The 288,358-nt window shown below is 36.6% G+C and overlaps 5 protein-coding genes across 8 annotated transcripts; 4 read left to right on the forward strand and 1 right to left on the reverse strand.

The window, feature by feature from the left end:
- Positions 1-27,014: 27,014 nt before the first annotated feature.
- Positions 27,015-66,175, reverse strand: LOC123274053 (lipid storage droplets surface-binding protein 1). 4 transcript variants are annotated; one of them, XM_044741550.1, is made up of 8 exons: positions 66,085-66,175; positions 34,244-34,385; positions 33,641-33,826; positions 32,207-32,399; positions 31,887-32,071; positions 31,564-31,821; positions 31,391-31,489; positions 27,015-27,475 (listed from the first exon to the last, which is right to left on the reverse strand). In XM_044741550.1, the coding sequence occupies exons 2-8, from the start codon at positions 34,370-34,372 to the stop codon at positions 27,353-27,355; spliced, it is 1,173 nt and encodes a 390-aa protein (XP_044597485.1). In that variant the 5' UTR covers positions 34,373-34,385; positions 66,085-66,175; the 3' UTR covers positions 27,015-27,352. The 4 variants fall into 4 exon arrangements, 3 of the variants coding, with proteins under 3 accessions (XP_044597485.1, XP_044597484.1, XP_044597486.1); XM_044741549.1 differs by lacking the exon at positions 66,085-66,175 and adding an exon at positions 34,479-34,513 and having other exon boundaries at positions 34,244-34,389; XM_044741551.1 differs by lacking the exon at positions 66,085-66,175 and having other exon boundaries at positions 31,917-32,071; positions 34,244-34,389.
- On the forward strand, positions 42,579-42,956 carry LOC123274054. Its single transcript, XM_044741553.1, has one exon. It carries the CDS (start codon positions 42,579-42,581, stop codon positions 42,954-42,956), a length of 378 nt encoding a protein of 125 aa, XP_044597488.1.
- Positions 62,043-63,626, forward strand: LOC123274055 (tigger transposable element-derived protein 6-like). The gene is made up of 2 exons (XM_044741554.1): positions 62,043-62,821; positions 62,894-63,626. Exons 1-2 carry the CDS (start codon positions 62,043-62,045, stop codon positions 63,624-63,626), a joined length of 1,512 nt encoding a protein of 503 aa, XP_044597489.1.
- Positions 66,176-98,377: 32,202 nt separating the features above from the next.
- LOC123274056 (protocadherin Fat 4-like) lies at positions 98,378-233,716 on the forward strand. The gene is made up of 20 exons (XM_044741555.1): positions 98,378-99,245; positions 99,809-100,087; positions 103,383-103,670; positions 112,742-112,891; positions 147,311-147,561; positions 147,631-147,726; positions 147,852-147,980; positions 148,074-148,193; positions 154,244-154,322; positions 159,365-159,645; positions 159,930-160,103; positions 160,211-160,404; positions 160,499-160,709; positions 161,043-161,212; positions 161,351-161,511; positions 219,587-219,752; positions 219,853-220,006; positions 229,634-229,775; positions 229,872-230,066; positions 233,377-233,716. The coding sequence occupies exons 1-20, from the start codon at positions 98,378-98,380 to the stop codon at positions 233,613-233,615; spliced, it is 4,347 nt and encodes a 1,448-aa protein (XP_044597490.1). The 3' UTR covers positions 233,616-233,716.
- Positions 233,717-268,777: 35,061 nt separating this feature from the next.
- Positions 268,778-275,191, forward strand: LOC123274057. The gene is made up of 4 exons (XM_044741556.1): positions 268,778-269,018; positions 269,227-269,412; positions 269,915-270,123; positions 274,169-275,191. The coding sequence occupies exons 1-4, from the start codon at positions 268,778-268,780 to the stop codon at positions 275,189-275,191; spliced, it is 1,659 nt and encodes a 552-aa protein (XP_044597491.1).
- Positions 275,192-288,358: the final 13,167 nt, after the last annotated feature.

Genomic DNA, 288,358 nt, shown 5'->3' on the forward strand with positions numbered 1-288,358 from the left:
CCAGCCACCCTAAAGACTTATGAATTGAAAAAAAATGTAGAAAAAATCCTTTCAAGGGTCCTTGGAGGCTGCCGATTTTTTAGAGCAGCCTGATTATTTTTTATATATTGTGGGGGGGTACTAGAAGTGCTCTAAAAAATCGGCAGCCTCCAAGGACCCTTGAAAGGATTTTTTCTACATTTTTTTTCAATTCATAAGTCTTTAGGGTGGCTGGAAGAGTAGTTCTGGGGGTGTTAGCGGCCTGATTATTTTTTATATATTATGGGGGGATACTAGGAGTACTCTAAAAAATCGGCAGCCTCCAAGGACCCTTGAAAGGATTTTTTCTACATTTTTTTTCAATTTATGAGTCTTTAGGGTGGCTGGAAGGGTAGTTCCGGGGGTGTTAGCGGCCTGATGATTTTTTATATTTTGTAGAGGGGTACAAGGAGTACTCTAAAAAATCGGTAGCCTCCAAGGACCCTTCGAAGGATTTTTTTTGAAATTTTAATAAAAAACCTCTAAGTCTTCAGGGTGGCTGGAGGGGGAGTTCCGGGGGTGTTAGCAACCTGATTATTTTATATATATTGTGGGGGGGGGGGTACTAGGAGTGCTCTGAAAAATCGGCAGCCTCCAAGGACCCTTGAAAGGATTTTTTTTTAATTTTTGAAAAAAATTCATAAGTCTTTAGGGTGGCTGGAAGAGTAGTTCCGGGGGTGTTAGCGGCCTAATGATTTTTTGTATTATGTGGAGGGGTACTAGGAGTGCTCTAAAAAATCGGCAGCCTCCAAGGACCCTTGGAAGGATTTTTTCGGAATTTTTGAAAAAAAATTAATTTTAAAATTAGTTTTTTTTTATTTATTTATTAATATATTAATATAATAAAATATTAATATATTAACTTATTTATTTTTGAGTTTTGCATAGCTGTAAGTACGTATAGTGTGAAATAATATAAAAATTGTGATCGAAATTAGTTATAATAAATTGGAGTTCAAAATTAATGACAAGTGTAAATAAATGCTGTCTCTGTCACTCACATGTACACGAGCATGCGCACTCGGATACATTCAACGGTCAGGTAGCTTGCAGCTGCTATGTTGTGTCCTGTTCTACCACATAGACTTCGGACGCTCTACTTTCTCTCTCGCACCTATCAGATGGCTAAAACTCTAAAAAGTTTTAGCTAGGCAATAGTGCTTTAAGTATGATTTTTCGCAGGCAAGTCTATATGACTGATTTTGTAATAAAATAATCTAAAATTTGTTATAACTTTCGATAAGTTAGCAGAACGATGGAGTCACCTATATTGACTTACCTGTTCACATTGGCTTGCCAGGTAGCTATACACAAAAATGAGTAGGCAAGCCTACTGAGGCATATTCTGTGTGTTAAAAACTAACAGTGAAATAAAATTCATTTGGTTATCAAAAGAATGAAAGTGATGAAAAAAAATCGATTAAAGTTAATTTAATTAAAAATAGCCATGAGCACTTTCAGATAGGCAAGTAATTATAGGCATATTTGTTTATAAATTATATTCGATAAAAAATATGTCTCATCTGGTTATCAGATCGGTGAAGGTCGATCTCCCACGGTCTCCTCTACTACAAGGGATCTGAACTAAACTCAACATACTTATTCTATAGACTATTAGGAAGGTCAAGTTCAAATATGAGCTTAATCGGTTAAATAGTTTAGAAATTACAGCATTTCAAAATTCTGAAATTTTGAAAATTTGATACTTTCACTACTTTTTCTTAAAATAACTTTTGAATGCGTCGAGATATTCGATTTCTGTAAAATGCATCTGAAAGCTGAAAAATTAAACTTTAATTTATGTGCATTCATTTTTTTCTAAAACAAAAAATATCCATCTTATGATCATTTTTGAGTTTTTAAAAGGGAAAGAATTATTACACTTCAGTGCTGTTCAGTCAGTTTTGTATAGACAAAACGACTGCAAGAGTAAAGTTTCTAAAAAAAAATCATAAAATGGATATTTTTTGCTTTAGAAAAGGTTTTTTTATAAATTTAATTGCTTTATAAAAAAAAAAAAAGTGCCAGTAGGCAGCCGAAATGGAAGTAGATTTCATTTTTACTTATTAATTAAAATTACAATTAGATTTTAACGTACGATTTTTTTTTGTAATCATTAGAATCAAAGTTTACACAGTTATAATAAAAAATTTGTTATAATTAATTATTATTTTTGAGATAATTAGTGAACATGTGTAGTTTGAAATAGAATCAATTAGTCGCTTATGTGATTGACTATCAGAGCTACAAGATAACTAATACCGGTGATCAGAAAATAGTTATTAATAATCCAAAACATTCAATCAACGCAACAGTCAATTTTGGAAGCAATCAAATTTTGTTGATTAAATTCGAATTTAATAACTATATTATCATTAGCTAAATATTCCTAACTTCACACAATAAATAAATATTGTTTTGTTATTTAAGAAAACGGTCATTAAAATAATTATAAGAGTATAATTATAGACTGAAATATTAATTGAAAATTTATCTATATTTGAAAATATGGTTAAAATAAATTTTAATGAGAGTCAGAAACTCAGACTTTTTGGCAATGGTGAAGAATCAAAGTAAGTGGTACAATTAAAAATTTTATATTATTTTCAGAAATATAATAAAATAATCATAATTTATTTTGTTGTGTAAAAACTTTTGATAATTTCTAAGAAGGTGATGTTAATTTTTATTTTAAATAGTTTTTCAGGTTTTGTTACGACAATAGTGGGAATTCAGTGGGTAGAATTCGAATATCGCTTTATTTTTTTGATATCTGAAGGAAAAATTATGAGATTTGCAATTTATATGGATACTTCATTTAAAGATATAAATAACATTCACTTGCATCAGTTAATAATTATAAAAAAATCGATAGCAAGAATTGGTGTTTAGGATCCATTTTTTAATTATCCTATTGTACATGAATTTAGATTTGAAGTTAACAATACATCGGAGGTAAATATTATACCGTATACGTTAAGTAATGATCACTTTACTTCGTTACCTTCTTTAATAATTGAAATAGATGATGAAAACGAAGATGAATAGCAAAGGTAATGATACATATTTCTATTTAATTATACAATTTAAAATTTATATAAATTATAAAATTATGAAAATGAATGTCAAAAAAAATGATTAAGAAATTAATAGAAATATAAATTGGATAAAAAAATACAAAATGAAAAAAACCAAGATAAAAAGAAAAAAAATAAAATGAGAAAAGAAATTAAACAGATAAAAATAAAAAAAAAAAAATTGAAGAAATTAACCATAATTTATTTAACAAAGTTACTTTCCAATTATTTTTTTTTTTCTAGGAAAAAAAAAGATTAAAATCCGAACGCGATAAAAATGAATATGTCATAATAATAATTTTGATAACAATAATAATAATAATAATTAAACAATATGTGACGGGTGGGCTTACCCTCCCGTCAATATTGAGATAAATCATATATATTTCTATAAATCGATGGGCCAACTTGCCCAACTGAATTGGACACCGAATTTCCGTTGTATTTCTAGCCTGACTCTGGTTACCGAGAATCGCTGCTTGCACGTGTTGCTGAGGAGACGCTTTCTCATGGGAACCGAGCGAACAGGTACTCTAACACAGGGAACCGCTCTCGGCGCCTTGATACCATTTTCTGCTGACTAGGGAACTTGACAATAACCACCTAGTTCTTAAGGGCGGAATAATCTGAGTTCAACCGCGGAATAATACAAGTTCCGCGCAGTGATACAGGTGTTTGGCGGCATCCGCGACCGAGGTTACATAAACCTGGGACCTCCAGGAGGAGCGGCCACTTGTAATCAGTCAGTCGTTTAGTCTGTCCGAATCTATGTCGAGTCCGAGCTGTCTTGCATCGTGATTAATTGTCTCCTAAGACTCTCATTCTCGTTGCTGTCCCATCTCTCTCGCTCTCAGTTATAGAATCAAAAGTATCGCATCAAATGGATTATTGTACTGGATTAGATTTGCTTTTATAAATAGAATTATTTTGTAAAAGAGACTCTCAGGGCCATTTCGGGCAACTCCCATGCTTTGGGGACGCCCAATAAACAATTAGTACCGTAATTCACGAGTATTCTTCATTCACTGAGCGACCCACCCTCTTATCAACATCTAAATATTTTTCAGTGAGACGCTGAGCTGGTCCGGAGGTCTGTTTACGTGACAGGTATATAACCAGGTGTAGGCTCATACGTAACAGAAAAATTGGCGCCCAACGTGGTTGTCGCCCAGCTAAGTGAATTGAGTGAAGTGAATTGTGTGGAAAATTTAGTGGTGAGTACCCAGAAATCGGAAAAACTGAGAACTCTAGGAAATACCCGGGTATAAAAGTAAGAATTATTGAAGAAAATTAAAAGTGAATCGTAAAAAGAAGATAATTGAAAATGAAAAAGTGAATTGAAATAAAGAAGATAATTGAAAATAGGAAAAGTGAATTGGAAAAAAGAAGATAATTGAAATTGAAAAAAGTGAATTGAAATAAAGAAGATAATTGAAATTGAAAAGTGAATTGAAAAAAAGAAGATAATTGAAAATGAAAAAGTGAATTGAAATAAAGAAGATAATTGAAATTGAAACAGTGAATTGAAATGAAGAAGAATAATTGAAATAGGAAAAGTGAATTGAAACAAGAAAAATAAGTGAAATAGAAAAAGTAATCCAGAAAAAGAAGAATAATTGAAAATAGGAAAAGTGAATTGAAACAAGAAAAATAAGTGAAATAGAAAAAATAATCCAGAAAAAGAAGAATAATTGAAAATAGGAAAAGTGAAACGAGATAAGGAAAATAAGTGAAATAGGAAAAGGAATCAAGAAAAAGAAGAATAATTGACATAGAAAAAAGTGATATAATAAGGAAAGTTATTGAAATAGGAAATTGATTGAAATAGGAAGAATTGAAGTAAAGTGCAATTAAGAAATAAGGTAACTGGAATAAGAAAAGTAATTAAAACAAGTGTCCCCGAGGAAATAAGGAATTCAGTGAAACAAGAAAATAAATTGAAAAAGAGAGAGAGAGAGGTCAAACAAGTGTCTCCAGAAAAGAAAGAAATAAAGGAATAGAAGGAGCTACTACAAAGGAGAGGAACACAAGCCACGCAGAGGATAAATTAACGGCCAGTGGCAAAAGAAAACGTTACCGAAAGGGCTCCAAGGAAAAAGGAAGATCGATCAATCATTCGGAAAGGGCACCGAAGAGTAGTAAATTAGCATCCAGATCTTCAGGCGTCGCAGTAGGCAGCATGAGGACGGTCATGAAGACAGCTCGGACAATTAAAGGGGTCATAGAAAAGTTGCGACAAAATTCTGGGCATACCGAAGACTTCTTCGCAATATTAAATCGGCTAACAAAATTACTGCAGGAAGAGAATGAGAGCACAGCAAAATTTGGGGCACGATTAGAAAGTATGAGAAGCCAAGCAGCCAACAAAATTGACAGGTGTAGATCAATAGAGGACATAGTTCACCGCAGAGAAAGAGAGCACGCTAGAATCAGGTTGGCAACATACGGGGAAGAGTTACAGGTCGAAGAGTCAATAAAGAAGCCCAACAAGGAGACAATCGGAGAAGAACCACTAGTATTCACCGTTACGAATGATGCAGCCAATATTGACCAAGGTGGCCCAAAATGCTATAGATGCGGAGAGGTAGGGCATTTCATACGTAATTGCTCAGTTCAAAACGAAAGACGACAGCAGGTACGGCGAGGATCATACAACCCTCGAGGAACCGGACAGCTGTATAAAAATAATAGCCGCAATAACGCCAGTAATTGCGACAATAGAAGGTCATATGGTAATAATTACTACGTCAATAATGATCAAGCCAGTCGAGGATATCAAGGTAACTACAGGGGACAAGAAAGAGGCAAAAATTACCAGAACAGAAGAAGTCAGGGACAGCAACAACCTGCAGATAGCCGAAGAGATGGATCAATGGGCCCACTGTATCAACAGCAACCATGGCAACAGGATCAACGATCACCCCAAAATCAGCAGCAACAACATCGACAGCCAATATCAAACAGCAACAAAAATAGCGACTACCTCAGAAACAGTGGTAGCAACAACCGCAACAGAGACAGCATCAGCGGAACTATTAACAGACTTGGTCAAAAAGGACATTTCTTTTGTATGGAAAAGAGCTCAGAAAAATTCATCCAAAACATTGAAGGGAGAATTATACGAAGGATTTACGTTACAATATCCCGATTTCAGAAAACCGTTCATCGTCACGACAGATGCGTTAGAATATGCAGTGGGGGCAATATTAAGTCAAGGTAAGCTTGGAGAAGATAGAGTGATGTTACGCTTCGAGGGCAATATCATCAGCTGAGCGAAATTACAATGTGACGAAGAAGGAACTACTCGCAATAATGTACACTATAGAAACATTTAGGCCGTACATCTATGGCAGGAATTTCACTTTAGTCACTGACCATCAACCATTAGCGTGGCTAGTCAACGAAGAGTCCTGGTGAACATCTACGGCGATGGGTCGATATTGTACATCGTTCAGGTAAGAGCAATTCAAATGCAGACGCGCTCTCCAGGAACCCAGTACGAGACGAAAACAGTCAGCTTCTGTCATTAGCAGAAGTAGACATGGCAAAAAGAGGGAGGAAGGAAAACACAGAACCATCATCAACGGAGCAGGGTGGTCCAAGGAAAAGAGCACATAGAAAAAAACGAATGCTGAGCAGAAGGGAGCATTCCAGCGACGACTGTACATTTGACTCTGAATTCGAAAAAGAATCCCACGTAGATATGGAGCTGACATCAGCAGTGGCGGGACCCTCGGGAATGCAGACAGAAAAAAGAAAGAGAGGGATAAATTATGTTTTAAAATAAATTTAACGCGGGATTTCCTGAACATCCTAGAGGAGAGGTTAGGAAATACAAAAAACTTCAGAGAAGAGTTGAGAGAGAAAGTGAAACGGGCATTACGAAGAAAGAAGATGATTGATACTGCAAGGGAAGAATTAGAAGAAGTCAAGTTTCTACGCCATCTACAAAGGCATGAACTAGATAGGGTCATGAGCTACCTGGAAATAGAAGATTTGGTAAAAATAGTGAACCCAAAGAACATCTCAACTACGGAAGAAGAATAGTGAGAGACAAAAATACCAACAATGACCAACAACACCAGAGCATGAAACGACAAGTGAAATAGCTGCATAGGTGATGTAATCAGGAAATTATTATTAAATCTTAATACTATAAATTTTAATAATATATCATAGATATATTTATATTTGTAGTTATATATATTTATCAGATATATTTTTCCTTTCTCTCTCTTTTCCGTGCTGGAAGATAATTACATAACCAAACTATAATAATACAACATGCTAATTAGGAACACTACTCTTCGTACACACTATTTTTCATTTTCTTTTTCCTCATCTCAAAATCCGGCCGGTAACTCTTGTAACAGGGTAAATTACCCTTAATCGATAAGTCGCCAGAGATCGATAACTTTTCGACTAGCATTTGAGCGCATCGATCTTCGGGCCTAGAGAGAGAGCAGGAGGGGGTATTTTTGGGGTCGTTATATAGACGAGCCTTGCGTGGTGTCCGCAGAAGTAGTAAAGTGTTGGAACGAGTAACATCAAGAAGTCCAAAGAAGGAAGCGAGTATCAACCATAGAGTTTCTTCAACCAAATTTACACCAGGTATTGGACTTTGGTAATGATGAGCCTTGGGACCATATACCCGGCTCATCAAATACACTACTTCTCATTTTATTTATTCAAGTTTGGATAATTCAATTGTTTAATAATTTTGCTCAATAATAATTAATTATTTAATTGAATTGATTCGTTAATTGCTGGGAGCGTTCCTCCTGGGGGTTTATACCCGAGGAATGTTCTAGACCTCTTGGGTTTGCAAGTCGTGAATAATTAATTTTATTAATACAGTTGGTTAATAATTATTAACATCTTGAAATTGGTTTAAATAAATATATTTTATATTAATTAAATTCTGAACACCGAGAAGGTTCCAATCGACACGACATAGTATTCGGTACCCGAGGTCAAAACGTGCTACGCGGTAACGAACGCCGGCATCCATTTTGAGCGCGCAAATTCCTTGTGAATTTTATTACGCAATAAATCGTAAAATTAACAACTGGATTATTATTACTATTTACAACAATTGAATTATCTTTTATTAAGACTATTTATTATCTTGAATTAAATATTGATATCGTATTAATTTTGGAAACTATTTTATTATTTGGAAAATTAAGTATTGAGAATCGGCTACTGAGTTTCGACGCAATTGAGATCGAATTAACCGTGGATAATTTTTCGTGAATTTATTTTATATTGAGACAAATTGCTTTATTAATTATTTATAAATCAAAAAATTCCACGTGGTCATTTATATATTGAACTATGGAAGACTAAAATTATTATTGGAATTATTTATAAAAACTATTTATCAGTGTGGATTACGTCCGAGAAAATTTAGTTAGAATTTTACAAAGAATTATTCTTAAGAATTTACTCAAAATTTAAGAAATAAAATTACGAGTTGAAATTGGAGTAAAATTTTACGTCAATATTAATCCTAAAATTTTATTTAATGTACTGAGTATTAAACTCGTGGATAATTTGGAATAAATTCAAGCGTCGGTTTTTAGTGTAGATTTTTTTGAGAATTAAATTATTAGTTGTGAAAATTGTTTATGATTTTAATCTCGAGCTAATAACTGAATAATTTGAGTAAGAATTGAACGTTGACTTTTTTGGAGTAATTTTGAAATCCAGAAAATAAAAGTAAAGTAGAGTCAGTGTGTGTGTGAGACACGTGGGTTATGTGTGTGTGAATGCTACCAGCGTTCCTTCGCAAGCGAGCAGTCCGTTTGCGAGGTGTTTCGCTGGCATAGAGCGTGAGGGTCCGGTGGACAGCGCGACTTAGTTAGAAACTGCGGTATAGACGCTCCATAAGAGGGTACCGTCAGGATTAAGAATTTTGATAGAGCGTGAGGGTCCGGTGGACAGCGCGACGTAAGGATAGTGTGGAGTGTGTGCGTGAGCTGCAGAGGCTTCTTGGCTTACGTTGCAGTCACTAGGCTGTTACTTCTGTAGCCAGGCGTTGTTGATAAGCCCTCGTACACTGATGTCTTTGTACGAGGTGTCTTGTTGATAAGTCGGAGTCGCCGGTTTTAGCCCGAAATCCTCCGTTAGATATAAGTTGTAGTAGCGACTTTCCGGGGGAAAGCGTGAAGTAAGTTTAGTTGTAAGTAAATTAGTTGTAAGTGAGCGGTGTACGTGCAAGGGCACGAGTTGTTATCATATTTTGTTGTTAAATAAATACTGGTCATTTTTGTTAAATAAAAATTTATTTCTTTCAGACCACCTTGAGTATACAGAATTTTTGGACGTGTTTGGACGTGTCTACTACCTCCTCTGTCTGTTTTTTGATATTATAAGTTTCTGAGACATTGTAAACCTTTGTTTTCTTTTTTCTTTTTTCATCGTTACAACTATAAATCTTTGTGCTTCATTTTGAGATATAAACATCTTGCATTGGATTGTGTTTACTTTTTTTTTTTTATTGTAATTATAAGTTGGTGATTATTGAAAATAAATTTAGGGTTAGACATTGTTGCTCACGCGCATATCATTAGCGCATGTGTATACTTGTGCACATTTAGTTGTGGTCTACAAAGTGTGCGTTGTATTCGTTACCTATTATATTAAACTACTTTGTTGTGTCGTGTTTAACCAACGTAGTTTTCTACCAGCTCACTCTACGGATAAGCAAATACAGTGTCATATGTCATTACTACTAACCCGAGTACTTGTTTACAAATACTAGTTCTAGTGTTCACAATTTCTTTAAACTTATTCACTCTAATCCAATAATCTCTTATGATTATTTAATTCATTTATTTGCAAAACATAAAAAAGTTTTTGATATTACGAATAATGTGTATCTGGTATGTCAGTTTCACATGACATCTGTGTTCGTTGTAAAGGAGCATTAAAAACTCCGTACATCTGTGAAAAGTGTGGTAAAACTTTTCATCAAAGTTGTGTAAAGGATTACATAAAGAGTAAACAAGAAACGCATTGTTGTAAAAAGAAATTTGGCTATTTATTGAAGAAATCACAATCCACAGACGTTGATACGCAAGAAACAGCATTCAGAAATTCTAAATCTCGTTTAACCTCTCTACGATCAGCTTCGTCAACCAATTCGTCGATATCTAGCTTCAAGTCTTTGGATTCTCCACTATCTATTCAAAATCGATTATCTTCTTCAAGATCTCAGCCAGAGTTCTTTTCACCAGTATCACCTACATTTGTTCAGTCTCCGACTAGTGATAGTGTTTTCACTCCTAGCACACCTAGAGAAATAAATACGGTAATGACTGAATCTCCTCAGAAATCTACTCAGGAATCTCTACCAGAAGGTTGGCCAGGTATGACCACCGATGAAAAGCTAACAACAGTAATGAAGTCTCTTGTATCCCTAACTATAGCGGTAGCCGAAATTCCTGAAATTAAAGCTCAATCAACATCTTTATCCACCAAATTTGATATTTTAACGGATTCGTTAAATAAGTTACAGGTTGAAAATGTAAAAACTCGCGATGAATTGGCCAAGTTAAATGATAAGTTAGTTACTAATGCTAATAATACAAGCCAAATTGAAACAAAGTTGGTCACACTTACAGAACAACTTAATACTAAAACACAAACGCTATCAGATGAAATTTTACTACTAAAATCTGTTGCCATGATAAATCCTGATGTCTCGGATCTATTACCTTCTTCGCATCCTACATCGGAACTAGTGATCTCAGGTATTCCAGAGTCAGTGTCACTTCATCTCTCACCGGAAGATATCACAACGGAAATTTTTAATAAATTGTTTATATCAGATTTAAAATCAGACATTTTGTGTGTACGTGAAATCAAGAAAAAGACTAAACCAAATGATGATACCAATAATCAACGATCTAAGAATGATAGACCACTTTTGCATTCCTATATGTTGAAATTAAAGTCTTCTCAAATTCGCGATTTCATTATCGAAAAGAAAAGAAAACAGAAAGTGCTTTCTGTAAAAGAAACCTTTCCGACTATCGTAGATAAAGCATTCAAAGGAAATATTTATTTAAACGAATTTCTACATCCTCATACTTATAAATTACTGTTAGCAACTAAATTAAAGGCTAAAGATGTTAATTTTAAATATGTATGGGTGCAAAATGGTACTATCTTAACAAAGAAAAATGATGACTCACCCGTCATTAAAATTTTATCAGAGTTAGATTTAAGTAAATTAAATTAACAATTAACAGAGTTAACTGAATCTTCAAATCATGATTTTAAGTCACTTAGAGTATTAAGTTTAAATATAAATAGTGTAAATGGTCATATTGCACAATTAATAAATTTAGTTGCGGAAATAAAACCTCATATCATAACTTTAACAGAAACTTGGCTTAAACCATCTCATGATAATTCAATTTTTAGTTTGAAAGATTATACAGTATTTCGAAGAGATAGAACATTGAAACATCTGGACACTGGTCGTATGGTTGTTGGTGGTGGTGTTGCTTGTTTAATCCATAGGTCTTTGAAATCGAAAATTGTACACATCTCGATATCAGATTACTTAAACCAGCCTGAATTTATAATCCTGGATGTTGCTTCACTTGCTGGAGCACATCTTCTTTTATCTGTAGTCTATAGGCGGCCAAATGGCAATTTATTAAATGAATTTTTTGAGATTCACACAAACTTAGCTTCGCGTTATAAAAATTTCATAATAACTGGCGATCTAAATTGCGATTTATTGACTAGTTCATATGTGTCTAACCACTTAAAAACATTTATTTTAGAGTTATCGTTACACTCTGTTCCTTATGGTGCTACACATCATACCCGAAATAAAGATTCATGGTTAGATGTAGTATTTCTGGACAATAATTCCAAACAGGGTATGTTCTTTAAGTCAAATCATCCGTTCATCAGTGGTCATGATTATTTATTTTGTGAGTACGTTTTTGATACACCTAAGAAGCTGGATAAATTTATTACTTACCGAAAATTTACAAATTCAAATCAAACTGCCCTTTCAAGCTCTCTTATGCAAACTCTAAATCTAACTCAAGTGCCTCTAGATTCTGTCGACCCAAACTATTTATTCGATATGTTTAAAACTAATGTCTTAGCATGTCTGGATGAATTTGCTCCGTTACATACACGTAAAGTCATAAGACCACCAAATCCATGGTTAACAAGTGAACTTAAATCTAAATGCAAAGAACGGGACTCTCTGTATAAGCGGGCTAAGAGGTCCAGAAATGATAACTTGTTAGCGTTATTCAAGTTAAAAAGAAAGGAGCTTAAATGGGAACTTAAAGAAGCTCGTGAAAATTATCTAAATAAACAGCTCTTGAATTTGCCAAGTGGGACGTCCGTATGGAGTAAATTAAAACATCTGGGTTTAGTAAAGAGCTCAAATTCTTCTCCGCTTAATTATTTTGAGTCTGCTGAATTAAATGAACATTACGCAAAAAATAGTTAGAAAACATCCACCATGTGATGAGTCATTTTTAAATTCATTATTGAGTTATCATAGTTCTGAAGTAAATTGCTCATTTGAATGGTCCGAAATAGATATAGTTGATGTAACTAAAGCTGTTAAACTCACTTTGTTGAAATCAAAAGGTAAAAGCCCAGACGGAGTAGATTTAAAATGGCTTAGTAATCATGTCCCACAAATTTCTCTGTTCCTTACAGCTTTGTTCAATCGCTCTTTGAGTACCGGTATTTTTCCTCATGATTGGAAAACTATATTTATTGTCCCATTAAATAAAGTTACCCCACCAAAGTCACCTTCGGACACTCGCCCTATAGCAAATACTTCCCATCTTAGTAAAGTCTTTGAAAGAATCATAGCTAATCAAGTGGAAAATTACTTGGAAACTAATGATTTAATTGATAAATATCAATCAGGTTTTAGGAGACATCACGGTACTCATACAGCTCTATTAAAATTGGTAGATGATATTCGACAATCTATGGATAGAAATAAGCTAACCCTCTTAGTACTATTTGACTTAACAAAAGCTTTTGATTATGTAGACCATAAAGATATCCTTATAAACTTAGTGAAATTAGGCTTCTCACTTAATACAATCAATTGGTTTTACTCATATTTAACAAATAGAAGCCAGTCTGTAACTGATAGTATGAGATCGACTACTGAGTTCTTGAATACTACGTCTGGTGTTCCGCAAGGCTCAGTGTTAGGCCCTATTTTATTTCTTGTAATAATGAACTCAGTCGCATCTCGATTGGTCCATTGTAAGCATGGTTTATTTGCAGACGATAAATTTATTTATCAACACTTTTATGCTTATCAGTTACATGATGCAATTACTAATGTCACATCAGACGCTCAGGCAGTTGCTGACTGGGCGAAAGATCACGGTCTAGAGATAAATTTGAATAAAACTAGTGTTATGTTAATAGGTACTACTAGTAAATTAAAAATGATCCAGCGTGAAAGCTTACCACCCATCATTGTAAATGGCGTTGCATTACCATATACTGACCATTCAAAGTGTCTGGGATTGCATGTTTCAAGTAATTTATCTTGGAATCTGCATGTGTCGAAAATTGTGAGTAAAATAAACTCAGCGTTGTATAGCTTAAAGTTACGCAAAAATATTTATAGTACTGATATAAAGAGGTTGTTAGTTTCTGCAACTATTTTACCTTTAATAGACTATTGCTCTATAGTATTAACTGATGCTACGTATGATAATAATCGTAAGTTGCAAACTGCTATGAATTCTGCAATTCGTTTTATTTATAATTTAAAACGCGACGAACATATTTCACCATATAGACGAAACCTAGGTTGGCTATCAATTAAAAAGTCGTCGAATCTACTATCTCTCTTGTTTCTTCTATAAATTGCTAGATACAAATAAACCCTGTTACTTACGAGAATTGTTTACTGATATTACTGAGTAAGGCGTGCCGATCGTTTAGCAGCAAAGAAAAATAATGTGAAATTCACAATGCCGAAATTTTTAACATCCTGTTTTGAATATTCATTTGTAGTTTCATCAATTCGACTATGGGAAGAGTTACCATCGGAAATTGTATATGCAAGCAGTATTGAAATTTTTAAAAATAAACTGTACGACTACTTATTTAATATAGATGTATGAGCTTTACCTTTGAATTCATTGATGTATTTCTTAAATCTTAGTTTCATGTCTCTGAATATATTCTGTACAAAGTGTTTATAATATTTATAATATTAGGATTACTTGGTATTAATCTGTGAAATTGTAAGCTACTGTAAATTTTTAAATCTGAACTAACCATTATTGTAAATCACTCATTGTTGATCGATATCATAATCTATTCATATGTGTTTACTCTATCACACTTACCTATTGTACATTCAGTTAACTCAAACTCAAAATTATTCAATAAATAATTACTCTATAAATTTTTATACCAAACACTTAACTTAAGTTAGATTAAATAAATTACTGTATCAATTAAACTTGTAATTTAACTTTGTCATTTGGCAATTTGCCTTGGCATAAACCAATAAATCTAAATCTGTAGATTATAAGCTCAGCTCTGGTTTCCGGTTCCAGGAACCGAGATACAAAATCCTGGTGGCGCCCTTGTTAATTTAGAATCATTTTTGCTAGGTATTGTTTTATTTCTATTAAATTAATTAAGGGGCCAATGAGCGGAAAAACACCCGTTACACTCTTTCACGTATAAAATCATAAATATTCTTTAAGCTTATACTAAAATGAAACTACATATACTAACGCATTACTTGGGAAATGTAATTCCTTCCAGAACAGAAATCGATATAAAATAAAATAAGTTACACATGTATATGTATATGTGTGAAAATTTTTCTCCCATAGGAGAGGTAAAAACAACGACTGAGTACAAATGGGAATAGAAAGAGAGATTTTGCATCAAAATCGGGATTTAGTACTTAGAATAAAATTTTTTTTTCCTTTTGTAGGGCCTATTTTTTCCTATTAATAAGGGCCAGCAATGAGATCTGACTTTAAAATAGTAATATGATGAAAATTACTAATTTAGCAGCAAGAATCCCTACTGACCCACATTTAAAAGATCGAAATTCCATAAATGATAATTCTGTAGGAATATTGGGGGGTAGAAATTATACTATCATATATCTCCAGTTTCTGCTTGTTGATAGTTATTTCAATTCTGTTTATGATCGAAAAAAAAAGATTAACTGTATCGAAACGGAATTATTTTGACACGCAATTTTCACATGTTTGTTTGCAAAGTTGTCGTGTTATCAAGCCCATAGCCCCCATGAATACCACTCTCTCATCCGAATTCATCAGAAAAAAAAACGAGTTTTCTGAGAAATCTCATTTAATCGATAAGAATTTTTTTTTTAACGCGTTCTGTAGTTACTATTATTTATTTCAATATGCTTTTTATCCATAATTTTTTCGTTTAAATTACGAAAATTATGAAAAAGCGCTTCGCGCTTAAGGCATTCAAAATAATACCAATATTATTGAAAATAAAAATAAAAAGGATACGATTAGGTTGTGTGGTAGATACCACCCAGAACTATGAGCAAAAAGAAAATGCTCAAGCGTCAGAGCACCACTATTGCGCTCTAACAGTGGAATGGCCATTACCAACAGCAGCAGCAGTGACGAAGAGGATCAGCACCATTCAGCCATCAGCAAATAAAACCTGAAAATTTTTTTTTCAATGAAACAAATGAACATTAATAAATGACGAAAGGAATAAACTCACCATCAATCACGAAAATTAACAACAGCATCAGTAACAGCAACGCCATCGGCGGCAACGGCATTGACCAGCGGCAGGAACAACAGCAGTGGCAGCCAACCACGAAGGAGTCATCGAGGAAAACCGGAAGGAATTAATAACGACAAGGAAAATTACAGACATCAGAAGGGAACCCTACTTGGAAAAGGGGTCTCTAAAGAAAAAATGTAGACAGAGGAGACAAAATCTTTAAGAAAATTTTATATTTTTTTTACCTCTCTTTCGGTTAATTTTGCTTATCAATTGTCACGAGAAAATGTAGCTACCTGAACAAAAAAAGAGAAGAAAAAATATAGAAATAGGTAGGACAACCCAAAGGATAACATGTGGGACCAAAATACGTACTATAGGAGCAGAAATGGACCGAGCCATGCTCACAGGGCTCTCTGACAGGACCTCAATGTCAGCGATGTTGGACAATCTCAAAGGCTCGAGCTCAAGCGAAGGCATCTGGAGGATGGCCTTAGCCAACTTCAGCTCAGGTGGCAGGAAACCACACCTCTTCTCGATCACATGGATTGCATCTAGGGCCGCCGCAGGTTGGTCAGTAGTGGCCACGAGTGCGACCATAACGGCCAGACGCAACATGTCCTAGAATTTTTTTTCTCTCTCTCAAAAAAAAAAAAAAACTTTTGAAAAATCCCTTCGCCCTACCCATATTTTTTTTTCTCTCCTCTCTCTCGAATTATTATCTCTGGGCTGCAATCGACTGCTACCCACTGAAAAAAGGTTGTAAACCCGTAATAACTCTCACCATCAACGTACATGGCGACCTGGAAATGCAAAATTATAATTAGTCAAAAGAGATATACATATATATATATATATATATATATATATATATATATATATATATATATATATATATATATATTAAATAATAAAGCTTCAGTAAGATTGAATAAGAATATGAAGTGATACAGTGAAACTAGTGAATACAAAAAAAAAAAAAACTAAGTCCGAGCACTCAGTAAGAAAAAGTTCATTTTTCGAAATAACTCCAAAAATTATTACTGGACATAGAATTTTATGAACACCGTATTTTATGAACACCATATATACTTACCTGACTTAATTCAGTTAAGATAAAATATACTAATTAATAATAAGGAATTCCTTTATTCGAAAGGAAAATTAAAGGGTACGGAAGTTATTTCTGAATTTAGAGAATAATTCTAGGAAACCTCTTTTCAAGAATTTTTTTTTGAAAAAAAAAGGGAATCGACTTAAGGAATTTCATAATTTTTTTTTCTCTTTCCGTCTTTTTCAAATTTCCTAAATTAAAATAATTTTTTTTAGGAAGGTTAATTGAGGAAAATTTTTGTAAAGGAAATTTTAATGAAATAATTTTTTTTTGGGGATTTCACTAATTGAAAAATAATTATGCTCACGGGAACTTTAAATTCACTAGATCATATATATTCCGCACATTTACGACTCACAAAGCAAATTTTTTTTCTCTCTTCTCTCCTCTTAACAGAACAACAATCTGAACTATTCATCAATTAGTGTTTTTAGGAATGTGACACATTTTTAAAATTTCCTGAAAAAAAAATCAAAAAAAAGGGGGGAACTCAAAATTAGTTATGACAATTCGTTTAAATAAAACAAAAAAGATATCATCTTATAATAACTTACCCCGTCAGTCTTATCAGAGACTTATAAGCATCGAAGGAAATAGGAAGTCGAGATATAGTTGGACATGTCGAATGAAAAAAATTTTTTTCCTTTTCTTAAAAATTTTTTTAACTTATTAAACTGTCACTACTAGGGATGTGATCACTAAGAGTACAATATGTATTCTAAACAATTAAATGTAAGTAGGGACCACGGGGTTCAGAATAGATAACGCATTTAAAGAAACACTGTCAGCACGTTTGGAGAAGTAATACAGACGCAAAAATGATTCTATCTCTTTATATTCTCATATTTCATGATAAATAAATCTACGGTAGGATATGTACTCATTCGTTGAAAAAAAAAGGATTAAGATTTAAGAATAATTATATTTAGATAACAATAATGATTGGTAGATTCAAAAAAAAATTCATAATTAATAATTTTAAGAGTAATTAGTTAAGTAATTCGCAATTGCCGTTTCATGCCTAATGGTATTATTCATCAAAGAAAAGTAGAGAAAATCCTGTCGATCCAGAGGAAAATATACAATTTCCTTTATAAATTAATGCCATAAAAATTTTCCAGAATGAGTATAACAATAAAAAGATTGTTACCAGTGATGCTGCTGATCGTCCAGACAACACAGGCATTAATAGGATATGATTGCGGAAGAATTTCAATGAACGTGACAACGATGTCAGCAGTTACAGTAGGAGAGTGCAACATTCCCCTCAAGAACCCGAGAAAAGGAGCCGTAACTCTACAATTGCTGCAGCTAGCGGAATTCGGAAATACTGAAGTGCGGGAGTGTAGAGTAACGAACGGAAGACAAGAATACATTTATGAACTTGATTGCAGACAAAGAAAAAAGTTATAAGAAGACGGGAGTTTAAGAATGGGTGATTTAGGGTTTATAGAGGGAGTAAAAAGAAATAGTACGGATTTTCGGACCATAATATTAGCAGGAAAAACAACAGTGGATGGAAAATGCACGGGAGTTTCATACAGCGATCCATTTGGCACCTGGGATGGAGTTATCGTGGCGACCGTAAAAATTACAATCAAAAATTATTTTGCGACCATTGAACGAGCCAGCAACAGAATAATTTTAGGAAGCGGGTCAAGATGCGACTGGGCAGAAGGGGAGTGTATCGACCAATCAGAGAATTACGTGTTTTGGGAAGTAATCAGGGATGATTCTTGTACGGCAAATCACCTCACACTATACGAGGGTCCAGGACTAATTCTATCGAGTGAACCAGGAGAACCCGAAATTTATACGTTAAAGACGGAGGAGACCACCTTCGCGCTATCAAAGAAAATGGAAAAAGAAGTTTGCGGCTACAAATTAATACAAACAGTGCACCCGAAATTATTAATCAGAATAATAAAACCAGGAGAATGGGGAGCGAGAACACGACCAATTGCAACGCAAGACTTAGATATTTTCACATACATAAATTCGAAATTTATATATGTAGAAAGACATATCAAACGTCAAATAAAAGCTTTGTACAGGGACATATTGCTACATAAATGTGAAGTAGAGAGGCAAGTAATTTCCAATGCACTCATGTTTTCGGGACTTAAACCAGAAGAGTTTGCCTACGCTATAATGAAAGGCCCAGAATATTACGCTAGTCTCGCCGAAGAAATAATATGTTTAATAAAATGCGTAGCTGTGGAAGTGACATTAAAGAAGACACATGACTGTTACCAAGAACTACCGGTAAAATATAGAAACGAGAGTTGGTTTCTAACTCCAAAGTCTAGGATGCTGATCAAAGAGGGAACGATGGTGGATTGTAATCAGCTGTTGGCAGTAGGATACGAAATAGACGAGCATGGATTACAATGAAACCCGACTTCGAAGATACTGTCAGACCACAAACCTTGAGCCCATTAACGACACCAACTTGGAGTTATGAAGATCTGAAACATCTGGCAACGAGTGGAATATACACGGAAAAAAATCTTGAAAAATTAAGAAACAGAATAATGCTACCAGTAGAAACACCGGTAACAGTAAACAACATAGTAAGAGGAGCCACCGGAAGGACAATTTCAGGAAATTCGGGAATATCCATGGCAAAGTTCATTGACGAGGCAGACATCGAAAATTTCGCGAAAAAACAGTGGGAGAAATTTTGGGGAGGATTCTTGGTATTTGGCACAGCTAGTGCTGGAGTAATCGGAGTAATCATGGTATTAAAATTCTTAAAGGTAATAATCGATACGGCAGTTCATGGATATACGCTACACAGTGCCTACGGTTGGAGTCTATATCTGCTAGGAGCAATATTATCCTCCATAACTCACTTATTGTTGCATCTAGCCAAGGAGCCTCTGAGAAACAACGAGGAAGAAAAAATGAGGCGACAAAAAGGAAATCTGGAGGAAACCAGGGAAGAAGAGTCGCAATCCTAAAAGAAAGATATTTACTTTAGCATTAAGCCACAATACATACACATATACACATGAATATGCATAATCGTAACACAAAAAAAAAAAAAAAAAAAAACGGGGAAAGGGTGTGAGTTGTTCATGTTTATTATTATTTCAGTACCTTGATGGAGCCAACTCGGGGATCCTTATCTAGGGTCATCGCTTTGGACAACAGGAGGGGATTGTACTCAGAGGATATAGGAGAGTATCGGCCATTCGCCCGCAACAAAACAATTATAACCTTTATGAACATCGAGGACGAGGAAAGGAAAATCGGAATTTTGGAAGAGAAGATAAACGAGGTAGCGAAAGAAGAATCGAGCAGCCAATACAGGGAATGGAGAGAACAGATCAGACGAATGAAGACCCGAATGCGCGATAGCATCCACCGCTGCAGTATACGGGAAGCATTTACCACTCCTGAAATTCTGCAGTATCATCAGGAAATCTTTAAAATTAAGGAAAATGGAGAGAAGATAAGAAGAACAGAGAAAGGCGAATGGATTATCAATACCAATCAGGAAACAGGATCAGAAACCCGGAGGTCATTGAGATGACCGATCGACCCAAGAGGATCAACTCGAGGAGTAAGCAGACAACAACGGTCGTCGACAGCTGGGACTACAGGGCAATGCGCTTTTAATTGAAGATCTGCAATCCTATTAATCCTTTCAACACACTCCCGAAATCCCACCTACCTTTTATTTTGTTACAGGGACCATCTAGGATCACCCTAAGAGGATCATATTAACATTATCCAAGGACACAAGAACCAATCAGGAAGGAGGCATTACCAGACATCTTTGAAAAACCGTTATATTGTCGGGACATAAGTATTAATGTAGAGAAGTTTCTTAGGATTCCAATTATTTAGTATGAGCAGAGGATGGTACAGCAATTTAGATAATAAAAAAAACGCGTTAAATAAATCGGGACTTCAAGGTAATAGATTCCTAATACCATTCAGGAGAATGGCTTTCTTTTTTTAGCCGGGGGAGCATGTGACGGGTGGGCTTACCCTCCCGTCAATATTGAGATAAATCATATATATTTTGTAACAGGGCTATTTACCCTGTGACGGTAAAACCGCACACGCGTGATAATTATTCGACGCAGCACTGGCGCGTCTCGGTCTTCGGGACCCGACTAGTATTAAGTGGGGGAAATTTTGGGTTTCTTGGTCAGTTGAGTAGAGACAAAAAGTCAGAAGTAGTGCAGTGACCAACGCAATAACATCGCTAGCCAAAACAGTCCAAAGAAGAAAGCCTGAGTTTCCAAAGCACAAAAATTACACAGGTATTGAGACTTTGATTCCTTTGATGAGCCAAGGGGGTCATATACCCGGCTCATCAATTTTACTACTTCTCATTAAATCAAATTTTTGATAATTCAATTGTTAAATAATTAATTAATAGTAATTAAATCTTATTCGTTATCATTGTGAGCATTCTTTCTGGGGATCTTATACCCGAAGAATGTTCTAGACCTCTTGAGTTTGGAAGTCGTGAGTAATTGATTTGTTAACTTGGCCAATCGATAATTATTAACATCTTAGATGGGGTTAAATAAATCTATTTTATATTAATTAAATTCTGAACATCGAGAAGGTCCCAGTCGACACGACATAGTATTTAGTACCCGAGGTCAAAACGTGTTACGCAGTTACAAACAACGGCGTCCATTTTAAGCGCGCAAATTCCTTTGTGAATTTTACTACTCAACAATTTACAATATTAACAACTGGACTATTATTATAAATTATAACAATTGAATTATCATTTATTGATATTATTTGTTACAAGAAAGTATTATTTATTTAATATAATTTATTGAGAATCGGCTACTGAGTTCCGACGCAATTGAGATCGAATTAACCGTGGATAATTTTTCGTGAATTTATTTTATATTGAGACAAATTGTTTTATTAATTATTTATAAATCGAAAAATTCCACGTGGTCATTTATATATTGAACTATGGAAGACTAAAATTATTATTGGAATTATTTATAAAAACTATTTATCAGTGTGGATTACGTCCGAGAAAATTTAGTTAGAATTTTACAAAGAATTATTCTTAAGAATTTATTCAAAATTTAAGAAATAAAATTACCTATTGAAATTGGAGTAAAATTTTGCGTCAATATTGTTCCTAAAATTTTATTTAATGTTGAGTATTAAACTCGTGGTTAATTTGGAATAAATTCAAGCGTCGGTTTTTAGTGTAGATTTTTTTGAGAATTAAATTATTAGTTGTGAAAATGGGTTACGATTTAATTGTGAGTTAATGACTGAAAATTTTAATAAAAATTAATGTTATAATTTTTGGAGTTTAATTTTATGAGTCAGAAGTAAAAAGTAAAGTAGAGCCAGTGTGTGTGTGTGTGTGTGTGTGTGTGTGAGCGGGTTATGTGTGTGAAGATCGTGCGGGTGGTGTGAGGCATTTCTAGAGCGTGTGTGCCAAGTGGACAACGCGACGTAGTTAGAAGCCGTTGTATAGACGCCAAGTGGGGTACAACGGTAGTAAGTTAGAAGCCGTTGTATAGACGCCAAGTGGGGTACAACGGTAGTAAGTTAGAAGCCGTGGTATAGACGCCAAGTGGGGTACCACGCTAGTAAGATAGAAACTGCGGTATAGACGCTCCATAAGAGGGTACCGTCAGGATTAAGAACTTTGATAGAGCGTGAGGGTCCGGTGGACAGCGCGACTTAGTTAGAAACTGCAGTATAGACGCTCCATATGAGGGTACTGTAGGATTAAGAATTTTTGTTAGTTTTGAGAAGTCCTGGTCAGCCGTTAGTTATGCTGTAGTCTTAAGTTGTTAATTGTACGTGTGAGGGCACGAGTTGTTATTCTATTTTGTTGTTAAATAAATACCGGTCATTTTTGTTAAATAAAAATTTATTTCTTTCAGATCACCTTCCTCCACTCTCTCTCCCTGTAGATTATAAGCTCAGCTCTGGTTTCCGGTTCCAGGAACTGAGATACAAAATCCTGGTGGCGCCCTTGTTAATTTAGAATCATTTTTGCTAGGCATTGTTTTATTTTATTAAATTAATTAAGGGGCCAATGAGCGGAAAAAACAACCGTTACAATTTCTATAAATCGATGGGCCAACACAGGGAACCGCTTTCGGCGCTTTGATACCATTTTCTGCTGACTAGGGAACTTGACAATAACCACTTAGTTCCTAAGGGCGGAATAATACAAGTTCCGCGCAGTGATACAGGTGTTTGGCGGCATCCGCGACCGAGGTTACATAAACCTGGGACCTCCAGGAGGAGCGGCCACTTGTAATCAGTCAGTCGTTTAGTCTGTCCGAATCTATGTCGAGTCCGAGCTGTCTTGCATCGTGATTAATTGTCTCCTAAGACTCTCATTCTCGTTGCTGTCCCATCTCTCTCGCTCTCAGTTATAGAATCAAAAGTATCGCATCAAATGGATTATTGTACTGGATTAGATTTGCTTTTATAAATAGAATTATTTTGTAAAAGAGACTCTCAGGGCCATTTCGGGCAACTCCCATGCTTTGGGGACGCCCAATAAACAATTAGTACCGTAATTCACGAGTATTCTTCATTCACTGAGCGACCCACCCTCTTATCAACATCTAAATATTTTTCAGTGAGACGCTGAGCTGGTCCGGAGGTCTGTTTACGTGACAGGTAAATAACCAGGTGTAGGCTCATACGTAACACAATAAATGAAAAAAAAAAATTTATGGTTCCAAAATTAAGTCAACATTATACAAAATTGATTAATCATAACAAATTTCATGTAAATAATAAGTAATTAACAAATCTCATGTAATAATTATTGATTATAATAAATTTTATATAATAACTGTGTAAACTTTGAGTCTAATGATTACAAAAAAAAATCGTACGTTAAAATCTAATTGTAATTTCAATTAATAAGTAAAAAATGAAATCTACTTCCATTTCGGCTGCTGAATGGCACTTTTTTTTTTTAATATTATAATTTTACTTTTATTTATTTTATAAAGTGTGTGATTATTTTAATTACTAATATTTTTAATTTCTATTTTAATCGTGATTGATATTTTGAGTTATTTATTTTCAGTGAATTATTTTTTAAATTTCGTTCAAGTTGATGCTTATAAAGATTTTCCTTTTATTGATTTTTTTATTTACAGATGTCGAAATTTTGATTTTTCTATTTTACCTTAAAATTTTTCAACCGGTACGAATCAATGACGCGCACTGTATAAACAAAAGACTATTTTGTATTTTTTATTTTATGTATCTTAACTATGAATGAGATTAAAAACTTTATCTATAATAACTTTATTTATAATATTATAATTTTCCATGCGATGTGAGGTAAAAAGAAGTATGCGAACCGCGGGAAGAAAGTTAGTCATCTCAATCGGCGTGGTTGTCACCCTCGTCTTCGGCTCAGGTGACAACAATTTTCCACGCGGGTTGGAATAACTTTCTTCCCTTGATTCGCAATATATCAACAGACTCGATAGAGTCTGGCGCCAAGTTCCGTTCTCAAGCCAGACTACCGAGTGTGTATATACCGTAAGCAGAACGGTTTTTTGAGGTTACAAATTTTTTTTCAAATTTATTTTGATTTATTTTTTATCTGATATTTTATAATAGTAGTTCATGCTTTTTATTACGCGTATTACTTGATTATTATCAATTATCTTTATAATTTCTATTTAAAATTATTAAAAATAATCAGCACAAACTATAGCGACCCAGATTTTTAGATTTTAACTTTTTTCTTATGTAAAAAGCGGACGGCCAGAGACTAAATAATATAAGGATGCATGCTAATCTTATAATAGATGGGAAACTATAGTGAAAAAAAGATATTTGACAGCTTGCAATTACACACGCCAGGCGGTGCAAGAATAACTTTTACATGAACTATAGCTTAAAGGGGATAGTTTGCCACCGGAAATGTATTAAATTAAAATTGTCAATTTTTATTATAATTACAAAAAATACTGAAATCCGAACAAAAACAGTTTCACTGTAAAAAAATCACGCCAAGTCCACGCTCATAAAACTATAAGAAAAAAAAATTTTATTTCTTTACAAAAAGATATAAAATAAAAAATTAAAAAATCCAAGTAACCGATATGGTTGTATATGATTTTCGGAAATTAAAAAAAATTTTGTTGTAAATTTAAAAATTAAAAGAAACAACTTTGGAACGTACTTGGTGTGCGTCATTGTGTACTTCAATTTTTTTTAAAAGTCCTAGTAGATAGATTTTAGGAATTTCATAAAAAGTGAAATTTTTCGTAACCACGCACACTAAATACGTTCCAAAATTGTTTCATTTAATTTTTAAATTTACAACAAAATTTTTTTTAATTTCCGAAAATCATATACAACCATATCGGTTACTTGGATTTTTTAATTTTTTATTTTATATCTTTTTGTAAAGAAATAAAATTTTTTTTTCTTTATAGTCTTATGAACGTGGACTTGTCGTGATTTTTTTTACAGTGAAACTGTTTTTGTTCGGATTATTAACTACACGATTGGTATTCTTGATTAGTATTTATTTTAAATGATTAATTATTAATGATCATATTAAATGTGAAAAGTTGACTAAATTTTAGACTACTTTCGAAAAACAACAAAAATTGATCCTTGAATGAATTTTGGTAGGCGAACAATTGATTGAAAGATTTAACATAATATTCAGGGTAGAAGTACCGTTTGTGGCCACTGTACCGTTTATGGCCATTTATTGTTCAAATAAATGATAGAAATCAATTTATATTAATAAACCATTACAAACTCAATTTGTTTTAATATAAATTGTTTAAAATTCAACAAAAATATGGCTATAATTTTTTATAAATTAATTCAAATGTTGACTGGCCAAAAACAGTGCTAAGGTGGCCAAAAACGGTACTTCCACCCTATACTCAAATAACATTGTATCATTACCCGAAAAATAATTTTTTATAATATTTTTAACTTCCCGCTAAGAAAATGGAAGATTTTCAAAAATCGGGAAGTTATTGTTTTCACCCCGTTTTACGAAAATCGAGTTTTCATCGAATCTCGACGTTTCGAGGTCCTAGGAAGCTTCCCTGACTATTCCCGCGATGGTGTCTGTATGTCTGTGTGTGTGTGTGTGTGTGTGTGTGTGTGTGTGTGTGTGTGTGTGTGTGTGTGTGTGTGTGTGTGTGTGTGTGCGTGCGCGTGTGTGTGTTCGTGTGTTCGTGTGTGTGTGTGTGTGTGTGTGTGTGTGTGTGCGTGCGTGCGTGCGCGTGTGTGTGTGTGTGTGTGTGTGTGTGTGTGTTTGTGTGTGTGTGCGTGTGTGTGTGGATTTATGTTAACCTCTCATAACTTTTGAACGGCTTGACCGATTTGATCGCAGTTGGTGCCATTCGAAAGGACTCAACTAAACTTAGATTTTCAATATACTTTGGAACGATTCGGTCCGGTAGATTTTGAGAAATCGCAAAAAAACTACAAAAAAAAATTTTTTTAAATGGAGTTTCTTTGGAATAACTTTTAAACGGCTTTACCGATCAATTTCAAAAACTAATCAGCTCTTAACATAAAAAAACCACGTTGATCGCCGCTAGTCCGGTCAAAATCGGTTGACTCGTTCGTGAGTTATCGTTGACGAAAGAAAACCGAAAAAAGTGTTTTTTCGGAATCACTCCGAAATTTTGCATTATATCAATTTAAACTCAAAGATTCTTCATGAAGCTTAAAAAACTGCGTCGAATGCTACCAACCGCGTAAAAATCGGTTCATTTATTCAAAAGTCATTGCGATTTAAAAATTTAAAAAATAGTGTTTTATCAAACCTATCAAACTTTTGAGCTCGAAGAGCTCAAAAGCATACAAAAGCTATTTTTTTGAGCTCGGAGAGCTCAAAAAAATACTCAAATTGTATTTATGAGCTCGAAGAGCTCAAAAACGTCATAAGTGCAATTTCAAGTGTTTAGGTATAGAATTGGTGGGATGTTGCAGGGATGGCCTTCAGGGTCAACCGTTTGCCTAATTTTTTTTTATAATTTAAATATTCGATGACATAAGCAACCACTCATCACTTAAATTCAGAAAAAGAAATTTTTATAAAATTAACAGAAGTAAAACTGAACAAGTAAGATTTTTGTTTCAGTTTTTGGTTTGACTATGATAAATTTTTAGACACAAAATTTAAGTATTCTGTTGAAATGACTACCTAAGTTTAAAATTTCATATAAAAAATGAATGTAATCGAAATTAACATCTATACATTTATCCTGATCAAAATATATTGCTGAATTAAATTTTTATCAGATCTCGATGTTTTAAGGTTCTATAAGAAGCTATTCTAACTTATTACTTTTTAGAATATTTTAGAATAGAAGGGTTTTAGAATATTATTTTCTTTTTGCAGAAGATATCAATCGATGCCATTCATAGGATGTGTTGTAGATGTAATATGATTATTATGGTTTCTTCGTAGATGTGGTGTTGTTAATTTTCTCGATGTAGGACGTCCAGCAAGAAACACAGCAATACGTTCCTATGATGGTTATTTTAGAGAATTTAATAAAATCATTTATTTATCTATACTTAACAGACTCTTGAATCGTTAAATTTATAGAATCTACGATCATTATATGTATTATAGAATATGAACAATTAATTCAAACAGAAATATTCAACAAAAACATTTTTTTTTTACAATTATTTAAAATTTAACTTTTTCGAATTGTCTCTACACGGAAAAAAAAATTTCGTTCTGGTAACGTAACTGTAGAGTTACCACAACTATACACAGTTTACTGTTCGTTGTAGAGTTACAGTAACAAAATGTTATTTAGTTCTGATAACTCAATGTTGTTGAGCTCTCAGAGCTCTACGGGATTGTTCTCAGAGCCAAACGGTATAGTTGAGAGCGCTCAACGTAGCGCAGTAGTAGAGTGCGCTGACATATTTCATAACCTTCTAAAATGCCAAACAGGATTATTTTGTTACTAATCTATATTATTAAAAATATATGAGGACAATTAAGTTCCCAATTTATTTATTTAAGGAAATAGGTTTTTTTTTGTCAAATTGAATTTCGTTAGAACAGTTTTGTATTTATGGTTTTTCAAGGTTCATTTGCAGTGACTATTAATTTAATTTATTAGTTGAATATATTGTGATAAGTGATAAGTTATCGGAATACATTAAAAAGACCCAATTTAACACAAAATAAAATTTGTTTTCGTTTATTTATCTTTTCTCGTGCATATACGGTAATGATTTTATGTCCAATATTTATTGATATAGTTAAGAAAATAAGATAATTTTGTGACGACCATATTTTTATTTTACAAATAATTTTTATTTGTAATATAAGTTCTATTATTATTTTATTTCTATCATAATACTATTCTTATTTGTCATATAAAATTATTGTTGGCAATATAAATTCATTCTGCTGCATGTATTTATTAAATTATCAATGCTAAATCGTAAAAAAAATTACTAAGCAGACTTCCAAAAATTTGTTATAGTCTTACAAGGGGAGGATACGACCTTGGGGAAACGGATTTGGATAATCTTTGACGCAGTGATAGTACACCATGTGGGTATACTACCTCTGAAATACTAAAGTGCAATACTCAAAAATGGCTGAGAAAAATGCACTCAAAGTTTACTCAGCACTATAATATATTAATAGGTAAATAATTGATACATTAAATTATTCTTTAATAAAATATTTTTTTATTTTCAACTTCATTTCTATAAATTATCTACGGTGTGTATCATGAGATATTTGTAATTCATGAATAATTCTTATAACTCTCATATTCATTATAAGTTTAACTGAAAAATATATACCTGCGCCAGATAATAAGAAGGGTCGAATATGGTATGAGGGTACAATAATTCTTGTCCTCGAGTTATTGTAAACTGTACATCGATTCGAGCTCTGTTGGCCCACCGGAAGAATAGTCATGTTGTTGTCCTTGAACCTATGTTAGTCTCACCACTTTTTCAGAAGCTTGACTATAGCAGTTAGTTTCTGAATTTCGACACGAACAGACGTATTTGTGCAGTGAAATTTACTTTAAAAATTGTTTTATAATTTATAAAATGTCATCAAGCGAAGCCAGTTCTTCTCATGGAGATGAAAACACTCTTGATACATTCTTACATAGTGATTTATCGAAGCAACGGCTAAAAGATGGAGTAGTGTATTATGAAGGTTTACTTCTTGAAAGTGATTTAATTGCAAAAACATCTTCTGACACTCTATCTGAAGATGCTATGTTGATTAGTAGATAATTATATGATAATACGTTAGATATGTTAAATAAAAAGAAGTTCGTAAGCGATCAAGAATTGATTCATGCTCAAGAAGAATGCCCAGACGGAAATTTTGAAGCAGTAGAAGATAATTCAGTTGATGACTATGTTTCAGATGAAAAAAAAAAAACAAAAAATGATGGATTATATTCCTCTGGAATATAAAATTAAAGTTTTAAACATAGCAAAAGCTCACCCTTCATGGAAACTAAAGACATTACAAAAAAATGGATGTAGTCATTTGAAGAGAATGGATCATTTGAAAGTATGGGAAAAAGATGTTGAACATGGTGGAACTAAATTTGATAAATATCATTTGATTGATTCTTGGACGTATGACCGCTTCGTCGAGGCAAGACAAAATTATCAACAAGTGACTACACGAAATTTGCAGCAATGGGCTTTAGCTGCAGCCAGCCAGTTTCCTAATCTTCAATTTACAGCGTCCGACCCATGGGTAAAAAAATTTAAACAAAGACACAACATTCGTCAACGCAAAATTACAAAATTTTTAACAGACAAAGAAGTTCACACCATGCCAGAAATTATCGCCTCTGCAGAAATGTTTCGCATTCAAACAAAACAATTGATATCTAACTTCGATAGTGACTTCGTTATTAATACAGATCAAATAGGTATATAAATTTTCTAACGGTAAACTAATTATTTTTTATTCCATTATTAAATTTAATCGAAGTTAATCATTAGATTTTTTAAAATTCATATTTTCAGGATGTCAATACCAATCAATGTTTAATAGGACACTGACGGAAAAAGGAAGCAAAACAGTGTTTGCAAAAGTACAAGACATGACCAAGGTGTCACACTCACATACTGCACAATATAGCATAACATTATCTGGAAAATTACTACCACATGTTTTTATTTGTTTGCAAGAGCCTACAGGTGATTTTGGGCCAAGAATAAAGAAAAACGTAGAAGAATATTTAAAAAAATACAAAAATGTTATTGTCACATCATCAAAATCAGGAAAACTGACAACTACTCTCTATAAAAATTTTCTAGAGAAATGTTTAATGCCATATGTTCAAAAAATAAATTTCTTTTAATTATTGACTCGTGGACAGGACAAGTGAAGCCAGAATTATATGATGAAATATTTCAGGATGATAAAAATGCCTACATGCACATTTAAAGTTATACCTCCAAAATGTACTCCGTTAGTTCAACCATGTGATGTCTATTTCTATAGACAAGTGAAAAATTTTATCAAACGATTGCAAAGTACCGCTGAACTTCTAGACAAGAATTATGAAATTCATTCCCGAGAGGATTGCATAAAAATTCATTCGATTATTCATCACCAATTGTCAGCGCCAATATTTCGAGACATGATGGAATATGCCTGGTTCGCCAGCGGGCTTTGTGACACAAGAAATTTTTACTAATGTCAATGATAGGTGTTTCTCATTAGACCGTTTAAAAAATACCGTGTCATTGTAAAAAGCAGCATTTATTTGTTGTTCTTGGTGTAGAAAAACTTTTTGTTTTGGATTTTTTTATCAGAAGTATCACTCAGTATCATGTAATAATATCTCACAATACGTAATTATAAAATATTGCTTTAATTAATTAAAAAAATGTATAATTTTCCATTTAATTTTCGACTTATTATTTGTTTGTACCACCGCAGATAATTTATAGAAATGAAGTTTAAAATTGAAAAATTTTTTATTAAAGAATAATTTAAAGTATCAATTATTTACCTATTAATATATTATAGTGCTGGGTAAACTTTGAGTGCGTTTTTCTCAGCCATTTTTGAGTATTGCACTTTAGTATTTCAGAGGTAGTATACCCACATAGTGTACTACCACTACGTCAAAGATTATCAAAATCGGTTTCCCCAAGGTCGTATCCTCCCCTTGTTAGAACGATCCTGTAGAATTGTGAGACGTAAATAACGTTTAGCTCTCAGAGCTCAACGATGTAGAGTTGCAGGAGCCAAACGGTGTTGTTACTATAAGAATACGTTAACCTACTGGAACTTTTTACAACTAACTACTATAGAGTTCCTATAGCAAAATTTTTTTCTCCGTGTACAGTTTTCTCAAATAATAAGACTATTAGTGAGCTTTGATTAAAAAATGTAAAATAAATAATTTAATTCACTTACCAATAAAATATTCATAGTATCATTGAGATTTTTTATTGCTGATTCAAGAGCCGATAGTTGTAATTCGGGAGTTTCGCGCTTACTAACTTGGGAAACCATCTAAGAAATGATAAATCTAATTATTTTTTTTTTGTGAAAAATCAAGATATCGGAAATAAAATAGTTCGCATTACTTTTAAGGTGGATTCTGTAATGGATAATATTTGATGTGAAACTGTCATCATAATGATTTTAGTACGTCGAGGAATCCTTGTAGCTAATGCAGTTGCCGCATTTATTATATGAACTACTCTCCGTGCTGATTCCCGCGTCAGTAAAACGATTAGTTGTTCAAGAGTTTGAGGACGTTCTTGATTTTCTGGCTCTGCCAAACTCAGTATTGCCCACAGTTCTTTAGATTTTTTATATGCCATTTTCGGATTTGTTACGATCTGTAATTATTTTTTATTAATCATTTGATTATTGAAAAAAATATAATATTAAAAGCGAACTATACTAGTTTCATAACATCCATGATCATATGTACACACTGGACTCCTTGGTTTTTAAGTGCTTGGACTTCGGCTATAGTTCGACGAGTAAGTCGTTTCTGAAGCTTACGAGAAAATCTAGCACCATGCTGAATTGTACGAGCTGTTTTACTTGTTGTTATTGCACTCGGCTTTGCATCTATTTTATTTTCTTGGTGGTCAAAAACAAAGAAAAGAAATTGATATTAATGCTTAAAAGATATTGTGAAACGATAATATGGAGTTTTAATACAAAATACAAAACAATTTAATATTGGTGATGTAAATAAATTATCTGTAGTCTTACTTTCATTTGTATTATCCACAAGAACCTCTGGTAAATAACGATCAACATATCCATCGACAACAGTTAGAGCATCATCCAATTTATCAGCAGCTACGTTCGCAGCTTGACTACCTATTTGCTTTACACTTCCGGCTCGTTTCAGTACTGGCTTGACAAACTTATTATTCATGAATTCTCGCGTGTTCGAGTACATCTAGAATAAAAAACAACAACAATATATAAGATGGATCAAGTTAATACTCAAGAAATAAACTGAACAATGAAATAAAAAAATTTATATTAAAAAATCAAGTTAAAGAGGGGGAGACGAAGGTACAGTAAAAATAAAAATAAAAATACTTGAAAAAATTTGAATCTTTTGAAATCAGATAACTTTTAACTTAATATTTTAGTACAAACACGATATAATTTTTTTTTTTAACCCGTCAGCACTCACTTTATAAGCATTTTGCTCACGCAACAACATCCGACATAGAGCGGCGCTGTAGTGCAAGTGAGACACTAAAATTCACGTGAGTTCTGACGGGTTAATTATTTTTTTTACATATATATGAGATATTTATTGATTTCTACCGTGAAAATAATATTTTACTAAAAGCGTTTATATTAATTAATGATTGTTTACTAAAAAGCACTAATTGAGAAAAAAAAAACTTGTTACTCTCAAATTACTCTTAAATTCCAATATTTCATTAAATTTTTTCGCAATAATCTCGTACTCGTAACAATGCTCTGGACTAAATCTACATTAAACCACAACGATGAAACTGGGAATGTGCATTTGATAAACCCTCACATGTATTCAGTATGCAGAATTTTCATAAATAACTGATTATTCATTATTGTTCATACTATTAGAAATCATTATCATATTACTATCGTTATTTATTTTTAAATACACTGCACTGAAAATGGGCAATTTTTTTTATTAAAAAATAAAGTTATGAATTTTTTAAAAAATAGGTTTTTTAATACAAGACTGTCTTCGATTTTTTTTCTTACTTTTTAGAAAAAAAATTAAAATTTTTTTGATTGAAGCTTTTAATTTTCATTCTTTCTCAATTTTAAAGCTGTTCAAACATCCTGAAAATTTTTCAGAGGAAGTTTATAAGAACTAAATCAAAATTAAAAAGAAATTTTTTTTTCAATTGGAAAAATATAAAGTCGAAAAAATACCTCTCTAAAAAAATTCGAGGATTTGCAGAAAATGTAAAAGTTTAGTATATTAAAAAAAAAATAAATAAATCAAAAGGGTAATCACTTAACAATTTTTAAGAAATAACGATGAACCTAGGTTTGATTTTTTGAAAATATAATGTGTATCATTGATTTTCATAGCGGAAAGTTAAAAATAAAAAATTTTTTTTTTAACTGCCTTAGTAAATATTAATATTAATTTTATTGAAAAGAATACAGTAATACTGTTATGCTTACAAGTTCTGGTGGTAAACAGATGTTTGGAATCCGTTCTTCAACAATGTCAATACTTTGACACAGAAGACGATCAATTGAAAAAATAGGCTTATTTAACATTTGTATCGCTGGTTGAACTGATGCAGTAGCAATTACGAAAAAATGCTCAGCAGTATTAAGACTCCAATTTATCAAGGAATTAGAGCGCTGTAGATGGATTGAATGATAAGAATAAATCAATTTAAGGAAACCTGGGGTTATTTAAATAGAAAAGTTAGAATAATTAGTATCGTCCCGAATTTCCAATAAAATTCTTCGAAAAATATCAGAAATCAAAGTCAGTGTGTATTATTTAAAAATAAATATTGATTCGAATAAGATCTTTTTATTTTTTTGTCCATTCATCTTAATTTTATAGTGAAAAAAAATCTGAGTTGTCCTTTCTTCAATTGAAGAATAATATTTGAAAAATCTTTTGGTGATACTAAAATTCTCTCGATTAACTATGAGCTACTATTGTTTTTTTTTTTTTTTTTTAAATTAACTAAAGTGGGAGTAACTATCGAAAAATATTAAACACGTCGAATAATACTAGTAATTATATTGTACTTAAAATGTTATTACCTTGATTTTGTGATAAACATTATTAGCTATCTTTATACTTGATTCAATAATAGGTAAGCTAGAAATTCTTGACACAGATTCCATATGAAAGTTTGAATGGCGTCGTTGAATCTTTTTTATTGTAACCATTTTTTTTGGAAAACTAACTAAAATATATCATGGTTAAATTTTCATTATTTATTCATTAAACCGGCACACAAAAAAAAAAGTTGTCAGTACTTTTGACCGGACCTACCTATCTTTATGTATTTTGATGCGCTGAATCCGAATCTGAAGTCAGTTTTGCCCGTACACCGTCAAAATTTTGAGTAAAATCCAAAAAACCTAAAAAAAAGGTGAAAAATTGCGAAAAACTGCAGTCACATCGATTAATAAAATTTTGAGGACCCAGATCAAGTATGACTTTTATGTATTTCAATTCACTGAATCTGAATCTGAACGTTAATTACCTCGTTGAGCCGTCAAAATTTGAAAAAATAGCAAAAAACCCAAAAAATTGCAATAAATCATGAAAAATCGAAATTATTGAGATAAAAAAATTTTTTGGATTCAGATTGAGTATGTTTTTTATGTACTTTGTTCCGATGAATTTGAATCTGAAATTTTGACCCGTTGAAGTTTTAAAATTAAAAAAATTTTAAAAAATCAAAAAAATTGGGAAAATTACAGTTATAAATATGAGAAAAAAAATCTATTAAACACGTTTGTTAATGACTTAGGTGCAATTTCATAGATGGAATATGATCTTAGAATTGAAAAACTGACAAAATTTTTAAATCTTTAAAAAATAGCATGTAAGGAGAAGGTACGAAGCCATATTTTCGAATTTTAGACAGTCGTTCGTTTGTATCGAATTTTTTTATCTTCAAATGACCTACGCAGTGGACTCCTTTTACGTTTTCTGTTTCCTTCTGGTATTTCTCTTGTTAGTCTAGTCGAGAAGTGAGTTTTATGCGAAAAATCGTCGTTCCAATCTTAAAAATATGGCGATTGATGCATTGGATTCAGAATTAAATTCTGCGAAATGGGTAATTTTTAATTTTTCCGCCATTAAAAATTTCATTTGTTATAAACAAAAAACGAAGAGACAAAAAGGGAGTCTCCGTTTTTTAGCTATAACTTCAAAAATATTAAAGATATCTGAAATTTGAAAAAAGATCCTAAAAGAAGAGATAATTTTAGTAAAAGAAGTCTTGACTCCCAGAGTTGTAGCTCCATTATTTATAATTTTAATTTAACGTTGAAAGTTAGGCTCCGTGCAGCCGTTTCGGTGCCTAGGCGTCCCCGCCAAGCAAAGTATGCAACACAAAATAATTTTTTTATAACATTCAATATTAATTTAAAAATCTGAATAAATCATAGTGTCATTTAGACACTTGAAGGAATATAGCCCCGCCAAAAAAAATTTTTAGCTTGATTTTTGTTTAAGCTCTTCAATTGTTAATTAACTAATTTTTCGTAGACTTGAGTTTTCATAAAATCTCTTAAAAATGTTTAAAAAATGTGTCTATATATCTTTTAAATAATTTCTTTGATATCCATTCAAAATTAACTACAAATTGCAAAAATTTCATTATTACAGGTGATCTAAACTGTGACCTACTAGACTCAACTTATATCTCCAAGCACCTAAAAACATTTATCTCAGAACTATCAATTCATTGTGTACCTTATAACTCAACGCATCATATTAGGAATAAAGATTCTTGGATGTAGTATTATTAGATAATAAAAGTAAACTTGGGTCATTTTATAAATCGAATCAACCATTTATCAACGGCCATGATTTTTTATATTGTGAATATTTGCTCGAGGTTCCTGAGCAAAATAAAAAAATAGTTACATACCGGAGATTCTCTGACTTAAATTACACTGCGTTATCAAACTCTCTTATGCTGTCGTTAAATATAGGAAGAGACTCTCTGAATGATCTCGATCCAAATTCTCTACTTGATATTTTTCAAACCAATGTTTTAAATGTCCTCGATGAGTTTGCACCATTATACTCGCGTACAGTCTTTCGTTCGCTTAATCCATGGTTTACTAAAGAATTAAAAATTAAATGTAGAGAACGTGATGCTGTTTATAAAAGAGCAAAAAGATATAACGATACGGATCTTTTTCAACTTTTTAAAAGAATGAGGAAAGAGCTGAAACACGAAATAAGTCGTGCTCGTGAAAATTATTTAAAAAATTCTCTGTCCAATCTATCTTACGGAACTCAAATTTGGAGTAAGCTAAAACACCTAGGCCTTGTAAAACGTACTACATCTTCTCCTCTAAATCATTTCGAGCCGTCTGACGTAAACGAACATTTTGCAGCTATGGTACGTCGACATCCAGCATGCGACCATCAATTTGTAAATTCACTTTTCCAATTACATAAAAGTAAAGTAAATTCTTCCTTTACTTGGACTGAAATAGATATAGGTGATGTGACTAAAGCTCTACACTTGACTCTTCAAAAATCTAAAGGGAATAGTCCAGATGGACTTGATCTTAGATGGTTAAAAAATCACGTTCCTCAAATTTCAATCTTTCTTGCAGAACTTTTTAATCAGTCATTAGACACTGGAGTTTTCCCTCATGCATGGAAAGCAATATTTATAATACCCATCAATAAAGTAACTCCCCCAAAATCATTATCAGATACGCGCCCAATAGCCAATACATCCCATTTGAGCAAGGTTTTTGAGAGAATTATTGCAAATCAGGTAATAAGCTACTTAGAAGATAATGAGCTGCTTGATAAATATCAATCAGGGTTTAGGAAACATCATAGCACTCAATCAGCCTTACTAAGACTTATAGATGATATTAGACGTTCCATGGATGAAAACAAGCTAACTCTTATTGTCCTATTTGATCTAACAAAAGCTTTTGATTATGTTAATCCAAGAGTAATTTTGACTACACTAGTTGAACTCGGTTTTTCGAGTGAGACCATTTCTTGGTTTTTCTCGTACTTGACCAATCGAACCCAATCAGTTGTAAATGAAATGGGCTTACCTGAAAAATTCCTAGAAACTACCTCTGGAGTCCCACAAGGCTCAGTTCTTGGATCGATATTATTTTTAATAGTAATGAACTCGGTAGCTAAGCGATTAATTTATACACATTATGGTCTGTTTGCGGATGATCAATTCATTTACCTTCATTTCTATGACTATCAACTACAAGACGCTATTAGACAAATTACGATTGATGCTCAGGCTGCTGCTGATTGGACAAGAGAGAATGGCTTGCAATTGAATCTATCCAAAACTAAAACAATGATACTTGGCTCAAGTACTAAGCTGAAAAAGTTCCAAGCAAATGGTATTCCACCAATTTTAATTGACGGATTCCCACTTCCTTACGTAGAGTTAATTAAGTGCTTAGGTCTTCATATCATAAATAACTTATCTTGGAGTTTGCATGTATCAAAGACTGTAAATAAAATAAATTCAGCGTTATATAGTTTAAAAATAAGAAAAAACATCTATACTAAAGACATTAGGAGGTTATTAGTCTCAGCAACTATATTACCACTTATTGACTATTGTTCTATAGTATTAACTAGTTGTACTGCTGATGAGAATTGCAAATTACAACGTTCATTAAATACAGCGATTCGTTTTATTTATAATTTGAAAAAGGATGAACATATTACACCATATAGACGAGAGCTTGGATGGCTATCAGTAAAAAGCCGCCGAATGTACTACTTAGCATGTTATTTTTATGAATTGTTGAATATAGGTAAACCTATAGCTACTCACGAGAACTATTTATTGAAGATATTGATACTAGACATTCTGTAAGACTTGCGGCAAAAAAGAATTATGTAAATTTCAAGTTACCTAAATTTACGACAGCTATTTATGAGTTATCATTTGTAATTACTTGCATTCGTCTTTGGGAAGATTTACCAATCAATATGATAAATGCTCCCAGTATAGAAATTTTTAAAAATAAGCTTTATGATTACCTTTTTAATCTAGACATCTAAATCCAAACTAAATTTTCAGTTAAATCTCTAAAATTATTAAAATCAGTAAAAGTTATTAAATCACTAAAATTATTAAAATCAAAATCTTTAAAATCAATCATAAATATTGTAATTTATTAGTTCTAATTCTCACTTAAACAGTTTCTTCAAAATTAGCATATAAGCAATATTACCTTTACTAATATTTTATTATGAATAATTATATATAAATTCTAATTATTATGTTTAAATTAAAAATTAAAAAATGTATTGTATTCACAAAATGTATATTTTTCTTTTGCCATCTGGCCAGTGAAGGCTTTGGCATAAATCAATAAATTCAATTCAATTCAATTCAATTCTATAAATTTTTTTTCTTTTGGGAGCTCTTGTTATACAAATAATGAACAAAACCACGTAGTAAAAGTTTATAAAAGTTTTTTCATTTGTTTATAATGATTTTTAAAAGTTATCAAAAATTGAAATATCCGGCTAATGTTACAAAAAAAAATTTTTTTCCTAAATTTTTAATTTCGGTTGTTTTTGTATTGATATATTGCGTCTAGTAGCTAAGCTAAAAAATTTTTAATATTAATTGTTTAAAAATTTGTTATAAACAAATAGATAAATTGAATATTTTTGAAATTTTTTTTTTGTCATATTTTTGTCTTAATAAAATAATGATTAAAAAAAAAAATTTTTTTTCTTAAAAAAATCTTTTAATTGTTTATAAATGTTTTTTTTCATCTATCCACCATTTAAATTATTTATTAAGAAATCATTTTTTTTTAAATCATCATTTACAATTCTCAATATAATTATGGAAAAATTTTTTTTTTTATTTAAATTTTGATTGTCTATTTTATAAACAATTTGTTATTTTTATATCAAGTAAAAAATAAGTTCTGAAGCATATTAGTCATAACATTATTTGTTTATGAGATATAAGCATTGTAAGAAATATAAAATGAAAATTTTCATAAATAAATGCGTGTAATTAAAGAACTAAAAGAGATAAACGTTAGGTTTAAAATTTATATGAAAGCTTAGTTCATACTGTGTAAAAACGACTTGAAAGTCGAAAGCTGTATCTGCAATAGTTGCAACGTTACAGCAATTTGTTTGTTGACAAATCGAGTCAGTGCTTAGACTTTGTCGTGCTTTAAAATCCGAATGTTTTTTAAAAAATCGAAAAAAATTTTTTTTGCTATTTTGTTGAAGGTTGCTGTTTTTGTAATTTTTTAATCTTTCAGAAAAGAATTAAAATAAAAAAAAAATAGTTTATAACAAATTGTTAAATAAATAAATGAATAAATTGTTGACAAAAAAAAAATTTTTTTTGTCATTATATTAAGAAATGAACGTTATGATTTAAAAAAAAAAAACCTTTTCTCTAGCTTCTCAATCCTACCGCTCATCTCCAACTTTTCTTCCTCCCATTTCTTCATAAATTTCTCTCTTTCTTTTCTACCTTCCTCTCTCAATTGCCCAACTTCATCACTAACCTTCTTGCACTCCTGCACTATCCTTTTATCTAACTCTCCTAACTTTTTCATCAGCGCTTCCATTTCGGCCTGCTTCAGATTGTCCTTCTTCTCTTGATCCTTAATCTGCAGCTTACTTCTCTTGAGTACCTCTTTGTCTTCCTTATCCTTCCTTAGACTGCTCTCTTCCTCTTTTTCCCTAATTCTTCTGCCCCTTGCCCACGGATCCTCCAAGTCCCCCGTACTCGCTGTTCTTTCTAGCCTAAAGTTCGTTTGAAACCAGTTCGAGTTTCCCGCCTTATTCCCTTCCTTACCATCCGGCATATTTCTTATCCCAGAACCTGCTTTATCTACCGCTCTCCTTTCGACTTACCAACACACTTCTACTTCTAACTTTCACCACCGCGCCACCGACGCTCTCCCTACCCCACACCTCTCCACACTCCCAAGCCCCTCACCCACAAGAAACCCAACCTCTTCCCAGCTACTTCCCTGACTTTATATCCCCTATACTACACACCACCACCCACACCCCTTCAACCTTATATGACCAAATCAACCCCTCTTTTTTAGCTTTACTTAAACCCTAAAATCGTCCACTAACACTCCCAATTATCAGAGATCTAAAGATTTAATAAATCACAGCGTAAATACGCGACTATACACTACGGCACCGGAAACGGAAGTCCCCTTCCCCTTGGAGCAGGATAACAGGGGAAACCCCTTTGGGGAAAAAGCAATGGAGATTGATAGTGTGCTGGATAAAGAAACTGAAAGAAGACTAAATAAGCTGGAAGCAGGGGCGGAAAGAAAGGAGAGAGAAGCAAGGAGAAGGAATGTAATTATAAAAGGGATTAATATGAATGAAGGAACAGACTGGAAAAGGGAGGTAGACAGGGTGTGGGCTAAATTGGAGGTAGTTGGGGGTAGAAAAAGTACAAGAAGGATTGGTGGAGTGGATGAAGAAGGGAAAGGGATGGTCCTAGTGGAAATGGAAGGGTTTGAAAAGAAAAGAGAGGTTATGTTGGCAAAGAACAAGCTAAAAGGGGAGATAATTAGGTTGGAAGATGACCTGACCTTTGAGGAGAGAAGGATTAGAAGGATTATTATTGAGGAGGCTATAAAGGAAAGGGCAACCGGCAAGTCGGTGAAAGTAGGTTACATGAAAATGTGGGTGAATGGAAAGCTGAGAATTTGGGATGAAGCCGAAGGAAGGTGGAAACTGCAGGAGGGAAACGAATGAGGGTGGAGGATGGTAACAGGGGTAAGGGGGGAGGAAAATTAAGGGAAAAGTACAAAGGGAGGGGGGTTTCGACGTTTCAGATAGGTTTTTGGAATGTAGCTGGGATCAAGAATAAGGATGAAGAATTCTGGGTGGGATTAAAAAGTTGGGATATCGTAGTCCTTCTGGAGACGTGGGCAAATAATAAGAAATGGGCAGAGGTAAAGGACTCCTGGAAAAAGGGGTTCACGTGGGACATACAGGAGGCGATAACGTCTAAAGGAAGGGGCAGGGCAAAAGGTGGTATTCTAGTGGGAGTAAAAGAGGGAATTGAACTTGGAAAAAGGGGTAAGTGGGATGCAGAGGGATGGGTGGAAAGAGAGGTTAAGCTGGGAGATGAATGGTGGTGGATTATAGGGGTTTATGTTAATGATGATTTAGAGAGAAAGAAGGAGCTTATGAGCAGATGGATGGATGAGGTCGGAGATATCCAAATTTTGATGGGCGGCGATTTCAATGCAAGGACGGGGAATGATGGGGGGTTAAAGGGCATAGGAGAGCAAAAGGACATAGAGTTGAGAAATTCGAGAGATAAGATTATTAACAAGGAGGGTAGAGTTCTATGCAAGTTTGCGAGAGAAAGAGGCTGGGCAATTCTGAATGGATGCGTGGTGGGGGACGAGGAAGGGACTTGGACATTCATCGGGGAACGGGGCTGTTCGGTAATTGATTTAGTATTGATTGATGAGAGAGGCAGGGACAAGATTAAGGGGTTAAAAATAGAAGAAAGAACCGACTCTGATTATCTCCCGGTTGTGGTGGAGGTAGAGACCTGGGGGAAAAGGATAAAAGATGCGGGGAGAAAGTCAGTAAAGGTACCCGGAAGAGGCGTATGGTCGGATGAAGGAATAAAAAAGTTTCAACAGGAGTTTGGGGAAGGAGAAACTTCAAGAAATGTGGCAGAGGAAATTTGGGGAGATCTTAAGGGAAGAATTAAAAGTGCGCTAACGGAGTCGAAAAAGGGAGTTGGAAAAAGAGGAGGAAGTACAGGGTGGTGGGATAGTGAATGTAGAGAGGAGAAGAAAAAGTTAAGGAGAGCCTTAAACAATTTTACGCGCGGTAAAGGAGAAAAGGAAGAGTATGTGAGGGAAAAAAAGAAGTACGGGAAAATGTGTAAGGAGAAAAAGGAGGCAGAAAAGCGAAAGTGGGAGGAATATATAAGTACGGCGAAGTCGGAAGCTCAAATTTGGAAAGTGGTTAATCAAGGAAGGAAAAAGAGGGAGAATATAAATAAAGAGATAAAGATAGAGGAGTGGGATGAGCACTTCAGGAAAATGCTTGGGGGAGTGGAGGAAAAGAGAGTGGTTTTGCCCGAAGATAGTGAGTCAATCGATACGGACTTAGAAGAAGATATTTCGTACGAAGAAATCAAAGAGGTGGTGGATAAGCTAAAAAATTTTTAAGGCTTTAGGAGAAGATGGAATCCCGAATGAAGTATGGAAGTACGGAGAGGAAAGTGTGCTGAGGGAACTATGAAGGATTTGTCAAAGAATATGGAATGGAGAGAGTTGGCCGGACGAGTGGAGAAGTAGAGTGATTGTTCCGATTAGGAAAAAAGGTGATGGTTCGAAGGTGGAGGACTACAGGGGGATTTCGATTATGCAGACGGCGTATAAAGTCTACGTAGGAATACTGGAGAAGAGATTGAAGGTGGAGGTGGAGAGTAAAGGACTGCTTCCAGACTCGCAGGCTGGCTTTAGAGAAAGGAGGGGGACCATAGATAATATTTACGCTTTGAATTATCTGATCAATCGGGAAGTAGGTAAAGATAAAGGGAAAATGTTGGTGCTGTTCGTAGACTTTAAATCTGCGTTCGATACGGTGGACAGAAGTGAATTAAGTGTGGCTATGAGGAAGAGAGGAGTGAGCGAGGGTCTAGTGAGAAGATATGAGGTAGTTCTGAGTGAAACGTGTGAACGTGTGAGGATTGGCAAAGAGCTAGGAGAGAGGTTCTGGACGGAAAAAGGAGTAAGATAGGGGTGTCCATTAAGCCCCCTGCTCTTTGTACTGTTTTTAGCGGATCTAGATGAAGAACTGAAAAAGGGAAGATGGGGTGGAGTAGAGTTATCCGGGGGAAAGAAAGTGCTCTCTCTAGCTTACGCGGATGATATAGCGCTGTTGGCTAAAAACGAGGATGAAATGAAGGGGATGATAAGGACACTAGAGACATTCGTGGCGAGAAAGAAGTTAGAGGTGAACGTGGGGAAGACTAAGATCATGAGATTCAGGAAAGGAGGGGGCAGGAAGAGAAAGGTGCGATGGAACTAAGACGGAGAAGAAATAGAAGAAGTTGATAGGTATACGTACTTAGGATATGTAATAAGGTGGAACGGAGATTGTTTTGCCGCCAAGGCAAAAGAGAGTTGGTCACCCCGACTCTCATAACTATACCAAAAGCTTAACCAGACTCGAGACTCAACAAGAGTCATTTCTATGACTGTTCTCCGCGAACATGTCCAATAACACGTTTTGTAATGGCTGCTGCACCTTCGCACCATGAGTTAGCGGGAAGAAGCCCGGCCGGCACGAAGCACGAGGCGCGAGACGCCATGTGCGAAGTTCAGTTGTGTTTGGGACCTGTAACCGACACAATATACCCGCTAGCCTCGCTAACACTTAATTTCATTTTATTCTGTGCTTTTCATTGTGAACAATTACATAGTATTACATCCATTCTGATATTAAAGTAACTCATCTAGTTAATTAAAGTCGTATTTTTTATCGTGAAAATAATATAAATTCATCGTAATTAAATTTAAACACTTTTGATAGTTGTGACGCAGTACTTTGATGTGGCGTCGCGGCCATTGTTTTAACTTACACGCCGGGTAATAAGACGCGTAATTTCATCACCTTTAAATATTGATTTAACTTCAAATTCTTCAGTAATGAATAATAATTAATTAGATTTCGAATAAATTTAGCTTCATAATACGCAATTTAACTTATATTAAAAATATTGAACTTAGTGCTTCTCATGTAATAATCATCAAATATTACAATGTATTTAAATTCTCGCGAATAATGCATAATTAATCAAAATAAATTAAAAATAGTTATAATCACGAAATAATTCAAATTGACTAATTAAAATCTATTTCATCTCAATTTAACTAATCAATTTATTGTCTCAAATCATAAATACGTTCGATCCTCTCGGATCAATTGAATCGATCTTTTCAGATCAAACGCACATTGATCCTCTCGGATCAAAATCCTCAGATCCTCTCGGATCAAAATCCTCAGATCCTCTCGGATCATTATTAACAGGTACCGGTTGACCTCAACAACCTAATAGCGGCTGAGATCCTTTCTCACCCTTATTGTACACCTAGTGCAATTGTTTCACTTACATACACACACTTATTCATATCATACACGACTGTATCTATCTTCGAGGAGTTTTTCTCTAGTAATTGCTAGAGTTTTCTCCCATTGGGAAATAAATTATTATAATTATTCACCCCAACACCGAGTGTTTTATTTTAAATTAAGAATTCCTGATCCTGGTTCCTGAATAGTTCAAGAAGAATAAATAATTACGGAAATTCTCCATCTTGGAGAGTTTGCGACAAAACAGAGATCAAGGAGAACATGTGAGAGAGAGGGCAGCGAAGGGAGCGAGGTTATTGGGACAGATCTGGGGGCTAGGTAAATGGAAATTTGGGAGTGATTGGGCTAGAAGGATATGGCTATTTGATAGGTTGGTTTGGTCAGTAATGAGCTATGGAGTTGAGATTTGGGGATGGAAAGGTAGAGAGGAAATGGAAAAAATTCAGGAAAGATACCTAAGATGGGTGCTCGGGGTCTCAAGAAGGGTGGGGGGTTACTTGGTGAGAGAGGAACTTCAGAGAGACTGGCTAGAAAGTAGAGCAGGACTGAGGGCTTGGAGCTATGAGAAAAGAATAGAGGAGGGAGGAGGTGGGTTAATTGCGTGGAGATGCAGGATGGAAATGAGAAAGAGAATAAGGGCAGGAAGAGGTTTGGTCGGTTGGGAAGCGGAAAGGGGAGACTTTTACGAGGATAGAGGGCAGAACCTTATTGAAGTTGAAAGGATGTGGGAAGAGGGAGAGATGAGAGGAGAAGAGTGGGTAAAAATGGACAAAAGGGAGCAAGAAAAGGAGAGATGGGAAAAAATCTGGGGTTCAAGAAGCAACAGTGATTATAAATTCGTAAAAGGTCCAGGGATTCCGGCTTACCTTAAAAAAGGCTGGAGTGAGGAGAGGTGGAGCAGGTATGCTAGGTTTAGACTAGGTGACTGTTTGAAAGGGAATAGGTACTGGGAAGATAGGGATAACAAACTTTGTAATGTTTGCGGGTTGGAGTTGGAGTCATGGGAGCACGTATGGGAGGTTTGTTCAGGACTAGGGGTGGAAAAAGGATGGCAGGAGATGAGGGTTGAGGTACTAGAGGAGGATGGGCAAGGGGAAAATTGGCTAAAAAGTATAGAAATGCTTTGGGGAACAGCGGGTTGGAAAAAGTAAGAAGGGAGGGTAACGTAGAATCAATGGCTGCGGAAGCGGAAGTTATGGGTGTGTGTAAGATGGATGGAGGAGAGAGTGAGATGAGTGAGGCGATTTTTTTTTTTACACCAAGGTGGTTTCTTTTTTCTTTTCTCGCCAACTAGGATAAGGATAAGGATATGTAAGGAAATATTATAGTGTGGTTGAATGGAAACTCTGTATGTATAGATATAAGTTAGCAAGTAGTGTTTTAAGTAAATTTTTGGTTGTATCTTTTTTAGTTTTAAGGATCTATTTGTTAGCGGAACGGGGGTCCGCATTTGTACCCCTGAAAAAAGGGCAATTAATAAACTATATATTTAGTGATTTAAAAAAAAAAAACGATTCCTTAATCATTTATTTAAACAATCAAAATATGAAAAAAACGATTATAAACAATAAGATATTGTTTTTAAGAAAAAATTTTTTTTTAAAAAATCATAATTTTTTTACGCTAACAATGTAGTGAAAAAAATTTTTTCAAAAATATTTAATTAATTCATTTGTTTATAAATTTTTTATAAACAAATGGCATAAAAAAATTTGAAAAATAATCATTTGATGCCTAAAAAGAATTTAAAATCAGTAATCACTCAGATTTAAGAAAAAAAAATTATTTAACATACATTATTTAAATTTTTAATTTTTTTGTTGCTTTAAAAATAAATAATTAATGAAATAATAATATTTTATAAACTTTTATAACGCCATATCGTTGAGTGTGTTTATAAAAAGGGCTCCAAGATGTTCGAAAATTTATAGATTAATTATTTAAACTTTTATACCGCCTTTTATAACAACACAAACCCATAAAAAAAATGTTAATTACCAATTGAATAATTTTTTGAAAAATGGTGATACAATTTTTATTACCGCGGAATCATATTTTTTGAAGTGTCTAGATGACACCAGAATTTTTTCAAATTTTTGAATTAATATTTAATAGCTTAAAAAAATTATTTATAAACTACGCTCACCAGAGTGGCGGCGCGCGCATGCCGAAACTGCCGCGCAAAAGCCGATTTTCAACGCTTAATTAAAATTATAAACATTGGAGCTACAATTTCGGGAGTCGAGAACTTTTTTACTAAAATTTTCTGCTCTTTCAGAATCTTTTTTAATATTTGAGCTATCACTTATACTTTTTGAGATTTTGCCAAAAAGCTGGACGGCTAATTTTTTTAACAGTTTTTTGTTAATAACAATTGTAATTTTCTTCTCCAGAAAAAATTCAAAAAACGTCATTTTATAGATGCCATTCCGGATCATTAAAGCCATCGACCATATTTTTAGGAGAAGGAGCTCTATTTTTCGCAAGAAATCAACTTCTCGACTAGACTAATGCTATTTTTTGAAGATTTAAAAATTTTGTGAAATTTCCAATTCTAAGATCATATTCCATCTATGAAAATGCACCTAAGTCATTAATAATCGTGTTTAATAGATTTTTTTCTTATATTTATAACCGTAATTTTCCCGATTTTTTTGGTTTTTTGAAATTTTTTTTTAATTTTAAAACTTCAACGGGTCAAAATTTCAGATTCAAATTCAGTGAAACAAAGTACATAAAAAACATACTCAATCTGAATCAAAAAATTTTTTTATCTCAATAATTTCGATTTTTCATGATTTATTACAATTTTTTAGGGTTTTTTGCTATTTTTTCAAATTTTGACGGCTCAGTGGGGTGATTAACGTTCAGATTCAGATTCAGTGAATTGAAATACATAAAAATCATACTTGATCTGGGTCCACAAAATTTTATTCGACGCTGTGACTGCAGTTTTTCGCCTTTTTTTAGGTTTTTTGAATTTTACTCCAAATTTTGACAGTGTACGGGCAAAACTGACTTCAGATTTGGATTCAGCGCGTCAAAATACATAAAGATAGGTAGGTCCGGTCAACAGTACTGACAACTTTTTTTTTTTGTGTGCCGGTATTATTAAAATTCATTATTTTTATTTACAATACACTAGGAAAAAATAGAAATTATGTCTGCCCTTGCGATCTTAACCCTTCCTCACTCGCGCCATGAGAAGATCGCCGCCTAACAACTACTCAACCTATAGAGACTTACTATAGTGCGAGCGAGAAACTAAAAAAGACTGCGAGTGACGAAGGGTTAACATCATGGTGTATTAATTTAAACGGTTTAAAAGTTATAGGCCTTCAAAGTTGAATCAAGTTTTTATGGATTTTACATGAATGCACATAAAGAGATTTTTTTAATCTTCATTTCTTATCATCATTTTCAAACAAAAATAAAATTATTTATGGGCAACCAAGCTTGGCGCACCGATATTGGCCCATGCTTGGGCCAAGGCTGATTACCCAGCCCAATGATTACCCAAGCCTGGGCAATGACTGTTTCGCCATAGAATGGCCGCTCTGGCGGATCTGAAATACCGTAGAATTACGGTATTGTACGGTAAAAATACGGTCAATATTAGAGTGTCTCAAAAAAACCGAAAATTTTTGTTTCTCGGAGAACATTGAAAAACCGTTAGAGTACATTGAGAAAAAGGCCCTGTTTAAAGGAGAGCTCTTACTATTAATATTTGAGGTGGCGACGCGTAATTTTCTATTTCTCATTTAAATAACATGGGAAAATTTTTTTTTTAATTTTGGAATTTTGTAACACGATAACGAGATACTTTATAAGTATACCAAAAATAGTCGTTATAAGAAATTTAATGCTCTACAAAAAAGGCTTGAATGACATTTTGCGTAAGTCGAACCGTTTCGAAGATATCGAGCCTCAAAGTTCAGACTATTTAAAATTGTGCTTTTTTTTTTTTTGTAAATGCAAAAAAATCAATTTATATGTATAAATAATATGATATTATCAACTTAGAAATAAATTTATACATTTATTCGATAGATTACAGGTCTAAAATTCTGGATAATTTAACAAATAATAATTTTTATAGATTTTTAGAGAAAAATATTTACTAACCTAAAAAATCTGGTAGAAGATTATCATAAATTTACTTTTATTATGTACCAATAATATATTTACTGATTATATAGTCATATCTTAATCTAAAAATTGCAAGTTTTTTAAATTGAAAGTCATTTTTTCAGCGGTAAACATTTAATTACACTGGATACAATAAAAGTATTTAATCTTTTCTATCATAGATAGCGTCGAGGAAATTTTCTTCTCGAATGCGCTCCAAGTTAAAAAATTAATGTATCAAATACTTATTAAAAACTATTTATTAGTTTTTTTACTTTACTTTTTTTAGTGAAAGTTATTGGTGCTTATCAGTTTAAATTGTTATATACGGCTATCAGTGCAAGTAAGAGTTTTACTGATATTATCAGTCTCGTGTTAAATTTTTCCACCTTAATAATTACCTTCCAAGCTCATGTAATATTATACGTTTCTTCTCGTATGATTGCTTTATCGATTACGTTTTTATTCTGATAATTGTTTGTTAACAGAGTGTTCATTATTTTTTGAAGAATTGAGTTTACTAAGTTGATTAACTAAGTGTTAAATATGGAAAAACAAATTTATTTAATTGGCTGCCAAATAAAAAAATTTGTGGGACGTAAACTACCAACTATTAAAAAAGTTATGTCTTTTTTTTTTCCATTATTATCGTTCTCAGAGATTTCCAATAAACAAAAGTGCATTATTAACGATTGAAAAGGTTTTTGAGTTATGGGCTGAAGCTGATATTCCGACCTGTAGAAGAAATTCTGCAATACGAAAGCTTGTTCACTATCATACTCTGTGGAGAAATTTAGAAAAAAGTAAAAATAAAAAGTCTCACAAAAAAGCGTCACATTTTTGTGCTTTAATTGAAAAATTGTTTGACGTTGCTGATCATAATGCAACAAAACTTCTTGATGAAGATAAAAAATTATTTTTGCAAGGCCAACGGCAACCGAATCGACGAGGTTTTATTAATGTTATTCCTCAAAACGATATGGAAGTTGATATTATATCAGACAATGATGTAAACCAGCCACATGACATTGGTAAGTGTTGTTATTCTTTTTCGCAATCTTAGATAATTTTCGCATAAAAATTATGTAGAAAATCGTTCACTTTTAAATCTGGAATTTTTTTAATTTCTTGGAGAACTTAATTAAAATTTTAAATATTTTATAGAGAACTTTCAGTCAACTGACAACGATACCGGCTTATTAAGTCAAAAAACGGATTCCAGTCTTAGTCGGACTTCAAATTCAATTTCGGATTACGAAGATGAACTTAAGTTATCGCAACAGCACAAAAAAAAAGAACATCATGACACCTTTACTTTCTAGTGCACTTGATCGTGCCAATGTAACTGACAGAAGTGCTTGTTTTATCATAGCTGCTACTTTGAAAAGTGCAGGACATGACATAAACGAATATAATATAAGTCATATGACGATCTATCGAGGTCGTGAATCGGCAAGGGAAAATATAATGAAAAATTTACAAAACAATTTGACAATTAATAACTGCGTTCTACACTGGGATGGAAAAATAATGCCTGACATTGAAGAACCTGGAAATGTCGATAGAGTGGCAATTGCGTTAACAGCTTCGGGACAAAAAACATTTTTGGAAGCTCCCAAAATCGCTTCTGGTACTGGTGGAAATCAGGCTTCAATAATTGTTTCAAAATTGCGGGATTGGTCTGTCACTGACAAAGTACAAGCGCTATGTTTTGATACTATAGCAACAAATACGGGTAATATTCACTTACATAATTGCAGTTTTTTCAAAAAATTTTATTTCGAGAACCATTTTTACTTTTTAAGATTTCCTCAAATTTGATTACCATTTCTTGATTGTTCAATTTGTAATTTATCTATTTATAAAAATTGATTTTTAATATTCTTCAGGCGTACACAATGGTGCTTGTGTTTTAATAGAACAAGCATTAGGAAGAGAACTTACTTATTTGCCGTGTCGTCACCACATTCTGGAGTTGGTTTTAAGATCTGTATTTGAATCGTATTGGCCTACAACATCCGGTCCTAATGTCCCAATTTTTACCAGATTCAAAGCAAATTGGAAAAATATTGATCAAAAAAAGTATGATACGGGAATTTCAGACCAGGGAGTATTTAGAGTCATCGGTGATGACAAAGAACAGATACTAATTCTTCTTACGAATTATTCAAAAGTAAGAATAAATATATTTTATAACTAACGTTGATTGCAATTTTATAATAATATTAATAATAATAATAACAATAATAATAATAATAATAATAATAATAATAATAATAATAATAATAATAATTATTATTATTATTATTATTATTATTATTATTATAATTTAATTATATTTACTTTAATAAATAGATATCACAACCAAGAGGTGATTACAAAGAGCTCTTGGAATTGGGTTTTATTTTTTTGGGAGCTGAACCGCCTAGCGGAATAATTTTCAAACAACCTGGAGCGGTACATCACGCAAGATGGATGGCTAAAGCGATTTACAGCTTGAAAATATTTGTATTTAGAAATCAATTTAAACTCTCGAATCCTGAAATGAAAGGAGTGCGTCAGGTCTGCATTTTCGTCGTTAAATTTTATTTAAAAGTATGGTTTTCAGCAACATCAGCGATAACAGCACCAAACAATGATTTGATACTGATTCAAGATTTAATTTCCGATGATAAAATAAACCCGTTGATTTCAAAAAATGCATCTACAAAAATGGCTAAAAACTTGTGGTACCTCTCAGAGGAATTATCTGTTCTGTCATTATTTGATATGAGTGTCTCGTCAGAAATAAAGACAAAAGTTGTTACAGCAATGAAATCAAATAATGGCATAAATATAAATAAGAAGCGTTATTAGATAAAAGACAAAAATTTAAAAACAATTTTAAAAAAAGATTTGAGCGACTTTGTATCTAAAGAATCTTTAGTTTTATTTGAACGGTTCGGTTTGTGTACTGACTTTCTTAATGTAGAAATAACTTTATGGCCTACTCATGAAAGCTTTCAAAATAATCTTCAATTTTTCAATTCATTAAAAGTCGTAAATGATGTTGCTGAAAGAAACATCGCGTTAATTTCCCAATATAATCAAAGTTTAACTAAAGATGAGGAGCAGTTCCAAAGTTTATTACAAACTGTGAAAAAACATCGGCAGGATTATCCAGACTGTAGGAAAAAAACTTTATTGCAGATTTCATGATGAGAAGTTACTAAAATTGTTTTATCATATCTTATATTTTATTGTTATTTCTGTTTAATTAATTAAAAAGTCAATCAAAGTATCATTATTAAGTGAAATGGATTATTAATATATATAATAAATTGAATTTATGATAATTTTCTACCAGATTTTTTAGGTAAGTAAATATTTTCCTCTAAAAATCTATAAAAATTATCATTTGTTAAATTATCAAGAATTTTAGACCTGTAATCTATCAAATAAATGTATAAATTTATTTTTAAGTTGATAATATTATATTATTTATACATATATATATTGATTTTTTTGCGTTTACAAAAAAAAAAGCACAATTTTAAACAGTCTGAACTTTGAGGCTCGATATCTTCGAAACGGTTCGACTTACGCAAAATATCATTCAAGCCTTTTTTGTAGAGCATTAAATTTCCTATAACGACTATTTTTGGTATACTTATAAAGTATCTCGTTATCGTGTTACAAAATTCCAAAATTAAAAAAAAAATTTTCCCATGTTATTTAAATGAGAAATAGAAAATTACGCGTCGCCACCTCAAATATTAATATTAAGAGCTCTCCTTTAAACAGGGCCTTTTTCTCAATGTACTCTAATGGTTTCTCAATGTTCTCCGAGAAAAAAAAAATTTTCGGTTTTTTTGAGACACTCTAGTCGATATACCGTATGGCCACCGTAGATTACAGTATCATTTTACTTGCACAGTAGAAACCGTAAACATAAAACACCGTTACGTACAGTAAAGAACGGTGAAAATATGGTATAGAACGGTACAATTACGGTAGCATACGGTGAAAATACGGCAGAATATATACTTCTGAACTTTCCGCATTAGCGTATTCCAATGATAACCTACCGTTAAATATACCCTATTTTAGCGACGAGTTATCGTACAATTACGGTACATTACCGTAAAATTATGGTCCTTGAGCGTATAATAACAGTACTTTTCTAACCGAATAATTATAGTATTTTACTAACAATTACGGTACTTTACCGTACAATTAAGGTATCTTACCGTACAATAATGGTAAATTACTGTACAATCGCGGTAATTTGCTGTAAAATCTCTGTAGGTTAAAGTGTCATATTGTATTACGGTAAATTACTGTACGTACCGTACTCTAGGTCTGTGTCACTATGTCTGTGTGTGTGTGTGTGTGTGTGTGTGTGTGTGTGTGTGTGTGTGTGTGTGTGTGTGTGTGTGTGTGTGTGTGTGTCAGTTTTTTTTTTTTTTTTTTTTTTTTTTATAGAGGAGGTAAAATACGTTTACGTATGCCAGGACTTGGTGTTGTTGCCAGGACTAGGTGTTGGTGCCTGGATATGTCGGACTCAGAAGACAATATTATTTTGCAACAATACCGAATAAACATCCTCCTCTCTCGTTTCCCTATATATGTTACAGGGAAGACTGGATCAGGACCGCGTTAGCATTACTTCAATCCAGTCCATGTTGTGCCTCACGACACCTACTTCTTGTTATTACTGGTTTCTAATCCCTTTCTGCGATTTTTTTTTTCAAGAGACGCTGCGCGTAGGCTACTACAGCTGTCCAGTTTTCTTCTTTTTTGATCATGCAGGTTACCAAGCTCTCAGGGGAGAGCGCGATGCCCATTGTTTTTTCGGTGCAGATTCTATCGTCCTTCCATCGATCACACTCGAAAAACGTGTGCTCGGCGTTGTCAATTTTGTCTGGACAGTATTTGAACGTTGGTGTGCTGTGCAAACCCATCTTGAATAGATAGGCATTGAACTGCCCATGTCCCGTCAGTAGCTGGGTCAGAAAGAAGTCCGTGTCCCCGTGCTTCCGAGAAAGCCAGACGTTGATGTTTGGGATCAGTCGCGCTGTCCATCTGCCTGTCTCTCCCGACGTCCATCGGTCCTGCCACTCTTGCTGCATTTCCGTTTTTATTGGCAACTCTGAGAGCGCATCGCCGCTGCACTGCTGCCATTTTCCGCCGATAGGTTTTCTGCTTTAATATATCTGCCCATATTTCCGCTCCATAAAGCAGTACCGAATGGACTGCTTCCAGAAGGACTCTCCTCTTTTTGGTTCTTGGTCCCATAGTATTCGTCATAATTCTTGCTAGGCTAGACACCGTCTTGTTGGCTTTCTGGCATGCACTATCGAGGTGTTCGCGGAAAGATAGTTTCTCGTCTATCATTACCCCCAGATAGCGCAGGGCCCTTGTTGACGTTAGCATTATTCCTCCCATGTCCACAGCAAATGGTTTTGGGAACCATTTTTGGCGAGTCAGAACGACCATCTCGGTTTTGTGTTTTGCGAGTTTCAGGTGGTGTTTATCGAGCCAAGTCTCGACAGCATCAATGGTTTCCCAAACGAGTAGTTCGGCCTCCTCTACGCTGTCTACTATTATCGTGGCCGCGACGTCGTCTGCAAAGCCCGTTAGCTCCACTTGCTTTGGCAATGGGATTTCCAGAAGCTCGTCGTAGTCCGCGTTCCATAGATCGGGCCCCATTATTGAGCCTTGCGGCACGCCAGCCGTTATGGCGTATTCTTGTGGACCTTCCGTGGTTTCTGCTATCAGCTTTCTCTCGTCAAGGTAGTTGTCGACAAGTGCCAGATTCTCCGGCTCCACTTCAAATCTGTGCTCCAGGGCGTCCAAAATATCTCTCCAATTTGCGCTGTTAAAGGCATTTCTAATGTCTAGCGTGAGGACAAGACACACCTTGCGGGCTTTGAGGCTACCAGTCCATGCTTCTCTCGCTGTCGCTACGACTTTCTGGACCGCGCCTACTGTTGAACGTCCTTTCCGGAAGCCGTGTTGGTTTGCGGCAAAACCTCCAGCACGGTCTATGTCGTTGCGAAGTCTCCCTTGTATGAGCTTCTCGAGCAGTTTTCCAGCAATGTCCAGCATACAGAGTGGTCTAAACGACGAAGGTGTTATGGGGGTTCCCTTACCGTTGTCTAAGAGAACCAATCTCTGCCGTTTCCAGACTACGGGAAATGTGCCAGTTGCCAAGCATGCGTTGTAGGTGTTCAGGAGTATGTCTGGGTATTCCAGGGCTACAGTTTTGATCACCGATGCCGGGATGCCATCAGGTCCAGGTGCCTTTCCTGTTTTGAGTGACTTGGCCGCGTCTTGTAATTCCTTAGTTGTGAAGGGTGTTACTTCGCTGTTCTTAGTGTAGTGTTTCTTCTCCCGCGGTGGGTGTTTGGGGAAAAGCTCCGTTACAATGCTCTCCATCAAGGCAGGAGATTTCGGCGCCTCTGGTGAAGCCTTTCCAAGTCATTTGGCGACAATTTGGTAGGCTTTACCCCAGAGAACATTGTCGAGATCGTTGCAGATCTCTTTCCACAGTTTCGCTTTACTTGCTTTAATGGCTCGGTTTAGCGTCTTTTTGGCCTGCTTGTACTCTTTTGAATACAAGTCCTGGCTTGGGGAGCGTTTCGTAGCTCTCGTTGCTCGGCGACGTAGCTGATGGCATATTTTGCGAAGTTCTGCTATGTCCGCTGACCACCAGTACGCCGGCCTGTGGAAGCTCTGGTTTTTCAGCCGCGGCATAGAGGCGTCACATGCGGTAGTAATTTCTTTCATCGTGTTTAGCACTGCCTTTTCCGTCTCGCTGCAGGTATCCGGTGTCGGGTTGTTCTGGAGGATAGACCAGCTTCGTGCGAGTGAAGCTTGCAATGCCTCTGGATCAAGCCTTTTGGCATTCCACTTCCGCTTAGAAACGTCGCGTTGTGAAACCGGAGCAAATGCCAATTCAACGCTGAATGTCACAAACTGGTGATCATTGCCACTGTATTCTTCGGATATTGTCCAGTCTTCAATCATGTTGGCAGTCCTTGGAGTCGCCAATGAGATGTTGAGGATGGATTCTTGGTACCCTGGTCTTCTAAAGGTCGTGGTGCTCCCGGTGTTCAGCACTATTAGGTCGAGTCTAGCCACGACGTCAGCGACCTCGTTTCCTCTGGTGTCGGAGAAAGCAGCGCCCCACTCAGCCGATTTAGCGTTGAAGTCTCCGGCTACGATAACTTCGCCGTCGAACTTAGTGACCGCATCTTCTATATTTGCGAGTTTCTGTCGGAACACACTAATCCCTTCGTTAGGTGAGAGATAGACGCTCATGAAGTAGGTTGTGGGGGTTTGAATCCAGACAAAACCTGCTCCACCTCCGCTGTTGTTGACGGTAACGTTCTTTGTGTTCACAATCCAAATTGCTGCCGTGCCCGTTTCGTCTGCGAACCATGTTTTACCTTCGATGTTTAGATATTGCTCGCAGATAAAGCAGACGTCAATTTTATCTTCGAAAACACGCTGGCGCAGCAGGTTTTGCGCCAAGGCGCACCTATTCAGGTTGCCTTGTAGTATGCGTGTCATTTCTGACCTTTCATGGCTTCTGCAAGTGCTTTGCGGAATGCCTTACACGCTCCAGTGCCAGAAATATGGCATAGACTATCCTGGGCATCTTTGTCCGAAGCACAAAGGAAGCATTTTAACTTCTCCGTGCAGTTTACGGCCTTGTGGTTCTCTCCGCCACATTTGTAGCAGCACCTGCTTCTGTCTGGTCCCGCACACTGACGTGTTTGGTGTCCATAACCAAGAAATTTAAAACAACGTGTTACTTTTACTACTGGGCGTATACGACAGTTCACCAAACCGATCCGTATACGGGCCTTGTCAAGGGCCTTAATCGCACTGGGCTCGTCTAGTTCGCAGAAGGCTGCCCGATTACCTCGTGGTGTGGGTTTTGTCAAATTTACCCGTTTGACCTCCAGGTTGTCAGTGAATTCACGTTTGAGTGCTTCACGGACTTCGCTCTCGGTAGAGATTTCATCTAAGTCGAGGATCTCGATCGTTGTTGTTGGTGTTAGCGTCTTGACTGTGCCGATGTTTGCAGTGGCTGCCCTTACTGCATCGGTGAATGCCTTGCTGTCTTCGGTCTTTCGAGCCATTTCAAGGAGAACGCCTCCGTGTTTCGTCTTTTTAATAGACCTTATGTCTACGCCCGTCTCGACAGGGCTTACCTTGGCCTTGATTTCCTTCAGGAGATCGGCGTATGTTCGCCCTTCAGCTGGTTGGACTAGGACAGCTTTAGTTCTTGTCTTCTTCCTCCTTGGTTTCTTGGAGCCACCGCTGTTTGGCTGGTCTTGGGCTGTAGCAGTTTGAGTCACTGGCTCCTGTTCTTTCTTTTTCTTGTTTTGCCGAGTCACTTTGGTCTAGGTATCATCCCGGGCTGTCTTTTTCTGTGCTGGCTTGTCAATATCTGAGGAAGGGCTGGGCGTGGACAGCAGCCTCTTCTTGTTGCCATCTCCTTGCTGTTGTGTGTGTGTGTGTGTGTGTGTGTGTGTGTGTGTGTGTGTGTGTGTGTGTGTGTGTGTGTGTGTGTGTGTGTGTGTGTGTAAGTACACAGAAAAAAAAAAGATTTCTTGACTGGAGAATAAAATTCTTGGTTTAAGTAAATTTTCGGATGCCCGAAGGAAGACCGAAGTTGTCTTGGCCGAAGTAAAAATTTTTCTTGAAATTCTATTCTTGGTGGAAGTAATTTTTTTTAATTCAAATTATCATAAATACTTGATACAATAAATTTTTATATTGGATCAAAATTTGCAGATACTTTAGGGAAGCAGCGCCACCTACTTCAGCTGAGAAAAAAATTTTCTCACCTTGAGAAAATTTTTCTCTTGAATATTTGATACCCATTTTAGATTATTTTAGCACGCAATTATACATATTGAATGAAAGAAAATGGTTCAATATTATTTGATCTTCCCATTTGACATATTCGTCAATAAAAATATTAATGAAAATTTATTATCGAGATATTTGATTTTTTAGAGCAAGAGAAAAATTTTCTCAAGACAAGAAAATTTACTTCTTTCAAGAACTTAATTTTTTGAAGCAAGAGAAAAATTTTCTCAAAACAAGAAAATTTTCTTGATTTAAATAAATTGTCTTGGATCTAGGTACGTATTTCTTGAAGCAAGAGAATTAATTTTGTTGGAATAAGTGAAATTTCTTGTCAAAAAAAAAATTTTTTTTTCCCCAAGAAAATAATTAGCAAGAAAAATATTTTCTTGGTTCAAGTGAACCATTCTTTCTGTGTATGTAAACCTCCTATAACTTTTGAACGGTTTAACCGATTTCATCGCGGTTGGTGCTATTCGAAAGGGCTTGGCCAAACTTAGATTTTAAATACAATTTGGACCGATTTGGACTGATAGATTTCAAGAAATTAAAAAAAAAATGTGAAAAAATTTTTTTTTAAGTGGTTTTTTTGGAATAACTTTTAAACGACTCCATCGATCAACTCCAAAAACTAATCAGCTCTGAACCTTGAAAAACCACGTCGATCAACGCTAATCCAGTCAAAATCGGTTGATTCGTTCGGGAGATATCGTGAAGGAAAGAAAACCGAAAAAAAGGTTTTTTCGGAATTACTCCGAAATTTCTAGTTTGATCAATTTAAACTTTAAAATTATTCATGGGGCTTAAAAAACTGCGTTAAATACCGCCAACCGCGTGAAAATCAGTTAATTCATTTAAAAGTTATGACGGTTTGAAAATTCAAAAAATAGTGTTTTATTAAACTTTTACCAGACTTTTGAGCTCGGAGAGCTCAAAATGACACATAAATTATATTTTTGAGCTCGAAAAGCTCAAAAACGTCACTAGTGCAATTTTGAGCACTTAAATATGGAATTAGCGGGAAGTTGCAGGGATGGCCTTCAGGGTCAACCGTTTTCCTAATTTTTATTATTAATTATCCATACATTTAGTTTTTTTAATATTATTGAGCGGAATAAATAAAAAATATAAATTAAAATATTAAATAACATCAATCCACAGATTCGGTAGAATCTGGCGCCAAGTTCCGTTCAAATCCGTTGTAAACGGAGCGCCAGACTACCGACTGTGTTTACTGTAAGCAGAACGGTTTTTTGAGGCTGCGAAATTTTATTTAATTCTACGGTACTTTTTTTATCCAATTTGTTTATCATAACAGTAATTCATAATTTACTTCACCGTATTAATTAATTATATTCACTTATAACAATTTATTTACTTGAAATTATTAAATTTTATCAGCACATACTATAGCTCGCTCACAAATTTCGATCCTGACTTTTTTTTATGGAGAAAGGTCAGCGCCACAGACTAGATAAAATAAAAATGTGTAGTAATCCTCCTATAGATAAGTAACTACAGTTAAAAAAAGTAATTCACAGCTTACATTTACGGCCGCCAGGGTGCACTGGAATTACATCTACATAAACTGTAGCTTCAAGGGGATAGTTTGCAGTAAAAAATGCAGTCAACACGAGATTTAAGTTGGTACCGATTGTAAATTTTCATTATAATTACAAAAAATACTAAAATCCGAACAAAAACAGTTTCACTCTAAAAAAGTCGCGCCAAGTCCACGTTCATAAGACTGTAACAATACTTTTCCCCAAAATTTAACTAAATTCGACCGATGGCGGAGATATCGGCTGGGTAGGGTATTTTACGCTCGCCCTTTTTAAACATATAATAAAATTAACCCGGAAACCCCTCAGGCTGGGTTAGTGCACATTTGGACGCCAGGTAATTTTTTTTTTGAAAATTACCAAAAATAATAAAAATTCCAGGGGCCGCGCCGGACGATCAATTAACGATTTAAATTAATGAGAATGGAAAATAAATCACGAAATAATCAAAGTCTAGATTAGGATATTATTTGGAATCAAAAACAATAACTAAATAATTATAAACTAATATCCTAGATTATTTAACTAAGATAGGAAGATGAGTCATAGGAAAGGAATCCGGGAATCAGCTTTCATACATTAATTATTAATGGATCAGAAAATTTCAATAAAAATAAATAAATTGTTTATTCAAAAACGAAGTTACTTAAAACTAAATTTATCCATTAAATAACAAAATAAATCCTTTATGGAATTCGTGATTAACATATAAATTTTTCTTCAACTTATTTTACAATATTGCGTTCGAGAATAATAATAACCGCAATCAAAACAATAATCGTAACAGTAATTAAAATTTAAGAATATTAAATCTGAATTGCGCTTGAAAATAATACTTGTAATGATAGTTAATGTTTGACAATAATAATTGTCAATGGCGCAAAATAATAAACCTAATTTGACAATAATAATTATAAAAATTGCTGGCCGTATCGAGGACCCAACACGCGGCTTTCGGGACAGGTACAAATATTCCCTTATGATAACCCTTACTCGCTATGGGATCGACCCGATCAATCGATAGTGATTTTAGTTGGACAGTAAAAGAATAACTTATTTGAGCCAGGAGACAGCGGTGTGCGGATATTAATTGATCTCAACTTGTGAGTACTCACCAAAAAAAAGGAAACTCAAACCAAGGCACCAAATCCACACTCCTTACAATAGCGGAGGTCCCGCGTGCCTACCTCACACCAAGCGGGCCACCGCGTGTCTGCTCAATTTTTGTCACCGTAAACCGTTCGAGGCCTCGTGTTCGACAACAAGGGCCTCTCTAGCCATTTTCCCTAATTCAATGAACTCTTTGCTCGCGATCGATATTGTAGGGCCTCACCCGTGCGAGTAAAGGCTATGATTTATCACTCATAGTAAAATTAGGTACTATATGCCAATGATTTACGGCAATGCATTCAGATGATAAAAATAATAATAATAATAATGAATTATAAATAATTCATTATAAACATCTGAAATAAATATAAGATTAATTTTAAATTAATAAAATAATATCGAAAATTTCAAACATATATATAGTAATAATAATAATAGTAATAATAAATTATAAATACATTTATAGATAAATACAAAATAGTAAAATTGAGACACACATTGAGTGTGGATCTGTTGCCAAATATTAGGCGCAGGGAGGAACGCGCACAGGGAATAAAAACCCTGTGGCAAGACTATTAGGAAAAAAAATTTTTTTTTTTTCTTTAAAAAAAGATACAAAATAAAAAAATTAAAAAATCCAAGTAATCGATATGATTGTTTTTGATTTTCGGAAATTAAAAAAAATTTTATTGTAAATTTAAAAATTAAAAAAAAAAATTTTAGAACGTACTTGGTGTGCGTCATTGTCTATTTCAATTTTTTTAAAGTCCTAGTAAATAGATTTTACGAATTTCATTAAAAGTAAAATATTTTGCAACCACGCACACTAAATACGTTCTAAAATTTTTTTTTTAATTTTTAAATTTACAATAAAATTTTTTTTAATTTCCGAAAATCAAAAACAATCATATCGGCTACTTGGATTTTTTAATTTTTTTATTTTGTATCTTTTTTTAAAGAAAAAAAAAAAATTTTTTTTCCTAATAGTCTTATGAACGTGGACTTGGCGCGACTTTTTTACAGTGAAACTGTTTTTGTTCGGATTAATATTAAACATAATCTACGGTACGATTTTTAAAATGCTATAGAAATAATTCATTATTTCTACAGCATTCTGTTTTTTTTTTTAAATAAACTAGAAATTTCCCTGACCCAAGTTAAAAACTCCCTGACTTTTCACTGACTATTCCAGAAATTTTAAATTCCCTGACATTTCCAGGTTTTCCAGGTCAATCGCCACCCTGATAAATTATATAAATAATATACCATCACACTTCGTCACCATATAGATTTAGCTTATAACAATGATGAGATGTGCATCAACTTATCGGTCGTACGGCGTAGGGGTTAGTTATCGGTTTGGCAAGCGCGTAGCTTGGGTTCGAATCTCGGTTAAAACCAGTGCAATTTTCATTTTATTTCATATAAGAAAATAATGCAAGGTATGCTAATCTAAGCTCGGTTCAGCTAAGAACTTAGTAAGCTTGAACGAGCCCATTGTAAGACGGATTCTGGATTACGATACTCAAGTCGCAATTTTTCGTATAATTTTTTTTCCGTGCAGAGTATTATGTAACAAAGGACTGGTTAGAGCTAGCGCACGATTCAGTAATGTGCAGACAGCAGCTAGCAGTTTTTACATAGCACCCTGTGCTGTCCTAACTTTTCTAACTTTATTTTTTCCCAAAACACTATTGAGTACTGAATAAACAGTAATGGGGGCTGTTTTTTTTTCTCCGTGACATATATGTCGTACGTTCAGCTACTTCCATAAATATTATTTCAGAAAGCACGTTGTCACTATGAACTAAAATTTTTCTAAAAAATGTAATAGCTAACAATTTTTTAATGTTAGTGTTTCTTATACCTGTACAAATAAAAACCTGTACAAATGACCACCTCTGTAATCTGACCACCTCTCTATATTGACCACCTGCCTAATGTGACCTCTATTTTTAAAATAATCTACCTGTGTATATTGACCGATATTCTTCGTTATTTCGACTGTACTACTCATACTGTCCGTTCATTCTTGGTGCCATTGACAGTATTAGAATCTAGTGAAATGGGTGTGAAAAGAAAGTATACTGAGTTAGATATAGTTAAAAAAAAAAAAATTGTGGACTTATTGGAGCAAAAAGTGAGCCAGCGTAATATTGCAATCCAATTTGGGATATCGAAAACCACTGTAGTTAACATAGGTCATAATAAAGATCTTATTTTGAAAATGTGGAATAATAATTGTAGCGGAGACAGAAAAAGAAAACTACGGAAAACGGAATTTGAAGGCGTAAATTTAGGCGTGCTGAAATTTTTTGAATTATGCCGGTCAAAAGATGTTCCTGTGTCTGGAGTAATGTTGAAGAAAAAATCTCTGGAAATCGCTAAAATGTTGGGAATTAATGAATTTCGAGCCAGTAATGGATGGTTGGAATCTTTTTTAAAACGAAATAATATAAGTTTTAAAGCTTTATGTGGTGACGCAGCTTCTGCTGATTTAGAAGAAGCTAAGGATTGGAACAGTACAAAATTACAAGAATTAATTGCTGGATATGATCCAAAAAATATATTTAATGCTGACGAACTGGCATTATTTTACCGCCAAATACCAAAAAAAAGTTTTGTAAAGAAAGGTGACAGGTGCAAAGGTGGAAAAATGGCTAAAGAATGCTTGAGCGTACTTCTGTGTTGCAGTTTAACTGGTGAAAAATTTAAATCTTTGGTTATAGGATCAGCAGCCAGACCTCGTGTGTTTAAAAAAGAAGGAGTACGTCCAAATAATCTACCTGTATTTTGGCGGTATAATAAAAAAGCATGGATGACCCGAGTGATATTTGACGATTGGTTACTTGAATTGAATAAATATATGAAAAGACAAAATAGAAAAATTTTATTATTTATCGATAACGCAACCAGCCACAACACAACTAAGACCCTAAGCAACGTAACAGTTCAGTTTTTTCCACCAAACTTGACGTCTGAAATTCAGCCTTTAGATCAAGGCATTATAAAGACAGTCAAAGATCATTATAGATCGAAGCTATTAGAATATATCGTGTCTAAAGCTGAAAACTGTGATTGTAAAGAGGAATTCCATAAATCCATCACGGTTTTACATGCAATAAGATGGTTGTATGGTGCGTGGATGGATATAAGTCAACAAACAATTGAAAAGTGTTTTCACCGAGCTGGATTTGTAAGCAGCGGGTTGGTTAATGATATAGAAGAACGTGAAACTATTTTGACTGACACTACTCGTAAATTACCTAGCCACTTTACAGCTGAATTAGCTACTGAAAGAGAAATAGATGAAGCTGATAAATTCTTGCCTGTGCACGAAGAATTGCCGGATGACATTGATAGAGCCTTAAATGATTATTTATTCAACAAAGACAATAATGACGAAGAAACAGAGGGTGAAAAGGAAACAGATGATGAAGAAGAAAAAGCAGAGAAAAATAACCTGGGTTTCGACGACGCACTGAAATGTGTTAAAGATTTAATTAAATTTTGTAACCAAGAAAACTATTCGAATGCAGACAGTTTATTTACTTTGTATAATCGGATTGAAGAGGACTGGATTAAGAAGGAGCTTACTAAATTGAAACAAACCAAACTTGACTGTTATTTGAATAAAAGTGATCTTTAACTTCCAGCTAAATTCTTGTTTATGTTTGAATCTTTTCCCCTTGTTCTTTCCTACATTCTTGTCCATCATTTCTCCCCACCTTTCATTCTCTGTACAATGACCACCTGCATACAATGACCACTCTTATCGAGAACCGTAAGTGGTCAGTGTACACAGGTTTTACTGTAGTAATCTCAAGAAGGGCTTTTTAGTTATAATTAAATATGCAAGTGAACTTTTTGTTATCTCGTATATTAGAATGTATAAAAGTTCTAAAAACTTAATCTTTGAAATTAAATATTTTCAAAAATGTCTTGTTCATAAGCTATGTTATTTTTTGACCGTTTGGTACAGAATTATTAAAATCATAATTTAGGTAAATTTTATAAAAGTTCTCAGAAAATGCACCGAGTGGATAAAAGTACTTAAGCTCAAAATCAAAACAAAATCAAATATTATTATTCTGTTTAAACATGATAACAATTTAAGGATATCATATTCCTAGATCTTAAAATAAATATGCAGTTATATTTTAGCACACGATTCGAATCAGCAAAAGTTTTTAAGGACTAGTCTGCAGGATCAGAAATGACCTGACTAGAAATTGTAGTGAGGAATGCCGAAGAATTAGTGAGGGGCAAGTTTGGCTTGCCTAACTTAGGCAAGCCTAATTTGCGCCTTCTTAAATCCACGTTAGGCAAAACGAAGATTGGCATGCCAAATTTGCATGTAATTTGGGACATCTATGGCAAGGCGAACTTCGGCGAACCTTTGGAATGCCTGACTAGCTGGAAGTAATGATAACCAAAGATTTGCCGAAGTTTGGCTTGCCATAAATGTCCCTAATTACCTTTAAGTTTGGTAAACCGAACTTTCGTAAGCCTTTGGATTTTATAATTTCCTGCAAGTTAGGTATTCCAAAGATTCGCCAAACTTCGTCTTACCATAGATGGCCCCAATTAATTTTTAGTTTGGCAAACCAAACTTCCGTATACCTTTGGATTTTATAATTTCCTGCAAGTTAGGCATTCCAAACGTTTGACGAACTTCGGCGTTTCTAGCCAAAATACTCTAAAACGGAGTGGGAGAAGATATTTGGCTTTAAGTCTTTCCAAGGTTAAGCCTTTTAGTTCTATACATATAAAAGTGTGTATTTATGAGAGTATTTGTGTATTGTACATATAAACATGGTGTCTCATGTACCCGACTAGAAATTTCAGTGAGGCATATGCCGAAGAACCAATTTGGGGCAAGTTTGGCTTGCCTAACTTAGGCTTGCCTAGGTTGTACCTCATAAAAACCAAGGTAGGCAGAACGAAATGTTTGGTTTGCCATATTTGAACGTAACTAGGAAAGTTTCATGGATTTTTTAAGTCTGATATATCATGGGAACGCCGAAGTGGTTTCAAGTAACGATAACCTGAGTTTTGCTAGTTTGGAGCGAACTTGGCTTTCCGAACTTAGGCTAGCCCAATTCGAATCTTATTTGTTTTAAATTAGGCAAGCCGAACATTGGTTGTGCTTACCAGTATCTTGAAGTAAGAGGTCGCTCATTATCGGCGTAGCGTCGCGGTATGGTATAGGGCCCTCGTGCGTCGGGTACCGTGTTCGAGTCTCGCGTTCGACATGTACGATTTTTAATAATTAATAATTACTAATTATAATTACTATTAAGGCGAGTGTGAAGTAAAGTTAAGTGTTATGTGTGATTAGTGTATCTAACTCCTCCATCATCTCCTTCCCCCTTGACTTATCAAATCTACCAATCAAAAAAACCTCTTCACATTAAAAAAACGCTCCAAAAAACAAAAAAAAATTACAGAAAAAATAAAATTAAATAATAAAAATAATATTCAATAAAAGCAACAAAGAATTTGTTTTTTTTTATTCATGAAATATTTAAAAAATTTAGTCCTAAATTTAATATTTATACTTAAAATAATAAAAAAAGATAAAAAAATAAGCATTTGTTATTATTAATTTTCGCTTGATAATAAAAAAGCTAAAAATCAAGAAAGAATTAGATTTGGATTCTTCGTTGCGAATTTAGTTTCCAAACTGCAACCTAATCAGGAAGCCAAGTTAGGCTGAGCCTCGCAACTGCGTTACATCCCAAACTTCGGTCTGGTTTGGATGCCTCACTTACTGCAAGTTTGGAATTCGGCATGCCTTACTTGCGCCAAATCACTGCCTCACTGAAATTTCTAGTCGGGGAACTTTACTGATATCTAGATAAAAAATTTTGATAATGATTTTTTCTTACGAACGATATTTTTAAATGTATTCTGTTGGATAAATTGGTCCACTGAGTAATTGGATTGAGTAAAAAAAATATTAATCAATATTCTGGAAAAAAAAAAAAAATAATAATAATTTCCATCTTCAAAATATGTTGTCAATTATATACTTCTTGTAATTTAACCAAGTTCAACGATTTTTTTTTCTAAAAAAATATCGTTTGATAAATTATTTTACAAACCTTAATTTTTATGGTTATTCTCAAAATTGTACACATACACTCAATATAATATCAAACCACTTTTCAGCTTTATGAAACGAAAGAACTGATTGGGAATAAAAGAAATACATACATCTGACTTAAAGATCACGATTCATACTGCAAGCTTAAAACAGAACGGTATCTCATAAAATTGACCTATGGCACTGATTACAATTTAATGATATTGGAATTGTCTTGCTCACTAATACTTAGTGCATTTTTTATTCGCCTCAGACAATTAAACAACAACATATTTTTATAAGTATATAAAAAATAATGATGTTTATCGTTTGCTTGATACATTTTTTTATTTTACTATTTATAATCCATAATCATGTCAAAAGTGGTCTTTTGTGATCTTTGAGTTATACAATCATAACACATACTTTTATACGATTAAACATAACAATATAATATGAAGCTATGATGTATTTTTATACAATAATCTTCAACTATATGTAATATTATTTATCATATTCGACAGCAAGATGAGAATATTTGTTTGTATACATTTGCATGTAAGATTATGAAAAATAAATTCTGTACAAGCCAAGGAAGCAACTGAGATTTTTGAAAATTTTAAATTACAATTACAATACCTATAACTATGATCTCAAATAAAAATTTACGTATTATGGATAAAAACGATTTTTCAGAACGATTTTAATGATCTAGAACAGTTTTAAAGACTATAAAATAATTCATATCCACTTATTTTTCAGTTTGAGTTTCAAGTTTAAACACTAGATAGAAGATCTGTTTATCAAATTGTTGCACATAGAATAACTCGAAAAGTTTAATCTTGTGGGTTATTCTATTTTCAACGATATCAGTTGAACAGATCAATTAGGCTTAACTCAATTCCCGATACTCAGTTTTTCAAGCGCAAAGAATGAATAAATCATGAAAATCGACCCGATTAGGGATTTTGGGAAGCTCTTTTTGAAAATTTTCAAATAGCGAAATTTCTCAAATGCATCGACCCATTTTTATCTCGTTTGCTTTAATTAAGCATTTAACGTTCTTGAGTCTCGAGAAATCTTGGTGTTAGCTCGGAGGGGGCAAAACCAATAGTCTAGTCGAGAAGTTGATTTCTTGCGAAAAATATTTCCAAGTCTCCTAAAAATATGGTTGATGGCTTAAACGATTCGGAATGGCGTCTAGAAAAAGGTGTTTTTTGGATTTTTTGAGAAAAAGAAAATTACAATTGTTATTAACAAAAAACCGTTAAGAAAATTAGCCGTCCAGCTTTTTGGCAAAATATTAAAAAGTATAAGTAATAGCTCAAATATTAAAAAAGATTCTGGAAGAGCAGACAATTTTAGTAAAAAAGTTCTCGACTCCCGAAATTGTAGCTCCAATGTTTATAATTTTAATTAGGCGTTGAAAATCGGCTCTTGCGCGGCAGTTTTGGCATGCGCGCGCCGCCACTCTAGTGAGCGTAGTTTTTTAATAATTTTTTTATGCAATTAAATATTAATTAAAAAATTAAAAAAAATTCTGGTGTCATCTAGACACTTCAAAGAATATGATTCCGCGGTAATAAAAGTTGTATCACCATTTTTCAAAAAGTTATTCAGTTGTTAATCAACATTTTTTTTACGGGTTTGTGTTATTATAAAAGGCGGTATAAAAGTTTAAATAATTAATCTATAAATTTTTTGTTTCTTGGACCTCTTTTTTTGAACTTTGTTTAACCGCTAGGAAAAGGATCTAGTCACATACTTATAAGAAGAATTGCGCCTTCGGGCTTAATCGTTAAAACTCGGGAATAATCGTATCACGCTATGGCCGTCGCTCATGCGCGCCTTGGTTAGTGGTAGAGAAGCCGGCTCACGTGGTCGGCTGCAACAGTTGTGCTTGGACCTTTGTACTAGTACGACTACTCTGTGCGAATCGATTCTGATATTTCTTACTTACATCTCACATTCATTTAAACATTTAAATTATTCATTAAATATAAATAATTATATTAGCTTCAATTATACTTTAAATTCTCAATTCATTTAAATCAGTTCAATAGTTCAGTGAATTAACATAAATAAAATCAAGTAAATTTATTTAGTGACGCCACGCGGCCATTACGCGCCACCGTTAACAAAGGATTGCATCAGCCACACGGCTTTAGTCAATCCATAATTGACGCGTGATATTAACAATTAATAACATTAAATTAATTATTGACATTTAATTACGATCTTATTTAATTTAGCTTATAAATAATTAAATTCCAACTTCAAATCATTTGACTAATTTCTACACAAAAAACATCAAACTCAATTGACTAACATTCTGTTATCAATTGAATATTATTAGCTCTCACCTTGAGACAATTGAATATTAATAGATCTCACTCTGAGATAGTTCAAAGTGATTAGATATTACTAGCTCCCACCTTGGGACTTATCTAATTCAAATTATCGATAATTTTCTATCTAAGGCGGCTGAGCTCACCCCTATTGCGTTATTGCAACGTAATTTTACACATTCACACTTACACATACACAATTTACTTGTATAATTTCATCAAGGAGGTTTTTTCCCAGCCTAGCTGGGTTTTCCTCCTTTGGGGACAAATAAATTCTTCCAAATTGTTCCCCAAAAAATCCAAGTATTATGATTTAATTTCCTAATCCCAACTTTATCGTATAATTTAAAACAATTACGGGAATTATCCGCATTGGATAGTTTTCGACAAAACAAACTTACTCAACAAGATGGCATTATAATAGTTTAAAAAATATTATTATTTCATTAATTATTAATATTTGAAGTAACAAAAAAATTAAAAATTTAAATAGATAGATAGATAAATAGATAACTTTATTTATGCCAAAGCCAAACTGGCCAATTGGCAAAACATATTTACATCGTATATAACAATTTTTACATTTACATTATATAACAATTTTCAATTAAAAATATAATATAAACATAATCTGAAGATTTAATTTTTTATATTTATGGTTTAAAACATAAAAATCTGAAGATTTAACCACTTAATATTTTGATTTGAATTTAACTAAACTACTTAATTATCTGAATTAAATAAATAATCAAACATCTTATTCTTGAAGACTTCTATACTAGACGCTCTTATTATGTCCACTGGTAATTCTTCCCAGAGACGAATGCAAGTGACAACAAAAGAGAATTCATAATATGTGGTCGAAAAGTTTGGCATTTAATGTACGTTTGGCAAATAATGTATGTTAAATAATTTTTTTTTTAAATTTTAAGTTATTACTGATTTTATATTCTTGTTAGGCATCAAATGATTATTTTAAAAATTTTTTTATACCATTTTTTTATAAATTTTTTATAAACAAATGAATTAATTAAATATTTTTGAAAAATTCTTTTTCACCACCTTATTAGCGTAAGAAAATTATGATTAAAAAAAAAATGTTTTTTCTTAAAAACAATATCTTATTGTTTATAATCGTTTTTTATCGTATTTTGATTGTTTAAATAAATGATTAAGGAATCATTTTTTTTTAATCATAATTTTCATTTCTAAAAATGATGGCAAAAAAAAATTTTTTTTTTTGTCAACAATTTATTAATTTATTTATTTAACAATTTGTTATAAACAATTTTTTTTTTATTTTAATTTTTTTCTAGAAGATAAAAAAATTACAAAAACAGCAACCTACAACAATATGGCAAAAAAATTTTTTTTCGATTTTTTAAAAAACATTTGGATTTTGAAGCACGACAAAGTCCAAGCACTGATTCGATTTGTCAACAAACAAATTGCTGTAACTTTGCAACTATTGCAGATACAGCTTTCGACCTACGAGTCGTTTTTGTAGAGTATGAGTTAACCTTTCTTATAAATTTCAAACCTGACATTTATCTCTTTTAGTTCTCTATTAGTTCTATATTACGTGATTGGTCGAATATATCATAAGCATGAAAATATATGCAAACTCTCAATTTGAATTCTAGTTATTTTATAATTTCACTTTCATTTATAAGATTTTATCATTACATAATAATTGAAACTACAAGTTTTTACTATTTATTATATTGTTAAAGTAAATCTCACAATTTTATCTATTATTATTTATATTGAAGAGTAGTAGATGATTGTTGGTTTGAAATTATTAACTATTTTATGTTTTCCGGAGTAGTTTTGTCTCATTCTCGACAGCTGTCTACACTCAAGTGAAATTATAAACTAATTTTAAAAAAAATTTTTAAATCTCATAAGCTAATAAAGTTAAAAATATAAAAAAAATATATTTGAATAGTTTAATAATCAGGTAACAAAAAAGTCTTGAACAGGCGAGACCATCTTTTTCTCGCTTTGCTCTCACGGAGTTCAACGGAACTATTTCTGTCGCACTCCCAACAGCAGAGCAATTTGTTATGTCCAAGGGCGTTTAAGTGCTAGCGTAAACGGTGGAGGTTTGGACTAACGGTTTAAAGAATACGCAACGGAGTTTTAATTTGGTTGTTTTAATTATTTATGTGGGACGTTTTCGACGGACGAATTTACCACGCCTTCGTTTGAGACTGAACACGGATTTTATTAAGAATAGATGTACTTACTCTTTGCAGGATTTTTGTTGTTACCGGATCCGTGATTCCGGGGCTGCTGTTAGCGCCTTTTCCTTGAATTGGCCCTCTGGTTGGTCCTTGCAGCGGATGGAGTTGGATAAATTTGGGGCTGCTTACTTTAAGGGCTTCTTATTTTTAAGAAATGAATTAACTCGAAACTGATTCCACTTCTTTTGATATTTATTTTTATAACCACAAAACTTACACTTTCACAATTTTAATTTTAACGTAATTTATTTTAATGAATTTTATTGATTTGGTTGAGCTAACGTCCTCCAGTCCCCCGTAGGGTAAAGTGCGCAAAACTAGCTTTTAGGAAATTTTGAATAAACTTAATGACCGAATTCTCGCCTAAGTGCAGGGCAAATTAGAACTTTGAGAATACGGTTCTCTATGATTTACTTACTGGCCGGATTCTCGCCTAAGTGCAGGGCAAATTAGAACTTTGAGAATACGACTCTCTAAGATACTTAAAATTAATACGTGGCCTGCCGGTTAAACCGCATCCAAACTTCCTTTAAGTGCAGTGCAAATTAAAGCAAAGGACTCTACAAGGCACGGGCCCGTCAATTAAACGCGGAAGTCGAATTAATTAACAAAGACCGGGAGCGGTCTCCGTTTCTCGTTTTTAAATGCTCGCGGTGCTGAGTTTGCAAAAGTCCCCGCTAGTCAACCAGCAGTCGCGTAGCTTCTATTTTATTGTGGCTTTCGCGCATGGAGAAGTCTTTCATCTGCGCGGACGATTTAAATTTAAAGAAAGAGAAGAGAGAAAAAAAATTTGCGGGTGGACATAACATTCCCCCGGAAAAGCGAAGAGCTAGTATAGCTTATCGGTTTTCCTATGGCCACCTTCCCTATAAGCGAAAGCCACTTACAATTTTTTTTTTTTTTTTTGTTTAACTTAATATATCTTAATATAATAAAAAGAGTAACAGGAGGAGTCATCTGGCGCCAATATTTAAATTTAAATTTATATTTTATCTCGTGCAGTATTGTATGCTGACGGATGGTTAATCGTCTTCGCCTCTTGATTCTGGTAAGCCGTGTTGAGTATCACTATTGTCTTAGCAGTGATCGAGCTAACATTACATTTAAGAGTTTTGTTAAAGAGAGAAAAGAAGAAGAAATGTACAACGTTGAAAAAAATTCCGAAAACTACGGTACTTGGTATTAAATTAGCCCTTGCCATTTATGGAGAGAAGGTTAGCGAAATTTGTAATATAACAGGTATATTTCAATCGTTTCATCTCTTGCCAAGAGATTAATTTATCTCTTATACCTTTTAAGCGTATCAGATGATATCGGGTGGCTGGCAATGGAGATAAAAGGGCAGATCATTCTGCTTCTGTATTATATATATAAGTGAACATATATATAAATATTTGGAAAAATTTTCCTACTCTCTTCTTCTTTTTATTTTATTTTAAATAAAAAAAGAAAAATTTGGTTTTAATTTTTTTTAACTTCCCGCTAAAAATCTCAGATTTTCAAAAATCGGGAAGTTATTGTTTTTACCCCGTTTGGCAAAAATCGAGTTTTCATCAGATCTCGACGTTTGAAGGTCACAGGAAGCTTCCCTGACTACCCCCGCGATGTTGTCACTATGTCTGTATGTATGTATGTGTGTGTGTGTGTGTGTGTGTGTGTGTGTGTGTGTGTGTGTGTGTGTGTGTGTGTGTGTGTGTGTGTGTGTGACTATGTGACTCGCTTATAACTTTTGAACGGTTGAACCGATTTCATCGCGGTTGGTGCCATTCGAAAGGGCTACGCTGAACTTAGATTTCCTGAGAATTTGAACCGATTCGGACCGATAGATTTTAAGAAATCTTGAAAAATCTTAAAAAAAATAAGAAAAAAATCATTTTTGAAAGTAGTTTTTTTGGAATATCTTTTAAACGGCTCTATCGATCAACTTCAAAAACTAATCCGCCCTTAAGCTTGAAAAACCACGCCGATCGGCGTCAACCCGATCAAAATCGGTTGATTCGTTCGAGAGATAGCGTGAACGAAAGAAAACCGAAAAAAGTGTTTTTTTCACATAACTTCGTCATTTCTTCTCGGATCACTTTTGATGACATAGCATAATTTATAGAGCTTAAAAAACCGCGTCGATTGCCGCCAAAAACGTAGAAATCGGTTAATTAGTTCAAAAGATATCGTCAATAAAAGATTTGAAAACAAGTGTTTTTAAAATCACTGCGACATTTTTAACTTCCCACTAACAAAATCGAAGATTTTCAAAAATTAGGAAGTTATTGTTTTCACCCTGTTTTGAAAAAATCGAGTTTTCATCAGATCTCGACGTTTTAAGGTCATAGGAAGCTTCCCTGACTACCCTCGCGATGTTGTCACTGTGTCTATATGTATATATATATATATATATATATATATATATATATATATATATATATATATATATATATGTGTAACGTATAGTTTGAGACACCCTATTTTTTCTTTAATTACGTTAAAAATACAATTGGCAATCGGGGATGAGAGTTTTTTATATATAAATTTCAAAGTTAAAATTTCGAAGACTGTCTCCAATGTTTAAAGCATTCCTTATAATTCAAGGACATGAGTTCAAAATTTTGATACAATTTCGAGCGAATGTATTGTTTGAGGACTTATGTGCACTTTGAGACCATATATATATTTTTCAGGTCTGTGCTGAAAATTTCCACTTATTTTCAAGACATTCTTCGAAATTTATACATATTACTATAGCATAGATTGCTAAAACTTCTGAGGACAGGCCTCAAAATTTTGTTATCATTTTTAATAATGTCTTGAACTTTACACACTTCTTTTAACTTCCTGCTAGAAAAATTGAAAATTTCCAAAAATCGGGATGTTATTGTTTTACCCGTTTTTCAAAAATCGAGTTTTCGTCAAATCTCGACGTTTTGAGGTCTTAGGAAGCTTCCCTGACGATTCCCGCGAAAGTGTCTGTATGTATGTACGGATGTGTGTGTGTGTGTGTGTGTGTGTGTGTGTGTGTGTGTGTGTAAACCTCTCATAACTTTTGAACGGCTTGACCGGTTTGATCGCGGTTGGTGCCATTCGAAAGGCTTCGACTAAACTTAGATTTTAAATACAAGTTGGACTGATTTGGGCCGATAGATTTTGAGAAATCTTAGAAAAACTGCGAAAAAATTTTTTTCTAAATGTGGGTTTTTCCGAATAAATTTTAAACGGCTCGACCGATCAATTCCAAAACTAATCAGCTCTTAATCAATTTGTGTTTAAAAATGTATCATAGAATTTGAAAAACTGCGTCGAATGTCGCCAACCGCCTGAAAATCGGTTCATTCATTCAAAAGTTATTGCGGTTTGAAAATTCAAAAAATAGTGTTTTATTAAACTTCTATCAGACTTTTGAGCTCGGAAAGCTCAAAATTACACAAAAATTATGTTTTTCGAGCTCTTTGAGTTTAAAAACGTAATGTGCGATGTTGAGCGCTTAATTACGAAAGTAGCGGGAAGTTGCAGGGATGGCCTTCAGGGTCAACCGTTTTCCTAATTTTTTTTTTTTTTTATAATGCTTATTCCTTCTCTCCTATACCATAGTAATTCAGGTAGTTGTAACGGTAGTATAAGTAGTAAATAGAAATAGGATAAGTAACAGCTTTAGGTGGAGAAGAGAAAAATTTTTTTAAAAACTTTGGAGGGGAAAAAAAAAGGAAGAGAAAGGGAAAAAAAATTTATAAATAAATAATTAATTAGAACTTAGACAATAGGGTGAAAGAGAAAAAAGAAAAAAAAGTAAAAGCTTATTTTAAAGAAAAAAAGAAAATTTTATAAAAGTTTATATAGCACGATCAATGGGTATGTGTGAGTACGTGTGCAGCGGCTCTATTATGATTGCCATTAGATGACTCTCCCTGTCCTCTTAATTACTTATATTTATTTTTATTGAATATTAGACGTTTGAAATAATCGTTTTGAAAAAAAATTTTATGATTTCTTAATTTTTGAAAAATTTATATGAGTGACGTTAGCTCGTTGTATTTTTTTTTGTTATTATTTATAGTTAATAGAAAAAAATTTGTTTAATATATGGAGATTAAGTATAATGATTCATAATACACGGTTGTACGACATATAGTAAGATAATATAATAATAAGATAATGTGTAATATGGAAGTATAGTGATAGTAAAATGAAAAAGAAAAATTTTTGTTAAATTTATATTAATTATATATAAAGAAAAGGAAAAAAAAATTTCAATCAAAGTTTTGCGCTGTTTCCACTCGTCCCCCCAAGGCCGGAGATATTCTTATCTTCGGTCTTGTGAGTCTTAAAGCAGCAAAACATTTTTTCTTCCAAAATTTAGAGAAATGTTTTTCATTATACTATCTACTATATATAAAAATATATAAAAAAAATTTTTTCAATAAGTTTTCTTTTTTTTCAATAAAAATTTTTTTTTTTTTTTTTTTTTTTTTTAATAGGTTTCTTGAATAACTGCTAATACAAACTGTTGGCTCGTTTTTGAAAATTTTTAAATTTTCGTTAAACGAAATTTCCAACAGAAAAAAAAATTCTATTATTATTTTGTAAGTTATTGATTTTTAGTTTTCCGCAAATGAGCCATCAGTTTGTTTATATAAAAAGTTTTTTTTTTTTTTTTTTATAAATGGCCTTAACTTCTACGAAGTTGAAGCTGAGGTTCTGTTGTCTAAATCGGTGATTTGTAGTCTCTTAGTCGGAACGTTTTCGACTTCTTTGATGTCTTGATGGTCTCAGGAGCTTCTTTGGTTGTTACTGTTGTTGCCATGGAGAAGTTCTTCTCGTTGTCGGTGTCGGTTCTTGTCGGAAGTGGTTCGTTCACTTCTGCTTCGTCGTCCCCCTCTTGGCCAATGTCTGAAGTCGGATTACTCATAGTTGATCCTGGTGTAGGGACTCATAGGAAGATTTCGTCGTCCCCCTGTTCTTCATTTCCGGTTGGTTTTTTCTTTTTTAGTGGTCTAGGGCTATTAGTGACATTTTTCTTTATTTTCTTCTAGCCCTTGGCCCCATGGCTGAGATTTGTCAATGATTATAGCCAGATCTGAATTTTTGTGAATGAATTTGGAATTTCGTTGTTGAATTTAAGGCTCGAGTTTAATTTTTCCAAGGACAGGTTGGAACTCGGGGCGATGTGGTCTATTCTTGTTGACTCTCTTGCAATTGTGCCTACGAAGCCGAATCAAGGAGCTCTCTTGGTGCGGTTTCGTGGGTCGAATTCTTCTAGTCGTGGATCTTCGAGGAGTTATCTCAGCTGATGTTGTGCTTGTTCAATTTCGGCCTGCATTTCTTGATGGCTATTGATGCTTGGATATGACCAGTTGCCATTCTTCTCGTATTAGGTGGATTTTCTTTAATGGATCGTGCAGCAGACCTGGATTTGCCTCCATTGGTTTTATTTTGACTTCCCTTGCGCCCCAGGCCAGGTATCCGACCCCCAGGAGAAGAAGTAGTACGATTTTCATGTTGAAATTGTATTGGCTTAATATATTCTTAAACAAACAACTTGGGTTTCTTTTTAGTCAAAAATTTTTTTTTCGCGGCTGGATAGTTTAGCCTTGTTCGGGTGGAGTAATTTCCGTTTCCCGTTCTCTTTTTCAATAATTAAATTTCCCATTTCATTTATTTCAATTATTTCGTATGGACCGGTGTAATAAAGGTCTAATTTATTTTTTCTGGGTTCCTTCAACGTGTATACGAAATCTCCTACATTAAATTTTGCTGGATGGATATGTTTGTCGAACCAGACTTTTGATTCGTGTTTCGCTCTAGTTAAATTTTCCGCTGATATTCGCCGAATTTCGGAAATTCGACTAATTAAGTCTGCTAGATAATCGTTATAAGATTCGATTTTACTAAAGTCCGGAAATTGGGTCGGACTCCGAGCTTTTCTCCCGTAGAAAATTTCGTATGGTGTAAATTTCGTGGCTGTATGCACGGTGGTGTTATAATTTAACATTGCTATTGGGATATACCGATCCCAGTTACTGAATTTATCTACGTAAGCCCGGAGGTAATCGACTAAAGGCTGGTGAGATCGTTCCAAGGCTCCGTTCGATTGTGGATAATAAGAAGAAGTTGTTATTCTTTGAATTTTCAGCGCCTTGGCTAGCTGTTGAATTAATTTACTTGTAAATGAGGTGCCTATAATGATTTAAAAGAGCATCTGCAACAGTTACTGCTCTGATATCGGGGAGAGAAACTGCCGCAGCTGCTTTTGAAAAGTTATCCTGGATTGTTAGGATATGTACATTTCCATCGGGGGTCATAGGTAGGGGTCCTACCGTATCTATACTAATTTTTTCGAAAGGTTCGAAAGGTGTGTCGGTGATAGACATAGGCTGTTTTGTTTTTATTCGCGTGAGTTTATTTTTCTGGCATATCTCGCATGCTCGTATGTAATTGTAGATTTTATCTTTCATTCCTGGCCAGTAATATTTTTCGCGAATACGCCAATACGTTTTTACTACACCTTTGTGGCCCCCTATTAAGCTGTTATGATTTTCTTCAATTATCTTTGTTCGAAGGGATTCGTCTGGTACCTCGACGTTCCCTTCGCACAATGTAATTGTTATTGGGCAGTTTCTTAACTCGTGTAATAAATAAGCTTGAATGTCTAAGTTGTCAAATTCATCGCCCTGCTTTGCACAGCGAAGTGAATGAATGTCATGTTTGTGCATTGATTGTCGAAGATTTCTCAATCCTTCAATCAGGTCGATTGGATCTAATTTTTCGAAATGTTTTGTTTTAATAAATACCGTAAAGATCTTACAACGACCTAACTTGGTGACAAATACGTCCCCCTTTGTAGGTTTTGAGGCGTGAAGGTCGTCGGCATTTATAAATTTTAAGTCGCGGAGCAGCTTCGTTACAGGTTTTATTATCTCGCAGTCAGCTGCTAAAAAGTGTACTAAGTGGTCTCGGGCATAAGTAAGCCCGTCTCGGCTGGTTGAAAATTTGATTTTTATTTCGGACCCTTTTGGCGGTATACTTTCGTCTGAACTCGAGGGTGAAGATATTCTTGGTCGATGGCGCCTTTCAGCAAAAATATCTTCAGCCTCTTCGAAAGTTGGAGGGTCATAGGCGACAAAGGGTGGTCCAAATCGGTGGTTCCTACGTCATCCCCCACTGTTTTATTCCCACTTGTAGTTGTTTCGCGTCTATTTTTATCGGAATCGCTAGATTTTTCTGAGCTGGATTTTACTGAATTACTGCGTGATTGAATAATTTTATTATTAATCTGTGAATTATTTTGTTCCGATTCTGTTTCGTTAGGTATGTTATTGGGGTTGGCCGATTCGGTTTCGGCCCTTTCGTTTATGGCTTCACCGTTTTCATCTACGATTTAGCCACTAGCATGGTCATAATGGATTCCCATGGCCGCTAATTCATCGGGAATGAGGACTCTTCCGAAGATTGGGGTTCGGGGTTCCGGACCGTCTCCTAAATATCCCGCGAATCGTGATCTGTTTACGTTCCGGGGAGTGAGAGTATTTATGTTTGACTCGTTTTTATCGTATGTATCGGTGACGTTTCTGAAATTGATGTCGTCTGCTGAGGTCGATGGTGCTGGCTCTATGATGGTGGGATGCTCCGCTTCGCTGGGATCTTCGCTTTTCTCGGTGTCTTCTGGACTAATATCGCTACTTGATTCTTCCTCAGGGTTTTCGCTGTTGTCTCTGAGAAATTCGTCGACATTAATTTCGGTTGCGGTGTCATTGTCTAACGAGTCTTCTTCATTACGCCAGAGTGGGGGCATTTTGCTTAATGCTTGGCGAATTGTTTTCGCTGTCTCAGAACTCGTTCGTTTTATTTCAGCTAACTCTTGGGGAGTATAGTTGAATATCGCTTCTTCTCGACGGATTTTCTCTAGAGCTCGCTCTCGATAGGTGTTTTCCTGTGGTGGCCGTCTTTTGAGGAGTTCGTCGAACATTTCTACTAATTCTTGAGTTGACCGTCGTTGTTTTTGTGGAACCCTCTTTTCGCTGTCCTTTTCGGCTTCATCGTCCTTCTCCGCCTCGTCGTCCCCCTCTTGGCCAATGTCTGGTGTTTGGTTACTCGTACTTGGTCCTGGAAGGAAAACTTCGTCGTCCCCCTCCTCTTCATTTCTGGTTTCTTGAGACTTCGGATCTTCTGAAGTTAGGTCGAGATCGCTGGTCTCGTGATAATTCACCTTTGGTGCGACTCGCGTTTTTCCCATTTCTCTTTTTCTAAGTCGAGAGGCAATTGTCTCTCTTACTTCAGGAGCGCTGCTGACTCGTGGTCGATTTTTAGATTCGATAGGGCGACCGGGGCGTTTGACCAATTGGATCGCCTCTTCGTCCGTGAGGTTTTTATTTAATCTTTTTGGTTTCGTCAATGCAGAAATCGGTAAAGCTAGAGGATTATTTTCAGTATTATTATATGTTGAAAGTTCTGTGGATTCTGGACGCCCTTCTGGGTTATAAGAGAGCCCTTCCGCGTATTGCTCGGTGATTTTATGGCGGACTACGACGTTAAATTTGTATCTACTTAATTTAGAGCGCCATTTGGCTTGTCTTTCGGTGACAGTTGCGCTATCCCTTAACCAGGTAACGCAAGGGCTACTGTTTATTAGAGTAAAATGTTTTTGTAGATACGGTCGGAATTGTTGAATTGCGTAAACTACTCCCAGGCATTGTTTTTCTACGTCCGTATATCGGGTTTCGGTGTCGTGAAATACTCTTGAAACGCAAGAGACTATCTTTTCTCCATCTCCTTCTGGATCGTCGTCCCCCACTGTCGTTGTTTGACTCAGAATTCCGGAAATTCCCGAGTCCGACGCATGGACAGATTTTTTTGGTACAATCCACAAAGGTGAATTGTACGGAGAGTTAGATTTTCGAATTATTCCCTGTTTTTCTAGATTTTCAACCTGCCTGGCGATTTCTTCCCGATGTTCTGGGGGAAATCGGTACTGTTTTATTCTCACCGGTTCATTGGTGGTAGTTTCAATCCGGCAGGTGAAATTTTTCGAGCAACCCAGTTTGTCTCCAGGGAGATGAAAGACATCGTGGTTGTATTTTATAAGCTCTTGAACTTGCTCTTTTTCTTCTTCATTTAGATGACCTAGGGTATTTTCTGAAGTATGGTCTTAATACGTACTTCCGGATTGGCTATACGACTAGAATTTTCGATGGAAGGGTCATCGGACTCGTCCCCGTCTGAACTAGGGTTACTGAACTCGAAATCTTCGAGTGCTTGGGGTCCGATGTCTATGTCGACTGGATTTGAATTAAGATTAATGACCATACACGTGGCATACCCGTCCTCTACCTGGACAACGGCCTCTCCTCCAAGGACTCCCTCTGGAAGGTTCATTCGAGGAAGATATCCCTCGCTCTTCTCGAAGTCCTGGACTGGTATTGCTACTACTATTTTCATACGAGGTGGTAGTGTATAGCTTGAAGAAGGCTTTGTTTCAAGGCTAAAGGAGGTTGTTTTTGTTGGAGAAGATAATAGAACTAAGGTTTGATTGTCATAAGAAATTTCGGCTTTTTCGGTTTCAAGGAAATTGTTTCCCAAGATTCCCACTCCGGGGAATGGTAAATCCTCCCGGCAAACTTGAAATTCGACTTCGATGTTGAGAATTTTTAATTTAGCTACTCCTAGAGTCTCAAAGGTACTGTCGCTGAGACCTCGGAATTTCCTAGCTTTTCCAGTGTCGATAATTGTTTCAGGTTTTAACGCGGATACATTGATGAGGCATACATCCCCGCCTGTATCGATGAGGAATCGCTGGAAATTACCTAGGAGCAGATTACACGAGATGTATACCTTTGGCCCGGTTCCTAGAGCGAGGATCTTTTGCTCGGGGAACCTTCGTAGGTTGATGATCGGTATTGGTTGTATAGGCCTGTTTTTCATTACTAGAGTGTTCCAGTAAAACGAGATGGTTACGCGATTTTGAATGAAAAATTCGTTTCCGAGAATAGCTCTATAACCGCCGGGTGGTTTTGGTACGAGATGGAACGTGATTTTAGCTCCGAATATTTTTAGGCTGATAGAACCGGTTATAGGCATTGAGCTTGTAGTAATACCTCCTACTACTCCCGTGTTTTCGATGTTACAGAGGGCTCCGTCGCATAGCTCTTCTATGCAGAGTAAGTTAAGGTCGGAACCGGTGTCGAGGAGGGCGTTTACTCCGCCTTTTCGAAGTGCTGGACTTCGTAGATGGACTGTTGGGCCTCTTCCTGTTGTTAGACACTTTGGTTCGTCCTCGCCTGGGCTCGTAGCTCTCCTGCGGTCATCATTTGAGGGCTCTGCTGCCCTGCTGGTGACATCGTGTTGCTCTGGATTGATGGTTGTTCCGGTCTCGGTAGAGACATTGGTTCCGTCATAGTCGATTGGTGTTCTAATACCTGCTTCTGAGAATTTTGCAGAATTGATCGAGGGTATTGATTCTGGTAACTCCGATATTGACTCCTTGGATATTGCTGGTAATTGCTGGGAGTTCTCCTTGAAGTGGACGGAGACTGGACGGGCATACTCGCCATTGCCTCCGGTTGACGAGCGCCCGATCCGTTTAAAGGATCGTACGCGTCTCGACGTTCTCCCTTTGGGCAGAATGGGCAGTTACAGATTATCGACGGGTCCGATTTGTGCCGTAACTTTGCCTCTTCCGAATCTTCGTTTTCTTCAAAGCGTACCGCCCTCTTTGTAGGACTTGGTACTCCCGTATAACGATTTTGGTTATAATTTTGAAAGGGTCGCGGTTGGTAATACCCCTGTGACCTTGGCGTGTATTGCGGATTTCGTTCGGTTCCGTACGCAAACGTGGAGCCCATCATTAGCTGTTCCGATTGATAACTTTCACCGTAGTGACTATTTTCGTAGGTGTCAGGGAATGGGTCATCGTAATACCCAGGAGCGCATGTTCTTGGACCTTGACTGTATTCTTGGTATGCCAAGGTGCGGGGTAATTCGCGATAATTACCTCGATCGTCGTAATCGCCAGAAGGTCTCGGCATTTGCGGATAATGTCGGTTACCGTCTTGTCCGGATCGTCGGTGAAATTCTACCGAGGGTGGAAGTGATTCTCCCGGAATGAGTCCGTCATCTCTCATAGGTCGCCTTCGTTCCGGTCTTCTATACGCGTCATTTTCGATGGCTAGATACATGTCGTTTAAAGTTTCGGCTCTTCTTATTTTACATAGGCATCGTAAGAAGTCTGGTAGATATTCGTACAGGGTAGTAGCCGCTGTTTTTTCAAATGTCCGTTTTACTACGGCCCTATCAGCTTCGGGAGCATTGAGCTCGATACGACGAACCATCTCGCTTAACCGGTAATAGAAATCTTCGATATTTTCCGTATCTTTTGGAGCCGCAGCAGCTAGATTTTTCTGCCACGTGATGTATGGGTCACCTCTTTTGAGTTTTCGACCTAAGACTAGTAAGATATCTTCTACCGAACCTAATTCGACATGTTCAACTAATCTCTTGGCTCGTCCATATAGTTTTTGGGCTATACGACGGGCGAAGAAGTCTTGGTTGTCTGCTGGAATGCTCGGTAGCCAATTTCTTACTATCCCATCGAACAATTCAAAATCTTTTACAGCGTTTGGCCTTTCCCCGTTGAAGTAGGGGAGGGCATCGTGTAGCTCTTTAGCCAATGTTTGTATTTGAGCATTAAGATTTTCCTCGTTTATAGAGGTGTCTACGCGGAAAGTTCTCCTAGCTATGATTCCAAACGGAAAATCGTTCGAACAAGGGACGAAAAACGTTCCTTCTTCGTCCTCGAAGGGTTCCACGGTTCTAGTGTGATCTAACTTGAGATAAAATTTGACTATTCTGGGTAAAGTTTGAATTTAAACGAAGGTTGAGAAGAAAGTTTTCGCTCAAAGAACTCAAAATAAAAAGGAAAGAAAAAAAAAATCGAATTTTATATGATTTAAATCGCGATGTATTTTTATCGGTCACTAGGTAAGTAGGTCACAGCTGTAGAGTACAATAACCGGAGAAAAAGATTAGTTATCATGAGTATAGAGTTACAATATGTTGAGTACGAACGGATAGACACGGAAGAGTTGAAGGACGTGTGTTTACTATAAGCAATTTCAAGATAGTAATAAAAGAAGAATCGAATATTTTAATTAAACAGTAATGAAAAAGAAATTTTTTATTAATTGTCAGCGAATTTAATATTTAAATAAAAAAAAAAACGACAAAACACAAAAAAAATTTTCTCTTCCGTTTTTTTTTTTTTTTTTTTTTTTTTTTCTAAGTTTCAGCTCACGAAAATATAATTCGGTTGTTTGGAGGGGTGAGAAAAAATTTCATACGGTATTCGTAATTATATATCGAAAGCCTAATATTATAAATGAGGGCAAAAGGGTTCTTAATTTTAACAAAAGTAATCAATATCAAATAATAGTCAATATCAAAAAAAATTTTCATTCAAAAAAAATTTGTTATTAAAGTAGTAGCATCTCGAGTCAACAGAAATTCTGGAGAGGAGAGAAATTCTGGGAGAGAAAAAAAATTTTATATATATAAACAAAAATTTTTAAAAAATTTTCGAATATTTAAGTTTTTTTTCTGACTTATTTTGGTAAAAAATTTTATTTTTAGCCAAGTAAATGTGATCAAGGGAAGGTGCTAAATTCAAAGCACCCTTCCCAAGAGTTAAGTTTTGTGAAAGTTTTCTCAGCTAAAGAAAGTGCTGTTAAGCACCTTTCCAGAACTGGAAACCTTCGTGTAGAGAAGGTGCTAAATTCAAAGCACCCTTCTTGTAATGTGTAGGTATAAGTGTAAAGGGTTCAAAATAACTTTTAGCCAAAATAAGTTCTTGTTAACTAATTTCTAGAAATAGATTAAAATGATGAAAGGCAAAAATAAACTTTTATAAATAAAATTTGAATAATAGAATTTAAAAATAATACTCGTAAACTGCTTAATTAGCAAAATAATTCTTTAAACGGACGTATAATACTTTTGCTGACAAGAGATGCACGTGTGAGTCCGCGTGATGCGAGCCGCACCTCGAATAAAGAAACGTCAGCGAATCTTTATTCTATTATTAGATTAAGAAAAGAAAATTATAATAGAAGGTGAAAAAGATAATGAAAAGAAATGATTTTATTTTAATTTTTATAACTTCTTTAAATAAAAATAAAAAAAAATGAAAACAAAATTCTTTAGCAAATTATAAGACAAAATTTTGATGTGAACAAAAAAAATTGTTAAGCAAAAATTAGACTTTCTGGAGTTAATGATATATACAAAAAGATTTTACGAATTTTAAATAAGACTTGAAAATTTATAAAATTTAAGAATAAAAGAAACTGATAAATTTAGTTTTTAAGAAAGAGATTTTAAACTGCCAAAACGAGAATTTACTTAACAGTGAAATTTACTTGATGTTAATAAAGATTTAGATAGTTCGAAAAAGAAAAGAAAAATAATTTTAGAGAATTTAAATTTTCTCAAACGAAAGTTAAATAATTTCGTACTCGAATCCCACCGCTGCCACCAGTGTTCTTTATGTTATGTCCAAGGGCGTTTAAGTGTTAGCGTAAACGGTAGAGATTTGGACTAACGGTTTAAAGAATACGCAACGGAGTTTTAATTTGGTTGTTTTAATTATTTATGTGGGACGTTTTCGACGGACGAATTTACCACGCCTTCGTTTGAGACTGAACACGGATTTTATTAAGAATAGATGTACTTACTCTTTGCAGGATTTTTGTTGTTACCGGATCCGTGATTCCGGGGCTGCTGTTAGCGCCTTTTCCTTGAATTGGCCCTCTGGTTGGTCCTTGCAGCGGATGGAGTTGGATAAATTTGGGGCTGCTTACTTTAAGGGCTTCTTATTTTTAAGAAATGAATTAACTCGAAACTGATTCCACTTCTTTTGATATTTATTTTTATAACCACAAAACTTACACTTTCACAATTTTAATTTTAACGTAATTTATTTTAATGAATTTTATTGATTTGGTTGAGCTAACGTCCTCCAGTCCCCCGTAGGGTAAAGTGCGCAAAACTAGCTTTTAGGAAATTTTGAATAAACTTAATGACCGAATTCTCGCCTAAGTGCAGGGCAAATTAGAACTTTGAGAATACGGTTCTCTATGATTTACTTACTGGCCGGATTCTCGCCTAAGTGCAGGGCAAATTAGAACTTTGAGAATACGACTCTCTAAGATACTTAAAATTAATACGTGGCCTGCCGGTTAAACCGCATCCAAACTTCCTTTAAGTGCAGTGCAAATTAAAGCAAAGGACTCTACAAGGCACGGGCCCGTCAATTAAACGCGGAAGTCGAATTAATTAACAAAGACCGGGAGCGGTCTCCGTTTCTCGTTTTTAAATGCTCGCGGTGCTGAGTTTGCAAAAGTCCCCGCTAGTCAACCAGCAGTCGCGTAGCTTCTATTTTATTGTGGCTTTCGCGCATGGAGAAGTCTTTCATCTGCGCGGACGATTTAAATTTAAAGAAAGAGAAGAGAGAAAAAAAAATTTGCGGGTGTACATAACAAATTGCAGTTTCGATTGGTTTGACAAAGCGAATGAAATTTTTGAAAAAACCGCTTTGTGATGAAATAGTTTATTAAATTATCTATTATCTCTAAAAACGTTTTTTCAAAATTTCCATTCGTTTCGCTAAGCCGATTGAAACTGCAATCACTGGTCTCGGCTGTGAAGCATATTTGTTATAACATTGTTAGTTTATGAGATATAAGCATTGTAAGAAATACAAAATGCAAATTTTTATAAATAAATGCGTGTAGTTAGAGAACTAAAAGAGATAAACGTCAGGTTTAAAATTGATGAGAAAGTTAACTCATACTCTACAAAAACGACTCGAAGGTCGAAAGGGGAAAGCGGCATTTTCATTTAGCGCAGCGGGCGGAAAATTGACTCTTTCCGCCCGGAGGGGAGAAAACACTATTTTTTGAATTTTTGAATCGCAATAACTTTTGAATAAATAAACCGATTTTCACGCGGTTGGTGGCATTCGACGCAGTTTTTCAAATTCTATGACGCATTTCTAAACACAGATTGATAAGAGTGGAAGTTACGGTGTAATTCGAAAAAAAAAACACTTTTTTTTATTTCGTCAACGATAACTCACGAGCGAATCAACCAATTTTGACCAGATTGGTGGCAATCAACGTGGTTTTTTAATGTTGAAAGCTGATTAGTTTTTGGAATTGAATGTGAAAAAGACAGTACCTGCGTTGCCAATGATGCTGAATTTCCTTGGTAAAGCACTTGCAATAATGAGTTGTACACAATGAATTAGTAAGTAAGTTTATGAATACACAATGCACGTGTTGTTGGTCACCGCGTGTAGATATATTATGGCGGTTGGCACGCAAGCAGCTGTTGACATCGGGAGGTTGACTGGCAGAGTGCGCGTCAATCGCCGCACCTCTGGTGAGGTTAAGTGCGAACTTACCACATGTTTTGGCGCGAACATGTAGTATTTACGCAACAGGAACCATTCTCATAATGGTATAGGAATAGTTCCTATAATTTTCTTTCCGTGTATAAATATAATCATATTAACTGATTATTTTCTAATAATAATAAAGGTTCCATTTATAACCGTCTATAGCGACAATATTTACCTAACAAAGTAATAATAAATTTTCATAGAGTCACGATCTCGTTTAATTACATAGTAATACTTCATGAATTCTTCGATTTCAATGTAATATTTATTAAGGGGGTATTATAGTCTAGAGGTCTGAATTTCGAGCGTTTTTTAACAATTAATATAAAAGAAGCAGTTAATATTTTTATTATACAATTTTTTATCATTTGTTTATTGAAATTTCAAGAATACAAAAAAATACATTTAAAAAAAAATAAATTTTCAAAAAGATATAAGTCCTTGAAGTAGAGAAAAAAAGGCCGTGTCCTCGTGAAAAGGATTTCTAAAAATTAAAAATTAAAAATGAGTATTGTATAAGACAATACATTTTTCATTAAAAAAATTTTAATGGAAATTAATTTATGTTCCATTAAAAAAAAAAATAATGAGTAGTAATAATTGATTTCATTACTCATTAATATAGTAATGAGTAATGAAACGCCAATGCATTAATTAAAGTAATGCATTTTTTGTAACTCTGATTAATATTAATAAAAGTATAGTCCAGCTTTACAATAGTTGTATCGTAAATTTTCCCAGAAATTTTTTCCTGTGTGGAGTAAAAAAAATTATATAGAATTCTATATGATTCATATATAATTGTATCCGAACAAAAACAGTTTGACTGTAAAAAAAAAATCGCGCCGTCTACGTTCATAAGACTATTAAGAAAAAAAAATTTTATTTCTTTATAAAAAGATATAAAATAAAAAATTAAAAAATCCAAGTTACCGATATGATTATATATGATTTTCGGAAATTAAAAAAAATTTTATTGTAAATTTAAAAATTAAAAGAAACAATTTTGGAACGTATTTAGTGTGCGTGGTTACAAAATATTTCACTTTTTATGTCATATAATTTTAATATCATATAAAAAAAAAAAAAATTAAAATAAATTTGAAAAAAAATTTGTATCCTCAAAAAACCGTTCTGCTTACGGTATATACATACTCGGTAGTCTGGCTTGAGAACGGAACTTGGCACCAGACTCTATCGAGTCTGTTGATATGAATTATATATACATCTATATAATTGTAAATGAATTACATATGCTTCTATATAATTAGATATGAATCATATATAATGATATATAGTTTTTTTTACTCGGGTATGCCTTTATATGAGTACATAAGACTACTTATGTGCTGGTAAGGGTATGAGTATATCAGACTGTATGAATCCATATCAAGTTATATCAACCCTGATCAGGGATTTTTTATTCAAGTTTATCAAAGTATATATAACTTTATAAGGTTATATCAGGGCATATCAGAACCTATTAAAAAATAATGTAAAATTAGATATGAGCATATCAAGCTATATCAAGTCTGATATAGACATATCAAATTGATAAGGCTTGATCAGGCCTGATATGGCCAATTTTCATATCAGGCCATATCAGGACATATAAAAAATTAAATATGGACATATCAGATCATATTAGACCAGATATGAACATATCAAAAATTTTTATATGGCCTTATCAGCTCATATCAAGCCTGATCAGAATATTTTTTCACGGGTGAGTAGCGGTCTGACTGTATAATATGTACGTGCGCCCCCTTCTACTATTTTTCAAGCCCCTTCTCTACAAAACAGACTATAGCTCTCTCACTTAAAGAAGAAAACGGACGATTGAAATTGTGAGTAGAGATTCAAGGTCGACCGTTAAAGGGTTAACTCAGTTTAATTAGAAATATAACGGATTAAATTTTGGTATAAATTGACACAGTGATTCAAACGTTTTTCAAAAGAAATATTTCAATGCAGCAGAATCGTTTCGAAAGCTGTAAAATTTTTACAAGCTTTATATTCATCTCATTAATTGTAAGAAGTTCCAGAAATAGCACATGGGTAACCGTTTACTAGATTTTTAACTTTCCGCGGTAAAAATTCAAGATTTTCCAAAATGGTGAAATAATTCCCGACTAGAAATGACTTTTGGATTTTCCAGCGTATACATCTGGACCTGATTAGGTCCTGAAAAGGCGCGCCCAATTGGAAAATCTCTACAAGGGCTTAATTAGCTTCCAATCGGAAAATCCCAACGTAAAAATGAACCATTTTAACTCAATTGTTTTCAACCTGATTTTCAAAAATCAGAGTATTATCGATAGATTTTGCTGGATAGATTTTGAGAAATCGTAAGAAAGATGGAAGTCACCAATAAAGTTGGTTTTAAATCCTTTCATATCTCTGCCTAATATGTGTATTAAAATAAATGTTTAGTATTAAGAACAAATATTATTTTGAAAGTGACGATTAGATTTGTCATAACTGTCGTAAGTGACTCATATATCTGTGTCTCAAGGACTATCCTTTACTCATATTTTTCTGATAAGACATACAATTTTATCATTTTCTTTTATCAGTAGATTATTATTGATATTGAATTGGAAACCAGCACAAGTGTAAATTTCAGTGCATTTTCTTAACTATTTTTAAGTTGAAAAATCATTACATAGTTTAATGAGAAATTTTAAAAAACAATAATGAAGAATTTTAAGTATTGTTTTTTTTTTTATTTTATCCGTTTCATGAAAATTTGTGAATGTGGTAAGTAGTCCAGCTTATTATTATTTAATACGTGCAAGAAAATATAATAACCCCCACACAGTAAAAAATTTTGCGTCATTGCGTCAAAAAATTTTGTGTTAAAAATTTTTATGTTAAATATTTTACATTTTTTTGTGTTAATTTAACATTTTTCTGTATTAATTTAACACAATTAATGTTAAATTTACACATAAAAGTGTTAAATATTTAACACAAAAATTTTTAATACAAAATTTTTTGACGCAATGACGCAAAATTTTTTAGTGGGCATGCACATTTTTATGGTTTCACGACAAAAGACTCGCAGAAAAAATACCTGTGACCATGTAAAGCAGAGAATAATTATTTTTTTCCAAAAAACGATGGCAGATTCTTGTAGATAATTTATTTTAGTTTTTCAAACCACTGTGATATTTAGGTATTTTGTTTGTCGGCCACTGTGATGTTCAGGTATTTTGTTTGTCGGTCTTTTATTATTACCTTACCAATTTTTACGACTTCAATCAATAAAAAATCTTTTAATTGAAGGCTTCATATCTATATTAATCTAAAATTAAAGCCTTATAAATAACAAAAAAAGAAAAGTTAATTTTTTTAATCAATATCGTTTTATCATCTTGTGATCTATTTATACAATTCAGTAGACCAGGTCAAAACTGGGTAAAATATGAAGTGTGATTTTAAATCGCTATTGAGATCGTTTTCAGTTAGTATATTCATTTTTTATAAGAATGAGAGAGATATCCGGGAAAATTTTTTTTAGATATACATTAGGGTGATTTTTTTTTTTGCTTGATGTCTCAAAAGTTTCTTTAGAATAAAAAAAAATTTTTCCCGCTTGAAAAAAAATTTTAATTCCAATCATAGATTAGCCTCAAAGGTCCCCTTTCCCATTTAAATAACATGAAAAAAAAATTTTTGTTTAAGAAAACAATTTTTTCGCGTGAAAAAAAAAAAAAGTAAAAATTCTTTGACAAATATTTCTTGTGAGAAATTAAATTCTCTACAAAATTGATCTGATATAAAATTTTCATAACTTGAACGGTTTAAAAGTAATAGGCCCTCAAAGTTGAATCAAGTTTTTATGGATTTTACATGAATGCACATAAAGAGATTTTTTAAATTTTCACTTCTTATCATCATTTTCAAACAAAAATAACATTATTTATGGGCAACCAAGCTTGGTGCACCGATATTGGACTATGCTTGGGCTAAGACTGGGTAATCAGCCTTGGCCAACCCAATGATTAGCCAAGCCTGGGCCAAGACTGGTTCGCCATAGAATGGCCGAGACAAAAGAACCCAGCCTTGGGCCAAGACTGGGCAGCCAAGCCTTGGCCGGCCCAATGATTACGCGAGCTTGGGCCAGAACTGGGTTCTCCAGCCATGGCTGTTGAATGGCAACCCAGATTTCAGCCAGAATTGGGTAACCTAGCCTTAGCCATTCAATGGGAAATCCAAACTTAATGAATCATTAAGTAATAGAATTTTAAATTTAAATTTAATATTTAAATTTAAACTGTCAATATTTATTGTTTAACGAATATTTATTGGCAAATGCTAAAATTGAAAATTTATTATTTAACTAAAACAATTGCATATCGTCGCAATTGATAAGGTCTTAAAAAAAATGAAAATATAATAATTTACAGTTGAATTTTTAATATTAATAGTTTACAGATTAAAATTTATAGCAAGATATTAAAAATATACAGAACGATGTTCAAAGTCTAAAGTAATATAAAAACTTGACTCTTGCATTTTTTTAACTAATAAAAATTTGTAAAAATTAGTTAATTTTCATCAAAACACAATATTAAATAACATAAATTATATAAATAACTAGCAGTTCGCCCCGGCTTCGCACGGCTATTTAACAAAAATTTCAATATTAATTATGATGTTATATAGCTTATGTCACCCGGGAATAGTGTAGCTTCCCAACAGTGAAAGAATTTTTCAAATCGGTTCAGTAGTTTCGGAGCCTATTCAATGCAAACAAACAAACAAACAAACAAACAAACAAACAATCAAATCTTTCCTCTTTATAATATTAGCATAGATAAACCGTCACACTTCGTCACCATATAGATTTAGCTTATACGAATGATGAGACGTACATTAGCTTATCGGTGTACCCGGGAAAAAATGATCAGGACTGATCAGACCTGTTCATATCTGATCAGGCCTGAAATTAGGCCTGATCAGACCTGTCCATGCCTGTTCATGTCTGAACCGTTAAATACGCTCAGACCTGATCAGACCTGATCAAGCTTGTTCATACCTGCTCATGTCTGTTCATGTCTGAAGCGTTAAATACGCTCAGACCTGATCAGACCTGATCAAGCCTGTTCATGCCTGCTCATTAGGGTGTGTCAATTTTAGGCGACTTTTTTGTTTCACCGAAAAAACAGGCTAAAAACTTGCATGAAGTTGAGAACAGAAGCCTGTTTAAAGCGGAGCTCTTAATATTAATATTTAGAGGTGTCTGTCCCTAATTTTTCATTTCCCATTAGAATAACATGGGAAAAAAAATTCTTTTTTTTGTTTGTTTTTCTAGCTCAGCATACGCACTTCATATAAATAAGTCCATAGCATATTCTTGTAGAGAATTCAACGCTCTACAAAAAAATGTCTCTTAAACTTTTATCATAAAAACAGCCGTTCCAAAGTTATTCAGACGTAAACTTGTCCATGCCTGTTCATGTCTGAAGTGTTAAATACGCTCAGACCTGATCAGACCTGATCAAGCCTGTTCATGCCTGCTCATGTCTATTCATGTCTGAAGCGTTAAATACGCTCAGGCCTGATCATACCTGTCCATGTCTGATCATGTCTGATCTAGCCTAATAGAAAAGGATTAAAGCTCCATATATCAGCTGACAAGAATTATTCACGCATTTATTTATTTTTAACTTCCCGATAAGAAAATCGAAGATTTTCAAAAATCGGGAAGTTATTGGTTTTACCCCGTTTTTTGAAAATCGAGTTTTCATCAGATCTTGACGTTTTGAGGTCCTAGGAAGCTTCTCTGAATGTTTTCGCGACGATGTCCGTGTGTCTGTGGGTGTGTGTGTGTGTGTGTGTGTGTGTGTGTGTGTGTGTGTGTGTGTGTGTGTGTGTGTGTGTGTGTGTGTGTGTGTGTGTGTGTGTGTATGTATGTATGTAACCCTTTTATAACTTTTGAACGGCTTGACCGATTTCATCGCGGTTAGCACCATTCGAAAGGGTTTGACTAAACTTAGATTTTGAATACACTTTGGACCGATTCGGATCAGTAGATTTTGAGAAATCTCAAAAAAACTTCAAAAAAAAATTTTTTGAAATGTGGTTTTTTTGGAATTATTTTTAAATGGCTTTACCGATCAATTCCAAAATCTAATCAGCTTTTAAGATCAAAAAACCACGCCGATCACTGCAAGCCCGGTCAAAATCGGTTGATTCGTTCGTAAGTTATTGTTGTCGAAAGAAAACCAAAAAAATCAAGGGAGTGCGCAATTAAAATTATAAAAACTCCAGGCACAAATATTATGTCTAAATAATCTCTCGGTGGTGCGGCGTCAGCCAGGCACTCAAGTCGGCTGAAGGTCATCGCCATTTCGCGTTCGGTCACAATCATTAGTTTAAGAATTGAGTCACTAGAATTTATTTGAAATATTGTATAAAATTTATTAATCAGAAATCTTTAGAATGTCATTAAGAATTTAGTCAGTATAATTTACTTAAAATATTAGATGAAATTTATTTATTAGAATTTACTTAAAATAATATTTGGAATTTATTTATCAGAAAATGATTAAGAAGTTATTTAAAATAATATTCAGAATAAATTTAAGAATAATCGAGACCAAAATCAAAACCAGAATAAAATTAAGAATGATTTTAAGAACAAGTTAGAAATAAAAGTACTAAATATTTAATTAATGAAACCAGGAATTATTTCGGTTCATTAATTTACTACGTAGGCAGAGTTTGGATTGACTTTACTAGGAATAATTTCGGTTGGTCAATTCATGACTTCGGTGCCATGTAGAACAAATTGTCTTTGGTAATTGAGTTAAGTGAATTTATTTAATTAATTGCATAAAGTAAAATCAGTAAAACGTTTTAAAGAAATTTTAGTAAAATCATTGGGAATAAAATTAATTAGAGTCAGCAAAATCATTTATAATAAAAATTTAATTGTTTAAAATAAAATTGTTTATAATAGAATTAGAATCAGTCAAAATCACTAATGTAAATTAGTTAATTAAAAGTAGAGAATGAAAATTTCTAAAAATTCGTCAGAGAAAAAATTACACCAAAAACTTGCGACAGAGACGCAAGACCGAGCGAGAGCGTCAGCCATCTTGTCCCACGCGAAAACGCTGAGTAGAGGACACTCAAGGTCGAGACTAAAATCTTACTGTGTTGCTAGGCAGAATGTAATCCTCTGTTAAAATAAAATAAAATAAATGCTAAGTTTTTCAAGCAACACAATAGAAAGTAAAACGAAATAATTTAGGTAAAATAAAACTTGGTTATTCGAGGACAAGTAAAATGGTTTAGTAAAAATAAATCAAATAAAATCAATTGATAAATTTTTAGTTCATAAAATTAAGTTCTTAATTAAATAAAATTAACTCATAAATTCTGGGAAAATAATTCGGAGTAAATTAACAACGACCTAATAAGATATTTAATAATTTCTGGTAAAATAAATTAGACAAAGTAAAATAATTTGACAAAAACAATTTATAAAATAAATTAAGTAAATTCAGTAATAATTAATTTGTAAAATCTCAGAAATAACGAATGCTTTGTTGGCAGATTATTAAGACCTCTGCCAATAGATTTTAATCTATTAATTCAAGATACGAAGACCTCCCCTGGCGGTTTCATGCTTACGGTAAATCCGCGGTGACTCCATAGTAAAAAGATGGTCGATTCACGGTCGTTTTACGTGACGGCTATTTCACTATCTAGTTAGGGTTGTAGTACGGTGAAATCACTGTCGAATGGTAAATAAATGTTGACTTATCAGCAGTTCTATGGTGAAAAGACCGTTCCTAATTCGTGGAACTAGCATTTCTGTTGTCGGAATGGCATGCTTCTACTGCAAAAAAATGATCATTTCAAAGTAAACACCTCATAAACTCATAGTGATATCACTGTGGACCTACTACGGTTCGACGATCGTTCGACCGTCAACTCACGGTAAAATCACCTTCTTTTCACCGTACATACTCGTTCGTTTTCTTCCGGACAAATGATGTAAATGCTGTTCAATTATTATTTTATAAACAGTGTAGAGTGCTGAACTCTATTGATATTTCACATTAAATTTAGTTATTTGTAGTTAATTTTCAGAATAAAAAAATTAGGAAAACGGTTGACCCTAAAGGCCATCCCTGCAACTTCCCGCTAATTCCATACTTACAAGGGGAGGATACGACCTTGGGGAAACCGATTTTGATAATCTTTGACGTAGTGGTAGTACACTATGTGGGTATACTACCTCTGAAATACTAAAGTGCAATACTCAAAAATGGCTGAGAAAAACGCACTCAAAGTTTACCCAGCACTATAATATATTAATAGGTAAATAATTGATACATTAAATTATTCTTTAATAAAAAATTTTTCAATTTGAAACTTCATTTCTATAAATTATCTGCGGTGGTACAAACAAATAATAAGTCGAAAATTAAATGGAAAATTATACATTTTTTTAATTAATTAAAGCAATATTTTATAATTACGTATTATGAGATATTATTACATGATCCTGAGTGATACTTATGATAAAAAAATTCAAAACAAAAAGTTTTTCTACACCAAGAACAACAAATAAATGCTGCTTTTTTACAATGACACGGTATTTTTAAACGGTCTAATGAGAAACACCCATCATTGACATTAGTAAAAAAATTTCTTGTGTCACAAAGCCCGCTGGCGAACCAGGTATATTCCATCATATCTCGAAATATTGGCGCTGACAATTGGTGATGAATAATCGAATGAATTTTTATGCAATCCTCTCGGGAATGAATTTCATAATTCTTGTCTAGAAGTTCAGCGGTACGTTGCAATCGTTTGATAAAATTTTTCATTTGTCTATAGAAATAGACATCACATGGTTGAACTAATGGAGTACATTTTGGAGGTATAACTTTAAATGTGCATGTAGGCATTTTTTATCATCCTGAAATATTTCATCATATAATTCTGGCTTCACTTGTCCTGTCCACCAGTCAATAATTAAAAGAAATTTATTTTTTTGAACATATGGCATTAAACATTTCTCTAGAAAATTTTTATAGAGAGTAGTTGTCAGTTTTCCTGATTTTGATGATGTGACAATAACATTTTTGTATTTTTTTAAATATTCTTCTACGTTTTTCTTTATTCTTGGCCCAAAATCACCTGTAGGCTCTTGCAAACAAATAAAAATATGTGGTAGTAATTTTCCAGATAATGTTATGCTATATTGTGCAGTATATGAGTGTGACACCTTGGTCATGTCTTGTACTTTTGCAAACACTGTTTTGCTTCCTTTTTCCGTCAGTGTCCTATTAAACATTGATTGGTATTGACATCCTGAAAATATGAATTTTAAAAATCTAATGATTAACTTCGATTAAATTTAATAATGGAATAAAAAATAATTAGTTTACCGTTAGAAAATTTATATACCTGTTTGATCTGTATTAATAACGAAGTCACTATCGAAGTTAGATATCAATTGTTTTGTTTGAATGCGAAACATTTCTGCAGAGGCGATAATTTCTGGCATGGTGTGAACTTCTTTGTCTGTTACAAATTTTGTAATTTTGCGTTGACGAATGTTGTGTCTTTGTTTAAATTTTTTTACCCATGGGTCGGACGCTGTAAATTGAAGATTAGGAAACTGGCTGGCTGCAGCTAAAGCCCATTGCTGCAGATTTCGTGTAGTCACTTGTTGATAATTTTGTCTTGCCTCGACGAAGCGGTCATACGTCCAAGAATCAATCACATGATATTTATCAAATTTAGTTCCACCATGTTCAACATCTTTTTCCCATACTTTCAAATGATCCATTCTCTTCAAATGACTATATCCATTTTTTTGTAATGTCTCTAGTTTCCATGAAGGGTGAGCTTTTGCTATGTTTAAAACTTTAATTTTATATTCCAGAGGAATATAATCCATCATTTTTTGTTTTTTTTTTTTCATCTGGAACATAGTCATCAACTGAATTATCTTCTACTGCTTCAAAATTTCCGTCTGGGCATTCTTCTTGAGCATGAATCAATTCTTGATCGCTTACGAACTTCTTTTTATTTAACATATCTAACGTATTATCATATAATTCTCTACTAATCAACATAGCATCTTCAGATAGAGTGTCAGAAGATGTTTTTGCAATTAAATCACTTTCAAGAAGTAAACCTTCATAATACACTACTCCATCTTTTAGCCGTTGCTTCGATAAATCACTATGTAAGGATGTATCAAGAGTGTTTTCATCTCCATGAGAAGAACTGGCTTCGCTTGATGACATTTTATAAATTATAAAACAATTTTTAAAGTAAATTTCACTGCACAAATACGTCGGTTCGTGTCGAAATTCAGAAACTAACTGCTATAGTCAAGCTTCTGAAAAAGTGGTTAGACTAACATAGGTTCAAGGACAACAACATGACTATTCTTCCGGTGGGCCAACAGAGCTCGAATCGATGTACAGTTTACAATAACTCGAGGACAAGAATTATTGTACCCTCATACCATATTCGACCCTTCTTATTATCTGGCGCAGGTATATATTTTTCAGTTAAACTTATAATGAATATGAGAGTTATAAGAATTATTCATGAATTACAAATATCTCATGATATACACCGTAGATTATTTAGAGAAATGAAGTTGAAAATAAAAAAATATTTTATTAAAGAATAATTTAATGTATCAATTATTTACCTATTAATATATTATAGTGCTGAGTAAACTTTGAGTGCGTTTTTCTCAGCCATTTTTGAGTATTGCACTTTAGTATTTCAGAGGTAGTATACCCACATGGTGTACTATCACTGCGTCAAAGATTACCCAAATCCGTTTCCTCAAGGTCGTATCCTCTCCTTGTTAGGCGCTTAAAATTGCACCAATTACGTTTTTGAGCTCTTCGAGCTTAAAAATACAATTTATGGGTTATTTTGAGCTCTCCGAGCTTTTTTCGGTTTTCTTTCGTTCACAATATCTCTCGAACGAATCAACCGATTTTGACCGGACTGGTGGCGATCGACGTGGTTTTTTGAGGTTAAGAGCTGATTAGTTTTGGAATTGAACCATAAAGCCGTTTAAAAGTTATTCCAAAAAAACCACATTTGAAAAAAAATTTTTTTTCAGTTTTTTGAAGATTTCTCAAAATTTATTGATCTGAATCGGTCCAAATAGTTTTTAAAATCTAAGTTTGGTCAAGCTCTTTCGAATGGCACCAACCACGATGAAATCGGTCAAGCCGTTCAAAAGTTATAAGCGGTTAACATACTTTCACACACACACACACACACACACACACACACACACACACACACACTCGGGGCAAAAGAGATACTGCTACCGGGCGCGTCTCCCCGAGCGGATGGGAGAACGCTCGCTGTCCTTGGATGACACTTAATCTCTTAGTTGATGAGGTACAGCGGGTAGGAGCCAAGCAAAATAACCAAACAAAATACGCTCCCGTGGACAAAACTCCCCTTTAATGGGTTGGTCGCACTAACTGACCTAACAAGACGATCGTTCTCTGCTGTGACCCACTGGGAGTGACCGGAACCTGTATCGTAGTTTCCGACGATGCAGGCCACGGCTGATGTGAGCTTGCTCTACCGAGGTGTAAGTTGCAGCAGTGGATCAGGAGCCAGCCACTTCGGGCCTTGATCAGGAAGTACGCAGTGAGTGTTAGAGATCGGAATCTTCACCGCTCCGAGCGAGTCTAGTCCGTCCGTGTATTCCGGGACTGGCTAAGTGTCGGCTAGGCCTCAGGGAACTGGGGTAGGAGTACTATCTCCGAGGGTACACCCGTTCTTAGTTATGGCAACCCGCTCCACTTCGTACGATGCGCTGGTAAATTAAAAAGTATGAGTAATTCAAAGGAAACAAACAAAAGTGGAAACGGGCTACATGCCCAACAAGCAGCGATTGACGCAAGCGCTGAAATGAAGCGTTCGCAAGCGCTCAAACGCCTTGAAAAGCTGATCGGTGAGTTGAATGATTTCGTTCAACCAAAGGTCAACATTCACAAAGAGATTAAATCCAAGATGACTGGTATAACTAACGCCCTTCAAAGGTTTGAGAAGCTGGACGAGGAGTGGCGCTCATCATTGCAGCGCATATCCCATGCTACACCGGAGAAAGACTGTCAGGCTATCGACGTGACTGACGAAGCAATGGACACCGGAGCTGAAGGTGACGGTGAATCAGTCGCGGAAGACAAAAGTGAAGCCAGCAACAAGTCAGGTAAGAGAAAAAATCGACCTTCTCCTGACCCAACAATCGGCCAAGCCATGAAGAAAAAGGATTTGAAGAAAAGCCCTCCACAAGGAGCGGCAGGGCAAAGGGACGAACAGGATAAAGCGTCAGTCTGGCAAAAAGTTCAGTCCAAGCAAGAGCTAAAGCGACAGAAGAAAGAGATGCTCTCAAAACAGACGTCAAAGGAGCCCCGACCTGAACCCAAGCGAAAGAAACCGCGGAAATGGATCAGACCGGATGCCCTCATCATTCGGCTGACAGAGAAAGCAAAGTACGCCAAGATCCTGCGTCGAATAAAACAGGACGTCCCTGACGACCAGGTCCGCAGTACGGTAGAGAAGATCCATAAGACCAATGCTGGAGATATGCTGATAACTCTTTCGAGGAAGAGCACCGACAAAGGCCAAACATTGAGAAAGACCATTGCAGACATTCTGAAAGAAGACGCAAAAGTAACCTGCAAAGGACCACAGGAGGTAATTGAGATCCGAGACGTCGATGAAGACACAACTAAGGATCACATCCAGGGTCCCCTACAGGAGGAAGCTGGAGATGGCTGTGAGATACCACTAGAGGCAATCAAGATCCGTAAGGCCTATAGAGGTACTCAAATTGCCACAGTAATTCTACCAGCAGCAACAGCACAGAAACTACTGGATGGAAGTAGCAAAATCCGGATTGGTTGGGTTAATTGCCGAATAAGGCCAACGAAGAGACCTATTCAATGCTTTAAATGCTGGCATTTCGGACATCATCGATCCCAGTGCAAAAGCAAGGTGGACCGGTCGAAGCTTTGCATCAGGTGCGGACAAGAAGGGCACAAGATTGCTGATTGTAAAAATCCCGCCAAATGTGCATTATGTGCTGAGATTGAAAGTGCAGAGAATGTTGCCCATCATGCCGGTACACATAAGTGCCCGTTATTTCAGGATGCACTCCAGAAGTTGACGAACAAACAAGCATGAGGATACTGCAGCTCAATCTCAACCATTGTGAGGCAGCGCATGACCTGATCATGTAATCCGTGCGAGAACTAGAGCTTGACTTGGTACTGATGGCAGAGCCATATAAACACCTGAGTACCCAACCCTGGGAATCTGACAGCACATCCAAAGCTGTCATCTGGTCATGTGGCAAGCTCCCTTTCCAAAATGCAGTCGACAACAGCAATGCTGGCTTTGTAGCAGTATCAGTAGAGGGCATCCGCTTCTATAGCTGTTACGCACCACCTAGCCTCTCTACTGTCGAATTCACCGCATTTCTGGATCGACTTACCGAGGACGCGAAGCATTACCACCCAGTGGCAATAGCTGGGGACTTCAACGCCTGGGCAGTAGACTGGGGTAGCAAGAATACAAACGCGCGAGGAAAGGAATTACTAGAAGTCTTTTCTACATTAGATGTAGTACTGCTCAACAATGGTGACACACCAACCTACACCAAAGGAGACACAAGTTCTATTGTAGATCTCACTTTCGTCAGTGGCAGCCTCACCAGAGGTAATATCAACTGGAAGGTGATGGATACCTACACAGCCAGCAACCACAACGCGATTCTCTGGGAAATATTAAACGCCCAGAGCCCGAGAAGACCTAAAAAGCAACTTAACACCATTGGTTGGAAGGTAAAAACTCTTGACCCAAGGGCATTGTTAGTAGCTCTCAATAGTGACCAGATTATCGCGGGCTGCGCAGAAGAGAAGACCAAGGACCTGATGAAAAGAGTGACCCAGGCGTGTGACAACAGTATGTCTCGTAGACGTGGCATAAACAAAAGACCTTCCGTTCACTGGTGGAACGACCACATCAGCGCCCTTCGTAAAGAGTGTCATCAGAAGAGAAGAATATCTCAGCGTGGCTACCGACGACCTAACTCTGTGGAGCTGGTCGCTGAGTACAAAAAAGCCCGTCGATCCCTGAACAAAGCCATCAAAGATAGCGAAAGAAAATGCTGGAAGGAGCTCATCAACGAGGTGGACAGAGATCTGTGGGGTAGGCCGTATGAGGTGGTCATGACCCATCTTAAAAACCAGCTAATGCCATCACCCACGTGTCCTCAACTCCTACAGAAGATCGTAAACGCGTTGTTCCCCGAACAAAGCAAGTTTAACTACCTATTAGCGCAGAATGAAATGGATGACATTCCATCTGTCACGGAGGGCGAACTGATGGAGGCTTGTAATCGTGTAGGGAACAATAAAGCGCCGGGATTGGACGGGGTCCCCAATATTGCTTTAAAAACAACTATAAAAGCAGTGCCATCATTGTTCCTGGACGTCTACGACACATGCCTCAAGGAAGGGATTTTCCCTCGGAAGTGGAAGCAGCAACGACTAGTACTACTTCCAAAAGGGAAAAAGCCACCAGAAGAACCGTCATCTTATCGACCACTTTGTATGTTAGACACGGCAGGTAAGATACTTGAGCGGATAATCCACCAAAGAATAGAAGCAGTTGTCGATCTACTCCTGGCAGACAACCAGTATGGTTTTCGAAAAGGACGATCAACCCTGGACGCAATCAACTTGGTTGTTGCAACGGCCAAGGAGGCAATCGAAGGGATCAGATGGAAGGGTGGAGCGAAGAAGTACTGCCTGGTGGCCACTCTGGACATCAAAAATGCCTTCAACTCCGCCAACTGGGACTGCATTATGCAAGCCTTGGAAGAGAAAAACCAGGATACCTACGTAGGATAGTGGCTAGTTACTTCACGGACAGAATCCTGAGATACGTCACGGAGAATGGTCCAAAAGAGTATGATATTACCGGAGGTGTACCCCAGGGTTCCGTTCTGGGTCCACTTCTGTGGAATGTCATGTATGATGGCCTGCTGAGACTGACTCTTCCAAGATGTGTCAAGCTTGTTGCATATGCAGATGATGTAGCTGTCGTAATCGTTGCTAAACACCTAGATGAGATAAACCACATGTTCGGTATCACCTTTGAGAAAGTTAACCGGTGGATGGACTCAATGAATCTACAACTGGCTAAATAGAAGACTGAGGCTGTGCTTATTACCAGCAGAAAAGTGATAGAGACCATAAAGCTGAAAGTCGGAGAATAATAAATCACATCACAACCATATATTCGATATCTGGGAGTGATGCTTAATGCCCGACTCAACTTTAAGCAGCAAGTCGAACACATGAGTGCAAAAGCATCAGCAGTGGTAGCTAGCTTAGCACGACTGATGCCAAACGTCGGAGGCCCAAAGCAGAGCAGAAGACTACTACTATCATCTGTAGTCACATCAGTGCTCACTTACGGAATATCTATCTGGGCGGACGCACTAGAAAAGCAAGAATCATGGAGAAAGGCTGGACCAGTCACCGTCTGAGTGCCTTAAGAGTAGCAAGTGCCTTCCGCACAATATCTATGGAAGCAGTGTGTGTCATCTCCGGAACTTTGCCTCTCAGAGTCTTAGCTGAGGAAAGACGGATCCTTTACCAACGAAAGAAGTCGACCACTTTAAGCGCTGAGGAACTTGGAACAGAAGAGCGGCAGAGGAGCATAAGTAGATGGCAACTACAGTGGGATGCCACAGTGAAGGGTAGGTGGACGCATCGTCTCATACCAAGGATCAACGTTTGGCTAAACCGGAGTCACGGTGAGGTCAATTATTATCTTACACAGATGTTATCAGGACACGGCTGTTTCCGGGCGTATCTCCACCGCTTCAAGCATGATGATTCCCCGGAGTGCCCGTCCTGCTCAGGAGTCAATGAAGATGCAGAGCACGTTTTCTTTGAGTGCCCACGTTTTTACCCATAGCGAGATGAGCTGGAGAATATCCTGAAGAGGAAAATCCAACCAGAGACAATAGTTGCAGCAATGCTGTCATCAGAAGCTGTCTGGAACGCTACCAACACGTTTGCAACAGAAGTCCTTAAAGACTTGCGTTCCACCGAAAGAAAAAGAGCAAATAGCAGAAGATAGAAGGAAGGTAGTTAACACCTTAGCCACCAGAAGGAAGAGCAGTAGCTAGATCCTCCCTTCACGAAGTAATGCCTGACGGCGGTTTCCATGAGGGATTAGAGGAAAGAAGGAAAAGGGGTTTAGGGTTTAGTGGGTAGGGGCGTTTGTGTCGAATTTTAGTATGACGCTGGGAGAACGCTCGCTGTCCTTGGATGACACTTAATCTCTTAGTTGATGAGGTACAGCGGGTAGGAGCCAAGCAAAATAACCAAACAAAATAAGCTCCCGTGGACAAAACTCTCCTTTAATGGGTTGGTCACACTAACTGACCTAGCAAGACGATTGGTTCCTGCTGTAACTCACTGGGAGTGTCCGGAACCTCTATCGTAGTTTCCAACGATGCAGGCCACGGCTGATGTGAGCTTGCTCTGCCGAGGTGAAAGTTGCAGCAGTGGATCAGGAGCCAGCCACTTCGGGCCTTGATCAGGAAGTACGCAGTGAGTGTTAGAGATCGGAATCTTCACCGTTCCGAGCGAGTCTAGTCCGTCCGTGTATTCCGGGACTGGCTAAGTGTCGGCTAGGCCTCAGGGAACTGGGGTAGGAGTACTATCTCCGAGGGTACACCCGTTCCTAGTTATGGCAACCCGCTCCACTCCGTACGATGCGCTGGTAAATCAAAAAAGTATGAGTAAGTTACAGGAAACAAACAAGAATAGAAACGGGCTTCATGCTCAACAAGCAGCGATTGAAGCAAGCGCTGACATGAAGAGAACGCAAGTGTTGGAGCGCCTTGAGAAGCTGACCATTGAGCTGCAAGAGTTTGTCCAAACTAAGGTCAATATCCACAAGGAGATAAAGACCAAGACAACCGGTGTAGTCAATGCTCTTGGAAGATTCAAGAAACTGGACGAAGAATGGCGCTCATCATTACACCGCACCCCTTGTGCTACATCGGAGAGAAACAGTCAAGTGGTTGTTGAAGAAGCGATGGACACTGGAGCCGAAGGTGACGGAGAATCAGTCGCTGAAGAAGAAAGTAAAACTATCACAACGGCAGAGACTGAATCCTTTGACCAAGACGGCCGCATCCTGAGGAAGTTGAAAAGAAAAATTCGTTCTCCCGAAGGCGGAGCTTTTCATACTCCCAAGAAGCTGAAAGACGTTGGACCTGGTCATCTCATCAAGAAGCAGGAAGTGGTTAAGGATCTTCCACAAAACTCTTGTGAACAGAACAAGAAGCCAGGCTGGGAAAAGGTGCAGTCCAGAAAGGACAAAAAGAAGGAGCGCAAGAAACTGCCCCCAGAAAAACCTCTGGTGCCTCCACCTAAGCCGAACCAGAAGCCAAGAAGAACAGCAACGAGACCGGAGGCACTTATTATCCGTCCAGCGAACAAAGATAAGTATTCTGAAATACGTACACGGATCAAGGCGGACGTTCGCCCAGATCAGTTCCGCAACACAGTCGAGAAGATACGCAGGACCGCGACAGGGAACATTCTCATCACGCTGTCGAAAGGCAGTAGTGATAGAGGTAAAGACCTGCAGAAGACTATCGCGGGAATACTTAAGGAGGACGCAAATGTCATTAGTACAGGACCTGAAGAAGACCTGGAAACTCGCGATATTGACGATACTACAACTAAAGATGACATTCTAACAGCTTTACAAGAGGCAGCTGGAAACGATTGTGGTATAACAGTAGAGGCCATTAAAATTCGTAAGGTCTTACGTAGCAGAACACAAATTGCGTCGGTGACTCTGGCAGCAACGGTAGCGCAGAAAGTGGTAGGAGAACACGGTAAGATTAGGATCGGCTGGACCAATTGTCGTATTAGAACAGTACTAAGACCAGTCCGATGTTATAAATGCTGGCATTTTGGACACCGTGCGGTTCAGTGCACAAGTAAAGTCGACCGCTCCAAACTTTGCATTAAATGTGGAGAAGAGGGACACAAAATCGCCGAATGTAATAAGCCTGCTAAATGCGCACTGTGTGCGGATCAATCCGGTACAGAGAATAACGCCCATCATGCCGGCACAAGCAGATGCCCAGTATACCAAGAGGCACTCAATAGTCTAAGAGCCGGTGGGAGATCGACCTTCACCGATCTGATAACCAGATGAGACATATTTTTTATCAAATATAATTTATAAACAAATATGCCTATAATTACTTGCCTATCTGAAAGTGCTCATGGCTATTTTTAATTAAATTAACTTTAATCGATTTTTTTTCATCACTTTCATTCTTTTGATAACCAAATGAATTTTATTTCATTGTTAGTTTTTAACACACAGAATATGCCTCAGTAGGCTTGCCTACTCATTTTTGTGTATAGCTACCTGGCAAGCCAATGTGAACAGGTAAGTCAATATAGGTGACTCCATCGTTCTGCTAACTTATCGAAAGTTATATCACATTTTAGATTATTTTATTACAAAATCAGTCATATAGACTTGCCTGCAAAAAATCATACTTAAAGCACTATTGCCTAGCTAAAAACTTTTAGAGTTTTAGCCATCTGATAGGTGCGAGAGAGAAAGTAGAGCGTCCGAAGTCTATGTGGTAGAACAGGACACAACATAGCAGCTGCAAGCTACCTGACCGTTGAATGTATCCGAGTGCGCATGCTCGTGTATAGTCAAAAATCATTTATTAGTGACAACACGTGCTAAATAAATATTTGAATTTTATTTTTTTATGTATTTTTTATACTTTGTAATAAATGGTTCTAACATATACCTGAAGATCCGATCGTTTTTTTATGAACGAAAATAAAAAAAAAATTTTTTTTGCTTTTGAAACTGAAAATAGTTTTTCGGCTCCAAAAAAATACAAATAGCCCTAAAAATGATATATTGACCCCTCTAAAAAGCAAAACTACCCTCACAGCCACCCCGAAGACTTCAGAATTTTTTTCAAAACTTCTAAAAAAATCCTTGCGAGGGTCCTTGGAGGCTGCCGATTTTTTAGAGCACTTCTAGTACCCCCCTTCATAATACAAAAAATCATTAGGCCGCTAACACCTCCGGAACTACCCTTCCAGCCATCCTAAAGACCCATAAATTGAAAAAAAATGTGGAAAAAATCCTTTCAAGGGTCCTTGGAGGCTGCCGATTTTTTAGAGTACTCCTAGTATCCCCCCACAATATATAAAAAATAATCAGGCCGCTAACACCCCCAGAACTACTCTTCCAGCCACCCTAAAGACTTATGAATTGAAAAAATGTAGAAAAATCCTTTCGAGGGTCCTTGGAGGCTGCCGATTTTTTAGAGCAGCCTGATTATTTTTTATATATTGTGGGGGGGTACTAGAAGTGCTCTAAAAAATCGGCAGCCTCCAAGGACCCTTGAAAGGATTTTTTCTACATTTTTTTTCAATTCATAAGTCTTTAGGGTGGCTGGAAGAGTAGTTCTGGGGGTGTTAGCGGCCTGATCATTTTTTATATATTGTGGGGGGATACTAGGAGTACTCTAAAAAATCGGCAGCCTCCAAGGACCCTTGAAAGGATTTTTTCTACATTTTTTTTCAATTTATGAGTCTTTAGGGTGGCTGGAAGGGTAGTTCCGGGGGTGTTAGCGGCCTGATGATTTTTTATATTTTGTAGAGGGGTACAAGGAGTACTCTAAAAAATCGGTAGCCTCCAAGGACCCTTCGAAGGATTTTTTTTGAAATTTTAATAAAAAACCTCTAAGTCTTCAGGGTGGCTGGAGGGGGAGTTCCGGGGGTGTTAGCAACCTGATTATTTTATATATATTGTGGGGGGGGGGTACTAGGAGTGCTCTGAAAAATCGGCAGCCTCCAAGGACCCTTGAAAGGATTTTTTTTTAATTTTTGAAAAAAATTCATAAGTCTTTAGGGTGGCTGGAAGAGTAGTTCCGGGGGTGTTAGCGGCCTAATGATTTTTTGTATTATGTGGAGGGGTACTAGGAGTGCTCTAAAAAATCGGCAGCCTCCAAGGACCCTTGGAAGGATTTTTTCGGAATTTTTGAAAAAAAATTAATTTTAAAATTAGTTTTTTTTTATTTATTTATTAATATATTAATATAATAAAATATTAATATATTAACTTCTTTATTTTTGAGTTTTGCATAGCTGTAAGTACGTATAGTGTGAAATAATATAATAATTGTGATCGAAATTAGTTATAATAAATTGGAGTTCAAAATTAATGACAAGTGTAAATAAATGCTGTCTCTGTCACTCACATGTACACGAGCATGCGCACTCGGATACATTCAACGGTCAGGTAGCTTGCAGCTGCTATGTTGGGTCCTGTTCTACCACATAGACTTCGGACGCTCTACTTTCTCTCTCGCACCTATCAGATGGCTAAAACTCTAAAAGTTTTTAGCTAGGCAATAGTGCTTTAAGTATGATTTTTTGCAGGCAAGTCTATATGACTGATTTTGTAATAAAATAATCTAAAATTTGTTATAACTTTCGATAAGTTAGCAGAACGATGGAGTCACCTATATTGACTTACCTGTTCACATTGGCTTGCCAGGTAGCTATACACAAAAATGAGTAGGCAAGCCTACTGAGGCATATTCTGTGTGTTAAAAACTAACAGTGAAATAAAATTCATTTGGTTATCAAAAGAATGAAAGTGATGAAAAAAAATCGATTAAAGTTAATTTAATTAAAAATAGCCATGAGCACTTTCAGATAGGCAAGTAATTATAGGCATATTTGTTTATAAATTATATTCGATAAAAAATATGTCTCATCTGGTTATCAGATCGGTGAAGGTCGATCTCCCACGGTCTCCTCTACTACAAGAAGATAACTGATAAACGAAAATGAGAATACTGCAGCTAAACATCAACCACTGTGAAGCGGCACATGATTTGCTCATGCAGACAGTACGTGAACAGAAGCTTGACCTTGTGCTTATATCGGAACCGTATAAACACCTCGGCGGCCAACCATGGGAAACTGACTGCACCAAAAAAGCTGTTATATGGTCCTGTCGCAAGCTCCCCTTCCAGAGTGTCGTTAACAATGGCAGCGCCGGCTTTGTAGCAGCATCGGTAGATGGCATCCGCTTTTACAGCTGCTACGCACCACCTAGCTTCACTATTGTTGAATTCATGAACTTTCTGGATCGACTGACGGAGGACGCGAAGCAGTACTACCCAGTGGCAATAGCTGGAGACTTCAACGCCTGGGCAGTGGAATGGGGCAGCAAACACACCAACGCTCGAGGTAAAGAACTACTGGAAGCTTTTTCTACGTTAGATGTAGTATTGTTAAACAGCGGCGATGCGCCGACGTACACTAAAGGAGACGCAAGTTCTATTGTGGATCTTACTTTTGTGAGGAGCAGCCTCATCAGAGGAAACTACGACTAGAAGGTGATGGAGATCTACACGGCCAGCGATCACAATGCGATTCTCTGGGAAGTATCAAAGGACCAGAATCCTAGAAGACCGGCTAAGAAACTTGACATCGTTGGGTGGAAGGTGAAATCCTTTGACCCAGGTGCTCTAGTAGCTGCCCTAAATAGTGAACCGCTTACTACTGGATCTGCAGAAGAAATGACCAAAGACTTGATGAAGAGAGTGACCCAGGCTTGCGACACCTGCATGCCCCGTAAACGGGGCATGAACCAAAGACCTTCGGTGCACTGGTGGAACGAACACATCAGCTTCCTACGGAAAGAGTGTCTCAAGAAAAGAAGAATATCTCAGCGTGGTTATCGGCGGCCTGACTCAGCGGAACTAGTCGCAGAATACAAGAAAGCTCGTCGACATTTAAACAAAGCCATCAAGGATAGCAAGAAGAACTGCTGGAAAGAGCTAATCAACGAGGTGGACAAAGACTTGTGGGGTAGACCTGACAAGGTAGTCATGGCACACCTGAAATATCAGCCAATGCCGTCTCCTACGTGTCCTCAACTCTTACAGAAGATCGTGACTGCACTGTTTCCACGACAGCGCGTTTTCAACTATCTGTTGACACAGGACGAACTGAATGATATTCCACCTGTCACGAAAGAAGAACTGATGGAAGCTTGTAACCGCGTCGGGAATAATAAAGCACCGGGATTGGACGGAATCCCTAATATTGCCTTGAAAACATCTATTAAAGCAGCGCCAGCGTTATTCCTCGACGTCTACAACATCTGCTTGAAGGAAGGGATTTTTCCTCGGAAGTGGAAACAACAACGGCTGGTACTACTTCCTAAAGGGAAAAAGCCACCGGAAGAACCGTCATCTTATCGTCCACTCTGCATGCTGGATACAGCCGGTAAGATACTAGAACGTATAATCCACCAAAGGATAGAAGCAGTTGTCGATCCACTCTTGGCAGACAATCAGTATGGATTTCGGAAAGGACGATCAACCCTGGATGCGATCAACCTGGTTGTCGGTATAGCCAAAGACGCAATCGCCGGTACCAGATGGAAGGGGGAAACGAAGAAATATTGCCTGGTGGCAACTTTAGACATAAAAAATGCCTTCAACTCCGCCAACTGGGATTGCATCATGCAAGCCCTTCAAGAGATAAACGTACCAGGATACCTACGAAGGATAGTCGCTAGCTACTTCACAGATAGAGTCCTGAGATATGACACGAAGAATGGTCCAAAGGAGTATGATGTTACTGGAGGTGTACCGCAGGGTTCTGTTCTCGGTCCACTTCTCTGGAATGTCATGTACAACGGATTGCTGAGACTGAAACTACCAAGAAACGTCAAACTGGTAGCGTACGCGGACGACGTAGCCGTAGTAATAGTCGCCAAGCATCTTGATGAGATAAAACATATGTTCACTATCACCTTTGAGCGAATTAACCAGTGGATGGACACAGTAAATTTACAACTGGCTAAACAGAAGACCGAGGCTGTACTTATCACTAGCAGAAAAGTGGTGGAAACGATTAATCTAAACGTCGGAGACCAAGAAATCACATCCCAACCATTCATTCGATATCTGGGAGTGATGCTCGATGCCCGACTTAACTTTAAACAACAAGTTGAACACGTGACCACCAAAGCATTAGCAGTAGTAGCCAACCTAGTACGATTGATGCCCAACATCGGTGGCCCGAAGCAGACAAGGAAGTCATTGCTATCATCAGTAGTTACATCGGTCCTCACATATGGTATATCCATTTGGGCCGACGCACTTGAGATCCAAGAATCATGGAGGAAAGCATGTCCAGTTTACCGACTGAGCGCGCTAAGAGTAGCCAGCGCCTTTCGAACAATATCAGAGGAAGCAGTGTGTGTCATTTCCGGAATTTTGCCGCTCAGAGTCCTAGCTGAGGAAAGACGTAACCTTTACCAACGAAAGAGGACAACCGCACAAAGTGCCGAGGAACTCAGAGCTAAAGAACGGCAGAACAGCATCGCACGATGGCAATCGCAGTGGGACGCCGCGACAACAGGGAGATGGACACACCGTCTCATACCAAGGATTGACGTTTGGCTTAACCGGAATCACGGCGAGGCCAACTACTATCTGACCCAGATGTTGTCAGGACACGGCTGTTTCCGGGAGTACCTTAATCGCTTTAAGCACGATAATTCCCCAGAGTGTCCGTCTTGCCCAAGAGTTGCTGAAAATGCGGAGCACGTTTTCTTTGAGTGCCCTCGTTTTAACCCACAGCGTGATGAGTTAGAGAAGATCCTGAACAAGAAAATCACACCAGAGTCAATAGTAGAAGAAATGCTGTCATCCGAAGCTGCCTGGAACGCCACAAGCACGTTTACCACCGAAGTGCTTACAGAGCTGCGTTCCATTGAAAGAAAAAGGGCAAATGACAGAAACTAGAAGGAAGGAAAAATAACACCTTAGCCACCAGAAGGAATAGCAGTAGCTAGATCCTCCCCTCACGAAGTAATGCCTGACGGCGGTTTCCATGAGGGATTAGAGGAAAGGGGTTTAGGGTTTAGTGGGTAGGGGCATTAGCGTTGAGTTTTAGTATGACGCTGCGTCGATTCGCCACATATCCAGGCCAAACAGCTATGCCTGGAATCCGTAAGAAGGATTCCCCCCCCCCCTAAGATAAAAAAAAAAAACACACACACACACACACACACACACACACACACACACAAACATACAGACACCGTGACAACCTCGCGGGGATATTCAGGGAAGCTTCCTGTGACCTTCAAACGTCGAGATCTGATGAAAACTCGATTTTTGCAAAACGGGGTGAAAACAATAACTTCCCGATTTTTGAAAATCTTCGATTTTCTTAGCGGGAAGTTAAAAATTTTCTAAATAAACGCTTTAGAAAATTTCATTTAAAAATTAATATTTTTTCGCTCGATTAAAAAAAAATAACACGTCACTTTTCACGGTGATAATAAATTCAAAATAATCCATGTATATCATCAATGCAAGGCCAAGGAAAGAAATATTTATTTTTTAACACTATTCGACAGTTAATAAATTTAATAATTACATCAAAATTTATATGACAAACACAAATGAACGAAAGCTTATGAAATTAAAATTTTAATTATGTTTTTTTACAGAATCAGGATATTTTAAAATACCATGAAAAACGTCCTTAATTATAATGGTACAGTCGTCTTGGCCTTTATCTCTTTGTGAATGTTGACCTTTGGTTGGACGAAATCATTCAACTCACTGATCAGCTTTTCAACGCGTTTGAGCGCTTGCAAACGCTTCATTTCAGTGCTCGCGTCAATCGCTGCTTGTTGGGCATGTAGCCCGTTTCCACTCTTGTTTGTTTCCTGTAAATTACTCATACTTTTTTGATTTACCAGCACATCGTACGGAGTGGAGCGGGTTGTCATAACTAGGAACGGGTGTACCCTCGGAGATAGTACTCCTACCCCAGTTCCCTGAGGCCTAGTCGACACTTAGCCAGTCCCGGAATACACGGACGGACTAGACTCGCTCTGAGCGGTGAAGATTCCGATCTCTAGCACTCACTGCGTACTCTCTGATCAAGGCCCGAGGTGGCTGGTTCCTGATCTACTGCTGTAACTTACACCTCGGCAGAACAAGCTCACATCAGCCGTGGCCTGCGTCGTCGGAAACTACGACACAGGTTCCGGACACTCCCAGTGGGTTACAACAGAGAACGATCTTCTTCTTGCTAGGTCAGTTAGTGTGACCAACCCATTAAGGGGAGTTTTGTCCACGGGAGCGTATTTTATTTAGCTCCTACCCTCTGTACCTTGTCAACTAAGAGACTCAGTGTCTTCCAAGGACAGCGAGCGTTCTCCTATCTGCTCGGGGAGACGCGCCCGGTAGCAGTATCTCTTCTGCCCTGAGTTGTGTGTGTGTGTGTTTGTGTGTGTGTGTGTGTGTGTGTGTGTGTGTGTGTGTGTGTGTGTGTGTGTGTGTGTGTATGTAAGTATGTAAACCTCTCATAACTTTTGAATGGCTCGACTGATTCGATTGCAGTTGGTGCCATTCGAAAGAGCTTGTCTAAACTTAGATTTTGGATTCAATTTGGACCGATTCGGACCGATAGATTTCGAAAAATCTAAAAAAAACTGTAAAAAAAATTTTTTTAAAAGTGGTTTTTTTGGAATAACTTTCGAACGGCTCTGTCGATCAACTCAAAAAACAAATCACCTTGTAACCTCGAAAAACCACGTCGATCACTGCTAATCGGTTCAAAATCGATTGATTTGTTCGAGAGATATCGTGTAGGAAACGTAAACCTAAAAGTGTTTTTCCGGAATTACTCCAAAATTTCTAGTTTGATTAATTAAAACTCAAAAATTTTTCATAAGGCTTAAAAACTGCGTCGAATGCCGCCAACCGCGTGAAAATCGGTTCATTCATTCAAAAGTTATTGCGGTTTGAGTACTCAAAAAATAGTGTTTTATCAACCTTCTGTCAAACTTTTGAGCTTGTTGAAGAGCTAAAAAGCATAAAAAAGTTATCTTTTTGAGCTCGCAGAGCTCAAAACACCATATAAATTGTATTTTTGAGCTTGAAAAGCTCAAAAACGTCGTAATTGTAATTTTAAGCGCCCAAGTATGGAATCAGCGGGAAGTTGCAGGGATGGCCTTCAGGGTCAATCGTTTTCCTAATTTTTTTTTCATATTATATAAATGGGAAAGGGGACCCCCCTTTGAGGCTAATCTATAATTGGATTTAAAAATTTTTTTCAGGCGTGAAAAATTTTTTCTTACCCTAAAGAAACTTTTGAGACCTCAAGCAAAAAGAAAATTTTCAAAAAAATCCTCCTAATATATATAGATCTACTTAGGTTAAATGTGATCTAAGCAGATTCGACTCGATTAAAATGAGTTCTAAAAATTAATTTACCAAATGTCATCAGAAATAAGCTGATCTATAAAAAGTATATAAGGTTTTAGTAATAAATGGTTAATAATAGTTTTTTTGAGTTTATAATAGATTAGTAGATTAATGTAAATCGAAAAGACAATGTTCTGGGTATAAATTTTACTTTATTTAAAATTTACACGATATATGTAATAATGTCTGGCTAGTAAAAATTTATAAGTAATATTTATTAGCATGGAATATACCTCCATTTGGAGAACCTGGTGATTTAAATCCCGCAGTGCATTTCAAGGATTATAATGAAATTGCCAAGCGTATCAATATTGATCTAGATGAAGAAGTTTCCAATGTTAGCATTGTGAAACTTATTAATTATGACGCAGGTAAGTACAACATTATGCAGAAAGTTTTTTCGATTCCAAAAACGTTTTTATTCGAAGACAAAATATCCTCGAAAAAATATCATTCAATCTGATTTTTTTAAGGCAAACACATTAGTAAAATTTTATTAAATGGACAGACAGGTAGTTAATTTTCGAACTAAGAAAATAAATCAACATCAGTAGAGATTAAATCTTATATACATCTAGAAATTTCAGTGAGGCAGTGATTTGGCGCAAGTAAGGCATGCTGAATTCCAAACTTGCGGTAAGTGAGGCATCCAAATCAGAGCAAAGTTTGGGATGTAACGCAGTTGCGAGGCTCAGCCTAACTTGGCTTCCTGATTAGGTTGCAGTTTGGAAACCACACTTGCTGGTAGACTACCTAAGCTTTATTCGGTCCGAATTAGGCTACCTAACTAGGCAGCAATTCGGAAATCAAATTCGCAAGGAAGAATTCAAATTTAATCCTTTCTTCCTTTTTCATTATAAAGCGAAAATTAATAATAACAAATGCTTATGTTTAACTTCCCGCTAAGAAAATCAAAGACTATAAAAAATCGGAAAGTTATTGGTTCTACCCCGTTTTGCAAAAATCGAGTTTTCATCAGATCTCAACGTTTTAAGTGTGTGTTTTTTTTTTTTTTATAGAGAAACGAAAAAAAATCTTCCAAAGACACCGCTACCCTCGTAGATGGTACGGAGATGACTGAAATGTCAAAGTATCAATAATTACTCTGTGGGCTAGAAGTGGACCGCGGTTTACCTGATACCAGGTTTACTTCTCCTTTGATTAATTATTTATCATTTATTTGATGTCGGTGCTGAGTGGTCCTCACGGGGATTATTACCCAAGCGTCACTCAGAAACCTTGCGGTGTAAAATTTTGTGGGAATTTATTTGTTAAAAATATTTTACTCAATTATTTATTAATATTTTGAAGATCTGAAAACAGTTTTAGATTTTATATCATTTACCGAAAAATCTAATAAAATAAAACATGATAGTAAAATTTTTACAAGAAAATTCCAATTGTCTTCTCACGAATTCTAGTCAAGCGTCGGTTAAATTTTATAACGTAGTTAATCCGTACCCAAGGTCTAAATTACAAAGAACTAACGAATATTTGGCGTCCATTTTAAGCGCGCAAATTCATGTCGATTATTTTACTCGATATTTTATTATGAACAGTTGAATTATTATTTATTAATATTATTTATTGCCAGATTATTATTTATTAATATTATATTATTTATTACGAATTTATTTATTGAGATCTTGGCGCATTTGAGACTGATTTACCCGTAGATGTTCTTTTGGCAATTAATTTTGAGATTGAGATAAATTAATATAAAATTATTTATTTAACTGAAAGCTCTACGTGGTCAATTTATATATATATTGAACTTACGTTCTGGAATTTATTTTTGATAATTTAATTTCATCATTTTGATAAAATTCTTTATAAATTATTCGGCTGCCCAATTTTAAAACACAGTAACTGCAAAATTTTTATACCTGATTTTTTTTGGTGTTGCTGCATTTCTTATAACTTTTAGACCTTAATTTCAAGTATTTTTTCTTAAAAATATTTATATTCAAGTATTTTTTATTCATCAATCAAATTTTTTATCAATTTGGCGCGCAAACTTTTTTTTAACAAAAGAAATTTTAAAAAATCTTAAAATTGTCAGTTACTGTGTTTTGAAATTGGGCAGCCGTATTTACCAGCATGGATCTTAAATCCAAGATATTTAGTTAAAATTATTTGATGAAAATTAATAAGAATTATTTCTATATTTAATATTAAATTTGTGATTGATTTAGAATAAATTCATGCGTCGGATTTTAGTTCAGACATTTGGGAATTAAATTTTTAGTTTCGAAAATATTCTATAGTTTAATTGCTGGCTGATGACAGTATTTGCACATTGTCGTGGGGTGCAGGTCCATCTTAAAAACATAGGCGTTGAACGGTTCATGCCCTGTCAATAGCTGGGTAAGAAAGAAGTCTGCGTCCCCGTAATTCCTAGAGAGCCAGACGTTGATGTTTGGGATCAGCCGCGCTGTCCATCTTCCCATCTCCCCTGATGTCCATCGGTCCTGCCACTCTCGCTGCGTTTCAACCTTTATCCTTGTTCTTGCCTCTTTCATGTTTTCTCCACTGGTTTTAGCGTCGTAGAGTTTTGCTCTCTCGAACGCTAGTAAGTCGATGGGCGCGGCTCCCGCAATGACCAATACAGCCGCTTCAGAAACCGTGTGGTAGGCTCATGCAACCCTGAGAGCACCTCGCCGCTGTACTACCACCATCTTTCGCCGGTAGGTTTTCTGCTTTAATATGTTTGCCCATATCTCCGCTCCATAAAGCAGTACTGAATGGACTGCTTCCAAAAGGACTCTTCTCTTTCTGGTTCTTGGTCCCATGGTGTTGGTCAAAATCATGCTAGGCTAGACGCCGTCAAATATAAATAATTTAAATTAATGCTGAGAAACAATTATTAACAATAGCAAAATTCTAATCATTTATTCCAATTAAACAATTTAAAATTAACAAATTTTCTTAACAATATTACCCTTAAAATTAACCTAATAATTACTAAATTGTGAGAACCTCTCACCTACGCAGGTACTTGCCAAAATCTTACAAACTAAATATCGTCTAACTCCTTTTAATCATAGACCATTACGCATCTAACTCGTTTTAATCATAGACCATTACGCATCTAACTCTTTTTAATTATAGACCATTACGCATCTAACTCTTTTTAATCATAGACCATTACGCATCTAACTCTTTTTAATCATAGACCATTACGCATCTAACTCTTTTTAATCATAGACCATTACGCATCTAAACTCTTTATTTAACCATAGACCATTATGCATCTATACTAAATGAACTCATTATTAACTACGCCAACCTGACGGACTACCATATAATATCATAAATCACTAATTTCCATATAAAATCGTCCACCGACGCTAACTTAATTCTATAAAATTCTCTACTTTATTCATAAATCTTAATTACCAATAAAACTGAATCTCAAAACTTTGCATTCTCCAAAATTACCAAAATTACGCCTAACAATTACTTAACACAAAATTCCGACCTTCGATTTTAATTCATTAAATTCATTAATACATCTTCTTAACTAAATTCATTTTCAACTTACTTAACCAAATTTTCTACTAAAGTTATCAATCAATTTATTCTACTAAACCCACTGATTTATTTCATTTCTTGACCTCCACTAAATAATCTTTAACAAAATTTACTACATAATTTTCTTAACAAGTTCAGTAATCATTTTCTAAATTCACTAAATTTCTCAATAAATACATTCGCTAAATTAACTAAATTAATTGAATTTAGCCCACCGGCCTAAATTTAATTAAACACAATTTCTTAAATCCAACTACTGTAATTCTAAAGCGTCTCAACAAAATTTACAACCATAGAACATTATAGAATGACCTTCATTAACTTAATTACGCATTTTCATTTCTTATTCAAAATTTGTCTTGAAAATTCTTAACTAAAATTAATTTATTATAGCCAACAGGCCTACTAATAAATTCTCTACCAATAAATTAACAATTAATCAATTAAATTTAATTTTCAATATAAAAGTTCAGCGACAACACTAACTAATTGACCTTGACAATAAATACTAAAGTACGAACTCGCTAATATAAAAACGACCGCTCGAGAAATTGAATTTAATTATTTCAGCATCTTAATTAAATCAATAATCAAATCTGGTCTAAAATAATCGAAAATACCTGGAGACTCAATTATTGTTTTATCCAACGACGACTGATACTCCGGTCCAGCTTGGCGGGCTCAGCTGCTTGGCGTCTTGTCGTCTCGAACCAGGATGGAGTCAGGGTTGTCTAATTCCAAAAATGCCCCGATAACTTCCTCTGCAGTTGCTCTTTATTCTTGACGTCCAAATTTGCACTCTATTGACTTAAACTGATCTCAACAAGGTCACTGATTCACAAAGGCAAAAGGCCACTGGCTTCCAGAAGGGAAAAAGCCTCGATGTCTCTCCTGTCGGCTCTTTTATAACCCTCCAACTCCGGCTCTCGAACTTTCCGAATTGTTATACCCCGCTTTATTTTCCGCGGACAGTAGTGGGGACTTTCGATTAGCACGCCCGGTGACAATTCGAAACTACTTGTCAAAAATCGAAAGGTAAGGGAAAGCCCTTACCTACCGTGCGTTAATTAAGTGGTCGATAATGACCCCGGAAGTTCGATTTTCCCTATTACACTTGAATCCCTACTCTCAATTTGAATCGTACGTCTTACTCTTAAAATGAGAGAGCTATAGTCTATTTTTTAGAGAAGGGGCCGGAAAAACGGTAGAAAGGGACGCTTTCCTACACTACCACTACTAAACTTTCATTCATACAGCCTTACAACGGACTTTAATTGGCTCTATCCCCACTTTACTCACATCTAGACTCACCGACACTCTGAGCTGGGAGAGGGTTAAATGCATTTTTGACATGTAGCGTGAGGAGAAGACATACGTCATGAGCTTACCAGACCATGCTTTTGTTACTGTCTTTATGATTTTATCGATCGTTCCGACTGTCGAACGACCTTTACGGAAGCCATGCTGGTTGGTGGCAAAACCCCCAGCACGGTCGATGTCGTTGCGAAGTCTCCCTTGTAGGAGCTTCTCGAGTAGTTTTCCAGCAATGTCTAGCATACAAAGTGGTCTAAACGACAAAGGTGTTACGGGGGTTTCCTTACCTTTGTCTAAGAGAACCAATCTCTGCCGCTTCCAGACATTGGTAAACGTGCCAGTTGCCAAGTATGCGTTGTAGGTGTTCAGAAGTATGTCTGGGTATTCCAGGGCTATAATCTTGATTACCGATGCCAGGATGCCATCAGGTCCAGGTGCCTTTCCTGTTTTAAGTGACTTGGCCGCATCTTGTAGTTCCTTAGTTGTGAAAGGTGTTACTTCGCTGTTTTTAGCGTAGTGTTTCTTCTCCCGTGGTGGGTGTTTGGGGAAAAGCTCCGCTATAATGCTGTTTATTAAGGCAGGAGATTTCGGTGCCTCTGGTGGAGCCTTTCCAAGTCGTTTGGCGACAATTTGATAGGCTTTACCCCAGATGTCATAGTCGGAATGCCATGCAAGCTCCAGTACCAGAAATATGGCATAGACCATCCTGGGCATCTTTGTCCGGAGCACAAAGGAAGCATTTTGGCTTCTCCATGCAGTTTACGGCCTTGTGGTTTTCTCCGCCACATTTGTAGCAGCACCTGCTTCTATCTGGTCCCGCACACTGACGTGTTTGGTGTCCAAAATCAAGACATTTAAAACGGCATGTTACTTTTGCAACTGGGCGTATACGACAGTTCACCCAACCGATCATGATACGGGCCTTATCAAGGGCCTTAATCGCACTGGCCTCGTCTACTCTACAGAAGGCTATCCAGTTGCCTCGTGGTGTGGGTTTTGTCAAATTTATCCGTTTAACCTTCATGCTGCCAGTGAATTCGCGTTTGAGTGCTTCACGGACTTCGTTCTCGGTAGAGATTTCATCTAAGTTGAGGATCTCGATCGTTGTTGTTGGTGTTAGCGCCTTGACCGTGCCGATGTTTGCAGTGGCTGACTTTACTGCATCGGTGAAAACCTTGCTGTCTTCGGTCTTTTGAGCCATTTCAAGGAGAACGTCTCCGTGTTTCGTCTTTTTAATAGACTTTATGTCTACGCACGTCTTGACAGGGCTTACCTTGGCCTTGCTTTCCTTGAGGAGATCGGCGTATGTTGCCCTTCAGCTGGTTGGACAAGCACAGCTTTAGTTCTTGTTTTTTTCCTCCTCGGTTTCTTGGAGCCACCATTGCTTGGCTGGCTTCGGGCTGTAGCAGATTGAGCCACTGGCTCTTGTTCTTCTTTTTTCTTGTTTTGCCGAGTCACTTTAGTCCAGGTATCATCCCGGGCTGTCTTTTTCTGTGCTGGCTTGTCAATTTCTGAGGAAGGGCTGAGCGTGGACAGCGGCCTATTCTTGTTGTTGTCCTTTCCTTGCTGTGGTAATTTTTAAGGAGTGACCATATTGTTGTTGGTGTTGTTCATTTGACACTACCCGGAGAGCACCTGTAGGGTGTAAAAGCAGAACCTACGGACGTGGACAACGCTACCCTTTTCTGCAGCATCCAATTGTATATGCCATCGGCCCATGCTGTTCTGCCGTTCTTCAATTCTAAGTTCTTCAGGGCTCAGTGCAGTTGGACTATTTTTTTGGTAAAGGGCCCGTCTTTCCTCTGCTAGAACTCTAAGAGGTAGGGTTCCGGCAATGACGCACACTGCTTATTCTGATATTGTGCAACAGGCACTAGCTACTCGTAAGGCACTCAGTTGATATACTGGTCCAGCTTTTCTCCATGATTCTTGAGTTCCCAGTGCATCAGCCCAAATGGATATTCCGTAAGTGAGCACTGATGTGACTACTGATGATAATAGTAGCCTCCTGCTCTGCATTGGGCCTCCGATGTTAGGCATCAGCCGTGCGAGACTAACCCTCACTACTGGCGCTTTGGCACTGACGAGTTCCATCTGCTGCTTGAAGTTGAGTCGGGCATCCAGCATCACTCCCAGATAACGGATAAATGGTTGTGATGTGATTTCTTGTTCTCCGACTCTCAACTTGATAGTTTCTACCGTTTTTCTACTGGTGATGAGCACTGCCTCGGTTTTATGCTTGGCTAGTTGCAAGTTCACCATGTCCATCCACAAATTGACTCGTCTGAATGTAATATCAAATGCCATTTCTATCTCTTCGAGGCGCTTTGCGACGATCACGACAGCTACGTCATCCGCATATGCTACAAGTTTGACTTCCGTAGGTAATGCTATTCTCAGGCCATCATACATGATGTTCCATAGCAGAGGACCTAAGACTGATCCCTGTGGCACTCCTCCGGTGATTTTGTACACTTCCGTACCGTTTTTCGTGTCATATTTCAGGACCCTATTCGTGAAGTAGCTCGCTACCATTCTGCGAAGGTATCCTGGTACGTTTTTTTCTTCTAGAGCCCGCATAACGCAGTCCCAGTTAACGGAGTTGAAGGCATTCTTGATGTCCAAAGCAGCCTCCAAGAAGCCACCAAGCAGTATTTCTTCTTTCCACCCTTCCATCTCGTTCCGGCGATTGCATCCTTGGCTATATCAACAACCAATTTGATCGCATCCAGAGTTGACTGTCCTTTTCGGAAACCAAACTGGTTCTTTGCTAGGAGTGGATCGACTACAGCCTCTATTCTCTGATGAATTATGCGCTCGAATATCTTACCGGCCGTGTCTAACATGCAGAGTGGTCGGTAGGATGACGGTTCTTCCGGCGGCTTTTTCCTTTTCGGAAGTAGTACTAGCCGTTGCTGTTTCCACTTCTGGGAAAAAGTCCCTTCCTTCAGGCATGCGTCGTAAACGTCCGGGAATAATGTCGGTGCTGCTCTAAGAATTAATTTCAGGGCAATATGAGGGAGTCCGTTCAATCCCGGCGCCTTATTATTCCCTACTCTATTGCCTGCTTCTATCAACTCATCCAACGTGATAGTTGGGATGTCTTCAGGGTCAGGCTGCAGTGGTGAATAGATCAACTCACGTTGCTGAGGAAACAACGTACTGACGATTTTCTCTAGTAGTTGTGGACATGTAGGTGACGGCATTGGTTGACATTTCAGATGGGTCATGACCACCTTGTACGGTCTGCCACCATTTCTGCAGAGTTAGGTCGACGGTAGCCACGCTGAGATATTCTTCTTCTTTCAAAACACTCTTTACGAAGAGCGCTGATGTTATCGTTCCACCAGTGTACCGAAGATCGATAATTTATGCCACGTTTCCGAGGCATACAAGCGTCGCAGGCCTGGGTCATTCTCTTCATTAGCTCTTTTGCTTTCTTTTCAGCACTCCCTGTGGTAGTCGGGTCGCTATCTAAGGCTACTATCAAAGTAGCTGGGTCAAAAGCTTTCACTTTCCATCTAACTGCGTTAGTTTGTCTGGTTGTTCTTCGAGGATTCTGGCCAGTTGATACTTCCCAAAGGACGGCGTAGTAGTCGCTGGCAGTGTAGGTGTTAATAACTACCCAAGAATAGCTTCCTCTCGTAAGACTACTGCTGACGAACGCAAGATTCACTAAAGAGCTTGCCTCTCCTTTTGAATATGTTGGTGTCTCACCAGTGTTAAGGAGGACAACATCTAGTGTGGCCATTGCTTCAAGTAAAGCCTTTCCTCGTGCATTGGTGAACTTGCTGCCCCAGTCTACTGCCCAGGAATTGAAGTCACCTGCTATTGCTACGGGAAAGTGTTGCCTTGTATCTATGGTTAGACGATCAAGAAAATCGATGAATTGTTCCAAAGAAAGACTCGGCGGGGCATAGAAGCGGTAGAAACGAATTCCGTCTACCCATGCTGCTACAAATCCGGCTTCTCTGTTGTTGATTGCCTTCTGGAATGGTAATTTGTCACAGGACTAAATGACAGCTTTGTTGGTACTGTCCGATTCCCAGGGTTGGGTACTCAGATGCTTATATGGTTCTGCTATCAGTACTAAGTCTAGCTCTAGTTCGCGCACGGTTTGTATGAGCAAATCATGCGCAGCCTCACAATGATTGAGGTTGAGCTGCAGTATCTTCATGCTCATTTATTTGTCATTTTTTCGAGTGCCTCTTTGAAAACCGGGCATCTGTATGTGCCAGCATGGTGGGCAGCGTCCTGCGCACTTTGATCGTCGGTATAAATAATACACATTTGGCTGGATTTTTGCAATCAGCAATCTTGTGTCCTTCTCTACCGCACCTTATGCAGTGCTTAGATCGGTCGATTTCACTTTTGCACTGTGATTCGAAATGCCCAAAGTGCCAGCATTTGAAGCATTGTATCGGTCTTTTTGTTGCTCTCATTCGGCAGTTGACCCAGCCAATCCTTATTTTGCCGTTCCCTTCCAGTAGCTGTTGTGCTGCATCTGCTGGTAGTGTCACTGTAGCCATTTGCGTACCTTTGTAGGCCTTACGGATCTTGATAGCCTCTAGTGGTATTTCGTAAGTTTCTCCGATTTCCGTTTTCAGAGCAGTCTGAATGTCCTCCTTCGTTGTGTCATCATCAATGTCTCGGATCTCGATGGTCTCCTGCGGTCCTTTGCAGATTACTTCAGCCTCTTTTTGAAGAATATCCGTGATAGCCTTTTGCAAGGCTTGGACTTTGTCAATACTCTTCGTTGAGAGCGTAATCAGCATGTACCCGGTTTTGGTTTTGTGGATCTTTTCCACGGTTGTGCGGACCTGTTCGGCAAGGACGGCCTGCTTTATATGACGCAATATTTTGACATACTTCTCCTTCTCGACCGGACGGATGATCAGAGCATCAGGCCTGATCCACTTTCACGGTTTCTTCCGCTTAGGTTCCGGCCGGGGCTCTTTTGGCGGTTGCTTTGGAAGCTGCTCTTTCCTTTGCCTTTTCTGTTCTTTTTTAGATCGAACTCGTTACCAAGCTGACGCTTTCATCTGTTCGTCGTTTTGCAGTGCTGCTCTTTGCAGAGGGCTTTTCTTCAGGTCCTTCTTCTTTGTTGCTTGGCTGAATGTTGGGTCTGGAGAGGTTCTTTCTTTTCTCTTACCAGGGTTGCCGAAAGTTTCACGCCTGTCTTCAGCGACTGATTCACCGTCACCTTCGGCTCCGGTGTCCATTGCTTCGTCAGTCATGACGACAGCTTGACAGGTTTTCTCCGGTGTAGCATGGAAAATGCGCAGCAATGATAAGCGCCACTCCTCGTCAAAAAAGTATTTTTTTTGGATTACTCCGAAATTTCTAGTTTGACCTATTTAAACCTAGAAATTTTTTATGAGGCTATAAAACTGCATAGAATGTCGCCACTCGCGTAAAAATTGGTTCACTCATTCAAAAGTTATTTGGTTTGAAAATTCAAAAAATAGTGTTCTATGAAACTTCCATCAGACTTGAGCTCAAAGAGCTCAAAAGCACAAAAATGGTATCTTTCTGAGCTTGGAGAGCTCAAAACAACACACAGATTGTATTTTTGAGCTCGAAAAGCTTAAGAACTTCGTAGGTGCAATTTTAAGCGCCCAGGTATTAACGGAATTAGCAGGAAGTTACAGGGATGGCCTTCAGGGTCAACTGTTTTCCTAATTTTTAACTTCACGCTAAGAAAATTGAAAATTTTCAAAAGCTGGGAAGTTAATGGTTTTATCCCGTTTTTCGAAAATCGAGTTTTCAACGGATTTTGACGTTTTGAGGTCCTAGAAAGCTTCCCCGAATGTTTCCGCAATGATGTCCGTACGTATGTGTGTGTGTGTGTGTGTTTTTTTTTTTTTTTTTTTTTTTTTTTTTTTCTTCCCTTTTAGGGGGGGGAATCCTTTTTACGGATTCTAGGCATAGTTGTTTGGCCTGGATATGTGGCGACTCGACGCAGCGTCATACTAAAAACTCGACGCTAACGCCCCTACCCACTAAACCCTAAACCCCTTTCTCTTCTATCCTCTGATCCCCCATGGTACCGCCGTAAGGCATTTCTTCGCGGGGGGAGGAATTAGCTGCCGCTCTTCCTTCTGGTGGCTAAGATGTTATTTCTTCCTTCTAGATTCTGTCTTTTGCTCTTTTTCTCTCGACGGAACGCAGCTCTGTAAGCACTTCTGTGACAAAAGTGTTCGTTGCATTCCAGGCAGCTTCTGAAGACAGCATTGCTTCTACGACTGACTCTGGTTGACTTCTCCTCTTCAAGATCCTCTCCAGCTCCTCACGTTGTGGATTAAAACGCGAGCACTCGAAAAAAACGTGCTCCGCATCTTCAGTGACTCCAGGGCAGGACGGGCACTCCGGAGAATCGTCATGCCTAAAGCGGTGAAGATAAGCCCGAAAACAGCCATGTCCTGACAACATCTGCGTTAGGTAGTAGTTGACCTCTCCGTGTTTCCGGTTCAGCCAAATGTCGATCTTTGGTATGAGACGATGCGTCCATCTACCCTTCTCTGCGGCATCCCACTGAGATTGCCATCGTGCGATGCTGTGCTGTCTTTGTTCCGTTCTGAGTTCTTCTGCGCTCAGTGTTGTTGACCTCTTTCGTTGGTAAAGGTTCCTTCTTTCTTCAGCTAGGACTCTGAGAGGTAGAGTTCCAGAAATTACGCACACTGCTTCCTCAGATATTGTGCGGAAGGCGCAAGCTACTCTTAGGGCACTCAGGCGATATACTGGTCCAGCCTTTCTCCATGCTTCTTGTAATTCTAGCGCATCGGCCCAAATGGATATTCCGTACGTAAGCACTGATGTGACTACAGTTGCCAACAATAGTCTCCTGCTCTGCTTTGGGCCTCCGACGTTAGGCATCAATCGTGCGAGGCTTGCCCTTACTACTGACGCTTTGGCACTGACGTGTTCCACTTGCTGTTTAAAGTTGAGACGGGCATCAAGCATCACTCCCAAATATCGGATATAAGGTTGTGATGTGATTTCTTGTTCGCCGACTCTAAGATTGATGGTCTCTAACACTTTCCTGCTGGTAATAAGCACTGCCTCAGTCTTATGTTTCGCCAGTTGAAGATTCATTGTGTCCATCCACTGGTTTACTTGCTGGAATGCTAGATCAAACATGTGGTGAATCTCGTCCAGGTGTTTAGCGACAATCACTACGGCCACGTCGTCCGCATACGCTACAAGTTTAATATTTCTTGGGATCTTTAGCCTTAGAAGCCCGTCATACATGATATTCCACAGCAGTGGGCCAAGAACAGAGCCCTGCGGAACACCTCCGGTGATTTCGTACTCTTTCGGACCGTCCTTTGTGTCATATCTGAGGACTCTATCCGTGAAGTAGCTAGCTACTATTTTACTTAGGTATCCTGGCACGTTCTTCTCTTTGAAGAGCTTGCATAATGCAGTCCCAGTTAGCAGAGTTGAAGGCGTTTTTGATGTCTAACGTCGCCACCAGGCAGTACTTCTTCGTACCACCCTTCCATCTGGTTCCTGCAATTGCCTCCTGGGCCGTAGTAACAACCAGATTGATCGCGTCCAGGGTTGATCGTCCTTTTCGGAATCCATACTGGTTGTTTGCCAGGAGTGGATCTGCAACTGCTTCTATTCTTTGATGAATTATGCGTTCGAATATCTTACCGGCTGTATCCAGCATACAAAGTGGACGGTAAGATGACGGCTCTTCTGGTGGCTTTTTCCTTTAGGGAGTAGAACCAGTCGTTGTTGTTTCCATTTCCGAGGAAATGTCCCTTCCTTTGAGGCACGTATTGTAAACTTTCAAGAATAACGTTGGTGCTGCCTTTATGGCTGTTTTCAAGGCAATATTAGGGATTCCGTCTAGTCCCGGCGCTTTGTTATTCCCCTACGCGGTTACAAGCCTCCATTAGTTCTTCTTCCGTGACAGATGGAATGTCTTCAGGGTTTAGCTGCCTTAACTGGCCGGTGAATACCGGTTGTTGAGGAAACAGCACAGTAACAATCCTCTCTAGGAGCCGCGGACACGTAGGCGACGGCATTGGCTGGTATTTCAGGTGGGCCGTGACCACCTTTGTACGCTTTGACCCATGGGTCCTTCTCACCTTCCTCGCCGAGTTCTTTCCAACAGCGTCTTTTATTATCCTTGATGGCTTTGTTTAGTTCCCGACGGGCCCTTTTATACTCTGCCACCAGTTCTGCAAGGTTAGGTCGACGGAAGCCACGCTGTGATATTCTTCTTTTCCTGAGGCATTCTTTACGAAGAGCGCTGATGTGATCGTTCCACCAGTGCACCGCGGGTCTTCTATTTATGCCTCGTTTTCGTGGCATACTGGCGTCACAAGCTTCGGTCACTCTTTTCATAAGTTCTTTAGTCTGATCTTCTGCGCATCCAGCGGTGATCGGGCCATTATCCAAAGCAGTCGTCAGCGTACCCACGTCGAAAGATTGTACTCTCCACCGAATGTGGTTAGGTAACCTACTAGTTCCTCTAGTATCCTGGTCATTTGATATCTCCCAGAGAATCGCGTTGTGGTCACTGGCAGTGTAGATATCCAGCACCTTCCAGTTGAGGTTACCTCTCGCGAGGCTGCTACTGACGAACGTGAGGTCTACGATGGAACTTGCGTCTCCTTTGGTGTAGGTTGGTGTGTCACCACTGTTGAGTAAGACTACGCCCAATGCAGTAGAAGCCTCCCGCAACGCTTTACCTCGTGCGTTAGTTAGCTTGCTACCCCAGTCTACTGCCCAGGAGTTAAAGTCGCCGGCTATCGCGACTGGATGATGCTGCTTCGCGTCCTCTGTCAGTCGATCCAGAAAGTTAGTGAAGTCAACAATAGAGAGGCTAGGTGGTGCGTAGCAGCTATAGAAGCGAACGCCATCTACTGATACTGCTACAAAGCCGGCATTGCAATTATTAACTACGCTCTGAATGGGAGCTTGCCACAGGACCAAATGACGGCCCTAGTGGTCGTGTCCGTTTCCCATAATTTGCCTTTAAGGCATTTATATGGCTCAGCTATTAGTACAAGGTCAGGCCCTAGTTCACGCACTGTCTGCAGAAGCAAGTCATGTGCAGCCTCACAATGATTGAGGTTGAGCTGCAGTATCTTCATGTTCTTCGGTTTAGTAACCTCTGAAGCGCCTCTTGGAATACCGGGCATTTGTGGTTGCCGGCGTAGTGGGCAGAGTTCTCTGCGCTTTGGTTTTCAGCGCATAATGCACATTTGGCTGGATTCTTACAACCAGCGATCTTGTGCCCCTCTTGTCCGCACCTGATGCAAAGCTTAGATCGGTCTACGCTACTTTTGCACTGAAATCCATGATGCCCGAAGTGCCAGCACTTGAAGCATTGGGTTGGTCTTCTCGTGGCTCTAATTCGGCAGTTTACCCAGCCGATACGGATTTTACCGCTTCCTTCCAATATCTTCCGCGCTGCAGCTGCTGGTAGAGTCACTACGGCAGTCTGGGTACCTCTGTAGGCCTTTCGGATCTTAATTGCCTCTAGCGATACCTCGCAGGATTCTCCGGTTGCCATCTGCAAGGCGGCTTGAATGTCTTCCCTGGTTGTAGTGTCATCAAGGTCTCGGATTTCGACGTCTTCCTGTGGACCTTTGCAGATCACTTTGGCCTCTTCTTGTAGGATGCCCTCGATGGTTTTCTGTAAAGCTTGGCCTTTATCGGAGCTCTTCCTAGAGAGCGTAATCAGCATGTTTCCGGCCCTAGTTTTATGGATCTTATCCACCGTAGTACGGACCTGCTCGTCAGGGACATCATTTTTTATTTTACGCAAAATCTCAGCGTACTTCGCCGGCTCAGCTGGGCGGATGATCAGTGCGTCTGGCCTGATCCACTTTCGCGATTTCTTCCGTTTAGGTTCAGGACGGGGCTCCTCGGGAAATTGCTTTGGGAGCTGTTCTTTCCTTTGCCTTCTTTGTTCTTTCTTGGACTGGACTTTCTGCCAAGCAATCGCTTTTGTCCGTTCGTCCCTTTGCATTGTTGTGTGTGTGTGTGTGTGTGTCGGTGTGTGTGTGTGTGTGTGTGTACGGCCGTATGTAAACTTTTTAACGGCTTGACCGATTTAATCGCGGTTTGCACTATTCGAAAAAGCTTGATCGAACTTAGATTTTGACTATAATTTAGACCGATTCGGACCAGTAGATTTTGAGAAATCTCAAAAAAACTGCAAAGAAAATTTTTTTCAAATGTTGTTTTTTTGGAATAACTTTTAAACGACTTTACCGATCGATTACAAAAACTAATCAGCCTTTAACATAAAAAAAACCACGTCTATTGCCGCTAGCCCGGTCGAAATCAGTTATTTCGTTCGTGAGTTATCGTTAACGAAAAAAATCGTTTTTTGGGAATTACTTCGAAATTCTTTGTTTGATCAATTTAAACTTCAAGACTCTTTATGAGGCTTTAAAAACTGCATTGAATGCCACCAACCTCGTAAAAATCGGTTCATTCATTCAAAAGTTATTGCGGTTTAAAAATTCGAAAAATAGTGTGTTATTCAGCTTCCAGCAGATTTTTGAGTTCAGAGAGCTCAAAATGACATGAAAATTATATTTTTGAGCTCGAAGAACTCAAAAACGCAATGAATGCAGTTTTGTGCGCTTAAGTATGAAACGAGCGGGAAGTTGCAGGGGTGATTTTTAGCGTCAACCGTTGCCCTAATTTTTTTTCTATCTATTTGTAACGTGGTAGATTTTATTCGACGTCCAATACTTGGGGTATTAGAGCTTTCCAGGCTCGAATCCAACGTCGTGAATGTTATGTGTGAATGAATTAAAATTTTACTAATTTTTATGAATTATTTTGTATAAATACGCAACGCTGGGCGAGTAACGAAGACAGAGGGAGTCAGAGCGAGTACGAGGCTATGCATTGGAGCGACAAGGATAGAGCTACGACGATAATAAGCGAGTACCGAAGCGAGCGAGGCACTGAGCGGCGTAAGCACCCGAGAGGTCTGAGGACAATCGACGCTGCATTGCCGCACGTTCCAATACGACGATCACCATCGATGACAGTTGATTAGTCAGTACTGCAGGAGCAGAGGTGACTAAAGACTGTCATGGAGGTCCGATGACTGTTATAAGGACCTAGATCAACTATCGACGGGAATCAATTCCAATGGAAATGAAGACTAGCGCCGCCAACTTTAACGAAGGAAGAAGCGGGTACTTCTCTATGAGAAAGAGGATTCGAGGCTGGACTGTTGACGGATTCGGACGCGCTTTTGCCCGCTCCGCAACCTAAAGTTAATTTTGAAGTATTGTCGCGATTTTGTTCACTTAAAATTAATTGATTAATTGTATTGAAGTATTTATTTTTTTTTTAATAATTTATTTATCGAGTCGACCGCATGAAGCTTTTCCGAGCTGCTACGATGAGGACGACGCTCAATTGCTTGGTAAGCCGACGTTCTTATTCAGTTTTGAATCCAGCGTTTCGAGTCCACGTTTTATTTTATTTTATTTTCTTCATTAATAAATCCTGACAGCCTGTATGGCCAATTATGAGGATACAAAAAGATACATTAATGTATTTTAGAAGGTATATTACACACGTTGCGATGAGCAATTATAAAAGAAACATATTTTTAAAACTATTAACTAAAAGTACAGGTGTTTAAATTTGATTTATATGATAAAATATTCGCATATTTATACTTATTATTACAATAAGATAGTATATATAAGCTCAATACAATAAATATAATTATTATTAAGGCAGTGGAGCATGATCATATGCTTTTGCTAATTTAATTGTCTAGAGTTAATTATGATGGATGCTAGAACATTGGCGCTGCAGCGCGTTTGATAGCCAAGCAGGTCAATATCACTATTCTGTTGAACTATATAATTACAGGCGTTAATCAGTCTATTAATAGGTGATGTAAGGATGAAGTTGCTCCTCTGCCGAGGTGGATAGAAAGGCTGATCAGATCTTAAGCATCTTTGCGGTACTAATATTGGAATCCGTTCCAGAAATCTGGGACAATCAATTTGATTGGATAGTAGTCCAGATACTAATAATATTGATGCACAAATTCTGCGCTCTTCAAGAGTCAGTAAGTTCGCATCCACACACATGGTAAGATAATCATATCCACGGTCCGGGTATATGCCAAACTTTTTAAATGAGAAATATTTAAGGAATTTACGCTGTAGTTACCCAGCGGTTTTTTTATAGTTAGTTTTGGTCTTATTAAATTCATTTCAGCTGTAATCCTCAGTGCAGGATGATAGGTATCAATTTTAACCAATGAAGAATTATCTCCATCAACCAAACAATTAATTGACGAAAAAACTAGATCAAGTATCTTACCATGTGTGTTTAGAACTTCATTATATTGGGTAATGTTATGAAGTATAGAGAAGTTAATTAACTGATCCGCCTTAATGTCCAAGCCCCCAGCAGGGGAGTTAACAAAATGCGGCGAGTTGAAATCGCCCAGCAATACCAATGCACCAGCATCCATGGCCGAGTGAGACGAGAGTTGGTCAAGGAGGTCAGAGTAAATGTGTGCATGCAGGTCAGGAGGAATATAGATGTTAATTAGATGAGTTTTTATACCCAGATTGATAAAAAATAATTTTGTAAAATATTTTGATTAACAAAATAATACGCGAGGATTCAACGCTTTACGATTATTTTTTTTGTAATGCTGTTGTTACATAGTGTGATTGCCGATGTATAAATGCAAGTGTGAGAAATAAAATTGAGGTGACGACGTTTTGAATTTGGTTTAAAATTAAGAGAAACGTTAAGTTACGACGTTTTAATAATTTTGTTAAAAGTTAATATTGACCTCCGACGTATATTATGTTAAATAAATTGTTATTTTTTTCTGTTAAATTCTTCTCAATTTATTTCGAGTAATTTTAAGAATTTTCGTTTAGTTTGCTGTCCTATTTTTTAACGACGAGTATTTCAGCATGGCCCGCCACCCTGAGGAAGAGGTAAGAGCTAGCCGAAGTCGCAGTAGTAATTAATTGGAGATCATTCTCCTGGCACCCTTTTTTTAATAATAATTCTTTTTTTTAGTAAGCAAAAAATTTCCAATATAAACGGTGAGCCTGGCTTGGTAAATCCCCGGGTCAGGCAAGACCCCGTTATACATTTAATATTATTTTTTATCATTTCATTTTATTTTTTCGGTAATTTTTTTTTTTTTTTTTAGGGCATTGTTTAATGTGAAGAAGTTTTTTTTTGATTGGTAGACTTTATAAGGGAGAAGGAGATGATGGAGGAGAGTTAGATACATTAGTCACACATAACACTTAACTTCACTTCACACTCACCTTAAAAGTAATTGTAATTAATAATTATCAATTATTCAAAATCGTACATGTTGAACGCGAGACTCGAACACTGTACTCGACGCACGAGAGCCCTATACCATGTTGCGACGCTACGCCGATGGATAACTTGCCTCAAGATACTTATAAACACGACTTATGTTCGGCTTGTATAATTTAAATCAAATAAGATTCGAATTGGGCTAGCCTAAGTTCGGAAAGCCAAGTTCATCCCAAACTGATTCTTCAGCATGCCTCACTAAAATTCTAGTCGGGTTATACAATATACATTTGATAATCTATGGTAGTTTTTCAAGTTGATATTATGTTCATATTGCATCAATGTTACTGTGGATACTTTGTCTTAAATATTGAGCCTTGTCCCAGGTGAAAAAATTTATATATATAATTGTATACGATTATATAAAGAAAACGGCCCTATTATATATATATATATATATATATATATATATATATATATATATATATATATATATATATATATATATATATATATATATATATATATATATATATATACTATATATATATATATATATATATATATATATATATATTGTAACGTGGTAGATTTTTATTCGACGCCCAATACTTGGGGTATTAGAGCTTTCCAGGCTCGAATCCAACGTCGTGAATGTTATGTGTGAATGAATTAAAATTTTACTAATTTTTATGAATTATTTTGTATAAATACGCAACGCTGGGCGAGTAACGAAGACAGAGGGAGTCAGAGCGAGTACGAGGCTATGCATTGGAGCGACAAGGATAGAGCTACGACGATAATAAGCGAGTACCGAAGCGAGCGAGGCACTGAGCGGCGTAAGCACCCGAGAGGTCTGAGGACAATCGACGCTGCATTGCCGCACGTTCCAATACGACGATCACCATCGATGACAGTTGGTTAGTCAGTACTGCAGGAGCAGAGGTGACTAAAGACTGTCGTGGAGGTCCGTTTACTGTTATACGGACCTAGATCAACTATCGACGGGAATCAATTCCAATGGAAATGAAGACTAGCGCCGCCAACTTTAACGAAGGAAGAAGCGGATACTTCTCTATGAGGAAGAGGATTCGAGGCTGGACTGTTGACGGATTCGGACGCACTTTTGCGCGCTCCGCAACCTAAAGTTAATTTCGAAGTATTGTCGCGATTTTATTCACTTGAAATTAATTGATAAATCGTATTGAAGTATTTATTTTTTTAAAATAATTTATTTATCGAGTCGACCGCATGAAGCTTTTCCGAGCTGCTACGATGAGGACGACGCTCAATTGCTTGGTAAGCCGACGTTCTTCTTCAGTGTTGAATCCAATCAATTTACTAAAACAATTTATTTTTAACAGTCGCCAAGAATTATGAATAATTTTTCAAAAATTACTATAATTACAGTTAATTCTTCGCCGAATGAACGAACAATAATAACTAAAAGAAACAACAATAACATTGATACGTCGGTGGCTCGCAGATAATAATTTATATAACTTATAATTAATACTACGATGACGTAAACAATTAATTGATCTTCAAATTAATTAATCATAACCAAAAATTAAATTCGGTCCGTCAACGGCTCGTAAAAATCCCAAATTGTTTATAATTACTTATACGATGAAATAAACAATTAATTTTGCTCAAATTAATTAATAATAAAAACAAAATAATAAAACTCAATTCGGCCCGTCGGTGGATCGCAAATGCTGAAGAGCAATTATACTTCATAATACAATACTTTAAATAATTAATTTATCTCAAATTAACTAATAATTTAATGATAATTACTTAAACGATGAAATCAACAATTATTTGGTCTCAAACTATCTAATAATTCAATAAAAGCTTAAAGTCGGTCCATCAATGGCTCACAAATTCCCACATTAATTTATAATTAATAATACAATGGAATAAACAATTAATTTTTTTAAAATTAATTAATAATTAAAGAAAAAAAATTAAATTCAGTCCGTCAACGGCTCGCACAAATTCCATATGAATTTATAATTAATCATACGATGAAATAACCAATTAATTTATCTCATAAATAAATTAAATCAAAAAAATTAAATTCGGTCCGTCAATGGCTTGCCAATTCCCCAAATAATTTGCAATAGCAAATTAAATACAATGTAGCTTTAATTCGATGATGATTCGCAAAATAATAATTCAAATAATTCACAATTCAACAATTTGGCGGGCTCGCGACGGATAACTAATTACGGTCGGTAAATCGACTAAGCTTGCGGGTAGTTGAAGCTCGAGATAGGTTTGGGCTCGCGCTCGGAGATGGCGCGTCGGTCGGGCTAGCTATCCTACACAGCTCCAAATTTCTCGGGCGTTACATTTAATAACAACAACAAAAAAAATCACGTCCAATTGTCGGCATATATCAATGTTCCAGCCAATAAGACCATTAACAATAATAATAATAATGTCACACAGTTGGTTCAATGACAGCGTCTCGAACAAAAAACAATAACAAAAAAAAATAAATAATAAGAAGCGAACGCTCGACTTTGAATCTACGTTTTAATGTACGAACACATACACAAATACACCCCTGTTCGGTGAACAAGGCCCAGTAGCGATTAACTCGCTCCTGGGGGACTCCCAAATTCAAGAGACGCACCTGTCCACCCCTAGTTCTCGCAAAAATCGAACCGCCAATAGAAAATCAGCCTCTCGATCACGCCATGATTCGACTGCTTTATTGGCTGATCGCTCCCACTAGACATGCGCAATAGCCTTCTTCCCCAACTCAACGAGGAAGAAGACGAACTATTGTTATTATCTTTCGCTTCTACGCTTTCGCTGCATCAAGTCGCCATTAGTCTTTTTTTACTTTCGCTTTTCATTAATAAACCGCATTTCGCTTATTTTATAATTTAATTTGCTTAAATTAATTGTTAATAATCCGCTTTAGTTTGTTATAGGTAATTTGTGTTAACAGTGCATTTATTTCACCACTTTTTCAGTGCCGGCAAAGTGTTCAACCACGTGTCAACCGGCTTCGCTTTTGCAAACCACGCTGTAATTTACAAATTCGCTTTTATCTTAACAATCCGCTTTTATCTTAACAATCCGCTATTAAATATATTAAATATTGAGTGTATTTAATGTAAATAAATTCCTAGTGTTATTTTTTATAATAATTTGCGCGTTTTAATTGAGATATCCAGACCTAAACCTGATCCCCGCTTTTCCGCTCTTTCAGTAATTATTCAACCCCAATGGTACCGTGCCTCTGAGTGTCGTCATACACGTCTCGATAATCCGAAAGGTATTTAATAATCACTTTCATAAAAAAAAAATTAATAAAAAAAAATTACACCAAAAATCAAACTGGTGAAATTTACTAAAATTGATCGCGATATCGCGGTGAGGACACCCTGGGGCTAGACTAGCGATCAGACTCACCCTGTGGCAGCAGTGAACCCCTCGGGTCGGTACTCGTCCAGGTAGCTGACTCTCAACGAAGTTGGCGGGATAGCAGGTGGAATAGCGTCGATGTCTCTGCGATGGCGTCTCCCACGTGCACGTAATAATAATAATTAATCATCACTCGGTAATAATCCACACAGTGGTCGTGAATAATAGCTTCGATAAGGTACAATCGTAAATAAATCTTAACAATGTGCAATATTTAACGCAGTAATGGTGGTTAATTGCGTTGTAAAATATTTTAATGCTTGTAGCGGAATTTTTGCGACTAACAGGCACGGCGTCCAGATCGAAATCAATCAATTAGGGCTGCCTCCTCAGCAACATGTGTTCTCTAGTTTTCCGTTAGTTCAAAAAACTCGCATCCAATCAGCTCACGGCTTCTTCTAGCCGGCCGTTGTATTATGGGATGCGTCCAGTACTCCGTTGCGATCGATGATTGGTCGATATGTTACTCGGTTCGGCTCACGGCCCCCAGATGGTGCCTCGCTCTGCTGCCGTTGATCAACCGCCGTCGTCATTCGTCGGTTTCAAATTTTGCTTTGCTCTCGCCGTGGTCCTCCTCCAGATGTCACGCTAGTCGTTGATGGCTTCGTGCCAATTCGCGGGTTTGTCTGATCGCTCAACTTATTTTCGCTCTCACTCTAACATACTCTCTATAATATTCACACTCATTCATGCATACTTTTCAAATTCGGCGCGTTTTCGGTTATAAGTCTTACCTCGAGCTTCACACTCTGATTAGGCGGCCGCTTGGGGCAACACAGGTGCGTCGAATCTCCGCATTCCTTCAGCTTATCCGAAATAATTAATAATTTAAGATTTAAGTTATTGTATGATTGTAATGGTACAAACGACGTCGGCCACGAACCCGCGAAAAGGAAGACAACCAGGATCATCGACGTGGATAATCTTCAGGATCATCATCGACCGCGAGAGGCTGTTTAGAGAGAACAAGACGACGGACGGCTCGGAACTTGGAGTGAGCAAGCGGAGCAGGCGTGAAGTTGGAAAGCTGGCTGTCGAGCGCGCCAATGCTCCAGCCAATACATCATTCACAACGTCGATATTGGAAAATTGGATAGACGGCGCCATCTCTGGAGTTCAACGCTAACGACGGACCCAGCAGACAGGGAAGAGGGGCGAGGAATGCGACATGTGAGGATTTGTTTCTTCCACGTTTTCGGATTGTCGTGCACGGACGCATCTTCTGTTATTCTTTTGAGAATTTTTCGTGACAATTCTTGCTGTTCAGTAATTACGAGATAAATTTGTTCACGACGTATTTTGAAAGTTGGAATATTGTTAGTTCAGGTGTTAGCCAATTGAAATTCGACGATAAATTGACTGTTGTCAATTATTTGAAAATTTTTTAAAAATCCGACGTGCGTGTGAGTCAACCGACGTGCCCCGACACACCGGAGTATTCTTTTGAAGATCCTCACCGAGGATAAGTCATACGTTGACGGACGACGCTGCGCTGGACTGACCGACACCGGTTTCTTGTTGCAATTCGACGTGGAAGCCGAGGGCGATCGACGTGGTGAGAGACCCAGGACATTAGCCGAGGAGTCTTCGACCAGGGTAAGTGGCGACGTCTCCCTCTGAAATGGCTCGTGGGATTTATTGAAATAAAAATTTAATCGAATGCTTCATTGAAGCAAAATTTTTTTTGTTTAATTAATTGTTGTCGTCGCTTGGCGGGATATATTGCCGAAGAATTTCAAGGCTGCGTTGTGCTGTTAGCAAGGATAATCTCACAAGGTATTTAGGTACCGCCATTTCATTGTTTACTACTGTTCGGTTGTAATTACTATTATTATTGTTAGAATTTTTTTTTTTTTGGTGTTTGTACTCCCGGGGTAATCGATAAGTTCGATTACCCATTGATCAAGCTTCGGGTGAGTGGGCAAGCCGACTAACCGACACCGAGTACACGGCGGTTGATAATTTGAATTTGAGCTTTGCCGCGCTGAACTTAGTGTGATTTTTAATGAGATTTTAGTTACTTACTATCAATAAAATTCGGCGATTTAATTATTTATTTTAGGACTATAATTAATTATTGTTAAGTAAATTCGGCGATTTAATTATGTAATTGTATTATTACAAATGAGTTATTATTTGAATTCTTCGAATTGATTTTTTTGTTTTGAAAGTTAATTATTTATTTGAATTCGGCGATTGGATTAATTTTTTTGTTGTTGTTAATTTTATTAATTAAATTAATAAAACTGAGCTCGAAGATTTAAATTTCCTTTTGTCATTTTAATTAATGGGTATGAATTAAACTCGGCGAGTTGAAATTTCTTTTTTGATATTATTGTGTTATAAAATTCAATTAGTTACTCCTAATTAAATTTGGCGATTTAATTATCTTATTTCATCATAATAATTATTTATTATTAATGATATTCGGTGATTGATGCTATTTATTTAAAAATTTAATTATTTCCTATAAATCAACTTCGGCAAGTGATTATTGTTGGTTTAGGAATTTAATTATTTATTATTTAATTAAATTCGGCGATTAATGATTTTCGTTTGAAATTTAATTAGTTACCAATCAAATTCGGCGATTTGAAAAATAGGTTTAATTATTTAATTAATCGTTATTAATTAAATTGAGAGTGAAGAGTGAATTTTTTTTTTGTTATTTACATTAATTATTTACTAATTAAATGCGGTGATTTAATCATTTGATTCATTTACTTTAGTAATTATTAATTATTATTAATAAAATTGAGCGCAGATTTATTTTTTTTTTGTTTAATGATTTAATTAATTATTATCAAATAGGTTTATTGAGGCGATTTTGGAAATTTTGTACTGGATTGTTAAACTTGAGGTTTGCTTGCGAACTGCGAATCGGCGACGGTGTCGAATATTATTATTAGGCGTTTCGTTCCGTGATATAATTAACCTGAGCCGATTGTTTTAAGTTATTGTTAATCCGAACAAAAACAGTTTCACTGTAAAAAATTGCGCCAAGGCCACGTTCATAAAACTCATTTCAATAACATTTGCACTTTACAAAAAAAATTAGGCTCGTTTCAATAATTTTCATTCTCTACAAAAAGATGTGAAATACTAAAAAATACCAAGAAACCGTCATAATGTTGAAAAAATCGAAAAAAAATTTGTTGAAAATTAAAAAATTAAAAAAAAAATTTTTTATCGTAATTGGCGCGCGTCATTGAGTACCCCAAATTTTTTCGGAAGAATTTCAACTCAAGAAAAATCGATTTCGCTTGTATATATATAATCATATTATATATTTATATAGATTTCATTAGTCAAGGATACTGAACTTATTGAAAACATTGCTTAATGTATTAATTATCAGTTTTAGTGAAAAAACCCGTTCTTAAAATTTTTTTTAGATCTTTAGTGAGAACAACTGTCAATATGGTGGTGTGTTCAAGAAATCTGAAATTATATAAAATTTTTGGATTCATTTTTTTTCAGCTTCGTCATTAATCTTTAATGAAGAACCCTATGCAATATTAAAGTTTGATATTGCTTCGTTTAATTGTAATTAACACATTTTGATTGGCACTCACACCGCATTGTCCCAATTTAGTCGGTCATATGTTTTATTTTTTAGTAAACACAATTCTCACAATGCAACCGACCCAACGTATGCATGCGTATCGACTTATATGTAGTTTGCATAACTGCGTATGACATGTCAATTTTACCTAACTTTTGTAAAACTTATTATGAAATAACATAGTTATTATGACTTACTTATAAATTTCTCAGCATTAAAAGGATGTTTATTTATCCTGAAAAAATTTGGGGTACTCAATGACGCGCGCCAAGTAATATAAAAATTTTTTTTTTTAATTTTTTAATTTTCAACAAATTTTTATTCAATTTTTTCAACATTATGACGGTTTCTTGGTATTTTTTAGTATTTCACATCTTTTTGTAGAGAATGAAAATTATTGAAACGAGCCTAATTTTTTTTGTAAAGTGCAAATGTTATTGAGATGAGTTTTATGAACGTGGCCTTGGCGCAATTTCTTACAGTGAAACTGTTTTTGTTCAGATTTTAGTATTTTTTGTAATTATAATAAAAATTGACAATTTTAATTTAATAAATTTCCGGTGGCAAACTATCCCCTTTAAGCTATAGTTCATGTAAAAGTTATTCTTGCGCCGCCTGGCGTGTGTAATTGCAAGCTGTCAAATATCTTTTTTTTCACTGTAGTTTCCCATCTATTATAAGATTAGCATGCATCCTTATATTATTTAGTCTCTGGCCGTCCGCTTTTTACATAACAAAAAAGTTAAAATCTAAAAATCTGGGTCGCTATAGTTTGTGCTGATTATTTTTAATAATTTTAAATAGAAATTATGAAGATAATTGATAATAATCAAGTAATACGCATAATAAAAAGCATGAACTACTATTATAAAATATCATATAGAAAAAAAATCAAAATAAATTTAAAAAAAAATTTGTAACCTCAAAAAACCGCTCTGCTTACGGTATATACACACTCGGTAGTCTGGCTTGAGAACGGAACTTGGCGCCAGACTCTATCGAGTCTGTTGATTTTTTCATTTTTCTATTTTATATCTTTTTGTAAAGGAAAAAAAAAAATTTTTTTTCCTTAATAGTCTTATGAACGTGGACTTGGCACGATTTTTTTACAGTGAAACTGTTTTTCTTCGGATTATAATTACTATTATTGTTGTTGTTATTATGATTACCAATATTATTTATTGTTATTATGATATTGTTGTTAGTAAATGACACAATGTATCAAACGCATAGTTATGTTACGTATTATCAAGAGATTAAGATTATTTAAAACCCGCCGAATTGAATGACAGTGCCATCTACAGGCAACAACCATGAGATTATAGAATGTACACTATCTTCAATAAAAATTCCCCAGACACTGAACAGCTGGTTTATCCCAAGAAAGTAGAACTCGAACAACGTTTAGTCTGTTGTGTATTTAGACTGGTTAATAAATATTATGTAAGAAATATCATCGTTTCAAACTTCGCTCAATTACCAAGTACTGCCACCTACAGGCAACAATCATCAAGACGTTTGTAGTATCTGTACATTGCTCGAACAAAATTACTCAGATCTTGATAAGCTGACTTTTCCGAAGAAAGCAAAATCAAACAATTCTAGCTCTTTTAGGGCCAGTTTTTCAAATCAAGATCAAATTTTATCCAGGATAAATTATGATGCCAGTATATTTATATATATGAAATATATAGATATATTTTATCATTAGATAAAATTTTATCCTAGATTGAAAAACTGGCCCTTAAATATTGACTCTAGTTAATAAATGCAACTAAATGAAAAGAAAATATATTTAGAAAAATATAGATGGAAAGTTATTTAATAATTCATTCTAGGGATTTTATATTAAAAAAAATATTTTAACATTTTTTGTTTTTAAAAAAATTTTTAATTTAAAGTTTATATTTTTCCCGCGGAAATTAAATGTTTATAAAGTTTCAATATAAATCATTTAAAGTATCACTTTTTGTACAATATCTAGCAGCATTGATAAAATTTTATATCAATAAGCCGCGAACATTCTTTAGCTTAGATTGATAAACTAAATGATCAATTGTAAGCTTTTAATTTTACATATATTTTAAAAAAATTTTTACATTTTTGTAGTTGTAATAGTTGTAAATTTAAATTTAATACTTTAATACTTAATAATTTATAAACAATATCAATGATAATAATAATAATAAATCGTATTATCAATTTATTTTTACCATTATAAATATTTTTAGTATTATCCATATTGTCATTGTTAATATTGTCGTTATTATAATTATTATTATTTTCATTATTATTTAGTGTCAATATCATATTGTTGTTAGTGAATATCACAATTCGTAAACTTATAAATAATATTCGTATTATGTAAGAAATATCATCGTTTCAAACTTCGCTTAATTAACAAGTAGTGCCACCTACAGGCTACAATCATCAAGATGTTTGTAGTATCTGTACTAGGGTGTTTCAAAAAAAGACGAATTTTTTTTTTTTCTTTTGGTGTCTAAAAATTGATAGTATACCTAAAAACAAAAATTTTGGCGCCCATGTGAGCTCTTAATATGAATAGTAAGATTTACCTGTATCCATTTCTTTATTTTCCATTTAAATAACACGGGAAAAATTTTTTTTAATTTTTTAATTTTTATTACTTTGGAACGGTTCATCGTAACAACAATCTGAAAAATGATATTAGTAGGAAATTTTACGCTCTACAAAAAACGTCTGAAGACCAAAATTCCTCAGATTAACGGCTTCAAAGATATCCGCGGTCAAAGATAACATTAATAAAAAATTTCAAATATTTTCCAATAAAATTACAAAAAAAATATCACATGCTATATTTTTATTATTTTTTATGTTAAATTACTTCAATTCCGTTAACCTGAGACTGTAAACTTTTTTTTTTTACTAATTAATTCAATACTTAACTCACGAAATGCACTAATATATAAATATAAACGTTAAAAATGTCACATAAATGATTTTTTGGTCTTTCTTATAACAAATTTATTTTATATTTTATAAAATTTATAAATTTTTGTAAGAGGAAAATGTAAAGTTCCTTATTACACAAACTCACCAAATACTCATCGTTGCATATTATTCAAAATAATATGAAAATTCTGTAAATACGTTAAATCAATTAAATCTACTATAAAACTTGATCAAATGTTTTTTATTTGAAAAATATCAACAGAGCTTTATTTAGCTCTGTCGGTACAGAGTATTATACTCATTTAATTTGAGTGTTGTAGCTAATAAGCTCTGTGTTGGTAAGCCTGGTTGTTCGGTACTAACTTCATTTAGTTGCTTTGCTTTCAACGCTTTACTATATCTTCTCGTCATTGTCTTTGTTCATTGATACTGACTGTTTTTTCAATCCGTTATATTATTAATTTAATTAGTTAAAATATATTAGTTATAAATTTTGTGACCATAATGGTGAAAGCAGTGTACTTGATTGGTGATGTGTTAAGTGAATTAGTTGGAAAAAAATTACCCTCTCTGAAAGAGGTTATGTCGCTTTTATTTTATTATCTTGATACGAAAAATTTTTCAGTTAAAGAAAGTATATCAATCACTATCGACAAAGTTTTTGAAATTTGGTGTGCGGCACAAATCCCGACAAGAGAGAAAATATCTGCTTTTTTGAAACTAATCTCAAATCACAATCGATGGAAGAATTTACAAAAAAACCGTAAAATGAAAAAGTCAAAGTCTCAAAAAAAAAAAAGGAATCCGTTTTTCAGGATGAATTAAATAAACTATTTGATGTAGCTCATGCGGATGTTTTAAATATACTGGACAAAGAAAAAAGATTATTTTATTTGGGACAAAAATCTTCCAGTCGACGTGGTTTTATTTCATATAATTCTCAACCAATTTTAGAAGATGTCGAAGACATGGATGTTGATATCAGAAATTATGATAATAATAACAATAATAGTGATAATAATAGTGAAGAGAACATTGATAGCAATGATAAAAACTATAATAATAATGGTAATGATAGTAATAATAATGTCGGAGAGTTTGATAACGACAATGTCAACTATTATTGTGCAGTTGAGACTGATGATGTTGCTAATCATAAAATATCAAGTCATCCATCTCAATTATCCCAGAAATCTTTGGAAAGTAATACTTCTCGTATAATCTCTGATTATGAAGATGAAATGCCAAAACAACAAGTTCCAAAAATTGATATAATGACACCAGAACTTGCTGCGGCTTTGGATAGAGCTAACGTGACTAGTAGGATGGCGACTTACATTATTGCTGCTTTATTATCTTGCTTGAACATTGATTGTGCAAGCGTAAACTTTAGTCATGTGACTATTCACCGAGCAAGGGAAAAATTCCGGAAAGAAGCGGCGTTAAATCTGAAGACTAATCTGGAAACTGACAATTATGTACTACATTTTGATGGAAAACTGTTATCAGATATTACAGGTACAGAACAAGTTGACCGGCTTCCGATTATTTTATCATCATCAGGTAAATTTCAACTGTTAGGAGTTCCTAAACTAGAATCTGGGACTGGACAAAACCAAGCTTCAGCTATTATTAAAACAGTAAAACAATGGGATATTAATACTGACAACATCAAAGCATTGTGTTCTGATACAACGGCGTCAAATACGGGTAAATAATTTATTAATAAAAAAAAAATAACATGGTTGATTACCGTAATGTTTAAATGCTAAATCAAATCAGATTTTTAGTATTAACCATTAATTTCCAAGTTATGAGTTATTTTTTTTTTCAAATTGAAAAGATTTCTCCGTACTACTCTAAAAAATCGATACTTCACTAGCAATTCTCATTTTATTTTTTCAGGAATCAGAAATGGTGCGTGTGTATTAGTAGAAAAGGCTCTTAGTAGAAAACTGTTGTACTTGCCATGCCGACACCATATTTTTGAAATTGTTCTTCGAAGTGCATTTGAAGTATACTGGCCTGCTTCGTCTGGCCCAAACGTTCCAATTTATCAGAGATTTAAAAAGAAGTGGGATGAAATTGACCAATCAAACTTTACGGCTGGTATTTGTGACAAAAAAGTTTTGGAAGTAATAACACCAATCAAAGATGAGATTTTGAAATTCGTTAATAATCAAATAGAAGTAAAATTTTTTAATCCAGCGCTGAAGAATTATTAACTGATGTTAAAGTGGAAAAGAAAAATGTATAAAGTTCAGTATAATTGAGGAGCTGATTTTCAAAAGTGTATCTTTTCATATTTTAAAATACCAGTTTTCTGAACTTTTAAATACTAATTACTAGGGCCGAGAATTTAGTTTTTTTAAAAGAGAGAGACAGAAGATAGGCGTAGCCAAGCGTTCTGATTGGTCGTAATAAATAAATTGTTTTTTGTTTATCGCTATTAAGTGAAGACAGCAGCTTGAATAAAAAATAAAATTTAGATTGCTAATCCAACATGAAAATATAAAAAATATGTCAAAAAAAAAACAGGTTAGTTTGCAGATGTGAAGGTGCTTGTAAACAAATACAAGTCTGTGCTGCTCAGATAAATAAAGAAGAGAATTTGAAACACCGTGTTGTAACTAAAATGTTTAATGAAATGAATAAAAGTGAACAGTGACAAGCTGGCGATTTTGCTGGAGATTGCGTAAAGGAATTGCTCCCGGTCTCACTGGTAATTTTGCTGGAGATCGCACTGACGGTCTTTTTAAAGGTCTCGCTGGAGGTCACGCTAGAAATCTTGCTGACGGTCTCGCTGGAGATCACGCTGATAGTTTTTCTATAGGTCTCGCTGTCGGTATCACTGGAGGTCGTTTTGCTGGGAGTTGTGCTAATGGTATGGCTGCCAGTCTCGCTACTAATTTTGCTAGCGATCACAGTGACGGTTTCGCTCGAGATTACGCTGACGGTCTTTCTGGAGGTTTCGCTGGAGATCACGCTGACGATCTTTCTGGAGGTCTCGCTGGTAATCACGCTGATGGTCTTTCTGGAAGTCTCGCTGGCCATCACGCTGACGATCTTTTTGGAAGTCTTGCTGGAGATCATGCTGACGATCATTCTGGAGGTCTCGCTGGAGATCACGCTGACGGTCTCTCTAGAGGTTTCGCTGGAGATCACGCTGACGATCTTTCTGGAGGTCTCGCTGTTAATCACGCTGATGGTCTTTCTGGAAGTCTCGCTGGCCATCACGCTGACGATCTTTTTGGAGATCTCGCTGGTGATTACGCTGACGGTTTTTCTGGGAGTCTTGCTGGAGATCACGCTGACGATCTCGCTGGAGATCATGCTGACGATCTTTCTGGAGGTCTCGCTGGTGATCCCGCTGACTGTATTTCTGAAGGTCTCGCTGGAGATCACGCTGAGTCAGCGTGATCTCCAGCGAGACTCCTAGAAAAACCGTCAGCGTAATCACCAGCGAGACCTCCAGAAAGATCGTCAGCGTGATCTCCAGCGAGACTCCCAGAAAAACCGTCAGCGTAATCACTAGCGAGACCTCCAGAAAGATCGTCAGCGTGATCTCCAGCGAGATCTCCAAAAAGATCGTCAGCGTGATCTCCAGAAAGATCGTCAGCGTGATCACCAGTGAGACCTCCAGAAAGATCGTCAGCGTGATCTCCAGCGAGATCGTCAGCGTGATCTCCAGCAAGACTCCCAGAAAAACCGTCAGCGTAATCACCAGCGAGATCTCCAAAAAGATCGTCAGCGTGATTTCCAGCAAGACTTCCAAAAAGATCGTCAGCGTGATGGCCAGCGAGACTTCCAGAAAGACCATCAGCGTGATTACCAGCGAGACCTCCAGAAAGATCGTCAGCGTGATCTCCAGCGAAACCTCTAGAGAGACCGTCAGCGTGATCTCCAGCGAGACCTCCAGAATGATCGTCAGCATGATCTCCAGCGATATCGTCAGCGTGATCTCTAGCGAGACTCCCAGAAAAACCGTCAGCGTAATCACCAGCGAGACCTCCAGAAAGATCGTCAGCGTGATCTCCAGCGGGACTCTCAGAATGACTGTCAGCGTAATCTCCAGCGATACCATCACCGTGATCGCTAGCAAAATTTATTTAGCAAGATTTATTTAGATCATTTAAGACAATTTATAGACGCTCCATAATTATGTTCCGGAGCTCTGTCGCTGTCAGATTTTTTAAAGACTATTTTAAGATTTTTTCAAGACGATTTTAAGATTTTTTTAAGACTTTTTGAGATATTTTCAAAAATGACAACTTCGTTAAGAGTCAGCTACCTGGACGAGTACCGACCCGAGGGGTTCACTGCTGCCGCAGGGTGAGTCTGATCGCTAATTTAGCCCCAAGATGTCCTCACCGCGATATCCTGATCGATTTTAGTAAATTTCACCAGTTTGATTTTTGGTGTAAATTTTTTTTATAAAATTTTATTAATTTTTTTTTTATGAAAGTAATTATTGAATTCCTTTCGGATTATCGAGACGTGTGTGACGACACTCAAAGATACGGTACCATCGGGGTGTATTTGTGTGTGTGTTCGTAAATTAAAACGTAGATTCAAAGTCGAGCGTTCGCTTCTTATTATTTATTTTTTTTTGTTATCTTTTTTTGTTCAAGACACTGGCATTGAACCAACTGTGTGACATTATTATTACTATTGTTAATGGTCTTATTGGTTGGAACAGTTATATATGCCGACAATTGAACGTGATTTTTTTTTGTTGTTGTTATTAAACGTAACGCCCGAGAAATTTGGAGCTGTGTAAGACAGCTAGCCCGACCAACGCGCCATCTCCAAGCGCGAGCCCAAACTTATCTCGAGTTTCAACTACCCAGCCAGCTTAGTCGATTTACCGACCGTAATTAGTTATCCGCCGCGAGCCCGCCAAATTGTTGAATTTTTGAATTATTTGAATTACTATTTTGCGAATCATCGTCGAATTAAAGCTACATTGAATTTAATTTGCTATTGCAAATTAATTGGGGAATTTTCGAGCCACCGACGGCCCGAATTTAATTTTTTTATTTATTTGTTTAATTATTAATTAATTTTGGAAAAATTAATTGTTTATTCCATTGTATTATTAATTATAAATTAATTTGGGAGTTTGCGAGCCATTGACGGACTGACTTTAAGCTTTTATTGAAGTATTAATTAGTTTGAGACAAATTAATTGTTTATTTTATCGTATAAGTAATTATAAATTAATTCGGGATTTTTACGAGCCGTTGACGGATCGAATATAATTTTTGGTTATGATTAAGTAATTTGAAGATCGATTAATTGCTTACGTCATCGTAGTATTAATTATAAGTCATTTAAATTATTATCTTCGAGCCACCGACGTATCAATATTATTGTTGTTTTTTTTAGTTATTATTGTTCGTTCATTCGGCGAATAATTAACTGTTATGGTAATTTTTGAAAAATTATTAATAATTCTTGGCGACTGTTAAAAATAAATTGTTGACTGGACATTCGGCGATTACTGTTTTTTTTGTTTTTCTTTTCCCGAGCTTACTTAGATTTAAGCATTTTACGTTTCGCCGTTCATTCGAATTTTAAATCTCTTCGTCATCGACCCGCCGCCCGACGACAAACGACAACGACTTCGAATCGTGGAACGGTAAGTTCCTGGCGCCCAACTACCTTCGAAACCCAGGTAAGCCATTTTAGGTGGTGCTCTCCAGCCCTGTCGACGCCAGTGCCGGTGAAAAGACCATTATAATATATATATATATATATATATATATATATATATATATATATATATATATATATATATATATATATATATATATATGGAATATTGTAGCAACCTTATTGTTACTTTCTGACAAATTTTTACTTTATTTAAATTTTTTTAATTAATATTTTGATTTATTCATTATTAATCGAGGCATTTCGTAACGGAAATACCTCGAGATAAGAGATTCCTCGAACGTCAATGCAGCCCAGTAGACTAAACTGTCTACGTTGTGGGATTTGGACTGCGTTGAAGTTCTCATAGGGTAACCTGAGATGCAACGTCGCTAAAAATCTGTATATAAACTCATTGTAATAATCATTCAAAAGCATTCTGTCTCCAGACTTCTTCTGGAGCAGTAAGTCCGAGGACTTAGCAGAGGAGCAATCTCTGATGGTCCGAGGCTGAACCTGCCAATTTCTTTTTAATAAATCTATTTAATTGTCAATCAATTAAAATGGAAATTTATTAAAACTTTAACCCAGGGTTGAGAGCGGTTATCAGCGTTCCACCCTGGTTCTTTTACCTGGAGCGCTAGCCAGCGTTAAGGTATCCCATCTTCTAAATATCATAACTATTACCCTCAGGGTATGAGCGCTTATTAGCTGTTCCGCCCTGGTGAAATCACTTAGAGCGCTAGCCGAGTTCAGGCTCTCTATTCATCACCTACGTGAGGGTAGGTAAATTAAAAGTAATTTCAAAAAGTTATAAATTTAATTTTAAAATGTACTTCGTGGAGGAATCAGTGACATGATCCACCTGGAGTCTATCTACTTCCTAATGAGGTCAAAATCTGGATTCAAATTATTTAAAAATTGACTACCCAAAATTTTGAAATGTAACACATATATAATCATATATAATCTTTTTTACCTGGTGTGTCGAAGTATTAATTCATTCATTTTCTGTTGTTAATTAATTTTTCTTTTTAAGATGAATCAGAACCACTAATAACTACTTTTGATAAAGGAAGTAACTATTTACTCGGTGCAGAACTCAAATATCAAAGTGGTCAGTGGGAAGTTTGCATAACCAAAAAACAAGATTACGAAGTGCAAACCATGCGAAATTATGTTTTTTGGATCTCCAAAGGTTCCGATAGTTATTCGATTGGGCTTTACATTGATAATATTGATGATAATGCACCTGTGATTCAACCACCAGAGCGAAACTGTGCTATAAAAGTTCGAGAGATAAAACAAATTTAAACGACCATCATGATTTATAAATGTATGTATGATTTTTTTTTGCAGGAGAACTATGAAGGTAGGAGTAATTGTACATACCAAGTGAGTGATGCTGATGGTTGGGTTGATCAAGTAGTCATAACTCTGGCGTCATCTGTAAAGGTTTTTATTTCAGTTTTATAGATTTCTTAATCTAATACAGTAAAAACCTCGACAACTTACACCGAGGCTTTATTTTAATATAAGTTTACATATCTGATAAAATTATATCTATTTAAATATTTAAGGAAGATATCAAACGCTTTTATATCTTCAGTGAACAAATTAACGAATATGAAGTAAAAGTACATGTTGGCATCAATAAACCTCTGGATTTTGAAACGATTTCAATGTATATGTTATACATCAATGCAACCGTAATTAAAACCTTTAATAATTAAGTTTGCAAAACTATTAAAAACAAAACATAAGATAGTTTAAAAAGTGATATTTATTTGTTTCTAATATAGGATAATAGTAATAATACAGGTAGTTTAACAACAATTCTTGAAGTCATCGACATGCCAGATGAACCACCAAAATGGGCTCGCTTGACAGCATCAGAGACTCTGAAAGAAAAATCTACACACGTATGATTTAAAGAATATTTTGTGAAATTTTTAATTTATTTAAATATGCGTAGGAACATGAATATTAGTAAGCTTTGAAGACATTTATCAAAAAAAAAAAAAAATTAGGAAAACGGTTGACCCTGAAGGCCATCCTTGCAACTTCCCGCTAATTCCATAGCTCTTCGAGCTCAAAAGTCTGATAGAAATTTGATAAAAGACTATTTTTTGAATTTTAAAAAACAATAATTAGTAAAAACAGTAACTTTCCGATATTTGAAAATCTTCGATTTTCTTAGCGGGAAGTTAAAAATTAATTAATATACCTATGATGATTAAATAAGCTTACTTGAAAAAGTAAAGTTCAACTAAAATTTTATTCAGATTCTTTTCCAGTGAAGTTGATATTTTTTTTTTAAGAAGCATCCTTTTTAGTTTACGATATTAAAACATAATTCCAAGAAAAGCTTTTACATCACATGCTTAATTTTTTTCTTATATTGATTGAATTTTTAAGTCAATTTTTAAATGATTTGTCCCTCAACTAACCACTCTTCTAACTGCTTATTCTATTTCTTGCGTAAGCTACTATTTCTCTTTTTTGAACTTCCCGCTAAGAAAATTGAAAATTTTCAAAAATCGGGAAGTAATTGTTTTTACCCTGTTTTTCGAAAATCGAGTTTTCATCAGATCTCGACGTTTTGAGATCCAAGGAAGCTTTCCTGACTATTCCCGCGATGGTGTCTGTATGTCTGTCTGTCTGTATGTATGTATGTGTGTGTTTTTTTTTTTTTTTTTTTTTAAGGGGGGGGGGGAATCCTCTTTACGGATTCTAGGCATAGCTGTTTGGCCTGGATATGTGGCGACTCGACGCAGTGTCATACTAAAACTCGGCGCTAGCGCCCCTACCCACTAAACCCTAAACCCCTTTTCCTCTTACCCCTAATCCCTCATGGAAACCGCCGTCAGGCATTACTTCGTGAGAGGGGGATCTAGCTACTGCTCTTTCTTCTGGTGGCTAAGGGTTTATTCTTTCCTCCTTCTAATTGGCGTCATTCGCTCTTCTTCTTTCTATGGACCGCAGGTCTGAGAGGACTCCCGTGACAAACGTGTTTGTGGCGTTCCAGGCAGCCTCTGATGACAGCATTGCTTCTACTATTGTCTCTGGTTGAATTTTCCTCTTCAGAATATTCTCCAGCTCATCTCGTTGTGGATAAAAACGTGGGCACTCAAAGAAGACGTGCTCTGCATCTTCATTGACTTCTGAGCAGGACGGGCACTCTGGGGAATTATCATGCTTAACGCGGTGGAGATACGCCCGGAAACAGCCGTGTCCTGATAACATCTGCGTAAGATAATAGTTGACCTCACCGTGACTCCGGTTTAGCCAAAAATTGATCCTTGATATGAGACGATGCGTCCACCTACCCTTCATTGTGGCATCCCACTGTAGTTGCCATTGACTTATGCTCTTCTGCCGTTCTTCTGTTCTAAGCTCCTCAGCTCTTAGTTTGGTTGACTTCTTTCGTTGGTAAAGGATCCGTCTTTCCTCAGCTAAGACTCTGAGAGGCAAAGTTCCGGAAATGCCACACACTGCTTCCATAGATATTGTGCGGAAGGCGCTTGCTACTCTTGAGGCACTCAGACGGTAGACTGGTCCAGCCTTTCTCTATGATTCTTGCTTCTCTAGTGCGTCCGCCCAGATAGATATTCCGTAAGTGAGCATTGATGTGACTACAGATGATAGCAGTAATCTTCTGCTCTGCTTTGGACCTCTGACATTTGGTATCAGTCATGCTAAGCTAGCTACCACTGCTGATGCTTTTGCACTCACGTGTTCGACTTGCTGCTTAAAGTTGAGTCGGGCATCAAGCATCACTTCCAGATATCGGATATATGGTTGTGATGTGATTTCTTGTTCTCCGACTTTCAGCTTTATGGTCTCTATCACTTTTCTGCTGGTAATAAGCACAGCCTCAGTCTTCTGTTTGGCCAGTTGTAGATTCATTGAGTCCATCCACCGGTTAACTTTCTCAAAGGTGATACCGAACATGTGGTTTATCTCATCTAGGTGTTTAGCAACGATTACGACAGCTACATCATCTGCATATGCAACAAGCTTGACACATCTTGGAAGAGTCAGTCTCAGCAGGCCATCATACATGACATTCCACAGAAGTGGACCCAGAACGGAACCCTGGGGTACACCTCCGGTAATATCATACTCTTTTGGACCATTCTTCGTGACGTATCTCAGGATTCTGTCCGTGAAGTAGCTACACACTATCCTACGTAGGTATCCTTGTACGTTTTTCTCTTTCAGGGCTTGCATAATGCAGTTCCAGTTGACGGAGTTGAAGGCATTTTTGATGTCCAAAGTGGCAACCAGGCAGTACTTCTTCGCTCCACCCTTCCATCTGATCCCTTCGATTGCCTCCTTGGCCGTTGCAACAACCAGTTTGATTGCTTCCAGCGTTGATCGTCCTTTCCGAAAACCATGCTGGTTATCTGCCAGGAGTGGATCGACAACTGCTTCTATTCTTTGGTGGATTATACCCTCAAATATCCTACCTGCCGTGTCTAACATACAAATTGGTCGATAGGATGACGGTTCTTCTGGTGGCTTTTTCCCTTTTGGAAGTAGTACTAGTCGTTGCTGCTTCCACTTCCGAGGGAAAATCCCTTTCTTGAGGCATGTGTCGTAGACGTCCTGGAACAATGATGGCACTGCTTTTATAGTTGTTTTTAAAGCAATATTGGAGACCCCGTCCAATCCCGGTGCTTTATTATTCCCTACACGATTACAAGCCTCCATCAGTTCTTCCTCCGTGACAGATGGAATGTCATCCATTTCATTCTGCGCTAGTAGGTAGTTAAACGCACTTTGTTCGGGGAACAACGCGTTTACGATCTTCTGTAGGAGTTGAGGACTCGTGGGTGATGGCATTAGCTGGTTTTTAAGATAGGTCATGACCACCTTATACGGCCTACCCCAGAGATCTCTGTCCACCTCGTTGATGAGCTCCTTCCAGCATTTTCTTTTGCTATCTTTGATGGCTTTGTTCAGGGATCGACGGGCTTTTTTGTACTCTGCGACCAGCTCTGCAGAGTTAGGTCGTCGGTAGCCACGCTGAGATATTCTTCTCTTCTGATGACACTCTTTACGAAAGGCGCTGATGTGGTCGTTCCACCAGTGAACGGAAGGTCTTGTGTTCATGCCACGTCTACGAGACATAGTGGCATCACAAGCCTGGGTCACTCATTTCATCAGGTCCTTGGTCTTCTCTTCTGCGCAGCCCGCGATAATCTGGTCACTATTGAGAGCTACTAACAATGCACTTGGGTCAAGGGTTTTTACCTTCCAACCAATGGTGTTAAGTTGCTTTTTAGGTCTTCTCGGGCTCTGGACGTTTGATATTTCCCAGAGAATCGCGTTGTGGTCGCTGGCTGTGTAGATATCCATCACCTTTCAGTTGATATTACCTCTGGTGAGGCTGCGACTGACGAAAGTGAGATCTACAATAGAACTTACGTCTCCTTTAGTGTAGTTTGGTGTATCACCACTGTTGAGCAGTACTACATCTAATGTAGAAAAGGCTTCTAGTAGTTCCTTTCCTCGCGCGTTTGTATGCTTGCTGCCCCAGTCTACTGCTCAGGCGTTGAAGTCCCCGGCTATTGCCACTGGGTGTTAATGCTTCGCGTCTTTGGTAAGTCGATCCAGAAATGCGTTGAATTCGACAGTAGAGAAGCTAGGTGGTGCGTAACAGCTATAGAAATGGATGCCCTCTACTGATACTGCTACAAAGCCGGCATGGCTTTTGTCGACTGCATTTTGGAAAGGGAGCTTGCCACATGACAGCTTTGGATGTGCTGTCAGATTCCCAGGGTTGGGTACTCAGGTGTTTATATGGCTCTGCTATCAGTACCAAGTCAAGCTCTAGTTCTCGCATGGATTGCATGAGCAGGTCATGCGCTGCCTCACAATGGTTGAGATTGAGCTGCAGTATCCTCATGTTTGTTTGTTCGTCAACTTCTGGAGTGCCTCCTGAAATAACGGGCACTTATAAGTACCGGCATGGTGGGCAACATTCTCTGCACTTTCAATCTCAGCACATAATGCATATTTGGCTGCATTTTTACAATCAGCAATCTTGTGCCCTTCTTGTCCGCACCTGATGCAAAGCTTCGACCGGTACACCTTTCTTCTGCACTGGGATCCATGATGTCCGAAATGCTAGTATTTAAAGCATTGAATAGGTCTCTCCGTTGCCCTTATTCGGCAATTAACCCAACCAATCTGGATTTTGCTACTTCCATCCAGTAGTTTCTGTGCTGTTGCTGCTGGTAGAATAACTGTGGCAATTTGAGTACCTCTATAGGCCGTACGGATCTTGATTGCCTCTAGTGGTATTTAACAGCCATCTCCAGCTTCCTTTTGTAGGGCACCCTGGATGTTGTCCTTCGTTGTGTCATCATCGACGTCTCGGATCTCAATTACCTCCTGTGGTCCTTTGCAGGTTACTCTTGCGTCTTCTTTCAGTATGTCTGCAATGGTCTTTCTCAATGTTTGGCCTTTGTCAGCCACTCCTCGTCCAGCTTCTTAAACCTTTGAAGGGCGTTAGCTACACCAGTCGTCTTGGCCTTTATCTCTTTGTGAATGTTGACCTTTGGTTGGACGAAATCATTCAACTCACTGATCAGCTTTTCAAGATGTTTGAGCGCTTGCGAACGCTTCATTTCAGCGCTTACGTCATTCGCTGCTTGTTGGTTATGTAGCCCGTTTCCACTCTTGTTTGTTTTCTGTAAATTACTCATACTTTTTTGATTCACCAGCGCATCGTACGGAGTGGAGCGGGTTGTCATAACTAGGAACGGGTGTATCCTCGGAGATAGTACTCCTACCCCAGTTTGCTGAGGCCTAGTCGACACTTAGCCAGTCCTGGAATACACGGACGGACTAGACTCGCTCGGAGCGGTGAAGATTCCGATCTCTAACACTCACTGCGTACTCCCTGATCAAGGCCCGAGGTGGCTGGATCCTGATCTACTGCTGTAACTTACACCTTGGCAAAGCAAGCTCACATCAGCCGTGGCCTGCGTCGTCGAAAACTACGAAACAGGTTCCGGACACTCCCAGTGGGTTACAACAGAGAACGATCTTCTTCTTGCTAAGTCAGTTAGTGTGACCAGCCCATTAAGGGGAGTTTTGTCCATAGGAGCGTATTTTATTTAGCTCCTACCCTCTGTACCTTGTAAACTAAGAGACTCAGTGTCATCCAAGGACAACGAGCGTTCTCCCATCCGATCGGGGAGACGCGCCCGGTAGCAGTATCTCTTCTGCCCCGAGTGTATGTGTGTGTGTGTGTGTGTGTGTGTGTGTGTGTGCGTGTGTGTTTGTGTGTGTGTGTGTGTGTGTGTGTGTGTGTGTGTGTGTAAACCTCTCATAACTTTTGAACGGCTTGACCGATTTGATCGCGGTTGGCGCCATTCGAAAGGATTCGACTTAACTTAGATTTTGAATACGTTGAACCGATTTGGACCGATATATTTTGATAAATCTTAAAAAAACTGTGAAAAAATTTTTTTTCAAATATGATTTTTTTTGAATAACTTTCAAACGGCTTGACCGATCAATCCTAAAAACAAATCAGCTCAACATCAAAAAACCACGTTGATCGCCACCAAGCTGGTCAAAATCGGTTGATTCGTTCGTGAGTTATCGTTGACGAAAAAAATCGAAAAAAGTGCTTTTTTCGAATTACTCCGAAATTTCCAGTCTGATCAATTTGTGTTCGAAAATCTACCTTAGAATTTGAAAAACTGCGTGGAATGCCGCTAACCACGGGAAAATCGGTTGTTTCATTCAAAAGTTATTGCGGTTTGAAAATTCAAAAAATAGTGTTTTATTAAACTTCTATCAGACTTTTGACACAAAAATTATATTTTTGAGCTCGAAGAGCTCAAAAACGTAATAAGTGCAATTTTGAGCGCTTAATTACGAAAGTAGAGGGAAGTTGCAGGGATAGCCTTCAGGGTCAAACGTTTTCCTAATTTTTTTTTTCTTTTTTTAGACATTTATAGTTACATCAGTTGATGGTGATATTCAAATAAATGCTGAAATAAATTATAAAATTCAAGTTCTAGACAAAGGTGAGTAGTTATCATCCTTGATATTCTTTTGAACTTTTGTTAATATTATATTTACGATTGAGAATTGTCTTTCACAAATTGCTGAACGTACCTCGCTAATAAAGCTCTCATAGCTATTGTGTATAGTGAGAGTCAGATTCAGTCTTTTTTTTTCGTCAAGTAGATGATCTCTGCGAATGTAATATAGCGGTCACTCGATTTGTTGAAAAAGAAACTGTTGTTATTTTTAAATTGTATTCCGCGCCTCCTCCTCAAGATCATTAATCGTAGTACCCTGATTTCAGCTCAGAATGCCACAATATTCAAAGTAAGCAACAAAAAAAAACATCTGGTTGCTTACTTGTCTGATACTGCATTCAGTTTATACGATCTTCATTCCTTTTTTTTGTGCTCAAAGAATGCCACGTATTTTTCATAACTTTTATTATTTATATTAAACATGAATAATCAAGATTCGGATATCGTTGCTGAAATTAGGCGGTTAAAAAGAAAATTGGATCGTCAAGATGAGGAAATTAACTTCTTACGGAAAAAGCATTGTAAGTAGAAAAAAAAAAAAAGACACGTTGGTTATGTTTCACGTCTTCTTTTAATGACTTAATGCTTTTGTTATCCTTCAAGTAAGGTTACTTTACGTTCAAGTAACGTTGTTTATTATAATTTTATTTACTAATGAACAAGTTTTCATTAAATTTATAATAAGAAATATAGTGCAAGTCACTTCAATATTTCTAGGTTTTATAATTAATTAGTGTCAAGTACACTTAATTAATTTTAACCAATAAATTTGGTTTCCTGTAGGACAACTTCCAACAGCCTTTTATTTATTGATTGCAGATAAATCTCAATCCCGATCTCGATCAAAATTTTTAAAAAGATTCAAATGATAGTTCTCATCATCGTTCTCACCATCATCGATCCCATCACCGATCACACCGCAGTCGTAACAGATCTCATCGGAACTGACATTATTCTAAGTCTCCTTCAAGAAAGAATCCTCCAACCATTCCATTAATTGACATTGATACGACTTTGTCGTCACAACTATTGAAAAATTCGAATAGTGATAAAGCTGTACCATCAACTTCTACATCCGCTGATTCAAATGTTATTTCACAATCTACTGAGTCTCAATCAACTGCACCTTCCAATCCGTTAACTGTTCCGATTAGTAATATTTCATCAAATTCAGCTGAAACTTCTATATCAACTAGCCAACCGAACATACTACTTTCTGCAAGTTTATCATCAGAAAAATCTGCCGAAAAACCTACAGAAAATCCGGCAAAGTCTACTGAACCAGCCCTTGTTACTGAAATTTTGGAGGCTATGGGTAAACGGTTAGATTCAGACAACTAACGTACACCTCCTCTTTATAATGATATTGTTGTTCGCTGGGAAGATATCATTAAGAAAGGTTTACCTGATGAAGAGAAAAAGAATCTCTTCAAAAAACATCTCACTCCCGAAAATTGTGTCATTTTTGAAGCGCCAAAGCTGAATGCTGAAATCAAAGCTTCAGTTTTGGAACCAATTATTTCAAGGGATAAAAAAATAGCTGATAAACAACAAAAAGTTTCTGTTTGTTTATCCACATTGGGTTCTATGTTGTCTAACCTTCTCAAAGGTGTTACCTTAGATTCCTTAACTTTAATTTCTAACTTAAGTGATATCGGTCGCATTTTAATAGACCTTCAATGTGATGTAACCCTAACAAGACGTTTAATTATTTCTTCTAACCTCAATTCTGCTATGAAGGAAACACTTAATGCTACTACTGCTGATGAGTGGTTATTTGGAAAAGATCTTGGTGATACCTTGAAAACAGCCAAGTCGCTTAAACGTTCTTCTAAAGATCTTAATCCTTTAGAGTCTGACCTTGAAACCCCACTCTTGGGTCTTACTACGGATTTGCGCTCTCCCCACTACTCTCACGTGTAGACGTTTCAAAATCCTCTGACTAAAGGGTTAAGCCAGCTACTAAATCTTCTCCAGGTTTTTCGTCAAAATCTTCAAAAAACTTGAAAGCCCCCCGTCGTCAGTCTTACAATCTCCAACTGTCGACGGTGGGGCAGCGCAAGTCTTACAACCCCATTGCGAAAAGCTCGACTTTCCGTCAATCGACGAAAAACAGAGGGGGGGGGCTCAATCTCTTCCAAGAAGCGCCGCTAACAAAGTCGGTAAGTGTTTCTGCTGGACGTTTAAAATATTTTTTACCAGTGTGGAAAGAACTATTTCCTGATAATAATATTTTAAATTCGATATGTGGTTATGATATTCCTTTCATTGAAAAACCTACACAAACAATAATACCCAAGGAGCCAAATTGGTCTAAAAAAGAATTTGCTCAATTAACCCTACATATTAATGAACTTCTGGATAAGGGGGCAATTCAACGTTGCCAGAAATGTGATGGTCAATTTGTTTCTAGTATATTTCTTACACCCAAACTGAATGGTTCAAGCCGTTTCATTTTAAATCTTAAAAAATCAAATGAATTTATTAAAACTAATCATTTTAAACTAAAAGATATAAGAACTGCTAGTGATTTATTACGTCCTTATTGTTTTTGGCTACTCTGGACTTAAAATATGCCTATTATTTAGTTTCGATTAGAGATTCGTCTAAAAAATATTTGAGATTTATATTCAGTGTACTCTATGAATTTAATTACTTACCATTTGGTTTATGTACTGCACCATACGTTTTCACCAAACTAATGAAACCTGTTATTTCCCTTTTAAGAGAAAAAGGTTATTTATCTGTTGTTTACATTGATGACTTCTTATTAATTGGATATAATAAGCAAGAATGCTTGTCTAATATTCAAAAAACAATTTTGTTATTAGGAAGTCTTGGTTCCATTATTAATAAGCAAAAAAGTAACTTCGAACCTTCACATAAACAAAAATTTTTAGGTTTTATTCTAAATTCTGCTAATATGAGAATTGAGTTACCTGAAACTAAAAAGACTAGCACTCTTAACATTCTCTGTAAATTTAAAGTCAATTCTCGCCACAAAATTAGAGATTTTGCCTCTTTTATTGGAATTTTGGGTTCTTGCCCTGCGGCAAGATATGGCTGGGTTTATATGAAAAATTTAGAACGAGAAAAATTTTTTGCTTTAGAAAAAAATAATGGTAATTACGAGGCGCCACTAGTATTGTCTTCTTTAATTATTAAAGATCTTAATTGGTGGAAACAAAATATTAACAAAATTTTTATGCCTATAAAAAACCCTGATGTTAAGCGTTTCTGTAAAGGTGTTGCCAAAACTCGCCCACTTCGTCCTAAATACGACAGTACGTGGAACCTAAAAATCGTTTTAGATTTTGTTTCAAAGTGGATCCCGAATAATGAAATTTCTTTAAAAAATTTATCGCACAAAGTAGTAACGTTATTGGCGCTCACACTGGTCATCGAATGCAGACTTTAGCTGCTATTGAAATTTTAAATATAGAAAAATTTAATGATTATATTGATATTAAAATTCCAAAAAATTTAAAAACTTCAGGACCAAATAAAGTTCAACCAAATTTAGTCCTTCCATTCTTCAAGGACGATTCTTCCATCTGTGTAGCCTCAGCCGTTTTGAAATATATTAAACGTACTGAATCTATTCGTGGTAATATAACGTCATTGTTTGTTTCATGGAAAAAACCATACAAAGCAGTCACTACTCAATCATTGAGGAGATGAATCAAAGATGTTCATCATTCAAGTGGAATAGATACTTCAACATTTTCTGCGTATAGCACAAGACATGCGTCGACGTCTACTGCCCAAAAGAATGGAGTCAATATTGATTTAATTCGTAAAACTGCAGGCTGGACGCAATCTTCAAATGTTTTTGCGAAATTTTACAACTGTAAAATTATAGAAGATGGAACCATTTTTGCAAAATCTATTTTAAAATCCAAATCTTAATAATTTTAATTTTCATGTGTCCAGGTATTTGTGTTTATTTTAATAAATATTGAATTTATTTATTAAATTACTCTCCCGATACATATTTTTAAACATCTGCGATTAATGATCTTGAGGAAAAGGCGCGGAATACAATTTAACGATTAAACGAACTTACCTGTAAGTGAAGTTATATCGTAATTGTATGAAGCGCCTCCTCCGAAAAGATCAGTCCCACCCTTGACCCTCACTAAACTTTGTTTATTCCCTTTTTAATTGTATCGGTAGATCTTTGAATAATGAAGATCGTATATACTGAATGCAGTATCAGACAAGTAAGCAACCAGATGTTATTTTTTTGTTTCTTACTTTAAATATTGTGGCATTCTGAGCTGAAGTCAAGGTACTACGATTAATGATCTTTTTGGAGGAGGCGCTTCATACAATTACGATAAAACTTCACTTACAGGTAAGTTTGTTTAATCGTTAAATTATGAGACGCAAAAATCAAAATACAAGATAATTGTGTAAAGGATTTAATGATCGTTTGCAAATGTTTCAATATAGTTAATACCAAGTTTCTATCACTCATTCAGAACTTTTTATATTCATTTGTTAATAAAAATTTCGATTGTCATTATTTTTATTGTTTAGGAAATTTTCTCTTCTTTAAGGATCTCTATTCCTATTCTAGCTATTGCTTATAATTATTAAGTTATCAACAAGCAGTTAAAAAGTTTTTTTTTGTTTATATTTTATGTTAAACAGAAATTGAAAAAATAAAAAGTATCCCTTCTAAATTAGATTCAGCATCGAATAAGCTGTCTGTTAGATTTTCCCCATAATTCTAACAATTTTTCGGAGAATACTCACGTTGCAATTGGAGCAATAAATTAATCTGATGGGGCATTATTTGAAATTGAATAAAGTTAGTAAGAAGGGCTTACAACAAAATTTGTTAAGAGACATTATCAGAATCAAAATTTTAAATTGGGCTGTGCGTGGACAAATTTAGTCGTATTTTATGAAATATTCAGAAAAAATTCAAAGATCGACGTATTTAAAATTATTAACTTAAATTTATTCAGCTACAATTGTTAATTAAGATATTTTAACGGTCTTATTATAATTTTCAGATGAAGAAGACTATTTTAATGTTGACATATCAACAGGAGTCGTGACAATTAACCCTATAGATCGTGATACTTTGAAAAGAGACGTTTTTCAGTTTGTAATAATTGCATTTGAAAAAAAAGACATTTCTTCAACTGTTAATGCAACGATCATTGTCATTGTTGAAGACATCAATGACCATGAACCTGAAATATCACCTGAAACGCTTTCTATTACGATAAAAGAAGGGAAATATACGACTTTAGAATTTGAACAACCAGTTATGATTACCGATCCTGATTTAGTAAGAGTGATTTAGAAATACGTTTTATTAATCAATTTAAATGGAGGTATTCTTGAAATGATTTTATGAAATCAATAGTATTTTACACACTCATATACAGACTATCAATCTTTACATCGACACATTTGCACAAACATGTATTACTATAGTTAAAGATGTGGATTAATAAGAATACTGATTTAACTTGATCCATCAAAATTCGACTGTTACATGATTGCAAAAATGAATAGCTGCATACTATCCGAGTGAAAATTTTGATAATTTTACTCCGATTCATTTTGCAGGCAGAAAATGCTCAGTATTCTGTTCATTTAACCGATGGTTCTGATTATAACTGGCATTCAGCTTTTCTGATTGTTCCAAACACTGGTTATCAGAATACTTATTTTACTATTTCAGTTAGAGATGCATTGTTGTTGGACTATGAAAATGAAAATTGGAGAAATATAAAAATTGAGGTTAAAGATTTCATTCATTTGTAATATGAATTATTTTCATAACCTATCGACTGTAATAATTCATTTAATAAAAAATTATCGTTTTATTTTTGTTATTCTTATATTAGATCCAAGCTACAGAAGTAGCAAACCAAAGTCATGTTGGAAGAAGAATAATTTCTATAGATTTAGAAAATTTGAACGATGAATTCCCAATTTTTGAAAATAATTCTCTTACAGTATCAATTCCAGAAGACGTGGAGAATAATTATTACATTTGCACAATGCTTGCTACTGATCGGGATGTGAATGATACTGTTAAGTAAGTTCTTATACTCACTAATAATTTAATATATTACAGATATTCACTCAAAACTCCGTCAATCTAAATCATACAAATTTTTGCAAATAATCAGACATTCAATAGTGGGTCAAAAAGGTTTTAAAATAAGTGAATCAACAGGAGTAATCACCACTGCCTTAGATGAGAGCATTCATTTGAATTATGAATCAATGCCGGTTATTATTCTCCAAGTTATTGCGACTGATTTAGCTAATCACACAACGTATGCAATATTAACTATTAATGTGATTGATGTCAATGATATTCCTCCAAAACTTTATTTGGTAAATTTAAATCGTTATAAGACTTTAACCCTTTCCCGGCTCAGAGTATCGGTGAGTCTAGATGTGAGTCAAGTGGGGATAGAGCCAATCAAAGTCCGTTGTAAGGCTGTACGAGTGAAAGTTTAGTTGTGGTAGTGTAGAAAAGCGTCCCCTTCTACCGTTTTTCCGGCCCCCTTTCTAAAAAATTGACTATAGCTCTCTCATTTTAAGAGTAAGACGTACGATTCAAATTGAGAGTAGGGATTCAAGGTTGACCGGAAAAGCGTTAAAATTAATTCATATCATACGACTATAGATCATTTTAAACTTAAATACGTGTAAATCAAATTTCAGCCTACAAAAAAAGCATCACTCATAGAAGAACTACCAATTAACTCAACAATAGATTATATGATTCAAACTACTGACCCAGATAGTGATGCCAAGTTAATATTCAGTATTGATTGGGACAGTACTACAGCATTAAAAAATAGTGTTGAAGTTGATCCAAGTTATTATTGTAGGTAATATTCCGATAATTTTATACAACTAATGATAATTTGTCGATTTATTGATCGTAGTATTGTTGTCATGGAATTTGATAGGTAAACATTGCGTTTCATATGATAATTGAATAAAACAAGCTTTCGAATTTCTTTCAGACATTTAGATATTGTTACGAATTATCCTAAAAAACAAACTGGTTATGCTGAGGGAAATATTTCAATATCACGACGAATAGATTACGAAGCACTGGATGTTATATTTTTGACTGTTGTGGTTACTGACCTGAATACAGTTCATAATGCTAACTCAACCCTAGGTACAATTTTTCTTCATGGAGTATTAATCAATTTTTTGAAAAAATTTATAGATAGATTATATCAAGTTAGTAAATAGTTGGACTCAACATTTTTTAATTAGAATACATTTGATGAGAAATTTTATTATATCATAATACTAAGTCTCGCCAAGACAAATGATATAAATTATTTTGGAAGCATAAGAAATCATAACATTCACTTTTTTTTATCGTAATTTACCTTATATAGAATTGAAGTGGTGGACTATACTTTCCATATAATAAAACCGGCACACAAAAAAAAATTGTCTGTACACCGGGTGCCTATCTACGGGCATGTTTTTTGACCCACTGAATAGGAATTTCAAGTCAGTTTAGGCCGTCCAGCCTTCAATTCCGAGTTAATTGCAAAAAAAACCCCAAAAAATAGCGAAAATTCGATGTTTTGGCAAGAAAAAAAATTTTGAGAAAATCATAGACTTTTTTAATTCTAAAACAATTCTAAAATATCTTTAAAAATTGCAAAAATCGTGAAAAATTGGGATTATCTTGGTACAAAAAATTTTGTGGACCCGGATTGACGAAGATTTTCATATAATTTAATCTGCTTGATCTGATTCTGCAATAAATTTGGCCCATAGTCCCCTCAAACATTCATAAAACTGATAAAATAGCAGAAAATTGATGCTGAAAAAATGGAAAAAAATTTTTTAAACACAACTAAATAAATTTCTTGTATTTTTTATTTCTAAAATACAAGATTAAGATCCAAGAATGTACATAAATTGGATTCTTAACGGTTTTTCGAGGGTATTGTACTGTTTCATTCTCAAATGATCTACGACGTGGATACCTCTTCTTCCACCTTTTCCTTTATTTAGTAAAAATTTGCCATTGTGTTGGGATTTCAACTTCTTCGATGTGCAGGCTTCATTTCATTGCATAATTGCTTCTACTTGCAACCAGGGCACCTCCTCGGGGTGACGGTGGGCAACAGAACCATCTAGCAGAGTCCTTGGGTTAACGGCGTGTGTGCCGTCATGGCAGGTACAAGTGATGAGTACTTTACGATGCAGAGATTCGGAAACCCAGTATCGGCGTCTGGTCAGAGTGAGAAAGCAGGCCCGCAGGCATCATCATCCAGTGACTGCAGCTCTTCAGTAGCGGGAAACTTGGCTACTGGAGAGTATACTATTACAAGAAGCAATTCCCATCTATGCAATAAGAGTCCTGATCTATTTTGTTACGTTTGTGGGGAGTTTGAGCCGGTAAAAAACCGCAGAACGTTTTCAGATAGATCAAAACGAAATTATGAAGAATACTTTTGCATTCAAATTACAAATTTGGATTCAGCCTGGGTCTCACACTTTATTTGTGGTCGATGTAATATTATTATGTTGACACGATGGGAAAAAACCAAAAACAGAGAAAACTTGAAATTTACAATTCTCATGATCTGGACTTCACCAGCTAGTTTACATAACTGTTACTTCTGTATGACTGAAATTGCCGGTTCTACTTCGTCGAATAGAAGTAAAATACAGTACGCGAATATTTCATCAGCTGATAAGCCACAGAAAACAGTTATTGTTGATGAAACCGAAGCTCTTGAAAAGATGGAAGTAGAAAAAGAAGAAGTGCCAATAAAGGAAGAAGAAATTTCTGAAGATGAAAATCCCGAAGATGAAGATTTCTTGCCAGATAGGAAAACAAAAGACCCTGAAACATTTAGATAAGAAGAACTAAATGATCTCATTCGATATTTAAATTTGCCTAAGGATGGAGCTGAATTACTGGCATCAAGACTAAAAAATAAAAATTTGTTAGCTAAAAAGGTAACGGCTTACTTTTATCGGAATAGAGAAGAGGAGTTCCGGAAGTTTTTCACAGAGGACGATGAGAACTCGGTGGTGTACTGTTCCAATGTTAAAGGCTTGGTTGATGATTTAAAACCTAATATCTATAAAGACGATGAGTGGAGACTCTTTATATATTAATCAACTAAAAGTCTCAAAGCTGTTTTGCTTCACATTAGAAACATATTAGCGCCAATTCCAATAGCCCGTTCGACGAAGCTTAAAGAGACCTACGAAAATTTGGGAATTGTATTGGATAAGATAAAGTATTCAGAACACCAATGGCAAATTTGCGGAGATCTCAAAATTGCAACACTTCTTTTAAGCCAACAATCAGGATTCACAAAATATCCTTGCTATCTATATTTGTGGGATAGCAGAGATAGAAAGAATCACTATGTGAAAAAAGAATAGCCTACAAGAGTGCAATTAAATGTCGGTACTCATAATGTAATACGAACACCGTTAATTCAGCCTTCAAACTATCTGCTACCACCACTTCACATCAAACTAGGTCTCATAAAACAATATGTCAAAGCTCTGGACAAGGATGGTGATTGTTTTCAGTACTTGAGAGAAAAGTTTTCGGCGATAAGTGATGCCAAATTAAAAGAGGGAATTTTTAATGGAACCCAAATTAGAACTCTATTTCAGGATGCTAATTTTATAGGTAAAATGAATGATACGGAGAGAGCAGCTTGGGTAAATTTCGAAAATGTGTGTCATAACATTTTAGAAAATAATAAAAGTGAAAAAAAGTTTGGAAAATCCAAATGAGCATGCCTTAAGCGCTCATGTCATACATAAATTATTTAGATCATAACAAAAATTATTCGTTTTTAATTTTAATTTTCCCGCGAGTAGTATTATCCCTTCTGTAGGTCGAGCTAAAGAAAAATTTTAACAGATGATAAAACAGTTAGTAATTATACCATTATGTATGTATAGTTTCTGCTTGTTTATAGTTATTTCAATTCTGTATATAAAAAATAATATATATGGCTGCCGAAATCGTAGAAAAAGTCACTGAACTGACAATCGAAAAAAATTAATTGTATCGAAACGGAATTATTTTGACACGAAATTTTTACAAGGGTTTTGACAAACTTCCTCAGGAATGAAACAAAAAAAAAAATTAAATCGTAAAAGTGATTTTTGACAAAGTTGTGGTGTTATCAAGCCCAGTGCTCCCGTGAATACCACGCTCTTATTGATTTAATTCATCAGAAAAACGAGTTTTTTCTGAGAAATCTTATTTAATCGATAAAAAAATTTTTATAACGGGTTCTGTAGTTACTATTATTTATTTCAATATGCTTTTTATCGATAATTTTTTTCGTTTAAATTATGAAAATCACGTTTTAATCGAAATCACGATTTTTAGGCAAGAGTAGAGCATACCTGCGCGCTTCGCGCATAAGGCATGCAATTACAGGACAATAGTCGAAGAATTAGAGACAAATTACAAAAATTTAGGATGCTTAATGAATCTAAAATTACACTTCCTAGATTCTCATATCGACTACTTTCCTGAGAATCTTGGGAAGTACAGTAAAGAACAGGGAGAACGTTTTCATCAAGACATAAGTGGAATGGAGACTAGCTATCAAGAAAATTAGAATATCAACATGATGGCAGACTATTGTTGGACACTTAAAAGAGATATACCAAAAAAAAAAATAACAAACGAACGAGAAATCCACTCCGTAGATCATTTGAAAATAAAAGAGTTCGATACGACCGGAAAAAAGTTTAAAAGTTGGGAAAATCATTGTTCCAATTCTGTTTATGCGTCATTTTCATAGATTTTACAATTTTTTTGCATTTTCAGATTTTAATCTTGTTTTGTATTAATAAAAAATACAAGAAATTTATTTAATTGTGTTTGAAAGATTTTTTTCCATTTTTCAGCAGCAATTTGCTGCCATTTTATCAATTTTTAGCAATTTTATGAATGTTTGAGGGGACTATGGGCCAAATTTATTGCAGAATCAGATCAAGCGGATTAAGTTACATGAAAATCTTCGTCAATCCGGGTCCACAAAATTTTTTATACCAAGATAATCCCAATTTTCTTCGATTTTTGCAATTTTTGATGATTTTTTATAATTTTTAACTTCCTGCTAAGAAAATTGAAAATTTTCAAAAATCGGGAAGTTATTTATTTTACCCCGTTTTTCGAAAATCGAGTTCTCATCAGATCTTGACGTTTTGAGGCGTTAGGAAGCTTCCCTGAATGTTTTCGCGATGATGTCAGTATGTTTGTATGCGTGTGTGTATGTGTGTGTGTGTGTGTATGTGTGTGTGTGTGTGTGTGTGTGTGTGTGAATGCGTTTTTATTTGTATAGAGGAGGTAAAATACATTTACGTATGCCAAGACTTGGTGTTGGTGCCAGGACTAGGTGTTGGTGCCTGGGTATGTCGGACTCAGAAGTCAATATTATTTTGCAACAATACCGACTAAACATCCTCCTCTTTCCTTTCCCCATAGATGTTACAGGGAAGACTGGATCGGGACCGCGTTAGCATTACTTCGATCCAGTCCATGTTGTGTCTCACGACACCTACTTTTTGTTACTACTGGTTTCTAATCCCTTTCTGCGATTTTTTCTTTTAAAAGGCGCTCCACGTAGGCTGCGCGTAGGCTGCGACAGCTGACCAGTTTTCTTCTTTTTTGATCATGCAGGTTACCAAGCTCTCAGGGGAGAGCGTTGTGCCTATTGTTTCTTCGGTGCTGATTCTGTCATCCTTCCAGCGATCACACTCGAAAAACGTGTGCTCGGCGTTGTCAATTTTTTCTGGGCAGTATTTGCACGTTGGTGTGCTGTGCAAACCCATCTTGAAAAGATAAGCATTGAACTGCCCATGTCCCGTCAATAGCTGGGTCAGGAAGAAGTCCGTGTCCCCGTGCTTTTGAGAAAGCCAGACGTTGATGTTTGGGATCAGGCGCGTTGTCCATCTGCCTGTCTCTCCTGATGTCCATCGGTCCTGCCACTCTTGCTGCGTTTCCGCCTTTATCCTAGTTCTTGCGTCCTTCATGTTTTCGTCACTATCTTTAGCGTCATAGAGTTTAGCTCTCTCGAATGCTAATAGGTCGATAGGCGTGGCTCCCGCAATGACCAATACAGCCGCTTCGGAAACTGTGCGGTAGTCGCAGGCAACCCTGAGAGTGCCTCGCCGCTGTACTGCTGCTATCTCTCGCCGGTAGGTCTTCTGCTTTAATATGTCTGGCCATATCTCAGCTACATAAAGCAGTACCGAGTGGACTGCTTTTAGAAGAACTCTTCTATTTTTTGTTCTTGGTCCCATGGTGTTGGTCATAATTCGTGCTAGACTTGACACCGTCTTGCTGGCTTTCTGGCATGCATTATCAAGGTGTTCGTGAAAAGATAGTTTCTCGTCTTCCACTACCCTCAGATAGCGGAGGGCCCTTGTTGACGTTAGTGTTGTTCCTCCCATGTCCACACCGAATTGTTTTGGGAACTATTTTTGACGAGTCAAAACGACCATTTCGGTTTTGTGCTTGGCGAGTTTCAGGTGGTGTTTATCGAGCCAAGTCTCGACGGCATCAATGGTTTTCCGAACTAGTAGTTCGGCCTCCTCTACGCTGTCTACTATTATCGTGGCCGCGACGTCGTCTGCAAAGCCCGTTAGCTCTACTTGCTTTGGTAACAGAATCTTAAGGAGCCCGTCATAGTCGGCGTTCCATAAATCGGGCCACATTATTGAGCCTTGCGGCACACCAGCCGTTATGGCGTATTCTTGTGGTCCTTCTGTAGTTTCCGCTATTAGCTTTCCTTCTTCAAGGTAGTTGTCGATTAGTGCCGAATTCTCTGGCTTTGCGTCAAATTTGTGTTCCAGAGCGTCTAGGATATCTCCCCAATTCGCGCTGTTAAATGCGATTTTGACATCTAGCGTAAGGAGAATGCATACTTTACGAGCTTTGAGGCTACCAGTCAATGCTTCTCTCGCTGTCCCTACGACTGTCTGGATCGCGCCGACTGCTGAACGTCCTTTCCGGAAGCCATGTTGGTTAGCGGCAAAGCCTCCAGCACGATCAGTGTCGTTTCGTAGTCTTCCCTGTATAAGCTTTTCGAGCAATTTCCCAGCAATGTCCAGCATGCAAAGTGGTCTGAACGACGAGGGTGTTATAGGGCCACTTTTGCCTTTATCTAGCAGAACCAATCCCTGCCGCTTCCAGACCGCGGGAAACGTGCCAGTTGCCAAGCATGCGTTGTAGGTGTTCAGGAGTATATCTGGGTATTCCCGGGCTACAGTCTTGATCACCGATGCTGGGATGCCATCAGGGCCAGGTGCCTTTCCTGCCTTAAGTGACTTGGCCGCGTCTTGTAGTTCCTTAGTTGTGAAGGGTGTTACTTCTCTGTTTTTAGTGTAGTGTTTCTTCTCCCGTGGCAGTCGTTTAGGGAAAAGCTCCGCTACAATGCTGTCCATTAAGGCTGGAGACTTCGGCGCCTCTGGTGAAGCCTTTCCTAGTCGTTTGGTGACAATTTGGTAGGCTTTACCCCAGATATCTTTATCAAGGTCATTACAGATCTCTTGACACATTTTCGCTTTGCTTGCTTTGATTGCCCGGTTTAAGTTCTTTTTGGCCTGCTTATACTCGCTCAAATGTAGATCTTGATTAGGGGAGCGTTTTGCAGCTCTCATTGCTAGCCGACGTAGTCTGTGGCATTTTTTCCGGAGTTCTGCTATGTCTGTTGACCACCAGAACGCCAGCCAAGTAAAACTCTGATTTTTCAGCCGCGGCATAGAGGCATAGAGGCATCACATGCGGCAGCAATTTCCTTCATCGTATTTAGCACTGCCTTTTCCGTCTCGCTACAGGTATCCGGAGTCGGGTTGTTCTGAAGGATAGACCAGCTTCGTGCAAGTGAAGCTTGCAATGTCTCTGGATCAAGCCTCTTGGCATTCCACTTCCGCTTGAAAAGGTCGCGTTGTGAAACCGGAGCAGATGCCAATCCAACGTTGAATGTCACGAACTGGTGATCACTGCCGCTGTATTCTTCGGATCAGTCCAGTCTTCGATCATGTTGGCAGTCCTTGGAGTCGCCAACGAGATGTCGAGGATGGATTCTTGGTAACCTGGTCTTCTAAAGGTTGTGGTGCTTCCGGTGTTCAGCACTATAAGGTCGAGTCTAGCCGCGACGTCAGTGACCTCTTTACCTCTAGTGTCGGAGAAAGCAGCGCCCCACTCAGCCGATTTAGCGTTGAAGTCTCCGGCTACGATGACTTCGCCGTCGAATTTAGTGATCGCATTTTATATATTTGCCAGTTTCTGTCGGAACACACTAATCCCTTCGTTAGGTGAGAGATAGACGCTCATGAAGTAGGTTGTGGAGGTTTGAATCCAGACAAAACCTGCTCCACTTCCGCTGTTGTTGACGGTAACGTTCTTTGTGTTCACAATCCAAATTGCTGCCGTGCCAGTTTTGTCTGCGAACCATGTTTTATCTTCGATGTTTAGATATTGCTCGCAGATATAGCAGACGTCGATTTTATCTTCAAAGGCACGCTGGCGCAGCTGGTTTTGCGCCAAGGCGCACCTATTCAGGTTGCCTTGTAGTATGCGTGTCATCTCTGCCCTCTCGTGGCTTCTACAAGTGCTGTGCGGAATGCCTTGCAAGCTCCAGTGCCAGAAATATGGCATAGACCATCCTGGGCATCTTTGTCCGGAGCACAAAGGAAGCATTTTGGCTTCTCCGTGCAGTTTACGGCCTTGTGGTTCTCTCCGCCACATTTGTTGAAGCACCTGCTTCTGTCTGGTCCCGCACACTGACGTGTTTGGTGTCCAAAACCAAGACATTTAAAACAGCGTGTTACTTTTGTAACTGAGCGTATACGACAGTTCACCCAACCGATCATTATATGGGCCTTGTAGTAGGGGAGCCCAAGCGGAGATTTCGGGATTCACTAAAGCGTGGCATAATGATATACATGGGGATTTCTTGTACCCGGTTAAGTACCTCCACAAAACATGAGGTCCATATATAAGGCCGCCCGTGAAGAATACAGGATCAGATTAGTAAAAAAAAATTGAACATCAGAAATTCTCGAGCGCGTCAGATTAAGGTAGGGTGAGTTAATTACATTCTAAAAAGTGTATATTCCACTAATCTGACAATTTGAGAGTGACGTAAAGAAAGGGGAGGGCAGCAAAGTTGTAAAAAAAACCGTCATCTCGACATTCTCGAGCGTAGCTAAATTTTTTTTTATTTTGAAGGAAATAATTCAAGAATAATGAAAAATATATAATCTGACGATTTCCGCAAGCCAAAATAACAAAAATTCGTCGATAAAGTTAAATGCGTGCAGCTGCGTGATGCCTACATTTCCTTCTCCGCGTTACTATTCCTCTCTCACTCTTTCTCTATCTATTACTCTCTCACTCCGTCCCCACTCTGGTTTCTGCTACACTTATTTATTTGCATGCTATTTCCTGAGATTTTCAATTAATTAAGTTCAATGATTTAAAAAAATACGAAAAAAAATTTTTTTGACTTCCCGCTAAGAAAAATTAAAAATTTTAAACAATTCGGGAAGTTATTGGTTTTACCCCATTTTGCGAAAATCGAGTTTTCATCAGATCTCGACGTTTTAAGGTCATAGGAAGCTTCCCTGACTACCCCCGCGATGTTGTCACTATGTCTGTATGTATGTATGTATGTGTGTGTGTGTGTGCTTTTTTTTTTAAGGGGGGGGAATCCTTTTTACAGATTCTAGGCATAGTTGTTTGGCCTGGATATGTGGCGACTCGACGCAGTGTCATACTAAAACTCGACGTTAGCGCCCCTACCCACTAAACCCTAAACCCGTTTTCCTCTTTCCCCTAATCCCTCATGGAAACCGCCGGTAGGTATTACTTCGTGAGGGGAGGATCTAGCTACTGCTCTTTCTTCTGGTAGCTAGGGTGTTATTTTACCTTTCTTCTAGTTGTTGTCATTTGCTCTTCTTCTTTCGATGGAACGCAAGTCTATATTAGGATTTCTGTTGCAAATGTGCTGATGGCGTTCCAGGAGGCTCTTGATGACAACATTGCTTCTACTATTGTTTCTGGTTGGATTTTCTTCTTTAGGATCATCTCCAGCTCATCTCGCTGTGGGTAAAATCGTGGGCACTCAAAGAAAACGTAGTCCGCGTCTTCATTCATTCCTGGGCAGGACGGGCACTCCGGTGAATCATCATGCTTGAAGCGGTGAAGATACGTCGGAAAACATCCATGTCCTGACAACAACTGCGTCGGATAGTAATTGACCTCGCCATGACTTCGGTTTAGCCAAACGTCGATCTTCAGTATGAGACGGTGTGTTCATCTCCCTGTTGTCGCGGCGTCCCACTGCGATTGCCATCGTGCGATGCTGTTCTGCCGTTCTCCAGCTCTGAGTTCCTCGGCACTTTGTGTGGTTGTCCTCTTTCGTTGGTAAAGGTTCCGTCTTTCCTCAGCTAGGACTCTGAGCGGCAAAGTTCCGGAAATGACACACACTGCTTCCTCTGATATTGTTCGAAAGGCGCTTGCAACTCGTAGGGCACTCATACGATATATTGGTCCAGCTTTTCTCCATGAATCTTGCACCTCTAGTGCGTCAGCCCAAATGGATATTCCGTAGGTGAGCACCGATGTGACTACTGATGACAATAGTAGCCTCCTGCTCTGCTTTGGGCCTCTGACGTTCGGCATCAATCGTGCGAGACTAGCTCTCACTACTGACGCTTTCGTACAGACGTGTTCCACTTGCTGCTTGAAGTTGAGTCGAGCATCAAGCATCACTCCCAGATATCGTATATGAGGTTGTGATGTGATTCCTCGGTCACCGACTTTTAGCTTAATTGTTTCAACTTCTTTTTGGCTGGTAATAAGCACTGCTTCGGTCTTCTGCTTGGCCAGTTGTAGGTTCACTGTATCCATCCACTGGTTGATCTTCTCAAAAGTGATGTCAAACAGATGTTGAATCTCGTCGAGGTGTTTGGCGACGATCACTGCGGCAACATCATCCGCATACGCTACCAGTTTGACACATCTTGGAAGCTTCAGTCTCAGGAGCCCGTCATACATGATATTCCACAGAAGTGGACCAAGAACAGAGCCCTGTGGCACACCACCGGTTATATCATACTCTTTCGGACCATTATTTGTATCGCATTTCAGCCCTCTATCTGTAAAATAGCTAATCAATAGTCTGCGACGATATGTTAGCACGTTCTTCTCGTCGAGAGCTTGCATGATGGAGTCCCAATTAGCGGAATTGAAAGCATTTTTGATGTCCAAGGCAGCCACCAGGCAGTACTTCTTCGTTCCACCCTTCCATCTAGTTCCTGCGATTGCCTCTTTGGCCGTATTAACAACCAGGTTGATCTTGTATGCAGAGTGGTCGGTAAGATAACGGTTCTTCTGGCAGTTTCTTTCCTTTAGGTAAAAGTACTAACCATTGCTGTTTCCACTTACGAGGAAAAGTCCCCTCCTTGAGGCATGCGTTGTAAGCGTCTAGAAATAATGTTGGTGCTGCCTTCATGATGGTTTTCAAGGCTATATTAGGGATTCCGTCCAATCCCGGCGCTTTATTATTTCCTACCCGATTACAGGCTTCCAACAATTCTTCTTCAGTGACAGGTGGAATGTCGTTCAGTTTATCTTGCGTTGACTGATAATTGAGACTGTGTTGCTGTGGAAACAGCGCAGTGACGATTTTCTGAAGGAGTTGGGGACACGTAGGTGACGGCATTTGTTGTTTCTTCAGGTGCGTCATGACCACCTTATAAGGCCGACCCCACACGTCTTTGTCGACCTCGTATATGAGCTCTTTCCAGTATCTTCCTTTGCTTTCTTTCATGGCCTTATTAAGTTCACGACGAGCTTTTTTGTACTCTGCGATCAGCACTGCAGAGTTAGGTCATTGATAGCCACGCTGAGATATTCTTCTCTTTCGATGACACTCTTTACGGAGGTTGATAATATGATCATTCCACCAGTGTACCGCAGGTCTTGAATTCATAACACGTTTGCGAGGCATACTGGCATCACAAGCTTGTGTTACTCGCATCATCAGGGCCTTAGTATGTTCTTCTGCACATCCAGTCTCTATCGGATCACTATCGAGGGCTGTTAGCAATACTTCTGGGTCAAGAGATTTCACCTTCAACCGACGGTGTTAAATTGCTTGATAGGCCCCCTGAGGTTCTGGTCGTTTGACGTTTCCCAGAGTATTGCATGATGGTCACTGGCAGTGTAGATGTCCAGTACCTTCCAGTTAGTGTTACCTTTAGCAAGGCTGGTACTGACAAAAGTGACGTCTACAATCGAGCTTGCGTCACCTTTGGTGTAGGTCGGTGTGTCACCACTGTTGAGCAAGACTACATCTAGTGTAGAAAGAGCTTCTAGCAGCTCTCTTCCTCGTGCATTAGTCTGCTTACTGCCCCAGTCCACTACCCAGGCATTAAAGTCCCCGGCTATCGCCACTGGATGATGTTGCTTCGCATCCTCGGTCAGTCGATCCAAGAAGTCAGTAAACTCAGCAATTGAGAGGCTAGGTGGTGCGTAGCAGCTGTAAAAACGGATGACATCTACTAATTCTGCTACAAAGCCAGCGCTGCCATTGGTAGCTACACTCTGGAAAGGGAGCTTACCACAAGCCCAGATCACAGCTTTCGTGGTGATATCCGTCTCCCAAGGTTGTCCAGCTAAATGTTTATATGGCTCCGATAAAAGCACCACGTCGAGCTTTAATTCCCGTACTGTCTGCATAAGCAGGTCATGCGCAGCTTCGCAGTGATTGATGTTAAGCTGCAGTATCCTCATGTTCGTTTATTTGTCAGCTTCTGGAGTGCTTCTTGGAAGACTGAGCATCGGCCAGAACCAGACCGGTGAGCAGTGTCCTGAGAGCCAGGTTTTTCCGCACATAACGCACATTTCACTTTATTTGGGCATTGAGCAGCTTGATGACCTGTTTGCCCACATTTGATGCAAAGCCCAGATCGGTCGACTTCGCTTTTACATTGGGCAGTAGTGTGCCCAAAGTGCCAGCACTTATAGCATCGTAGTGGTATCTTAACTGCTCTGACACGGCAATTTACCCAGCCAATCCTTATTTTGTCTGTCTTTCCGAGTATCTTTTGCACTATTGCTGCTGGCAATCATACCGAAGCAGTTTGAGTACCTCTGCAGGCCGGACGAATTTGAATGATCTTCAGGTATTTCGTAGTCATTTCCAGCTGCCTCTTGTAAGGCCTTCCGGACATCGTCTTTAGTTGTTTCGTCGTCAATGTCCCGGATTTCAAGCTGCTCCTCTGGGCCTTTACAGATGACTTGCGCTTCTTCTTTAAGGATGCTCTTGATGGTCTTCAGCAAAGCTTGTCCTTTGTCTGAGGTCTTTCTGGAAAGCGTAATGAGCATATTCCCATCATTCGTCTTTTGAACCTTGTCAACGACGTCACAGGTCTGATCTGGTGGGACTTTTTTTTTAATCCGACGCAGTATCTCGGCATATTTTGCCTTCTCAACGGGTCGAATAATTAAGGCACCTGGTTTGGTGAATTTTCGCGGTTTTTTCCGCTTAGGCTCCGGCCGAGATTTGTTCACCGGTTGTTTTGGTAACCGCTCTCTCGTTTGCTCCTTCTTCTCCTTCTTGGATTGGACTTTCTGCTATTCAGTCACATCTTTTTTTCCGGCGTTCTGCACTGCCGTGTTTTTCGGAGGGCTTGGTTTCAGGTCCTTTTTCTTCACAATTTGACAGATCGTTGGGTCGGGAGAAGATCGATCTTTTCTCTTAGTTGACTTGCTGCTAGTTCTGCTTCTGTCTTCCGCGACTGATTCACCGTCACTTTCAGCTCCAGTGTCCATTGCTTCTTCATTCACGACAGTTGCTTGAATGCTTCTCTCCGGTGTAGTGCGAGAAGTGCGTCGTACTGTTAAACGCCATTCTTCATCAAGTTTCTTGAATCTCTGGAGGGCATTGGCTACGCTGGTCGTCTTGGTCTTAATCTCCTTGTGGATATTGACCTTAGGTTGGACGAGGTCATTTAGTTCACTGGTCAGCTTTGCAAGGGGTTCCAACGCTTGCGACCGCTTCATTTCAGCGCTTGCTTCAATCGCTGCTTGTTGGGCATGAGGCCTGTTTTCACTATTGGTGTTTTCCTGAATTTTACTCATACTTTTAAATTCACCAGCGCATCGTATGGAGTGGAGCGGGTTGTCATAACTAGGAACAGGTGTACCCTCGGAGATAGTACTCCTACCCCAGTTTCCTGAGGCCTAGCCGACATTTAGCCAGTCCCGGAATACACGGACGGACTAGACTCGCTCGAAGCGGTGAAGATTCCGATTTCTAACACTCACTGCGTACTTCCTGATCAAGGCCCGAAGTGGCTGGCTCCTGATCCACTGCTGCAACTTACACCTCGGCAGAGCAAGCTCACATCAGCCGTGGCCTGCATCGTCGGAAACTACGACACGAGGTTCCGGTCACTCCCAGTGGGCCACAGCAGGGAAAGATCGTCTTGTTAAGTCAGTTAGTGTGACCAACCCATCAAACGGGAGTTTTGACCACGGGAACGTATTTTATTTGGCTCCTACCCTCTGTACCAGGTACAGCGAGCGTTCTCCCATCCGCTACGGAAAGACACGCCTGGTAGCAGTTTCTCCTCTGCCCCAAGTGTGTGTGTGTGTGTGTGTGTTTTTTTTTTTTTTTTTTTTTTTTTTTTTTTTCCTTGTAAGGGGGGGGAATGCTCTTTACGCATTCCAGGCATAGATGTTTTTTATAAATGTACTGCATAGATGTTCTGCATAGATGTTTGGCCTGGATATGTGGCGACTCGACGCAGCGTCATACTAAAACTCGACGCTGGCGCCCCTACCCACTAAACCCTAAACCCCTTTCTCTTCTATCCTCTGATCCCCCATGGTACCGCCGTAAGGCATTTCTTCGCGGGGGGAGGAATTAGCTGCCGCTCTTCCTTCTGGTGGCTAAGATGTTTTTTATTTCTATCTCCCTTCTAGTTTCTGTTTTCTGCTCTTTTTCCCTCGATGGACCGCAACTCTGTAAGCACTTCAGTGGCAAAGGTGCTCGTGGCGTTCCAGACAGCTTCTGATGACAGCATTTCTTCTACTATTGTCTCCGGTTGAATTCTCTTTTTTAGAATCTTCTCTAATTCATCGCGCTGTTGGTTAAAACGAGGACATGCAAAGATCACGTGCTCCACGTCTTCAGCGACACCTGGGCAGGATGGGCACTCCGGAGAATCGTCGTGCTTAAAGCGGTGAAGATAGGCTCGGAAGCAGCCGTGTCCTGACAACATCTGCGTAAGGTAGTAGTTAACCTCTCCATGACTCCGGTTCAACCAGTCGTCGATCCTCGGTATAAGACGATACGTCCATCTTCCTTTTTCTGCAGCGTCCCACTGGTGCTGCCATCGGTCGAAGCTGTTTTGCCGTTCTTCAGTTCTGAGCTCTTCAGCGCTTAGTGTAGTTGACCTTTTACGATGATAAAGGTTCCGTCTTTCCTCAGCGAGGACTCTGAGAGGCAGAGTTCCGGAAATAACGCACACTGCTTCCTCGGATATTGTGCGGAAGGCGCTGGCGACTCTTAAGGCACACCGTCGGTATACTGGTCCAGCCTTCCTCCATGATTCTTGCATCTCGAGAGCGTTGGTCCAAATAGATATACCATATGTAAGCACCGATGTGACTACAGATGATAACAGTACCCTTCTGCTCTGCTTTGGCCCTCCGATGTTCGGCATCAGTCGTGCTAGACTTGTTCCCACTGCTGACGCCTTGGCACTGACGTGTTCTACCTGCTGCTTAAAGTTGAGTCGGGCATCAAGCATCACTCCTAAATATCGAATATAAAGTTGTGATGTGATTTCTTGTTCGGCGACTTTCAGCTTAATTGTCTCTACCACTTTCCTGCTGGTAACAAGCACTGCCTCAGTTTTGTGTTGCGCCAGTTGCAGGTTCACTGCGTCCATCCACCGGTTAACGCGCTCGAAAGTAAGATTGAACACATGGTTTATCTCGTCAAGATGTTTGGCAACGATCACTACGGCTACGTCGTCTGCATATGCTACGAGTTTGACGTTTCTTGGCAGAGTTAGTCTTAATAGGCCATCATACATAATATTCCACAGGAGCGGGCCTAGAACTGAACCTTGTGGTACACCTCCAGAAATAGCATACTCCCTTGGACCGTTCTTCGTGTCATACTTCAGGACCCTGTTTTCAAAGTAGCTTGCTACGATCTTAAGAAGGTATTCTGGTACATTCTTCTCTTGGAGGGCCTGCATGATGCATTCCCAATTGGCGGAGTTGAAGGCATTTCTGATGTCTAGGGTCGCCACCAGGCAATACTTCTTCGTTCCACCCTTCCATCTGGTTCCTGCGATTGCTTCCTTGGCCGTATCAACAACCAGTTTGATTGCGTCCAGGGTTGATCGTCCTTTCCGGAATCCATACTGATTGTCTGCCAGGAGTGGGTCGACTACTGCTTCAATTCTCTGGTGAATTATGCGTTCGAATATCTTACCCGCTGTATCTAGCATGCAAAGTGGGCGGTAAGATGACGGTTCATCCGGTGGCTTTTTCCCTTTAGGAAGCAGCACTAACCGTTGCTGTTTCCACTTTCGAGGAAAAATCCCTTCTTTGAGGCAGGTGTTGTAAACATCCAGGAATAATGCCGGTGCTGCCTTTATAGCTGTTTTTAAGGCAATGTTAGGGATTCCGTCTAATCCCGGTGCTTTATTATTCCCTACGCGGTTGCAAGCCTCCGTCAGTTCTTCTTCCGTGACAGTTGGAATGTCATCCAGTTCTCCTTGAGCTAACTGGTAGTGAAGCTCGCGTTGCTGCGGAAACAGCGCGGTAACGATTCTCTGCAGAAGTTGTGGGCAATTGGGTGCCGGCATTTGTTTGACTTTTAGGTGATTCATGACCACCTTGTACGGTCTACCCCACAGGTCTTTGTCCACCTCGTTGATGAGCTCTTTCCAGCATTGCCTCTTACTATCCTTGATGGCTTTGTTCAGTAATCGACGGGCTTTTTTGTACTCTGCGACCAGCTCCGCAGAGTTAGGTCGTCGATAGCCACGCTGGGATATTCTCCTTTTCTTTAGACACTCTTTCCGAAGAACGCTGATGTGGTCGTTCCACCAGTGTACTGCCGGGCGTTGGCTTATGCTGCATTTCCGGACCATACTTGCGTCACAGGCCTGGACAACTCTTTTCATCAGGTCCTTGGTCATTTCTTCTGCGGGTCCAGTAGTAATCGGTTCACTATTCAGGGCTATTATCAATGTGCTTGTGTCAAAAGACTTCACTTTCCATCCAATGGTATTGAGTGACTTGATTGGTCTTCTTGTATTCCGGTCATGTAATATTTCCCAGAGAATTGCCTTGTGGTCGCTGGCTGTGTAGATATCCATCACCTTCCAGTCGTATTTCCCACTGATGAGGCTGCTGCTGACGAAAGTGAGATCTACAATAGAGCTTGCTTCCCCTTTAGTATAGGTTGGCGTATCACCACTGTTGAGCTGGACTACATCTAGTGTAGTAAAAGCTTCCAGTAGTGCTTTTCCTCGCGCATTGGTCTGCTTGCTGCCCCAGTCTACTGCCCAGGAGTTGAAGTCACCGGCAATCGCGACTGGATAATGCTGCTTGGCGTCCTCGGTCAGTTTGTCCAAGAATTCAGTGAATTCAACAATGGATAGGCTAGGTGGTGCATAACAGCTGTAGAAACGGATGCCGTTAACTGTTGCTGCTACAAAGCCGGCATTATCATTGTTAACTACACTCTGGAAGGGATGCTTACCACAGGACCAGATGACAGCCTTGGTAGTGCTGTCAGATTCCCAAGACTGGGTATTCAGGTGTTCGTAAGGCTCTGCTATTAGTACTAAGTCAGGCTCTAGTTCGCGGATAGTTTGCATGAGCAGGTCATGCGCAGCCTCACAATGATTGAGGTTGAGCTGCAGTATCTTCATGTTCTTTTGTTTATTAACCTCTGAAGCGCCTCTTGGAATACCTGTGTGTGTGTGTGTGTGTGTGTGTGTGTGTGTGTGTGTGTGTGTGTGTGTGTGTGTGTGTGTGTGTGTGTGTGTGTGTGTGTGTGACTATGTGACTCGCTTATAACTTTTGAACTACTAAACCGATCGCAATCTACTAAACGGCGTTCTAAAGATTTCTCTCAAAATTAGATTTCCTGTGAATTTGAACTGATTCGGACTGATAGGATTTGAGAAATTTTGAAAAATCTCAAAAAAAATAAGAAAAAAATTTTTTTAGAAAGTGGTTTTTTTGGAAAAACTTTTAAACGGCTCTATCGATCAACTACAAAAACTAATCCGCCTTTGAGCTTGAAAAACCACGTCGATCGCCACTAAGCTGATCAAAATCGGTTGATTCGTTCGAGAGATCTCTGAGCAAGGCCTCGTGACGTTGTCAAAATAATTTGGCAACGCAGGTAAGCTCAAAGATTCGGGGACTAGACTAGACAGAAGAACGAACGAACGAGACTCTTGTAAGGGGGGATAAGTGTTATGGCTCAAACAGGTCTTACGGCTACACCTCCCCGCATGGGCCCCGCTGGTAACTGGTTGGGTTGTTATTATATTACCGATCAGGCTAATGCAGTCGTTGAATGGGTTGATACAGTTAACTAAGTACGAGGACAGATTGACATTAAAATCAACTCAATTCACATCTGTCCTATGATAGCGTAAATGCTTGAGGACAGGGTTTTTCCTTGCCGGCAAACTTGGCTGTGTATTTCCTATGTGAGGGTAGGATAGATATACGTGCGTGTATAGCTCTTTTGAGCCCAGGAAACGGCCTCTTCGGAGGTAGGCGAAAGCCTCGCCATATATTCTTCGTTCGAGAGATCTCGAACGAAAGAAACCTAAAAAAAGTGTTTTTTCGGGATTACTCCGAAATTTGTTCGATCAATCCAAATTGCAAAAACGTATTTTACAAATACGTAGGGCATTGATGCTATCAATATCTGACGCGCTCGAGGATGTCCATGCAACAGTTTTTTTATACATATTTAAAAATTTATAGCCGCTTCCCCCACCGATGTAAAGGTATATATCATATAACATTTTTTTCTTCTTATCACCTAAGCTTTGCAACCCAATAGGTCTCTACGACGCTCGAGTAAATCCCCATTTAGCATCGTCGGCTCCCCTACTATTGTCAAGGGTCTTAATCGCACTGGCCTTGTCTACTTCGCAGAAGGCTGCCCGATTGCCTCGTGGTATGCGTTTTGTCAAATTTACCCGTTTGACCTCCAGGCTGTCAGTGAATTCACGTTTAAGTGCTTTACGGACTTTGCTCTGGGTAGAGATTTCATCCAAGTCGAAGATCTCGATCGTTGTTGTTGGTGTTAGCATCTTGACTGTGCCGATGTTTACAGCGGCTGCCTTTACTGCATCGGTGAAAGCCTTGCTGTCTTCGGTCTTTCGAGCCATTTCAAGGAGAACGCCTTCGTGTTTCGTTTTTTTAATAGACTTCTTCTTCTCTTCCTCCTCGGTTTCTTGGAGCCACCGTTGTTTGGCTGGTTTTGGGCTGTAGCAGATTGAGCCGCTGGCTCCTGTTCTTTCTTTTTCTTGTTTTGCCGAGTCACTTTGGTCCAGGTATCATTACGAGCTGTCTTTTTCTGTGCTGGCTTGTCAATTTCTGCAGAAGGGCTGGGCGTGGACAGCGGCCTCTTCTTGTTGTTGCCCTCTTCTTGCTGTGATAATCTCTTAGGAGTGTCCAGAGGTGGATGTGATTTTTTGCTCAGAATCGGAGATGTTTAAGTCGTTGACGCCGACGTCGTTGGTGGTTTGTTGGCCAGCCTATATGCCGTACTAATAGACGTAACCAATTTTCTGATCTCATGATGGAGATTCTTCTTGTCTTTTATGAAGTCGGCTAACTCTTCGATCTTGCTGCCGAGCCTCTTCGTTGGTGACTGTTGGCCTGTAACGGTCGGTACAGAGTTGATTTTTCCTCGGTAGGTTTGATTAGTGTCAGGAGCAAAAGGTCCTCCACTTTTTGGAGGAATGTTGCTCAGCTGTCCGTTCTCTGCCATCTGGGCTGATTTCGTACTCCCTGTAACCGTGCTAGCATTGCTAGACAAGAGAGCCATGGGGTCTACTCCGTTGTTCAAACGGTCACTTGATAACGACGAGTTCAGGCCCGTTTGTACGCCTTTTCTCGCCGGCACTTAGGTATCCCCCCTCTGCACCGTAGACGATGTGTGAAATTGATCTGTCATTTTCATATCATCTTTTGCTAGATTTGGGTCCACCCCGAGTATTCTATTTCCTCGGTACCTGACGCATCTGACGTGTAGATATTCCGGGCATTCCCCTATCCGCCACCTGTGGAGGCGCTTGATGCGGGACCCAGCAAGCCCGACACGAGGTGTGTGTGTGTGTGTGTGTATGTTTGTATGTGACCCTCTTATAACTTTTGAACCGCTTGAGCGATTTCTTCGCGGTTGACGCCATTCGAAAGTGCCTGACCAAACTTAGATTTTTAATACCATTTAAACCGATTCCAACCAGTAGATTTTGAGAAAGCTGAAAAAAACTACAAAAAAAATTTTTTGAAATGTGGTTTTTTTGGAATTACTTTTAAATGGCTTTACTGATCAATTTAAAAATCTAATCAGCTCTTGAAATTAAAAAACCACGTCGATCACTGTCATTCCGGATAAAATCAGTTGTTTCATTCGTGAGTTATAATTGTCGAAAAAAAAACCAAAAAAAGTGTTTTTTCGGAATTACTTCGAAATTCCTGGCTCGATCGATTTAAGCTTGAAGATTCTTTATGAGGCTTTAAAAACTTCATTGAATGCCGCCAACCGTGTGAAAATCAGTTTATCCATTCAAAAGTTATTGCCATTTGAAAATTCAAAAAATTGTTTTAATAAACTGCTATTAGAGTTTTGAGCTCGAAGAGCTCAAAATGATACAAAAATCATATTTTTGAGCTCAAAGAGCTCAAAAACGTAATGTGTAATTTTAAGCGCTTAGATACAAAATGAGCGGGAAGTTGCAGGGGTGACCTTTAGGGTCAACCGTCGTCCTAATTTTTAACTTCTCGCTAAGAAAATTGAAAATTTAAAAAAATCGGGAAGTTATTGTTTTTACCTCGTTTTTTGTAAATCGAGTTTTCATCAGATCTCGACGTTTTGACATACTAGGAAGCTTCCCTGACTATTCCCGCGATGGTGTCTGTATGTGTGTGTGTGTGTGTGTGTGTGTGTTTTTTTTTTTTTTTTTTTTTTTTTGTAAAGAGGTACGAAAAAAGATCTTCAAAAGACACCGGTATCGTTAACTCTGCCGCCCATCTTCCGGCAGATATCGATAGTCGGTAGTGTGGAGATTTTTACCCACTAAAAAAAACATTCCTCTTCCCCTCTCCCCTAGATGGTACGGGGAGGACTGGATTGGAACCGCGTTAGCATTACTTTAATCCAGTCGTGCTGCGTCTCACGACGCCTACTCCTGGCTACTGGTCCCTTTCTGCGATTTTGTCTTTCAAGAGGTGCTGTGCATAAATTGCAACAGCTGACCAGTTTTCCTCTTGTTTGATCATATAGGTCACCAGGCTTGAGGGGGAGAGCCTGGTGCCTATGATCTCTTTGGTGCTTCTTCTGTAGTCCTTTCATCGAGCACACTCGAAGAATGTGTGTTCGGCGTCGTCGATTTTATCCGGGCAGTATTTGCACGTTGGTGTGCTGTGCAAACCCATCTTGAAAAGATAGGCATTGAACTGCCCATGTCCCGTCAATAGCTGGGTCAGGAAGAAGTCCGTATCCCCGTGCTTCCGAGAGAGCCAGACGTTGATGTTTGGGATCAGGCGCGCCGTCCATCTGCCCGTCTCTCCCGATGTCCATCGGTCCTGCCACTCTTGCTGCGTTTCCGCCTTTATCCTTGTTCTTGCGTCCTTCATGTTATCATCACTGTCTTTAGCGTCATAGAGTTTTGCTCTTTCGAACGCTAATAGGTCGATGGGCGCGGCTCCTGCAATGACCAATACAGCCGCTTCGGAAACTGTGCGGTAGGCGCAGGCAACCCTGAGAGCGCCTCGCCGCTGTACTGCTGCGATCTTTCGCCGGTAGGTCTTCTGCATTAATATGTCTGCCCATATCTCCGCTCCATAAAGAAGTACCGAGTGGACTGCTTCTAGAAGAACTCTTCTCTTTTTTGTTCTTGGTCCCATGGTGTTGGTCATAATTCGTGCTAGGCTAGACACAGTCTTGCTGGCTTTCTTGCATGCACTGTCGAGGTGTTCACGGAAAGATAGTTTCTCGTCTATCATTACCCCTAGATACTGCAGGGCCCTTGTTGACGTCAGCGTTGTTCCTCCCATGTCCATAGCGAATGGTTTTAGAAACCATTTTTGACGGGTCAAAATGACCATCTCGGTTTTCTGTTTGGCGAGTTTCAGGTGATGCTTATCGAGCCAAGTCTCGACGGTGTCGATGGTTTCCCGAACTAGCAGTTCGGCCTCTTCCACGCTGTCCGCCACTATAGTAGCTGCAACGTCGTCTGCAAAGCCTGTTAGCTCTACTTGCTCTGGCAACGGGATTTCAAGAAGCTCGTCGTAGTCTGCGTTCCATAGATCAGGCCCCATTATTGAGCCTTGCGGCACGCCAGCCGTTATGGCGTATTCTTGTGGGCCTTCAGTACTTTCCACTATTAGCTTTCTATCGTCAAGGTAGTTGTCGACTAGTGCCAGATTTTCTGGCTCCGCGTCAAACTTGTGCTCCAGAGCGTCTAAAATGTCTCCCCAATTTGCGCTGTTAAATGCGTTTTTGACATCTAGCGCGAGGAGAAGACATACTTTACGAGCTTTGAGGCTACCAGTCCATGCTTCTCTCGCTGTCTTTATGACTTTCTTGATCGCTTCGACTGTCGAACGTCCTTTCCGGAAGCCGTGTTGGTTTGCGGCAAAACCTCCAGCACGGTCTATGTCGTTGCGAAGTCTCCCTTGTATGAGCTTCTCGAGCAGTTTTCCAGCAATGTCCAGCATACAGAGTGGTCTAAACGACGAAGGTGTTATGGGGGTTCCCTTACCTTTGTCTAAGAGAACCAATCTCTGCCGTTTCCAGACCACGGGAAACGTGCCAGTTGCCAAGCATGCGTTGTAGGTGTTCAGGAGTATGTCTGGGTATTTCAGGGCTACAGTTTTGATCACCGATGCCGGGATGCCATCAGGTCCAGGTGCCTTTCCTGTTTTGAGTGACTTGGCCGCGTCTTGTAATTCCTTAGTTGTGAAGGGTGTTACTTCGCTGTTCTTAGTGTAGTGTTTCTTCTCCCGCGGTGGGTGTTTGGGGAAAAGCTCCGTTACAATGCTCTCCATCAAGGCAGGAGATTTCGGCGCCTCTGGTGAAGCCTTTCCAAGTCGTTTGGCGACAATTTGGTAGACTTTACCCCAGAGGTCATTGTCGAGATCGTTGCAGATCTCTTTCCACAGTTTCGCTTTACTTGCTTTAATGGCTCGGTTTAGCGTCTTTTTGGCCTGCTTGTACTCTTTTGAATACAAGTCCTGGCTTGGGGAGCGTTTCGTAGCTCTCGTTGCTCGGCGACGTAGCTGATGGCATATTTTGCGAAGTTCTGCTATGTCCACTGACCACCAGTACGCCAGCCTGTGGAAGCTCTGTGTGTGTGTGTGTGTGTGTGTGTGTGTGTGTGTGTGTGTGTGTGTGTGTGTGTATGTTTTGAACGGCTTGACTTATTTGATCGCGGTTGGCGCCGGTCGAACGGGTTCGACTGAACTTAGATTTTAAATACAAGTTGGACCGATTCGGACCGATAGATTTTGAGAAAACTGCAAAAAAAATTTTTTTTCAAATGTGGTTTTTTTCTAATAACTTTCAAATGGCTCAACCGATCAATTTCAAAAACTAATCAGCTTTTAACATTAAAAAACCACGTCGATCGCCACCAAGCCGGTCAAAATCGGTTGATTCGTTCGTGAGTTATCGTTGACGAAAGAAATCGAAAAAAAGTGTTTTTTTCGAATTACACCGAAATTTCTGGTCTGATCAATTTGTGCTTAAAAATTTATCATAGAATCTTAAAAACTGCTTCGAATGCCGCTAACCGCGTGAAAATCGATTCATCCATTAAAAAGTTATTATAATTTTAAAATTAAAAAAATAGTGCTTTATTAAACTTCCATCAAACTTTTGAGCTCGCAGAGCTCAAAACTACATGAAAATTATATTTTTGAGTTCGAAGATCTCACAAACGTACCAAGTGCGATTATGAGCGCTTTATTACGAAAGTAGCGGGAAGTTGCAGGGATAGCCTTCAGGGTCAACCGTTTTTCTAATTTTTTTAGATTCAAAACGGTTTATGATTAAAGTACGATCGAAATTAGTATTCAACAGTCCAAAATACATGAAAATTATGCTTGCCTTAGATCTCAAAATTTTTTTTCCAGCCAAAACATCGAATTTTCGCTATTTTTGGGGATTTTTTGCAATTTACTCGGAATTGAAGGCCGGACAGCCTAAACTGACTTGAAATTCGTATTCAGCGGGTCTAAAAACATGCCCGTAGATAGGTGGTGCCCGGTGTACAGACAATTTTTTTTTTGTGTGCCGGTGTAATTTTTAATATACACTATCGTAAATTTTATTTAATAAATAATACTAGCAAGAAACTTGAAAAGTCTAATGCTATAGAAAAAAATTATGTAAGATGGCTTAGTGAACTTTATGATTCAACTATTGTAAAAATTAACAGTCGGTTTTCTTTTACAAGAAATTTTAAGGAGAGAGAGGGATAGAAGATTGAACTTATTGGTAACTTGGCAGTAACAAAAAATCGGCATTTTTATCTGGGAATCTAACCTAGAGCTCTTAGTTGGTAGCCAGAGACTTTCCTTCTACGCTATCCGTAAATTACTATAGATGTCCTTCAGCACTCACATAATTCGCAGCTAGCCCTGTGCATGCACGGGAAAAAATGATCAGGCCTGGTCATCAGACATGAACAGGCATGAGTCTTCAGGCCTGATCAGATATGAAAAATGACCATGCCCGATAAGGCATGAACTAACCTGATCAGGTCTGATCAGACATGGTCATTTTTCATCCCGGTTCATGATTCTAATTAATTCTTTTGCTCAATTTTATGCATATAGTCCTTGATAGAGTCATACGCAATTCTCTACAATGAATTAAAATAATAAATAAAATAGTAAAATACTTAAAAAAATCACAACACTAATGGTACAAATACTTCGATCACGGTAGTACGGCACCGACTTCCTGGCCTCCTGGCCAACCAGAGAACGACTCACAAACTATTCCAACAGGACCTGGTCTGGGTCTCCTATATCCAATAAGGATGGACGCCAGTTCACCCGCTCAACCATCGCCGACGCGTCCCAGGTGTTGTGCGTATTGGCAGCGCTGTCTTCGAGTCAACTGACTCGTTTGGCTGCCGACGACAGTAGAGAGCGAGCTCACTCATGCTCTTTCCAAAGTGATCTCCTACCACCTCCACTCAGTCCTAAACTGTAGCTCTCGCGCTAGAACAGAGTTTGCTGAAGCAACACAGTGCGGCCAGAAAACTTATTCACGAATACATTTTACCTTGCCGACCATCGAGTGCACTGGTTCACAAGTCCGAGTATGACGTTGTAATTTAAACTGAAACCTTCCGGTTACACTCCCCCCAGCCTTCAAACTCGTACCTCGGGGTTGTCCTAATCAGTGAACTCATTGTTCGTTAAGGGCTATCAATTATCAAACAAAAATAACATACTCCAACCAGCTCAGCTCCCGGCAGCTAAACAGACCAGTTAGTCAAGATAATCATCAAAAGCAGGTCTTGGACCTAATCTTTAAAAGTCAAGATTCCTGATTGTCTACAAGTAAGCTGACGCTACCCAACCTAAAAGCAGGACCCAGTCCTGACAATGCTCGTAAGTCAGTCTGAAGTATCAGTCCAGTGCTAATTCAGATCCTATGCCGGAAATTCGATAGCGACCTGCAACGACTATTATTTATAGGATGTTATTAAAATCTCAGCACGGCTAATCTAAGCCAAAGATCCTAAATGACTGACTACGTCCTTCATCAAACGCTCAAGCCAAATCTAACTTAAACCGGACCTATCTGTTTACCCATATTCACTAACGCTAATTTAACAGTATAAAATTACAATCAGCTGTCCTGAAAGGTGCTGATTTGCCTAGGCCATATGAGAACTCCTTCTATAACTTCCAAGGTTCTGTCAGTATGTGCCACGTCACAAAAATTTAAATCACAAATGAAATATAGAAGAACTGGACACGACAATAACCTTTTCAAAATTAGGGCGTACTCCTACTGAATAAATCTAGAGCACGTCCAGTACTTGATTAATGAAGATGAGTTATTGATAAAACTTAATGTTTTTTGTAAATCGAGTTTTCATCAGATCTCGACGTTTTGAGAAATTAGGAAGCTTCCCTGACTATTTCCGCGATGGTGTCTGTATGTATGTGTGTATGTGTGTGTGAGTGTGTGTCTGTGTGTGTGTGTGTTTTTTTTTTTCCTTAGGGGGGGAATCCTTTTTACGGATTCTAGGCATAGCTGTTTGGCCTGGATATGTGGCGACTCGACGCAGCGTCATACTAAAACTCGACGCTGACGCCCCTACCCACTAAACCCTAAACCCCTTTCTCTTCTATCCTCTGATCCCCCATGGTACCACCGTAAGGCATTTGTTCGCGGGGGGAGGAATTAGCTGCCGCTCTTCCTTCTGGTAGCTAAGATGTTATTTCTTCCTTCTAGATTCTGTCTTTCGCTCTTTTCCTCTCAATGGATCGCAACTCTGTAAGCACTTTTGTAGCAAAAGTGCTTGTGGCGTTCCAGGCAGCTTCTGACGACAACATTGCTTCTACTATTGACTCTGGTTGGGTTCTCTTTTTCAGAATCTTTTCTAACTCATCGCGCTGTTGGTTGAAACGTGACACACAAAGAAAACATGCTCCGCATCTTCATTGACCCCTGGACAGGACGGGCACTCTGGGGTATCATCGTGCTTAAAGCGGTGAAGTACTTCCGATAACATCCGTGTCCTGATAACATCTGCATTAAATAATAGTTGATCTCGTCGTGACTCCGGTTGAACCACACATCAATCCGAGGTATGAGACGGTACGTCCACCGACTTTTCTCTGCAGCATTCCACTCCTGTTGCAATCTTGCGATGCTGTGTTTCCGTTCTTCCCTTCTAAGTTCTTCAGGGCTCAGTGTGGTTGACCTTTTTCGTTGATATAGGTTCCATCTTTCCTCAGCTAGGACTTTGAGAGGCAGAGTACCGGAAATAACACACACTGCTTCCTCTGATATTGTGCGGAAGGCGCTAGCTACTCGTAGGGCACTCAGTCGATATACTGGTCCAGCCTTTCTCCATAATTCTTGCGTCTTTAGTGCGTCGGCCCAAAAGGATATTCCGTAAGTGAGCACCGATGTGAATACTGATGACAATAATAGCCTCTTGCTCTGCTTTGGGCCTCTGACGTTCGGCATCAGTCGTTCAAGACTAGCCCTCACTACCGACGCTTTGGCACTGATATGTTCCACTTGCTGCTTGAAGTTGAGTCGGGCATCAAGCATCACTCCCAAATATCGGATATAAGGTTGTGATGTGATTTCTTGTTCGCTGAGTTTCAGCTTAATGGTCTCTACCGCTTTTCTGCTGGTAATAAGCACTGTCTCAGTCTTGTGTTGCGCCAGTTGCAGGTTCACTGCGTCCATCTACCGGTTAACGCACTCAAAAGTGAGATCGAACATATGGTTTATCTTGTCAAGGTGTTTGGCAATGATCACTACGGCTACGTCATCTGCATATGCTACGAGTTTGACGTTTCTTGGCAGAGTTAGTCTTAATAGACCGTCATACATAATATTCCACAGGAGCGGGCCTAGAACTGAACCTTGTGGTACACCTCCAGTAATATCATACTCCCTCGGACCGTTCTTCGTGTCATACTTCAGGACCCTGTTTTCAAAGTAGCTTGCTACGATCTGAAATAGGTATTCTGGTACATTCTTCTCTTGGAAGGCCTGCATGATGCAGTCCCAATTGGCGGAGTTGAAGGCGTTTCTGATGTCTAAAGTCGCCACCAGGCAATACTTCTTCGTTCCACCCTTCCATCTGGTTCCTGCGATTGCTTCCTTGGCCGTATCAACAACCAGTTTGATTGCGTCCAGGGTTGATCGTCCTTTCCGAAATCCATACTGATTGTCTGCCAGGAGTAGGTCGACTACTGCTTTAATTCTCTGGTGAATTATGCGTTCAAATATCTTACCCGCTGTATCTAGCATGCAAAATGGGCGGTAAGATGAACGCTCATCCGGTGACTTTTTCCCTTCAGGAAGCAGCACTAACCGTTGCTGTTTCCACTTTCAAGGAAAAATCCCTTCTTTGAGGCAGGTGATGTAAACATCCAGGAATAATGCCGGTGCTGCCTTGATAGCTGTTTCAAGGCAATATTAGAGATTCCGTTTAATCCTGGTGCTTTATTATTCCCTACGTGGTTGCAAGCCTCCGTCAGTTTTTCTTCCGTGACAGGTAGAATGTCCTCCAGTTCGCCTTGAGCTAACTGGTAATAAAGCTCGCGTTGCTGCGGAAACGGCGCGGTAACGATTCTCTGCAGGAGTTGTGGGCATGTGGGTGCCGGCATTTGTTTGACTTTTAGGTGAGTCATGACCACCTTGTACGGTCTACCCCACAGGTCTTTGTCCACCTCGTTGATGAGCTCTTTTCAGCATTGCCTCTTACTATCCTTGATGGCTTTGTTCAATGATCGACGGGCTTTTTTGTACTCTGCGACCAGCTCCGCAGAATTAAATCGTCGGTAGCTACGCTGGGATATTCTTCTTTTCTTTAGACACTCTTTCCGAAGAACGATGATGTGGTCGTTCCACCAGTGTACTGCCGGGCGTTGGCTTATGCTGCGTTTCCGGACCATACTTGTGTCACAGGCCTGGACAACTCTTTTCATCAGGTCGTTGGTCATTTCTTCTGCGGATCCAGTAGTAATCGGTTCACTATTCAGGGCTATTACCAATGTGCTTGTGTCAAAATACTTCACTTTCCATCCAATGGTATTGAGTGACTTGATTGGTCTTCTTGTATTCCGGTCATGTGATATTTCACAGAGAATTGCCTTGTGGTCGCTGTCTGTGCAGATATCCATCACTTTCCAGTCGTATTTCCCACTGATGAGGCTGCTGCTGACGAAAGTGAGATCTACAATAGAGCTTGCTTCTCCTTTAGTATAGGTTGGCGTATCACCACTGTTGAGCTGGACTACATCTAGTATAGTAAAAGCTTCTAGTAGTGCTTTTCCTCGCGCATTGGTCTGCTTGCTGCCCCAGTCTACTGCCCAGGAGTTGAAGTCACCGGCAATCGCGATTGGATAATTCTGCTTGGCGTCCTCGGTCAGTTTGTCCAAGAATTCAGTGAATTCAACAATGTATAGGCTAGGTGGTGCATAACAGCTGTAGAAACGGATGCCGTTAACTGTTGCTGCTACAAAGCCGGCATTATCATTGTTAACTACACTCTGGAAGGGATGCTTACCCAGGACTAGATGACAGCCTTGGCGTTGCTGTCAGATTCCCAAGGCTGGGTATTCAGGTGTCTGTATGGCTCTGCTATCATTACTAAGTCTAACTCTAGTTCTCTTGCTGTTTGCATAAGCAGATCATGTGCAGCTTCGCAATGGTTTAGGTTTAGCTGCAATATCTTCATGTCTGTTTGTTCGTAATCTTCTGGAGTGCCTCTTTAAATACTGGGTACCTGGATGCGTCAGCATAATGGGCCGCGTTCTCCGCACTTTGGTCCGTGTATAATACACATTTCGCTGGGTTTTTGCATTCAGCAATCTTGTGTCTCTCTTGTCCACACCTAATACATAGCTTAGACCGATCCACATTGCTCTTGCACTGGGATCCATGGTGTCCAAAGTGCCAGCACTTGAAACATTGGATTGGTCTCCTCGTAGCTCTGATTCGGCAGTTGGACCTGCCGATCCGGACTTTACCGCTTCCTGCCAATATCTTCCGCGCTGCAGCTGCTGCTAGCGTCACAACAGCTGTCTAAGTACCTCTGTAGGCCTTACGAATCTTAATTATCCCTAGTGGTATCTCGCAGGTTTCTCTGATAACCGTTCGCAAGGCGGCCTGAATATCCTCCTTGGTTGCGGTATCGTCAAGATCTCGGATTTCGACGTCTTCCTGTGGTCCTTTGCAGATTACCTTCGCGTCTTCTTGGAGGATGCCCGCGATGGTCTTCTGTAAGGCTTGGCCTCGGTCAGTGCTCTTACTCGAAAGCGTAATCAGCAAGCTCCCGGTCCTAGTTCTTTGGATCTTATTCACTGTAGTACGGACCTGTTCATCAGGGAGGTCCTGCTTTATTCGCTTCAGTATCTCAGCATACTTTGCCGTCTATGCAGTGCGTCCGGCCTGATCCGTTTGCGTGGTTTTTTTCGCTTAGGCTCTGGCCTGGGCTCCTTCGGCGGTTGCTTCTGGAGCTTTTCTTTTGCTTGCTCTCTCTTGGACTTCCTTGACTGGACTATTTGCCACTCATTCACCTCCTTTTTTCCGCCGTTCTGTGTTACCGCGTTTTTCGGAGGACTTGGTTTAAGGTCCTTCTTCTTCTTAGTACGGCTGGTCATTGAGTCTGGGGAATTTCGCTCCTTCCTTTTCTCAGGCCTGATATCAGTTCCAGTTTCCTCTCCGTCTTCGACAACTGACTCGACGTCACCCTCGCCACGTGTGTCCATTTCTTCGACAAACGTGTCGGCTTTTGCAGGTGAAACCGCTGTCGCACTCATCTTCATCACGACATTACCGTGTTGCTGTTGAATGTCCTGCCACTCTTTGTCCAGTTTCTTGAACCTTCTTAGGGCACTGCAGATGTTTGTCGACTTCGACTTGATCTCCTTGTGGACATTTTGCTTGGTTTGGAGAAAGTCCTGCAGTCCACTGACTAGCTTCTCCAGATGTACCAGAGCTTCTGTCCTTTTCATTTTTGCACTAAGTAGCAGTGCGTCTTGCTGGGCATGAGGCCCGTTTTCACTCTTGTTTGTTTCTTGTGAATTAATCATACTTTTCGATTTACCAGCGCATCGTACGGCGTGGAGCGGGTTGCCATAACTAGGAACGGGTGTACCCTCGGAGATAGTACTCCTACCCCAGTTCCCTGAGGCCTAGCCGACACTTAGCCAGTCCCGGAATACACGGACAGACTAGACTTGTTCGGAGCGGTGAAGATTCCGATCTCTAATACTCACTGCGTACTTCCTGATCAAGGTCCGAAGTGGCTGGCTCCTGATCCACTGCTGCAACTTACACCTCGGCAGAGCAAGCTCACATCAGCCATGTTCTGCATCATCGGAAACTACGATACAGGTTCCGGTCACTCCCAGTGGGTCACAATAGAGAACGATCTTCTTCTTGCTAAGTCAGTTAGTTTGACCAACCCATTACAGGGGAGTTTTGTCCACGGGAGCTTATTTTGTTTGGTTATTTTGCTTGACTCCTACCCGCTGTACCTCATCAACTAAGAGATTAAGTGTCATCCAAGGACAGCGAGCATCCTCCCATCCGCTCGGGGAGACGCGTCCGGTCGCAGTTCCTCTTCAGCCCCGAATGTGTGTGTGTGTGTTAGAGTATGTGTGTAAGAGTATGTAAATCTCCTATAACTTTTGAACGGTTCGACCGATTTCACCGCGGTTGGTGCCATTCGAAAGGGCTTGGCCAAACTAAGATTTTGAATACAATTTGGATCAATACGGACAATTCAAACTTGAAAATTCATTATGAGGATACAAAAACTGCGTCGAATGCCGCCAACCGCGTGGAAATCGGTTCATTCATTCAAAAGTCATTGCGGTTTAAAAATTCAAAAAATAGTGTTTTAGTAAACCTCTATCAGACTTTGGAGTTTGGAGAGCTCAGAATGACACGAAAATTATATTTTTGAGCTCGAAGAGCTCAAAAACGTAATACGTGCAATTTTGAGCGAAGTACGGAGTTAGTAGGAAGTTGCAGAAATGGCCTTTAGGGTCAATTAGGGTCAGTTAATTTTTTTATTAGAAAAATTGCACCGGCACACGAAAAAAAAGTTATCCGTACTTTTGACCGGACCTACTTATCTTTCTGTATTTTGACGCGCTGAATCTGAATCTGAAATCAGTTTTTCCCGTACACCCTCAAAATTTTGAGTAAAATCCTAAAAACCCAAAAAAAGGCAAAAAACTGCAGTCACAGCGATCAATAAAATTTTGTAGACCCAGATAAAATATAATTTTTATCTATTTCAATTCAAAAAGCGACTGCGTGGCCGAGCGGTTTAAGTCTTGAACTGCCCGCGGGTAAATTCGGGTACAGACTGTACATCAGCCACAGCCGCGGAAAGGAGGTAAAAATTGGTATTTTAAATAGTAAGAGGGACGTAAAAATCCCACGTGTCTAGGCCTGAAAGCTGACGCGTAATTTCCAAAAAAAAAAAAAAATGTATTTCCATTCACTGAATTTGAATCTGAACGTTAATTAGCCCGTTAAGCCGTCAAAATTGGAAAAAATAGCAAAAATCCCAAATAAATTGCTTTAAATCATGAAAAATCGAAATTATCGAGATAAAAAAATTAGGAAAACGGTTGAACCTGAAGGCCATCCCTGCAACTTCCCGCTAATTCCATACTTAGGTGCTTAAAATCGCACCAATGACGTTTTTGAGCTCTTCGAGCTTAAAAGAACGATTTATGTTTTATTTTGAGCTCTCCGAACTTAGAGAGTTAGCTGCTCAAGCTTTTGAGCTTTTTGAGCTCAAAAGTCTGATAGAAGTTTCATAGAACACTATTTTTTGAACTTTCAAACCGTAATAACTTTTGAATGAATGAACCGATTTCCATGCAGTTAGCGGCATTCGATGCAGTTTTTTAGTCTTTACAAAAAATCTTCAAGTTATAATTGATCAAGCTAATAATTTCAGAGTGATTCCAAAAAAACACTTTTTTCGGTTTTCTTTCGTTCACAATATCTCTCGAACGGATCAACCGATTTTGACCGGACCGTTGGTAATTGACGTAGTCTTTTAAGGTTAAAAGCTGATTAATTTTTAAAGTTCATCGATAAAGCCGTTTAAAAGTTATTGCAAATTAATCACATTTAAAAAAGAATATTTTCCTATTTTTTTTTTTAAATTTCTCAAAATTTCTTAAAATCTATCAGCCCGAATCAATTTAAATTTACAGGAAATCTAAGTTTATCCAACCTGTTTTGAATGGCTCCAACTGCGATGAAATTGGTCGAACCGTTTAAAAGTTATAGGAGGTTTACATACTTACACACACACACACACACACACACACACACACACACACACACACACACACACACACACACACACACACACACACACACACACACACACACACACACACACAAGAAGAAGCAGTGTGCGTCATTGCTGGAACCCTACCTCTTAGAGTTCTAGCAGAGGAAAGACGGGCCCTTTACCAACGAAAAAGGTCAACTGCACTGAGCCCGGAAGAACTTAGAATTGAAGAACGGCAAAAGAGCATAGGCCGATGGCAACTACAATGGGATGCTGCAGAGAAGGGTAGGTGGACGCACCGTCTCATACCTCGGGTCGACATTTGGCTTAACCGGAATCACGGTGAGGTCAATTACTATCTTACGCAGATGTTGTCGGGACATGGGTGTTTTCGAGAGTATCTACACCGCTTTAAGCACGATGACTCTTCGGAGTGCCCGTCCTGCCCAGGAGCTGCTGAAGACGCGGAGCACGTCTTCTTTGTATGTCCTCGTTTCGATCCACAGCGTGAAGAACTGGAGAGGATCCTGAACCAGAGAATGCAACCAGATTCACTAGTAGAAGCAATGTTGTCATCAGAAGCTGCCTGGAACGCTACCAACACGTTTGCAACAGAAGTCCTTAAAGACTTGCGTTCCACCGAAAGAAAAAGAGCAAATAGCAGAAGATAGAAGGAAGATAGTTAACACCTTAGCCACCAGAAGGAAGAGCAGTAGCTAGATCCTCCCTTCACGAAGTAATGCCTGACGGCGGTTTCCATGAGGGATTAGAGGAAAGAAGGAAAAGGGGTTTAGGGTTTAGTGGGTAGGGGCGTTAGTGTCGAATTAGTATGACGCTGCGTCGAGTCGCCACATATCCAGGCCAAACAGCTATGCCTAGAATCCGTAAAGGATCCCCCTACAAAACACACACACACACACACACACACACACTCACACGCGCGCGCGCACGCACGTACACACACGCCCGCACACACACGCACGCACGCACAAATACACACATAAATACAGATATAGTGACACCCTCGTGAGGATAGTCAGGGAAGTTTCCTGTGACCTTCAAACGTCAAGATCTGATGAAAACTCGATTTTTGCAGAACGGGGTAAATCCAATAACTTTCCGATTTTTGAAAATCTTCAATTTTCTTAGTGGGAAGTTAAAAATTTTTTGGATTCAGATTGAGTATGATTTTTATGTATTTTGTTTTACTTAATTTGAATCTAAAATATTGTCCCATTAACGTTTTCAAATTCAAAAAAAAATCTCAAAAAACCAAAAAAATCGGGAAAATTGTAGTTACAAATATGAGAAAAAAAATCTATTAATCACGATTGTTAATGATTTTGGTGCATTTTCATAGTTGGAATATGATCTTAGAACTGAAAAATTGACAAATTTTAAATCTGTAAGAAATAGCTTGTAAGGAGAAGGTACGAAACCATATTTTCGAATTTCAGACTGTCGTTTGTTTGTATCGAATTTTTTATATCTTCAAATGACCTACGCAGTGAATTCCTTTGACGTTTTCCGTCTTCTTCTGGTGTTTCTCTTGTTAGCATCCAGCACAAATCTGACATCATGTTGAAATTCTAATTTACTTAATACCTACCCTTTATTTCACTTAAATCTTGATAAAATCGTTTTACTTGTTTTTCGCTGTAATCTTCAAGATTTTCGGGAAAGTGGTCGACGTGAGAGTTCATGAAGTGTAGTTTGAGGTTTACTAAACAACCTAAGAAAAGGAACCCACTGCGTAGGTCATTTGAAGATAGAAAAATTCGATACACACGAATGACAGTCTGAAATTCAAAAATATGGTTTCGTACCTTCTCCTTACATGCTATTTTTTGAAGATTCAAAAGTTTTGTCAATTTTTCAATTCTAAGATCATATTCCATCTATGAAAATGCACTCAATTCATTAACAATCGTGTTTAATAGATTTTTTTCTCATATTTATAACTGCAATTTTCCCGATTTTTTTGGTTTTTGGGATTTTTTTTTAAATTTTAAAACGTTAATGGGACATTATATTCAATTCTCTTTTGTTTAAGAGAAAAACAAAACTGCAATTAGCTTTATCATCACGAGTGCAACAAGGATAGTACCGTTTCTCGCCGTGAGTGCGACGCGAGAAAAAGATGGGACCGGCACTTAAGGAAATAAATTACTCTGAAGGGAGATAAGTAGGGGTGTACAAGTATTATTTATGTAAAATCGTGGTTTAAAGCTCCTTGTCCGATAAGCGCTCCAGTTCAAGACAGATTTCTTAAAAAAGTTAATTAATTATAAAAATAGAAATAAAAAAATTTCAAATGCTGCTGTACCAACATTTTTGCGACATTTATGGTATCTGACAGAAAAACATGCTGCTATGTCATTTTTCGATTCTAGTATTAATTTAGAAGTTAAAAAAAATGGTAAACGAAATTGATGAAAAAAGAATAATTTTATCTAAAAATCAACTTGACTCGATTTGTTTCAAAGACATCAGTTATTTTATCACAAATTTTGTTCTCTTCCTTTTTGATCGCGTTTACCTTTTTTTTTTTCAAAAATCCTTCCAGGAGACAGCAGACAAGATACTCGCTTCTTCGAAAAAGAAGCAGAGAAGAACATCTATCCTCACCCTCTAACGACATTTCTCCCTCAGCGTCAGTAGCAGCATCCTCACCGGAAACAATGAATAATTGTGAAAATATCCTGAAATCCATTAATGACCTAAGAGTGGATCTAAATAATAAAATGGATGCATTAAGGATCAGCAATGAAGATAAATTCTCATCGCTGGAGAATAAAATTTTCACATGAATCGAATCGGTAGAAGAAAAATATAAGACCGATTTTAAAAACGTAAATAATAAATATGATAACCTAGCGTTCAGTTTACAGAATATCAACAAAAGGCTCGATAGTGGTACCACCCCTAATTCTGGCAATAATATGTACCCTGCGAAGATAAATAAACTCCTTAAAATTGCGCAAAACATGGAAAAGAAAGACAGAGAGGAAAGGAAGGATAACATAGTCATAAAAGGATTAAATAATTAGCTCAATCTCGAAAAAGCTACGGTCCTTATTAATGACTTCTTAAAAAGCAAATATGGTCTATTCAACTACTACAAGTCTCCAAGGGACAAGGAGACAAAGTTAAATTTTTTAGAAATAAAGTCAGTATAAACAATAAGTGGATGCGGTGGGATGAAGATCAATGAGGACTAGTAGAATCTCGAATTCCAGTACGCAACATAGAAAGCAAAAATAGTAACCCGACACGAACTTCCAAACACAACAAACAATAACTAATTACGGATCCTCTAAAAATAATGTCTTCGAATGTGAATGGAATAAAAAATCTTCAAACTAACGCTGATATATTTGGAAATGATATTATTGGAATTACTGAAACCTGGGCAACTAAGCCTACTAAACTTAGCTTCTGGGAAAATTACTACAATCTACATTGGATAGATGCAACCAAGAGTAATAGTATAGGCCGCCCCAGCGGTGGAATGTTAATTCTTGTCAAAAAAGAAATTACCAGTTACCAACTGCACAAATCTTACAATTGTTTCTTAACTAAAATAACACAGAGCAAGATGAAATCGGATTTTATAATTGGTTTTATTTATCTACGCCCGAATGATAAACTTTTTAACTTTGATCTCACAAATTTCCTAGAAGCTATAAAATCAATAAAATTACAATACAGTGAACTTCCTATCTATATAATGGGTGACATCAATGCGCATATTGGTAGAAATATATTATGCCAGACATTACTGTAGCGCAATGGGTGGAGTTCTACAATAATATGGCGAAACAATTTACACCTGATAATTGTGTAATTCAGGGCACATATGATCCACTTCTAGATAATGATTTCACTATGGCAGACTTGTCAAAGGCCTTGCATGCGAGCAAGTTAAATAAATCACGAGGTGTAGATGCAATTACAAATGAATTTCTCAAGTCCTTGACATATAATTGGAAACTCCACATAATCCATATAATTGGATTACTGGTCAAATATACTTGTAACAATGATACATAAAAAAGGCAATAGAAAGGACTTAAATAACTATAGAGCTATTGCTCTAGTAAACCATATTACTAACAAGGGGAGGATACGACCTTGGGGAAACGGATTTGGATAATCTTTGACGCAGTGATAGTACACCATGTGGGTATACTAGCTTTAAAATACTAAAGTGGAATACTAAAAAATGGCTGAGAAAAACGCACTCAAAGTTTACTCAGCACTATAATATATTAATAAGTAAATAATTGATACATTAAATTATTCTTTAATAAAATATTTTTTTATTTTCAACTTCATTTCTATAAATTATCTACGGTGTATATCATGAGATATTTGTAATTCATGAACAATTCTTATAACTCTCATATTCATTATAAGTTTAACTGAAAAATATATACCTGCGCCAGATAATAAAAAGGGTCGAATATGGTATGAGGGTACAATAATTCTTGTCCTCGAGTTATTGTAAACTGTACATCGATTTGAGCTCTGTTGGCCCACCGGAAGAATAGTCATGTTGTTGTCCTTGAACCTATGTTAGTCCCACCACTTTTTCAGAAGCTTGACTACAGCAGTTAGTTTCTGAATTTCGACACGAACAGACGTATTTGTGCAGTGAAATTTACTTTAAAAATTGTTTTATAATTTATAAAATGTCATCAAGCGAAGCCAGTTCTTCTCATGGAGATGAAAACACTCCTGATACATCCTTACATAGTGATTTATCGAAGCAACGGCTAAAAGAGTAGTGTATTATGAAGGTTTACTTCTTGAAAGTGATTGAATTGCAAAAACATCTTCTGACACTCTATCTGAAGATGCTATGTTGATTGGTAGAGAATTATATGATAATACGTTAGATATGTTAAATAAAAAGAAGTTCGTAAGCGATCAAGAATTGATTCATGCTCAAGAAGAATGCCCAGACGAAAATTTTGAAGCAGTAGAAGATAATTCAGTTGATGACTATGTTCAAGATGAAAAAAAAAAAAAAACAAAAAATGATGGATTATATTCCTCTGAAATATAAAATTAAAGTTTTAAACATAGCAAAAGCTCACCCTTTATGGAAACTAGAGACATTACAAAAAAATGGATGTAGTCATTTGAAGAGAATGGATCATTTGAAAGTATGGGAAAAAAATGTTGAACATGGTGGAACTAAATTTGATAAATATCATGTGATTGATTCTTGGACGTATGACCGCTTCGTCGAGGCAAGACAAAATTATCAACAAGTGACTACACGAAATTTGCAGCAATGGGCTTTAGCTGCAGCCAGCCAGTTTCCTAATCTTCAATTTACAGCGTCCGACCCATGGGTAAAAAAATTTAAACAAAGACACAACATTCGTCAACGCAAAATTACAAAATTTGTAACAGACAAAGAAGTTCACACCATGCCAGAAATTATCGCCTCTGCAGAAATGTTTCGCATTCAAACAAAACAATTGATATCTAACTTCGATAGTGACTTCGTTATTAATACAGATCAAACAGGTATATAAATTTTCTAACGGTAAACTAATTATTTTTTATTCCATTATTAAATTTAATCGAAGTTAATCATTAGATTTTTTAAAATTCATATTTTCAGGATGTCAATACCAATCAATGTTTAATAGGACACTGACGGAAAAAGGAAGCAAAACAGTGTTTGCAAAAGTACAAGACATGACCAAGGTGTCACACTCATATACTGCACAATATAGCATAACATTATCTGGAAAATTACTACCACATGTTTTTATTTGTTTGCAAGAGCCTTCAGGTGATTCTGGGCCAAGAATAAAGAAAAACGTAGAAGAATATTTAAAAAAATACAAAAATGTTATTGTCACATCATCAAAATCAGGAAAACTGACAACTACTCTCTATAAAAATTTTCTAGAGAAATGTTTAATGCCATATGTTCAAAAAAATAAATTTCTTTTTTTGCCCTCCGGGCGGAAAGTGACAACTTTCGTCCCGCTGCGCTAAACTAAGTTGCCGCTTTCCGCCTTCGTCGGACAAAAAAATAGTATACACTCCACGGGAAGTAAATAAGAAAGCCTCAGATCACATGTTTGTTGACCTCGGCTTCGCCTCGGCCAACAATTACATGTGATCTGAGACATTTCTTACTTTACTTCCCTAGGTGTGTAATATACTATTAATTATTGACTCGTGGACAGGACAAGTGAAGCCAGAATTATATGATGAAATATTTCAGGATGATAAAAAAATGCCTACATGCACATTTAAAGTTATACCTCCAAAATGTACTCCGTTAGTTCAACCATGTGATGTCTATTTCTATAGACAAGTGAAAAATTTTATTAAACGATTGCAAAGTACCGCTGAACTTCTAGACAAGAATTATGAAATTCATTCCCGAGAGGATTGCATAAAAATTCATTCGATTATTCATCACCAATTGTCAGCGCCAATATTTTGAGACATGATGGAATATGCCTGGTTCGCCAGCGGGCTTTGTGACACAAGAAATTTTTTTACTAATGTCAATGATGGGTGTTTCTCATTAGACCGTTTAAAAATACCGTGTCATTGTAAAAAAGCAGCATTTATTTGTTGTTCTTGGTGTAGAAAAACTTTTTGTTTTGAATTTTTTTATCATAAGTATCACTCAGGATCATGTAATAATATCTCATAATACGTAATTATAAAATATTGATTTAATTAATTAAAAAAATGTATAATTTTCCATTTAATTTTCGACTTATTATTTGTTTGTACCACCGCAGATAATTTATAGAAATGAAGTTTAAAATTGAAAATTTTTTTATTAAAGAATAATTTAATGTATCAATTATTTACCTATTAATATATTATAGTGCTGGGTAAACTTTGAGTGCGTTTTTCTCAGCCATTTTTGAGTATTGCACTTTAGTATTTCAGAGGTAGTATACCCACATAGTGTACTACCACTACGTTAAAGATTATCAAAATCGGTTTCCCCAAGGTCGTATCCTCCCCTTGTAAGATTTTTACTTCTATGATCGCAAACCTGATTATATACCTGGGGTAACTTACGTAATATTTTACCAGAGGGGCCTTTACCTTACCGGAGGCATAACCTTTATGTTTTAATGGAAATGATACATTCTTTTATCAAACAGGATAGAGGCAGCGCATATGTGATATTTGTTGATTTTAAGAGAGCATTTGACTCTATAGCACATGATAAGTTATGGTATAAGTTACTAAAATTAGGTTTAAGGGCAAAAATAATTAGAATTTTGAAAAACTTGTACGAAAAAGCTTCTATAAGGATATAGTGAATGAATTCTTCCCTTTTTCTAACTGCCCTATTTGTGATTCTGGAGAAAAAGAAACTCTGTGTCACTTTTTACTTAGCTGTCCGACCCTAAATAATTTAAGAAAAAATTTTCTAAGTAGCATTGGCATAGTACAATCTAACGATATTCTAAATGATATATTAAACTTTCACAAACGAAACCAATTGAAAACTCTGTATCTGTTTATTGAAAAATTCTGTTTTTTAAGAGGATCCAAGACAAACAAAAATACGTAAATTATTATTAATTTGTAACTTTACATAATTAAATTCCTTTATGTACACTTCTGATATATGTAACCTCTATTGCAATTTATATGTACAGGAAAGCAATAAATACTACTACTACTACTAAAACATTTGTAATTTTATAAACATTTTCAACAGCGTGGGATTACTAGTCTTGGCCCGTGATCAGGTAAACATTGGGTCGGCCAAGGCTAGATTGCCCAGTCCTAGCCCAAGCACGGGTAATCATTGGATTGGCCAAGATTGAATATCCAGTCTTAATTCAAGCATGAGCCAACGTAGATGCACCGAAGCTGGGTTTCCAATGCTGACCCAAGCATGGCTCCGTCTTTCATCTCTGGCAGTTCCTGTATGGAATTATCGCCTATTTTATATTTTGTGATATATCGATTATAATAGATTGTAGATAGAAAGCACGTGGTTTTAGCTATAAAGACCGAGACCAAAATGATCATTGATGACCGACCGATGAGGATGAGGGCGTAACCTCATTTGCGCTCTGTTATTCGGGACTCTCGAATTCCAAAATTTTCTCGAGAGATTCAGCGGCAAAGACTGGACTATTTGCATTGTTGTAGTATATTGTTTTATCAATTTCTTTATTACATTAAAGGTTACAATTGTTCAACATAATTAACTAACTACTTGTCAAATTATTCGAAATTTTAGTATATTGAGAAAAATAGGCTCGATAATTTCGGAAAAAATGAATTTTTCAACTTGATATAGCTTTCTCCACTGAAAGAAAAAATGGTTCTCTGAACTAGGAAAACCTAGTTAAAGAATATCATCACTATTTAATTTTATTTTTTGTAACTAAAGGTTTTTAATGTTACACTACATCATAATTGTTATAACTATTTATGATTAAATATGGCGATAATAGTCAGCTCTTGTGGAAATATTTCGCTGAAAAAACTGAAAAGAATTTTTCACAAGTACGAATAATAGTTATTAAATCTATATTATTTTCAAAAGTTTTTTTCTATTTCTCAAAAAATGACTACAACAAACATTATGTCATCTTTCACGATATTCTGTTGAAGTTGATCATAGAAACACAACTAATGACAGATGAACTCTGTACAAGAGTTCAACATGTATCATTTTTAAGGAATTTATAACCTCCAATTTAACTCTTCTACAAGGAGAAAATTCAGCGATCCTGCGCTCTCCACCAGAGGTTTTAGTATTACAAACTGTCATAGGTACTAGTATTGAAAACCTTCGGCAGAGATCACATGATCACTGAAATTTCTCCTCGTAGAAAAGTTAAGGAGGTTCCGTAAAAAATCAATTTTCTCACAATATTCTTCAATTTTTGAATACGCGTACTTTTAAGTGTCCTCTATACGAATAAATTTTTGTTAATAGTCCTTGCGGTACGAATTTTCCAAATACTAGCAATTAAAATTCGTACATCTAATATGTATTCCCTATCCTGACCGTAGTGAGTGAACATTTTATTGAATAACAACCATACTTTTCTTAGGATTTTCTTGAGAAATTGCACAGTCATAGTATACAGGGTGATTCAGAATTACCTTTACAGCGAAAATATTAGGATAGAGGAGACAATTTTGAGCAGAAAACTCCTAAGTCGTGATTGAAAATTTTGAGTGGTTGCGGAGTTATTCAAAATTTTAGTTGACCAATCAGATGCGAGATTTAGCATTTAAAAAAAAAGCAAAAGAATAAATAATAAATTTGGCTGCGTTGCGACTTCCAACTTCAAGCTTTACTTTTGTTTTTTTATTTTTTTAAATAATTCTAATTTTAAAGAATTCAAGCGAATGTAACCTTCAAAATAAAATTAATTTTTTAATTAAAAAAATAATTTTAAAATTCTAGAAAGTAATTAAATAAATTGACAATGTAAAAAATAAATTGATTCGATGTTTACGATTGAGCAGACAAATTTCAAACTGCTCATCAGAATAATAATAAGGACTTTTATCAGGTGAAGCACCAGGACAAACTCCAGGCTGCTTATCAGGATAATAATAAGGACTTTTATCAGGTGGAGCATCAGGACAAACTCCAGGCTGCTTATCAGGATAATAATAAGGACTTTTATCAGGTGAAGCACCAGGACAAACTCCAGACTGCTTATCAGGATAATAATAAGGACTTTTATCAGGTGGAGCACCAGGACAAACTCCAGGCTGCTTATCAGGATAATAATGACTTTTATCTGGTGGAGCACCAGGAAAAACTCCAGGCTAATTATCAGGATAATAATAAGGACTACTATGAGGTGAAGCACCAGGAAAAACTCCAGGCTGCTTATCAGGATAATAATAAGGACTTTTATCAGGTGGAGCACCAGGAAAAACTCCAGGCTACTTATCAGGATAATAATAAGGACTACTATCAGGTGGAGCACCAGGACAAACTCCAGGCTGCTTATCAGGATAATAATTACTTTCATCAGGTGGAGCACCAGGACAACCTCCAGGCTGCTTATCAGGATAATAATAAGGACTTTCATTAGGTGGAGCACCAGGACAAATTCCAGGATACTTATCAGGATAATAATGACTTTTATCAGGTCGAGCACCAGGACAAACTCCAAACTGCTTTTGAGAATAATAATGAGGAGTTTTATAAAAAAATAAAAACGATAAACTCTAGGCTGCTTCTAGGATAATAATAAGGACTTTTATCAGGTGGAGCATCAGGACAAACTCCAGGCTGCTTATCAGCATAATAATGAGGACTTTTATAAAAAAAATAAAAAGGACAAACTCCAGGCTGCTTATCAGGATAATAATGACTTTTATCAGGTGGAGCACCAGGACAAACTCCAGGCTGCTCATTAGGATAATGATAAGGACATTTATTAAAAAAAAAAAGGACTAACTTCGAGTTGCTCATCAGGATAATAATAAGGACTTTTATAAAAAAAATTTGCAACAAACTCAACGCTGCTTTCTAGGATACTAATGAAGACATCGATTAGTATAATTGTAAAAAAAAATCTTAATTCTATGTGTCAAATAATTCATGAGTTTTTAAACTTGGAGTTTTTATTATAAACAACTGCTGCTAAGTTCAAGTTGTTTTTCTTAATAATCATTAAGTGTCATTCCAACCATAAATTTTTAACGAGTCGGAATTAATATATACGTCGACAGTAATAAAATATTAAAATCATGAAGCACGTCTTAATTTTTTGGCCTACTGATAAAAGTATTAGTGTCATAAAATGTGCTCTAATTAAGCGTCGTTCAGGAAATCAAGTAACTGTTCGCTGGGACCGTAAAGTTGTTCATGGGTTTATTATAGCTGAAAGTGGTAAATTTGATTAGAACACATGAATTTTTTAACTACGGTAGGGTAAAAGACCCCATTAGTGGCGGGGACCCTATTACTAACACTTTCTTCGATTTTGGTACTTAGTTAATTAATGAAATCATTAATTTTAACAATGAATATATTATTTTTAATCTTTAAGACCTTTAGATCAAAGAAATTTTTCATTTTTATTCCAAGTAGAACATTTTTTCATTGAAAGAAAAAGTGCCATTAATGGGATCTTTTACCTTATAAAGTTTTCAATGAAATCCAAAATGCAAAAATTTCTTTTTGTAGAGAACGTTGAGTGGTTGAATCGCTTCATTGTTGATATACACGGTGTCATTACTGGATTCGTTGATGAAGATGCCGGTGATGAAATAAGTGGAAACAACGGAGATGAAGGAATGATCAACAAAAACGACGAAGACGTGGGTCATGCTGTTAATTTAGATCATAATGAAGTAGGCGTTGGTGCAGCTGACTCGATTTCTACTGACACGGACGAGGAGGATGACAGAAGTGAAATCGAAGGTGGTGCAGATAATCATCAAGAAATTGTTTTTGTTGCAAATAACCCCGTGATAGCTGTTAATCACGACGAAGACGATGATAGCTCTGAGTCATATTTTACGGCTAGCTCTGGGACATTGAGTAGTGATGACAATGATGAAGTCGTCGAGCTTCAACCTGGCAGTAAGATCTATGTTGATGCTCTAGACTTAAAAGACATCACTGACCGATTTAAAAATAACCCAAGAGAAGCTACACGTCGACTGTTACTGCAGATAATCGGCCGAGAAGATTTAATGAAAATGACTCTAAAAGGAAGAAATGAAAAAGAAGCCATTCCTAATAATGTTGACACAACGATAAGAAGTAAATTTCTAAGAGTAGTTATTACAATTATACCGGAAAGAACTAATAATGAATATTTTTTTTACAGAATTTGTTTCAAAGATAACGCCAAAGGAACTGAGACTCACAAAATTTGAACACAAGAAATGCATTACAAAATTTTTGACAAACCTTCGAGCCTCACAACCAACTCAGTGAAGTCTTAATTTTGAATTTAATATCTGGTTCTAAATTGAAATAGTTTGTATTGTAATTGTCACTAATACATAAATTACAATTTTGAGATAGTCGGTTTTTCAGCATCGTGACTCACTCTGTGGCTCTTTGGTCGGATAAAATTCTTGAAACTTTGTCTGTTGTTTTAGATCACAATTTTGAGATAATCTAAAAAAACAGACAAAGTTTCAAAAATTTTATCCGACCAAAAAGCCACAAAGTGTGTCACGATGCTGCAAAACCGACTATGTATCACACTTTAACCTCTGTATTCATTATTTAGTATTATAATACTTTAACCTCACGCAGTTGTTGTATTTTTATTTAACCAATAAAGTATTCATCTAGTTAATGTCATTCATACCTTCTTTTTAATCAACCTAAATTGTCCTATGTCTTAACACTAAAAATATTCTCAATTTTACTCGGCATACTGGTTTGGGTATTTCTACTTTTTTAGGATATAACCCCTAAAAATATTCTTAATTTAATCCTTGATGTGATTGTTGATGAAGTCAACTCCGCTGCGGTTGATTTTACTATTACTGGCAACCTAGATAAAGATGACAGTAGCTCTGGGTGTTTTTTTACAGCCAGTTCGGGTGAAGACGATGTAGAAAATAATGTATTCTAAATTATATTCTTCTATCTTTTATTTGTTTATTTAAAACAGGAGAGTAGGCTTATTACCATGTTCATGTTGAGATCGGTTGTCTTTTATTCACGTCACATTAATTAATTTGCTGCAGATTGCTTGTGTCATTGCTTTTTAATTACTTACCTAAAAGTTTACACAGTGGTTAATCTATTTTTCTCAAATATCAGTGTAATATGGCTGAATATACTGCTGAAGAGTATGCCGACATGGTCCTTTTATATGGCATGGCTAATTGTAATGCTGCTGAAGCAAGACGCAGGTATGCAGAGCGATTTCCGAATCGGCGACATCCAAGTTCTCCAGTAATTCTTGGTGCCGTCAGCCGATTACGTGCTTCAGGTAATGTCTTACCAAATCATAGAGAAGCTGGTGCACCACGTCATGCCAGAAATAATGACAACGAGGAGGCCATCATTGATGCTGTCGAAGAAGATCCAGAGATTGGTATTCGTGGAGTTGCTCAGCAACTAAATCTATCGTATGGTACTGTTCAACGAACGTTGAAAGACGAAAAACGCCACGCTTATCATTATCTACGAGTTCAAGAGTTGAAGCCCGAAGACTATCCAGTTCGTGTTGCTTTCTGTCGGGAGCTCTTGAATCGAATTGAAAACGATGATAATTTTTTAAATAAAATTTTGTTTACTGATGAGAGTAAATTTGGCCGAAATTCGTTTTGGAATACCCGAAATTTCCATTGGTATGCTGAAGAAAATCCTCATTGCACGGTTGTTCGTAATCACCAAGATCGATTTTCCATCAACATCTGGGCAGGAATCCACTTTGGCCAACGCACTATTGTAAATGAAATTTATTATGATAATTTTCTTTTACCAAATTTTGATTCGTGAAGTTATGGCATTAATGTTTAAAAATTTATTATAGGTCGGCCCTTATGAATTTGAAGAAAATTTAACAGCTGAATTATATGTAGATTTTCTCGACCAACATCTGCAACAAGAATGCCGAGATGCAGGAATCCCACAGAGAATTTATCAAGAAATGTGGTTTCAGCAAGATGGCGCTCCGGCTCACACAGCAGGAGCTTCTCAAGCATGGCTTCATGCACATTTTGGGAATCGCTACATCGGTCGAGGCGAGATAATTAATTGGCCTCCCAGATCACCAGATCTCAATCCATTGGATTATTTCGTATGGGGTCATGTTAAAGCTAATGTTTACCGTCATCCCGTCAATGACGAAGATACATTGCGGGAAAAAGTCACTGATTGCCTCAACGAAATCACACGGGAGATGATTGATAACTGTGCCACAAACTTTGTGAAGCGTCTTCGGTGTTGCGTTCAAAATAATGGAGGGCATTTTGAACAACTGTTGTAGCTATGTTCAATCAAATGAATTTTGCATGCTTATGAATTTTATTGAACATAACAACCCAGTTGTGATAACGTACTTTAGGATAAGTTAATAAATTAATTGAGTTAGTACCCTGATATATGATTTAATTAATTTGATCTTCTTCACTTTAGCATGATCTCAGTTATGTCTCTAAATGAAGATTTATAACTTGTCTTGTCAGTAAGTCCTTCGTATGATTCTAAAGATCAGTCGGGAAGTCGTCCTCGTATTCCATCAGATAAAAGTACTGAGTTTATCCTGGTGCTCCACTTGATAGAAACCCTTATGATTATCCTGTGGAACAACCTGAAAGATGCTCTTTTTAATTTTTTAATAAGAGTCCTGATTATTATTCTGATAGACAGCTTGGAGTTTGTCCTGGTGCTCCAGCTAATAAAAATCCTTATTATTATCCTGATAAGCAGACTGGAGTTTGTCTTGGTGCTCCACGTGATAAAAGTCATTATTATCCTGATGAGCAGCCTTGAGTTTGTTCTTTTTATTTTTTTTATAAAAGTCCTCATTATTATGCTGATAAGCAGCCTAGAGTTTGTCCTGGTGCTCCACCTGATAGAAGTGCTTATTATTATCCTGATAAGTAGCCTGGAGTTTGTCCTGGTGCTCCACCTGATAAAAGTCCTTATTATTATCCTGATAAGCAGCCTGGAGTTTGTCCTGATGCTCTACCTGATAAAAGTCCTTATTATTATCCTAGAAAGCAGCCTGGAGTTTGTCCTTTTTATTTTTTTATAAAACTCATTATTATGCTGATAAGCAGCATGGAGTTTGTCCTAGTGCTCCACTTGATAAAAGTCCCTATTATTATCCTGATGAGCAAACTGGAGTACGTCCTATTAATTTTTTTATAAAACTCATTATTATGCTGATAAGCAGCATGGAGTTTGTCCTAGTGCTCCACTTGATAAAAGTCCCTATTATTATCCTGATGAGCAAACTGGAGTACGTCCTATTAATTTTTTTAATAAAAGTCATTATTATTCTGAAAAACAGTTTGGAGTTTGTCCTGGTGCTCGACTTGATAAAAGTCATTATTATCCTGATAAGTATCCTGGAATTTGTCCTAGTGCTCTACCTGATGAAAGTCCTTATTATTATCCTGATAAGCAGCCTGGAGTTTGTCCTGGTGCTCCACCTGATGAAAGTCCTTATTATTATCCTGATGAGCAGCCTGGAGTACGTCCTATTAATTTTTTTAATAAAAGTCATTATTATTCTGAAAAACAGTTTAGAGTTTGTCCTGGTGCTCGACTTGATAAAAGTCATTATTATCCTGATAAGTATCCTGGAATTTGTCCTGGTGCTCTACCTGATGAAAGTACTTATTATTATCCTGATAAGCAGCCTGGAGTTTGTCCTGCTGCTCCACCTGATAAAAGTCCTTATTATTATCCTGATAAGCAGCCTGGAGTTTGTCCTGGTGCTCCACCTGATAGAAGTCCTTATTATTATCCTGATAAGTAGCCTGGAGTTTGTCCTGGTGCTCCACCTGATAAAAGTCCTTATTATTATCCTGATAAGCAGTCTGGAGTTTGTCCTGGTGCTTCACCTGATAAAAGTCCTTATTATTATCCTGATAAGCAGCCTGGAGTTCATTCTTTTTATTTTTCCCATAAAAGTCCTTATTATTATTCTAATGAGCAGTTTGAAATTTGTCTGCTCAATCGTAAACATCGAATCAATTTATTTTTTACATTGTCAATTTATTTAATTACTTTCTAGAATTTTAAAATTATTTTTTTAATTAAAAAATTAATTTTATTTTGAAGGTTACATTCGCTTGAATTCTTTAAAATTAGAATTATTTAAAAAAATAAAAAAACAAAAGTAAAGCTTGAAGTTGGAAGTCGCAACGCAGCCAAATTTATTATTTATTCTTTTGCTTTTTTTTTAAATGCTAAATCTTGCATCTGATTGGTCAACTAAAATTTTGAATAACTCCGCAACCACTCAAAATTTTCAATCACGACTCAGGAGTTTTCTGCTCAAAATTGTCTCCTCTATCCTAATATTTTCGCTGTAAAGGTAATTCTGAATCACCCTGTATTACACTACAAGGGAAGAAAGTTGATATTCCTGTACAGCGCGCCATGATGCCCGAGGCGAAGCCGAGGGCATCATGGCACGCAGTTCAGGGCTCTCAAATTTCGGCCCGTGTAGTGTATACTAGTTTTCTTGCTATCCGGTCGAAAGTACGCAAAAAATTGCTTTAAAAAAAAAATTGATGCCTGCCCCCGATATTTGCGGCACGAGCGAAGCGAGTGCTGCTGGTCGGAGGGGCAGACATCAAATACACCTGTCAATAAAGATACTAATTTATAATCTATCATACTACTACTTTCTTCTGAGAAAAGATCTTAATTTAATTAAATAAACTTAAAGTTATAAATATATTATAAATTAACTCTGATTTTGAGAATAAAAAAAAAAACAGAAAAATGAAATAATAATCGTAAAATGAATAGATAAAAAAAATTAAAAAAAAAATCTGTTTGTGTACACTGATAGAGGGATTTGTTTATAGTTAAAAATATTTGTTAATATTTAACAAGTCATTTATAAGAGACCACTTTTTAGTCCTTAACAAATATTTCTTAGTATTTAAAAAGATTTATTAATATTTAATAAATTAATATCAGATTTATTAAATACAAACAAATCATTTTAAATACTAACAAGGGGAGGATACGACCTTGGGGAAACCGATTTTGATAATCTTTAACGTAGTGGTAGTACACTATGTGGGTATACTACCTCTGAAATACTAAAGTGCAATACTCAAAAATGGCTGAGAAAAACGCACTCAAAGTTTACCCAGCACTATAATATATTAATAGGTAAATAATTGATACATTAAATTATTCTTTAATAAAAAAATTTTCAATTTTAAACTTCATTTCTATAAATTGTCTGCGGTGGTACAAACAAATAATAAGTCGAAAATTAAATGGAAAATTATACATTTTTTTAATTAATTAAATCAATATTTTATAATTACGTATTATGAGATATTATTACATGATCCTGAGTGATACTTATGATAAAAAAATTCAAAACAAAAAGTTTTTCTACACCAAGAACAACAAATAAATGCTGCTTTTTTACAATGACACGGTATTTTTAAACGGTCTAATGAGAAACACCCATCATTGACATTAGTAAAAATTTCTTGTGTCACAAAGCCCGCTGGCGAACCAGGCATATTCCATCATGTCTCAAAATATTGGCGCTGACAATTGGTGATGAATAATCGAATGAATTTTTATGCAATCCTCTCGGGAATGAATTTCATAATTCTTGTCTAGAAGTTCAGCGGTACTTTGCAATCGTTTAATAAAATTTTTCACTTGTCTATAGAAATAGACATCACATGGTTGAACTAACGGAGTACATTTTGGAGGTATAACTTTAAATGTGCATGTAGGCATTTTTTTATCATCCTGAAATATTTCATCATATAATTCTGGCTTCACTTGTCCTGTCCACGAGTCAATAATTAAAAGAAATTTATTTTTTTGAACATATGGCATTAAACATTTCTCTAGAAAATTTTTATAGAGAGTAGTTGACAGTTTTCCTGATTTTGATGATGTGACAATAACATTTTTGTATTTTTTTAAATATTCTTCTACGTTTTTCTTTATTCTTGGCCCAGAATCACCTGAAGGCTCTTGCAAACAAATAAAAACATGTGGTAGTAATTTTCCAGATAATGTTATGCTATATTGTGCAGTATATGAGTGTGACACCTTGATCATGTCTTGTACTTTTGCAAACACTGTTTTGCTTCCTTTTTCCGTCAGTGTCCTATTAAACATTGATTGGTATTGACATCCTGAAAATATGAATTTTAAAAAATCTAATGATTAACTTCGATTAAATTTAATAATGGAATAAAAAATAATTAGTTTACCGTTAGAAAATTTATATACCTGTTTGATCTGTATTAATAACGAAGTCACTATCGAAGTTAGATATCAATTGTTTTGTTTGAATACGAAACATTTCTGCAGAGGCGATAATTTCTGGCATGGTGTGAACTTCTTTGTCTGTTACAAATTTTGTAATTTTGCGTTGACGAATGTTGTGTCTTTGTTTAAATTTTTTTACCCATGGGTCGGACGCTGTAAATTGAAGATTAGGAAACTGGCTGGCTGCAGCTAAAGCCCATTGCTGCAAATTTCGTGTAGTCACTTGTTGATAATTTTGTCTTGCCTCGACGAAGCGGTCATACGTCCAAGAATCAATCACATGATATTTATCAAATTTAGTTCCACCATGTTCAACATTTTTTTCCCATACTTTCAAATGATCCATTCTCTTCAAATGACTACATCCATTTTTTTGTAATGTCTCTAGTTTCCATAAAGGGTGAGCTTTTGCTATGTTTAAAACTTTAATTTTATATTTCAGAGGAATATAATCCATCATTTTTTGTTTTTTTTTTTTTTTCATCTGGAACATAGTCATCAACTGAATTATCTTCTACTGCTTCAAAATTTCCGTCTGGGCATTCTTCTTGAGCATGAATCAATTCTTGATCGCTTACGAACTTCTTTTTATTTAACATATCTAACGTATAATCATATAATTCTCTACCAATCAACATAGCATCTTCAGATAGAGTGTCAGAAGATTTTTTTGCAATTAAATCACTTTCAAGAAGTAAACCTTCATAATACACTACTCTTTTAGCCGTTGCTTCGATAAATCACTATGTAAGGATGTATCAGGAGTGTTTTCATCTCCATGAGAAGAACTGGCTTCGTTTGATGACATTTTATAAATTATAAAACAATTTTTAAAGTAAATTTCACTGCACAAATACGTCTGTTCGTGTCGAAATTCAGAAACTAACTGCTATAGTCAAGTTTCTGAAAAAGTGGTGGGACTAACATAGGTTCAAGGACAACAACATGACTATTCTTCCGGTGGGCCAACAGAGCTCGAATCGATGTACAGTTTACAATAACTCGAGGACAAGAATTATTGTACCCTCATACCATATTCGACCCTTCTTATTATCTGGCGCAGGTATATATTTTTCAGTTAAACTTATAATCAATATGAGAGTTATAAGAATTATTCATGAATTACAAATATCTCATTTATTTATTTATTTATTTATTTATTTATTAAAGTCCCAACAGCCCATTGGCCAATAACAGGGACACTTTATAGTGTAAATGTACATTTGTAGTAAAGAGTTTATATTACACTTTATGTTGATTACAGTTATAATTAAGCTAATCTATTATACATGTGTACTTAAAAAAGAAACTTATTTATTTATCTAGGGCTTTATATGAATAATAGGAACTGCTAGTTATAATATACTTTGACTAGTTAACATTAACATTATCACGTAGTTGGACGAATAGGGATCTCAGGACATTGGTGTTGAGAGAATTATTTGAGTTCAGTATGTCTACCTGATCACTGTTTTGGCTGATATAATTGCAAGTAGATAGTAGTCTGTATAGTGGTGACGACTTAGTGAAATTTGTACGCGCTGTAGGAAGGTAAAATGGTAAGGTCGTTCTAGTTGTATTTACGGGAGCGTGTAGAGGTATCATACTCAGGAATCTTGGACAATCAATGTTACCTTTGAGCAGGTTTATTATAAACAATACAGCCGTGATATTTCTCCTCTCTTCCAAGGTCAACATGTTTAGATCCGTGCATAAACTAATGTAGTCAGCGCCTTGACTTGGATAAGTACCATATTTTTTCCATGATAAGTACTTCAAGAAGCGGCGTTGGACTTTTTCTAATTCATTTATGTCTTTATTATAGGTCGGAGACCAAGCAAGAGCTGCGTACTCTAATTTAGGGCGAACTAATGTGTTATAGAGAACTTTAACTGTATTGATATTTTTAAATTTTTTAGTTGTCCGAATGACAAACCCTAATGTTTTTAATGCAGATTTTGATATTGTTGAATAGTGTTCAGTGAAGGTAAGCCTCGAGTCAAAGATCACACCTAAGTCTTTCGTGACCACTGATCTATTTACTTGAGTACCGTTTATTTTATATGGGAAATATATAGGCTGCCTCGATTTGCTGTAGGTAGTGACTTTACATTTAGTTTCGTTTAAACATAGCTTATGCTCCTGGCACCATGTTACAACCGTATCAAGATTTTTTTGCAAATGCGCGCAGTCACCAAGTGATCTTATGGCCAAATAATATTTTGCATCATCCGCAAAGAGGTCAACAAAACACGATACTACTCCACCAATTGGATTTATAAACACAAGGAAAAGAAGTGGTCCAAGGTTTGAGCCTTGTGGTACTCCAGATGAAGATGAATATGAATTTGACCAGTATCCATTGAAGAGTACCGTGTTCTGTCGCTCAGTTAGATACGATATTAATAAGTTTAACAATCTCGCAGGCAGTCCTAAATTATTTAACGCCTTAATGAGTAAGATAGTGTCAACTTTATCAAATGCCTTTGAAAGATCTGTTTCTATAACATCTACTTGGTGATTTTCAGAGATGGAGTCATAGAGATATTGAGTATAGGGTAATAAGTTAGTTAATGTGGATCTTTTAGTAAAAAAGCCATGCTGGTTTGGCGAGATATTTGTATTAAAGTATAATAAGAGCAGACCGTATATATATATTTCAAAGACTTTTGAAAATGTTGGTATAATTGAGATAGGTCTATAGTTTACTACTTCGGATTTATCACCAGATTTATAAATGGGACATACTTTAGCTATTTTCCATTTATCCGGAAAGGTTGCTGTTTGAATACACTGAGTTATTACCAAGTAGAGCGGGTAAGAAAAACAATTTGCACAGTCTTTAACAATGGCACAGGGGATGCCATCAGTACCGGTCGACCATTTGTTTGGCAGCTTTTTTATGTAGTCCAGTATTTCTAACTCTGATGGAAGCTTGAGGTCACCAAGTAGTATTGAGGTTAGATCATTAACAAATTTATTAGGCGTATCACATATAGGATTGAATACACTGCTAAAAAAATTAGCAAAAGAATTCGCAATCTTTTGTGGGTCTGAGCAGTCAATGTTATTTATTTTAAAATTAGATGGATATTTTTCCTGTTTGTTTTTAGTACTTATGAATTTCCAGAAGTTCTTAGGATTTTTAATCAGATTATTTTCTGCTTCTAGTTGATATTTATCAAAGGCTGCTTTTATTCTATTTTTTATTGAAGTACGTAATACTCTATATTGTTGTTGCATTGTTGGTTGGGGATGCTTGCGAATTCTTTTCCTAATTCTTTCTTTGAGCTCGCAGTCGCTAATGATGTCGGTTGTAAACCAGGTTGGGTAGCTCGACGTACGATAAGTGTCTGATTTGACTTTGGGTATTGCTTTTTCAAATGCCTGGTCAAGAAGTTCATGGAATTTATAACATCTAGTATTAGGCGATCCGTAATTAGTTAGTACATCCCAGTTTATTCTATTTAGTTCAGAAGTAAGCTTGTTTTTGTCGTATTTATGGAAATTAAATGTGCTCATCGGTTTCTTAATAGATTTAGGAGGTCTTTCAGTTATAAGTTCAATCATTATAGTTAGTGCAGGATGATATTTGTCAAGCTTGACTATGGGATACTGATTTTGCTCAACAATACAGTCTATTGCCGGAAAAATTAAGTCTAGAGTTCGCCCATGAGTATTCAGCACTTGATTATATTGATTAAGGTTATTTAATGCACTAAATGATAGTAGAAGTTCAGACTTTAAGCTGAAACTATGACTATGGTAGTGTGCCTGGAAGAGAGGTGAGTTGAAGTCTCCAGCCAGTAACAGTGATCCAGTGTCCATAATGTCCAGAGACGAGAGACAATCCAGGAAGTCTGAGAGGATCAGGGCGTGTAAGTCTGGCGGGATATATACCGCTAAAATATGCGTAACTTTTCCAATACCTATTGTTATACCGACAATATCTATTTGTGGAAACTGGATTATGATTTCATCGAGATTTAATATTTTTACATTGAGCATATTACGGCAGGATATTAATACCCCTCCCCCAGTCTTCCTGAAAGTCTCACGTCTGTCACATCTATAAACAGTAAAAGTTTTATTATTAAATAACTCTGATGAGTAAATTTGGTGGTTAAGCCACGTTTCAGTTAATATAAATATATCATACTCTACATCGCTAGTGTTAATTAATACATTACGCAGTTTTGTGTTGAGTCCCCGTACATTTTGATAATATATGGTAAAGTTTTTAATTGTTGTATTTAGTGTATTGAGATGTTCACTTGTGGTACTGAAGGTTGATGTCGATTCTTGGTGATGTTGTAGCAGCCATTCTTCATTACTAGTCGAAGATCTGTTTCCCCCTCCGCTTGGCGTCTCTCCAGTTCGGCTTTCATTTTCTTGTGGTCCGCTCGCTGTCGTTCTGTACGATCCTTGATAATCGAGATCTTGTGTAATACTGGATCTTGTGCTGTACCCCGTTTTACTTTCCTTATCTCGCTTATTAGCTGGTCAACAGAAGAGGAGTTGTTTAATATTACTTTAAGTGGTCGCGGTTTAATCAAGACTGAGGAATATTTACCAATACGGAAGCATTTACAGTCTATAGCCGGAACCTTTAGAGAAGAGCAAATGTTTTTAACTTTTTCAAGGTCCTCAGCTTCTCGTACCGGTTGTGCTGAATTATTCGATTCCTCCACATCAAAAATAATCACATTTTTACGACGTAGTAGTCTGTCTTCCACTTCCATAAGTATATTTACTTCTTGCGCGGCTGGGGTACTAGCAAGTGATTTCACATCCTCAGTGAGAGTCTTGACAGCCATCTGATTTACGGTTACTGTGTTTTTGAGGTCAACGACCGTCATTTTGAGATCACTAGTATCCTTTTCAACTACAGTTAACCTTTTTGATAAGGCCTCCGTGGTTTTAGTAAAAGTGTTTTGGAGAGTCACTGCACTTTTATTAATATCTCCCCGTATGTCTCTGCGTAGTGAATCCATTAGTTCACGCATATCATCGTATGACAGTGTTTTCTTTGGTCCGCAGCACCGTTGAAAACCTCCTGACGACAAAACTGACGTAGTTTTAGCACATGACGGGTGGTATGATGCTTGACATTTACTACAATTGACAACTTCTGTTACAACAGTCCGAGAGCATACTTTACATTCCTTCTGGGGTGTTGTGTAGCCAACAGTGCCGTCTCCTTCCTTGTTCGTCTTATGGGCCATATCGCAATTTGTAAATTAGGTGAATTAGATATTTGTTTACGTATTGATGAAGATGATTGTTTACAATACGTGCAGATAATTGTATTTCTGAATTATCGACTAAGCTGCTTTATGAGTTATAGCTAGAGTAGGTGGCGCCTACTGATCGCATAATGATAATGATAGCACCTATACTAAAGTGCAAAATAATAATGATAATAACGCTAGCTTTGTTTAAGGTTAGAAAATGCTCAGTATTTGATTTACTGAGTTCTTTATCTCAATTATACTCAGATACTAGTAATTTATATGTCAGTCCGATAATGATTTTTTCCCGAGCTATTTATTACCACTTTGCTTTATTTTTATCACTTTATAACACTTTTATGCATAATATTTCAGCAGCACGATGTGGGCTATACTCTATACTTTATACTTTATGATACCTCATGATATACACCGTAGATAATTTGTAGAAATAAAGTTGAAAATAAAAAAATATTTTATTAAAGAATAATTTAATGTATCAATTATTTACCTATTAATATATTATAGTGCTGAGTAAACTTTAAGTGCGTTTTTCTCAGCCATTTTTGAGTATTGCATTTTAGTATTTCAGAGGTAGTATACCCACATGGTGTACTATCACTGCGTCAAAGATTATCCAAATCCGTTTCCCCAAGGTTGTATCCTCCCCTTGTAAGAAATATTTGTTTAATACTAAAAGGTCGTCTCTAATAAATGATTTGTTAACTATTAACAAATATTTTTTAATACAAATAAACCCTTCTTTCAGTGTATTTTTTCAAATAATTATTTGTTCAATAATTAATTTATTTATTTGAGAATATCTATCAGAATAAAAAATATTTTTCGTTTCTTTATGTAATTTAAATATTAAACAAGTCTCATTTCATTAAAATAAATATTTATTATCTATAATTAACTTAGTTTTAACCTAAAATGATTGACACATAACAAAACAGATACATTCATAACAATCACAAGTAAGGTTAGGCTTATAAACATAAGTTATAGAGAGAGCGCGACTACCGACTTTCAGACTTTCTGCCGCTTCGTGTCTCGTTGTCAGTGCATGAATTCATTATTTCGACTCCCTGTCATAGAGCGCATGCGCGACTCAACCACGGCATCAAAGCGGGGCTTTCTGCCGTGAAATCGCAGCGGGAACCCCGTACTTTCGACCGGCGTAGTAAGAAATAGTATATTACACATCTAGGGCAGTAAAATAAGAAATGTCTCAGATCACATGTAATTGTTGTCCGAGGCGAAGCCGAGGTCAATAAACATGTGATCTGAGGCTTTCTTATTTACTGCCCGTGGTGTGTATACTATTTTTCTCCTCGACGGAGGCGGAAAGCGGCATTTTCGTTTAGCGCAGCGGGAGGAAAATTGACGCTTTCCGCCCGGAGATGAGAAAAAAACTTTTCGTTATTGTGTAAAGTGTAAAAATGTTTGTGTATAATTTAACATTTTAGTGCGTAGAATTTAACATTTTAGTATGTTGATTCAACACAATAGAGTGTTGATTCAACACAGACTGTGTAAAATAAGTCATCAACACAAATTTTTGTGTTAAATTTGACGAACAATTTTTTACTGTGTGAGAATATTTCATTGAAGTTACAACAAGTATTTTTTATCGGAAATAACATAAACGAGCGGTATTAATTTTTTTATAAAATATGTTTGAAGTTAGCGACTTTCGATATTTTACGTGAGTGGAAGTAAGTGAGCGATAGTCTGTAAAGAGAGGCAGCTCTAGTGCGTGAGAAAGAAACCAATAGTCACAGCCTATTGGTGTCTTTTTCTTGCTGATGAATCTTAAGTTTTAGGTGCTAAGTTCCTTGAAAATGATATATCTTGTACAGAACTTATCTTTCACTATTTTTTATTTTATCATTAACCTAGACAAATTTTTGAGTTAGACGGCATAATGTTTAGTGTATTCATTTTCTATGAAAATGAAAAAAAATTCTTGAAAACAATAAAATTAAGTTTATATACATTCATATCAAACAAGAAAATTTTTTTTACGGGTTTTTTTGCAGCTGCAAAATTGTTTTACGTGAAATTTTGTTAACTCTGAATAACTTTTCTGAAAGAGTCCGAAATCTTGAAACTACTATGGCCTTTTATGGCAAATTAAAAGTTTTTCCCATTTAGTGACAGTTTCTTGAATTTTCCAAGAAAAAGTGAACATTCAAGAATTGTTATCCGTGCTTATAAATAATAATTCTCAGTTTTACCAGAGAAATATTTCTACAAGGAAGTGTCTATTACGGATTATATTTTACAGGTAAATTTGTCATTAAACAACAAAAGGGGGGACTATTCAGTGAAAATTTTTCAGCAACTGAAAAAATACTCCGATTTTTAGTTATCAAAACTAATTTCTTATAGTTAACACCATTATGACAAAAATATAATCAAAATATCGTTTACGTTATTATTTCTTGGTAGTTATGTTCACTAATCTCTAGTTTCAGAAACTATAGACGTACTTTTCTTTCTGTATACAAATTTTTGAAATATTCTCTCGGCCAGGACTTTGGTTTTTAGCAAAAAAAAAAAAATTTTTAATAAAATTTCACAAAATTGGGAGAGTAACGAGTCTTACTATTAACTAAATTGGCATGAAACAATTCTTCTCGATTTATTATATCATTTTACTTCAATTTGACATGATTTTTATTATTTAGCTGCACTCACCATTTATATCATTGACATTAATGATAATACACCAATTTTCAATAATATTGAACCAATGAGTGTGAGTGAAAATCAAATATATGATACCGTTATTGGTACTATAACTGCTGTTGATGCAGATGGGCCTTCCTTCAATGGGATATTTTACTCTATCGAGTTAGTGAACTCATAAACTTTATAATTAATTGCAAAAATAATATAATATTTTCCGTTTCAATTCATATGTAATATAATTTTTTGTTATCGAAAACGTTAGACCAGTTAATAACACCGAACATGATTTAATTCGAATCAATAATAAGACTGGAGTAATAAGAGTTGGTAAAGACAAAGCAATAGACGCCGAAAACTATGAATATCTTCATTACAATGTTACAGCCAGTGATGGAGATAATGTTAATACCACTAAGGTATACTATATGTTTTTGAATAAAATGTTTCTTTAATAAAAAAAGTGAGAGTGCTATGGTCATTATAAATTAATAGTTAACCCTTCGTTACTCGCGCTATAAGCAAATCGCTGCCTAACAACTACTCAACATATAGAGACTCACTATAGTACGAGCGAGAAACTAAAAAAGACGCAAAAATTACCTTCATTTTTAACAAGAATTTACAAAAATTCACCCTGAGAGAAAATTATCCCAAACGGAAATACCCGCGACGAAACACCAATAAAATAGAACTATTATTTTTTTCATTTCATTAGGAGAAAACTATAAAAGTGTAATATAAATCGAGTATCAAACATACTAAAAAAATTTTTTCCGTGAGTAGAAAATTTTGCCCCTGGGTTCCTTTATGCAGGTGTTTTTTCAACCTACCGCTTTGAAAATGAATAATTTTCAAAAGTAGAAAGTCACACAGAAGAAACTACTCCGTACATTTTACAGAAAAGTTTGTAAAATTTGCAGAACTATATCTGTAAATCGATTTATATAAAATTTACAGAACTCAATATTTTATTTTTACATGGGAAATTCTGTATACAGATAGAAGGATTTCTCAGTATTTAAAAAGATTTCTAAATTTCTAATTTCTAAATATAAAGAAATCTTCTTAAATGCTAAGAAATCCTTCTACCAACGTAGATTTAAATATGTAAATTTTACGTGTTGAGTATGCAATGATAACATAATTTTTCCTGTAATGATGATAATTTTTTCTGCACGGAACAGAAAATATCTTGTGAAATTTACAGAAAAAATATGTAGTTTTTACATATTCACATTTGTAATAATTTAAAAAATCCAGTAATAATTATAATAACAATAATGATGTGTAGTAAAAAAATAAGAATTAATAATGATAAGTAAAAAAATTAGAAAAACGGTTGACCCTGAAGGCCATCTCTGCAACTTCCCGCTAATCCCATACCTAGGGACTTAAAACTGCACTTATGACGTTTTTGAGCTCTTCGAGCTCAAAAGTCTTATCAAAATTCGATAAAACACGATTTTTTTAATTTTCAAACTTCCTCAGCTAAGACTGAGAGGCAAAGTTCCGGAAATGACACACACTGCTTCCATAGATATTGTGCAAAAGGCGCTTGCTACTCTTAAGGCACTCAGACGGTAGACTGGTCCAGCCTTTCTCCATGATTCTTGCTTCTCTAGTGCGTCCACCCAGATAGATATTCCGTAAGTGAGCATTGATGTGACTACAGATGATAGCAGTAGTCTTCTGCTCTGCTTTGGGCCTCCGACGTTTGGCATCAGTCGTGCTAAGCTAGCTCTCACTACTGACGCTTTCGTACAGACGTGTTCCACTTGCTGCTTGAAGTTGAGTCGGGCATCAAACATCACTCCCAGATATCGTATATGAGGTTGTGAAGTGATTTCTCGGTCACCGACTTTTAGCTTAATTTTTTCAACTTCTTTTCGGCTGGTAATAAGCACTGCTTCGGTCTTCTGTTTAGCCAGTTGTAGATTCATTGAGTCCATCCACCGGTTGACTTTCTCTAAGGTGATACCGAACATGGGGTTTATCTCATCTAGGTGTTTAGCAACGATTACGACAGCTACATCATCTGCATATGCAACAAGCTTGACACTTCTTGGAAGAGTCAGTCTCAGCAGGCCATCATACATGACATTCCACAGAAGTGGACCCAGAACGAAACCCTAGGGTACACCTCCGGTAATATCATACTCTTTTGGACCATTCTTCGTGTCGTATCTCAGGATTCTGCCCGTGAAGTAGCTAGCCACTATCCTACGTACGTATCCTTGTACGTTTTTCTCTTACAGGGCTTGTATAATGCAGTCCCAGTTGGCGGAGTTGAAGGCATTTTTGATGTCAAAAGTGGCAACCAGGCAGTACTTCTTCGCTCCACCCTTCCATCTGATCCTTTCGATTGCCTCCTTGGCCGTTGCAACAACCAGTTTGATTGCTTCCAGGGTTGATCGTCCTTTCCGAAAACCATACTGGTTGTCTGCCAGGAGTGGATCGACAACTGTTTCTATTCTTTGGTGGATTATACGCTCAAATATCTTACCTGCCGTGTCTAACATACAAATTGGTCGATAAGATGACGGTTCTTCTGGTAGCTTTTTCCCTTTTGGAAGTAGTACTAGTCGTTGCTGCTTCCACTTCCGAGGGAAAATCCCTTTCTTGAGGCATGTATCGTAGACGTCCTGGAACAATGATGGCACTGCTTTTATAGTTGTTTTTAAAGCAATATTGGGGACCCCGTCCAATCCCGGTGCTTTATCATTCCCTACACGATTACAAGCCTCCATCAGTTCTTCCACTGTGACAGATGGAATGTCATCCATTTCATTCTGCGCTAGTAGGTAGTTAAGCGCGCTTTGTTCGGGGAACAACGCGTTTACGATCTTCTGTAGGAGTTGAGGACTCGTGGGTGATGGCATTAGCTGGTTTTTAAGATAGGTCATGACCACCTTATACGGCCTACCCCAGAGATCTCTGTCCAGCTCGTTGATGAGCTCCTTCCAGCATTTTCTTTTGCTATCTTTGATGGCTTTGTTCAGGGATCGACGGGCTTTTTTGTACTCTGCGACCAGCTCTACAGAGTTAGGTCGTCGGTAGCCACGCTGAGATATTCTTCTCTTCTGTTGACACTCTTTACGAAGGGCGCTGATGTGGTCGTTCCACCAGTGAACGGAAGGTCTTGTATTCATGCCACGTCTACGAGACATACTGGCGTCACAAGCCTGGGTCACTCATTTCATCAGGTCCTTAGTCTTCTCTTCTGCGCAGCCCGCGATAATCTGGTCACTATTGAGAGCTACTAACAATGCACTTGGGTCAAGAGTTTTTACCTTCCAAACAATGGTGTTAAGTTGCTTTTTAGGTCTTCTCGGGCTCTGGACGTTTGATATTTCCCAGAGAATCGCGTTGTGGTCGCTGGTTGTGTAGATATCCATCTTCTTCCAGTTGATATTACCTCTGGTGAGGCTGCTACTGACGAAAGTGAGATCTACAATAGAACTTGCGTCTCCTTTGGTGTAGGTTGGTGTATCACCACTGTTGAGCAGTACTACATCTAATGTAGAAAAGGCTTCTAGTAGTTCCTTTCCTCGCGCGTTTGTATGCTTGCTGCCCCAGTCTACTGCCCAGGCGTTGAAATCCCCGGCTATTGCCACTGGGTGGTAATGCTTCGCGTCTTCGGTAAGTCGATCTAGAAATGCGGTGAATTCGACAGTAGAGAAGCTAGGTGGTGCGTAACAGCTATAGAAGCGGATGCCCTCTACTGATACTGCTACAAAGCCGGCATTGCTGTTGTCGACTGCAGTTTGGAAAGGGAGCTTGCCACATGACAGCTTTGGATGTGCTGTCAGATTCCCAGGGTTGGGTACTCAGGTGTTTATATGGCTCTGCTATCAGTACCAAGTCAAGCTCTAGTTCTCACACGGATTGCATGAGCAGGTCATGTGCTGCCTCACAATGGTTGAGATTGAGCTGCAGTATCCTCATGTTTGTTTGTTCGTCAACTTCTGGAGTGCCTCCTGAAATAACGGGCACTTATAAGTACCGGCATGGTGGGCAACATTCTCTGCACTTTCAATCTCAGCACATAATGCACATTTGGCTGGATTTTTACAATCAGCAATCTTGTGCCCTTCTTGTCTGCACCTGATGCAAAGCTTCGACCGGTACACCTTGCTTCTGCACTGGGATCCATGATGTCCGAAATGCCAGCATTTAAAGCATTGAATAGGTCTCTTCATTGCCCTTATTCGGCAATTAACCCAACCAATCCGGATTTTGCTACTTCCATCTAGTAGTTTCTGTGCTGTTGCTGCTGTAAGAATTACTGTGGCAATTTGAGTACCTCTATAGGCCTTACGGATCTTGATTGCCTCTAGTGGTATCTCACAGCCATCTCCAGCTTTCTTTTGTAGGGCACCCTGGATGTCGTCCTTCGTTGTGTCATCATCGACGTCTCGGATCTCAATTACCTCCTGTGGTCCTTTGCAGGTTACTCTTGCGTCTTCTTTTAGTATGTCTGCAATGGTCTTTCTCCATGTTTGGCCTTTGTCGGTGTTCTTCCTCGAAAGAGTTATCAGCATATCTCCTTCATTGGTCTTATGGATCTTGTCTACCGTACTGCGGGCCTGATTATCAGGGACGTCCTGTTTTATTCGGCGCAGGATCTCGGCGTCCTTTGCTTTTTCTGTCAGCCGGATGATAAGGGCATCCGGTCTGATCCATTTCCGCGGTTTCTTTCGCTTGGGTTCAGATCGGGGCTCCTTTGTCATCTGTTTTGAGAGCACCTCTTTCTTCTGTCGCTTTATCTCTTTCTTGGACTGAACTTTTTTCCAATCCGACGCTTTTTCCTGTTCGTCGCTTCGTACTGCCGCTCCTTGCGGAGGGCTTTTCTTCAAATCCTTTTTCTTCACGACTTGGCTGATTACTGGGTCAGGAGAAGGTCGATCTTTTCTCTTACCTGACTTGCTGCTGGCTTTACTTTTGTCTTCCGCGACTGATTCACCGTCACCTTTGGCTCCGGTGTCCATTGCTTCGTCAGTCACGACGACAGCCTGACAGGCTTTCTCCGGTGTAGCATGGGAGATGCGCTGCAATGATGAGCGCCACTCCTCGTCCAGCTTCTCAAACCTTTGAAAGGCGTTAGCTACACCAGTCGTCTTGGCCTTTATCTCTTTGTGAATGTTGACCTTTGGTTGGACAAAATCATTCAATTCACTGATCAGCTTTTCAAGACGTTTGAGCGCTTGCGAACGCTCCATTTCAGCGCTTGCGTCAATCGCTGCTTGTTGGGCATGTAGCCCGTTTCCACTCTTGTTTGTTTCCTGTAAATTACTCATACTTTTTTGATTTACCAGCGCATCGTACGGAGTGAAGCGGGTTGTTATAACTAGGAACGGGTGTACCCTCGGAGATAGTACTCCTACCCCAGTTCCCTGAGGCCTAGTCGACACTTAGCCAGTCCCGGAATACACGGACGGACTAGACGCGCTCGGAGGGGTGAAGATTCCGATCTCTAGCACTCACTTCGTACTCCCGGATCAAGGCCCGAGGTGGCTGGCTCCTGATCTACTGCTGTAACTTACACCTCGGCAGAGCAAGCTCACATCAGCCATGGCCTGCATCGTTGGAAACTACGACACAGGTTCCGGACACTCCCAGTGGGTTACAACAGAGAACGATCTCCTTCTTGCTAGGTCAGTTAGTGTGACCAACCCATTAAGGGGAGTTTTGTCCACGGGAGCGTATTTTATTTAGCTCCTACCCTTGTCAACTAAGAGACTCAGTGTCATCCAAGGACAGCGAGCGTTCTCCCATCCGCTCGGGGAGACGCGCCCGGTAGCAGTATCTCTTCTGCCTCGAGTGTCAGTATGTGTGTGTGTGTGTGTGTGGCCGTATGTAAACCTCTCATAACTTTTGAACGGCTCGACCGATTTTATCGCAGTTGGTGCCATTCGAAAAAGCTTGACCAAAATTAGATTTTTAATTCAATTTGGACCGATTAAAACCAGTAGATTTTGAGATATCTTAAAAAAACTACAAAAAAAAATTTTTTTCAATGTGGTTTTTTTGGACTAACTTTTAAACGGCTATACCGATCAATTCTAAAAACTAATCAGCTCTTAACATCAAAAAACTACGTTGATTGCCGCTAGCCCGGTCAAATCGGTTGATTTGTTCGTGAGTTATCGTTGTCGTAAAAAAATAAAAAAAAATGTTTTTTTCGGAATTACATCGTAATTCCTCCTTCGATCAATTAAAACTTGAAGATTCTTTATGAAGCCTGAAAAACTGCGTCGAATGCCACCAACTGCGTGAAAATCGGTTTATTCATTCAAAAGTTATTGCGGTTTGAAAATTTAAGAAATAGTATTTTATTACACTTGTACCAGATTTTTGAGCTTGGAGAGCTCAAAATGAAACGAAAATTATAGTTTTGAACTCGAAGAGCTCAAAAACGTAGTGAGTGCAATTTTGAGCGTTTAGGTATGGAGGTAGCGGGGAGTTGCAGGAATGGCCTTTAGGGTCAACCGTTTTTCTTATTTTTTTTTTACTTTTTTTGCAATTTCTCGAAATCTACTTGTCCGAATCGGTTCCAACTTACAGGAAATCTAAGTTTGGCGGAGACCTTTCGAATGCCACCAAGTGCGATCAAATTGGTTAAGCCATTCAGAAGTTATTAGAGGTTCACACACACACACACACACACACACACACACACACACACACACACACACACACACACACACACAATTTTTGCAAAATGGGGTAAAATCAATAACTTCCTGATTTTTCGAAAATCTTCGATTTTTTTAGCGGGAAGTTAAATTTTTTTTTTCAATAAATCGTAAAAAAATTAGTCGTTATGAAGATCCCACGATTAGACCGGGCCTAAAAGCGAAAAATATAGCTTGAAGAGCTCAAAAATCGACTAATTATAGAAATTTACACTCTCGAGAACCAGCTTCAAATGTTGGACATAATTTTCGAATTAATGAACCGATTTTCACGCAGTTGAAGTAGTTTTTGAAGCCCCATAAAAAATCTTTAAGTTTAAATCGATCGAGTCAGGAATTTCGAAGTAATTCCGAAAAAACACTTTTTTCGGTTTTCTTTCGACAATGATACCCCACGAACGAATCAACTGATTTTGACCGGGTTTTTTTTATCTTAAGAGCTAATTAGATTTTAGAATTGATCGGTCAAGCCATTTAAAAGAAATTCCAAAAAAAACCATATTTCGAAAAAATTTTTTTGATAGTTTTTTTGAGATTTCTTAAAATCTACTGGTCCGAATCAGTCCAAAGTTTATTCAAAATCTAAGTTTGGTTAAACCCTTTCGAATGACGTCAACCGCGTTAAAATCGGTCAAGCCGTTCAAAAGTTATAAGAGAGTCACATACATACACACACACACACACACACACACACACACACACACACACACACACACACACGCACACCACTCTGCATGCTGGATACAGCCGGTAAGATACTAGAACGTATAATCCACCAAAGGATAGAAGCAGTTGTCGATCCACTCTTGGCAGACAATCAATACGGATTTCGGAAAGGACGATCAACCCTGGACGCGATCAACCTGGTTGTCTGTATAGCCAAAGACACAATCGCCGGTTCCAGATGGAAGGGGGGAACGAAGAAATATTGCCTGGTGGCAACTTTAGACATAAAAAATGCCTTCAACTCCGCCAACTGGGATTGCATCATGCAAGCCCTTCAAGAGATGAACGTATCAGGATACCTACGAAGGATAGTCGCTAGCTACTTCACAGATAGAGTTCTGAGATATGACACGAAGAATGGTCCAAAGGAGTATGATGTTACTGGAGGTGTACCGCAGGGTTCTGTTCTCGGTCCACTTCTCTGGAATGTCATGTACAACGAATTGCTGAGACTGAAACTATCAAGAAATGTCAACCTGGTAGCGTACGTGGACGACGTAGCTGTAGTAATCGTCGCCAAGCATCTTGATGAGATAAAACATATGTTTGCTATCACCTTTGAGCGAATTAACCAGTGGATGGACACAGTAAATCTACAACTGGCTAAACAGAAGACGGAGGCTGTACTTATCACTAGCAGAAAAGTGGTTGAAACGATCAATCTAAACGTCGGAGACCAAGAAATCACATCCCAACCATTCATTCGATATCTGGGAGTGATGCTCGATGCCCGACTTAACTTCAAACAATAAGTTGAACACGTGACCGCCAAAGCATCAGCAGTAGTAGCCAACCTAGTTCGATTGATGCCCAACATCAGTGGCCCGAAGCAGACAAGGAGGTCATTGCTATCATCAGTAGTTACATCGGTCCTCACATATGGTATATCCATTTGGGCCGACGCACTTGAGATCCAAGAATCATGGAGGAAAGCATGTCCAGTTTACCGACTGAGCGCGCTAAGAGTAGCCAGCGCCTTTCGAACAAAATCAGAGGAAGCAGTGTGTGTCATTTCCGGAACTTTGCCGCTCAGAGTCCTAGCTGAGGAAAGACGGAACCTTTACCAACGAAAGAGGACAACCGCACTAAGTGCCGAGGAACTCAGAGCTAAAGAACGGCAGAACAGCATCGCACGATAGCAATCATAGTAGGACGCCGCGACAACAGGGAGATGGACACACTGTCTCATACCGAAGATCGACGTTTGGCTAAACCGAAGTCATGGCGAGGTCAATTACTATCTGACGCAGTTGTTGAAATGGATGTTTTCGGACGTATCTTCACCGCTTCAAGCATGATGATTCACAGGAGTGCCCGTCCTACCCAGGAATCAATGAAGACGCGGAGCACGTTTTATTTGAGTGCCCACGATTTTACCCACAGCGAGATGAGCTGGAGATGATCCTAAAGAAGAAAATCCAACCAGAGACAATAGTAGAAGCAATGTTGTCATCAGGAGCCTCCTGGAACGCCATCAGCAGATTTGCAACAGAAGTCCTCATAGACTTGCGTTCCATCGAAAGAAGAAGAGCAAATGACAGCTACTAGAAGAAAGGTAAAAGAACACCTTAGCTACCAGAAGAAAGAGCAGTAGCTAGATCCTCCTCTCACGAAGTAATGCCTAACGGCGGTTTCCATGAGGGATTTAGTGGGTAGGGGCGCTAGCGTTGAGTTTTAGTATGACACTGCGTCGAGTCGCCATATATCCAGGCCAAACAACTATGCCTAGAATCCGTAAAAAGGATTCCCCCCCCCCCTTAAAACAAAAAAAACACACACACACACACACATACTGACATACTGACATCATCGCGAAAACATTCAGGGGAGCTTCGTAGGACCTCAAAACGTCAAGGTCTGATGAGAACTCGATTTTCGAAAAACGGGGTAAAACCAATAACTTCCCGATTTTTGAAAATTTTCAATTTTCTTAGCGGGAAGATAAAAAATATAAAGTCAAAATTTTCGTAAATTGGAAAAATAGTTATAGAAATCTTGCCCTTGCTATTATTTTTCAAAACTTTTTAATCCAAAACATTAGCAAAACTTTTCAGGAATGGGTATTTTGTTTGCGGATAAAATGTTATTATACTTTAAAAGAACAGGTGTCAGTTCTTAGTTCATAACAACATAATAAGTAAATTACTTATGGATAATATAAAAATAATCGTGAAGATTTGGGACTGTACACTATACTTTGAAGTACACGAGAAAAATTTGGTTCTGTAACATTTTAACCGCGGATAAATTATAAATCGTGTTACCGTGTTGTGCCCTTTTATCATGGATTTTGTGTGTCTTTATTCAACAGTAGACCATCACATAAGTTTGTTATTGTAATGTGCCCTTTATCATGGATTTTTGTTCAATTCATAAGGAAAACTGCAGTTAAACTGTCATCGGATGAATTGTCTTGCGGTTAAAGTCTTTTTCGGTTGAACTGTCACGGTGGAAAAATGACGGTTGACTAGTCGCGGCACCGAAAAATTAAAATTTATTACTGTTTGTGATATGTCTCTCACAATGACTCACGCACCTTACTTTTTGCAACTGACTTTTTGATTTTTTTTTTTGAGTAATTATGAATAATAACTAATTATATCCTTCACGTTTGTTTTATAGATTGATATATATGTTATTGATATGAATGACGAAGAACCTTATCTGTTGTATAATGAACTTTCCTCAACAATTCACATTCCAGAGAAGTCTCCAAATAAAATGAAGATAGTTACACTCATTGCTAAGGACGATGACCGAACTTGTGAGATATATCTTCATATACCATATAAAATTATTATTATTATTATTTGTATGATAAATATAACTAATATAAATCAAATTTCAAAAATCTGTTTAGATCCTTACAATAATGTATCATATCTTGTAAATACTAATCATTCAGATTCGTTACAATATTTTAAATTGGGTAGATTCGATGGCTTACTTCAAATAAACTTAGCTGATAATTATGTTCTTGATAGAGATTTTTGTTCTCCGATTCATACTTTGAATATAAAGCTGAGAGATAATTATCTTGTTGAGGGAATTACATGTAAGTTTAACTAGTTTATATAAGCAATGATCACACTCATTATTAATGGCAAACACCTTTTATTCTGCTTTTCTTTTTTTTCATACAATAGTTGAATTCATTTAATTATAATGTCTATAACCTAAAAAAGTCTTTACTTAGGAATCTTAGGATCCACGGTTTAGATGATCTAATACTTTTATATGTATCAGAGTTAGAATCAAAATTATCGAACTCGTTTTGCTTACTTTATTTCGAAATTCTCAAATTTTTTCAGTTCCGAAATCTACAATATAGAATCCTGTCTTTTTTTGTAGAAGCGTTATTTTACTCGGTTAAATTATAACAATTTTCACATTCTATCGAAGTCATAGCTTGAATTGACTTATAATGGTGTGTCGAAGGTATACGGAAAAAAGTAAACTGTAGTAAATAATAGTCGATTTATAATAAGTAATGATCAATTGCTGAAAATTACCATTTCAATCAGTAAAATCGTGATTTTAATAATCACTATGTAATATTTATCATTTAAATGCTACAATTTATTCTTCACATAGAGAAAAATACTATTTTAAACAATAATATTCGCTATGTGGATGTCGAAAATGTTAAATCATAATAATTAATAATTTTGACTTTGATACTCAACATTTCGTACCTAAAAAATGATCGCATGATATGTAAAAAGTATAAAATACACTTGCTAAATTTCTAATACGAGCAACGTGAATATTTAAAAAGTTGTAACGGGTGTTTTCCGCTCATTAACCCCTTAATTAATTTAATAGAAATAAAACAATACCTAGCAAAAATGATTTTAAATTAACAAGGGCACCACCAGGATTTTGTATCTCGGTTCCTGGAACCGGAAACCAGAGCTGAGCTTATAATCTACAGGGAGAGAGAGTGGAGGAAGGTGGTCTGAAAGAAATAAATTTTTATTTAACAAAAATGACCGGTATTTATTTAACAACAAAATATGATAACAACTCGTGCCCTTGCACGTACACCGCTCACTTACAACTAATTTACTTACAACTAAACTTACTTCACGCTTTCCCCCGGAAAGTCGCTACTACAACTTATATCTAACGGAGGATTTCGGGTTAAAACCGGCGACTCCGACTTATCAACAAGACACCTCGTACAAAGACATCAGTGTACGAGGGCTTATCAACAACGCCTGGCTACAGAAGCAACAGCCTAGTGACTGCAACGTAAGCCAAGAAGCCTCTGCAGCTCACGCACACACTCCACGCTATCCTTACGTCACGCTGTCCACCGGACCCTCACGCTCTATCAAAATTCTTAATCCTGACGGTACCCTCTTATGGAGCGTCTATACCGCAGTTTCTAACTAAGTCGCGCTGCCCACTGGACCCTCACGCTCTATGCCAGCGAAACACCTCGCAAACGGACTGCTCGCTTGCGAAGGAACGCTGGTAGCATTCACACACACATAACCCACGCGTCTCACACACACACTGACTCTACTTTACTTTTATTTTCTGGATTACAAGATTAAACTCCAAAAAAGTCAACGTTCAATTCTTACTAAAATTATTCAGTCATTAGCTCGAGATTAAAATCATAAACAATTTTCACAACTAATAGTTTAATTCTCAAAAAAATCTACACTAAAAACCGACGATTGAATTTATTCCAAATTATCCACGAGTTTAATACTCAGCATTAAATAAAATTTTAGGAACAATATTGACGTAAAATTTTACTCCAATTTCAACTCGTAATTTTATTTCTTAAATTTTGAATAAATTCTTAAGAATAATTTTTTGTAAAATTCTAACTAAATTTTCTCGGACGTAATCCACACTGATAAATAGTTTTTATAAATAATTCCAATAATAATTTTAGTCTTCCATAGTTCAATATATAAATGACCACGTGGAATTTTTCGATTTATAAATAATTAATAAAGCAATTTGTCTCAATATAAAATAAATTCACGAAAAATTATCCACGGTTAATTCGATCTCAATTGCGTCGAAACTCAGTAGCCGATTCTCAATACTTAATTTTCCAAATAATAAAATAGTTTTTAAAATTAATACGATATCAATATTTAATTTAAGATAATAAATATTCTTAATAAAAGATAATTCAATTGTTGTAAATAGTAATAATAATCCAGTTGTTAATTTTACGATTTATTGCGTAATAAAATTCACAAGGAATTTGCGCGCTCAAAATGGATGCCGGCGTTCGTTACCGCGTAGCACGTTTTGACCTCGGGTACCGAATACTATGTCGTGTCGATTGGAACCTTCTCGGTGTTCAGAATTTAATTAATATAAAATATATTTATTTAAACCAATCTTAAGATGTTAATAATTATTAACCAACTGTATTAATAAAATTAATTATTCACGACTTGCAAACCCAAGAGGTTTAGAACATTCCTCGGGTATAAACCCCCAGGAGGAACGCTCCCAGCAATTAACGAATCAATTCAATTAAATAATTAATTATTATTGAGCAAAATTATTAAACAATTGAATTATCCAAACTTGAATAAATAAAATGAGAAGTAGTGTATTTGATGAGCCGGGTATATGGCCCCAAGGCTCATCATTACCAAAGTCCAATACCTGGTGTAAATTTGGTTGAAGAAACTCTATGGTTGATACTCGCTTCCTTCTTTGGACTTCTTGATGTTACTCGTTCCAACACTTTACTACTTCCCCGGACACCACGCATGGCTCGTCTATATAACGACCCCAAAAATACCCCCTCCTGCTCTCTCTCTAGGCCCGAAGATCGATGCGCTCAAATGCTAGTCGAAAAGTTATCGATCTCTGGCGACTTATCGATTAAGGGTAATTTACCCTGTTACAAAGTAAAATGGTAAATTTTAAACGCAACGCTAAAAATGAAACTATAATTATTGACTTGCTTGGACTGGTAAAATATATATTTTAAGAGTAGAATTTTTACTGTTTCAAATGTTAAATTCTCCAAGAGTGAGACCCCCTTCTCCTCATCTGAGTTCCTCTTTCTCCTTATAGTATGGACTATGTATTGAAACAGCAATTTATACTGTTTGAAACTGTAATTTTTTGAGATGAGAGAGTCGTTATTTACTATAGTGATAGCCATTAATCACTTATTTTCGACATTAAATTATAAATTGTGGCTTTTACACTTTTTACATTAAGTTCTGCAATATTTATATTTTTGCCACCCCGATGTCCGCTTTACTGTTTGAAACTATGAAAATTAACCGGAATTCGTGTGAATTTCACAGTTTACTTTTTTCCGTGTATAATATATCATCAGAATTTCTAAAATTTTTGATTCTTCATTTTAGGGAATACTAATTCAATCGACATCATTATTACTGTAATTCTCGATGACATTAATGATCAAGTTCCAAAATTACCAGATTTGGAGAACCCAATTGCTAAAATAAGCGAAATTACAAAAGAAGTAAGATTAAAAGTATATTTTATGATCGTTTTACTCCAAGTTGTATTTTTTATCATAATTAGAAATATTATGTACTATTTCTGTACGGAAAATCAATTTTTTTTTTGTGTTTATTGTTAATGCATAATTCATGTATTATCTGCAGTTTCAGATCTTGAATAATACTTAAGTATACAAGAATATTTAATAAAATATTTTATAAGTACAGAACTTTGATAACTCAAATCTCAATAATTTAAGGAAGTTCGAGCGTAACTAATGAGTCAAAATAATGTTAAAATTTTTTTTTAATTTTAGTCTTCCCAATATTCGTCAAAATTTTTTATTTTAATTTAAAATAATTTAAACAATTCAATAATTAATGATTTTTACTTATTTAATAAAGTAAAGTAATAAAATGACTTTCGTATTCATTACTTGCCGGAGTAAATAAACAGATTTGGCAATTATCCATTAAAGTTGGGAGGTTAATATTAAAAAAAAAAAATTAAAGTCTCAACAAAAGTTTGTCCACCATAAGAGCCCGTATATAAGGAGATAAAATATGTGATTTTTAAAATTTAATATCTCAGTAACTAAACAGTGAATCTTTCTTAAATTTTGGAATTAGATAAATGAAGTATTTATTTATATGTATATTTAATTTCAAAGCTCAAAGTTGGAAATTATTTTTTACATTAGATTCGCTCGAACTTCTTTAAATATATCTATGTTCGTATAGATCATTGTGCAAATGTTGCAATAGTATTTACAATTAGAAACTACTGACAATTTTATTTTATGTAAATTCGAGAAGTACGAAAAAATCTAAAACAATATTTCGTAGAAATAAGATTTGTAAATTTTACTCCAAGATTGTGGTAAATGTCATTGCAAATACAAATCATAGGTTCAGAAGAAAAATAACTAAATATATGTATCAAAATTAACTGGTTACAGAAGTTAAATTTGCTCCAATCGCGAGGATTACATTACTATTTATGTTATTTATTCTACCCGGGAACAAATTATGATAGGTGATCATGCAAGACCCCGTGTTAATCTCATACATGACCATGCCTGAATATTCGCCATACCTGGAAGAGCATTACCATGCATGAGCAAGCCTTCTCATATCTTGGTCAGACATGCTGGTCGCATGATCATGCTGTGTGTATTTTTTTTGTTAAGTTATACTTTTTTAGGCGCGTTATGAGAAAATGATGAGAGTGAATTTTTTTGATGCGCGCGCAGCACCGTCACACGAAAATCTACATGTTGAAGTTGGTGACAGAATAGAATTAAAAGTATATATTTTTTTAAATGACTAAGTTAACTCATATCCAAACAAAAACAGTTTCACTGTAAAAAAATCGCGCTAAGTCCACGTTCATAAGACTGTTAGGAAAAAAAAATTAGGAAAACGGTTGACCCTGAAGGCCATCCCTGCAACTTCCCGCTAATTCCATACGTAGGCGCTTAAAATTGCACCAATGACGTTTTTGAGCTCTTCGAGCTCAAAAATACAATTTGTGGGTTATTTTAAGCTCTCCGAGCTCAAAGAGATTGCTTTCCTATGCTTTAAAGCTCTTCGAGCTCAAAAGTCTGATAGAGATTTGATAAGACACTATTTTTTGAATTTTTAAACCGCAATAACTTTTGAATGAATAAACCGATTTTTACGCGGTTAGAAACATTCGACGCAGTTTTTCAAGCCTCACAAAGAATCTTAAATTTTGAATTGATCGCGCTAGGAATTTTGGAGTTATTCCGAAAAAACACTTTTTTCGGTTTTCTTTCGTTCACGATATCTCTCGAATGAATCAACCGATTTTGACCGGACTGGTGGCGATCGACGTGGTTTTTTGAGGTTAAAAGCTGATTAGTTTTTGGAATTGAACCATCGAGCCGTTTAAAAGTTATTCTAAAAAAACTACGATTGAAAAAAAATTTTTTTTCAGTTTTTTGAAGATTTCTCAAAATCTATTGATTTGAATCGGTCCAAATAGTTTTCAAAATCTAAGTTTGGTCAAGCCCTTTCGAATGGCATCAACCGCGATGAAATCGGTCAAGCCGTTCAAAAGTTATAAGCGGTTCACATACTTTCACACACACACACACACACACACACACACACACACACACACACACACACACACACACACACACACACACACACACACACACATACACACACACACACGCTCGGGGCAGAAGAGATACTGCTACCGGGCGCGTCTCCCCGAGCGGATGGGAGAACGCTCGCTGTCCTTGGATGACACTTAATCTCTTAGTTGATGAGGTACAGCGGGTAGGAGCCAAGCAAAATAACCAAACAAAATAAGCTCCCGTGGACAAAACTCCCCTTTAATGGGTTGGTCACACTAACTGACCTAGCAAGACGATTGGTTCCTGCTGTAACTCACTGGGAGTGTCCGGAACCTGTATCGTAGTTTCCGACGATGCAGGCCACGGCTGATGTGAGCTTGCTCTGCCGAGGTGAAAGTTGCAGCAGTGGATCAGGAGCCAGCCACTTCGGGCCTTGATCAGGAAGTACGCAGTGAGTGTTAGAGATCGGAATCTTCACCGCTCCGAGCGAGTCTAGTCCGTCCGTGTATTCCGGGACTGGCTAAGTGTCGGCTAGGCCTCAGGGAACTGGGGTAGGAGTACTATCTCCGAGGGTACCCGTTCCTAGTTATGGCAACCCGCTCCACTCCGTACGATGCGCTGGTAAATCAAAAAAGTATGAGTACGTTACAGGAAACAAACATGAATAGAAACGGGCTTCATGCTCAACAAGCAGCGATTGAAGCAAGCGCTGACATGAAGAGAACGCAAGCGTTGGAGCGCCTTGAGAAGCTGACCATTGAGCTGCAAGAGTTTGTCCAAACTAAGGTCAATATCCACAAGGAGATAAAGACCAAGACAACCGGTGTAGTCAATGCTCTTGGAAGATTCAAGAAACTGGACGAAGAATGGCGCTCATCATTACACCGCACCTTGTGCTACATCGGAGAGAAACAGTCAAGTGGTTGTTGAAGAAGCGATGGACACTGGAGCCGAAGGTGACGGAGAATCAGTCGCTGAAGAAGAAAGTGAAACTATCACAACGGCAGAGACTGAATCGCTTTGACCAAGACGGCCGCATCCTGAGGAAGTTGAAAAGAAAAATTCGTTCTCCCGAAGGCGGAGCTTTTCATACTCCCAAGAAGCTGAAAGACGTTGGACCTGGTCATCCCATCAAGAAGCAGGAAGTGGTTAAGGATCTTCCACAAAACTCTTGTGAACAGAACAAGAAGCCAGGCTGGGAAAAGGTGCAGTCCAGAAAGGACAAGAAGAAGGAGCGCAAGAAACTGCTCCCAGAAAAACCTCTGGTGCCTCCACCGAAGCCGAACCAGAAGCCAAGAAGAACAGCAACGAGACCGGAGGCACTTATTATCCGTCCAGCGAACAAAGATAAGTATTCTGAAATACTTACACGGATCAAGGCGGACGTTCGCCCAGATCAGGTCCGCAACACAGTCGAGAAGATACGCAGGACCGCGACAGGGGAACATTCTCATCACGCTGTCGAAAGGCAGTAGTGATAGAGGTAAAGACCTGCAGAAGACTATCGCGGGAATACTTAAGGAGGACGCAAATGTCATTAGTACAGGACCTGAAGAAGACCTGGAAATTCGCGATATTGATGATACTACAACTAAAGATGACATTCTAACAGCTTTACAAGAGGCAGCTGGAAACGATTGTGGTATAACAGTAGAGGCCATTAAAATTCGTAAGGTCTTACGTAGCAGAACACAAATTGCGTCGGTGACTCTGGCAGCAACGGTAGCGCAGAAAGTGGTAGGAGAACACGGTAAGATTAGGATCGGCTGGACCAATTGTCGTATTAGAACAGTACTAAGACCAGTCCGATGTTATAAATGCTGGCATTTTGGACACCGTGCGGTTCAGTGCACAAGTAAAGTCGACCGCTCCAAACTTTGCATTAAATGTGGAGAAGAGGGACACAAAATCGCCGAATGTAATAAGCCTGCTAAATGCGCACTGTGTGCGGATCAATCCGGTACAGAGAATAACGCCCATCATGCCGGCACAAGCAGATGCCCAGTATACCAAGAGGCACTCAAAGAAGATAACTGATAAACGAAAATGAGAATACTGCAGCTAAACATCAATCACTGTGAAGCGGCACATGATTTGCTCATGCAGACAGTACGTGAACAGAAGCTTGACCTTGTGCTTATATCGGAACCGTATAAACACCTCGGCGGCCAACCATGGGAAACTGACTGCACCAAAAAAGCTGTCATATGGTCCTGTCGCAAGCTCCTCTTCCAGAGAGTCGTTAACAGCGGCAGGGCCGGCTTTGCAGCCGCATCGGTTGATGGCATCCGCTTTACAGCTGCTACACACCACCTAGCCTCACTATTGTTGAATTCATGGACTTTCTGGATCGACTGACGGAGGACGCGAAGCAGTACTACCCAGTGGCAATAGCTGGAGACTTCAACGCCTGGGCAGTGGAATGGGGCAGCAAACACACCAACGCTCGAGGTAAAGAACTACTGGAAGCCTTTTCTACGTTAGATGTAGTATTGTTAAACAGCGGCGATGCGCCGACGTACACTAAAGGAGACGCAAGTTCTATTGTGGATCTTACTTTTGTCAGCAGCAGCCTCATCAGAGGAAACTACGACTGGAAGGTGATGGAGATCTACACGGCCAGCGATCACAATGCGATTCTCTGGGAAGTATCAAAGGACCAGAATCCTAGAAGACCGGCTAAGAAACTTGACATCGTTGGGTGGAAGGTGAAATCCTTTGACCCAGGTGCTCTAGTAGCTGCCCTAAATAGTGAACCGCTTACTACTGGATCTGCAGAAGAAATGACCAAGGACTTGATGAAGAGAGTGACCCAGGCTTGCGACACCTGCATGCCTCGTAAACGGGGCATGAACCAAAGACCTTCGGTGCACTGGTGGAACGAACACATCAGCTTCCTACGGAAAGAGTGTCTCAAGAAAAGAAGAATATCTCAGCGTGGTTATCGGCGGCCTGACTCAGCGGAACTAGTCGCAGAATACAAGAAAGCTCGTCGAGACTTAAACAAAGCCATCAAGGATAGCAAGAAGAACTGCTGGAAAGAGCTAATCAACGAGGTGGACAAAGACTTGTGGGGCAGACCTTACAAGGTAGTCATGGCAAACTTGAAATACCAGCCAATGCCGTCTCCTACGTGTCCTCAACTCCTACAGAAGATCGTGACTGCACTGTTTCCACGACAGCGCGTTTTCAACTACCTGTTGACACAAGACGAACTGAATGATATCCCACCTGTGACGAAAGAAGAACTGATGGAAGCTTGTAACCGCGTCGGGAATAATAAAGCGCCGGGATTGGACGGAATCCCTAATATTGCCTTGAAAACATCTATTAAAGCAGCGCCAGCGTTATTCCTCGATGTCTACAACATCTGCTTGAAGGAAGGGATTTTTCCTCGGAAGTGGAAACAACAACGGCTGGTACTACTTCCTAAAGGAAAAAAGCCACCGGAAGAACCGTCATCTTATCGTCCACTCTGCATGTTGGATACAGCCGGTAAGATACTCGAACGTATAATCCACCAAAGGATAGAAGCAGTTGTCGATCCACTATTAGCAGACAATCAGTACGGATTTCGAAAAGGACGATCAACCCTGGACGCAATCAACCTGGTTGTCGGTATAGCCAAAGACGCAATCGCCGGTACCAGATGGAAGGGTGGAACGAAGAAATATTGTCTGGTGGCAACCCTAGACATCAAAAATGCCTTCAACTCCGCCAACTGGGATCGCATCATGCAAGCTCTTCAAAGAGATGAACGTACCAGGATATCTACGAAGGATAGTCGCTAGCTACTTCACGAATAGAGTCCTTAGATATGACACGAAGAATGGTCCAAAGGAGTATGATGTTACTGGAGGCGTCCCGCAGGGGTTCTGTTCTCGGTCCACTTCTCTGGAATATCATGTACAACGGATTGCTGAGACTGAAACTACCAAGAAATGTCAAACTGGTAGCGTACGCGGACGACGTAGCCGTAGTAATCGTCGCCAAGCATATTGATGAGATAAATCATATGTTCACGATCACCTTTGAGCGAATTAACCAGTGGATGGACACAGTAAACCTACAACTGGCTAAACAGAAGACCGAGGCTGTACTTATCACTAGCAGAAAAGTGGTGGAAACGATCAATTTAAACGTCGGAGACCAAGAAATCACATCCCAACCATTCATTCGATATCTGGGAGTGATGCTCGATTCCCGACTTAACTTCAAACAACAAGTTGAACACGTGACCGCCAAAGCATCAGCAGTAGTGGCTAACCTAGTACGATTGATGCCCAACATCGGTGGCCCGAAGCAGACAAGGAGGTTATTGCTATCATCAGTAGTTACATCGGTCCTCACGTATGGGATATCCATTTGGTCCGACGCACTTGAGACCCAAGAATCATGGAGGAAAGCATGTCCGGTTTACCGACTGAGCGCGCTAAGAGTAGCCAGCGCCTTCCGAACAATATCAGAGGAAGCAGTGTGCGTCATTTCTGGAACTCTGCCGCTTAGAGTCTTAGCTAAAGAAAGACGGGCCCTTTACCATCGAAAGAGGTCAACTACACTGAGCGCTGAAGAACTAAGAACAGAAGAACGGCAGCACAGCATCTCGCGATGGCAACTTGAGTGGGACGCCGCAGCAAAAGGAAGATGGACACACCGCCTCATACCAAAGATCGACGTTTGGCTGAGCCGAAACCATGGTGAAGTCAACTATTACCTAACGCAGATGTTGTCAGGACATGGGTGCTTTCGAGAGTATCTGCACCGCTTTAAGCACGACGATTCTCCGGAGTGCCCGTCTTGTCCAGGGGTTATTGAGGACGCAAGGCACGTTTTCTTTGTGTGTCCACGTTTCGATCCTCAGTGTGAGGAGTTAGAGAGGATCCTGAACTGGAGAATCCAACCAGAGACAATAGTAGATGCAATGTTGTCGAATCAAACTGCTTGAAACGCTACAAGCACTTTTGCCACAGAAGTGCTTACAGAGCTGCGTTCCATTGAAAGAAAAAGAGCAAATGACAGAAACTAGAAGGAAGGAAAAATAACACCTTAGCCACCAGAAGGAATAGCGGTAGCTGGATCCTCCCCTCACGAAGTAATGCCTGACGGCGGTTTCCATGAGGGATTAGAGGAAAGAAGAAAAGGGGTTTAGGGTTTAGTGGGTAGGGGCGTTAGGGTCGAGTTTTAGTATGACACTGCGTCGAGTCGCCACATATCCAGGCCAAACAACTATGCCTGGAATCCGTAAGAAGGATTCCCCCCCCTAAGATAAAAAAAAAACACACACACACACACACACACACACACACACACACACACACACACACACACACACACACACACACACACACACACACACACACATATATATATATATATATACATATAGACACAGTGACAACATCGCGAGGGTAGTCAGGGAAGCTTCCTATGACCTTAAAACGTCGAGATCTGATGAAAACTCGATTTTTTCAAAACAGGGTGAAAACAATAACTTCCTAATTTTTGAAAATCTTCGATTTTGTTAGTGGGAAGTTAAAAATGTCGCAGTGATTTAAAAAAAACACTTGTTTTCAAATCTTTTATTGACGATATCTTTTGAACTAATTAACCGATTTCTACGTTTTTGGCGGCAATCGACGCGGTTTTTTAAGTTCTATAAATTATGCTATGTCATCAAAAGTGATCCGAGAAGAAATGACGAAGTTATGTGAAAAAAACACTTTTTTCGGTTTTTTTCGGTTTTCTTTCGTTTACGCTATCTCTCGAACGAATCAACCGATTTTGATCGGGTTGACGCTGATCGGCGTGGTTTTTCAAGCTTAAGGGCGGATTAGTTTTTGAAGTTGATCGATAGAGCCGTTTAAAAGATATTCCAAAAAAACTACTTTCAAAAATGATTTTTTTCTTATTTTTTTTAAGATTTTTCAAGATTTCTTAAAATCTATCGGTCCGAATCGGTTCAAATTCTCAGGAAATCTAAGTTCAGCGTAGCCCTTTCGAATGGCACCAACCGCGATGAAATCGGTTCAACCGTTCAAAAGTTATAAGCGAGTCACATAGTCACACACACACACACACACACACACACACACACACACACACACACACACACATACATACATACAGACATAGTGACAACATCGCGGGGGTAGTCAGGGAAGCTTCCTGTGACCTTCAAACGTCGAGATCTGATGAAAACTCGATTTTTGCCAAACGGGGTAAAAACAATAACTTCCCGATTTTTGAAAATCTGAGATTTTTAGCGGGAAGTTAAAAATTTTTTTTTTCTTTACAAAAAGATATAAAATAAAAAAATAAAAAAATCCAAGTAACCGATATGATTGTTTATGATTTTCGGAAAGTAAAAAAAATTTTGTTGTAAATTTAAAAATTAAAAAAAAAATTTGGAACGTATTTAGTGTGTGTGGTTGCAAAATATTTTACTTTTAATGAAATTCGTAAAATCTATTTACTAGGACTTCAAAAAAATTGAAATACACAATGAAGAAGTGGCCGTACTAGCTGCATTGATCTAACAATTGCAGATAAATCACTAGTCCCAGCTATTAGATGGTACACACATGAACATACATTTGACAGTGACCACTTTCCTATAATTAATAAACTCCTTTCTCCGGAAGACTGTCTTCCTCCCCAGTACACGGAAAAATTTATCTTCAAAAAAGCAGATTGGGCTCTATACCAATCTAAAGTTGACGAGCTGATCGAAAAATCTCCTGAGCTGAACCTCAGTCAAAACCTCTATCGATGACATCACCGCAGAGTTTTCATCTCTAATCCTAGACGCTGCCAATTCATCAATTCCTAAGTTTTACGGCACAGGCAAAAAGAAACAGTTTTACTGGTTGAACGAAGACTGCAAAAAAGCAACCCAGGATCAAAATAAAGCCTTCCGATTATATAAGAAGTACGCTCATACTGACCAGGGCTTACAACTAAAAATAGAATTCAAGAAAAAGAGGGCTTTAGCCAGACGAACTCTAAAAGATAGTCGACGCAACTCATGGAGGAACTTTGTTTCCTCAATAAATAGCCAAACTTCTACCACGGAGGTCTGGAACAAGATTCAGAGCTTAAATACAGGAAAAAAAAGAAAGTCTAGCAATGTAGTTCTGGAAAAGAATGATGGTAAATTCACGGCCAACCCCAAAGAAACGGCAGACATCCTAGTCACTTCCTTTGCTGAAAACTCAAGCTCTCAAAACTATGAACAAAAGTTTTTGGAATTTAAGAATTTCGAAGAATCCAGCCTCCTGTTTGATACTCAAGACAATAGCCACTCTATCAATAGTGAACTCTCGATGCACAAGCTCACGAGAGAACTAACAAAACTTCAAAACTCCAGCCCAGGCCCAGACGAGATTCCAAACATCCTAATCAAAAACTTATCGGCTAAAGGACTCTGCTACCTGCTGGAACTATTTAATCTGATATGGACAAGACAGCAGTTCCCCAAAAAATGGAAAGAAGCTATAATAGTCCCAATCTTAAAGCCTCATAAAATTCCTAGCAATCCCAAAAGCTATCGACCTATCGCTCTAACGTGTAACATGTGTAAACTGATGAAAAAAATTAGGAAAACGGTTGACCCTAAAGGCCATCCCTGCAACTTCCCGCTAATTCCGTTAATACCTGGCCGCTTTTTTGAGCTCTTTGAGCTCAAAAGTACAATCTGTGTGTTGTTTTAAGCTCTCCGAGCTCAAAAAGATACCTTTTCTATGCTTTTGAGCTCTTTGAGCTCAAAAGTCTGATAGAAGTTTCATGGAACACTATTTTTTGAATGTTCATACCGCAATAACTTTTGAATGAATGAACCGATTTTTACGCGGTTGGCGGCATTCTACGTAGTTTTTTAAGCCTTATAAATAATTTCTAAGTTTCAATTGGTCAAACTAGAAATTTCGGAGTAACTCTGAAAAACACTTTTTCGGTTTTCTTTCGTTCACGATATCTCTCGAACGAATCAACCGATTTTGACCAGCTTGGTGGCAATCGACGTGGTTTTATGATGTTAAGAGCTGATTAGTTTTGGAATCGATCGGTAGAGCTGTTTGAAAGTTATTCCAAAAATGTCGAAGTTATGTTGAAAAATCCTTATTTCCAAATATTTCGTCGAGGATATCTCTCGAACTAATCAACCGATTTCCACGTTTTCGGCGGCAATCGACGCGGTTTTTTAACTTCTGAAATTATTCTATATCATCAAAAACGATCCGAGAAGAAATGACGAAGTTATGTGAAAAAAACACTTTTTTCGGTTTTCTTTCGTTCACGCTATCTCTCGAACGAATCAACCGATTTTGATCGGGTTGACGCCGATCGGCGTGGTTTTCAAGCTTAAGGGCGGATTAGTTTTTGAAGTTGATCGATAGAGCCGTTTAAAGATATTCCAAAAACTACTTTCAAAAATGATTTTTTTCTTATTTTTTTTAAGATTTTTCAAGATTTCTTAAAATCTATCGGTCCGAATCGGTTCAAATTCTCAGGAAATCTAAGTTTAGCGTAGCCCTTTCGAATGGCACCAACCGCGATGAAATCGGTTCAACCGTTCAAAAGTTATAAGCGAGTCACATAGTCACACACACACACACACACACACACACACACACACACACACACACACACACACACACACATACATACATACATACAGACATAGTGACAACATCGCGGGGGTAGTTAGGGAAGCTTCCTGTGACCTTCAAACGTCGAGATCTGATGAAAACTCGATTTTTGCCAAACGGGGTAAAAACAATAACTTCCCGATTTTTGAAAATCTGAGATTTTTAGCGGGAAGTTAAAAATAGTTTCAAAAAGACTCAGATGGTATCTAGAAGTTAACAACTTCATATCCTCTTGGCAATACGGATTCAGGCAATTCCGATCGACTCAAGACCTCTTATCCAACTTTGTCACCAAGATATGTGACGCCCTTATTGATAACCACTTCCAAATTACTGTAGCCTTGGACATAGAAAAAGCATATGAGATGGCATGGATCTTCAGACTTCTACGTATACTGGAAAAAAAGAAAAACATCAGAGGGAATATGCTGGCCTTAGTAAAGAATTTTCTATCGGACAGGAAGATCCAAGTACGAGTGAACCAGACTTACTCCGACATCATTACCATTGAAAATGGGTTCCCCCAGGGAGCAGTCTTGAGTGTAATTCTATTCTTAGTAGATATCAACGATGTGATCGACTACGTCCCCATTCTTGTCAAAGGTATTCTTTTTGCTGACGACCTCACTGTTTCGTTCACGGGCATAAACTTAAAACTCACTGCACTCTTAATGCAAAAGACCCTTGATTCCCTCCAGAGGTGGTCAGAAGAAAGTGGCTTTAAATTCTCAAGTTCCAAAACAGAATCCATTATATTCGGAAGAGGAAATAAGAAAAAGGACATCTCGTTACGTTTGGGTGACAAAGATATTAAACAGGTAGACCATATTAAATTATTAGGACTATATATTGACGAAAAACTAACCTAGAAAGTACACATTAAGAAACTGGTCTCCGAATGTTGGCAAAGAATAAACCTACTGAAGGTGATTTCCTCAACTCAATGAGGAGCTGATAAGCAATCATTGCTCTTAACCTACCGAGCATTGATACGGTCAAAAATGGACTACGGGGCCTCTCTGTACGATACTGCTGCAGCGTACCGACTTAAAGAACTCGACAGCATCCATAACCTAGCTCTTAGACTAAGTGTTGGTGCCTACAGAACCAGCCCAATTTATAGCATTTTAGCCGAAACAGATGAAATGCCACTGTGTCTAAGACGAAAAGAAATCCTACTAAATACCATGATCAGAGCTCAGGCCCACACGGACGACCCCGCCTTCGAACACACAGATATAAAGCCGGTCACTGACTTGGAGTACAGTATCAAAACTAAGTTACCCAGACCTCCCAGGGTCAGATTTAAAAGTGAAGTAGACAAGTTCAACATCTTAATCCCTAAAGTTATACCTAGAAGACAATCTGCTATACCTCCATGGATTATATTTACCATGCTAATCGATCTAGAACTGGCAGAAATGCAAAGGAGTATCACTACTGAACGAACCTTCCGTAGCCGCTTTTTGGCGATCGCAGAGAAATACTAGGATTATACTCATTTTTATACAGATGGGTCTGTTAAAGATGGAAGGACCAGCTGTGCAGTGGTTTACAACAATAACAAACTAGGTTGTAGATTACAAGATTTCCATTCTATTTATACATGCGAAGTTACAGCCATACTGAAAGCACTGATAACTGCTGAGAACAACCATGAATTAGGTCACATCGCTATTTTCACGGACTCAATGACTTCCCTTACAGCCCTATCAAAGCTGGAAAGTACTAGCCCACTCATACTGGCTATCCAACAGAAGGTTTACCATTTGACCATTAACAGCAACAGAAACGTCAGGCTCATTTGAGTCCCAAGTCACCAAGGAATCTTAGGCAACGAAGAAGCTGACAAAGTAGCCAAGGAAGCTATAAACAAGGACACAATCGATAATCTGCCAGTTACCACACATACGGAAACCAAGAAATACATCAAGAGCGAAATAAAAAAACACTGGAAAGAAGTTTGGAATGACTGGGCTAAGAAAAACAAAGCCAATCTAGTAGAAATCAGAAATGCAAACCAAGACCCCAACCCAGCGGACTCAGTGTACAGAAGAGACCAGGTTGTACTTTCAAGACTTCGTATTGGGCACACTAAGATTACACATGCGCACCTAATTACTAAGGACAACAAAAACAGATGTAAATACTGCGGTACCGAAGTTACAGTTAGACATTTATTAACAAAATGTCCAAATCTTGCTGCCATCAGAACCAGAACCAATCTTCCCAAGGACTTCAATGAATGTCTCAGCTCGAAAAGTGGATGCTACAGGACGTTACTGTTCCTCAAAGAAGCTAAATTATTTAATGACATCTAAAATTATTATTGTTGCGTAGTATGTTAATTTGTACTTCTCTATTGTGGTCGTCAATAACCTTGTAGTTGCAAGGCGACCTTAAATAAATAAATAAATAAAAAAAAAAAATAATAATAATATAAATAAAACGTTTTATTACAATATGTAAAATACAACACTTTAAATCTATATGTTGAGAATCGTTCACAAATTTATGTTGAAGATTTAACATATCATGAATTGCTTCAAGATGGGTATCATACACTTGATTTTCTAGTGTACATTGTTAAATTGGTATGATTGGTAACTTATTACAGATAATTTACTTTATACACATTAAAAAGTTTTTAATTTTTATTAAATAGATTCTAACTATAAATGGTTACTATAAAACTACATGCTAATATAAATGAAACGAGTACATACTAATATTAATGAAACGAGTACATATAAATATAGAATAAAAAACATTGATAGAGTATAAAAAACATCATAAGCTTAAAACTGAAATAATATTTACTTGTATTAATTCTCGTTGTTGTTCATTACAAGAGCGATTATTCCGAGTCCGCTTACCCAATTATTAACCTAGGTGTAATCCTGATGATTAACGCCATTATCCCCTCTTTTAATAAATGACCATGTTAAGCATTGATGGCTTATAAAAATGTTTGTTGTGATCTCATCAATTTGAACCACAGCATCTTCAAGTTGAGCATTATAATTATTTAGGATTGGATTAATAATTTTAAGAATAATATTTTCTAATTCATCAACAATTCTGATGATTAGCCATTCCTTTGGTACGAAAGCACCGTAAAAAAGTTCTTCTGCCATCGATGGATAGGCTATAAAAATTCAATTAGGATTGATATATCGAATTCTATTCGAACAATTACTAAAAGTTTATATGTTACCTGGTGCACCTAAATTTCTTGCTTGGAGGGCAGCTGCATATTGGTGGTGCATAACTGAAAACATTGAGAACATCAAGTTTCCAGAAAAACGATAACGGTATGGTGATGGTTCTAAATCACCAGGTATTTTGAACCACCAGTTGCATTATTTTGAGTTAATTTGTAAGACCATGCTTAACTCATTAATTGTGATGATGGATCCATTAAAAAATTCTCCACCCTGAATCAGTAAACCCAACTCTTCTACCACTAAATTCCAAAATATTTGATGGTTGATTTCTGCCCATTCTATAGGTATAATTATTTCATACCCTAGCGTATTCCCCATCTAAAAAAAAAAAAAATATATTATATTTATCATTCTATTGAATAATTTTTAGCTTTTTATACAATATTTCTCAGATTATATATACTCTATTATATGTTAAATTACCTTTTTGCTGTTGTTGTTGTTGTTGTCGGTTTCAAGTTTTGAAATATTCCTAAAATGATAGATTAATTAATTAATTAACTTATACATGAATATTATCATAGTTATTACTATTATTATAACCGTTATTATTAATAAATATATCTAATAACCACAGGAATTATGTTTAAACTAGCACTTATACATTGAAATTAATTTTTTTATTTTTATTAAAAAATAAGTATTATTATTATTAATTTGATGATAAAATTAGCCAACGTTAAATAATTTTTGATTTTTTATCAATTAAATTAGAAATAAAAAAATATTTAAGAAAAAAATAACACGTATAATTTTCAAATATTCTACATGTGAAATTTTTTTGTAATAATTTATTCAATAAAAAATTCTAAAAATTTCCAGATGTCGGCTAACTTAATTATTAATTATTGATGATTATATTATGAATGAAATAATCAAACATATGGAATAAATTTTAAACAATAATGATGTTAAAATAATTGTTATTTTAATTGAACACAAGCATTGATATTTTTTAATTGAAAATTAAATTATTGTTATTAATTTGATAATTATTAGTAATTAACTTTATGATATGATTAAAACAATACAACATAATAAATTTTAAATAATAATGAATATAAAATATCGATAATATATAGATTGCAATTATTAATTAACAAAATTATAACATAAATAGTAGAAAAATAATTTACTTTATGTTGTTGTTGATGTTAACGTTTTTTACAAAACTGACGCTTTACAAGTTTTAACATGTCTATCTTAACATAATTTCTATTTACGCATAATTTCTTTCTTCCTATTAGAAAAAAGCTTTATGACATCAACCAATAGAAATTCTAAGTCCCCAAACGCATCATGCTGATTGGTTCTTTTATTAGACATACACTATACACAGCTAACAAGTAGATATTTCGATGTTTATGAAAAATTGACAATAAACATTGTCATGTAGTAATTATTGGACATTACAATCATTTTTCAGTATTCCTAAATGCAAAATTTTTTCAAAATTGATTTATTTTTTCAATAAAATATCAACCTATCAAAATTCTGCTACCGGTTAACGTTTGGCGTGCAGAAGCAGCCAGTTCGAATAATACAAAAATTTTTCCTCGTAACTGTTAGAATAACTCAAATTTTGTATTCAAAAATATTTTTATTATTAATATTATAAATAAATTAAAAAGTTATCGTAATTTTATCAGAATTAATTTAATGGTATGATAGTCGGTAAAATTTTCATATACACTCTAGTTGATGCTTAATCGATGACAAGACTCATACACTCACGCCATCTCTAGTGTCAAATAAGCATCAACTGTGATGTATTTGGATTGCACTTGGAAAAGTTGTTTTGGAATAAAGCAACACCCGCGCTTCTTCAGAGATAAATATTACTAATTATTTCTCTCAGGAACTATAGTTTCGATTCTAAACAAACGTTATTTATGAGGTAAAATTACTTGGTAAGTAAGACGCGATCTAGTCATACTTACCGTAATACTACGGTAAGTATGACGTCATCATCTGGCTATAAAAGCAGCGCGTCTCGAGCGTACTTCATTACAGTGAAGTACAAGTGAAGTATCAGAATCTTAAAAGGTTTTTTATAAGTCGTTATATAGTGAAATTTTATATCAAAAGTGACATCCCGCTACTAACATCTGCTACCTGCTGCTGAAATCTGCTGCTAAAATCTGCTACCTGCTGCTGAAATCTGCTGCTAAAATCTGCTACCTGCAGCTGAAATCTGCTGCTGATATCTGCTGTTGAAATATGCTGTCTAGTGCTGGAATTCGCTGCCTGGAATCTGCTGACGAAATCTCAATCATGACACCTCACCGTAAATATCATGTTACTGATACCATGTATGAACTTATTCGATCGACAACGTTCAAGCGTGTCAATACTCAAGCCAAAACCCCAAGCCCGTTGATGTTCAAGAAGATGATGGAACTTGAGGTTGGAAAAACTTACAAACTAACTGGGATTAGAACTGTTATGACAGATCAAGGACTCAACGTTGAAATTGACCTGGATAACAACTTTTCAACATACTTCCCTGCTGCCACTAACCAAAAATATCTAAACAATCCTGAATGATATTAAAAATAAAAATTTTGATTTTTGGTGATACTCTAAATCTACACTACATTGGGACTAACTACAATAAGTTCAAGCTTATCAATCATTGTGGGAAATCATTTGTTGAAGTGGTAAGAGAGTTGTGTTTTAATATGTGTACTTAACTTTTATAATAAATAATTTTTATACTTATTCTAGTAAGGTTTGTAAATAATAACACATCAAATTACAAAAACATTGTTCTTTATTTACTATTTTTTATTACATTTAGTTTCTTAAGTAATACTGATACAATTATTTTATTTATTTATTGTATTCTTCGCTGGAATCGATCTCGGTTTCTTGCTGCTTGTTCCCATGGACCTTTCCTCGCCTGTCTGGATGCAAAGTCCCACACATACATGTGATATATGGTGGGTTCGAGGTTGAACTGAACTTGCACTCTAAGTAAGTTTTCTTACACTGCTGCTTATTGGGTTGTATTCCACTATTCTGTCATGTATTATCAAACAGTAAGCTGAAGTATGATTAGCAAACTGTGCTGTTGATTCAAACTCAAGGCGTATGTCTACAGGCCCAGACTTGATTGACTCGTTCTGCTTCGAGCAATCGATTATATACAGAGGTGCTATCGTCAGGAATTTTTTCTTTGTCAGCAGGGGTTCAGCTTCTTTTCCATAGTAAGCATTTAGAAAATTTTTGTACATATCATACATCAGAGCATACTGATTATGCGCAATGTTAAGGTTTAAATTTCCATACGGATAACTTTGAGAATTTAAAAACAGCTTAACATCTCTGATATTGCAGTGGTCAAACTCGCTTGCATTTTGATCTGGTTGATTTTTTTTTGCTGTTTGGAATCCAAGGAGGACAAAACGAGGTTTCTCAAGCTGATTTGCTGTCTTGATTGCCTAAATATGCTTAGAGGTAGCTGGTAACAGTGGGTACTCGTACAATTCCCAAGACCGCAAACTGATTGGGATGGCTGGATCAGAGGTGATATAATTCAAAGCTTCAATTTTTTGCTTGTCAGACATTGTTATGTATGGTACAATCTACTCAACGTGTCAACAACTTCAGAGCTGGATGATGATTGATGATCTTTGACCATGATGCAGTCTTTTTATACCCGTAACCGGTCTTTGTCTCAAAAACGATACCCATTACAGACTCTTTATATGCAGTCTGATTGTAATCGTCTCACCACGGAAATTTGCTATTCTACCGTCTTGATCAACAATGCGGAGTCTCAAGTTATGTATTGCTCGTACGGCGACTCGCAAGTAAATGATGTTTGATGGTACTTCCAGTATCTTATATCCTGGTGGAACTCTCGGGGAAAATTCATGGATTGTATGATTCTTCTCTCCGTTGATGTATGCTCCTGTAGTTATATTGCACTCGACTCTCAGGGCATTGATTTTTAATATTTTCACTGGTAAATCAGATGTATGTGTTATGTTAGGTTCAAGCACGCGTTTTGTGAATCCAAGTATTGAAGCAATAGAATCTTCAGGTTCAAAATTTATAAACTGATCACATTTTATTTCGCTCTTCAACTCATTGTTATTTGCTTTCAATGTGAAACTCAGTTTAGGCAATGCATTGTTTATATAATCTTCAATATCTTTGATTTCATAACTGCCTGTTGGTATTGTTATTACTTTTTCTTGAAATCTCTTGATTGTACTCCTCTTAGATCTACCCCCAGTCACATATAATTTATTAGCACCATCATCGATATTTGGTATTGAATTAAATGATAGAAATTTAAGTCCAAGAACATAATTTTTTGTTGGTGATAGCTCAATCGGTGGAAAATAGTTTGCCTTCAACACAGAGGAGGCTCCAGATAGTGTCAGCGTGAATGACTCTGCCATGACTGATTCTTGTGGTCTCGAGTCATTCAATTTATAGTTGTCCAGTCAAAAATTTTACACACAAATGGCCGCATATAATTGTATCAAAGTCTTGATATCTTTTGTGATTGTATTTTACGCTACCAACATCGAGATATTCTATCAAATCTTCTGGAGGTTGTAGATTACCAAAATTGTCAAAATAAATTACTTGATCATTGATCTTCTTGTACGCACCCCAGTGAGTGCCAGGCCCACGTTTATCATCCAAATTTATTATTGCTGATTCATTTTTCTCAGGTCCAGATTTTGGTAAATCATTTCTCATGAAAACTCCACGAAAATTTGGAATTTTAAGCTGCTTAGCATATTTTAGTAAATCGATGTTAGTCAGTGCTCGATGTGGTAGCTCTACTGGTTTTTTGACTTGCAACCAGCTCCCTCGGGGTATAGCCTCAAATATAAACCCATACCACTGCGGTAAGGTTTGAGGTATAAACCTTTACCCACAGTAATTTCCTCCATCTTCAAGTTATGACGCTTCTTTTCAACAAGTTGATGTTTGGCTGCACTTGCATCATTCACAGCTTTTGCGACTCCAGCAGCTCCACCACTGAGAGCACCAACAGCTGACAACCCTGCAAACAGGGGAATAAGGAATGGAAGTACTCCACCAATCTTTGAGGGTACCGGTAGAATACGAGGCAATCTGACATTTTTTCTACCACCAGATTTCTTGACAGCTTTGCGAGCGCCTTCCAGAGCTGTTTTAACTGGATCTCCACCGGGTTTCATTGATTTTTTAGCTTCATTAACAATTTGTCTCAGAGCTACATCCTTCTTGGTTGTCTTACGCTTGGTATTCTTACGTTTAGTACTTTTAATAGTCTTTCTTTTGACTATCTTGCGCTTGGTATTTTTAGCTGTCTTTCTTTTTACTATCTTACGCTTGGTATTTTTAGCAGTCTTTCTTTTTACTCTTTTGATGATGTTGTGTGCGAGAAACAGGATCACATCAGAGCTTATTTCTGTATGGGTCGACATAAAGATGTCGACAGCTTCTATCTGTGTCAGACTTATACGCGAATACCTAAGCATTTGATCAGAGGACAATGCAAACTTTCTTGTCCTGTTCCGTCAAGATGAAATGAATTTAAAGCATATATATAACGATCATGTAAATACAGACATGTCATACAACTCATTCAGAGATTTGTGCTCAGTATGTTGGAACAAATATGGGTTTTTAGTAATAGACAAAGATAGCAAGTTGAAGAGTGGTAGATATCGGAAAGGATTCGACTGCTTCATTAGTATAAATTAAGGTACTTTCCCTACCTGACTGTCATAAATGCTGTAGACTTTAGCCAGTGAACATGAAGCCTGAAGAAATTGCGAAGCAGAAAGATATTCTGCATCAGATTTCTCAAGCCAGTGATGCTATCCGACGGAAGCATAAAATGCTGAAGTTGGGTAAAGATACAGCTGAAAAAGCCATGGAGGAAATGTTCAAGCCTATTGTCACACCGCTGCAGAATTTAGTTGAATCTTCAAAGGTCAAAGAAGAGAATATTAAAAAAAAAAAGAAAATAGAGAAGAGGTTGAAATATCAAAATATGATGATCCAAAAGAGTTTAACAGTTTAATATCTGAGGATAGGAGTTCCACGTTTAATGACACACCATTTGCCATAGCACCATCATCAACGAGTACTCCAGCCCGGAAAAACCCTCTACTCATCAATTATATACAACGTTTAAATAGGGAACATAAAGATAATGATATGAGGTATGGTGTACACAGAAAACATGATGAAATGTATATAGGTGATTCAAATATTTCCTTTGCTAACGATATCATAGCAGTCAAGGGAAAAAGCTATCCAATAACTCCGGGCTTGCTTGAATTATTGTTTAAAAAGTCACCGCAGGATGTACTTATCACTCCTGATGACAAGAAAAAGTACTTGGATATTGTTCAATGCACAAATACTCATAGAAAAAATTATAATTCAAACCACAGTATTTATGAGGACTCAACTACCAAGTATAAAAATTACATCGCTGAATTTGTTACCAAGCTTGGTAAAGGATTGCCAAAATTTATGATTGCAAGAAAAGCACCAATGGACTATGTATACTGGGATGATCCAAATGAGTTAGTTGATCGGCTCAGACTGTTGATGGCATTAAAAGCTGCTGGAAATCCAAGTCATACAAATGAAATCCCGTCGATTATTGAAGAGCTAAGGGAGGCAGGAGTTATATACTAGAAGCTTCTAAAAATTATCTCATTCATATGCAAGCTGTCAAAGTGTTCACAACTATGAGTATCGATATATTTGGGCGTCCACTGGATAATGATAAGTCTGGACCACAAGGACCAGCTGGCAGAGGTTTTAATATGACTTCCGATAGAAACTATGATATTAGCAATAAAAGACTGTGCAATCTTGATAATCCTTAAAATGATTACGACGCTGCAACGGTGCAATTATTACTCAGACAACTATCTCTACTGCATGAAAGCATAGATAATGAACAGAAAGAGATTATTTTACACTTGCACTCTGAAGTAGTAACTCTACGAATAGCTGTAGAAGAATTGAAGAAAAAACCTAAAAATAATAGACTCAGAAAGGAAGAACTCTAAAGCAATGGAAAAGGCAGTGATAGCCGAAGAGCTTCACAAACCAGCTCGCAGAAATTATCTACGTCGTCATGTTGATATCCGTGGTCTCGATGAGACTTGGCAGGCTGACTTGGTTGAGATGATTCCTTACGCAACAGTCAATCAAGGCTACAAATATTTGCTTACAATCATAGATATATTTTCAAAGTACGCCTGGGCAATTCCAATCAAGTCAAAAAGTGGTGCTGATGTGACAAGTGCAATGAAGTCTGTCCTTCAGCAAGGGCGTATCCCTAAGAATCTACATGTTGATCAGGGCGTATGTACCCTTGAATATAGGTTATGATCACAGTTTATAGGTTATGTTCACTGTTTATAGGTTATGTTTACTGTTTATAGGTTATGTACACTGTTTATAGTTTATACACTTGAATATAGTTTATACACTTGAATATAGTTTATGTACACTTGAATATAGGTGATGTACACTGTTTATAGTTTATGCACTTAAATATAGGTTATGTACCCTTGAATATAGGTTATGTTCACTTTTTATAGGTTATGTTCACTGTTTATAGGTTATGTTCACTGTTTATAGGTTATGTTCACTACACAACACTGTACTTCACTTTACTATACTGAAAGTAGATGTGTAATTTAAAGAATACTCGCAGATCACACTAGATGTTTCATTGAAGACTTGTACTTTGTTTTTGTGAAGTACAGCTTGGGGCACGCTGCTTTTATAGCCAGAGGATACTACGCAGTTACCCCCACTCCACCACCCCAAAACCTGTTTAATAGCGCCATCTATTGCGCAGTTAGAACCGTATGAGTCCTCTACTGCGCAGTTACATAACCTTGAACAGGTTTAGACTTGTCGGATGACGTCATCTATTGCGCAGTTAGTAATAGAACAAAGGAAAACGACGCAGTTACGCGATCTTGAACAGGTTCAGACCTGTCTGATGACGTCATCTATTGCGCAGTAGTTATAGAACAAAGGAAATGAGTCATCGTAAGCAGGTTTAAACCTGTCGGATGACGTCATCTACTACGCAGGAGAACAAAGAAAACTGCACAGTTACATGACCTTGAACAGGGTCAAACCTGAGGTTGACAAAAACCTCACCAGATGGCGTATCTTCTCGCATGTACTCGTCATACATGCAGTTTGAATATATATAAGTTGTAAGCACACATAAGAAAAGGTACTAGTGATTCTAACAACGACTGGGTCAGGTTAGGATGACTGGTAAATTTTGTCATCAAAATGGCAGATATCTGAATCAGAATGGCAGATATCTGAATCAAAATGGCGGATATCTGAATCAAAATGGCGGATAACGTCATCAAAATGGCGGATAGCGGATATTAGATAGTGGATATCGGCCACCAGATGGCAGGCATCAAAAATGCTGGGAAAATGGCGGATAGTAAGATTCAAAATGGCGGATAGTCAGATTCAAGATCTCAGAATTCACCGTCAGTGCCATCTATGAAGTGCGAGAGTCAGTAAAACAGATGGTGTCAAACCTGCCATATTCGGAGGGGGCGCTGGTAAAACAGATCCACGGGTTCGGTAAAACAGTCCATCATATCCACAAGGAGGTGTCTTGCTCTGTCGGTAAAACAGATTCCTGTGGTAAATTATCACGAACCTACCATCGACAAGATAAATTCCTGCAGAAATTTAACATGTGCACGAACCCACTGTCGGTAATGTAGATTTCTATTGTTGGTGTCACCTCCCCAGCTTCACTACTAACCGCGATCGTTTTAGAGTATTCCCAAAGTATTTTCAAATCAGTAATCGAATAGTCCAATCTTCATTACAGAACGGTACCAAAATATTTCTCGACTGGTTTTAAATATGTTTCAAAGTGTTTACAGAGTGGGGCCAGACTGAATTTATACTTTTTCTTGAATTTATACTTTTTCTTGAATGTGTTTTCTTGAATTATGGATAGCATTCCCGATGAAAAAAGATTTTGTCTAATTATATATAATTATGCATAGTCGTCTATATATGATCCAAAAAATGGCCAGATCTAATCATATCTAATTATATCCCGTGCAAAAATACTCTGAGCAGACCTAATTTAAAATTGGCAATATTAGACTTGATCAGGGTTGATATGGCCATATCAAGATGTGGACTAACCTGAAGCCTAAGTAAAAGTGATAAATAAAGTTATATTTATAATAAAGTTGATACAACATTCATTTTAGTTGTTTGTACAACTTTATTCAAAAACAGATACTCTCTGTATTTAATAGTACAAAAATTCTACTCTTTTTTTAACTTAACACTTCAAAGTCAAATATCTAGGAAGGGAACAATTCTGCGGCCATACGCCATCTATCGAAGACTTTTAATACTAGTTTCGACAGTGTGGAACATGTGATTGCTCCGTGGTAATGTCTTTTATTTGTAACTAATTAATATGTTGTCAGATTCATAAATATTTCATTGATTATTTAAATTTTTTCCAAAATTCTCAAATAATTTTAATAATACATGAATAAATAACTGAAAATTACATTTCATGATAAATTTATAAATCATACACAAAAGATTTTTTCATTTGGCATAATATTGCATGAAAAAGAATAATAATATCAATTCCATATTGTATTTGAAAAATAAAAAAAAAAATTACTTCTTGTAAATTTTAAGCCGGATAAAACACGGTAACCGATTGGTTACAACAGTAATTTTTTTTTTTTAAGTTTCTTGAAAATGTAGAGAATTCGAAAAATATCTAAAATTTATTTATTTTCATTTAATTAATAAAAAAATTAATTTTTTAAATAAAAAATTCTAAAATATAAATTTCTCAATTAAAAAAAATTTTGTCAAAAAATTGAAAAGTACATAATTAATAAAGAGTTTTGGAGCAACTTTGAAGATTTTTTTTTTAATTCATACATTTTACCATTTTTATAATTTATACCGTAAATCTGCCATTAAATATATTAATAAAACAAATTAAAAATGTCGCGTTACAGATGCAATAAGGGCGTATAAAAATAAAACGCCCATATGGCACCCAGGAACCTTAAGGACGTATCATAAAAATTCAATTTTTTTTTCTAAGTCCAATAAAATTTTTAGTTTGGAAAAAAAATTTTTTTTGCATTTCTCGACGTTTCAGGTAAAAATAAATTAATTCCCAAAAAAAAAAAATTTTTATTATACGCCCTTCCCTGAATAAAAAAAAGTATTGAGACAAAGAAAAAAGTATTGAAAAGTATTGGATTGACTAGAAAACCAATACTTTTCAATACTTTTTTCTTTGTTTCAATACTTTTTTTTTATCAGGGTTATGGTATCTGTAACGCGACATTTTTAATTTTTTTTATTTATTATATTTAAAGGCAGATTTACGTTATGAATTATAAAAATGGTAAAATGTATGAATTTAAAAAAGAATCTTCTAAGTTGCCCTAAAACTCATCAATTAATTATGTACTTTTCAATTTCTCACAAAATTTTTTTTTAATTGAGAAATTGATATTTTAGAATTTTTTATTTAAAAAATCATTTTTTTTATTAATTAAATGAAAATAAATAAATTTTACATATTTTTCGAATTACTCTACATTTTTAAGAAACTTAAAAAATAAAAAAAATTACTATTGTAATCAATCGGTTACCGTGTTTTATCCGGCTTAAAATTTACAAAAAGAAATTTTTTTTTTTATTTTTTAAATACAATATGGAATTGATATTATTATTCTTCTTTATGCAATATTATGACAAATGAAAAAATCTTTTGTGTATGCTTTATTAATTTATCATGGAATGTAATTTTTAGTTCTTTATTCATGTATTATTAAAATTATTTGAGAATTTTGGAATTATCTATAGACCTATATATTATCAGATCTGATTATATATAACTTATATATGATAATAAATGGAGTTATAACAGCCAGGTATAATCATATCTAATTAAAAAACTACACGAAAATTATATTTTTGAGCTCGAAGAGCTCAAAAACGTAATAAGTGCAATTCTGAGCGCTTTATTACCAAAGTAGCGGGAAGTTGCAGGGATGACCTTCAGGGTCAACCGTTTTCCTAATTTTTTTTACTACAACTTTTTTTTGTTAGGCAAATTTAAAAAATTCCGGTAATTAATTTACTACTACAATGCATGAAGCGTTCATGCTAATTGAATTCTTTGGAGTTAGATGATCTCATAACAATAAATATATCTATTTGTCACATTTATAGTAATTTCTTTACATCGTGATTTTTTAGAATAATACAAAATTTCCAATCTGTTGCAATTATACGGATCGGTTGTTGTAAATATAACGACAAAAATAGCGATAACTAATGATTTCATAACCGATCATTAATTATATTAGACTTAAGGGGTCTACCCTCTTTAGACGGGCAAAGATAAGGCTATTTTCACGAATTTTTTTGACCGGTATACGTCATAAATATGGACATAAAAAGTGTTAGGCCTAAAAAATACACTATTTGATTACACAAGAGAATTTTTTTTATATTTATTTTAATCAGTTTTTATACATAAAAATGAGGGAGAAGACTGGTCCAAAAAAAAAGATGAGTGTGCGCTGTTGATGAAATATCTAGAATGGATGATCTGGAAAAAAAAAAAATAGTTTTAGATTCAGTAAGTAAATGGCTATAGCGCATATCATACGATTTTTTTTTTTTCAAAAATGACAAAATGGCAGCCATTTTTCGAAAAAGTACGAAAAATCACGTTTTTTCGATACGTGACTGAATAAAGTAGTCAGTACTTGTCTCGGATAGCTTAACTGGTAGAGCCCTTGGCGCGTAACCGAGAGATCTGGGTTCGATTCCCAGTCTGGGCTGTCTGATTATTTTTTCAATTACGAAAAATTCCCACTGAGTAGGTCCCCCCCCCCTTTTCCCCTATCCGTTCTTTCCCAACTCCCTTAAAAAAAAATTTGCTTTGATATGGCTCTTTACCGTAAGATGGACGGTGGCGTTGTTTGCTCGGTGGGTCTTATATACGTGACTGAATAAAGTAGTCAGTACTTGTCTCGGATAGCTTAACTGGTAGAGCCCTTGGCGCGTAACCGAGAGATCTGGGTTCGATTCCCAGTCTGGGCTGTCTGATTATTTTTTCAATTACGAAAAATTCCCACTGAGTAGGTCCCCCCCCCCTTTTCCCCTATCCGTTCTTTCCCAACTCCCTTAAAAAAAAATTTGCTTTGATATAGTTGGACTTGATGTTTGGGATTAGGTGCACCGTCCATCTACCCGTCCCTCCAGATGTCCATCGGTCCTGCCAATCTTGCTTTCCACCTTTATTCTCGTTCTTGCATCTTTCATATTTTCGTTATTGTTTTTAGCTTCATAGAGTTTTGCTCTCTTAAACGCTAGAACGTCGATGGGTGCGGCCCCCGAATGACCAATATAGCCGCCTCGGAAACTGTTCAGTAGGCGCAGGCAACCCTGACAGCACCTTGCCGCTGCATTGCCGCTATCTTTCGCCGGTAGGTCTTTTGCTTCAATATGTCTGCCCATATTTCTGCTCCATAAAGCAGTACCGAGTGGACTGGTTCTAGAAGATTCGCTTTTTGGTTCTTGGTCCCATAGTGTTGGTCATGATTCTTGCTAGGCTAGACACCGTCTTGCTGGCTTTCTTGCATGTACTGTCGAGGTATTCGCGAAAAGATAGTTTCTCGTCTATCATTACCCCCAGATAGTGCAGGGCCCTTGTTGACGTTAGTGTTGTTCTTCCCGTGTCCACAGCGAATGGTTTTGGGGACCATTTTTGACGTGTCAAAACGACCATCTCGGTTTTCTGTTTGGCGAGTTTCAGGTGGTGTTTATCAAGCCATGTCTCGACGGCGTCAATAGTTTCCCGAGCTAGTAGTTCGGCTTCTTCTACGATGTCTACTATAATCGTGGCCGCAACGTCGTCTGCAAAGCCCAGTAGCTCTACTTGCTTTAGCAACGGGATTCCAAGAAGCTCATCGTATTCCGCGTTATGGCGTATTCTTGTGGGCCTTCAGTAGTTTCCACTATTAGCTTTCTTTCGTCAAGGCAGTTGTCGATAAGTGCTAGATTTTTTGGCTCCATGTCAAACTTGTGCTCCAGAGCGTCTAAAATGTCTCCCCAATTCGCTCTGTTAACTGCGTTTTTGACGTCTAGCGTGAGGAGAAAACATACTTTACGAGCTTCGAGGCTTGTGTTGCTGTCTCTATGACTTTCTCGATAGCTCCAACTGTCGAACGACCTTTCCGGAAGCCATGTTGGTCGGTGGCAAAGCCTCCAGCACGGTTGATGTCGTTGCGAAGTCTCCCTTGTATGAGCTTCTCGAGCAGTTTTCCAGCAATTTTCAGCATGCAGAGTGGTCTAAGCGACGAAGGTGTTACGGGGGTTCTTTTACCTTTGTCTAAGAGAACCAATCTCTCCCCTATACCATGGAACCGAAGTAGTCTTCTTTACACACACGCACCCACACTATTTTCCATTTTCAAATTCACACAATAATTTCCAAACTCATAAGTTATAAGTTAATTTTCCTTTCTAATTTCCTAATATTCCATTCTTATTTCCTAATTTACATTCTCCTAAATCCTAATTTACTGCCGTGGTCTTAATATTACAACAATAAATACTTAATTATAAGAGTTCTCAATATCTTGAATTGATCAAATTTTGTCATGTCCGAGAATTTTATAAATTAACTAGACGACCCGGTGAACTTCGTATCACCTACATATATTTGTGAAAAGTATAGTCAAAATTTAATACAAAATTCTTATTTATATTCAATTTTTTATCTTTTTTTGCGGTGCGTAAATATATAAAGATCATGGTTTTCCGATTCACGAACACAGGACGTATAATTTCCCATGCACGAAACAGGGAAACTTCGATTTGATTCCGCAAATTTTCAACGACTGGCCTGGCGATTTATTTATGATCGTCAGTGCGGTTTGAACGTGAGATAGCTCGTCCCACATCTCATTAACTGGCATGACCTTAGTCAGGTCGTCTTCTCCTTGGTATTTTGAAACAATAACAATAAAAAAGTTCTTACGCGCTGACAAACTGATAATAGATTTTATTAATCGGCTTGAAATTAATAATCAAGTGTTTGAAAAATGCATTCATTTTCAACCGTTACATTTCCGTAATCATAAAATCAATTAATTAGTTATGTGATTAGCAAAAATAACATGTATAAAGTTCTTAGTCTGTTGACTGAATAACTACATGTCATGTTAAGTTTTGAAAACCTTACAATGACTTTTTCCCCGCTGCCAAAGAGATGATTGTTGTAAGGAAGTTTTTATTAAATGTTATTGAAGTTTAATAGATATGTCCTTAATAAGGTTGGCAATAGCCTAATCGGCTCGGTACCTGCATTTTGAAAGAGTGGGACCAGGGTTTGATTCCGGCGCGCATCAATATTTTTCAATGATTATAAACTAAGAATATGTGCGTTTCATTGCCAGCCTCTGTACCGGTCGGGTTTTCTGTGGTTGTCCCGTATAGTTATGGAGGTAAAATGTCATTATAGAAGTACCTCCATACTATTTAAGACCGTAATGCAAATGCAGGTACTGATTATAACGCGTAAGTCGGCCACAGTCGCAGCACATGTGTGTCGGGCATGAAAGAAAAAATCCCGACATGCAGGGGGGTGGGGACGAAAAAAGTGGTTGAGAGTTATAATGACGGGGTTGAGAGATTATATTGCGGAGAAAAAAGTGGAGAGACAATAATTCCCCACCCTCCCTTGTAAAACACTCTACAGTGATACAAGTAAAACCATCCTCAATTATAACCTCAATAGATATGTCCTTAATTTCATGTCTCAAAAAGTCCTAGTTTATGAACAAAAATATTTTTTACATTCTACTCACCACTCTGACACAACCTACATATCAATTGAATTATCACGAAATTCGTTTTTGGTTGAAATCTAATCATTGACTAAGAAAAATATTTAAATCGGTTGACCTTGAAGGCTATCCCTGTAATTTCCTGTATCTCTCGAGATTCTTTAAATTTTATATCTGTAGGAACTGTATTTGAAGAATATGAATTTTTTGACAATTATCACTTCCGCACTCCTATGCGGGGAAAGAATTTCGTAAGATCCTATTCGAGATGATGTCTACATTGTAAATAAAAGATTCCAACAAAACTTTGAGTCCATAAAAACTATCGATTGGAAATGAGAAATTTTCATGGCTAACGCCCCCGCAATCCCTTTTGAGGTTGGAATTTGATAAAATCTACTCTTAGCTGAACTTAACATCATACACGAAGATTCCTATTAAATTTGGAGTCTGTAGAAGTTACAGTCTGAAAATGAAAACTTAACATTCTAACACCCACCCCCGTAATCCTTATTGGGGGTGGGTTGTAAAATCCGCTCTTAGATCATTTCCGCATCACATATGGAAGACTCCACCTAAATTTTCCGTCTGTAGGATCTTCAATTTGAAAGTTAAATCCACCCCCGCAACCCCCTGTGGAGCGAGCTATCGTAAAATTCGTTCATAGATTATTTTTATATCTCTTACAAAAGATTCCTACCAAATTTGGGAACTATAGGAGCTATAGTTCAAAAACGGGAATAATTCATTGTTAACGCCCCCGCAATCCCCTTTGAGGGTAGATTTTTTAAAAATTTTTTTACATACAAACCTTCTCCTTACAATTCTGAAGATAACGAAAAAAAATTTAGCTCAATCGGTCCAGCCGTTCTCAAGTGATGCGTGGACATACATGCGGCATTTTATTTTTATTTATATAGATTTTAATTAATTTCTTGAGCAGCATAACGGCCGAGCGGTTTAAGACTCGTACATCATGTCGTGAGGCGAGGGTTCGAGCCCCAACGGTTGTTAGAATACTTTCAATAGCAACCGCCGGGGGTCACTCCGGTAGCCAAACTGTACTGGCATGGGTTTTCTCTGTGGTTTTCCCATGCCACTATTCTAAGAGCCTAGGAAGAGGTGAGGAATAGGACGAATGCAGTACAGAAAGCACAAGTCGGTCCACAGCCACAAATTAAAAGAAAGGAAGTGTCGGGTGAGACTTGCTGAGGTCCAATATGAAGAAGAGCAAGTAAAGCGTAAAAGCTAGGAGAAAGAGGGAGATCAGTCTTGTAAGAACCGAGTAGTCGTTCCAGTAAAAAGCAATAAATAAAAAAAATTTTAATTATTAAAGTGAAACTTTTATTAAATCGTCTCAAACTTTTTCGTCTATTTGTTGCATGTCGCGTGACGGTCGGCCGCGGAGTAGGGATAAAGTGAAAGGCGCTTGTCAGAGCAGCCAAGGCTAATATGGCGGTGCCTGTAGTTCGCATCAGCTAACCATGTGGCATTTATATTCAAATGCAATGTAAGATCTTATTTACTTCCTAAAAAAAAAAAAAAAAATGTGTGTGTGTGTGTGTGTGCAAGTCACACACGGTAGAAGTGAAACTTCTGAAGAGTCCCTGATTAAAAATACTTATTGAAAAGTATTGAAAAAATAAACAGTCGCTTCATGTAAACTGTATATTTATAAATACATAAAAAAAGAATTAGGATTATTGAAAACAACTCAAATTTCATGATTTTCAATACTCTTTAATGAGTATTTTTAATCAGGGGTAGGCTACGAGAGATTGAGACAGATATAGTCAATTAGTAAAATAGAGAATCAGGAGTATTAGGATAAATGTAAGGTTTATTATTTTTTATTAAGCGGGCACATTATCATTTACGTTAGAACTATTATTTTCATTTTGTATAAGGTAAAGAGCCCAGTTACTGACACTTTAAGAGTGACAATTAAGGTTATACTATCATAACTCATATAAAATTTTATTAGAATAAATAATGTTTTATATTATTAACATGTTTAAGATTTCTACAAACGGTAATAGGAGCAAAATAGATATTTGAAGCGAATTAATAATTTAAATTAACATTTCAAAAAATGATGTTTGAAGCCCCAGTTTCTGACACTCAAAATTTTTCGTGCTGTAGTTTCTGACACTGACATCGGCCTAGTTTCCGACACTCATGTTTGAAAACGATTTTTTCTGCCCTTCAGACGGAAAGTGGCAACTTTCGGCCCGCTACGCTAAACGAAATTTCCGCTTTCCGTCTCTGTCAGACAGAAAAATAGTATACAAACCTATGGTAGAAAAATACGAAATATCTCAGATAAGATCACATATATGTCGACCTCGGCTTCGCCTCGGACGACATATATGTATTCTAAGACATTTCTTATTTTCTTGCTGCAGGTGTGTAATATATTACTTATTTACTAACTTATACTATTAAGTTAAAATGAATTAAAATCATTTATTTATAATAAATTAAGTATTTATTTTAAATAAAACATTCATCATCTATAAAATGACATGTATATATTATATTTCTAAAAAAGTATAAATTATTATAGCAATAATCATTTGTAATATTTTTTCATAGCAACAATTGATGTAATATTTTCTCACACTACTTATTTTCGTATTTATAAAAAGTATACTTGATCGATAAATGTGAATTTTTTTATCAAAAAAAAAAAATAAATGTTTCATCACTGTGATTATAAACAATAGTATAACAAGCAATAATAATAAAAATAAATATTTAAACATTTTATGGAGATGTCCATAAACGAATAATTTCCCGTGTTATAGGTTAGAATTTAAGTGTCAATAACTGTCACATACTAATAAAATTGAGCCTAGTTATTGACACTGACATTTTAATAATAAAATATAATATATGATGATAAATTATTATTTTAAACTGAATAATATTTAATTATTGATCAATACATATATTTTTTATTATATTTTTATACTTAAATGTTGATTAATTCACTGATTTAATAGTTGAACGCTCTTAAGTGAAATGCTTAGACTATAACTAAAAAATAGCTTCCACGGTAACTTCAGGCGTAAAAAAATTTTTTTTATTCAGATTTTATTTTTTTTTTTAATGTTATTTGCATTAATTAGATACAGGATAAATTTATTTTAATTAAAAAATTATTTAATTTATTTTAATTAAAAAATTATTTATTTTAAATTAATTAATTAAAATTAACACACGTTAAATGCTCAAATACAAGCAAGTATTAAACAGTGTGCAATATACATCCACACCAACATTTGCTCTCTCGCTCTGGCTCACTAATTACAGGCGACTATGCTTAGAAGACGGGAGTGGGGACGCTACGAAGTATGGGACAAAGAGGAGAGACCGATAATATAAAATAGTATGTATATTTCTGTCTCATTCTTTCCTGGCTTCATCCTACACATTTTTGTATTTGTGTCTCTTACCTGTCGTTTTTTCCGTTGCATCCGGTTTGAAATCACAACGATTCTAAAGAACTTTCACTTCAAAAAACAAAAGGATCAAAAAGGATTCTTCATGTACTGAACTTTCATAAGAGGTAGAATTTGAACAAATTTGAAATATTAATAGTTCAATACTTTAAATACTTTTGTTTAATCAGAGCTTATTTTCGTTACTATGAAATATTAGTTACATTTATAAACTACGAGACTCATGGCGACAATAAAGTTATTGATAGAATAATTGAATTGGAAGGTAGATTTCGATATAATTAATAGTTATACCAAACAATAAATTCTTAAATGATCAGTGAAAAATCACACTTAATTTTTAATCAAACCTTCGTTAGTTCTATTACACGGACTAATACAGTTCATCTACCAAAAACTGGCAGAAATTGAAATTCTTATAATCTTAATAAAATCATCATTCGGTAAATGTTTGATAGATCAAATTAAAGACGCAATTTTACCAACCATAAGATAAGTTTTAAAGAAAAAAATGGTGTGTGTACTTATGTACACGAGTCAGAAGTTATACTTCTTTGGCATAAGAAAAAAAATTTTGAAGAAAAAAAATGCAAAGATGATGGAAGAAAAATGTTAAAAACAATCAAATAGGTTTTATTATAGTAAAAATTTAGCTATACCGTATAAATATAAAATCATTAATTATCATATGAATTTAATTCAATATTATTTAAGATTTTTCTGAATCAACTAATTTTCGAGTTGCAAAGTATCAATAATTTACAATTGATAACTAAAAAATATTTTAATTATTTATTTAAAATATATGTTTCTTATAAAATAGTTCATTATTTATTATTTAACCTAGTGATAATATCTCTTTAATTAATATTTTTTCAAAAATAATATTAATTACATGAATTAAAAGACACAAATTAAAAAGGTCTGTAATATAAATTTAAAAAAATATGGATAGAATTACTAAATTCGATAAACAAAATGATTAAGCCTGTATTAAAAAATTATGAACTTAATAAAAAGATACCTAAATATTATAGGTAAGATAAGAGCCCCAGTAGCTGCTCATGTACCAGTACATGCTCACTCCATGTATTTGTTTATCTACACGGGAAAAAATTTCTGGGAAAATTTACGATACAACTATTGTAAAGCAGGACTATACTTTTATTACTATTAATTGTCAAATAGTTTAGAAGAAAAAATACTATTTATTCATGAAAAAATACGATATTACTATTGTAAAAAGTAAGAGATGAAAATTTCCAGTGCTGCCTCTGTATTTTTCCAATAGAACTATAGTAAATTTTACAATAGTTGAATTGGAATGTTTTTCAATTAGTGTGAGTGATGGCCGTGCACAGCGCTAGACTCCGAGATTATGTAAATGTTAAAGGGTATGGGCCTTAGTTTACCTCGGATAGCGTAGAGGGAGAGTCTCTGGCTGCCAACACAGAGTTCTGGGTTCGATTCCCAGATAGGACGAAAATGCCGGTTTCTTTTTTCGATTACTGTACAGGTACCAATTAGTCCAACCTTCTATCTCTCTCCCTCCCTAATATTTCTTTTAAAAAAACCAACTGTGAATTTTTACAATAGTTGAATTGTAAAGTTCACAAACACATATTGTATAATTTGCTTTATAGTATTCGACTTTTTAAGACTCTTGCTAGTCTTATTTGTTGGATTAAATTTACAATAGTAGATCGTAAAAATTACTAAATGAGAAGTATATTCCACCGTTACTATTTTAATTAGTAAAAATTACAATAGTAAAATAATAAAAACTCCTTCAATTTTCTTTCCGTGTATATTCACACATATAGATATACAAATAGATGGAGTGAACATGTACTGGTACATGAGCAGCTACTAGGGCTTTTACCTTACTACAATATATATTAGGGTGGGCCAAAAAAAACTTTTAATTTTTTTTTTTAGCTACTATGAAAATATCGTCCAAAATGACGAAAAATCATTCCCTGAAAAATTAAAAGTGCTTTATTTGCACTTGACTATTAGGTAATGTAAAATATTAAGAATCATGTTTCAATAGTTTTCAATTGTAATAAAACTCTTTATTTTATAATTTGCCATTTTTTTATTCTCAAAATGAAACTTAACTTTTTTTGTTACAGTTGGGAAATTTTTGCCTGTGATTTTTAACTACTTGCAATAAATTTTGCAACTGTTCTTCATGTTTGGTCAGACATTTGATATACTCTTCTATTAATGCAACTTCTATTTCTGCTATTGATTTGCCAACTGATTTCATGAACAAAAATGTTGAATTTTGGACACAGGATAAGAGCTATCAAGAGAATCTGTCATTGAAACGTCTCAGCGTTGTCAGTGGTGTAGCAGAAAGGGTAGTTGCATTAATAGACGAGTATAATAAATGTTTGACCAAAAATAAAGAACATTTGCAAAATTTATTGCAAGTAGTTAAAAATCACAGGCAAAAATTTCCCAATTGTAAAAAAAAAAATTTAATTTCATTTTGAGAATAAAAAAATGGCAAATTATAAAATAAACAGTTCTATTACAATTAAAAAATTATTGAAACATGATTTTTAATATTTCACATTACCTAATAGTCAAGTGCAAACAAAGCACTTATTAATTTTTCAGGGAATGATTAATTTTTTCAAGTCATTACTCAGCTAAAGTACAGTTCCGAGTTATTTTTTTTTAATTAGGTATAAAAATATCGATTATACTTCCAGTCTCGCCCTCATGGTTACATGTATACAAACTGTAGTATCATCTCTTCTAGCTACTTGTAACCACGTATTTTAGAGTTTAAGATTTGAATTGCCGGGCTGCCGGCTCCTGTAGAGGTGGCGGCGCCCTGCGGTCACTTTCGTCATAACATTTTTTCGTGCGAAAAAGTAAACACGTCAGAGTTTTAACTTCTATTATTTTTCTGTATTTTTAATTAGTTGCAAGTTTTTTAAGCTTTTCAGGATGGGTGGACATAAAAGAAAGTCGTCCGATCGCGATCGTGATCGAGATTATGAACATCTGAAAAAACGAATGCGAGAGATGGAAAAGAAATTAGACAGGCAAACGCGTGCACAACGCTCAAGCCCTGACAAGGAGAATAAAGATGGCGAGCAGTCCTCGGCGGGGAATAAAAATTCTACTGATCGAGAAAAAACAAACAATGTCACTGAGGTTCTCCCTTTAAATCTCACAAAAAATAAAGGCAAGTACCAAAACTGTTTAAAAAAAAAAAAAAAAAAAAAAAAATGTACCGTCAAGGTTATGCGAGACATAACATAAGTACGGAAACTTACACGGCTGAGCTTATACGAGAGATAAGACAAGGTCGAAGACATTACGGTTGAACTCACACGTGAGGTGAGACATAACCGAAGACGAAATATAAACGATTTTTTCCTCCTTATTTACAGAACCTGGAAACAACGCTGTGCAGCCTCAAACGGAGAAGCAGATTCCGGTTATAGATATTGGCACGGAAAAGGAGGTAACCCAGGAACAAAAAGACACGCAGCCAGTGAATGCTAGCGAAAAATCTAGTGATTTAGATCCAGAGATCTTAAAAATCATTGGTGAAACACCTTCAACAGAACCGGAGGGTTTAAAGTTATCCAACCACATCTCCGATCGCTGGAAAATCTGGTTAAAACTGGACAGACAAAAGAAGCAAAAGAACTTTTACTCAAAAAATACCCTAGAAAGGGTGAATGTTCCCTGGAGGCTCCAAAATTGAATCCCGAAATAGCGGCGTCCCTCAATGAAGGTTCTTTAAAGAGAGATAAATATTTCTCAAATACCCAGAACCTTGCTGGGTCAGCATTATCAGCACTAAGTTTAGTCATCGATCCTTTTCTCACGAAGAAAAGAGAAGAAATTGATGTAAAAAAGATGCTGGAAAACTTATGGGAATCATAACGAATCTTAACTGAACTGTTTCGGGGCCAGACGGTGGCTAGAAAAGCCTGTATTCTTCCTAGTCTGAATAAACAAACTGCTTCACTCCTAGACAAAACTGAAACAGGAGAATTTTTATTTGGCGAAAAATTAGGGGAAAAGATTAAAGAATCTAAAGTGATTGATAAAATAAGCACTGACATCAAGTCCCAATTACCTTCAAAGAAACCAGGGACGAGTCATTTAAATGCCAAGAGCCCGTCTGTGCCAAAACACTCAGCTCAGACGGGCACAAGAATGAAATTCGTCAAGCCACAGTACAACTCGAAGTTCCAGAGCCAGACGAAGAGCCATCAAGGTCAACACCGGAATCAGAGCAACAAGAGTCGGAGTCGATACTAACTAATGAATCCCAGGTAAAAACTGCAGGCAGGCTCAAATTATTTTTTAGTAAGTGGGCTACAATAACATCAGATCCTTTCATATTGCAATGTATTAAGGGGTATAAAATACCCTTTACATCGAAGCCATACCAATCAAGGCCACCTCCCGAGCGCAATTGGACGAGTTCTGAGATTTCTGCGATAGAAGTAGAAATTCAGAGACTGTTAGAATTAGGAGCAGTCCAAGAAGTCAAGCCGGTTGATGATCAATTCATGTCTTCCTTTTTTCTGGTCCCTAAGTCTGATGGATCTAATAGGTTGTGACATGAGAAAATTTTCTAAAATTTGAAATTCCGAGTTTTTAAAATTATTAGGTTGGCTAAGCTGAGGAAAAGCAGAGATTCGACGCGCCTGTGTCGCCCCAAGCGGCCTCCCGATCAGAATGACAAGCTCGAGGTAAAAATAATTCATGAAAACGCGCCGAATTTGAAAAGAGTACAGGAATGCGTGGGAACTATTGTAGAATGCATGAGTGAGTGAGACTAGGCTATAGCGATCAGACGAGCCGCGAATTTCTACGGGCAATCGACGACCAACGCGACATCTGGCCACGAGGATGGAACGACGAGAACATTTGAACGGACCAATGACGATGGAGAGCAATAAAACACAAGTAGTTGAGGCTCCACCTGAACTCGTGAAAAAGAACTAAAAAGTGAATCGACCAATCATCGATCGCCCAGGGGAAGGAACGCAACCACGATTGACTACGACCGGCTGGAAAATGCCGTGAGCTGCGTGCCGCGCAGATTTTTGAGTGTGCAGAAGTGAGAACACATGTTGTCGAGGAAGCAGCCATTGTAGGCCCCTTCTGATCTGGACGCCGTGACTGTGACATCGAGCAGTTATTATTTTGATTGTTATTTCTTTCTGTTGCCGTTTGATTTTGGATTTTTTTTTATTTTGTCGTGAGTTGAATACGAATAAGTTCGCTGAGCTTTTGTTGTTTTTTTTTTGGACACTACGATCCCAAATACGCCATCGCCGAGACATCAACGCTTTTTTCCGTCAGTTTTGCTTTGCCGCCAACTTCGATCACCTAGCCAACATCGCCTGGAACGTTTACGGAAGCTACGGGGTGAGTCTGATCGCTAAATTTTAGCCCCAGGGTGTCATCACCGCGAATTTCGTCGTAATTGTCACGGTCTAATCCGTGGACAATAATTTCCTTTCGGAAATTTTTGATATAATTCAAGTTGCACGGAATTAAATAAATTCCATTCGAGATTTTGAGCTTTGACGACACTCTGAGGTACGGTACCGCTGAGTCGTGTGTATTTGTGTGTGTGACATTTTTGCCGAGATTAATTTTTTTTTTGGCCTGTTACTTACCTCGAGCTTCAATTACCCGACAAATCGGATTACTAAAAATTATTTGAAGGACAAGTGAAATAAGTCGAATACTTTGCGTAGATTAATTTTTTTTTGTATTTAATTTTCGATAGTGAATTTTTTTTTGTTTTGATTTGTTACTAGATCTTACGATTGGAAACCTGATTAAAAATTTTGCGATCGGAATTAACGTTTTTTTTCTTTAAAATTCGTAAATAGATTGCGCGAATTGAATTAATTATTTGGTTTGACAATTCGAATAAATTTTGCGAATTGACTTAATTATTTGTTTTGAAATTTTGAATAAATTTTGCGAATTGAATTAATTATTTGTTTTGAAATTTTGAATAAATGGTGCAAATTGAATTAATTATTTGTTTTGACAATTTGAATAAATTTTGCGAATTGAATTAATTATTTGTTTTGACAATTTGAATAAATTTTGCGAGATGAAGTAATTATTTGTTTTGAAATTTTGAATAAATTTTGCGAATTGAATTAATTATTTGTTTTGAAATTTTGAATAAATTTTGCGAATTGAATTAATTATTTGTTTTGACAATTCGAATAAATTTTGCGAACTGAATTAATTATTTGTGTTGAAATTTTGAATAAATTTTGCGAGTTGAATTATTTATTCGTTTCGGAAATTGTTGAAGCATTTTGGCGAACCGACATTTTATTTATTTTGTTTGAAAGAAAGGGCTTTGTAATTTTTATTTTTGGTTACTCGAATTTCTTTCTAGAATTTGGTTTATTTTGAAATGTCGAATCATTGCGTTAGCACTAGTCTTGCGTTAGAATTATTTTTGCGTTAAATAATTTTTGTTATTAATGCGACATTGCCGACAGTATATATTTGTTGTTGAATAAACCGTTGTTGGATTAGAATTGCACGCCTCAATTATTTTTTTTAATTGTTGTTGCTCTGATTAACCGATCCTATCGTCCCATTTCGATTTCTTTGTTCGTCGATTGCCGTGATTCGATTTTTGAATCTCTTCAACACCGACCCGCCGCCCACGAAGATCCACCGCGAGATCGACCCGTGGAACATTGAGTTCCTGGCGCCCAACCAAATCTACGAACCAGGTAAGCCAATTTGTTTGGGTGACCTGATCCGGCCCTGTCGACGCCAGTGCCGGAAAAGGCATCACAAGGTTTATCATAAACCTTAAGGATCTTAATGAATTTATATGTCTGTCTCATTTTAAAATGGAAGACATGAGAACGGTTTGTCGACTTATTTTTCCAGGAATATTCATGGGTACTATAGATCTCCAAGATGCTTATTTTTTAATTGCAATAAATAAATCGGATAGAAAGTATCTTAGATTCACCTTCCAGGGGAAAATATATGAGTTTACTTGCGTACCATTCGGCCTTTGCTCTGCTCCATTTGTATTTACAAAGATACTAAAACCAGTCGTCAATTCTCTGCGTGAGAATGGGTTCTTATCAAATGTATACCTGAATGATTTCCTTTGCATGGGACTGGATATCGAGTCTTGTTCTAAAAACTTAATAACAACAAAAGAATTTTTAGTTTCCTTGGGGTTTATTATAAATGAGGAAAAAAGTAACTTAAAACCTAGCAGACGATGCAAATATTTGGGGTTAGTTATCGATTCAGAAAAGTTTTGCTTAAAACTTACCGATAAAAAGCGGGAAATAATTCTGGGCCATATAAACACACTATTGGAAAAACAAGAATGTAAAATAAGATTTTTTGGCACAAGTAATTGGAACGTTAACAGCTGCTTGTCCAGCCGTAGAGTACGGTACGTTACACTGTAAGTTGCTTGAAAAAGCTAAAACAGAGGCTCTTATAGCCAACAATGATAATCATGAAAAAACTATGATATTGCCAAAATATATTCACGATGATCTGAGATGGTGGAAAGAAAAAATACCAATATCTTTTCGAAAAATTAGAACAGCTGATTATCAGAAAGAAATTTTTTCAGACGCTTCACTAACGAGGGTGGGGCGCATTTTGTGATGGTCAACAGGCGCGAGGTTGGTGGAAGCCGGAAGAAAAGAACTTACATATTAATGATTTAGAACTTCGTGCAGCATTTCTAGCATTAAAATGTTTCGCAGATGATCTTCGCGATTGTGAAATCCTAATCAGGGTCGATAACTCTACAGCTAAAGCATACATAAATAAAATGGGTGGGTCCCAATACTTACATTTACACTTACTTGCTAAAGAAATTTGGGATTGGTGCGAGAAACGGAACATTTGGCTCTACGCATCATATATCCCATCAAGAGAAAATAAAGAAGCAGATAGCCTCTCTCGCGTCAAAAACATAGATACGGAATGGAGTTTGGCAGATTACGCGTTTAAACGTATTACGAAACGATTCGGAGTACCATCAATTGACTTATTTGCTTCACGAAATAACTCCAAATGTAAAAAATATTGTGCTTGGGAACGTGATCCAGAGGCTATGGCCATAGATGCTTTTACAATTAGTTGGAAAGAGCATAAGTTTTATGCCTTTCCACCATTTGCTTTAATAGCTAGGGTCTTGCAAAAAATTATCAATGATAGGGCTTGTGGTGTTATCGTAATACCCCTTTGGTCAACCCAGCCGTGGTTTCCACTGCTAAAAAATCTTATGATTACTGAAATGATTATTTTCAAACCTAATGACAGTCTTTTAATTTCTCCTATTAGCAACCAGCAGCACCATCCGATGGCAGCGACACTTACCCTGGCGGCCGTCAAGTTATCAGGGAAGCGTTCACGAGAAAAAATTTACCAGAAGCATCAATAGAAATTTTATCTGCATCTCTGGCAGAATCGACAATAAAGCAATATAACAGTGCTTTAAAAGACTGGTGGACATTCTCGAAGAAAAAAGGACATGATCCGTTCTGCATTGAAGCAAATTCGGTGCTAGAATTTTTATCAGAAAAATTTCGAGACGGCGCAGCATATGGGACCCTTAACACAGCAAGATCAGCTATTTCTCTAATATCAACGCAAGACATTACTAATAACCCGATTATCTCTCGATTCTTTAAAGGAATCTTTAAACTGAGACCCATAAAACCTAAATATGACTCGACTTGGGACACAGAACCGGTGATAACCAAGGCAGCTGATTTATATCCGTTGGAAAAGCTGACTTTACAACAATTAACAAATAAGTTAATAATCTTATTAGCGTTGGGAACTGCTCACAGAGTACAAACTCTGTCGCTCATCTCAATAGATAATATTGCTCAGTATAAAAGCAGCATACAGATTAAGATTCCGGACATTATTAAAACCTCAAGACCTGGAGCCTCACAACCTTTGCTAATCCTTCCTGTTTTCACTGACAAACCGGAACTCTGCGTAGCAAATACTCTTCTCAGTTATATAAAGAGGACAAAGTCACTACGGCGTAGTGAAAAGCGATTATTTATATCAATTCGCAACCCGCATACAGCCGTCTCGTCCCAAACGCTCAGCCGATGGATAAAAATCTTCCTCGTAGACTGTGGAGTGGACGAAAAATTCACGGCCCATAGTACACGACATGCATCGACATCTAAGGCGGCGGAAGCAGGAGTAAGCCTAGATCTTATACGAAAAACAGCCGGATGGTCGGAAAAATCTCTAGTATTCGCCAAGTTCTATAATAGACCAATTAGCAGTCAAAATAATAATAATTTTGCCCAAGTTGTATTGTTAAAATCTTCCAAAAAGTAATGCTATTAATATTAGTTGTAAAAAACTAAACCAGTAAAAAAAAAAAAAAAAAAAAAAAAAAGGAATTTTCTCAGTCTCTAAACATCTACAGTTTGTATACATGTAACCATGAGGGCGAGACTGGAAGTATAATTATACGATCAAACGAACTTACCTGTACGTGAAGTTCGATCGTTATTATACGACAGTCTCGCCCGAAATGGTTACACTCCCACCCATTCAATAACAATCCCCAGGATATTTCCAAAATATCCTCTCCCTTTTATCATCAAAAATTCTCTTTTTTTCTGCTTTCAACGATATGACGAAAGTGACCGCAGGGCGCCGCCACCTCTACAGGAGCCGGCAGCCCGGCAATTCAAATCTTAAACTCTAAAATACGTGGTTACAAGTAGCTAGAAGAGGTGATACTACAGTTTGTATACATGTAACCATTTCGGGCGAGACTGTCGTATAATAACGATCGAACTTCACGTACAGGTAAGTTCGTTTGATCGTATAATTTTTCTTACGATTATCGATATTTTGTAAAAATTTGATTGTTTCATCAAAAAATACTCGATAAGAGTTACGAAAACTGAGATATTTTATGTTTTTGAGTCATTATTTTGTAATAGAGTATAAGAAATTGTAAAGGATACTTTGCGACTACCCTATATATGAGCTAACTTAATCATGACTTTTACTGCAGTAAAAGAAATCTATTTTTTTAATTATATTTGATGGCTAACTTCATCATATTGGTTTTTTAGGACATCATGCGCACGCAGCTCAAAAATTTCACTCTCATCCAAACGCGCCAAAAGAAGTATCACTTCAATAATAAGCTATCGTATTTTAATTAAATGTTCTTTAAAAATAACAAGACAGAAAATGCAATCTTCACTTTCTTCAGAAAAATTCAAATAGCTATTATTTCTAAACTTATTGACCTACTTAGCTCATCTTTGAACTTATTTGAGATAATCGTCTGAGAAACATTTGTACTAAATTTCATTAAGATCCGTTAATGACTAGAAGCACAATTGTGGCAACATCCCCTGGGCTGATCCTTTTCATTTACCAATTATTAAGTTAGGATTAAAAACGCAATTTTAATAACCTAAATTGATTAATTTTCTGAAAATTTTTAGTTGAATGTCAACAATCCAAAAAAAGTTTCACTTGCATCGTGGTTTCATAAAACCACACAATAATTTTTTTTATTTTGTCCAAATTATTTAAGGTAGTACTACCGTTACCACAAGAGTTAAATCCCAAAACCTAACCTTATATGATTAATGTAGTAGATTTCCCTATACTAAATTACATTGGAGAATGTGAGAGAGAGATAAAATTTGAATGTTTTTTATTAATAAATATTCTTACACTCTTGGAAACCATACTGATTGTTATTAAATATGTTCTAGATCTTATTTTCTCTCGTTATCTTAATTTTTATATGAATCTGAACGTCCAGTTTTGTGAAATAAAATTAATTCTGTGATTCTCCATAAGGATCAATGGTAAAAGCTAAAATATGTAAATATTAATATCTTTTTTTCAGGACTTGCCAGGCTTCCAAAAATTTTACTGCTTAATTATGATATTATAAAGTACCAATATACCAAATTTCATTAAATTCTGAACGTCAATTCTAAAACCGGTAGTACTACCTTAATTGTATTTGGGTTATTGAGTAATTTTTGTACTGTCTAAATTATTTTTATTTAATCCAATTTAATTTATTTAATTCAGTTATAAGCTGAGAATTTTGCTTAATTTAATTTTCAGTGTAAACTGAGAGATTTTAGTTTGATCTTAAAATTTTTTACTCTGAGTTTTAGTGCGTGACAAGATAGCCGACTCTCTCGAGGTCGTGAATTTTTGTGACAAATTTTTCAAATTAATTATTTTACAATTTTAAGCTCAATAATTCAATTAAACTATTTGAAAAATATTTCTTGATCTTAATTTCACTTTTTATTTTAAACAATTAACTAAAAATTTACGCTGAATTGCTTATCGAATTATTTACTGATTTTAAATTAATTTTTATCTAAAATAATTTAATTATACAATTCACAAAATTTATTTTATGCCGGCTTAAGCCAAATTATTTATAACTCAATTACTAAGAATCAAATTTTACTCATGGCATTATGATCTTGAATTGATAAACCAAAATTAGTCCTAGTATTATTAATTTAGATTGACCTACATGTTTTAAATAATAACCCGAAATTATTCCTAGTATTATTAATTATCAATTCTGTTTACCCGGGAAAAAATGATTAGATCTTATCAGATATGAACAGGCATGAGTCTTCAGGTCTGATCAGATATGAAAAATGACCGGGTCTGACCAGACTTGGCCAGGCATGTTCATGTCTGATCAAATCTGTTCATGTCTGACTCGATCAGGTCCATAAAAGAAAAAAAAAAGATTGGTGCCGACGGGGATTCGAACCATGTACGTTGCGCTCTTCGGACTGATACTTTACCTGTTGATCCAATGACTTATCTTAACTCTAGTGTACCTTTCAAACTACTTTAAGTAATTTAAATTTTATACATGACTTATCCTTATAGTTAACGGAGTTCTATTCTTAATTTATTAATTATTAATAATTAATTATACACAGTAAAAAATTTCGCGTCATTGCGTCGAAAAATTTTGTGTAAAAAATTTTTATGTTAAATATTCAACACTTTTTTGCGTTGATTTAACAAAATAAATGTTAAACTTAAACATAAAAGTGTTAAATATTTAACACAAAAATTTTTAACATTAAGATTTTTGACGCAATGACGCAAAATTTTTTACTGTGTATATTAGAGTGATTTATTTGGGACGGCTATGTATTTTTTTCGCTCCATTAACATATGGTTCTATGTAAAGTAAAAAAAAAATTTCTTCAAGCTTTATTCCGTAATTATAATTTTATTGTTTTTTTTTTAAATTGAAGTTTTTTTTTTTAATTTAAACGTATAGGAAATGAAGAATTATTTGCGTGTTCTATAATTTAGCAGCCTTTGACACTACTGCAATAGACCAATACGTAGCTTAAGATAATAACAGACACCTTGAAAGGACTTATCGCCTATCGATATCAACTGATATATTTTGGTATTTTCACGCTATCAAACTCAAATTTTTACTAAATAATCTTATTTTTCGCGTATTCAATGGAACAGTAAAAAATTTTATGTCATTGCGTCAAAATTCATCGTTAAAAATCATCGTTTTGGCATGGAAAATTAAAAAGTTCATGCTTATATAAGCCGAAATTTTTAATGAAAGTTGTACATTTAAAATTTATAAGGGGATAGTAACTGATACGTCATACGGAACAAATTAATTTTAAAAATAGAACTGCAGTCTATATTTCGATAAAATTTTTCTTCCAGACTTAAAATATCATTTAAGAGGGCAAATCATGCATTAACAGTTCTTGTCAGCTGATATATAGAGTTTTAATCCTTATCTATTTTAGGCTAGATCAGACATGGACAGGTCTGATCAGGTCTGAGCGTATTTAAGGCTTCAGATATGAACAGACATGGACAAGTCTGATCAGGTCTGAGCATATTTAATGCTTCAGACATGACAGACATGAGCAGGCATGAACAGGCTTGATCAGTTCTGATCAGTAGATCTGAGCGTATTTAACACTTCCCGAGTCAAAATTAAAACACTAATTCGAGCCTCAAAAGCCTACTTTCTTTTGATGATGTGCCTACCGCTGAATGTGAAATACTATTTTGACCCTCAATGTACTCAAAATAGGGTATGAAGGCCGGAATTAGTATTTTAGAATAATATTTTCATCCTCCAAAACCTAGGATCGCTTTGAACACTTTTTTTTTTTTTGCGGTACTTCAGCCTACTAAAAGCATAAGTATATGGCACGCCGTTTTACTTTTTAAACTCATAATAAAATAGATGTCATAATAATTCATCGAAAAGACCAATTCCATAATAATTATAACAATTCCATGATAAATCGTACCGATATATTATAACATCGTATTTCTTTACTTTATTAAATATTGTGCGTAAGTAAAATATTTACAAACTATGTATACATATTGAAAATTGTGTGTATTTTTATTCTTTAACATATAATTAGTTATTTCATAAGAAAAGAAATAATTATTTTGATTTATGTGTAATATATACGTTAAGTATTTATTTAGAATGTACAATTTCCAATAAGCGAATATTATTGATGCTGCATCGAATTTTATTTTTTTTTGTAGGAAGTGAAATAATATGACGATTCTATAATTTCAAGTATCGTCCAATAGTAGCTAAATATTTCAACGATATAAAAAATTAATGGCTTTAAAATTATGTACATAATGCTAATTCCTTTAATTTTTAACTGATTCTAAAGAATTATAACTTATTGTTGAAAAAGTTTTTAATGTTATTTTTGAAGACATCCAAAGTGCTAAAAGATCTATATAATTGACCATTAAATTTCTGTATCTAGTAATTTTTTTTCGCATTATTAAATGAGTAATGAAAAATAAAAAATAAATTACCAGGGAAAACTTTATTTCATAATAAAATATGAATAAATTTTTATAAATCATGAGCTTAATTTCATATTTATTCATGATGTTCTATCATCATAAAAATTCAGCAAGTACACTATAACAAAATATTTAAGGAATTATTTTGACCGTTTAAATTAATAGATAATTCGAAAAATTATTTTTACCGACAGTTACGAATGATTTCATGAATTTAAATTATCAATATTAACAATTTTAATTCAAATTTTAAATTAAAATTATCAATATTGATAATTTTAATTCAGACTTCGAATTAAAATTATCACTAAATATTTTCAATGCAGCCAATACAAAATGGCGGGATTTTATTGGTCTCATTTAAAAGTGGATAATTGGCCTTGGGTATTGAGTACCATCCCAGTAGTGACATCTCAGTTATCTTATTTGTTTTAAAAAGCAGTGCAGCCCAGTTGTATTATGGTTACGCTCTGCAAAACGCACAAAACGATTAAATCCTGCAGGATACTGTGATATCATATCACGGTTTAGCTGAATCGCGACTGGCGCCGCCTCGCGAGCACTGACGATACCCCTTTTGATAGCGCTAAATTTAACATTAGATCTATTTATATTTATAAGAAAATTTTGGGAAAACCCCACAACCTAAGTCTAGAGTTTTAGCCATTAGTAAAAAAGGTTATTGTTAAAATGTATTTTTACTCTCTGAAAATTTATCACAATAGACTAGGAATAATAAGATAGTAAAGAGGATTAAGCCATAAATATATAAATTTACTACCTAACTGCTCTCGACCTAAGTAATTATAGAAATTAGAAAATATACTTTCATTTCTTAAGAAATATAAAATGTTGTATAAAAAAATGCGAGAAAATAGTCTGAGCCGACTAGTGACCCTCATTTATGACGAGTCTAGCTCAACCACTCAGTCCGGTAAATTCCCAGAGATGATGAAACTTCGGACAACTCTGCTAGCGAGCCCAGGTAGTTCAACAACGGTCGGAAAGGACGAGTACCTGAGTAGGAGTACAGCTAGGACCCAGTAGGAAAGGAGAGGGACCAATCAACGTTTCCAAAAGGCCAGTACAGCGGAATACTCGGATGGTAGGGAGAGTCGCCCCCGCCACTTCTAGTGCTAGGAGTCGGACTTAGACATATTTGAGAAATATCAGAATATTATTCGAGCTCAGACCTATCACCTCGTTTCTAATTTTGTGTAAAGTCTTTTGAATACATATTTCAATTTAGTTAACTTAATTCCGTTCAAAAATTTATTTAATTTATATTCACATATTATCATCTTCCTCATCCTATAAATTCCCGTTGATAAAGTTGAGTATTTCAATATTCCCGGGCGAATCAAAGACCACGTCGGTAACTTTAAATTTAAATCAAGATTTCCATCGTTGTCCACCAGGAGAAGGACATAACAATACACACATGTGTATTTAGACAAGATTCTGAGCATTATGTACGTGGCCTATATGGTACAGTAGTATTTTATTAGTCGTTTCGTGGCGCGAAATCAAAAAATTCGCCCCTCTCATAAATTCGGTAAAATTTTTTTTTTCCATTTTCCATTAAGTAATGGCCTCTATGATGTTTTTATGATATTTCGGGCCAATATGTAATATGTGGGGCATAATGGACCACTCGAAAAAAAATGATAAATTTAAAGAATTCATTATTTTAGGACTTTTCAGGTCAATGAATTAGAATGAATTTAATTAAACTGAAAAATTTAATGGAAAGTTAAATTATATGGCTTATAAAAAATTGAAAATACAGTTTTTTTTAAAAATTAAAACAGTAATAATTATATTACCAATTATTGATCACGGTATCCTCTGCACCAGACAGAAACCTAATCTCAAAGTTTTATTTGAATTCCTCCAAGGATGTCTTACTCTACGCAATTCATATTTCTAATTTTGACTTGATAAAAATATAAAAAAAAAGGTCTGGTTCAAGATATTACGTATTTAAAAAGCTCAATCTGAAAACTGAACGTGTGTTTTCAATCAATGTAAACTAATGTTACCAATTCATTGCTAAATAACCTCTGTATTTTTTCTTGTACGTAGGTTTAAAACCTCTGAGTGCAATAAAAGAAATTAATTATATTTTTGATTATTATCTATTTAAAACTATTTAACAGCTAAACAATAATATAATAATAAAATAAGATCACAAACATATTCAGAATAATTTTCGCCAATTCGTGCGCAAGAATCATAAGACCATTTATTACAATTTTTACATTGAATCCATGACTCTGGAGACTCTAAGGAAAGTCCAGTGCAATACAGACAGTGGTAATTGTCATTTTTATACCTAAAATATTTTTAACTTCCCGCTAAGAAAATTGGAAATTTTCAATAATCGGCAAGTTATTGGTTTTACCCCGTTTTTCGAAAATCGAGTTTTTATTAGATCTCGACGTTTTGAGGTCCTAGGAAGCTTCCCTGACTATTCCCACGAGGGTGTCACTATGTCCGTATGTATGTGTCTGTGTGTGAGTGTGTAAGTATGTAAAACTCTTATAACTTTTGAACGGTTGAACCGATTTCATCGCGGTTGATGCCATTCGAAAGGGCTTTACCAAACTTAGATTTCCTGAAAATTTGAACCGATTCGGACCGATAGATTTTGAGAAATTCGGAGAAATCTCAGAAAAAATAGGAAAAAAAATTTTTTTAAAAGTGGTTTTTTTGGAATAACTTTTAAACGGCTTTACCGATCGATTCCAAAAACTAATCAGCTCTCATCCTTAAAAAACCACGTCAATCGCCGCCAATCCGGTCAAAATCGGTTGATTCGTTCGAGAAATATCGTGAACGAAAGAAAACCGAAAAAAGTGTTTTTTCGGAGTTACTCCGAAATTTCTAGTTTGAGCAATTGAAACTTAGAAATTCTTTATAAGGCTTAAAAAACTGTGTAGAATGCTGCCAACCGCGTAAAAATTGGTTCATTCGTTCGAAAGTTATTGCGGTTTGAAAATTCAAAAAATAGTGTTCTATGAAACTTCTATCAGACTTTTGAGCTCAAAGTGCGCAAAAGCACAGAAAAGATATCTTTTTGAGCTCGGAGAGCTCAAAATAACACACAGATTATATTTTTGAGCTCAAAAGCTCAAAAAAAAACGGCCATGTATTAACGGAATTAGCGGGAAATTGCAGAGATGGTCTTTAGTGTCAACCGTTTTCCTAATTTTTTTTTTTTTTCAAATTTTTTGGTTTTGATCTTATTTTTTTTTTTTGTTTAATTGAGGTCTTTTTTGCCTCATGTTGATTTTTTTTTGTGAGTTCTCGGCGATACTCAAGACTCGTAAGAATCGTCGTTTTCCCTCGACGACGTTTTCTGAGAGGAGAATTTCTAGATTTTGATGGTAATAGCTTTAGTAAAAAAAAAATTTTTCTTTTTCGATTTTTTGCAAAATTTTGACTGATTCGTTTAAAATAGATGGAAACTAAATTAATTTAATGGTTAAAAGCCACAAAAAGGAAAAATCGGATTAAGGGGGCCGTCGTGCCCCAGACTCCTCTATACCTCTCATAACCTTTGAACGGCTTGACCGATTTTATCGCGGTTGGCGCCATTCGAAAGGGCTTGACCAAACTTGGATTTTGAATACAATTTTAACCGTTTTAAACCCGTAAACTTTGAGAAATCTCAAAAAAACTACAAAAAAAATTTTTTTTAAATGTGGTTGTTTTGCAATAACTTTTAAACGCTCGAGAAAAAATTTTTCTATATCATCATATATAATTGTTTATAATCATATATGATTATATATGGAATCACATATATAATTATATAAAATCATATATAATCATATATAATTATACATGATTATATATAGAATTGTATATGAGGTTATATATTATCATATATAATTAAATATGACTATATATGGAGTAATATACAGTCAAGCAAGATTATATATTGTTCCATATATAAGTATGTATAATTATATATAATCATACATGATTATATATGGAATTGTATATGAGGTTATATATAATCATATATAATTATTAGGGTGCTTTTTTTTTTCAACAATTTTTTTTTTTTCAGTCCCATCGTAAAATTTTGTTGCAAGTACCCAAAAAAAAAACACCCTGAAAGTTTAGGCCCTCAATATTAATATTAAGACCTCGACCCAGGCGTTTAAAGATTTCCCCTTAAAAAAACACAGGAATTTTGATTTTTTTATGTTTAAATTTCTATAGCTCAGTGGCATTTTACAGCATTGCTTCGAACGTGGACGGGTTTTTTTTAAAATTGAATGCTTTACAAAAGTGTCCATTGCGGCCAAGCCGTAACTCGAATTGGCGAGGTAGTACAGGCCTCTAAACTTGATTTTTTCATGAAATTCGCGTTTTTTCGCATTTATCTCGTGATTGACGAGAGCTACAGAAAAAATGTAGATAACAAACTTATAGAGCATTCAATTTCATACAAAAAAGCTCGTGAGCACAAAGTCGCTAAAATCAAAATTTTCATAGATATTTGATGATGAATTTTTAGTAAATTCAAATGTTTATCGAAAATTGCGTCAAATTATAAAAAACATCTTTTAAAAATATCATTAAATATCTTAAAAAATACTGATTTTAGCGACTTGTTGCTTAGGACCTTTTTTGTAGGAAATTAAATGTTCTACAAGTTTGTCATTTACATTTTTTCCGTAGCTGTTGTCATTCACGAGATAAATGCGCAAAAACGCGGAATTCATGGAAAAATCAAGTTTAGAGGCCTGTACTACCTCGCCGGTTCGAGTTACGGCTAGGTCGCAATGGACACTTTTGTAGAGCATTTAGTTTTGAAAAAAACCCGGCCACGGTCGAAGCATTTCTGTGAAATACCACTGAGCTATAGAAATTTAAACATAAAAAATCAAAATTTCTGTGTTTTTTTGAGGGGAAATCTTTAAACGCTTGGGTCGAGGTCTTAATATTAATATTAAGGACCTAAACTTTCAGGGTATTTTTTTTTGGTATTTGCAACAAAATTTCACGATGAGACTGAAAAAAAAAAAATAGTTGAAAAAAAAAAGCACCCTAATAATTATATATGACTATATATGGAGCAATATACAGCCATGCAGAATTATATATAACCATACATGATTATATATGGAACTGTATATGAGGTCATATATAATTAATAATTATAATTAATTAGTCATATATAATTAATTATTAATTATATATGACTATATATGGAGCAATATACAGCCATGCAAGATTATACATAGTCCCATATCTATTTATATATAAGGGCCATTCCATGTCAAATCGACCAATAGTTGGAATCGACCCCTTTCGATTTGGATGAATTTTGGTCAGAAGTTTTCTTTTATCATAAAACGAAGTTCTGCCAAAGGAAAAAAAATAAAAAATTTTTTTTCGAAAGATATGCAAATTCAAAATTTCGCGATTTTTCCAGTTTTTCAATTTTGTTTTTGCAATATCTCGAATGCTATTATAGATACAGGAATGGTCTTTCTTTTGTTTAAAAGGGGACACTTGGGGCTATTGAAAAAAATATTTTGGAAAAAATTTTGAAAAATGCCAAATTTGTCAAATTTTGAATTTTTGAAAATCGTCAAAATGAAGACCACCATTAAAATTTTGGCTCAATTTTTTGTATGATACCTTGTTATGATCTTAAAAGATCCTGAAATTTTTGAATAGGGGTTTTTTTTTTTTCAAAAATATGAATTTTTTAATTTCAAAAAAAAATTTTTGAATTTCAGAAAAAATTTTTTTTTTGTTTTTTGCAACTTCTATATAAGTTAAAGTTATGCAGATACATAATATTGTAATTTTGAGTATTTAGAAATCAAATGCACGACGTGAAAATATTAAATAATAAATTAATTTCAACTTTTTTTTATTTTTTGGACATAATCTTGCATCCTTAAAATAAGTCATCCTTAACGCATGATAGAATTCGTTAATTGTCCTTTATTTACTTCATTTAAAGTTGTTGATTCCACTTGTCGTCTTATTAACATGGGTCTAATTTGTAATTTGAGATTGAGAACTATGATTGTGCAGAAATTTGTAAGTAAATAAGTATTCGAAAGAACGAAAAAAATTTATATTCTCATGAAATCATTTCTAATTTTTATAGAAAATTAATATCTGTTTGAGTTATTTGAGGTTAAAAACTGTAATTGAAGTGAAGAAACGGACAAAATATATCATGCGTTAAGAAAATAAAAAATTATATCATGCGTTAAGCCTGACTTTTAGATTATGTCTAAAAAATGAATAAAAGTTGAAATTAATTAATTATTTAATATTTTCACGTCGTGCATTGGATTTCTAAATACTCAAAATTACAATATTATGTATCTGCATAACTTTAACTTGTATAGAAGTTGCAAAAAACAAAAAAATTTTTTTTTGAAATTAAAATATTCATATTTTTGAAAAAAAAAACCCCTGATCCAAAAATTTCAGGATCTTTTAAGATCATAACAAGATATCATACAAAAAAAATTGAGCCAAAATTTTAATGGTGATCTTCATTTTTGACGATTTTCAAAAATTCAAAATTTGACAAATTTGGCATTTTTCAAAATTTTTTTCCAAAATATTTTTTTTTCAATAGTCACAAGTGTCCCCTTTTCAACAAACGAAAGACAATTCCTGTATCTGTAATAGCATTCGAGATATTGCAAAAACAAAATTGAAAAACTGAAAAAATCGCGAAATTTTGAATTTGCATATCTTTTGAAAAAAATTTTTTTATTTTTTTTCCTTTGGCAGAACTTCGTTTTATGATAAAAGAAAACTTCTGACCAAAATTCATCCAAATCGAAAGGGGTCGATTCCAACTATTGGTCGATTTGACATGGAATGACCCATAAGTATATATAATTATATATGCTTATATATAATTAACATATATTGTAACGTACTGTTAAGAAAAAAAAAAAAAAAAAAAAAAATTGTTTTGGAAAAATACTTAATAGAAAAAAAAATAGCAGTGCGCATGCTCCACGGAGTGGATACCGGTGAGCGAGCACACACATCGGGGGGAAAACAGACCGCCTTGAGTGTAAACAGAAGGAGCACGTTTTTTTTGGTTTCTGTTTTTTTTATTAAAAAAAAAAAAAAGTGAAGACTATAATTTGTAATAAATTGATTAGGAATAATTAAATTAAGTGTAATCCAAGGACTCCAGTTTTTGTTGCTAGCACCAAGCTCTTTCTGAAGGGTGATAATAATTATTTTGATATATTCTGAAAATCGACATTGTATCAAGTAAGCGTTGAATTAATATTTGGTATTGGGTTAGAATTGCGTAGCTCCGGCTTTCAACTCCAGGCTTACTAGTTAAATTTTATATTGAACTATCGCTAATTAGGCTAGTTAATTAAAGGTTGCTAAATAAATTGATTATTTGTTTAAATAAAAGTACTAGGAAAATTACTATTTGTAAAGCTGACGGCGTCCTGCGTGACGTCATAGCCTTGAAATTCTTCTTTGATTATTCATAAATTGTTTCTTTTAATAAATTTGGAAAATTGGAAAATAATATTGAGACATTAATTGACACAACCTATAATCTGCATAATCTCCTGAATTCCCTTTGAGAGTAAATTGTCTTTAGCCGGTAATTGAAATTTTTTTGCTTGGTTGATTATCTATTTTGTTAATTTTTAATAAAATTAACTGGCGCCTTCTGGGTAACAGTTACTGTTATTTGATGTTGTATAATTCTTTTGCTACATTCGAAGGCGCGCCAAGTTGGTAAGTTAGTACGTAATAATAATTTCAATTGGATTTTCACATCAAATAGAATCAATTTATTTAAACATTATTTAATATTACGTTACAATATATAAAAATTTTTTCTCGGATATAATTATACTTGGCTGTTATAACCCCATGTATAATCCATATATAAGTCTATATATGATCAGATCTGATTATATATGGATGAGTCTTTATATAATTAGATTTAATCAGACTTGTATAGATAGATGTGATCAAAATTTTTTATTTGAAACAAATTTTTTTTTGATAATCACAAATAGTGCTAAATGGTGTTCATAATTACGTTTAAATAATTCTGAAATACAAATTTTTTACATTTCCTATGAAATGTTTTGGTCTGCTCGACTACTATCAATAGTAAAATCATTATTTATTTTATGAATAATTTATTAAAATAAATTAATTATGAACTATGACTATCCAAACATATTATAAAATCAATTTTTATATTATATTTAAGATAAACTCATATGATGCATTACGTAGATCATAGAATCATTATTGTCTAAGATAGCAGCATAGCAGACAGAAACTTCAAGACGCACGGAGATCACCAAAGTTAAGCCGCATTGAGTAGGGTTAGTAGTTGGATGGGTGACCGCTGGTGTTATAGCAGTAAAATTATATACTGACAATTTTTTTTGCATTTTAATTATTTTTAGAGAATTGCGTAGTACCATATTAAATACTCGATCCATAAAATTAACCCAATAATTAATTAGATGTGTTCAATATGTAATAAAACATTGTTATATATAATTATATATGATTATATATAATTATATATGTTTATATATAATTATATATGATTATGTATAATTATATATGATTATATTTGGCCATTTTTCA

This window comes from Cotesia glomerata, unplaced genomic scaffold (genome assembly GCF_020080835.1).
Source record: "Cotesia glomerata isolate CgM1 unplaced genomic scaffold, MPM_Cglom_v2.3 scaffold_20, whole genome shotgun sequence".
NCBI classification, from domain to species: domain Eukaryota; kingdom Metazoa; phylum Arthropoda; class Insecta; order Hymenoptera; family Braconidae; genus Cotesia; species Cotesia glomerata.

What these genes read in the sequence shown, in the direction of transcription:
- LOC123274053 (XM_044741550.1), bottom strand. Translation starts at nt 34,372, where the DNA reads ATGGTTACAATAAAAAAGATTCAACGACGCCATTCAAACTTTCATATG. An exon ending in TCTGTTTACCACCAGAACTT is followed by an intron (nt 32,400 to 33,640) that starts GTAAGCATAACA and finishes TTTTTATTCTAG; the next exon opens with ATGTACTCGAACACGCGAGA. An exon ending in TTACAGAATCCACCTTAAAA is followed by an intron (nt 31,490 to 31,563) that starts GTAATGCGAACT and finishes ATCATTTCTTAG; the next exon opens with ATGGTTTCCCAAGTTAGTAA.
- LOC123274057 (XM_044741556.1), top strand. Translation starts at nt 268,778, where the DNA reads ATGGGTGGACATAAAAGAAAGTCGTCCGATCGCGATCGTGATCGAGAT. An exon ending in ACCTTCAACAGAACCGGAGG is followed by an intron (nt 269,413 to 269,914) that starts GTTTAAAGTTAT and finishes ACTGACATCAAG; the next exon opens with TCCCAATTACCTTCAAAGAA. An exon ending in TACTAACTAATGAATCCCAG is followed by an intron (nt 270,124 to 274,168) that starts GTAAAAACTGCA and finishes TTCTCCTATTAG; the next exon opens with CAACCAGCAGCACCATCCGA.
- LOC123274054 (XM_044741553.1), top strand. Translation starts at nt 42,579, where the DNA reads ATGCAGACGGCGTATAAAGTCTACGTAGGAATACTGGAGAAGAGATTG.
- LOC123274056 (XM_044741555.1), top strand. Translation starts at nt 98,378, where the DNA reads ATGAAGAAAAAGGATTTGAAGAAAAGCCCTCCACAAGGAGCGGCAGGG. An exon ending in GAATGTTGCCCATCATGCCG is followed by an intron (nt 99,246 to 99,808) that starts GTACACATAAGT and finishes GTTCTATTGTAG; the next exon opens with ATCTCACTTTCGTCAGTGGC. An exon ending in TCTTGTTGAGGGAATTACAT is followed by an intron (nt 230,067 to 233,376) that starts GTAAGTTTAACT and finishes TCTTCATTTTAG; the next exon opens with GGAATACTAATTCAATCGAC.
- LOC123274055 (XM_044741554.1), top strand. Translation starts at nt 62,043, where the DNA reads ATGGGTGTGAAAAGAAAGTATACTGAGTTAGATATAGTTAAAAAAAAA. An exon ending in CGAGTGATATTTGACGATTG is followed by an intron (nt 62,822 to 62,893) that starts GTTACTTGAATT and finishes TAACGCAACCAG; the next exon opens with CCACAACACAACTAAGACCC.